Source organism: Macaca nemestrina, chromosome 1, assembly GCF_043159975.1.
Source record: "Macaca nemestrina isolate mMacNem1 chromosome 1, mMacNem.hap1, whole genome shotgun sequence".
NCBI classification, from domain to species: domain Eukaryota; kingdom Metazoa; phylum Chordata; class Mammalia; order Primates; family Cercopithecidae; genus Macaca; species Macaca nemestrina.
Window position 1 is genome coordinate 81,113,031 of NC_092125.1, and position 288,358 is coordinate 81,401,388.

Genomic DNA, 288,358 nt, shown 5'->3' on the forward strand with positions numbered 1-288,358 from the left:
CAAAAGAGAGCGGGGGTAGCTACATTTATATTAGACAAACTAGACTTTTAGTCAAAATCTGTCACAAGAGGCCGGGTGCTGTGGCTCGTGCCTTTAATGCTAGCATTTTGGGAGGCTTAGGTGAGAGGTTCACTTGAGCGCACGAGTTCAAGACCAGCCTGAGCAACATGGCAAAACTCCATCTCTACAAAAAATACAAAAATTAGCCAGGTGTGGTGGCGTGTGCCTGTAGTCCCAGCTACTTGAGAGGCTGAGGTGGGAGGATGACTTAAGCCCAGGAAGCAGAGGTTACTGTGAACCAAAGTTGTGCCACTGCACTCCAGCCTGGGCAGCAAGCCAGACATTATCTTGAAAAAAAACAAACAAAATCTGTCACAAAAGACAAAGAAGATCACAATATGATGATAAGAGGTCAATTCATCAGGAGGGTAAAACAATTGAAAATACATATGCACCTAGCATTGGAGCACCTAAATATGTAAAGCAAATATTAACAGAACTAGAAAGAGAAACAGACAGCAGTGCAATAATAATAAGGGACTTCAATACCCTACATTCAACAATGGATAAATCATCTAGAGAGAAGATTAGTAAAGAAATAGCAGATGTGAATAAAACTATAGACAAATCAACCTACCAAACATAGGCAGAACATTCCATTCAACAGAAGCAAACACACATTCTTCTCAAGAGCACACAGTACCTACTCCAGGGTAGATCACATGTTGGGCCAGAAAACCAGTCTTAAATCTAAGAAGATTGAAATCATATCAAGTATCTTTTCTGATCACAATGTTACAAAACTAAAAATTGACAATAGGAAGAATTTTAGAAAATTCACAAATACGTAAAATTAAACAACACACTCCTAAACAACCAATAGATCAAAGAAGAAATCGAAAGAAACTCACAAAGTATCTTGAAACAAATGAAAATGGAACACAACATATCAAAACTTATGAGATGTGGCAAAAGTGGCGCTAAGAGGAAAGTCTATGGTGATAAATGCCTACATTAAGGAAAAAGACAGACACCAAGTAAATAACCTAACTTCACACCTCAAGGAACTAGAAAAACAAACTAAGCTCAAGTCAGCAGAAGGAAGGAAATAAATATTAGAGCAGAAATAAATGAAATAGTCTGGGCGCGGTGGTTCATACCTGTAATCTCAGTACTTTGGGAGGCCGAGATGGGCAGATCACCTGAGGTCAGGAATTCAAGACCAGCCTGGCCAACATGGTGAAACCCCATCTCTACTATAAATAAAAAAAACAGCCAGGAGTGGTGGCACGCACCTGTAGTCCCAGCTACTTGAGAGGCTGAGGCATGAGAATCACTTGAACCCAGGAGGCAGAGGTTGCAGTGAGCTGAGATCATACCACTGCACTTCCACCCTGGGTGACGGAGTGAGACTTCTACAAAGAAAAAGAGAAATAAATAAAATAGAGGTTAGAAAGAGAATAGAAAATATCGATGAAACTAAGGGTTGGCTTTTTAAAAAGATGTAAAAAATGTGGCAAACCTTTAACTAGACTAACCAAGAAAAAAAAAATACTAAAATAAATGCAATTGTCAATGAAAGAGAAGGTATTATAACTGAAACCACAAAAATACAAAGGATCACAGGAGACCACTATGAACAATTATACATCAACAAATTAGATAACTTAGAAGAAATGAACAAATTCCTGAGAACATGCAGTCTACCATGCCTGAATCATAAAGAAATGGACAATCTGAACTGACCAATAATGAGTAAGGAGATTGAATCGGAAAATCTCCCAACGAAGAAAAGCCGAGGACCAGATGATTTCATGGTTGCCATCTATCAGACGCTTAAATAATTCATGCCAATCCTTCTCACATTCTTCAAAAGAACTGAGGAAGAGGGAACACTCTCATTCTTTTGAAAGAGAATAGCTTGAGTGCCTTCAAGCACAATCATAGGAGCATCCACAGATGTTGAACTTAGATGAATGTGTGCACACGTGCTTACTCTGTGTCAGGTATCACTTAGGTGAATGTTGATGGTTACAGTGATTTTGAACATTACACAGTTTTTAATTTTTTTGTCATATAACATTTATAGTTATAATGAGTCATTCAAGAGAGAACTACTAAGGAACATGATGGGGAAATATATTAAAATACTGCAACATATAAAAGTGATTTAATTCTACAAGGTTTTTTGAAAAAAGTGACCAAAACTCAGTCTGACTTGGATAACTCGAGGATCACAGCTCTGGGAGTGATGAGCAGAGATGGTGACAATGCCCAATGGAGGGCAGAATCTTATCTATGCAAAGCACGGTGGAGACCAGCAGTAAGAGTTTCCCTGGAACTGGGATTGGCAACAACAAAGTGGGACAGGAGTCTCTAGCCACAGAGTTTCTTGTTTTCCTTGGGGCCTTCAGTGGTGGGGTTAGCTGGAATAGGGAAGAGATGGTGAAACCTTGGAAATCTAGTGAAGGCGGACTAAGCAATCTGGACTCCTGCTGGAATATGCTTATCTATTTCTCATCTAATTGTGTTGCTGAAGTACCCACAGTGTTGGCATCAGGAGAGAACATTAAGTCTTTGATGCCATTTTGCCTTCTTAGAGGTCTCATGACTGTCTTTCCAGGGTATCAAAAATAGGAGGTTTCAGTGTCCAAATGTCCCATCCAGTGAGGGCTGTTCTTGGGCAGCAATTCTCCATATGTCTCCAGAAGGAAGGGAAATAAGGCAGTACATTTTAGTGTTATTGGCTAGACGCTAATTTCCAGTGTATCTGTGCAGAATTAAATTGGACTTGGGAATCATAATTCTTTCCTCTCTCTGAAAAGTAAAGAAAGACTTTGTCTTTTGGCTGATAAGCCAATAGATCCTTTTCATGTTTGAAATCTCAGTTCTAGGATATTTGATTGTGTGAAGAGAAAAAATAGAACGAAACTACTGCCTGTGGTAGTATCTAACACTGACAATGCAGAGGAGAGGCTAAGAAACAAGATATAAAAGAAAAGCAGACTCTCAGGATTTGTGCTCTGAACATCAAGTAGGAAATGCTATTACTGCAGACACTGATTGGCATTTGTTAAGTGCCTATCATGTGCCAGGCAGAATGCACAGTGCTGAGAACTTTCTTTGTTGAATTATCAGACATTAGCTCTTTGTCCAAACCTCTGTGGAGTGAAGAACCTACAATTGTCCTATTCTTTTCCATTTCGGTGTTTTATTTCTCCATCAGAAAGATTTGTCTGAAGAGGTAGTCCTCTATTTCAGAGTTCCTCACCCTCAAGGTCAGAACCAAAACGTTTTGAAATTGATTAAATAAGCCTCAAACATCAGTTTAAAAAAAAATGAAGTGGAATAAAAAAGAAAGTATCAGAAAGCAGGTAGTAAAATAGTTCCATGAAATTTTTGTTTTGATTTTATAGATGTGTGTGTGTATTAGGTCTCTGTGGAAATGTATTTCTTTCTCTGGGTAAAGGTTAAAAAGTTTGAAGAGCACTGACTGATTGATTTCACTGCACTGAAATGTACAATGGTTTACATCCAGTGGAAATATGGGGAGTGAATTATGTGTGATAACATCTCGTTAGAAAAAGGGGTCATGCTCTGTTTCTTTAGGAATATTGCCAAACATGCTTACAGAACGAATAGATGGTAAAAGATAAGCAGACTGAGAGATTTCTGATCAGATTGAGTTTTCCTGAAAAATCACTTTCCTGAAGATTGCATATCATGTGCCACTTGTTGAAGCTCAGAGCAAACTGTTCAAGCATACAGCTTTCCTTTGCTAATTATACCTATCCTCATGTCATTTATTGCATTCACTAGTTATAAGTCATTTTCTTCTTCTCTCAAAAGAACCCCTTGCTATATTTCTTAAGTCCGTGTGCAATCACCTAAAAACAGACTTTATAAATCTCTGGAGTGAAGGATGTAGTGGGAACAGATGATACAGTTGTGCTTGAATTATTTAAAGCAGCACAGATCTTGAGTGCCTAAAATGAGAATTCAATTGGTAGTTTAAAACCAAAATCCCAAGAAAGATATAACGTAAACAATGAAACATTCTTTGAATTTTGTATGTGGTATTTTAAAAATGAATGCTGACTAGGTTGTTTGTGTAAATCCTTTGCCAACACAAAAAGCAACAGAATCTTGCAGAGCATGCAAAACAATTTCTTAGTCTTTTAGCATGTGTGTTTTGATTTTGAGGAAGGACAGAAATTGTATTTTTGCAACTTCAAAACAGATCTTCAAGATCTTATGTACTCTGGAAGCTCCAAAGTGCTGAATTGAGCCTACTGTCAATAAACTAGGTTGAAAATCTTGCACTGCCATCATCTCAGAGAAACGGACAGGAAACTTGAGGTCTGAGAACTGAATTGTGCCAGATGCTTGACAGTCTTTTCTTCTCTTCTTCCCCCAATTTTTTTTTTCAAAATATCAAACCTACACAAAAGTTGAAAGAATAGCACAGTAAACATCTATAGAGGTACCTTCTATTTCAGTTCACCAATTGTTAACATTTTGTCACATTTGCTTTCATATATATGTATATATGTGTGTATGTATATAGATATATTAATAGATATATGTGCGTATATGTGTATATATATGGGTGTGTGTGTGTAAGTTGCAGATATCATAACAATTTTCCCCTAAATACTTCAGCAACTATCTCCTAAGGATAAAGGTAATCTTCCACATCACCATAATATTTAACATTGATTCAGTAATGTCTTCTCATGCAGAGCCGAATCTAAATTTTCTTATTGTTTCAGCACCTGGTATTCTTGGTCCTGTGCCAAGACTGCATTCTTCAGCTCTTCCAATTCCTAGACTGAACAATTCTCTTAAACCTGCAATATATCTTCCTTACCCCATGCAAGGGACTGTTTTCTAGCCAGGCCTATATATTAGTATTCTACCCCCAAACCCCCACCGGCACTGAGGGATGGAAGGAACATGACTGACATAACAGAGAGAGGAGATTGCCAGTCTGGAAGTCCTCCTGGGGAAAGCAATGTTCTTCCTTTAACCCTGAGCAGATGAGCCGGGAATCTTCAAGCTGTAGGACACTGGTTCCAAACTTGCTCCTACATAAAAGGTCTATTGTGCTGGAGGGACATTTGCACTTAATGCCAAGGCCAAGTCCACCCTACCTACAGTGGCATACAAGGCCCTTCATGAGCTGGCTTCTGTTTATCTCTCCAACCTTATCTCCCTCCTCTCCTTAGAACCTACTCTCCAGCCTCCCTTAACAAAGTTCTCTTTGACCTCTAGGCTGTCACTCATGTTTCTTTTGCCCAGATGATGATTTCTACCCTTTCACTCCCAGGATTCCCCATGATGCATTCTCTGAGCACCTCTGGCCTTCCAAGCCTAAGCTGCTTCTCCCCTGGCTCCCATCACTCATCCCTTCTCCTTTGTACACTGCCACAATCTATTGTAATTGCCTGTTTATTTGCCTGTAGCCCAGATGGTAGAGACCATGTGGGTAGAGCTATGTCTCCTCAGTCCCTGGCATAGCACCAGCTCATAGTAGGTGCTCAAGCAGTATTTATCAAATGGACATTTATATGTTTCATCAATTCCTGTTGTTGAGGAACTGAGCCCCTCGTAGTTTATGCATTCCTTGACACCCTGTTTCATGTGAGGTGCTCAGTGGCTATGTACTATATGGTGGAATATCCACCCTCCAGGAGTTATGCTCTCAATAGGGAGGCAAGTCTAAAATGCACAAAAGACCAAATACTAGTATAAAAAACTGGGTGAGAGATGGCCAACACACCTGCATCCACAGGTCTGACTGTGCATCGGAATCACCCAAGGGGACTTGCTAAAAATACAAATTCCTGGTCTCCCTCAGAGGTTTTCATCAAGAAGGTCCAGGGATCTCTTGACATAAGTGACTCAGGGAATTCTGATGGACCATGGACTAAACTTTAGGAACCTTTTGCAATTAGGGGCAAAACTTCATCAGATGGAGTGGTCACAGTTAGGGCCCTTCCACTAGACCCTTTGGTGCCTCTGTGTGAATGAGAAAAAGGCACCCCCTCGGAAGGATACCACCAGTGGACACATGGCCTGATTTGTGGAGGCCAGGTGCGCTCTGCTTGCCGTCCTCATCTGGAAGCCCTTGTAGAGGGCACAAGGCTTAGATTTTACTCATGGCTTTGTCCTGGATGCCCCTGAAACAGTATCTAAGCACTTTTTTCACATCCCTTCAAAGTGCTCCTTAAATGCACATAAGGAGATAAACAACAGTCATTATAATGTATCTCAACCTCTTCCATGTTAGCTGGTCAAGTGAATCCCAATAAACATAGAAACCACACAAAACAAATGACTTAAACACTATTATTTGCCTTACAGCCTTACGCCTCCCACTTCAAGGCAGCCGAACCCCAGGAGCAAAGGGAGGCTATATTCCAGATGTGAGATCCTCCAGTGAGCTTTGTGAACAGCATATGTTTGTAGCACTGAAAAAGGAATATCTGACTGTACTGATACAGACTCCTACAAAACCCCAAGAGTCAAACACTGGGTCACAGGGTAACCAAATAGCCATTTTCCAAAGAGATGAATCCTGGTGGTGCAAAGCTCCCTAAGTAATCCCTAGATGTTCAAGCCCATCAACATTTATTGGGTACTATAATATACAAGGCACTCTGCTCAGTGCCAGTGGTGGGTGTGTGAAGGTAAAGAAGGCATGATACCTGCCCTCAAGGAGACAAAAATATAGTAAACAGAAACTCCACCTAAGTAAGATGATGTTGTAACACCTCTAAAAATGATTCAGACACAGTGCTATTGGTGAACAGAAAAACGAAGATTTTATTCCACATAGAAGGACTGGCAAAGGTTTAATGGAACAGGTAGAATGTTCACAGAGTGTTAAAAAATAGATAGGGTTTTGACACATAGCACTGGAAAAAGATATTGAGGCTGCTGGAATCTTGGCTGTGAAACTAATTAGCTGTATGACCGTAAGAAAGTCACTTAACCTCTCTGAGTTTTAATTCTCTTGAGATTAAAATTAGGAAAATGATGACACAAGGTGCTATCATCTGAATGTTTCTGTCCCTTGATAAATTTGTATGTTGAAATCCGAACCCCCAAGGTGATAATATTAGGAGGTGGAGCTTTTGGGGGAGGTGATAGGTCACTGGGGCAGAGCCCTCATGAATGGGATTAATGCCCTTACAATAGAGGCCCAAGGGAGCTTCCTTGCTTGCCCCTTTCATCATGGCACAGTCAGGAGGTGCTGTACTATGAACCAGAAAGCAGGTCCTCATCAGACACCAAATGTACCAGCACCTTGATCTTGGACTTCTAGTCTCTGAAACTGCAAGAAATAAATTTGTTTATAAACCACCTAGTTTATGGTATTTGTTATAATAGACCGAACAGTCTAAGACACAAGGTTGAGTAAAATATGAAATGACATGCATGAGAGTACTTACCGCGGTGTCCAGCACCTAACAGGTTTACCCAGTCATCTGTTCTGCTGTTCCTATATAGAAGAGGAAATAGGGTGAGCAGGCTGAAGACTTTGTGGGGAGAATGGGAAGAGGCCTCATTGGAGAGGAAGGTAGGGTAAATGAAGAACATGGCTGGAAAGCTGGTTTGGGGCCAAGTGGGAGTGGCCTAGTGCATGAGAAGCACTTGGAGGATGTGCTGAAGAGCCTGTCCTTGATTTGTCATGTAATAGTGGACACAGTTATCCGAATCCAATCAGAATACTGTTAATTATTCCTCAAATCCAATCATAATATAATCTGAATACTCTGTAACTAAATATTAATTTGTAAAGTTTACCTCCCACAAAATTAATCTCCAACAAAGACTAACCATAACTGTTATTTTAAGAGCAGCAACTTAATACAAATAACTATTAAATAGGTATTAAAGAACTAAAAATAACTAAGGTATCAGAAAGGAAGCAGGTTCAGGGAGAAGCTTTGTTCCCTAGGGCTTAGGAAACTAATAGGAGAATATGGAGTTATTAAAACTTGGAAGTATGGAGCAGTATGGCAGTTTCTCAAAAAAATTATAATAGAATTACCTACAATGTAGCAATTCCACTGCTAGGTATATATTCCAAAGAACGGTAAGCAGGGACTCAGAGACGTTTGTACACATGTTGTATTCTCACAGTACTATGAAGAACTACTTGAGATTGGGTAATTTATGAAGAAAAGAGGTTTAATTGACTCACAGTTCTGCATGGCTGTGGAGGCCTCAGGAAACTTACAATCATGGCAGAAGGCAAAGGGGAACCAAGACAGGTCTTCACATGATGGTAGGGGAGAGAGAGAAAAGAGGGAAGTGCCATACTTTTAAACCATTTTGTGGTTTAAAGTTTTGTGATTTTGTGAGAACACACTCACTCTGATGAGAACAGCAAGGGAGAAATCCACACCCACGATCCAGTAACTTCCCACCAGGCCCTTTTCCTGACAAGTGAATATTTCAATTCAACATGAGATTTGAGTGGGGACACAGAGCCAAACTCTGTCACTCATGTTCATAGAGGCATTATTCACAAGAGCCAAAAGATAGAAGTAACCCAAGTGTCCATCAATGAATGCATGGATAAACAAAATGTTTTAATTACCTACAATGAAATATTATCAACTCCAAAAAGAGAGTAAATTCTGACAAATGCTACAATGTGGATGAACCTTGAGGATATTATGCTAAGTGAAATAAGCCAGGCACAAATAGAGAAATATTGTGTGATTCAACTTAGGTGAGGTACTTAGAGTAGTCAAAATCATAGAAACAGAAAACAGAAATGGTGGTTGCCAGGGGCCTGTGGGAGCGATATGGTTTGGCTCTGTGTCCCCATCCAAATCTCAATTCCAACTGTAATCCCCACGTGTGGAGGAGGGACCTAGTGGGAGGTGATTGGATTATGAGGGCAGTTTCCCCCATGCTCCTCTTGTGATAGTGAGTGAGTTATCACAAGATCTGATGTTTTTATAAGTGGCGGTTTTTCCCGCTCTCCTTTTTCACCTGCTGCCGTGTAAGACGTGCCTCCTTCCTCCTCCACCATGATGGTAAGTTTCCTGAAGCCTCCCCAGCCATGCAAAACTGTCGGTAAATTAAACCTCTTTTCTTTATAAATTACCCAGTCTCAAGCAGTTATTTACAGTAGTGCAAAAATGGACTAATACGGGGGGAAGGGGAAATGGGGAGTCATTACTTAATGGGTATGGAGTTTCAATTTTGCAAGATGAAAAGAGTTCTGGATATTGGCTGTACAATCATGTGGATGTACTTAACACCACTGAACTGCACACTAAAAATGGTTAAGGTAGTAAGTTTCATGTTACATATTTATCAATATTTAAACAAAACAAAAACACTTGTAAGTTTGGAAGAAGAACCTTGCAGAGCTAAAACTCAGGCCTTGGAGTGTTGGTGTCTTTGAGCTCAGAGGAAAGGCCCTGTGGGGCTGGGACCTGGACCTCTGGGCATGGTGGGGATGGACTGACTGCTACTGGTGTCTCTGAAGGAGCCACAATGATCAGGCTGCCTCTGTAAGTGTTGGAAAAACTGCAAACTGGAACCAAGTGCTGGTACTGGGACTAAACGAACAGCTGCTGCCTGGTAAGGAAGAATTACTAGGGTGAGACTGACAGGAAGCAGAAAGAAATTCCTTCGTTCTTCTCCAGCCTTGCAGTCTCCCTCTACCAACCTCTCTTGGCAGAGTCTAACTTGGAACCAGCTGGCAAACAGAAAAGTGGTTTGCAAAGTCCTGATCCCAGCAGCACCAAGCTGAGTATAGAAGAGGGGTCTGAAAATGAGACAATGGCTGACACAGTGGGCCATTGAACATTTAATTTATGAACAAGGAAATGGCATAATGAGAGTGTTAGAATGCTAACTCTTGTGGCAGTGTGAGAAATAATTGAAAAAAGGGAGACTTAGGAGACTATCAAATCTATCCAGGAAAGATGCAGTGAGAGTCCAGCCTTGGGTTTGCTCCAGTTCTGACATCAAAGTTTCTGTCCTGTTCCTGAATCCTGAGTCATTTTACCCATGTTTTCCTTAGTTCTTGCAAGTGGATACCTTTCCAATTTCCGTTGCTGTGCCTGACTTTTTAGATTACCCAAGACTGCCCATTCACAAGTCGAGGACAGTTGAGAACTCTACACTAGACAGCCTGCCTGGTTCCCCTAATATGAACTGCTTTAAATAGCAGCATGTTCCAGGAAACTCTTCAGACATCCTGCTATTCCTCTGAAATCTCTGAAGCTAACTGCTTACCTAGTCCTACTACATGCCATACCTAAGTGTTAGGGTTTCAGAGATGAATGAGATTCTCTACTCAAGGGGCTGGGCATGGTGGCTCATGCCTGTAATCCTAGCACTTTGGGAGGCTGAGGCAGGAGGATCATTTGAGCTCAGGAGTTAGAGGCCACCCTGGCCGACATAGGGAGACCTCATCTCTAAAAAAAAAGGAGAAAAAGTATTCTATACTCAAGGAAACTGAAGTTCAGGGAAAAAGACATAAAATGTAAACAAATAGAATATGATGATAGAAAAATAATTGCTAACATTTATTATAGGATAGGCATTTTTAATTAGCTTGAGATATATTAACTCATTTAAACCTCATAACAAACCTAGGAGGTTGGCTCTGTTATTACTCCCATTTTATAGGTGGTGAAACTGAGACACAGAAGATTAAGCGATTTGTTCAAGGTCAGGCAGTAAGGAAGTATTGGAACTGGCATTCAAGTCCCAGAGCAGTCAGCCTCTGAATTCAGGATTCAAGGACTGAGAGCAGGAAAATTTAAAAAGGTTGCTGAGGTTCAAATGGAAATCAACAAGAGGGGCTGACAAACTGGATTAAGTTTTCACCTGTAGGTAGAAGGGGAAAGTAAGTGTGTGTGTGTGTGTGTGTGTGTGTGTGTGTGTGTGTCTGTATGTATGTGTGTGTGCATACATATGTGTGTATGTGTTTGTATTTGCACGTGAGCACGCGTGTGTGTGTGTAACTGCATGGCTCTCCTTAGAGACGCTTCTTTAAATCCCCTTTCTCTTGCCTACCACCGCTTATATCTCACCTTTTCTGCAACAAAAGGCAGAGATGAGGACCTGCGTACACTCTATGATAAATTGTTGGAGTAAAACCTGTTCAGAAATGAAACCTTCCTCTTTGGCTGCCCACCACTGTGCTGGATTCAATCATAACAAGTAGCCCAGACCCCAACTATCTTCTCTACATCAACCTCACCTTTATTCTACAACAATATCCATCGGTTATCAAACGAGATAAAGTATAGGAGAGCATTTTATAAGTTATCAAGTGTCATACAAATATTATTTTCATCGTTACTACCACCTGCAAAACTGGTCAATTTTGATGTTTCCTTTTTTGCATGTCTGAGTTCTATGAAAAACTTCACTAAGAAGCTTATTGAAAAATCCCCATGTTGTTTTTGGGAATGATCACTAGGTGTTGCTATTTGATAACACATTATCAACACCCTACCCACCCCCAAATGCCTGTATTTTTTTGCAGAGGTACTGAGATTGATTTTTGTCTATTTGATTTTGAGAATTACCTGTTGTGTTTCACATAATTTGCAGTGAAATAATTTGAAGTCACGTAGGAGTAACTGGCCTTATTCTTGCTTCCTCTCTTTCTCCTCTTTCATGCCCTCAATTTTAACAACCATCTCTCTCACTGCAGTGCCTGCAATGCAGATCACTCCTCAATCCCTATTTCATGTATTCAACAAATATTTATTGAACATTATATATAAGCCAGACATTGACTAGGAGCTGAGCATACAGGAGTGAATAAAACAGACAAAGTTTTGGCCACCATGCAGCTTACTCTTACGGCTCGCTCTTGGACAACAGACCCACATTTTCAACTTTCTATTGCGATAGGAACTAAACTTATCTTTGCATCTCCCACATTGAAAATCTCTCAGGTAGCACCCATGTAGCTGAGCTGCTTCTCAAACTCATCATGTTCATCCACAGCACCACCTTTTGACTTGAATGGAAACATCACTTGTTCTCTTAAGTCATCAAGCTCAAAAACCTCAGTTATGCTAAGTGAAATAAGCCAGGCACAGAAAGTCAAATACTGGATGATCTCACTTATATGTGGAATCTAAAAAAGTAAATTTCATGGAGACAGTGAGCAGAAAGATGGTTGTGGTTACCATAGGCTGGTCGGGGGGAGAAGGGTGGGAAAAGGGAAGGAATGTTGATCAAAAGGTTCAAAGCTTCAGTTTAGACTGAAGGAATACGTTTCAGTGATCTATAATAATGTATTGTGTATTTCAAAACTGTTAAAATAATAGATTTTTAACATCTCACAAGAAAAAAAGATAAATTGATGAAGTGAGAGATATGTTAATTAGCTTGATTTAATCTTTCTAAAATGTGTGCTTGGATGAAAACATCACATTGTACCTCATGAATACACATAATTATTTTTGTCAATTAAAAATAAATAAAGTTTAAAAACCTAAACTTTTTTTTTTTTTAACTGCTTTCTCTCCTTTGCTTCCCTTCCTAATCAATTGTCACATCCAAGGTTTGGAACAGGTCTTCAGTGCCCCTGGCCTGGGCCACAGTGATAGACTTTCCTGCCTCCTTTTCCTCTTACCTCCAACAAATCCTCTATATTGCTGACAGAGTAATTCTCTTGAAGAGTACTTCTCACCACACAACCCCCACCCCCATTCTTTATTCTAAGCATTTAAACTCCTATTCTTAGCATCTAAGTCTCTCCATCACCTGACTTCAACCTCCATAGTCTGCACTCTACCTCTAAATCAACAAAAAGTGGGTTAAGAAATGTTTATGTATCATGCATTGGACTAAGGCACATGGAGTAGAGATATGAATAAGACCAGAGCCCTTCCCTCATGATAAGCAGAAGGTTACTAAGTAAGTGTTATAGATTGAATTGTGTCCATTCCCAATTCATATGTTGACATCCTACCTGCCAGTACCTTAGAATGTATTAGGAGATATGGCCTTTACAGAGGTAAAGAAGTTAAATGAGGTCATGAGGGTAGGACACTAATTCAGTAGGACGGTGCTCTTGTAAAGGGTGAGAGATACACCACGGACGCACACACACAGAGGAGAGGTGACGTAAGGACACAGAGAGAAAGAAGACAGCCATCTGCAAGTCTGGAAAGAGACCTCAGGAGGAACCAAACCTGCCAACACTTTGATCGTGGACTTCCAGGTGATGACAGTGGAAGGCCATTTTGAGCAACCATTGCCAACATGCCAGCTGCAGCAGGGAGGCACAGTCGGGCTGCATGCTCCATAAAGCTAGCAGGAGCTGGGGAGAGTGGGAGCCCCACCCCTTCTGAGTTGGGACAGGAGCTTCCTGGATGCCACAGCTGCAGACCCAGGCATCCCTGTGCTCTTGGGGCCCAGGAGCAGGTGGGCGCTCCAACCTCTGGTGCACAGCTTCAGCTGCCCAAACCGGGGCTGCAGACCCAGGCCTCCCGCTCCATGGAGCAGGCAGGAGTCACCTCCCCTCCTGCCCCTCCTCCACCCCAACAACTGCAGCCTCCCAAACTGTGGCTGCAGACCCAGGCATCTCTACACTCTTAGGGGCCCCGGAAGACCTCCTCCTACCCTCACAGGCTTGGAAGTGCCTGCTCCTACTGCCTGGCTTCTTCCTGCTGTAGGCACCTGCTTTGATCTTGAAGCAAAGTCAGGCTGAGCCCAGGCACTGTTGGAGCCTGGCCAAGTGTGCATATACTTGGGGCAGCGCTGACATGCCAGCTCCTTGCCATCTCAGCCACTTCTGGACTTTGGGCAACAACAAGCATAGGAAGGAAGCCAAGGAGTGCTGAGGGCAGCTCGATGCTGGCCTGCAAGTGCCCCTTGTCAACTACAGCCTAGATACCGTGGACGGCAGCTGGAGGCAGACAGGTTCCTGGGTGGAAGTGGGCAGATCCCTGGTGAGGCTCCACATTCAGGCAAGGGAGGGCCTGAAGACTGTGGGCTGGACTGCCAGTCCTATGGACCAGAGTAGGAACTCATGGTGCCTTTTCCAGGCCCACCCATGGCCACCCGTGGACCAATCGCACACACTTCCTCCCCTTGGAGGCCCATAAAAGTCCTGGGCTCATCCAGAGCGGAGCACACATTGGGATGAACAGCTGCAGAGAGGAGCTACCCACTCCAGGGACTCCTCTCTGCTGAGAGCTGCAGAGACAATGGCATAACTTGTCTGCAGAGAGGAGCTTCCTACTCCAGGATCTCCTCTCTGCTAGGAGTTGAACACTTGCTACTGGGACACCCTGGCTACAGAAAGGAGCTGCCCTCTGTGGGAGAGTGAGCTGTTCTATCCCTCAATAAAGCTCCTCTTCATCTTGCCCACTCTCCACTTGTCTGCATACCTCATTCTTCCTCATCACAGGACAAGAACTCAGGACCCATTGAATGGTGGGGCTAAAAGAGCTATAATGCAAACAGAGCTGAAACATGCCCCTTGCTTGCCATGTTGCAGGCAAAGCGAAGGAGAGATGAGCTGTGGCCTTTCAAGGAGCCCAGACCTCGGAGCTCCCCGAGCCAGGACTGTGACTCCCTCTTTAAAGCCCTGCAGTTCCTGGGATCTCCAAGCTTCCAGGTGTCACCATATTCCACAGTGCCAGCCATGGGAGCTACTTGTGTTGCATCTGGTTCAGCTGCAGCTTCTCAGAGAGCTAGCACCCATGCCAGCACCTGGAGCTGCCCACCCCACTGCAGCAGCCAGCATGTCTGTCTGGTTGCAGTGGCCGGACCCCAGACTCATTTACACACCCCTCACCATTCCATGCCTGGCTCATCCTTGACAAGCATGGGGCCCAGGCCAGTAGTGTGAGACAAGTGCAGCCTGCCTATAGCCAAGTGGGAGAAAAGAGCCCAGAAGGCCCAAGCAAAATTTGGGCAAAGTTACCACCAGCTACAGATATTTCCATCCAGAAAAATGGCACCCCAAAGATCCCATAACACAGTCTTGATTTTGGATTTCCAGAACTATTAGAAAACAAATTCTGTTGTTGAAGCCACACAGCCTGTAGGTATTTTGTTATGGTAGCCCTAGCAGACAAAGACAATAAGTAAATGCAATAAATGTTTGGAGAAATGGTGTTGGACAGAACACTGGGACCACAGGAGGGAGGGGTCAACATATCTCTCTTTTGTATTATTATTATGCATTATTATGTGTTGCATTATTCATTGTTTTCCTAATATGCCAGTCTCCATAACTTTGCCCTTACTGTTTTCCTCACTGGGCAAATGCAGCTCCCTATCTTCTCTCTACTATCAAAATCGGCCCATCTTTTAAAGCCAATGCCATTACCAAATTCTCTATAAAGACTTTCCTCTGTTCCAAACTTGATTTTGCCAGTCTTTTCTCTTGGTTCCCTTACCACGTTTTGGGTGTGCGCATGCCTTTCTCATAGTCCTCATTTTCTGCAGCTTTAATTTTGATTCTTTGTGTTTTTTTGTTTTGTTTTGTTTTGTTTTTTGAGATGGAGTTTTGCTCTTGTTTCCCAGGCTGGAGTGCAATGGTGCGATCTCGGCTCACTGCACCCTCTGCCTACCAGGTTCAAGCAATTCTCCTGCCTCAGCCTCCCAAGATTACAGGCATATGCCACCACGCCTGGCTAATTTTGTATTTTTAGTACAGATGATGTTTCACCATGTTGGTCAGGCTGGTCTTGAACTCCCAACCTCAGGTTATCCGCCCACCTTAGCTTCCCAAAGTGCTGGGATTACAGGCATGAGCCACTGTGCCTGTCCAGATTCTTTGTATTTTTAACTCACCTATTCTCCCAATTTTAAGTGCCTCAACGGAAGGAAATGTCTGTCACTCATTTATATGTACTTACTGTACCTATTACTGGGACTTGCACACAGTAGATGCTCAATAAATATTTATTTAATCTGTACAAGGGGAAACTCCTGCAAGAATAAAGAGAATTATACATTTTTGCTGACATTTTAACAAAAATATATACTTCCTCCTTTTCTGAAAAAGAAATGGTGGGGTTATTTTCCATTCTCTTGCAAATTATGAACTTAAAAGGGGTAACTAAAAGAAACTGACCATCCAAGTTTCTATGTCTTCAAGCGTCAGTGTATCCAAATCTAGAAGTTTGGGTTAAACACACACATTCAGAGTTGATCTCTAGCACACTTCTCTGTAGGTATGAAACCAGTTGGGATTGAAGAGTTACTGGAAATTTAACTTCTAGAGAATGAGAACTCTGACCTAAAAGTTTAACTTCTTCTTTTTTTCCTGTCCCCTACGTTATGTCCTCAGCTTCTGAAGCCCTTTCTTCTATACCCTTTGCTAAATTTTATTAAGATCTAGCATTCACCTTAAAACTTCAGAGGGCTCACAGAATAGCTTCAGAATTCCCCCACTAACTCTCAGTACAAACAAGTACTCTTAACCCTAAATGCTTTCCTCTTCTTTTCTTTCAGTTAAACCTTAATTTTAAAAGTGTAATGAAAATATTTCTGACCTGGTGCAGTGGCTTATGCCTGTAATTCCAACACTTTGGGAGGCCAAGGTGGGTAGATAGCTTGAGCTCAGGAGTTCGAGCCCAGCCTGGCAAACATGGTGAACCTCTGTCTCTACTAAAAATACAAAAACTAGCTGGGTGTGGTGGCATGTGCCTGTAGTCCCAGCTACTTCAGAGGCTGAGGTGGGAGGATCATCTGAGCCCAGGGGAAGGAGGTTGCTGTCACCCTCCAGCCTGGGTGACAGAGTGAGACCATGTCTAAAAAAAAAAAAAAAAAAAAGTCTAAAGAACTTCAGTAACTCAAACATGAGTCATGCTGGAATTAAACAGAAAAAATACCTGTCTTGCTCTGTTGAGCTGTTAACACAATAGTCTTCATATAAACCTAAGCTAGGAAATCCTATTCTCATTTGCTCAATGGAATGCTACACAGAAATGAAAGACCATAATGTGGAATGAATGAAGCTACTCAAAAGAATACATACTCTTTCTTTATTACAAAGCTTGAGAATGAGCAAAATTAATATCTAGTTGTTGTAAGGATTAAATGAGTAGATTCATGCAAAGCCCCTGAATGAATAGATTAATTGAAACTAGTCACTTTTATCACCATGAGGGTTGGTCACTGAAACCCCTCTGAAATAATTGTACTCATTAAGTGGTCTTTTTTTGACACAGAGTCTCACTCTGTCACCCAGGCTGGAGTGCAGTGCTGCAATCTCGACTCACTGCAACCTCTGCCTCCCAGGTTTAACCAATTCTCCTGCCTCAACCTCCCGACTACAGGTGTGTGCCAAAACATCCAGCTAATTTTTGTATTTTTAGTAGAGACAAGGTTTCGCCACATTGGCCAGGCTCATCTCGAACTCCTGACTTCAGGTGATCTGCCCACCTCAGCCTCCCAAAGTGTAGGGATTACAGGCGTAAGCCACCGCACCCAGCCGCATTAAGTGGTCTTAATGAAGAATCTTAAGCCGCCCTGATGACATGGTGATGAAACCTCCAGTAAGCTAACTTCACTCAGAAGACTGGTCATCTCCACCAGGACTTGCAGGTAGAGGTGATGCTAGCAGTAAAATAAAGCTCACTGAAGGGCAGGAAGCAGAGAAGGGTATGGCTCAGGCGAGAGATCCAGTGAAGAGTGGCTAGCAAGGTATTTCTGAGAACAGCATGGGGAGGGTGGGAGAAACGGGAAAGCAGGTGTAATAGAAGCTCCGGAGTGGGACTTTAAAGAAACCCCCACACATGATAACTTCCATTACCCTTCCTCAAGCTATCCCAAATAAGTGCAATCCACGGGCAGTACTTTTTATAATGTAAGAGAAAACCATAGGCTCGCTTTGAAAACAGCTTCAGGAGATGTTCCTTAGCCCTGTTCTTAACCAGGACATCCCTCCTTTAACACTGAATCTGGAGCAGCCCCTGGGTCCTTGGTCCCGCATTCCCTAAGACAACAGCCTGTTCATCCTGCCTTAGATGGTCCAATGAGGCAGGTGTGAGGGACAGGAATGCATCCCTTCTCTGGTTGCAGAGTTATGTCCCACAGTGGTATTTTTCATTGTACTCTATCTGGCTATATGTTGAACCTGCAAACATGCTGTTAATGCTCTTTTTAATGTTCTGTAGTAAGAATGTATGCATGCTCAAAAATGTTGAATAGCAGAAATATCACTTTTTAACAACTGCGACCTTTCTATTTATTTCTCTCCTTTTCCATCTACTCTCCTTTTACTCAGGAATTTGCAGATTCAAAGTAACTTAACTAGTGGTTTGGAGATTTATAATAGATTTTATCAAGAAGGCTTTGAAAGTACTTTTAAAAATACTATATTCCTTATATTTCACTCTATAAATGTAAAAGTGTCTCCATAAAGAGCTAAACTGCACTTAAACTGTCATTTTCAAATTCATGGACACTCATAATCCAAAATTAATTATAATCCTCAGTAATTATAATGACACCATTAAGTTCTTCACATCTCAGGATTTGTTCTACATGAGAATGAGAAGAGAATGATCTTAACTCGATTATACTTCAGCAACCTGAGTTGTCACATAATTGCTCTCTGAAACTCACGAATGGTGACACCACAGGTACTTAACAAATGCTGTTGGATTTTCTTATCCTGATCATGTTTCCTTTTTCCTCACCTCTAAAAAAAATGATGTAGGAAAGGTAAAGGCATGGAAAAGGAAATATAAACTGTTCATGACACTTTTCAAATGAAATGATAATTCAAATTATGTTTTGGGTAATAGAAAAATGGAGCCTTAGGCAAAAATTGTAGACTAGTTGGCATTCCTCTAGCTACAATAAGTGAAGACTGAATCTTTGACTCTACATCTTGAAAGTACCCTAAGGGGAGCAGACTTTGGGTTAGTTCTGATAGTGTGGTTTTCTCAAGAAAAGTCCCACAGGCTGGGTGCGATGGTTCACATCTGTAATCCCAGCATTTTGGGAGGGCCTAGGTGGGCAGATCACCTGAGGTCAGGAGTTCAAGACCAACCTGGCCAACAAGGCAAAACCCTGTCTCTACTGAAAATACAAAAACTAGCCCGATGTGGTGGCAGGCATCTGTAATCCATCTACTCAGGAGGCTGAAGCATGAGAATCGCTTGAACCTGGGAAGTGGAAATTGCAGTGAGCTGAGATTGTACCACTGTATTCCAGCCTGGGCAACAAAGTGAGACCCCGTCTCAAAAAAAAAAAAAAAAAAAAAAGAAGAGTCCCACAAACTTTGTTCCCTAATGAACTGTGCTATGTTGAACCATATGCATTTATAAATGCAGGGCATACTTTGTCTCTAATAGATTGGGTTAACTTTGCCTATGTAATCCATCACAGTTTCCCAAGATAAGGGATCATGGACCTAACAGGATCATCCATGAGCATATTGTATGTAAAATTGTGTGTGGGAGCATGGGCTTTTTCCTGGAAGAATTGGTGTATTTTGTGGATCATATTTTCAGAACGGAAATCATTCTCATGATAGAAATAAGGGCAAAAAAGCACTGACCTCTGGGTGAGAACCAGAAAAAAACAAAAACACAAAAACCAAGGAGCCCAAGAGCAAGGTCTAATGCTGGTACAAGACAGCCGGAGGGGTGGGTGGAAGGAATGGCACAGGCAATGGTTCTGAAGCATCAAACTAGAAAATAGCTGTCCAAGAACAGAAAGCCATCCATCCCAGAATGATAGGGTTTATTTATTGCAAATACTCTGAGTTCATTTGCCAGAATTGATTTTTTTGAGGCAGGCTCACACAAATCATTCAGGTCAAAAGACTCTCCAGACAAGCCCTAATGGACAGAGGAAAGATGTCTGATGTGAACCATAGGTGGGTAACCACTTCAGCAAACACGCAGGAATTTGATGAGGAGGAGGGAATATACTGGCTGAATTCGTGTGCTTAGACCTTAACTGAGGACCAGATAAAGGACTCATCATATAGGTGGTTCCTTTCAGGTCTTTTCAGTTAGTTTATGATTTGGCCAGAGGTCATTTTTCTCCAAAATAGCACATCTGTTTTTATTCATTCACTCTTAGCTAGGAATTCAGGATGTATGGTGACACTGGAGCAGTTAGATGCAGGGACAGGAGGGAGGTGGGAAGGGAGAGACACAAGGGGAAGGGCACATGGACTGAGGGACAGCAGTTCTGCAGAGCTTCACATCTCCCAGGAGGAAGAGTGGAAGGGCCTGGGATCATAGCACTGTTCTGGTAAACTGAGGCCCTCCTGTTCCATATGTCAATCCACTATTAATGCTTCATTTCATTAATTCTTGAAAGCCTTTTTTTTTAAATGAATATTTTCCAAGGAAATATTCATTTAAATATTGGGAGGATCAATGCTTAAGACCTCTTCAGCTTCCACCTCAAATTTTAGTTAATACCATAACAAGGGGTGGGAACACAGAGGAAATATGAGAGAGTGATGATTATGTTCCATAATTTTGCTAAGAAACCTACCTTTTTCAGTGTTCCTGTCCCAGCAGTATTTAAAATCATTATTGGCTTACATGTCAAAGGTTCAGGGATCGAATTTTTGAAATAAAACTTTCCTCCAGTGAACTGACAAGTATAAGTATACTTACATGGATAATAGGATAGGATACCTGAGATTATAATGAGCTTTACCAAAGGTGGCTGACTCCCATTTCACTTATGAGTTACACCCTTCCCAACCTACAATTAGATCTGCTGGCTAGATGCCACATGAAATGTAAAGTAAACTTTTCTTCCCTTTAAAAATTGTAGAAAAATTACTGGTCTAAAGTTTTGGGTAATATTATACTTTTTATTTGGACACTTTGGTTTAAAGACTTTTATTGTTTAAAACTGTATATTTTATTGTCATATGTTTTAGCTGTCAAGAAAAGTTTATTATCAACCATAACAAACTTATTTAAAAAGTCCACAGTAAATAGCTTTTGATGGTTTTAAGAATATCTGAATGCTGGCATTCTGGGAGTGTTTGAGGGAAGTCCAGCTTTTAAGATAAACTGATGCTTAGAATGTATAGAAAGAATGTTATCTACCTTTGTAAACTGAGATCTCTTTGGGCCCTTAAAAAAAGCAAGAGAGTTATCTTTCTCTTTAGACTATGAATACACAGGAAGAGGAAGGTGAAAACTGAGTTGGTTGGGTAATGGACTATTTTAAGTGTTTCATGTTGATTTGGCGAAAACAACTATTTTTCTTGTTTAAAAACTATCACATCAAGATTGAATGGTTTTAATACTTTAAACATATATTTGTTTTGTTAAAGTAACTAGAAGTGATTTTATTTTAAGCTTATTCTTTCACCTCTGCTTCTATGAAATGATTCATGTTACACTGAAATGTAAAGTACCCGAGTCTGCAATAGGGAGAAATTTCTTCAATGAAAAGAGGTATTTTTCTATCTATGAATGCTGCATATTTGTCAAGGAAAAACTGTTAGTGGTTTTGCTGCTTGACTTTTTCCATTTCATGTATTATTTAAATAAACACATTAATTTTAGATTTGGAACTGTTTAGACAGTTAGCTTTCCTGAGTCATCTAAGACCACTCTCTGTTCACCTTACTGTCAATTATCTTTTTTTTTTCTAGTCTCACGGCAGTTCCTTAACTCTCTCCTTATAGCACCTACCTTTCTTTACCTACCATTTTATCATTCTTCTTTCTCTGTATCTGACTTTGTTTTTGAAAAGAAACAGATTAAATTTGCATTTTTCAAATTGTCCAAGTTGGGGAATGACCCTTTACATATAATACAAGTGAAGATGAGTGAACTTCTGTGAACTTTTCTTTCTTCTGTGAACTTTTGTACCATTCATGAGCCAGAGAACCAATTTTTGGTATATTACATATGCTGTGTGTGTGTGTGTCTGTGTGTATTTAAATATATCTTCTTAGTTAAAAAATTGAACGGTGTAAAATAAAATAATAACATTAAAGTCCAATTTGAATTCATTTATATTAAGCAAAATACACTAACACACATACCAAAGCTTTATTCCAGATTCTCTTGGAATCTTAGAGTCAGAAGTTAGGTCATCTGGCCCAAACTCACCCACTTCTCATTAAAGCAATGGTGGAAGATCATCATTCACATCTGTTTGGAGGTCTCAAATAATGGACAATTCTTTCTGCCTGTTTTAAATAGCTTTTTTTCCCTATTGATTCATGTGTTGATTTGTTTATCTCCTTGTCATTTATCAGACACAAACTATGTCAGTCACTGGAAAGCACAGTCATCTTTTCGGGTATATTTCCTGCTCTGCAGGAATGTAAATTACTGTGGGAAGAGACAGCTATGTAAATGTGTAAATGATAGCATGTAGTACGGTCATTAACACTACACAGATACGAAGCCTTGGATGAGGCCAGAGGACCAGACTCATTACCTCCTCTTGGAGGGCATTGTGAGGCTTCATAGGGTCACATTTGTGATAGTCCTGAAGGTGTAACAGTTGAAGAGGCAGAAGGAAGACATTCCAGGTACGAAGAAAAACACATGCAAAGAAACTCAGTAAGAAGAGACTGGAAAGACAGGGTAGTTGGAGGTCTGTTTCATGGAACCTCTTAAGAGAAAACTAGATTTTATCAGAAGGGGTGAGAAGATAGGTAATTTGGGGCAGAGGTAGCGAGGGAAAAGATAGAGGATGAGTCTGGAACGATGACTGGCGGTTCTGAGTAGGAAAACCCATGTCTGTTAAGGAATTGGATTTTATCCCATAAGCAACATGAAGCCAACTAGTGCTTTCAACTGTAATAATAATAGCTATCACTTATATTGCAGTTTCACTGTGGTGGGCATTGTCCTAAGTATTTTAGATACATTAACTTAGACTTTGTACCAACCCTATGAGGTAAGAACTATTATCATCCCCATTTTAAGATGATGAAACTGAGGCACAGAGAGGTTAGGTAAGTTACTTAAGACCACACAGATAGTAGTGGACAAAACTGGGATTTGAACTAAGTAAGGGAGTTTTAGAAAAATAACTGATAGCAATGTGGAGTGTGGCCCAGAGCTAGTGGCAAGAAGACTAGTCCAGAGGCTGTTATAATAATCCAAACAGAAGAGTTTGTATTGAGACAGTGGCCAGGATGGAAAAGTATATCAAAAAACATACTGTGTCAAAATTTTATCTCTTATATGCTTGCTGTGGGATGAAAAGCACTCTGAGTTCTCTCGAATGATTTCATCATAAATCAGAACTTTGATAAAGAATGGCTATAGAAGAACTTAGCAAATATTTATTGCATGCTCATTCACGCAAGCCCTGGTGCAACTCTGCTCTACTTTCAGGTATCATTTGCTTCGTTTTTATTACAACTAAATTTCCTAGTAGAAATATAATCTAGCATTTAAAATTTGGCATGGTATTTCCTTCATGCGCAGGTATTCCCAGAGAGATGTTCTTTCATATTTTCTGACCAAACGAAAATAAGCCACTAGTGTCTTGCTATGAATCCCTGTCAGAAAGTGGCTCATGTTTTGCCAGAGTTTGGGTGGGCAGTGGGCCAATCTCTAATGATTTGAGTAAATCATTTGAACCCAAACACTCTCTTCTTGTTTTAAAACCTCCACGGACTAATGGTGGTCTGCCTAAGGACGTGGTTGTTCCTGCCTGCATTCTCCATGTGTTCCCTCCTGACTGGCACAGACTCCCTCTGTGTGGTTGATGGGAGTGAGGGGTGGAGGTTGCTGTTCACATTAAGGCCCCGACAAGGCAAGCCAAGGCAATTTTCTGAATACTTAATGGGAAAGTTGGGGTTGGGTGTTAAATGTCCAGGAATTTGTCTGAATTTACTTTGCCAGTGAACAGATAAGACATTTGCTCACTATTTATTCAACAAATCATTATTGAACTCTATTATATGCTAGGTTTCATGCTAATTGCTTAGAGTCAGAGACAAATAAAACATTGTTTGTGACTTCAGGAAGGTTACCTCCCAGCTCCCCATATCAATAAAAAGAAACCACATTAGTTATTGTAACAGAGTGAATTCAGTATTGGGAATTGGCTAAGTGGGTGATGGACAACTGAAAAGGCAAGAGGGGGCACTGAGGTCATAGAGAGACAGAAGTTGCAGGAAGCAGCTCACATCTCTAGGGCTGGAGGAACAAAGGGAAGAGCAGGGGCTGCAGAAATGGTGCCTGGGACTTCGAGGAGGGGCCACCTTTCAGTAGCAGATACTCTTGGGGAACTGATGAAGTTGGTTTTGGAAGCAGGATAAAAGCTGGAAACTGGTCCTGACAGCCATTCCCAAGGAGAAGGACCATTCCAGGTGATACTGATAGGAAATAGGAAACACACAGGAAAGAGAATGTCCCTTCTCTGTCTCCTTTCAGTATCCTTCTTTTGCCCCCTATTGGCAAAGTCTACTGGACAGCAACTGGCAAAGAAGAAATGTCCATTGGACTGACTTGTGCAGATGGAAATGCAAGCAGCTCAAGTTTTCTAGCAGGAGGTTCAGTCTAGGCCTAAGCTGGAAGTGAAATATGTTTGAACATGTTGCATTCTAGAGAACTGGATATCCAGAATTTGATTTGTGTGCTCTTGCTTCAGCGTCTTTGCCCTGGTCTTCCTTCCTTGTTCCCTCTCCTCCCCTCCCCTCCCCTTCTGTTCCACCCCTTCCCTTCCCTTCTCACTGAGTCTAGCTCTGTAGCCCAGGCTGGAGTGCAATGGTGCAATCTCAGCTAACTGCAGCCTCCGCCTCCCCAGTTCAAGGGATTCTTGTGCCTCAGCCTCCTGAGTAGCTGGGATTACAGGTGTGCAAGTCATCATATCCCGCTAACTTTTTGTGTTTTTAGTAGAGACAAGGTTTCACCATATTGGTCAGGCTGATCTCAAACTCCTGACCTTAGGTGATCCATCCACCTTGGCCTCCCAAAGTGCTGGGATTGCAGGCATAGCCACCGCACCTGGTCACTTTTTTTTCACTTTCTTCGAGCCTCTGCTTCAGTGTCACTTCTTGATGACTGCAATTGCTACTCCCACCCCTGCCCTTTTATCGTGCTCTATTTTTTTCCAAAGTATTTATCATTATGTTAATTAAGCCTGTTAAATTATAATAAATAAATATTTATCATCATGCTAGATACATGAATATATTTAGTTATAACATATTTATTTATTGGTTTATTATTTTCTGTCTCCTCCAACTAGAATGTAAACTCTGCAAGAGTAGGTATATTAGCCCTAATTTTCTAGATAGCCAGAACAAACAGGAGATAGCTAGGTAGCTAGATGAGAAGGGATTTATTAGAGGAACTGGCTTACGTGATTATGAAGGCTGAGAAGTCCCATGATAGACTATCTGCCAGCTGGAGACCCAGGGATGCAGGTAGCATGGCTGGGTACAAATCTGAAACCCTCAGAACCAGTGAAGTCAACGGCCTCTCTGTCTGAGGCCAAAGGCCTGAGAACCCAGGGAGCTGCTGGTGCAAGTCTCAGTGTCTAAAGGCCAGAGAACCTGGAATTCTGATGTTCCAGGGCAGGAGAAGAAGGGTATCCCAGCTTCAGGAGAGACAGTGAATTCACCTTTGCTCTGCCTTTTTGCCTCACTCTAGGCCCTCAGGTGCCTGCCTATGTTGAGGGTGGATCTTCACCACTCAGTATACTAATGGAAACACCCTCACAGACACACCTAAAAATAATGCTTTACCAGATATGTAGGTATTTGTTAATCAAATCGATACCTAAAATTAACCATCACAGCAGAAGTTGTTGTCTTTTGTTTACCAATGTGTCCCCAGCATCTAGAAGTAGACACTCTCTAAATGTTTGTTACATGACCAGATGGATGAGCTGATGCTTAGTTGAGGAAGAATAAGAATGTTCTTTTGGGCAAGAGGCTAATAAAGCTAATAAGGATAATATGGTGTCTGTCTTTGACGTTATCGATCTCTCTCTCATGTAGAGAGGGGCTGCAGGAAGAAACCGAAGGAGGTGTTTCACAAACAGAACTTGTGGAATTGGGTTTCAGCAGTGACCCTTTGTGTTTAGGTAAAAAAGCATGACCTGGGGTGGAGAGAGGACATTTGCAAGGACCTTCACTTTGAGGCCTGAAGGATTGGAAGCATAGAGGACATACGTAGACAAGACTTTGAGTCAGGGCAGCAGTGATGTCTCAGAAACTATACGCAGTTTGGCTCTGCTGGAGTGAATGTTGATGCGGGTGTGGTGAGAAAAGTCAGCAATTTCTGCATGTTTATTTGTAAATATAGTCTCAATGTTCCATTTTCCATAAATGCCACATAAATCCCTCCAACATTATTTGGGTTGTACTCCTTCAATACCAAAATCCTTATTTGACTGCCATGAGAAAAAAATTGATAAAAATAATAAAACGTGACCTTAAAAATCCACAGAAAAGCACTTCAAGAGTAATTACATGAAGATATTGGTAGTTGGATAGCATTTGTCCACTCTAAGAAAGCAACGTCCTAGATTACCATACTAAATAACACCCGATCCATAAATTATTAATCTTATAGCCATATGGATATCAGATCAGTTTCTCTGATTCAGTCTTACACACTTTCTGTTCAATTCCTTTTTTTTTTTTTTTAGATGGAGTCTCATTCTGTCGCCAGGCTGGAGTGCAGTGGCACAATCTCGTCTCACTGCGACCTCCGATTCCCAGGTTCAAGCGATTCTCCTGCCTCAGCCCCCCGAGTAGCTGGGGTTACAGGCACGTGCCACCACACCCAGCTAATTTTTGTATTTTTAGTAGAGATGGTGTTTCACCAGGTTGGTCAGGATGGTCTCCATCTCTTGATCTCATGATCCTCCTGCTTCAGCCTCCCAAAATGCTGGGATTACAGGCGTGAGCCACCACACCCGGCCCACTTTCTGTTTAATTCTTAATACTCGTCACAGACCTTTGGTCTTGCTTCTGTTTTGTATTACAAAATAATAAAAGTATACAATGCTAGATAGTTATATAGTATATTGACAGTCAAATGTTCTTTTCACACTTTTGGTGGGGTTAGGGGAATTGCATTAATTATATTTAAGGAAACTTTCCTTTAGAAATATTTAAAGAACCTTACTTGTGTGTAAGTAGGGTTTGGCCAGGTTGAGCAAATAAAAATGCAGGACACCCAGTTAAATATAATTTCAGATAAGCAATGAGTAATTTCTTACTATAAGTATATCCTGTGTGATACTGGGGACATATGCTACAAAATAATCTGAAATTCAAATTTAACTGAGTATCTTATATTTTATCTGGCAACTCTATGTGCAGGGCGTTTTTCTGGGTAGTGAGTATTTGCAGTGCGGAGAAGGTCCCTCTCAGGACAAAAATACAGAGGAATCAGAAATAACCTGCTGGCCGGGCATGGTGGCTCAGGCCTATAATCCTAGCACTTTGGGAGGCCAAGGTGGGTGGATCACCTGAGATCAGGAGTTCGACACCACCCTGGCCAACATGGTGAAACCCTGTCTCTACTAAAAATACAAAAATTAGCGGGCGTGGTGGTGGGCACCTATAGTCCCAGCTACTTGGGAGGCTGAGGCAGGAGAATCGCTTGAACCCTGGAGGCGGAGGTTGCAGTGAGCTGAGATCTTGCCACTTCACTCCAGCCTGGGTGACAGAGCGAGACTCCGTTTCAAAAAAAGAAAAAAAGAAAAGAAAAGAAATAACCTGCTATGGTTCTACCACGTGTACTCAAGGCAACTATAATCAACCTGTGCTTTATTGTTTGATTTTAAAAGTTTTTTTTTTTTTTTTTTTTTTCTGGAGACAGAGTCTCGCTCTGTTGCCCAGGCTGGAGTGCAGTGGCCGGATCTCGGCTCACTGCCAGCTCTGTCTCCCGGGTTCACGCCATTCTCCTGCCTCAGCCTCCCGAGTAGCTGGGACTACAGGCGCCCGCCACCTCGCCCGGCTAGTTTTTTGTATTTTTTAGTAGAGACGGGGTTTCACAGTGTTAGCCAGGATGGTCTCGATCTCCTGACCTCGTGATCCGCCCGTCTCGGCCTCCCAAAGTGCTGGGATTACAGGCTTGAGCCACCGCGCCCGGCTTTAAAAGTTTTTAAGAGAATGCTAAAAATAAAAGAAGTGACTTCTCACTAACTAATCAGGATGTAAAGGAGGTGTATCCCCCTTTAAGGCATGAATCCATTGTTTCTACAGGAAAAGTTTTGCCTCAACATTCCCAGCCTGTAGTTAATTCTGTTTTAGGAAATGTTTCTTATCACTGAGATGCAGAACTGAAAATTCATTCTGTTACTTACCTACCGGTGAGATTTCCAAGTTAGGATTAGAGCTGTGGATCTATTTTAGTTACCAACCATGGAGTGAAATTTTTATTGGAAAACAAAGGCTTGTTTTATTAGTTGCTGTGGAATTTAGCAGGTGAAGCTTTCTCTGGTGGGAGTATCTCTGCTTAGTTTTGATTTTCCTGGGAGGAAAACAAAGTGAGGCTTGTGCACCAATCAAACACGTGGAATGCCCATTGCTTTTGCAGAGAAACAAGCAGGATTGGAGTTCAAAAGTATTAATGTGTACAAAAATCCTTAGGAACACATCCACCCAGGTTTTTAGTTAATGAGTATCATGCCAAGTCTCCCTGTTATGTTTCTTTTACACATGGAATTTCCATTGGTTTAGATCTTAAAGAGGTCTGAAGCAGAACGGCATCCCTGTGGAAATCACATGTTTTATTTGGATTCCACAGGAGTAAAGAGCTGAATAAGGTAAAATATTATTTCTATTAGAAATGTATTTACTTCAAGAAGATAAGAATCGGTGCTAAAAATATTTTTGCAGGATATACAAACAAAATTAGATCAAAACACTGAGGGGAGAAGGAAATGGGGAATTATTGTTTAATGGATACAAAGTATCATTTTGGGAAGATGAAAAATTTCTGGGCTGGGTGCGGTGGCTCACACCTGTAATCCCAACAATTTGGGAGGCTGAGGCAAGAGGATCGCTTGACCCCAGGAGATCAAGACTAGCCTGGGCAACATAAGGAGACCCTCATCTCTAAAAACAAAAAAAAAAAGAAAAAAAGAAAAAAAGAAAAAAAAATTAGCCAAACATGGTGGTGCATGCCTGTAGTCCCAGCTACTCAGGTGGCTGAGGTCGGAGGATGACTTGAGCCCAGGAGATAGAGATTGCAGTGAGCCCAGATCACAGCACTGCACTCCAGCCTGGGCAACAGTGCCAAATTTCTGGAGATGATGATGGTGAGTAATAGTTTCACATCATTAGGAAGGAAATAGCACTTTAAATTTAGTAATTAATTTTTCACTTTATCTAAGAGTTGTTAAGATCTTCATAGAAAATATCTTGCCTTTAATAAGCTGCAGAAGAGTTAGGAATTATTAATTGGAGATCCCTGGCTGATCTTATTTATCACTCAATTCATAATCTGTAATTAATGCAAGTTTACACCAAATGGTTAATATAGCAGAGAGTATGCTGTTGTGATTGCTTCCAAGTGTAGACTAGTTGATTTTGCCCAAATTTCTAAATTACTGGATTTAGTAGTAATTTAGTAAATTGCCACTAAATTACAAAGGGACGAGGATATAGTTTCAGACATAACTGCAAATGATATCGATGTTTATGTTGGTGGTAAAAAAAAAAAAAAGTAAGGAAATGGCATATACCCATGTATGAACCAAAGAGAATGTAGAATGTGTAAATAAACTTTATGAATAACTAACCTTATTAGCTCTGTTAATTAACCCATCTACCTGTCTAAGCCAGTTGGTGAGTACGGAAAAAAAAAAAAGCAGGAAAATTTTCCTTAAAATTTTCTCTCCTGATTCAGATTCACATGTCCATTATCTATTGTCACCCACAAATAGCTTTTGAATAGCTCTCACAGTTCTGCAGTCAGGCTGATGCCATTATACAGACGTGGGTAAACTCCAAAGATCAGAAGCTGAGTGGGAGGAGACTGAATAGTGCACTTTTAAGGATTTCACAGTAGTTTCCTCAAGTGTTTCACTCTTTCTACATTCAAAGATCAGTTAGTTAACTGGGAAGATCAGGATTGGGAGAGAGGAGATTGTTAACTAGTTCTGTCTCTGGGACTACCGAGCAATTTGGCCTTAGGAAAACCACTATGCCTAGCTGGAAGGGCATTAGTTCCTTCCTCTGTTGACATGCATGGTTTCCAAAGTCTCCTTCCAGCTTTATACTCTGATTGCATGATTCTCCCCACCTGTGTGATTTTAATAGTAAAGTCATCAAACCCATGGTAATTGTGACGGTTTTCCTGAATGGACCAGGCAGCCATGGAGGTGTGCAAATCCTTCTCCTGTTCTTGAGCCTGAGGAGAGAAAGTGGCTCCAGAGCGCTGGTGGATGCTATAGGATGAGCTGACAACCTTGTGTCTTATAAATTGATGTCTTGGGGTTTGATTGCTAAGAGGGGAAACCTACTAAAACGATTCTTAGCCAAATGGGAGATTTACTGGAAGGACATGGAATTTTCATAGAACTTAAGGGCAGAACATTTAGCTGGATCTCATAAGGGACTGGGGAATCAAAAACTGAAAAAAAGGGAACTAAGATGATCACCTCTCAGATAAGTCTTCTCTTTTTCCATCTTTCTCTCCTTATCCTTATTTCCTTCTCATCATTCCTGTTGCTCTCCACCTTTTCCCGTCAGTTTTGAACATCTTACTGATGCCTAACCTAATTATAGGTTTGGACGACATTTCTAATTTAGCTTGCAAGAGTGGAGCCCTGTATTGTGCATTGCAAAATCCATGACGTGAGACTTTCTAGACCTGTTTGAGTTCAGTGTTCATACCTGGTCTGGTTTGCTGTGGCAATGACTGTGGTGCATTCAGCTCAGTGCCCATTCAGAAGGGACTCTTGGAGCACATTATCTTAAATAAGGATTGGATATGAATACCTCCTTAAGATTGTTTTGGTTGCAAGCAGCAGCAATCTTCTTTGACTAGCCAAAAAAAAAAATGTTTTGGAATTATACAGGGATATCTCCTATAACCAAAGGAAACAGGGCAGGTCCTGGGTCTTTGGTAAAGGGTCTTAATAGATTTTTTTTCTTTAGGGAACTGCCATTTGTGACTCAGTTCTACTCAGTAACTATATTCTCTTTGTGTTTCTCTATGCCTCATTTAAAATTTCTGGGGCAAAGAGTCTAAATGGTCTGGTTTAGGATATGACCACCTTTGAATTAATCTGTTATGTAGACAGGGGACATGGTAAGCGCAACCAGTTTGTCTCAGTTTTCCCAAAACTATCACAGTTTAGCACCGGAAGTCCAGCATCCTGGTATCCCCCTCAGTCTTTAACAAACACGTAGCTGGTCACACTAGGACATGGTCTCTTGTGCATATGTGGCCCATAAAAGGACTGCCTCTATGTATTTCAGCCATTCCTACAAAAAAAGGAATTGTGGGAAGCTATAAGGAAACATTTCACAGAGCGTCTATTACATTCTACTTCTTGGCACCCAGTGTGGGCGCACACACACACACACACACACCACACACCACACCACATGCACACTCTCTTTTTCCCTTCCTTTCAAAAACATATTTTGCCGCTATGTGAATCGGTTATTTCACGTACCACCACAAATGGACTACTAACCTTACCAACGGGAGAAAACCCAAAGGTGTAATCTTTTACCTCTTTTAGAGTTAATGCTATGCCGTCTAAGTACAGACTTTCTACATGATATCCATTCCTCATTTTCTTCTACTGTAATCCTATCTCCATATATATTGCAACATATGGCCTTTTGCTGGCAAAAAAGAAAAATTTATGTATTATACCATTCCTTTTTAAAAAGGCAAAGAAAGGGCTTGGTGTGCAAGAGAGTATTTATTAGGAACGAAATGGAGCAAAGAAAACAATAAATGCAACAGTCCTCATTACTGTAGCTGGTATTGAAGCTTCTTTCTTCTGGGCTCATTCTATAGTTCCCTGTGACTTCACTTAGCATCTCATTTGGTTGGGGTGATTTGCTCAATGCAGCAACCTGAGGGGTATGATCCCTTGTGGTCCTGCCTTTATAGGGTTGTGGTAGCCATCTTTTGCCTTTACATCTGGGTATGGCAGTTCGAGAAAGCATCCTCAAGGATAAAACATGCTATTCATGATCTATTTATTTTTCTTTGATGACTAGGACAATCCCCCTAGTCAACCCCATGACTCACTGTTTTGTCTGTTCCCTTAGATGACACCATGGATTCCGTTGCACGGAGTCTCTGAAGTCCAAAATTTTTAAGCATAAGGTACAACCTTCTTCATGATCTGGCCTTGTCTTTTCTCATTATGCTTGCTCTTGCATCTGCCATCTGACACTTTGCTTAACTCCTGGCCAGCTACCGGTACAAGCCAAGCTCTCATTCCATACCATTCTTCTCCTCTGCATGCCCTTCTCCACCTTGACTGTCCTTCAACTCTTATTCATCATTTATTTCAGTCTCAATTGAAGAGTCGTTATTTCTAGAAAGCCTTCTCTGCCCAGCTCCCTACGTCGCACCGTTCCCTACTGCACCACCAGAGTGCCTCTAACACTTGAGGGTTTCATTGCTTATATATTTGTGTTTCTGTGCATAAGCTTCCCCAGGGAGCCGCCGCTGTTTATTCTATAGCTAGTTTTATTTATTTATTTATTCTATAGCTAGTTTTATTCTATAGCTAGATTTATTCTATAGCTAGTTCCTCGCCCTGAGTCTAAGCTCCACCAGAGCTGGGGCTGTTCTCTGTTCACTCTATCCCCAGTCCCTACAGCAGTGGCTGGTTGTTCACAGGCCATATACAGCAGGTGATAATAATGTGAATTATCGCACTGTCTTGCGGAGTGATTTACTTCTGGTTTTACTTATATCAACTTTTAACTAGATTGTGAGGACAGAGGTCAGTGTCTGAGTCATCTTGTGCCTCACTGGGCTTGAGCAGAATAGACGCCTGGTCAACCATTTGCACACTGGTCGATGGATACACTAGAAAGAGCAGGAGCGCGAAAGGGAATTTTTTTGGCGCCTGCCTCGCCCTTTCAAGCCAAGCTCCCCTGCCCTCTGCCCCTTGCCCGCCGCCCGCCGCCTGCCGCCAGCAATCCCTCTCCCGCGGAGCAGTAGTCAAGCGAGGCCAGCCGGCCGGGAGCGGGCGGGGGGGCGGGACTTCCGGTCCCGCTCGCGACGCGGACCGCGCCAGGCGGAAGCCCGGCTCCGGGCCAGGATCTGAGCGCCCGGACTGGAGGTGAGTTCGCAGCCGGAGCGTTGCAGGCACTTGTTTCCTCAGTGGATGCTTTTCGGCGTGCCGCCGCCCGGCGCCGCGGGACTGGGAGACCGGGTAGGGACGGGAGAGGCGGCACCTCCCGCGCCTGTGGAGGGAGAGCCGGGACCCGAGGCGTGCGAGAAGGGCCAGGACTGAGAACGGGGAACCAGGAGAGCCCTAAGGGCAGCCGTGAGGGGCTGGGGAGGGAGGCACCGGGGACCCTGAGGCCAAAGAGGCCCTGAGACTGGAGGTTGAGGATGACATGGGGCAGAGATGCATCCCGGAGGAAAGTAGTCATTCGTGGGGGCGTGTCCCGGGTCCTGGCGGATTGTCTGCGAGGGTGGCATGAGATGGCAAAGGTTGGCTTCTAGGGAGAGGTTAGAGAGGAGGGAGTCAGTCCTTCTCTGCGGGTTGTAGATGAGAAGGGCGTCTTGACCTTACGAACCAGAAAGATGACCAGCCACCTATTGGATGCTGAACTCCTACTGCTTCATTTGCAATTCATGCACTTTTTTAAAAGAAATCTCTCCCGCTCCGCGCGTGTGGATTTCGGGAAAATATTGTATATTCCTAGGGACCGCTTGAACTCTTGCTTCACCCACATTCTGCGTTTGTCAAACTGATAGTAGTTAAAAGTTCTCTTCACCCAAGGAAGCCAACCAAAGTTTTCCTTTTGAACTCCTCTCTACCCTGCAGAGTTTAGCTTGTCTTATTTCCTTTGTCATGGGATGAACTAAATGCTTTTAGAATTATGGTGATAATCATATGGAAAGCCAGTGCTGTCAATGTTTGCAGTTGCAACTCATTGTTTTTCTGCCCAACTTTCTAACACATTTTTTCTAAAAGCTATTTTGTTGGGTTTAGTCTTTTAGTTTAACCAGTAAAGGCAATTTTACATCAGGGTGCAGCAAATTACTAGCAGTTCTTAAGATATTACTGTTCCTTTTTATTTCTGCTATAAGGAGAATATATATATATATATAAATATTTGCCATTATCAGTGTTTTTAAAAAATATTGATAACCCAAGATCTGTTGTTACACACACGTTAGCACATTTAGTTTTCCCAGTGGCCAGTGTTTGGTATGTGGGCTCCTTATTATTACCAAAGGTAATTATTTAGTTGTTATTTACCTTGTATTTATGTTTTATTGGATGTGATTAATATGTGCTTCCTAATCTACATAATATGGTATCTCACTCAGTGTAATTAGAAAGGAGTAGATGGTAGTTGAATTGGATTTTGTCACAAAGTGGGAAGAATCATAACACTGTCATTGGTGAAGGGTGAGAGTTGATGATTGCTTTGCGTGTTTCGGGTGTTTCATATTTCAAATGTTAGACGTTTTTGTTTTAAAAATTACTGTATTATTACAGGTAACTTTTAGATCTGATTTGGTGGTCTGACTTGAACTAATTCAGGAAAACTAGAACATTTTATATTTATTGGTACTGCGATGTCTTGCTAGCTTGTAAATTCTTGATGGCCTTGAATATCTATGCTTGAGTGAAATACGCAGTTATAATGTCCTTCTGTTTAGGAGGACTGCTGATATTTACAAGTGTAAAGCAAGGCCTAAACATAAACAGTGCCTTGATATGTAAATGAGCATATTGAATAAGTTTTCAAATTACAAAGAGATAACACTGATCTCTAAAGTAATTGAATTAACTGTCATGTTAATTTCTGTGTATGTCTCAAGTTAATCTTATTTCTTTAAGTAGACAATATTGTTTATCTGATAAGGCTTGATTTTATTTTTCTTCCGCCTTTTCCCACGGTTTTTGAGAAATAAAGCACTTGAGAAAGCATGCAAGTCTTTAGACATTAGTTCATGGTTGGAGGAAGTGCTCGTTGTTGAAACACAAGAGCACTTGCCCTCTTGGGCAAGTTGGGCTAGCTGTATATATGAATGGTATGTTGAGGTTTGATTGCCCTGTATTCTGGAAAATCTTTGGAATTGTATTCTTTCTTCTAATTGTTTAGTAAATTTAGCTTTCTATCTAGGTAAATTATTTTTGTTATTTCATAGGATTTAGATGTATTTTACAGTTTAACCAATAATGGCAGTTTTCAATTAAGTACAGTGAACTGCTGGCTATTTTATAGATTCACTATTTCTTTTTATTTCCGAAATATGTACAGTGTCTGTATTGGAAGAACTATCAAAATAGGTATAACCAAAACACTGTCTTCATATATACATACATTTGTCTTCCTTAACCTTTAGTTTGTAAAATATGAAGTAATGTGCTAAGTTGAGCTCGTTGGTTCTATGCTCTTTGGTTATCAATTTTCTTATATAGTACGTTCTCAATTATCTGCATACCCTAGTTAGAAAGCCATTTCCCGCCACTTGATAGAATCAAGAATATTTGTTACAACGGGGAAGTACAGTTTTTGGACGAGGAGCTACCAAAGAGTGCTGATCTGCTAACTTATGGTCCAGCTGCTGCACTGCCTCTGATGAAAAGTGTGGCCCTTAATGAGGTTAACTCACACAGGGTTGACTGCTTTTAGTATCACTTTCTGTCCTTTTCTTCTGGTGAGTTAGGCCTTTTCTCCAATAGTGACCAAGATGACTTGGGTCTCAGAGTGATTCAAAAGGGGATGAGTCACTGCAGTCCTGTTAGTAGGGCCCTGTCCATTCTGCTGAATGTGATCCCATAAATCTTGGCACATTTTCCGGCCTCTAGGCACATAGTTATGACTGTGAACCTCTTGTTTAGGTTGTTGTTTTAAAAATACTTTTAACACTAAATCATAATTTGTTGGATTATATAAGTAGACTCAGTTTTGCTTTGAGTGAGGCATCACATGACACTATAGATGAACTTTTCTATAAAGTGATAGGCTGTAACTCACAATGGCAACTATTATAGAAAACACACTGATTGCCCTTAACCTTTGTTGTTATTATTAGTTTTGTTTTTAATTTTGAGAGCCTAAGGAATAGAAGAACTATTGGATAAATGATTTGCATGGGGGGGTGGGGGAAGTTGACCACTACCAGTGACATACTAGGGGTCTTGATGGTGGGAGCTGTCTGCTATAGTTGGAAAGAGTATTTTAGCACTGAGGTTTAGAATTGCCAGCTCCTGGTGACAATATAGCAGAAAGACTTTTAGTTGGTTTTATTACAGTTTTTAAATACCACACAGATGATGCACTCCTTGGTTACCTGCAGGTGGCTGGGAGGGGAATCCCTCCCACCACTTGTGTGAATGACCTGGTGGAGCCTCTTGAAGCAAAATAGTACCAGTTTGATTTTCACTGTGTTAGTGTATCATTATGGTTCTCTGGAGAAACAGACCATTATCACATATATATGTGTATTTGTTAAAGAGATTTATTTTAAGAAATTGGCTCATGCAATTGTGGGTGTTGGCAAGTACAAAATTTGTAGGTCAGACCAGCAGGCTGGAAATTCAGGCAGGAGTTGATTCTGTAGTTTTGAGGCAGATTTCTTTCTTTCTTTGGGAAACCTCAGGTTTTGCTCTTAAGGCCTTCAGCTGAGTAGATGAGTCCTACCGACATTATGGAAGGTAATCTCCTTTACTTAAAGTCAACTGATTGTAGACATTAACTACATCTACAAAATATGTTTATAGCAACACCTAAATTGGTGTTTGATTAAATAGCTGGGTGCTATAACCTAACCATGTTGACACATAAGGCTAACCATGACAGCATTTAAAATACTTTTGGTGTATTAAACTAATATGGGCATATAAAATATTGCATAGTCAATAGGAGAATATTGATACGGTTTGGCTCTGTGTCCCCACCCAAATCTCATGTCGAACTGTAATTCTCAGTGTTGGAGGTGGAGTCTGGTGGTAGGTGATTGGATCATGGGGGTGGTTTCTAATGGTTTAGCACTGTCCCTCTAGTGCTGTCTCATGGTAGAGTTCTCACAAGATCTGGTTGTTTAATAGTGTGTAGCATCTCCCCCTGTGCTGGTCCTTTCTCCTGCTCCACCCATGTAGGACACACCGGTTTTCTCTTTGCCTTCTGCCATGATTGTAAGTTTCCTGAGGCTTCCCCAGCCATGCTTCCTGTACAGCCTGTGGAATCGTGAGCCAATTAAACCTCTTTTCTTTTTAAATTATCCATTCAGGTAATTCTTTATAGCTGTGTGAGACTGGACTAATAAAAGTATCAAAATTCATAGCCCAGTTACTTTTTAAGGGATTTAAAAGCAGTGAAAACCTGGGTTTTCATCATGCCAAAGAATGGAAAATGGACAATTTAATGGCCCCTCCACTCTCTGACATTTAAAAGTTACTCTCTTTTTGTGGTTTTAATATGTTATATATACATATATATATATATACACACACACACACACACACACATGCATCTTTGTGGGGTTTTTTTTTTTTTTTTTTTGAGACAGTGTCTCGCTGTGTTGCCTAAGCTGGAGTGCAACGGCACAATCTCGGCTCACTGCAACCTCGGCCTCCTGGGTTCAAACAATTCTTCTGCCTCAGCCTCCCGGAGTAGCTGAGATTACAGGTACTGGCTACCATGCCTGACTAATTTTTGTGTTTTTAGCAGGGACGGGGTTTCACCCTGTTGGCCCGGCTGGTCTTGAACTCTTGACCTCAAGTGATCCACCTGTCTCAGCCTCCCAAAGTGCAGGGATTACAGGTGTGAGCCACCGCGCCCAGCTAATACGTTGTGTATATATTTTTACTTTAAGGTGTTTAAAAACATTTTTAAATTTTGTAACTATTTTTTTTAAAGTTTATGCTCTTGCTAATCTTTCTGCTTAAATATTTAGATCTGGGAATTAGTTTTGTGCTTATTTAGCCTGATTCCTCTCATTTATGTTCACCAAAAGGGTCCCAGAAAGATGATTTACCCAGGTACCATACCTAGTAAAAGAACCAGAATTTGAGGCCAGATCTCTTTGTTTCCAATCCAGTGCCCTTTCTGTTACAAAAGTAGTTATAGTTAAGTGAAGCTAATCAAGGGCAAATTTTCTGTAAGGAGGGTGATTTTCAGTCTCTATTTAAGGCAGTATGAATTGATTGTTATGAGAATGGAGGTGATATTCGGGCTATTCAGTTATATTAGGGGAAGGAAGAGCAGAGAGTAGATACATCATAAAATATCTAAGTAGACTACATAACTCCTTGGGGCACATAGTGAAGTGTGATACCCATGGGGCTTGAAGGGATTTGCAAGCTAGCCATTGGGTGATTCACAAGGAGTATTTGAAAAGACCTTAAGGATAGGGAACACATGGACCAAGAGAAGTTACTGAGAGGACTTCCTTTCTGGAGGCAGTTCAAGATAGGAAAGCATGGTGCTTTTGGAGCCCAAGTACTTGGAAACCCTCCAGAAGAGAATTTTAAGGACTCCTTGGGGGATAGAACATTATAGGACATAAATGGATATTCTAGAAGCTTGCCAGGTTTCAGGCATTAATTTGAGCTGAATTATGGTAATAATAATAATAATTGTCATTTGTTGCTCACTTGCAATCTCAGCACAGTTAAAAGAGACCTTAGGCAAGTTACTGAACTTTATGCTTTACTTGCAAAATATGCATAGTAATACCTACTGTACGTAGTCATTATAGGAAATACAAGATAATGTATATAATGTGCTTAGCATACTGCCTGCCACATAGTACTCAAGAAATTGTAGCATTTATTTTACATGGCAGCTGGCTGAGGGTGTTATTAGAAAATATCACTAAAATGAGATCCCTTTTTCCTCCTACAGCTGTATGTTACTCCCGCAGGTCTTTTTTATTTTTATTTTTTAAATTTATTTTATTTTATTTTTTTCTGACTTCAGAAATATGCTTATCCATCCCACGGGTCTTTGGCATGCTTTTGCCTTCAAGTTTATAATTTCTAAGCAGGTGCGTGTGTCTGGCCATATGTAGAGTACTTCTCTACCTCTGTGATCAGTAGGGCTGTTGTTTTTGAATGAACAATGCACCTTTTGGCTGTATTTCATTGCAGGTTCCATCTCTTCAAACTGAAATGATGTTCTTAACTACAGTGCTATCTCCAATTAATTTTATTACTCTTCTTGCCTTTTTTTTTTTTTTGCTTTGGAATGTAACTATTCAGATGGGGTTGGGAAGAGGAGTGGAAAGCACAAGCATTTGAAGTAACATTTTTCTTTAAAGGGTTCTTCCCTTCAGGTTTTGAGTAAACAACTATTTGAATAAAAATAAACTATTTTGACAGATGCCAGCTCCAAAGATAATTGGTTAAAAAAGACATTTTCTGGGATGATGCATCGTAAGATATGAAAGCACTTAAGGATTTGATATGGTTTGGCTCTGTGTCTCCATTCAAATCTCATCTCGAATTGTAATCCCCATGTATTAAGAGAGGGACCTGGTAGAAGGTGATTGAATCATGGGAGTGGTTTCCCCTATGGTGTTCTCGTGGTAGTGAAGTTCTCATGAGATCTGATGGTTTAAAAGTGGCAGTTTTTGACCAGGTGCAGTGGCTCATGCCTGTAATCACAGCACTTTGGGAGGCTGAGGTGGGCGGATCACTTGAGGTCAGGAGTTCAAGACCAGCCTGGCCAACAGCCTGACTCTGTCTCTGCTAAAAATAATACAAATATTAGCCAGATGTGGTGGCGGGCACCTGTAATCCCAGCTACTCAGGAGGCTGAGGCAGGAGAATTGCCTTGAACCTGGGAGGTGGAGCCTGCAGTGAGCCAAGCTTGTGCCACTGTACTCCAGCCTGGGTGACAGAGACTCCATCTCAAAAAAAAAAAGGAAAAAAAAAAAAAGAAAAAAAAAAGTGACAGTTTTCCCTGAGCTCTCCCTCTTTTCTGCCACCATGTCACCATGTAAAACATGCCTTGGTTCCCCTTCACCTTCCACCATGATTGTAAGTTTCCTGGGGTCTCCCCTGCCATGCAGAACTGTGAGTCAATTAAACCTCTTGTTTACTCTTGTTTATAAATTACCCAGTCTCAGGTAGTGTCTTTATAGCAGTGTGAAAATGGACTATACAGGATTGAATGACATATTTGGGCTCAAGATCCAGTAGTGAGATTACTAGGTAGGAGGCATAGAGTATCTGCCTTAACTTTGTAGTGTAATTCTTTCTGAACCAGACCTGGAAACCATTTCACTTGCGTTCAGAAGGTTGGTAGAATTTGCATTTGAATCAGAGTGACTTGGTATGTTTAGCTATCATTCTCAGGAGCCTTTGCAGTGCTTGAAGATTGATTTATTAGGATTTATTTATTAGCCTTTGCAGTTCTTTCTGGAACCCTTCAAGCTTGACAAGAACCTCTCTATATCATTTTGTATGCTAGGTTTTAAATTTAAGTTGAGAAATTTATGTATTTCTACATTTATAAGCAGAAAGAGTTTAGCAAAGCTTGACAGAGGCTTTTGAGGGAAGAAGTAAGTTTGCATGTTTTTCCTGTAATTCCAACTGTTTTTTAAAGATGTAATTAAGTAACCATTGAATTTTCAATGATAATGATTTTCATAAATGATTTAATACAATTTGATCATGAGATAGGACAGCTGCATATATCCAGACCTCAGTGTTTCAAATTATAAGGTTTTCTGTTTCACGGTTCTACAGTTGATAAGTTTTGGTAATCTACAGCAGCATTTCACTTTGAGTGAGACATGCTGGCAAATTATTGCCGCTAAAATATCAGTGAGTGGTATGTTGATCATTATATTTGTTCCATAGCCTTTGGTGCACACCTTCTTAAAATCTCCTCCTTTTCTCTGCTCTGTTACTTTCTCCTTGGTTAATGATGCTTTCTCATCTCCTAAGTGTCCATGCATTAAAATCGTACATTTCTCTTTCTTGTCCCTTAACCTTTCTCCCAAAGGGAATTTGCTTCTCTCCTGTTAGCTAGTCTGAATTATCTGAGTTAATTCAGAATAAATAGTGGAATGACTGATAGACCTAATTCCAAATTACATCAGGATGCAGAGAAAAGGGAACACTTATACACTGTTGGTGGGAATATAAATTAGTACAAACTCTATGGTAGACAATATGGAGATTTCTCAGCGAATTAAAAGTAGAACTACCATTTGATTCAGCAGTTCCACTACTGAGTATGTACTCAAAGGAAAATTAATCATTATATCAAAAAGATACCTGCACTCAGTATGTTTATTGCAGCACTATTGACAATAGCAAAGATACGGAATCAACCTAAACATCCATTATGGATGACTAGATAAAGAAAATGTGATGTACACACAACAAACACACACGAATACTATGCAGCTTAAAAAAGAACGCAGTCATGTCTTTTGCAGCAACATAGATGGAACTGGAGGGCATTATCTTAAGTGAAAGATATCTTAGAAAGGCATTATCTTAGAAAGTAAAATACTACATGTTCTCACTTATAAGTGCTAAATAACACATACACATGGAAGTAGAATGTGGAGTAATAGTCATTGAAGACTGGAAAAGGTGGGAGAGGGTGAGGGATGAGAAATTGCAAATGGGTACAACGTACATTCTTTGGGTGATGGTTACACAAGAGGCCAGATTTCACCATTATCCATGTAACAAAACTGCACTTGGACGCCTTAAATTTATGCAAATAAATAAAAATAAATAAGTAAAAAGCAAAAAAAAGTGTATGTATTTTGAAGTGAAGCTTGTAAAACTGAAAAGTTCTGTTCACCTAAAGAATTAGCAAAGTATTTTAATATATGTAGATTGCTTCCTTGTTTACCTTGTTGCTTCAGATTTCTTTCTTTCTTTCCTTTTTTTTTTTTTTTGACTCCCAGTATCTGAGAACATATTTCTTCCCTATAGGAGTTGAGAAGAGGAGGAAGAATAATGGGAGGAGACAGGACCTTTTTCAACTTGACAAATAGGTATAGCTACTTCTCATACGTTTTTTCCCTCTCCAGGTCCTCAGAATCTTATTACATTTTTTTGTTTGTTTATTTAAATACTCCCTGATGAAATATTATATGCCTCTTAGTTGCAGTTTCCCATCTCCCAACTTGTTATAAGATAAATACTTCTAATTTATATATTAAGTTACATATTAATTTATGAAACTTATTTTACCTTGTTTTTCAGAACAGTAATAAGTTTTATTGACTTGATAAATTTTTTCCACCAAACAGGAAAATTCACCAGTAAATGTGTTGAAAATGCCTCTAATGATATTGGCCTCTATTTATTGATCATATATGCCAGACACTGCACTGCAATGAGAAATGTAACTCATTTCTTACAACAACCCTTATATAAGGTAGATGTTTATATTTGACTTTTGGAGTGATTAATTTGTCTAAGCTTGTGCTACCTGTGAATGGTGGAGCTTATTTTAAAGCCCTTCTGCTTTTGCTTATACACTGTTTTCTTCTACATTTCAAAAGCACCTTAAATGATTTGGTGCTGATACTTAAAGTATTTTTTAGAGAGAGTTAGCAGCATGTTGATTCTACTTTTTTTTTTTGTATGTCTTCATACTCCTAAAAGTGTTTTATTTTCCTTTTGTTCCACTGTAAGCATTTGTTAAATGTAATTCATTTATTTTTTTCAAGGATGGTACCATAATTAATGTAGCATCTAGCATAGTTGAAAGTAGCAGATACTTTAAAAATATATGCTGCATTGATTCAAAACAGTAACGAAAGGAGAGGTGGCAGTTAATGGAGGGGGGCTCTTCACATAAAAATTCGTTTCTGTTGGAATGTGAGGCTGGAACCTTTCTCATACTACAGCATGCTGCAGGGCAGGGCTAGAATCCAAGGTTTGATTAAAATCACCCAAACTCTTTTTTCTTTGCTTTACAACCCCAAGTTATTGCCAGCTGAAAAGGATAATGGAGGGTAATGATGAATGTGTTTCCATATGCCGCTGCTGCTGCAAAAAATTTTTAGACAGTTTCATTTTTTTTAAACCTAGATAAAAAGACCACTTTGAAATGAAGAGTAAATTAGTGGCCACTAAATGAGTGGTTATTAGATTGCTGCCCTAGAAGCCTGTTCAGGTGATGCTGATGGTGGTTGCTGCCAGTTAACAGTTCGGTCTCAAATAGTTTCTCCCCAGGGGTGAGGAATGTTGGTGGGGGCGGGAGGTGGTGGTATAAGAATTCAAGCATTCTTCAGAGTCTTTCTTTTTCATTCCCAACTGTAGGTTTTAGACATGGGTGTTACTTTTTCAGAAACTGCCTAGATTTTCAGACTGTCAAGGTCAAATATATTGATTTAGCCATTTCATAATATATACGTAGATGAAAACATCATGTTGTATACCATAAATATATACAATTTTTATCTGTCAGTTAACAAATTTTAAAAAAGAAAGTCAAATGCAAACTAAACTTTAATAATGTTCTGCAATAGATCCTTTTTTAACTCACTGGAACCTGGGAGAACTAAGCCATTTGGAATAGCCTGTGTCTCTCTCTTTTTTTTTTTTTGAGATGGAGCCTCACTCTGTCACCCAGGCTGGAGTGCAGTGGCACGATCTCAGCTCACTGCAACCTCTGCCTCCCAGGTTCAAGCAATTCTCGTGCCTCACCCTCTTGAGTAGCTGGGATTACAGGCGCCCACCACCACACCTGGCTAATTTTTTTTGTATATTTGGTAGAGACAGGGTTTCACCATATTGGCCAGGCTGGTCTCGAACTCCTGGCCTCAAGCAATCTGCTGGCCTTGGCCTCCCAAAGTGCTGGGATTACTGGCGTGAGCCACCACTGTGCCCAGCTGAATAGCTTGTATCTCTAATACATTGTTATCCCAGCCTCCTCACCCCCTCAGCAGTTAAACTATGTGCCGGGCAGATTGAATTGCTGTGCTTGCCAAATTGTTTGTTTGTTTTTGATACTGGGTCTTGCTCTGTCACCCAGGCTGGAGTGTAGTGGTGAGATCATAGCCCACTACAGCCTTGACTTCTGGCCTGAGGCAATCTTCCTGACTTACCCTCCCAAGTATCTGGGACTATAGGTGTGCACCACCATGCATGGCTAATTTAAAAACTGTTTTGTAGAGACAGAGGTCTCCTTTCATTGCCTGCGTTGGTCTTGAACTCCTGGGCTCAAGCTGTCCTCCTGTCTTGGTCTCCCAAAGTGTTGGGATTATAGGCTTGGGCCACCAGGCCCATCCTGGGTTTTTCTTCTTAGTATAGTTGATTATTCCTCATGGTTGCCCCTCAAGATGACTTCAGCAGCAGTATAGTATAGTAATATTCCTTTAGTCCTTTAAGACTATAACCTGATTATTAGTAATTAGAGCTCTGGGCTCAATTGCAGATTAGTAGTGTCCTTTACACATTAATACTTTTTTTTTTTTTTTTTTTTTTTTTTTTTTTTGGAGACAGGATCTCACTGTATCACCTGGGCTGAAGTCCAGTGGTGTGATTACAGCTCACTGAAGCCTCAACCTCTTGGGCTCAAGTGATCCTCCCGCCTCAGCCTCTTGAGTAGCTGGGACTACAGGTGTGTACCACCATGCTCAGCTATTTTTTTTTGTTTTTTAACTTCTTACAGAGATGGAGTTCTACTGTGTTGCCCAGGCTGGTCTCAGACTCCTAGGTCAAACGAGCCTCCTGCCTCAGCCTCCCAAAGTGCTGGTATTATAGACTTGAGCCACTGCACCTGGCCTACACTTTAAGAATTTTTTAATGATTTGTGGTTGTTTGGTATTGGCCTTTACGTTATTATATATCTGCTGAATGCTGTGTGATGGGTATTAAGATTATCCACTCCTATCAGGGAGCTACTAACTAAAATGTAATTTCTGTAACCATTGAATTTGGACAATCTGACTTCAGAGTTTTAGCTCAACTCTTTTACTATAAAGCTGATACCTCCCATTTTATAAATAATATAGCCCCTATTTAAGATTTCTAAATATAACATTCCCCCCATGTCATTTTCTATTAGAGTATGTGTATATATGCAAGGTTTTCCATTTCCATTCTAATAAAACTTTCATCTTTAGTTTTAGTGGTTGCCAGTTGGTTTCTTGGAAGACGTTTTCTGCCTTTAGCATTTTTATTTCAGGTAAAAGGATTGTGTCGCCTTGATGACTTCTTGGCATATATGCTCTAAAGTTAGTCTTCTGTACCGGTAGAGACAAACAGTTAAAGCATGTACAGTACTTCTTTTGGATTATGTTATAATTTGGGGGACAGATTTGCCATTTGAAGTTTGTCTTAGATACATAATTTTTATTCTGTAAACGTACAGATGGTGGAATTCTGGAAACATCCTGTGTTGAAGAGAAAAATTCCACTCAGAATTTAAAATTGGCCTTGGAGAATTATAAAAAGGGGTAGGGGCATGGATCATCCATATGTGGGTTATTGAATTAAATTTATCACTTTTTTAATTCTTAGAGTCAACTTTTATAATACTGTTACTGGGATTGCTTGACTTACTAAGCTTTTACTGGACACTTTAATTTTGGGAGTACAGTTTCTAAACTCCTGATATAATCTTCATGCAACAAGATGTTATTTTATCAAATTTTGGTATTACATGCTCATTCTTAACTTTGACAAATTTTAATAGGTGAGTTATACATCTTTAAATTTATATAATTAATAATCATTCTTTTTTATTTCTAGAACTGAGGTCAGGGGTAGTTAGCTATCTGAAAAGTAACAGCTGGGTTTTATTTTATATGCATTGTTAATCGTGGCATTTTGCTGTGGAAGGGGCATTTGCATTCGATTTAACTTAATCTTCCTTGTGAAAATCTAAACATATTTAAGCATAGTTTAGGAATAATAAACTTGAGGTACTACATATAATTTGATTTAGAAGCTTTTTAATCCTGAATAAGGAAGGAGTACATAGAAAGTCAAGGAAAAATTCTGTGTAATAGTTGTGATACTCAAGCTGAAAATAGTCTGATCCAGCAGCCTAAAATAATGACCTCCTCACTAGTTGAGCATGCTTCCGTGTCATGAAATGAACAGGACAGGAAAAGGTATCTGTGTACAATCTTTGTTTCAGGACTGTACTAGGTATAGTGTACTTGCATGTTAACTCAAATACTAGGCTAAAAAGTTTGTATTATTATTCCTCTTTTAAAGATGAGGAAACTGAAATTTTAAAAGTAGGTGACTTGTCTGTGGTTAGAAGAAATATATGTAGATTTGTGATTTATGCCCAGAATATCTGACTCCAAGACCTAAATTCTTTCTACCATATCATATACTTTCTTCTCATCTTTTGTTTGTTTTTTTCCCCCCCTTGAACTGTGTTGGAAGTTTTCTATTTCTTCTTTTCTCTATGGTTACCATAGAACTGTTAATATGCATACTTAACAAAGTCTAAATGTAAATGCAATCTTTATCCTTCTCCTGAACCTCCTTCTGACAAGAACTATTTTTATGAGATATTATAGTTTTGGGACTTGATCTTTCAGCCCCAGAAATAACAGCGTTTAGATTTACCCATATGCATTTACTCTTTTTTCCCCTGACCATTCCTTCATGTGTATCGATTGTAAGATTAACTGTTTTTTAATTTACCCCCCTCAGGAGCTTTATGTGAGACGGTCTTTGCTCAGGCTCTCCATTTTGTACAGGCCCTCAAGTTTTGCTGCCTATTACCCTATTTTCTATAGCTCCTGTCCTCCATCAGGTTCGTTCCACCAGGGATATGTTGATTCCCCAGGGGAACATTGGCTTCAGCACTAACTCACCTCTCTAGACTTGCACTTTTTAAAAAATTATTTCTGCCCTTGAGTATTTCTCTTACTTTGTTGTTGGCTCTTCCATACATTAAAACAAAATTTTAAGCACTTAATACAACATTTTTAGATGATCTCCAGCCATGGGGCTGCATTGCCAGAAATAAAAGTCCATGTTGTCATTGTGCTTCATGGGAGTATTTTGTATTGAACCTGTGGGCTGGGGGATGCATAGAGGATTTTTTAAAATTTATTTAAAAATAAATTTCTAGTAACTGATAAAACTCTTTCATTTAGAGTCATAAGAAATGAACTATTTGTTTGATGAAGAAGCAACAGATGACTTCCAAAAAGCACTTTTGAAAACTCCCCTTACTGAAGGTTTATATTAACTGCCCTCTGGAGGAAGAAAAAAAATCTGAGAAAGATCTTTTAATAGTACATTAAGTATGTTTTCCCTTGCATCTTTTTCTAAGATAAACAAGAACCAAGGATTACTTGCTCTGTGCATGGGATGCCATGTTGTAAAGTTTAGGTAGCAGATGCTCTAAGAAAATTTGTAACATTAAGGCTGAAATTACCATGAAAATGCCAAAACATCTTTGTATTGGAATTTTACAAAATTTGTTCTTAGGACTTAACTTCTTATATCAGTTTTCAAAGAGATGGTAACTTACTTCATCAGTTCTCTTTGAATTTTTTTTTTTTTTTTCATGAGATAGAGTCTTACTCTGTTGCCCAGGCTGGAGTGCAGTGGCACGATCTCGGCTTACTGCAACCTTTGCCTTCCCAGGTTCAAGCGATTCTTCTGCCTCCTGAGTAGCTAGGATTATAGGCATGCACCACCACGCCTGGCTAATTTTTTGTATTTTTAGTAGAGATGGAGTCTCACCATGTTGGCCAGCCTGGTCTTGAACTCCTGACCTCAGGTGATCCACCTACCTCAGCCTCCCAAAGTGCTGGGATTATAGGCATTAGCTACTGTGCCCAGCCAAGAAATAGAAAATAACTTTAGAGCAGTATTTTCGATATTCTGTTTTTTTCATATATTCTCATATGATTACCTACATAGGATATATGTGTTGTGTTTTGCTTTGCTTAACTGATAGAACACTGTTAAAAATAATATTTTAATTGAAAAGATGTTTAACTCACATTTTTAAATGGGTTAAGGTTAATGTTTTGAGGTTTTTTTAGCAGATGGTATTGATTTAGTGTTTTTGGCAATAATTTTGTTAGCACTGGTAGAAAAGATGAGGATTTGAAAGGAAACAATTGCTTGCTTTGTAAGTCATGATGTTCGGTAATGACTAAGTACATTCATTTGCACAGCCAGTATAAACTCCAGATGATTTTTTCGCTGCCTGTTCCTTAAGTGGGTCATGTGATTTAGTGTTTATCACTGACTTGAATATCTTCAAGTTTTACAAACCACATAACTTGACCATGAAATCAAGCAGCTCTTTCAAAGGACTCTTTGAAAGTATATTTTATTTTTATTTTTGGGGTCATTTCAATGAAAATAAGATTGTGCAATTTGTGTATGGGTTTTGGAACTTTTCTCCCTTCCTTTCCTTCTTTTTATTTCATCTTTCTTTCCTGCCTTCTTTCTTCCTTCCATCCTTCCTTCAACCTTCCTTTGTTTTTGAGACAGCATCTCGCTCTGTCACCCAGGTTGGAGTGCAGTGGTGCGATCTCGGCTCTCTGCAATCTCCACCTCCCAGGTTCAAGTGATTCTCCTGCCTCAGCCTCCTGATTAGCTGGGACGATAGGCACGTGTCACCATGCCCGGCTACTTTTTTGTATTTTTAGTAGAGACAAGGTTTAGTCATGTTGGCCCGGCTGGTCTCGAACTCCTGATCTCAAGTGATCCTCCCTCCTCGGCCTCCCAAAGTGCTGGGATTACAGGCGTGAGCCACAGTGCCTGGCTCCTTCCACCCTCTTTAAAACAAATTTCAATGCAGAGATTTCTGTGGTACTTTTTGGTTGGTCTTCCCAACACGGTCTCTGCCATTAGCAGTTAGCTTTTAGCAAGGCTGATAGGCCATTCACTTATTTTATAAAATCAATTTGTGTATATGGTATTTGGTGGCCGTCTTTCAGAGATGACAGTGACTCAAGTATCTGTGTGACTGTGACTGCTGCATTTTATTTAGATCTGGTCCTTTTTGTTCTAGGCATAATGGGAAAGGAGCCTAATCCCTACAGAATGATATCTAAATTTGTGAAGAACCCGCCTAAATTGTTATGGTGGCACATGTGACTGATGGATCTTTTGGATTTGAATGCCTGTAATGTTTTAAATATATGTTTACTATTAAAATTGTTCCTGGATTCCTTCTTTCTTCTGTAGGATATGTGTATGGATTAGTTGTACAGAACCGTTAATATGCCGACCTTTGTGCAAATGTGAAATACTTCTTTAATGGTTCTTTTAAAAACTGGGTTCTGTCAACATTGAGAATTTCAGCATTGTTATCTGATAAGAGTTACTACCCCATTTTAAGTATTGATTAGTTTGACATATGTATGGACACATACACATGTGGAATCATAAATTAGACAATGATATGTAAAAAATGGGGAGATTATTTCAGAGGTAGTAGGTTTATTTTTGAATAATAAGTGTATCTTAAATTCAGTAAATTAAATATATAATAAATGCCTATGGTGTATAGGAACTACGTTTGATGCCAGGTAGATTTATAAATAGCTGTAAGTTCTTATTTCTTATAGAATAAGGAATTGTCCATAAAGACCCTATAGCTTAGAATTGCTGAATTTAATAAGCTCTATACTTTTTGTCATTTTTTGTCACTTTTTGTCAAAAAAAAATAAGCTTTTTGTCATTACTTTTAATGGCAAAAACTGCAATTCTTTTGCACCAACCCAATAGTAGTTCACGTGAGAGACATCACAAGACAAAGAGATTAGAGAAAACTTTATACATAATGACTTGGGACTGGTACTTGAAGATAGGATTTGTAGAGGCATAGAGGCATAGGGGACAAGTACCCAGTAGAGGAAGCCTGGGACAAGATGGGAAGTTGCAGCATGTGTTTGAGGGACCAGTTTGGTTATAATATATGAGATACATTTTAGAGAGTAAGGGAAGATAAGATTGGGGCTAGGACATATAGGACCTTGAGTACCATCTTGAGAAAACGCTGAAGTTTGTGAAACACTGAGGTGATTGATCATCTATTCATTTTGTAACCAGTTGAGTATCAGTTGTGTGCCAGGTACCAATTAAACAGAAAAGTAGAGTGGGTAAGAATCACATAGCAGCCGGGCATGGTGGCTCACGCCTATAATTCTAGCACTTTGGGAGGTCGAGGTGGGTGGATCACTTGAGGTCAGGAGTTAAAAACCAGCCTGGCCAATGTGATGAAACCCCGTCTCTACTAAAAATTCAAAAAAAATGTGGTGGGCACCTGTAATCCCAGCTACTTGGTAGACTGAGGCAGGAGAATCACTTGCATGTGGGAGGCGGAGGTTGCAGTGAGCCGAGATTGCACCACCGCACACCAGCCTGGGCAATAGAGTGAGACTCATCTCACAGGCCCTGGGGCAACTAAACTTCCAAGTTTAAGTCTTGATTTACTACTTGTTGGCTTAATGACCTTGTGTAAGTTTCTTAACCCTCTCAGACAGGTCTAAGTCTATCTGTGATGATAAATTTGTTAAATCATCAAGTCATTGATTTTTATAAAAATTTCTAATGTTAAGGTCTAAGAAATTGTTATAAGAACTTTCATTTTTGGTTACTGGTCTAAGAGATAGAGAACTATTTTATCATTAATATAAAAAATTTTAGTATTTCACAGAGAAGTTTTTTAGTTGAGACCTTTTAAAATGCAGGATTACTTTAGCTATTTTGACTTCTTTTGGATATTCTTGAATTTAATTTTAAGTCAAATTTAAAATTAAAAGGAAGGCCAGGCACAGTGGCTCACACCTATAATCCCAGTGCTTTGGGAGGCTGAGGCGGGTGGATCACCTGAGGTCAGGAGTTCGAGACCAGCCTGGCCAACATGGCGAAACCCCGTTTCTACCAAAAATACAAAAAATGAGCCAGGTGTGGTGGCTCGTGCCTGTAGTCCCAGCTACTTGGGAGGCTGAGACACGAGACTCACTTGAACCCGGGAGGCGGAAGTTGCAGTGAGCCGAGGTTGCACTGCTGCACTCCAGCTTTTGTGACAGAGGGAAACTCTGTCTCAAAGAAATAAAAAATGAAAGTAAATGTAAGTTAAATTAGATTACACACATTAAATTTAAATTTAAATAAGTTGAAAATTAAAACCCAAACACACCTTAAATAAATCACAACCCAAATAATCTTGTACCCATCTATCTCTTCAACTGGAGGAAGGAATTGAGGACATGGGGGTTCTGTGTTTGACTTCTGCGAACACAAGGTAGATGTTTATTTGTTGTTGCTGCTGATGTTTAAATCAGAAAAGAAGGTTAGAAACGCATACTGAGTAGGCAGAATTACAACTTCCACCCTCTGTTATGGACAGTTTAGGATAGATATCTGATTGAGAATAGACTTTTAAAAAAGTGATAAGAGTTGAGATAAGTCACAAATATAACTTCACTACTGTTCATATTAGTGTAGCAAAAGTGTGGGTATTATTAAGTAGGTTCTTCCGTACACTCTACTTTTTGTTCCAGGATATTTCTATGGGTTCTGATCAGTGGTATTTAGTGGAATTTAATATTTGTATGCCCCATGACCACCCTCTAGTACCCTACATATTTATTACTATAAACTAACTTTTGATCTCTGATACTGTGGAATAGTTCAGTTATATATTCAAACTGTGTGGCAAGACTTGCAGTGGAGAGTATAGGAAATGGGGTTTGGCCTGAGGAGAAGGGAAAGGCTTGGTGCTGTGCCTTGTTCTTTAGAATTTACATCCCTTTAATTGCTTTCCTCCTATGACCATTGCTTTGCCATGACTGTGTAAAACTATGGTATGATGTATGAGTTATGAGGTGTTCATTTCAGATGTTATGCACTGAGCTCTAATTAACTTGACAGAAGCCAGATTCATTTTTATGCAGAGACTTTTAGTATAGTAGATTTGGAGCTAGAAGACCTAGGCTTGAACCTTCGCTCTTTCTCTTATTATTTGTGCCACAAAATGTAGGTTTTCTTAATCTGTTTTCTTATTAGTAAAGAGGGAATAGTCATTACCGTCGTAGGTTGTTGTGAGGTTGTTGCAATAAGGCTTAAATGAGATGCCAAGAAAGCATTTTATAAAATTCTAAAGAGCTGTTTAAATGTCCAGTGTCCTTGGTACATGGTGAGTCTTTGGAGGCATGCAGTGTGTCTTAAGTATCATTTGGAGCAACTACAACACTAAGGCACAAATTTTTAAGTTGTAAGCTCTGTGAGTACAGACTTTGTCTATTTTGTACTGCTGCATCTGCAGCATCTTACAGAATGGTGTTTATTTATTTCTAAGTTTCAAAACTTTAAAACATTTTTCTTCTGCTTACCCCCTTTCCTTAGAAATTTGATGATTCTTTCTTCATCTTCAAAAGAAAAAGAAAAAAAAGATATTAACAGAGCATAGCACCCTATCCTGTAGTTGGATAGATAAGCTAACTCTTTGTGGGCTGGTCCTTAAAAGTAAAGAGGGAGGGTGGTTACAATGGGATTCTCTTTTAGTTCTATTTCTGCCACAAATAAAAAGAAACAAGATAATAGATGGGAACCTGAAATGAAAAATGTTTCAGTAAAACTTAGAGAGATAGGCAGGAATTTAGGAATAGCAGTTGAATGAAGAAGCCAGAATAGGAGTTTGGGTTGGGTCCAGGGAAAGATCTAGACCATAAAGGCGTACACGAGGTCTTACTATTGAAACATCCTGTCACAGCCAGGTAGGGCACACTAAGCTTATACATGGAAATTCAGACTGCTTTAAAAAATGGTACCCTGTTTATATTTTTATGTATGTAAATCAGCATTCCTGTGGTGATAGAGGATAGATAAGATTATATTTTCAGATAGTATCCCTATAATTCTTTTTAATAGGTTAAATATACCCTTCAAATTAGTTTTCTGAGAGTGAATTATTTGACTCATCCAGGCTCTGTTACACATGAGCTGTGCGATATTGAGCAAGTTATCCAACTTACTTGACTCTGTTTTTCCCATGCCTTAAAGTAGAATAATACTTCCCTTGCAGAGTTGTTGTTAGGATGCAAAACAATGCATGTGAAGTACCTAGTGCAGTACTAAGTGCACAGTAGGGATTCAGTTAATGGTGGGAATTATTATTTTTTGATCTAGGCTTAATGTATAATTATTTGTATATCATTTGACAGTACTATAGTATGAACATTCCAAATGTTGTTGGTCTTGTGGGTTTCGGTGTTTGTTTTTAGACTAAATATATATTATGTTTTCCTTTCATAGATTTCTGAGAGAGCAGACAACATCTTATTTCTGTTGAATTATATTTAGTAACTCAAAAGGCATATACCAAGCTGTCAGAAGCAGCTTCATTTAAAAGGTAATTTCAAATTTTGAAAGGGTCATTTACTCTTTAATTTTACTTGGATTATATTTGTATACTTGGCATAGATAATTAATGGTTCTCTTACACTAAATTTGATTCATTCAGACTATAGAACATCCCTATTATATCATATTCACTCCGTATTGGAGTTTTTTTCTTTTTTAAAAAAATCTTTGGTAATACAGTTGATTTTCCAGTCTCAATGAGCACTACCATGCTATATGACATGAACAATGTAAATAATTTGTTTCCTCGTAAATATTTAAAATTTTTTCCCAAATGATTTTAAATGTATTTTGTTTAAATGCAAAATACCAGGTGCATTTGGAATTATCTCAGTGGGGAGCTTGTTACTGGAGTAGGAAGGAGAGAAGCTGGAAAGAAGTTGTATGCAATGACAAATTTTTATACTACTTTTAGGCAACCTTGACATCTATTTAAAAATCGAGTGGCCGGACGCGGTGGCTCACGCCCGTAATCCCAGCGCTTTGGGAGGCCAAGGCAAGCAGATTACCTGAGATCAGGAGTTTGAGACCAGCCTGGCCAACATGGTGAAACCCTGTCTCTACTAAAAATACAAAAATTAGCCGGGTGTGGTGGCACATGCCTTGTAATCCCAGCTACTTGGGAGGCTGAGGCAAGAGAATTGCTTGAACCTGGGAGGCAGAGGAGGTAGCAGTGAGCCGAGATCGTGCCACTGCACTCCAGCCTGGCAGACAGAGTGAGACTCTTGTCTCAAAAAATAAATAAATAAAATAAATTTTAAAAAAATTTGAACTTAATTCAGCAGACTTCCTAGATCTCTATTTTGTATTTAAGATAGTAGTAGCAAATAGAGCTTTTAGTGGACTACGAATAATTTTGACTTTTGAGATAGGAGGAATAAGTTGTTTTATTTTCTGAGGGCACACTTGGTACCAGAATCTTTAAGTGACCATGAAATGAAGGTAAACATAATTGGGGGAAAAAAACAGGCTTAAATTCTTTTACTCTCATGATGTTTGTAAGTAAGAATGCTAGGTTTTAGAGATACACAGAGAAACTACTGTGACTGTGAAGGTTTCTTCCTGTAGCTTTATGCTAGTCCAAAGACAACATTACTTTCTGAATTCTCAGTAAATGTACAGAAGTGGTAATGTGTGACCAAACTTTAATATCTGCTTGGAACTAGTGCTTTCTTATCATTTGGAAGAAAAAAAATTATCATTTTAAACCATTTAACATCTGGGAATGGCTATAATTATGACAGACAAACTTTATTTTCACTAGAAGATAGAATAGGATAGTGAAAAGAGCACTGGAATGAAAATCAGGAACCCAGGGTCTCTACTTGCCCTTTTTTTTCAGTAACTGGCTATGGGACCTTAAACAACTCATTTAATCTCTGAGTTTTAGTTACTGTGTAAAATGAGAGCATTAGAATTGAATATCAAGGTCCTTTCCACCTAAGGGAAGGAAATTTTGTAATAAATAGTATTAAGGAGGACACCCAAGACTATTTGGTTAGAATCATCCAGTTGAGCAAGAAATTAAAAAGAATATATATATATATATATGGTTATTTAGCATGATTTAGCAGGGAGATAGTATGGGATCCAGAGACAGAAGAGGAGTTGAATCCTGGCTTAATCATTGCTGGCTATGTGGCCGTAGGCAAATAACTCTGATTTTCAATTTTCTTATCTTTAATAGGGATTATAATACCTACCTATGACAGAGACTGCCAGATATACTCCAGTAGCCATTCTGTGTTTCTTCTTTTCAGAAATAAAATTTCTAGTCCTGCCTGAAGTTTAAGCTAGCCCATGACTACCCAAGTGTTTCCAACTGGGTTTCCCAGGTAGACGCTGGTAGATTGGGCCCAGTAAGTTTGGGCCATTGGGATGTGCAAGGAAGAGATGCGGGCAACTTTTTGGGTCATCTTCTTAAAGAAAAACCCATGTGTCCTGGATGTCCTCTTTTCTTTTTTCTCTTTGGCTGGGAAATGACAAGAATTAAAGCAGCAGTCTTGGATCCAGAGATGGACGCCAATTGATGAAGACGGCAGAACTGACTGGCTAGTCTGGGTTCCCTGGAGCAGAGCTGACTCTCCACCCTAGGTTATCCATTTACTTTTGCACTGTTATGTGAGAGAGAAATAAACTTCTATCTTCTTTAAGCCCTTGGTTTTTTTTGGTATTTCTTTGTTACGGCTGATTAGTCTACCTAGTGGCCTAAACAAAACGCTACCTTAAAGAGTTGTGAAGGCTAGAGATTATAAATTGCCTAGTTTAGTGGGTGACACATTATAAGTAGGTGCTCTAGCAGTGTTATCTATCATTTGTTAAATATTTGCTTCCCATCTATTGTGGGTGGGGAGCAATGCTAAATGTAACGATCATGGAAATAGTTTCTATTATCAGTGGATTTAAGAACAATTAAAACAAGGATTCTTAACAATTTAACAGAAGTATATAAAATAACTAGCAATAGCCAGTTAGAGAACAAAATTTTATAGTGTCATTCATAATGGTAACCAAAAATATAATTTATCTAGAATGAAAAAATAAGAAATGGGCAAGAAGACTTTTATGAGAAACAGTTTAATTAAGACCAAAATACCATAAAATTTATGGAGAGCTATTTCTTGTTACTTAATGTTATAAAACATTGTTTCTCACAAAGGTTAGTTTATAGGTTTAATTAATGTTAAAAACTCAAATATGACATAATGCATATAATGAAAAACATTGGTTCCCTGGTCCACCCTTTCTCATCCCTGAATGGTTATCCCCAGAGGCAACTACTTATAATCCTCTCGATATTATGCTGCCATTTAAAATTTTTTCCATTTTAATCATGTATGTTGACTTACTAATAAGGCAAAGGAAGATTTAGCTTTTTTATACTTAAGTTTTTTCCCTTTCCCCCTCAACTTTCTTTCCTTAATGGAGTTATCACGATTTTTGGTTAGTGTCTTCACTGTTAAAATTATGTATTATTCATACTTGAGCTACTCAGTGATTATGATTACATTTACTGTTTTTCTAAAACTTGTTTTCTTGGAGTTTATGGGAAATTATCTTGTATTATATCCCTGATAAATTTTATTCCCATTTTTTCTTTTCTAGAATTTCTTTTGTCTAATATTTGAACTCCTGGATTTTGATTTTCTAATTTTTACTTTTCTAGTGTCTGGGAGATTTTCTAAGCCTTTTCTTCCAATGTTATTGTTATATATTTTTAAATGTTCTGCTCTCATTTAAATTTTTCAGCTGAGCACGATGGCTTATGCCTTTAATCTCAGTACTTTGGGAGCCCCAGGTAGAAGGATCACTTGAGGCCAGAAGTTAAAAGACTAGCCTGGGCAACATAGTGAGACCCCATCTACAAAAAAAAAAAAATTAGCATGGTGCATTGGTACATGTCTGTAGTCTTATCCACTCAGGAAGCTGAGGCAGGAGGATTGCATGAGCTCAGAGTTAGAGGTTACAGTGAGCTATGATTGTGCCACTGTGCAACAGAGTGAGACCGTGTCTCAAAAATATTATAAGTAAACTTTTCAAAGCCTTTTCTTCTTTTCTGAGCATTCATTTTTATAGTCTATTACTGTTTTGTGGTTATACTTTCACCTCTGTCCAAATAATTTTAGTTTTTAAAAAATAATTTCTTTGTGCATTGTATTTTTGTTTGTTTTTCTGTTTGATTTGGTTTCTTTATTTCATGATAGGAGCATTCCTTGGTTGGTCCTCAAACATTTAGCTAATACTAAAAATCTTGGAAACTCTGTGTGCATGGGTTTCACTGTAGGGCTGTTAGTTGAATATCAGATTTATTTTACTGAGACATTGCTGACTCTTAATATCTATAGCAAGGGTCCCCAACTCCCAGGCTGTAGACTGGTAACAGTCTGTGGCCCATTAGGAACTGGGCCACACAGCAGGTGAGTGGCAGGCCTGAGCTCTGCCTCCTGTCAGATCAGCAGCGGCATTAGATTATCATAGAGTGTGAACTCTGTTGTGAACTGTGCATACAAGGGATCTAGGTTGCAAGCTCCTTATGAGAATCTAATGCCTGATGATCTGAGGTGGAACAGTTTCCTACTGAAACCATTGCCCCCACCCACATTGTCTGTGGAAAAATTGTTTTCCATGAAATCGCTTCCTAGTGCCAAAAAGGTTAGGGACCAGTTATCTATAGCTTTTTCTCTTGGGCTGTTTTCTCTTTCCAAAGAAGAGTCTTTCTCCTGCCTGGGAGGTACAAGTTGCTACTAGTTTCTGACAGTTAAACAAAGGAAGAGAACTGAGAGGTAGAGAGTGATCTCACTGCTTAGTATAGAAATGCTCTTTAATTTACAGTAGCATTATATCCTGATGAACCCTTTGGAAGTTGAGAATATCATAAGTCAAAAATGCACTTAGAGGCGGGCACGGTGGCTCATGCCTGTAATCTCAGCATTTTGGGAGGCCGAGGTGGGCGGATCACAAGGTCAAGAGATCAAGACCATCCTGGCCAACATGGTGAAACCCTGTCTCTACTAAAATACAAAAAATTAGCCAGGCGTAGTGGCGGGCGCCTGTAGTCCCAGTTACTCGGGAGGCTGAAGCAGGGGAACTGCTTGAACCCAGGAGCTGGAGGTTGCAGTGAGCTGAGATTGCGCCACTGCACTCTAGCCTGGGTGACAAAGCGAGACTCTGTCTCAAAAAAAAAAAAAAAAAAAAATGCATTTAGTACACCTAACTTAATGAAGCCTAATCTAGCCTATCTTAAATGTGCTCAGAACACTTATAGTAGCCTACAATTTGGCAAAATCATCTAGCAGAAAGCCTATTTTATAATAAAGAGCGAATACTTTATGTAATTTATTGAAAACTGTACTGAAAATAAAAACCAGAATGGTCATACCATACCAAAAGTACAGTTTCTACTGAATGCATATTCTTTTCCCACCATGGTAAAATCGAACTATTATAAATCAGGGACCACTGTATAAATTGAATCTCCCTGTTTTCGGTACAGTATCTGGTTTTTTTTTTTTTTTTTTTAAAGACCGAGTCTCACTCTGTCACCCAGGCTGGAGTGCAGCGGCATGATCTCGGCTTACTGCAACTTCTGCCTCCAAGGTTCAAGCAATTCTTGTGCCTCAACCTCCCAAGTAGCTGGCATTATAGGCATGCCCACCACCATGCCTGGCTAATTTTTGTATTTTTAGTAGAGATGGAGTTTCACCATGTTGGCCGGACTGGTTCTTGAACTCCTGACCCCAAGTGATCCACACACCTCAGCCTCCCAAAGTACTAGGATTACAGGCGTGAGCCACCGTGCCTGGCCTTCAGTACGGTATCTTATCCTCACACTCAGTTGTGCTTGTAGTCCCAGAGTCTGGTATCTGTCTGATTCAGTTTTTTTTTTTTTTTTTTCTAGAGAGTAAACTGCTTTTCTCCTGCCAGAATGCAAGTCACAGAGTTGTAGAGGGACATCTAAAATCTCTTTTTTTTTGAGACAGAGTCTCGCTCTGTTGCCCAGGCTGGAGTGCCGTGGCACAATCACAGCTTACTGCAGCCTTGACCTCCTGGGCTCAAGTGATCCTCCCACCTCATCCTCCTCAGTAGCTGGGACTATGGGCATGCGCCACCAAGCCTGGCTAATTTTTAAAATTTTTTGTAAAGACAGTCTCCATGTTGCCTAGGCTGGTCTTGAACTCCTGGGCTCAAGTGATCCTCTTGCCTTGACCTTCCAAAGTGCTGGGATTACAGGCATGAGCCACCACACCCAACAGGGCATCTAAAATCTAATTGTTCCTTATGTGGACTTTCTGTCATCCTTCTGATTTTAGCCTTACCCATAACTCTGCCCCATTTCTGGACTCTTTATTGTGAATTATTTTCTTGTTGGTATTCCTTTTTTGTGTGCATGTGGAGATAGTGCCTTGTGCTTTTTCACCCAGGCTGGAATGCAGTGGTGCTATCTTGGCTCACTGCAGCCCTGACCTTGTGGGATTAAGCAGTTCTTCCCATCTCAGCCTCCCAAGTAGCTGGAACTACAGGCATGCACCACCACACCTGGCTAATTTTTGTATTTTTTGTAGAGATTGGGTTTTTCTGTTGCCCAGGCTGGTCTCAAAATCCTGGGCTCAAGCAATCCACCTGCCTTAGCCTCTCGAAGTGCTGGGATTACAGGCATGAGCCACCATGGCTGGCTGGTGTCTCTCTCTTAACTACACGTTATGTTTCAACTTTCTCTGTTCTGCTAAGTCAGAAACTATACTTCTGCTTTGCATCTTCCAAGCTTTTATTAACTTTTTTGTTTTCTTTTATCTCTTCCAGCCATTATCTTCAGTGTTTATAATTTTTAACATTTCTTTACTGTCATGTTAGTGGGGTTTTGGGAGCAAGTGAAGATAAATGCATGTATCCAGTCTTTGATTTTTAATTAGAAATCCTTCGATTTTTAAAAATTGAGACAATTTAAACAAAATAGCATGAAAATAAAAAGACTTAAGAGTTTGGTGCTATATGGATTTCTCCAGAAGCAAACTTCATTTAAGAATGTCCTATTTTCCATTTGGCTGCAGCATCTTTGCCCCTTTCTGCACAATTTGTGTTAGCACATACAGGGCCTGTGATGTTGGGAAAGGTCAGTTTTCCTGGCACCTGGCAAATTACAGTTGTATGTCTGCTGAAAATCTCCAATGTCAGGCAGAGTCTTGTTTTTCTTCCTAAGCCATTTCTGAAAAATAACATGTATTTATTAACATAATAAATTTCTACTTAATAGCTCAATATTGAGTCTAAATCAGAGGAAATTTTTGTGATCAATCAAATAGAGCTTTAACCTTGTGCCATGTGTATCCAATAGAATGCTTTTAGTTGCAAAATAATAGTAAATATACCTAGCTAAAACAAGAAAGGGGATTTATTAATTAACTGGAAAGTTTAGAGAGAGGTCAGTCTTCAGATATTGTTTGGTCAAGTCTGTGGCTCTGTTGCTCTGCAGTTCTCTCAGCTCTGCTCTAATCTTTGTTTTTAGTCTGACTTCCCTTACAGTTGCAAAATGGCTACAGGAGTTCCAGGTATCATATTTCATATCACATCATTCAGTTGAAGAGAGAGTTTCTTTCTGAGAAATTTCTAGAAAACATGTCTAGACCTACTGGCTTGAATTAAGTCCTTGCTGACCCTTGAACCAGTAAGGTGGAGCATTTGCACTGAGTAACTTGTATCTGAGTCTCATGTCCCATTTCTAGAGCAAGGGTAGTGATATTTCCCCAAAATTTATAGAATGGGTGTCAGGAGTGATACTCAGAAATTAAAATAGGGAACATGGATGTTGGGGAGGTAACCACAATATCCTTTAGTTGTGATTGTTTTTTGCTTTTAACTTTCTTGTTGTTTTTTCTTTATTTGAGACAGGGTCTTGCTCTGTCGCCCAGGTGTGAACAGGGCTCACTGCAGCCTTTGAACTCTTGGGCTCAAGTGGTCCTCTTACCTCACCTCCTGAGTAGCTGGGACTATAGGCTCATACCACCGTGCCTGGCTAATTTTTATTATTTTTATTTTTGTAGAGACAGGTGCTGCCATGTTGTCTACGCTGGTCTCGAACTATTGGGCTCAAGGGATCCTCCTGCTTCCACCTCCCAAAGTTCTGAGATTACAGGTCTGAGCCACTGTGCCCAGCCTTTTTTTCGTTCGTTCTTTTTTTTTTTCTTTGCCTTTAGAGACTTTTTAATTCTACCTTTTGGTAGTCCCTCCTAAAGAAACTTCTTCTCCCTTTCTCTTTCATCCTTCCTTACCTCCTTTCTCTTGTCTTAATGAATCCTGAGAAAAAAAATAATTGTATTCCTGGTTGCCTGACAAGATGCCTCTTTCTTAGAGGAAGGGTTCTATGTTTTCTTCCTTCATATGCTGTTTCATCTGATTTCCCTTTTCCACATATGCTTATTGAATGACAATAATACAAGCATAGAGTCTTCTCCTTAATGTGCTATTATTATGTTTGTTTAATTTTTGTTTTTAGTGTACCTTGTAGTTTCTTCATCTTGAGACAGTGTTGTCTGGTCTTTTGAGATATCCTGTTAGTCACTGGTGTTTTGTAATTTCTTTGTGTCTTAGTTGGGATATGTTATGCTGGTGATTCCTCAATCTGATGATTAATGGCTTTCATTTTTGGAAAATTCTCAGCTATTATCTGTTCAAACGTTGCTTTTTTTTTCCCTTTGTTTTCTTTCTTGATTTGATAGAAGATTTTGCTAGACATTTTCATCCTCTCCTATGTATTTCTTAGTCCCATTTGCTTATTTTCTGTCTCCTTATCTCTGTTCTGCATTCTAAGTAATTTCCTAAACTCTATTTTCCTTTTAAAAACTAATTATTTCTTTATCTGTATCTAATCTGCAGTTTGACCCAGTGTGTATTTTTTTTTATTTCAATGCTCATATAAAATTCTGTTTGTTTTTTCCTTTCCCTCAGATCTGCCTGGTCTTTTGATATTGTCTTTTTTTTTTTTTTTTTTTTTTTGGTCTTTTATTGTCTTTCTTTTTCTCTCATGTTTTATAATGTCTCTTATGTGTTTAATAATTTTAAATATACTTATTTTATAATTTCCATCTGCACTATCAGTTGAAATTTTTTAATGTCTAATCCTACTAATTTTTGTGTCTGCTGTCCCCTTATGGTGAATTATTTCTTCTTGTGCATTACAGCTTTAGATTATGAGCTTATCTTTAGTGAGGCTTTTTTTAAATATGGGAATTCTATGGGTCCGGAATAGTTTTACATTTGCTTCTGCTAGTTATCTCAGGAATATTATCAGCCTGGGGTCACCCTTTTTATACATATCTGAGCCTTGAATTTCTTGGATCATACAGGTGGTATAAACTTGAACTTCAAACCATTGTGAAGGCTGGCCCAGGATTTAAGTTATTGGTGTAGAATTTTTTTGTTCACCTAGAACCTAGACCAAGATAGTTATGTTTACTTGGGGAATTTGGTTTTATGAGGGTCTTTTAGTTCTAACTTTCTGTGTCCCAGGGTTGGTGCTCATTCCAGCCAGTTAATAGGTATTAAGATTCAAATGTCTTGGTTATTGAGGCTGGTAAATCTCCCCTGAGTAACCATAATCAGTTTCTGCTTACTGTTCTGGATTACAGTTCCTGTCTTGTTTTTGGCCTCTGAATGTTTAATTTCTTACTATGCATTTAAAGGAATGTTTGTTTGATTTAATCCAGCATTTTGAGATATTTGAGAATGCCCTAGGTCTGGTTCTGCAGGGAATACACAGATTTGAGGCAGAAATTTGCATGCAGGAGATTTTTTCGGCAGTCCTCTTGGCAACCAACCCCTGTGGGGAAATGAAGGATTGTGAAGCAGATTCAACAGAAGGAGAAGCTAATCCATAGTGCAGCTGCATCCAAGACACCAGTCGATCCTATGGGGAGCTCCAGACCTGGGATTAACCTGCAAAGAAGTCCCAAATCTAGGTACGGGGGCCAGGTCTTTGAACTTCAAGGAGCCCAGCTTCTCATAGTATCTCCTATTAATATGAGGACAGCCACTACTGAGCTCAGGAATATGGTTGCCCTTTTCATCAGTGTATTGCTTATGCTTTGGGAAATGTAATGCCCTTTGGGCCCTCTCAATAGTCAGTAGGCAGTTTTCAGCCTTCCTTCATATAGACTCTCTAGCATGGCCACTTCTTTGGAACCTTTCATTCCCTAAATTTACTATCTGCCACAGCAGTTCTGCCATTTCTCCTTCACTTACTGTGTGCCTCCACTTTTTCCAAACTTTCAAGAGCCATCTTAATATTGTAGTATCATTTCCAGGGGCCTTGTCAGGGTGTTAAATTCAGTATAATGGGAGAGTGCTCTCAGTTAGGTAAGTCTTCTTTTATCCAACTTCATATTCTATTTCCCTTGGTCCAGTGTCTTCAGAATCCAGCCTTAAGTCTGTTCTTCCAGCTCTTGCTTTACATGTTGACTAAGTTGTGCAGCTCTTTCAGCCATATAGACCTTTTCCTCCTCAGCAGATTCAGCACTTCCCAAACATGGTTATTTGTGATTGGTCTGGAGGTCAAGAACCAGAGGTGGAGGTAGATCTGGGAAGACATAGGTTATCTTGTAAGGAAGAGGCATGTGCTTCATCTTGAGCAAAGGAAAGGCTAATTTCTGCAGGATCTGATAGTTCCTGGGACTCTGGGACTCCAGAGATTCAAGATTTTTAAATGTATCATCCAACTCTCAGGGTTCTGTGCCTTCGTAAGCAGAATGCTGACCCTGGTGTCATACAGTTCAGTATTCATGTATGACTGTCTGTTTCTTGATTATTCTTTTATATTCCATAATATTAGTGTTAATTTCTATATTGTGAACAAGGCTTCTGTGTAATGAGTTGGTCATCATTCAAATGATACCTTCATGGAAAACAGTGGGGCTGTGTACCTGCATGCCCTATGGCTCAAGAGCAGTGTTCCTACCTAGTAGAGCAATTGAGGAGCTATAAGGGCCCTACTTAGTGCCACATATTGATACATTTGTCTTTGTGTCTTTAACATTTATTGGGTGTTTATTGGGTACCAGTCTCTGTGCTAGAGGCATTATCTCATTTGATCACAACCTGTGTGATAATGACTTTTAGTATCTTCATTTTCCAGATAAAGTAGCTGAGTCTTTGACAAGTTAAGTTACTTGCCTTATTTTATAACTAAGAAAAGACAGAGCTGGCATTTAAACCCATGCATTCTGTTTCTTGAGTCACATTCTTAAAACACTATGCTATACTGGATCTCTCTCCTTGAATATTGATAATAGTTATTTTTACTTTTCTTTGGTGAACTTGGTCTTTTCTTCCATTCCTATGATGTTTCTACTTGATGACGATTTTATCTTCTTGCCATAGTCTTGTCTTTTTCACTTTTGATGGAATGGCAAATTAATTGTATTTAAATAAGAAAATTGGAAAAGTGTCAAATGCTTAATCAAGCTAGTTAAAACTGTTTATTATAAAGGTTTTCCCATTGCAGAAGTACTATTTGCTATAAACAAAGTAAAAAATACTGTTAAAAACTATTGATACATCAAAAAGTTATAATATTTGACATGTTCATTTTTTTCTGAAATAAGTATTGCATATTTTAGATAGGTAGGGTTTTACAGTACAATCATTAATGAACAATTTGGGAGTATTTATCAAAACCTTTAGTAACTCTTCTCTGAACTCTCTTATGTGCAATATAGAGTATCCTCAATTAAATTTTAGAAGGGCTGATTAGAATTGACTACGTCTTTTTGGTCCTTAAGATACAGAAACAAGAGATTGCAATTTAGTTTATGGAGGGATTGGCTATTCATAATAATACAAAATAATTGTATATCTATGATATTAAAATTTTTAAAATGTTTTATTATTATTTTTCTAAACGAGGAGAAACTCAGGTATTAAAACTTTATGGGAGAACATGATAGAGAAAAAAAGGTCAAAAAACGACCTTAATCTGGGTGGAATGGCATGGGCCTGCAGTCTCATTTTACTGGGGAGGCTGAGGTGGGAGGATTGCTTGAGCTTAGGAGTTCATGACCAGCCTGAGCAACATAGTGAGACCCTGTCTCAAAAGGCATTTTAGGGGAAAAAGGTGAGAAATGATCTAGAGTATATAGATCCTTGTAGTGTAGTATCTGGTATATAGAGGTAAAAGCGGGACCCACCTGCATAGGATATCTCTTAGTTGGTATATACTATGCATTTTTATATTCTGGATACTAACCTACTTTAAATGGCAAAATATGTGCTCTCATTGAATGAAAGCCCTGCAATTAGATGGTATGTATTGATTTCATTTCCTGAATCTGAATATTAATTGTATGATTATTTAGAGGTTTTTAAAAATGTATTATTATTATTTTTTGTGTGTGTGTATGTGTGTGTGTGTGTGAGACAGGATCTCTCTCTGTCACCCAGGCTGGAGTATAGTGGCATAATCGGCTCACTGCAACCTCTGCCTCCCAGGCTCAAGCCATCCTCCCACTTCAGCCTCCCAAACAGGTGGAACTACAGGCATGTACCACCATGCCTGCCTAATATTTGTATTTTTAGTAGAGACAGAGTTTTGCCATGTTGCCCAGCGTGGTCTTGAACTCTGAACTCAAGTGATCCACCCACCTCGACCTCCCAAAGTGCTGGGATTACAGGCGTAAGTCACTGTGCCTGGCCAAGAGTTCTTAACATTAAAAAATTTTATTTCCCATATTATGAGAGAGATATTTCTTATACTTGTCATTGAAAAATATAACTACACTTTTCTTTCATTTTTATTAATCAGTAGACTATTTTTAGACCAGTTTTAGGCTCATAGAAAAATTGAGTGGAAAGTACTGAGCTTTCCTATACCCCCTAATTCCTTCCCTTCCAGTTACCCTCTATTATTAACATCCTCATCAATGTGATATATTTGTTACAATTGATGAATAAACATTGATACATTAACTAAAGGCCATAAGTTTACCTTAAGATTCATTCTTTTATTGTACTATTCTATGGGTTTTGACAAATGTTATCATTTTATGTGTATCCAGCATCACAGTTCATATAGAATAGTTTCACTGCCTTAAAAATCCCCTATGGGGTTTTGAAGCGAAAAGAACAGGTATTTTTCTACTAACCTTCCCATTCGGACCCCTCTGAGAAACTTGAGTGTCTTTTTAGAATTGTCTTGGCAGTTTGGCTTTTTCATGAACAATGAATTTTAGATTTCTTTCCATATAAGTACATGTAGATACTTCATATTTTTTTCCAGTGGCAGCATAGTAAACAATCTTGAAACTTCTTAAAGGAAGGAATTACCAGGTAAATATGAGGACCAATAGTGCATTTATTGTTGAGTAGTGCTCGGAGAAGAATACTATGAGGTAGCATATCTAATGCTATACAATAGCACCAGTTTGGTATGGAAATTAAATGGTATAATTTAAGCTTTTAGGATTATTGAACACAGAATAATAATGTTATTAACTAGAAGATGAAGCAAGTGCTGTGACATATGTATATATGTATTATGTCCATTTCATAAGCACATTTGTCTAGTAGAAAAGCTTTTGCTTAGTATTGTACAAGACTTAATAATTTCTCATCCTTGATATTTTAAGCCTTTAAGCAGCTTTCATTGATTATGTGATTAAATACTTCTTAAAAACAGATATCTTAGGTTTTCTCTTTGAAATATGGAGCTTGAAAAAATGTGAATTAGTGAAGTTTTAAGGGTGTTTAATGAAAGTGCCAGGCATTGTTTTAAGCTTTCTCATAAAATTGTAAGAGTATTTGCTGGGCTGGGTGCAGCGGCTCACGCCTGTAATCCCAGCATTTTGGAAGGTGGAGGTGGGCGGATCACATGAGACCCAGGAGTTCCAAGACTAGCCTGGGCAACACAGTGAGACCCCATCTCTACAGAAAAATGAATTAGCCAGGCATGGTGGCATACAGCTGTAGTCCCAGCTACTTTGGAGGCTAAAATAGAAGGATTGCTTGAACCTGGGACATCAATGTTGTAGTGAAGTGTGATTGTGCCACCACACTCTAACCTGGGTGACAGAGCAAGACCCTGACTTAAAAAAAAAAAAGAAAGAGTGTTTTGATATATGTTTATGTTAGAAATAAAAATTAATTACCATTTGGTATGGTTTGAATGTGTTCCCCAAAAGTTTATGTGTTGGAAGTTTAATTGCCAGTATAACAGTATTAAGAGGTGGGAACTTTAAGAGGTGACTCAGTCATAGGGCAGAACCGTCATAAAAGGATTCATGCCATTATATAGAGAATTAGTTCTCTAGGAAGTGAGTTGTCAAGAGAATGTGTTATTATAAAAATGAGCTCAGCTTACTCTTGTGGTCTCTCTCTCTTGCATGCCTACTTGCCCTTGTACCATGTTATGATGCAGCAAGAAGGCCCTCACCAGAATGGGCCTCTTGACCTTTTACTTGCCAGCCTCAGAATGGTAAGAAGTACATTTCTGACCGGGTGCAGTGGCTCATGCCTGTAATCCCAGCACTTTGGGAGACCGAGGCAGGCGGATCATGAGGTCAGGAGATCGAGACCATCCTGGCTAACACGGTGAAACCCTGTCTCTACTAAAAATACAAAAAATTAGCTGCGCATGGTGGCGGGCGCCTGTAGTCGCAGCTACTCGGGAGGCTGAGGCAGGAGAATGGCGTGAACCCAGGAGGCGGAGCTTGCAGTGAGCAGAGATCGCACCACTGCACTCCAGCCTGGGCGACAGAGACTCCGTCTCAAAAAAAATAATAATAATAAAAATAAATAAGTTTATTTTCTTTATAAATTACCTAGTCTATGTTATTTTGTTATAGTAACACAAAGTGGACTAAGATACCATTTAATTGACTTGATATACTTTTAAACTTAATTGTGAAAGAAATAGAACTTCATGACAATTCAAACAAAAAAATGGACTTTTTGTTATATTCTGTTTTTTTATGTTATTCCATGGAAAGGAACACGCTTTAAAAAAAAAATATATGATAGGCTGGGCATGGTGGGCTCACGGCTGTAGTCCCAACACTTTGGGAGGCTGAAGTGGGTGATGACGAGGTCAAGAGATTGAGACCAGTCTGGCCAACATGGTGAAACCTGTCTCTACTAAAAATACAAAAATTCGCTGGGCGTGGTGGCACACACCTGTAATCCCAGCTACTCGAGAGGCTGAGGCAAAGGAATCGCTTGAACCCAGGAGGCTGAGGTTGTAGTGAGCTGAGATTGCGCCACTGCACTCCAGCCTGGGTGACAGAGCAAGACTATGTCTCCAAAAAAAAAAAAAAATTAAAACCATATGATAAATCTATTTTGTATTTATTTTTCTTGCCTTTCATATGTACCATTCAATAATGCTGACAGTATAAACTTTGATGAATCAATTAAAAATCAGTTTATGCTCATATCTGTAGCAGCATTATTCATAATAGCCAAAAGGTGGAAGCAACCCAAGTATTCCTAGATGACTGGATAAACAAAATGTGACATTACATACAATGGAATAGTATTTAACCTTGAAGAGGAAGGAAATTCTGACACATGCTACAACATGGATGAACCTTGAGGACATTGTGCTGTGTGAAATATGCCAGGTACAAAAAGGCAAATACTGTGTGATTTTACCTATATGAGGTACTTGCAGTGGTCATAGTCACAGAAACAAAGTAGAAGGGTGGTTGCCAGTGACTGGGGGAAGGCAGAAATGGAGAGCTGTGTAATGGATATAGAGTTTCAGTTTTGCAAGATGAAAAAGTTCTGGAGACTGTTTGCATGACAATGTGAATGTTGGTCCACTACTGAACTGTACACTTAAATTGCCATTTAAGATGGAAAATTTTATGTTAATATGTATTTTACCACAATTAAAAACTAAGAAAAATCAATTTACTTAAAGATAAACAGAGGCAACTAATTTTCTCTAGTGGAATATTCTAGCAAGGCATGGAGAAATCTGAAAGTTTAAGTGACTATTCTTAAAAATGTATTATCACATTTCCTAAATATTTAAGTTTAGGAATATGCTGCTAATGTCAACTACCAAAAGCATGAAGAGGAAGATAATCATTTTGGTCATTACTGTCTGCTCTTAAAAGGACTGTAGACTTAATACTTTTTATATATTTATAAAAGTTTTCTTTCAAATACCATTTGAACATTTATTTGTATTGATTGAAGTTTTGTGTATATGGTGTATACTTAAGTAATCTAATCTAGAGTTGTAAGATGTAAGTGGCCTAGTTAAAAAGAAGATATGTCATAGCGCTGCAATGCAGGTTGAAAAGTATCAGTCTACCCATAACAGAAGTTTGAGGATGTGAGGAAAACCACCAGTTTGCCTAAGAGGAAAGAAGCAAACTACATGCTTCAAATTACTCTGTTTGTTTTTCTCAGAATGAGGAAATTATTTGATAACCAAAAATAGTATTAGTTTAAGATTAGCTACCAAAGCTAGGTTATTATTTCCAACATTCTTTAGCAACTGGTTCTGAGACAAGAGTTAATAAAAAACGTGATTAGATATGTTTATTCTCCCTCTGTATCACTAGTGGTCAGCTTTTGTTTGTAGTATGTTTAGAAGGGTTCTTAAAAAAATAAAAATAATTACAAAACCCCAATTTTGTGCATAGTTATACCATTTAGTTACATACTATATATATACAACTGTCATCAAATTATTATAATAATAAATGCAAAGGTGAGTAGAGCACCTGATTAATCTTGGACAGAGATTTTATCTTATTTATCATTGTGATTCCATTACATAGCACAGTGCCAGACATATAAAATGCTATTAATATATGTTTGAAAGAATGAATGAATTAATGACTAAATCTGTGTGTGTATGCTAATTAGTGTAGTGGGATACATACCTTTTTCATCTGTAAATTTTTCTTTTGTTAGCATATTTTATTTTCTTTCTGTACATATTTGACTTCTTTTAAAAGCTCATTATACATTATTTTAAGTAGTTTTATTTTTTAGTAGGCTCTCATAACACATAAACAAAGATGTGTTTATCAAACATTTATACATTGTTTACTGTGTACCTAGTGCTGTTCTGTGTACCTAGTGTTTAAATTAAAAACCATTTAATCCTCATAAAAACCCTATAAGGTGGTTACTGCTAATATTCCATTTACAAGAGGAAACTGAGGCACAGAGAAGTTAGGTACTCACTCAAGGTTATCCCGCTAGTAAGTGTCACAGCTGGGACGTGAACTCATGTCTGAGTTCCAAAGTTTATGTGTTTAACCATTACACTAGACAGACTCCTATTTTTAAAAAGTACCAGCTCTTCCCAGCACTTTGGGAGGCTGAGACGGGCGGATCACGAGGAGATCAAGACCATCCTGGCTAACACGGTGAAACCCCGTCTCTACTAAAAAATACAAAAAACTAGCCGGGCGAGGTGGCGGGCGCCTGTAGTCCCAGCTACTCGGGAGGCTGAGGCAGGAGAATGGCGTGAACCCGGGAGGCGGAGCTTGCAGTGAGCTGAGATCCGGCCACTGCACTCCAGCCTGGGCGACAAAGCGAGACTCCATCTCAAAATAAAAAAGTACCAGCTCTAAAAATTATTTCCATCTCCAGAAGACTGCCCTTACTAGTGAGGCTTTTGTTGTTATTTACAGTAAATTTTATTAAAATTGAAATTTTCAAATGGTAATATTCACTGTACTTGTCTTTTATCATCAAGCTCTTTAGTGAGTATACTGTTTTATTTTAAAAAGTGATATTTATTATAAACGTATTTGATGTCTGTATGCTAACAATTATATTCATAAAATGTTGATATTGGTAAAATTTGGCATTATTTCAAAATGTGATGGAATATGTATGTGTGACTGTTGGAGTGCTTTTCTTTCTGTTGGTATTGGTAAAGTATTCTTTCTGACTGAAGCATCTCTGAAATATCAGAGGAAAAATGGGAGGTGGAATCCAGAGGAATTGGAATTTTAGACATCTTTCAATTATTTTTGTCATTTGTGATAAGTACCTAATGAATTTTGAACCTGGTAATGCCCATATCTGCTATTTTGGTACCTGAGGAACTGGAGTGTTTCTATTCTTTGCCTTGTTTAGTGGTCTAGGAAAGAGGTCTGAAGATTCAAACTCTAGTCTAGTTTAAGTTTGTGTTTGATAGTTTACAAATCAAGGTGCTTAAATTCACATTTTATTTACTGCTATATGCAGCTCTTTTTAAAAGCCTTTTGCGATATTTTTTGGTATTTTGATTGTTTAAAGCCCTCAGATAGCCTAATTAAAAATGAGATGTCCAAATTCACTGAGGCATCTGTTAAATAAAACCTGTCATTAAAAAAAAAAAAAAGGAATTGTCTGTTTTATTCTATAGCCACAGCAGAAGGGTTAAATATGGACAGAACACTATTTGTCCTTTTAGGTATTACTGTTTTAGAAGGATATAATAGCTACATTTTCTTTTTATGCCTTCTCTCTTTCCCTAAATAATTAGTACTTTTATAAATATAGTATCTGGCAGAAATTGATTTATGTTAAATATCAAAAACAGCAATCAATAGTGACAGTGGTCCATGTATATTAGTATTTTCCAAAGTATGTTCCATGGGAGATGGCTTGCTGTAATATGGTTTTATAATCATAAATAGAGGAACAATTGCATAAATACTGCCCCTCCCAACATACAAACATGCATCTGTTAACACACAGGCTTTGGAGAGTCACAGTATACATAATTTATTAATGGTACTAAGAAGTCCTGTGGTAATAAAAATGGATTTAATTTTGTTTAGCTCAACATTTCCCACATTGTTTGACCTCAGAACCTTTTCTTTCCTAATCTTGTGGTTGTCTGATGCACTTTGTGCTCCACAGATGGCTCTTTGGTATATAATGCTATATTCTGTGACAGTATAACAGTAGATCTGTTATTTTGATGAGGTTTCAGAAAAGTAGCCCATCAAAAATATGCCATTATTAGTTCATTCATAGTTAATAAATGGATTTTAGGAATGGCATTTAAAAGTTATTAGAAATTTGAGGTACAATGCATCTTCCTTGAATTTATATAACATTGGACCTTGCATTTATAGACCTATTACTTACCAAGGACTTTAATCTCTCACTTGATATATAATGAGAGAATGGTAAACCTCATTATTTTTGACTAATCAAGGAAGCTAGGCAAATCCAAGATAGTATTAAAAAAAAACAATAGTTTTTGAAGAAATGCAGTGTTATCACTGCAAATACTGTATCTAAAATTGTACCAACAAAATAGTCCAAAGTAGAAGATTCTGAGTGGAAATCCTTTAAAGAATAAATAACAGTGACTTGTAATTAGTTCAGTTGGAATTATATAGGTACTTCTGAAATAAATGACATTATTAAAAATTTTTTTTCAAAAGGTTTAGCTTTTATTACATGTATCTTATTTACAGTATTTACTTGCTAAACCATTTCTTTATAGAGTAGTCTATTTCAAATTTCTAATGTGGTATGGCTTGTAAAAATTTACTGAGTGATCTGTATCCTAATTGAGAATAGAATGAAACATGGAAATAAGGCAGGGGAGAGATCTTCTCTAATGAAGGAAGGGGAAGAAATTTCTTTTGAGCAGTGATAAAAATAGCAAACAAGAACAAACATTTGACTATTATTGCTGAAAGGAGTGATTAATAATTAACTAAAAGGAAAAGCATCTGCTTCTTGAGTTCTGTAAAAGTCCAGATTGAGGGCAAACTATTAAATCACAATAGCAATCAAAAGACAAGAAAGAAAAATGAAAACATGGTGGAAGAGAAAGATGAACTTGTAGCAACCAGGATGGTTAGATATCGGGGAGGCCTCAAACAGATAACATTCCACAGAAGAGTCAGCATTAAAAGATGCAAAAGCCCCAGAAAAAGTAGATAAATCATGTCATTCTTGTTTTTACACTGACGATATAGATATATTACACCCCGGTTGAAGTGTGGCGTTGGGGCTAGGAAAGGCACTCGTGGAATTGCGATAGTCCTTAAAGTACTACCTTTTTACATCCCAAATGTTTATCTCTAGAATATATCCAGAGTAGCTCATTCTCCAGTCTTTGTTTTTGCATTTTTAAAACAGCATTTACACATTTGTTTCGTAAAATCTCATCATATCAGTTGTTTTTACCAGGCTTTAATAGACCTGATGTGTTGAGATTCCCTCAATTCCCTTTTTGCTTCCTTTGTTTCTTTTTATTCCTTTGTGATATAAGACAGCATAGTAGCATCACCTCATTTTATAGGAGTGGGGAAATCAGGTTGAAGGTTAAGTGGCTTGTGTACGGAGTGAAAGGAAGGCTTTCAAGTGTAGCTTAGAAAACAGGAGTTTGGTATTTTTATAGGGAAAAAATATGATGGCTAATTTAGCAGGTTTTCTGAATTAAACTTCTTATGCTTGATTGTACGCTTAAGTATTAAATCTTTCAAGTATTCTCTGTGTCAGTACTGACTAATCTGCCTTCAGTTATATAATGGATAGCCGATCCAGCCTTTCCTTTTAAGAAAATCCTTGATGTATTACACCATTAGAACAAATTCTAACATTTGGTGTTCATTAGTGTTGTAACCGAAACAAAAACATTTTAATGGTTAATCCCAGAGTATTTTGAAGTTAGTGTAATTTTGCAGGAAAGGTATTTAAGCCTTAGTATCATTTGCAAATAGGCCACGAGCCAAGTTTCAAAGCTGTTTCTTAGTGAGACATTTGAGTTTTTCTGAATGCAAAAAAAGGATTATGCAGCATTATGCCTTGTAACAAGGAAACAGAATGGAACAATTACAATGAGATTTGTATTGATAATTGTGTTTCTGTGTGAGTCATTTAAGTTACTGGGAAGCAAAGTGAGATTTAGAATAACTCCCCAGCAGCTTCAACAATTGCTTAAATTTAGTTGTAGACCACGAAAGAGGTATTTTTAGTATAAAAAAGGATGGGAATTGCTGGGCAGCAATTAAAACTTCAAACTCAACATTTAGGGTTTAGCCAACTGAATTTACTAAAAGGGAATGCTTTAACTTTTTGACTCTATATTTCAGGAGAATTGCTAATTGTAGTTTATTAAGGTAAAATGACTTTTTGTGATGTAGTGTTAAAAAGGTCAAATCTCCACTTAAAATATTAGGTTGGTGCAAACGTAATTGCAGTTTTTGCCATTGCTAGCTTTTGGTAGTGCTAAAGAGCTTTGCAAAATGATTTTTCTTTTAAAGAATATTTAATTTACTTTGCTTTTGGTAAATGCCAAAGAAAGGCACAGTGAAGTATTGTAAGTGCATTCAAAATCGATTCTTCAGTTCATTTGTCATCCTAAAGCAAAAAAAAAAAAAGAAGTGGAAGACAATTATTAGATGGATAGTAAATATAATCTAATGATTTATATGTTGTTTTGACATTTAACCATGGATACTGTTGCTTAAAAGGACTCTTTAAAGAAAATCTCAGCATGTTTTTTATTCAAAGTTGTTTTGACTTAGGTATTTTTTTCCATGTAAAAGAGAAAAATCCCACAAATATTAAATCTGTTTCAACAAGTGTTTTGGAAACATTATGCAGATTTTTAATGCAATTTACATGAGCACAATACATATTTCTTAATGCTGTGCTTTGTGAGTTTCTGGAGTTTTGAACAATATGTTTAGGTCATTTTGAATTATTTTTGTTATGACTGTGAACTGATTTGTTTATGTGTGTGTATTTGTGTGTTTTGGCTCTATCTGTATCTCAGCAAGACGGTTTAATGTCAGCTCTATCACAAGATAATTTACTTTTTTCTCCCTCTATGATATATAACTTTGGGGGTAGAAATTTGTTTTGGAATGTAATTTTTGGAAATGTATTAGCCACTTGACATGCTTTAATATTCAAAACAATTCGCAGTGAATCTGGATTTTTAGTGACTAGTCAATGTCCTTGGCAGACATTTTTGTTTTGATTGATGAAGTTCATTTTATCAGTTATTCTTACAAGGCTTGTACTTTTTGTATGCGGTCTAAAAAAATCTTTGCCTAGCCTAAGGTCTTGAAGATTTCTTTCTATTTTTCTTCTAGAAATTTTGTAGTTTTTGGCTTTTTCGTTTAGGTCTATAATCCATTTTGAGTTAATTTTTATGTATGTTGACTATGGATTTTTTTCTGTTTTCAAAATGTTTTTACAGAGAGACAACTTTAGTGACGGTGTGGAGGTTGCAATGAAAAGAGTGAAAAGGCTGGGTGTGGTAGCTCATGCCTGTAATCCCAGCACTTTGGGAGGCCAAGGCGGGTGGATCACCTGAGTTCAGGAGTTCGAGACCAGCCTGGCCAACACGGCAAAACCCTGTCTCTACTAAAAATACAAAATTAGCTGGGTGTGGTGGCACATGCCTGTAATCCCAGCTACTCGGGAGGCTGAGGCAGGAGAATCACTTGAACCTGGGAGGCAGAGGTTGTGGTGAGCCGAGATCATGCCATTGCACTCCAGCCTGGGCAACAAGAGCGAAACTCCGTCTCAAAAAATGAGAGTGAAAAGACAGGGAATATGAGTTCATAATGACTAGAACTAGGATAGCAGTTCTGCATATCAAAAAAGCAGGGAAGAGGAGAGATTTGATGACATTTTAGAGACAGAATGAATTGGATGGGGAGTGAGCATGGAGGTAGAAGTAAAGATGAATCTAAGGCCTATGGTTCCAGAAAGTAGTATGACCTGTGGCAAAAACTGGAATACAGGACAAAGGGAAGTTTTATGATTCTCCATTGTGGTGAATGGAGAAGAATTTTGTTTTCAAACTGTTGAGTTTATGTGATAGCAGGACATTCTGTCCTTGTCCACATGTATACATGTTGAGGAACAGCCAGATTCTTAGTGAAAACATTTTTTCTTTAATTCACTGTGACTAATTTTTTATGTTATTACATAATTTCCATTGTGATAATTTTTTTAGCTTTTCATCAGTATTTAAATTTTGTTGTGAAACTATTATATCTACTATATAAAATAATGATTTAAAAAAATGCCACTAAAGTGGTTTCCACTGTATTTCCCTCCTCTGTTTTCAATACAACTTGACCACTAATAAGGATATTCTGTCAGTATTTGTCTAGATATGCAGACATCTCATATTATTCTTTCCACAGAGGTAAAATTGTATTATCCTTATTTATTTTGATGCTCATATTATCCCAGGCATGGCCAGTGGAAATAACATACATTAAGCTAACTATTGTGTCCTTTTGACATGTCCTCATGGTTATTTGAGAACTTTCTTAAATTCTGTCATAATAAGATATTCTAGGCTCATGTTATACTTTCCCTGGGCTAGCCCTGTATCAGCCATTTCACTCAAGGTTCCTGGTTATTTTTAGTGGAGAATGGTATTTAGAAACAAAGATCTGAACACTGGGTGTGCTCATTGCTATGAAGACATCATTTCTTTTAGGTTTTGTCAGTGAACAGAGCTTATAAATCGTATTTACACATATAAAAATGTGTATGTGCATATACACACAGGAATATAGATGGTACACATATATCCATATTTATTTTCTATATCAAACCATCTTTAAAAATAACTCTAAGTTTACACCTATACCTCTAATTCCAATCCAGTCCAATATATATATATATATATTTTTCTGGCCTTTTCCTTTTCCATGTTTGCAATTCCCTCCTCTTGCAGTAGAAACCTGGCTCCTATTAAGTCAATATATTTTGCTGTAAGACACACCAACCCCCACCCCCAATAGCCATGTGCAACCCAGGGGGAAGGGAGAAGGATGAAAGGGAAGGAAGAGGGAAGGAAGTTCCTCCGAATGAATTTTTTTTTTAATTAGCCCCATGGTTAAAAAAAATAGAAGAAAGGAAGGAGCCATGTAATTTTAAACTTGCGAATAGTCAGTTTTGTCCATCTTTCTCTTTTTTAATGTCTTTTTTCTGGCTTTTATGTCACGAATAAAGCTTATGAAAATAAACTTCATACTACTTTTTATGCCTTTTTTTTTTCTTGGTTTCTGTGAACCTATTGGGTTTTTTACATTTTAATTTTTAGTACACCTGAGATTTATTTGGGAAATATTTTATATTTTATTTTTCTGAATGGATAGCTAGTTATTTCAACATTAATATTGATTGATTTATCTTTTCTCCATTGATTTGAAATGCCATCTCCATTGTATCCTGTTCTACATTGTTCTGTTACTGTATTCTTCTGTCTTATCTGTTTGTTTTTTAAATTGCATGCCTGATAGTGGGACAGTGTAGTATTTATCGCCTAGAGTGACTGTGAACATTAAATGAGAATGCACATAAAATGGTCAGTATGGTACCAGTTATGTAGTATAAAATGGTCAACACATATTAGCAACCATTAGCATCTCAATATAAAAGGAATAAACTTTACAAACAATATGAGAGTAAATTACAAAAAAAGTAAAAATTAAAGTAAGTAGTGACTTTTTTTAAAAAATAAAAACTTGTAGGATTCTTAATTTTTGTACTTTGTGTATGGAATGGCAAAAGTTCATATTCTTTATATACAGATAAATTATGTTTAAAAATGTGTCCAATATTAGATAAAGTTAAGCTATTTAGACTTACAGATGTCCTGGATTGCAGGCTCTTTGAGGGCAGAGACTATGTCTCATTTCATTTAACGAATACCTATTTAGCACCTCACCGCGTCAGGATCTGAGCATAGAATGGGATATGATATCTACCGTGAGCAGCTCACAGGCTAGTTGGGGAAACAGACATATAAACAAATAAATATAAATAACTTGCAGAGGGCTAATATATGTATAGCAATGTACTTAGTTGTCTTCCATTAATGTGAAAATATTTATATCAGAGCTCTACACATTCACTGAGGCATTTTTCTAAATATGGGGATGGGATGAGAATATTTAAACAGTATTTTTATGCTGACTTCCCATGAACTATGTCCCAAACTGCTTGATTGTACCTCACCAAATCTTTATATAATACTAACCACAAAGAAGGCAAAAAGTCACATATTTGGAGTGTCTTTTGTATTTTCTGCTTTTAATATGTATTCCATGTGTAGTCCTCAATAGTGAATGTGTGTATACCGCATATTAATAAAATGGTAATTTCAGCACTAATATTCTAGTAGTATTTTCTCTGAATGCTTCTTTCAGTTATTTGACTACCATCAGGTAATGAATTTGTATTTTTATAAGATCAAATTAATGCATTTTTAATCCAAACATCTGTTCTCTATTTGCTCCACACCTGTGACAAGATTATTTCAAAGACTCACTTATAAAAGAGAAACACATTATCAAGGGGCAACCCCGCTTTGAAGCATACATTCTATTTTTTGCACAAATAACCATGTGAAAAATACCAATTACTGAAACTCTGAGAAGAATGAAGTTACTTCTAGTATTTATACAAAAAAAGGCTGTCTAAATGAAAACCACACTGAGATGTAATAGACCAAATCTGTATAACATAAACCTTTCTAGATCAATGTAGCTAAAAAAAATGTATCCGTGATTTGGGAAGGCAGCTTTAACAAAACAGTATTGTACAAAAATAACTAAAACGAAACAGCTGGCCACCAATGTGACAAACATGCACCTTAGCAGGAGGCTGTGAAATTTGAAGCACCTTAGTGAGTATTAGCACATACTAGTAGACTGTTACAGGTCATATTTCTGTGTACACTATTGAAAATATTCTAATGTACATGAAGTATTTTGACAAGTGAAATTATGAAATTTCTAAAAAATTAAAAACCTAAATAAAGGTACCATTTTGGTTGAAATGAAAATCATACCAGTTTTAGATCTCAGTGAGAGTGTAATTTAGATTCTGGTACCGTACCTATTAAGAAATACAATTTATTCTAGTGTCACCTTCCTTATTAGCAAATTGTCTTCAGAAGGAACACAAACAGGAGAGGTCTAGAGATGCCTTTTAGAGTGTCAGAAAGACAGGTTTTATGTGGATATGGATAATAAAGATTGAGAGGCTGGCTTTGTTTAAATCCTAACTCTGTCATTTTCTAGGCTATTGAACAGTATTTTAAACATTTCTCTGCCTCAGTTTCTTGAGCTGTAAAATGTATAAGATAGACCCCATAGGGTTTCTGTGGATTTAAATGAGTGACATTAAAAAAATGCTTAGCATGTTATCAGCACATGAGAAATCCTTAATAAATGCTGGCAGTAAAGTTCAACATAAGTAGACATTTTTTCCTTGTGCATTTTCCCTCCATTTTTCTCTCTTCTGCTAACCCTCTTGATTATGATTATTATTGTTTTTGCCTTTCTCTTTAGTTTTGTAACCATTCCATTTTTTTTTTTTTTGTTTCACTAGCTCCCTTGTTCTCTCTTTTTAACCCCTCTGTTTTCTTCACTTTACCCCAGGTTTTTATTATTCTTTAAAAATTTTCCATCCTCCAACTGCTATACTTTTTTTTTTCCACTGTATTTTAATTTTTTTTAATTTTAGATTTGGGGGTCCATGTGGTTTGTTACATAGGTAAACACGTATCATGGGGGTTTTTTGTACATATTATTTCATCACCCAGTTATTAAGCCCAGTACCCAATAGTGATCTTTTCTGCCCCTCTCCCTCCTCCCACTCTCCCCTGTCAAGTAGACCCCAGTGTCTATTGTTTCCTTCTTTGTGTTCATAGGTTCTCATAATTTAGGTCCCTCTTATAAGTGAGAACATGCAATGTTTGTTTTTTTGTTCCTGCAATAGTTTGCTAAGGATAATGGCCTCCATGGTCCTGCAAAAGACATGATCTCATTCTTTTTTATGGCTGTATAATAAATGTACATTTACTGTGTACCACATTTTCTTTATCCGATCTGTCATTGATGGGCATTTAGGTTGATTTCATGTTTCTGCTATTGTGAATAGTGCCAACTCCTATTCTTTTATCTGACAGGCCCAATGGCCACTCTTTCCTTCATAGGCCTGTATCTCTGTATTTCTGCCACAGGGGCTGTTAATCTGAGATCTCTGAATGTCCTTCAGATGACTTACGAACTTCTGAAATTATTCAACATTTTATGAATATGCATTTTATTTATTTATTTATTTGAAACAGAGTTGCTACTCTTGTTGCCCAGGCTGGAGTGCAATGGTGCAATCTCAGCTCATTGCAACCTCCTCTTCCCGGGTTCCAGTGATTCTCTTGCCTCAGTCTCCCAAGTAGCTGGGATCACAGGCATGCGGCACCACACCCAGCTAATTTTGTATTTTTAGTAGAGTTGGGGTTTCGCCATGTTGGCCAGGCTGGTTTTGAACTCCTGACCTCAAGTGATCTACCCGCCTCTGCCTCCCAAAGTGCTAGGATTACAGGCATGAGCCTCTGCACCCAGCCGAATATGCATTTTGTACAGGAGAGGTTCCATAGTTCTTTACAGGGTTTCAGAGGACTTCACTAATTTTATGAGTTTAAGAACCATTGCTTGATAAGATGTAGCAACCCTTCCCTCCCACCTGATTTGTTGAGCCTCTCTGCCATTTGCCTCATTAATATTAGGGAAACTTTCTATACAGGAAAAAGTGTTACTCAGCGTATGTACTGGATTTGCATCATAGTATTAGAAAGGAACTTCATCCCCAGGTAATTCATTAATTGTGGCATCACTGTGTTATGTTGTAATATTTATAAGCAACAACTTTGTTTTTAAAACTTTTTTTGCATTGTGCATTCCCTAAAAGTTCTTTTTCCCAGTTTCAAATATTCATAACAAATGGTCAGCTCAATTTAAAACAAGGTAAATATTTTTCATTTTATTTTATTTTTCCATTTCTATGTAAAATACCCAAGCCAGCTTCGAACCAAAGCATTCAGCATTTTAGAAGCTAATAGTCCAGTAGAAAAATAATGTTTTAAAATTAGTTATAAATTTGCTAGAGGCCAGGCGTGGTGGCTCATGCCTGTAATCCCAGCACTTGGGAGGCTGAGGCGGGCAAATCACTTGAGGTTGAGAATTCGAGACCAGCCTGACCAACATGGAGAAACCCCATCTCTACTAAAAATACAAAATTAGCCTGGCGTGGTGGCACATGCATGTAATCCCAGCTACTCGGGAGGCTGAGGCAGGAGAATCGCTTAAACCTAGGAGGGAGAGGCTGTGGTGAGCCGAGATCGCACCATTGCACTCCAGCCTCAGAAGCGAAACTCCAACTCAAAAAATAAACAAACAAACAAACAAACAAATAAATAAATTTACTAGAAAAAAATTGCAAATTGACAGCATTTGGGTTTTTTTTAAAAAAGCCTTCTATAACAAAACAGTCATGTAGGCTTTTAGTACATTTTTTTTCTAGTTGGTCAAATAGCCAAAGTTGTTTTTGGTTTGTTTTTCAGTGGTTTTTTTTTTTTTTTTTTTGAGTAGAGGCTGATTTTCACCATGTTGCCCAGGCTGGTCTTGAACTGCTGGTCTCAAGTGATCCACTCATCTTGGCCTCCCAATGTGCTGGGATTACAGGCATGAGCCACCATGCGGGGCACCAAAGTTGTTTTCTTAACTAAAATCATCATTCACATGAATCATCATGACAGCCTGAAAAATGTAGAACTCGTCTAAGAAAAGGAGATAACCCAGTAAGTCATTCTTTACACATCTTGTTCATGTTTAAATGTCTAAAGAAGGAAACTATTCCTTTGAGAATAGCACTGCTTTAATCTTTGCATGGATAATTCTGACCTCAAAAATAAAATACCCATTTTTAAGACCTTGGCTCTGCTGGGGAATAAGCAAACCAAATGAACAAACACAAACCTTGTGTATCCCCCCTTCCTTTTTTTAACCACTGATGATGAACCTTGGGTTAGCATGTAGAGCATAGATAATACAATGCCAAATACATATTTAACAAAAGTGAACTGAGTGCCTGGCATATGCAGGGCTCTGGGTGTACAATAGTGAGTAGTGAGTATTTGAGAAAAACAAATATATCTGTGTATATATACCAAATGTATTCATATAGAAATAGTAGTAAGTGCAATGAAGAAATGAATAGGGTCTGAGGAGAGAGTAAATGTTGCTTTAGAATGCCATTAATTATCTCATAGAAAAATTAGTTATTTCATAGAAAAAAGAGAGTCATTTAGTCTCTGTTAATTTGTTTTCTGTGTTTTAAAAATGAAGTTGGTGGCAGGCTGTTCAGAAAAGAACTACCAAGCTCACATTGGAGGTATCATCTCACCGTTAGGATGACTGTTATGAAAAGGATAAAAAATAACAAATGCAGGTAGAGATGTGCATAAAAGGGAACTCATATGTTACTGGAAATGTAAATTAGTACAGCTACTGTGGAGAACAGTATGGAGTTTCCTCAGAAAACTACAAATAGTACTACCATCTGATCCAGTGGTTGCACTACTGGGGATTTATCCAAAGGAAAGGAAATAATGTATCAATGAGATATCTGCACCCCCATGTTTACTGCAGCATTATTCACAATAGCCAAAATATGGAATCAACCTAGGTGTCCAACAGCAGATGAATGGATAAATAAAATGTGTATATACACCACGAAACACTATTTGGCCATAAAAAACAATGAAATCCTGTCATTCACAGCAACATGGATGGAGCTGGAGGACATTATGTTAAGTGAAATAAGCCAGGAACAATAAATTAAACACTGCATGTTCTCATGCATTTGTGAAAACTAAAAAAGTTGATTTTGTAGAAGTAAAAAGTAGAACAGAGAAGGGTAGGGGAAAGGGAGGGATAGGGAAAGGTTTGTTAAGGGATACAAAATTACAGCTAGATAGGGAAAATAGGGTCTAGTGTTCTATATCACTGCAGATAATTATGGTTAACAAGAATATATTGTGTAGTTTCAAATAGCTAGAAGGAGGATATTGAGCATTCCCAACACAAAGAAATAATAAATGTTAGAGATGATGAATATGCTAACTACCCTCATCTGATCACTATATGTATCAAAACATTACTGTGTGCCCCATGAATATTTACAATTTTTTTTGTCAATTAATAAAAAAAGCTCTCATCGAGATTTTTATGCCTTGAAACATAAAATTTGCTCTGGAAAGAAAACACCATGGCAAGATGTTGGCCACAGACTATAAATATAGGGGAAAGAAAACTGAAACAGCTTTATTTTTTATAACTCTGTTTCCTTGATTCGTAGATCTCTTAACAAGAGTGAATCATAGAAGCTAGGCGTATTAGTCTGTTCTCATGCTGCTGTAAAGAACTGCCCAAGACTGGGTAATTTATAAAGAAAAGAGGTTTAATTGACTCACAGTTCTGCATGGCTGGGGAGGCCTCAGGAAACCTACAATCATGGCAGAAGGCATCTCTTCACAGGGTGGCAGGAGAGGGAATGAGTGCAAGCAGGGGAAATGCCACATGCTTATAAAACCATCAGGTCCTGTGAGACTCACTCTTTATCACGAGAACATCATGTGGGAAACTGCCCCCATGATCCAATTCTACCTGGTCCCACCCTTGAAATGTGGGGATTATTACAATTCAAGGTGAGATTTGGGTGGGGACACATAGCCAAACCATATCACTAGGACCCCTGAATCACTGTTTTGGAGACAGTTCTGAATTCCGGGCACTAAGGAGTACCATTTGGACACTGATCCTTTTATGTTAAAGATGGTGAACTGGTGGGTTTCAGTGAGCTGGTGGGTTTCAGTGTCCTCCTTTCAGTTGGTTAATTGGGAATCCTATAGTTGAGCCTAAATTTTCAGTGTTTTGCTTTTTTTTTTTCCATCATAAATGGCAAATATTTTGCCTACCTAGAATATGGTGCTTTGAAACCCAAATGTTAAGGAGATAAATGGGTATACCTAACTGCTTGGGATGAACAAGATTTTGGGGAATAGGATAAAGGCTTCTTTAGAGACTTAACAGTTATTTATGTGGCCTGGGGAAGTGGGATAGTTCATTCTGAATCATTTTCAAACTTGTCCAGAGAGCTCTGGGGCTCTTCAGAGGAACCTCAGTACTACTAGTGGGAATAGAGTTGCCAAGAAGGGCAGGGGTCTCATCCCTACAACCTTTAACTAAGGAACTTCTACTAGACATAAAGGAAAACAAATAACTTTGAAGATAATAAATTAGCTTTTGCTTCTTTGTCATAGAATCTTCCTGAGTTACTGTTTGTATACCAACTCTTGAGGCTTTCATCATGTATGACGAGGAGCCACATCAAGACTTTTCACCTGTGTTCTCTTATTCTTTTCTGCCATTTCCTCTACCCTTCTCCTCACACAAACACTTAAGTACCAGGCCTTGGGAACTAGTTAAGATCTGTTAGAAAAGAAAGATTTAAACAATATTTGAAAGCCCTGAAAATTATGTTCCTAAATCTTCTACCTAAATGGAAATATGTGTTATCTTCATTAGGAAGAATATTTATGAAAGTAATCAACAAATTGAACTAGTTAGAAAGCAGTGTATTTTAGCCAGTAATGAGCCTTAACCTTTGCAGAGTTAGCACATGGAAATCGTTATTATATACTAGCAGATACAGCTATGCCACCATACTTATTTTGTCAAGGACCAATTCTTCATTATACCAGTGCAGTCTGATTTTCACAGTTAGTCTTACTTGGTTGCTAAATGCCTTACATGCCTAATGAAATGAAATTTGAAGAATTGACTAGCTTAATTTTGCAGTGTGAAATGGTTCCCTCCTCTTTATTTTAAAACATTTTTTTCTCCCCAAATTTTGAAGATATTTTGACTAATTCAAATTTCACATAATTTTAAGAGTACTATAATTTATAAGCCATAGAGGTATGTGATTTGAATGCTTCCTATCTAATGCAACTGGAATTTTTCTCCAATTATAAGAGAGACAAGACCATCATTCTCCAGTTTCAAAAAAAAAAAGAATGCAGCTGCTTGCAAGAGGAGAGCTAAACTAACAGAACGTTTAATATTTTGAAAAATATGTCCTGGGGGAAAAGATTCTTCTGTTTAAAAAGATATTAAACTATTTAGCTTGGCAGCTCCAGGGTGTGAATATTTTGAACTCCATCACTGTCATTTATTTTTTATCGAGTTCAAATGGAAAAATTGAGAACTTTATTTTGACATGTAGTCCTTTATGAGATATATAAACCTTTAGCTGCAAGGGACTACACGTTACTGTGAATTACAAAGGCACATTCCACTTTCAGTGGATCAGTGTTTAATTTTCAAAATTCTCAGCAAATAGCACAGCTGCAGCCAAAAATCCTGTTCTGAGACTCTTTCCAGCCCAGATGAAACTAATAGTTCCAGGCTGTGTTGCTGTCATTCATTACTAATCCAGGTATGGATGCTTACTGTTTTTAATTTTCCTTTTCTGAACTTGAAGGCAGCATTTGTCTTTTCCCACAAGAAGTTAGAGATAATGTTCTTAGATTCCAGCAACTGGAGATAGCTGACCTTTTCCACACTGACACAACTAGACTTTCTTTTAGGGCTAGTACAGATAGGAGTTTGATGATAAACATAAAACAGTGGGAGACAGGGACATGGTAGGGTATTAAGGAAAAACAAGAATGTATTAGGGATTTGCCCCTAATTTTTGGAAGCTGGTGTCATGGAAAGCATCCGTTCCCTACCATACAATATCTGTTGATGGCACTTGCCATTTGAGCAAGAATATTGAATTAAGGGGACAATATGTTTTTATGTTTATTATAATTCTTTTTTTTTTTTTTTTTTTTTGAGATGGAGTCTCACTCTGTTGCTCAGGCTGGAGTGCAGTGGCTCAATCTTGGCTCACTGCAACCTCTGCCTCCTGTTTCAAGCAGTCCTCCTGCCTCAGCCTCCTGAGTAGCTGGGATTACAGGTGCATGCCACCATGCCTGGCTACTTTTTGTATTTTAAGTACAGATGGGGTTTCACCATGTTAGACAGGCTAGTCTTGAACTCCTGACCTCATGTGATCCACCTGCCTCGGCCTCCCAAAGTGCTGGGATTACAGGTATGACCCACTGTGCCCAGCCTATTATAATTATTATTAGTAATAGAATTTTCAGAAACATTCAAAATGTCATCACCAATTATTCTATTCAAATCAGACCAGAATGGATTCATTTTGCATTTTAAACTGTCTTAATTGACACTTAAAAACAGCCTGACTTTTGGCTAGTCAGGAGGCTGAGGTGGGAGGATGCCTTAAGCCTGGAGTTTGAGGCTGTAGTATATCACGATCACATCTGTAAATAGTTACTGCATTGCAGCCTGGGCAACATAGTGAGACTGCCTATCTAAAAAAAAGAAAAAGAAAAAAACTGTGTGATATAGAATGAAGAATAGAGATTGCAGACTTTGGAACTGGACAAAAGTTGGAAGCATTCCCTTTGAAATCTGGCACAAGACAAGGATGCTCTCTCTCACCATTCCTATTCAACATAGTATTGGAAGTTCTGGCCAGGACAATCAAGCAAGAGAAAGAAATAAAGCATATTCAAATAGAAAGAGAGGAAATCAAACTGTCTCTGTTTGCAGATGACATGATCCTATATCTAGAAAACCCCATTGTCTCAGCCCAAAAGCTTCTTAAGCTGATAAGCAACTTCAGCAAAGTCTTAAGATACAAAAATCAGTGTGCAAAAATCACAAGCATTTCTACACACTAAGAATAGACAAGCAGAGAGCCCAGTCATGAACTCCCATTCACAATTGCTACAAAGAGAATAAAATACCTAGGAAGACAGCTAACAAGGGAAGTAAAGGACCTCTTCAAGGAGAACTACAAACCACTGCTCAGGGAAATCAGAGGACACAAACAAATGGAAAAACATTCCATGCATATGGATAGGAAGAATCAGTATCATGAAAATGGCCATACTGCCTAAAATGATTTATAGATTGAATGCTATTCCCATTAAACAACATTCTTCACAGAATTAGAAGAAACTGTTTAAAAATTTGTATGGAACCAAAAAAGAGCTCGTGTAGCCACAACAGACCTAAGCAAAAAGAACAAAGCTGGATGCATCTGTTACCAGACTTCAGACTTCAAACTATACTATAAGGCTACAGAAACCAAAACAGCATGGCACTAGTACAAAAACAGACACATAGACCAGTGGAACAGAATAGAGAACTCAGAAATAAGACTGCACATCTCCAACCATCTGATCTTTGATAGACCTGACAAAAACAAGCAATGGGGAAAGGATTCCCTATTTAATAAATGGTGCTGGGATTACTATTATGTATAATATCTATACTGGCCCTAAAAGAAAGTCTAGTTGTGTTTCATATGCAGAAAATTGGAAGAGGACCCCTTCCTTATATCTTATACAAAAAATTAACTCAAGATGGATTAAAGACTTAAATATAAAACCAAAAACCATAAAAACCCTAGAAGAAAATCTAGGCAATACCATTCAGGACATAGACACAGGGAAAGATATCATGATGAAATCACCAAAAGTAATTGCAACAAAAGCAAAAATTGACAAATGGGATCTAGTTAAACTTAAGCTACTCTGGGGGCTGAGGAAGGAGAATCACTTGAACCCAGGAGGTGGAGATTGCAGTGAGCCGAGATAATGCCACTGCACCCCAGCCTGGGGGACAGAGCAAGAGTCCGTCTCAAAAAAAAAAAAAAAAAAGAAAAAGAAAGAAAGAAAGAAAGAAAGAAAGAAAGAAAGAAAGTGATTGCTAGAAAAAAGTGGGGCAGGGGACCACTTTCTTTCCCCATTATATGTCAACAGAGTGAACTGGCAACCTGTAGAATGGGAAATTTTTTTTTTTTGCAATCTATCCATCTGATAAAGGTCTAATATCCAGAATCTACCAGGAACTTAAACAAATTTACAGGAAAAAAAGAAACAACCCCATTAAAAAGCAGACAAAGGACATGAACAGATACTTCTCAAAAGGTGACATTCATGCAGCCAACAAACTTTTGAAAAAAAAAGCTTAATATCACTGATCATTAGAGGAATGCAAATCAAAACCACAATGAGATACCATCTCACACCACTCAGAATGGTGATTATTAAAAAGTCCAGAAACAGCAGATGCTGGCGAGGTTGCAGAGAAATAGGAACAGTTTTACACTGTTGGTGGGAATGTAAATTAATTCAACCATTGTGAAAAACGGTGTGGTGATTCCTCAGAGATCTAGAACCAAAATACCATTTCACCCAGTAATCCCATTACTGGGTATATACCCAAAGGAATATAAATTATTCTATTACAAAGTTAGATGCACACATATATTCATTGCAGCACTATTCACAATAGCAAAGACATGGAATCAACCCAAATGTCCACCAATGATAGACTGGATAAAGAAAATGTGATACCTGTACACCATGGAATACTATGCAGCCATAAAAAGGAATGAAATCATGTCTTTTGCAGAGACATGGTTGGAGCTGGAAGCCATTATCCTCAGCAAACTAACACAGGAATAGAAAACCAAACACCGCATGTTCTTACTTTTAAGTGGGAGCTGAACAATGAGAACACACAGACACAGGGAGGGGGACAGCACACACTGGGGCCTGTCGGGAGGTGGGGTCGGGGGAGGGAGAGCATTAGGAAAAATAGCTAATGCATGCTGGGCTTAATACCTAGGTGATGGGTTGATAGGTGCAACAAACCACCATGGCACATGTTTACCTGTGTAACAAACCTGCACGTCCTGTGCATGTACCCCAGAACTTATAATCCCAGCACTTTGGGAGGCCGAGACCATCCTGGCTAACACAGTGAAACCCCGTCTCTACTAAAAAATACAAAAAAAAAAAAAAAAAACTAGCCGGGCGAGGTGGTGGGCGCCTGTAGTCCCAGCTACTCGGGAGGCTGAGGCAGGAGAATGGCGTAAACCCGGGAGGCGGAGCTTGCAGTGAGCTGAGATCCGGCCACTGCACTCCAGCCTGGACGACAGAGTAAGATTCCGTCTCAAAAAAAAAAAAAAAAAAAAAAAGCGGTAATTAAAATTCTCAGAGATAAGAGAAGATACTGTATCTACAAATGAATAACAGGATAATTTAGATGGGATCATTTAAAGAATAAATAAAGGCTCTTGAGTATTTCAAAAATTGTTAATTCAGTAGAAGGGTTGGGAGATAAATTTGAGACTATCTTCCCAAAAGCAGATTTAAAAAGACTAAGAGATAGAAAATAAAGTGGCGATGTAAGATAAAAGAAAGTACAATTAGAGGAAAACTATGCTCTCCAATGTTTGACTAGTAGAAGGAGTTCCAGATAGAGTTTGGGATGAATTAGTTCACTTAGTTCATTCTATAACCTAGACTGTAAATTCTGGAATGTTGGGGAATATGTTGTTGGTCTTGTTCACTATTTATTCAGTCACAGTCTGTGCACCTAGTAGGTCTTCAGATATTTTGACTGAAATTATTCTTGTGTCTTGTTGAGAAGAGGCATAGAAAAACTAAGCAAATTTTTAAAAAGAGGCAGCTAATCAGAAGGAAACTTTTTTTTTCAATAAAGGAAATTCATTTGTTGTTTTGTTTTGTTGAGATGGAGTTTCACTCTTGTTGCCCAGGCTGGAGTGCAATGGTGTGATCTGGGCTCACCACAAACTCTGCCTCCCAGATTCAAGTGATTCTCCTGCCTCAGCCTCCCGAGTACTGGGATTAAGGCATGGGCCACTAGGCCTGGCTAATTTTGTACCTTTAGTAGAGACGGGGTTTCTCCATGTTGGTCAGGCTGGTCTTGAACCAACAGGTGAGCTGCCTGCCTCGGCCTCCCAAAGGCCTGGGATTACAGGCATGAGCCCGGCCCCATTTATTCTTTAAGTGATTCACTTGGGAATAATATTTAGATAGTCATAATAATGTAAAACACTAAATATTGATTTAACCAACAATCGTGGTGTGACAGTATTGAGAAAGCAGGGAAGAGCAATGCTACAGGAGAGCGAAATCTGCATCATCTATAGTAGAAAGCCAATACGTAATGCCTGAGATATTAAATTTTAAAAAGCAGTTATGGGCATGTTAGAGATAGCTGAAATAGTTGAAAGTAATTGCTAGGGCCGGGCATGGTCGCTCATGTCTGTAATCCCAGCACTTTGGCAGGCCGAGGCAGGCAGATCATGAGGTCAGGAGTTTGAGACCAGCCTGGCCAATATGGTGAAACCCTGTCTCTACTAAAAATAGAAAAATTAGCCAGGCATGGTGGTGTGAGACTGTAGTCCCAGCTACTCTTGGGGCTGAGGAGGGAGAATCACTTGAACCCAGGAGGTGGAGGTTGCAGTGAGCTGAGATCATGCCACTGCACTCCAGCCTGGGGGACAAAGCGAGACTCCGTCTCAAAAAAAAAAAAGAAAGAAAGAAAGAAAGTGATTGCTAGAAAAAAGTGGGTCAGGGGACCACTTTCTGTCCCCATTATATGCCTTGTAGAACTAATTTTAAAACTATCTAAATGAATTGTTTTGATAAAATAGAAATTTAAGATATTTAATGGCACCAGGCCACATCATTTTCCATATTAAGGCGATGCTTATCAATGAACCAGAATATGGCTATCCTAGGGCCAGGGTATCTTCTCTTTGGGATGGTCCTTCTCTTTTTCTCTATTTCCTTTGCCAACTCACCTCTCTTTGGAATTGATGTGTTCTTCAGACATAACCATGTGGCTTGAAATACTTAGCCTGTAAGTTTTCTTGTCTATTTTGTGGTGACTTCCTGTTTTAACTCTGAGTTCCTTTCTATGAGATTTTTAAGTCACTTGTGGTTACAGTTACTTTATTGCAACCTCCCCGATAAGGCTATTAATGCTTCAGTGTTGTTCCAGTCAGTTACATATTCTAGACTCTAAATTCTGTGAAGTCAGGGATTGCTGGTTTTGTTCACTATTTATTCAGTGGCTATCTAGTAGTATGTGCATATGATTGAAATTATCCTCATATTTCTTTGAGAAGGAAATTATGTAAATTTAAGAACATGGCTTTTAGGTTAGACAAACCTGGATTTGAATCCCATTGCTATCACTTGCTAGCCACGTCACTTAACCTCTTTTCTGAAACCCTCTTTTCTAAGTATTAACATTTTCTGTTTCAAATTAACACCTAAAGGCCCTCCACCTCACAAACGTTTTCACCATTTATCATTTGTTATTTCTGATTATTAGCATATTTCAAAACACCACAATAAGTGATTAAACTTGCATTTAAAAATAATATGTAACATTAATAAAGCAAGTTATACTTTTTTTTCTGAATTCTCTAGTAATGTAATTACACTATAGGTCATATTAACAACTCATTTTTTAAAGCAAAAACATGTTTCTCAGATGATAGATTCATTTATTTTTAGGAATGTTTATTATATAACTTCTGGTACAGTGGGGAAAATGTTTACTACTTCATGAGAAATATGTGTTTTTTATAGTACATTTTTCTCATGAAGACATTGGCTGCATTAAGGGAGTAGTAATAAGATAATTTTGCGACCTGTTTTTCTGAAAGGCTGAGCAACCCTTTTAAGACTGGGATGTCGTCAAGGGTAGGAATCTGTGTTGTGCTCATCACCTCCTTGTCTATTGTCTGGCATATAGTAAAATCTTAACTGTTGACTGAATGACTGCATGCATGAATGAATTAACTATTGTGTTGCTTTATTTGTTTGTAACTTTTTATTTTGATGTAGTTTAAAACTTAATAAAGACTTACAAGATTAGTACAAGGAAATCCCATATACTGTTAACCCAGATTTATCAATTGTTAACTAAGTTTAAAGTTTTTATATTCATATATTGTTTTTCGGAGTCATTTGAGAATCAGTTGTTGCTATTACACCCTTTTACCCTTAAATACTTTAGTATGTAGTTTCTGAGAACGAGAATATTCTCTTTTATAATAAAACACTGTAAACTTATCAAAATCTAGTAATTTAACATTGATATAATATTTCCTAATCCAGTTTGTTTTCAAATTCATCAATTGTCTCAATAGTTTGTTTTTGTTTTTGTTTTTTGAGACAGGACTTCACTCTGTTGCCCAGGCTGGAGTACAGTGGTGCTATCATGACTCACTGCAGCCTTCACCTCCCAGGCTCAAGTGATCCTCCCACCTCAGCCTCCTACGTAGCTGAGACTACAAGTGTGTGCCACCACGCTTGACTCATTTTTAAATTTTTTGTAGAAATAGAGTCTCCCTATGTTGCCTAGGCTGGTCTTCAACTCATAGGCTCAAGCAGTCCCCCACCTTGGCCTCCCAAAGTGCAGGAATTATAGTGTGAGCCACTGCGCTCAGCGTCAATCGTATCTTTTGCAGCTATTTTTTCTCAGTCTGGTACCCAATCCAGGGTCACACATTCCATGTAAGTTTCATGTCTCTTTAGCCTTCTTTAATCTGGAACAGTACTCTAGTATTTCTCTTTCTTTCTTGACTTTAACATTTTTTAGAAGAGTTTAAAAAATAATTTTGAAGAATATTCCTAGTTTGGGTTTGTATCATGTATCCTCCTGATTAGATTGAGGTTTTGCAGTTTTGGCTGGAAAACCACAGAAGAGATGCTGTGCTGTTCTCAGTACATCATATCTTTAGGCACATGAGGCCACTTTGCACAAATATTAGCAACTCATCACTTGCTTAAGTTGTATCCACAGGGTATTTCCACTGTAAAGTTGCCATATTTTCCTTGGTGTAATTTGTGGGGAGAGGGCTGAACGCGGTGGCTCATACCTGTAATCTCAGCACTTTGGGAGGTTGAGGTGGGCGGATTGCTTCAGCTCAGGGGTTCAAGAACAGCCTGGCAATATGGTGAAACCTTGTCTCTACAAAAAATATAAAAATTAGCTGGGCATAGTGGCATGTGCCTGTGGTCCCAGCTATTTGGGAGGGGGGCTGAGGTGAGAGGACCACCCGAGCCCGGGGGTGGGGTCGGGGAGCTCAAGGCTGCGGTGAGCCATGATTCCACCATTGTACTCCAGCATGGGTGACAGAGTGAGACCCTATCTCAAAAAAAAAAAAAAAAAAAAAAATCTGTGGGGAGATACTTTGAAACTGTAAATATCTCATCCTTCATTTATGAAACTTACACTCAATAAATTTAGCATCCATCATTTGAGTCTTCCACATTTATTAGTTGGCATTTTACTATAAGAAACACCTTCCTTTTATTTTTTATTTATATTAGTTTGAATTCATAGATTCTTATTTTATTCATTTAGTTGTAATCCATTACTGTCATTAATTATTTTGATGCTTAAGGCATTCCAGATTTGGTCCGTGGGAGTCCCTGCAAACTGTTCCTTTGTTGTTTTGCTTTGTCTTCAATGTTCCTTGAGAATTTTTATCTTTTTTGGTGTAATAAGATATGCTAGGTCCTTCCTGTACTTTTCCTTGTCCAAGCCCTGGAGTCAACTTTTTTTCTGAGATGTCCTGGTTCCTTTTAATGGAGAATGGTATTTTAAAACCAAGATCTAGGTGCTGAGTGTGCTCATTGCTACTAATAGCATTGGCTCTAGACTCTCTCAGATCTCTCAGGGACCAAGCTCAGAAATGTATGTACATCTAAATTAAAGTTTTGTAGCTAAACTAAGAGTTCATATTGACTCCTCTAGTTCAAATACAGCACTCCAGGGTTCATTCTAGTTTCTCTCCATATTCGTAATTCCCATTTCCAACAGTGAGAAACCTGGCTCCATGGTATTGTTTTGTATCCCAAGTGTCTTGTTCAAGCCTTGGCATTAAGTAATTGATATATGTTGTAAGCATTTGAATGAATGAGTGAATACATAGTTATGGCATTATCTCAGTATGTATTCTCACTGCTGTGACCCATGCTTGGCATTAGGTATTAATAGATGCTAAATAAAACTTTGTTGAGCAAATAGCTCTCTTCTTGCCAATACATTTATTATATATTTTTGAACCACATGAGAAGCGACTCTGTAGGAGTACTCTCATATTTTTGCCATTTAAATATGAATCCTTGTAAATTCAGTTAATATGAACAATCAGTCCTTTTTACAATAAGAAAAAGTCATAAGTAACAATCAGATTGATCTATTAAAAATAATTCTTTTTTTTTTGTTTAAAAAAACTTTGATATGGGCAACATCATTGAAAAGATTTCAGAATTTCTAGTTATGAAAATTGTGCCTTGCAGAGTTTGGCACATTTTTCACATATGTCAGCTCTAGCAATGTGAAATATGTTCTTCATTTGAATTCTCTTCCTATACCCCCTGCTGTCAGGCAAAAAGAATTTTCACTTCACTGCTGCTTGTTATTAAGCTGCTATAAACAAGAATGCTTGAAGGTAACTTATGAGCAAATGACTAGAAATTTCTGATAACCTTAAGACTCATTCCCAAATTATATTATTAACTCTGTGAGTAATTTGGGGAAAAACAGTAGGGTTTCATTTGCCTGTGCCCTCAGAGGTTATAGAGTTACAATTTAGGACAGCCATTAATGACACTAATTCTTGAGATAGGTTTTTTGTTTGTTTGTTTGTTTGTTTTTGTTTTTTCCTTAAACCTCAGGAAACGTGGTCTATTTTTCTCTCCGATGTAATTAAAACTAACAACTCCTTGCTCATAAACTGATACTTTATTCCTAGAAACTTGCTCAAAAAGGGCCCTATCCTTTTCTATCTTTGCTTTTTCTAGTTACCTAAATTATGTTAAATGTATCATATGCATTATAATTTATGGTATAGAATTCAAAATGTAAAATGTGTCATGAATCATACTACCAGAGAAGTAGGAAAAGTTGGAAAAGTGGTTATTTTTATATTAGTAAGACTTTTTCACAGAACTGGCTGAGAATTGATGACTTTTTGTTTTAAAGAAAATGTTCTCCAAGATAACGTCTTTAGCCCTGTGTAGAAACATTTAAGTGGCCCCCCCCCCATACTTAGAAGAGGGAGTGGGTCTTTTTAAATTAATAGAAAAATCAAAACATTTAAAGCACTTCCATCTTAAAAGCCTTTCCTGTTTAAAGAAAAACTGAAATGCTGCAATTTATACAAATAGTCTTCTTTTCCTAGATTTAAATTTTAAAAGCAAAGTTCTGTATATATAAGCAAAGATCTATTCTGTATCTTTTAAGTATAGACATTTAAAGGTAACATCTAAAAATTGTTGTTTAAAAAGTACTTTTCTGTGGGGCAAAGTGGTTTTGTCATATCATAGATTCCCTGTTCCTTATTTCTATAAATAGAATTCATTCCAGCATTAGTCTGGTACTACTGATTTTGTACCTACACACATATACACAGAATAATAACTGTAAGAGGTGGGTATGTTTGGCATATTTCCCAAATTGTCTTTGCACTTTTAGCCAGTTATGTTTTTGTTTTCCCCTGGATTTTCCCTTAGGGGCCGGCCCCCTGTTGAGTTTTACAGTCATACAGTATCTTCTCGTAGGAGTACAGACACAATAACCCAGATGAGGTAAAAGTAACTAAGATAGAGGAAACTGGCCCCCTCAGGTAACTGAGGGTCAGTGTTGACCTCAGTAAGTCGATGTCTAGTTCTCCCTGCTAACTCTTTTCCTCCTTTGAAAAAAAAAAATGAATGTCGGGGAGAGGGTGGCAGAGGAACTGTTGGGGTACTCTTTTTCTAGTTCTTTTGGCTGGAGCAAATGCCATTTTCTTTCTGTCACTCCCTTTATCCTCACCCTCAGCCTTTTCTATGGCTTCTTTTTTTTGAGGCAGAGTCTCACTGGGTTGCTCAGGCTGGAGTGCAGTGGCGTGATCTCGGCTCACTGCAACCTCCGCCTCCCAGGTTCAAGCAGTTCTCCTGCCTCAGCCTCCTGAGTAGCACATTATGGGCACGTGCCACCACTCCTGGCTAAGTGAGACAGTAGAGACAGGGTTTAGTAGAGACAGGGTTTTTAGTAGAGACAGGGTTTCACCATTGTTGGTCAGGCTGGTCTCGAACCCCTGATCTCGTGATCTGGCCCCCCCCGCCACCACCACCCCTTTGACCTCCCAAAGTGCTGGGATTACAGCCGTGAGCCACCGTGTCCAACTCCTGGGATAGTTTTATATTTCCTTCTTCTTTGTATGTTTTTAAGATAAAGATGAAACAAAATAAAATCCAGGTATATTTTAATATCACATACGATCTAAAGGTAGTTATGGATATTAAATAACTTATTGCCACTCCTTTCATATAAATTTGCAGTTTGGCAAGCTTCTTTGCCTCTTGAAGTGAAAACTAATATTCCCTTCTGTCTTTAAGAATGCAGCAGAATATTTGCAAAAAAATACATGAACCTTTTAAAAGATGCATAGTAAAATTTAAATTCAATCCAATGAAGAAGAAGGACCAGTTTAGATTGGAAAACCATCTGAAGTGCAGAATGGTTTAGAACTATACCATCCTAGCAATGCCTAGGGTGGTGTTCATGTTTCTTTTTCACAATTGTATCCCTAGTAGAAAGCATCTATTATGTGCAACTGGCGATTTTTAAATGCTTGGTAAAGGTCTATTGAATGAATCAATGAATCTTAGAAGCTTTTGGTTTACTTCTTAATTTTAGAGATGAAGAAACTTAATCTAAAGACTGAATGGCTTAGGCAGAAGCAGAGCCCAACTTACTGTTGATGGTCATTGAACATTTACTACATTTTTAAAAGAAATCTTTTTATTATTTTCAAGATATGTAATAATTGGAACTAAGCCAAACATATATAAAAATGAAATTTTTAGACATGCTGCTTCAATGAATTGACCATTATAGTTGTGATTAGCATATTCTTTGTACATAGGTAATTATAATGTTCTTGTGGAGGTACTTAAGTGGCTTGCTTTCTTGAGTTGTTAAAATATTTTTTCTTTTAATATTGTTCATGTGGTTAATTTGTTAGGAAACCCTTTGTGCAAGGTACACAAAGGTTCTTTTAGTAAACTCCCTTCTCTGGGCTGTCATAAAGTCTGCATTTGTTAAAGTCTGCATTTGCAACTTCAGTGTGGAGGGACTTTAGGGAGTATCTAGTTCAAGCAATTTATTGTTTAGAGGAGGAAATGGACCTCCAGTTAAGTAACTTGTCGATGTCACATCAATAGTTAGTGTCAAAGCTAGAAATAGAGCCTGGGTTTTATGGTTCTCTGTCAGGTGTATCTTTGTTGTAAATAATTGACTTCTAACTGCCTTATATGTGAATGTCTTGGTGTAGATTTATATAGGCAATGATATATATTAAAATTTAGGGCTTTGAGGGGCAGCCTTAAATATAAAATTGGTTAAACTAAGCTTTTCTCTACTCCCTATTGCTTAGGCCAATTGGTTGTTGCAGAGGGAGTTAGTGAGAGGAAGTTTTAAAGAAAAAGGGGAATTTTAACAGTGTCAGGTTTGGAGCAAACACATGGAAAGGGTCTGAACCTCTATCAAGAGGAGGGCGAATGATTAGGAGGATACTAAATTATGTTATGTCTATACTGTGTAATTTTTTGCAGGTATTAAGAGAAGACTAGATTAGTCAGGCATGCTAGTGTTTGACTATAGTCCCAGCTACTTGGGAGGCTGAGGCAGGAGAATTGTTTGAGCCCAGGAGTTTGAGTCCAGCCTGGGCAACATAGTGAGACCCTCAACATCTCTTAAAGAAAAAAAAAAAGATTCAAGTAGCTCTGTATTTACTGATTGAAGGCATAGCGATGACAGGAGTGAAAAAGGCAAGTTGCAGAGTAATATGTGTTATCCCATAAAAAAATGAAACAAAACTCTATGTTATATATGTGTGTATATATGTTTATATATGTATATATTTATAGATATGATATTTGTATATATTTGAGTGAGCCTGGAGAAATAACCAGGCTATTAACATTCATTATATCATGAAGTGTTTGGGAGAGGAATTATTCATTATATCATTGAAGAATTTGGGAGAGGAATTATTACTTTTTCTTCATTTATTGTTGTATTATTTAATTTGTTACATGAAACATCTATTTTGTTATATCTAATAATCTAATAAATCCATTTATAGCTTTTTGTATTTATGACTTTTTAAAATGAACTTACAACAGTGATGTCAGTTAGTAGAGCTTCCCATAGAAGAAAAATACAGATGATCTGGCTGTGAATTGACTCTACTCTGGTATTTCTAATATACTGAAATTCTTCAATAATAACATATGTGCAGAAAGGAACATATTGAAGCTAATGTTTAGAGGTGCTTTCCCTAAGATCAAAAGTTTCAATTGCCTATATTCTTGATTCACATAATGTTAAAGATTTCATTTATTTTAGAAATCTTTTAAAAGATTCATATATAGATTTTTGCAACTATATCATATTTAGCAGCAAGCTAATTAAAGTTAATATATTCAGTTAAAGATGAATATTGTATCCATGCAAAAACAAAGTTAAGAAATTCTCATAATGCCTTTGATTTAGTTAAGACTTAAACCTTCCTTTTGCCAAGAAATGAATTGCTTTTTGTAATTACAATTTTTATTTAAAAGAGGAAAAAATAAACTCCTGCATTTTGTGAGGTTTTAAGGCTCTTGAGCCTTCAATAACCCCAAATAAGTGTAAATGCTCCTGTAATTTTCCAACATTAGGGATGTCTATGGTCTTAAGAGGCTATTTGTTTGTTTTAGATCATAGGTACTAATAAAAGAAAAATATTTTTGGATGTAAATATTTACTAGAAGCCTGTTAGTCATAGGTTTCACATAGCACTAACAAAGTTGTTCTTTATATAAAATTTAAATAGCAGTCATTTAAAAACCTGTGAGAAAAATACCAGTAACAATTTGAGTGTCTTTGGAATGGAGAAAACAAAATACTAGCCCTTTTCTCAATTTAGGTGTGTGTGTTCTAGTCAGCTGCTCTTGTTATAATTTCTATTTTTTTTCATTATGGCACCACCAAATTAATATCTTTAGTTTGTAACCAAGACTTGATTCAAGCACTACATTTTAACATGGGAATTCTTTCACTCTGAGGAGCTAGCAAAGCTTGGAGAAACCAGGAGCATCTGATCTAAAAGCCGATGATAACTTTAAGGATTAGTTGATGCAGGCTACCAAAGAACAAAATAAATTGTAGATGCTAAGATAATTATAAAGAAAAATAGAGGAATTTTATTTTCTTAATATTTTCTAGCTTTTAAAATGAGACCGTTAAAGAATTCATGAAGAATTCTTACTGCCTCTTAATACCTACTATTATTACAACTCTTAGTGAAAATTAGATAATTATTAGGTCAAAGGAAACCATTAGTTTACCATTGTAAATGAATTGGTAAACCATTAGTTTACCAATTTGGGGAAGGAGATGTGTAGAGGATAGAAAATGAGAGAGAATTTGGGGCTTATAACGGGATGGGGTAGGTGAGTCATTTAGCTTGGGCCTTAAATTCATGATGTGCCTTAAATTTAGATTTTTGCCTGTAATCCCAGCTACTCGGGAGGCTAAGGCAGGAGAATCGCTTGAACCCAGGAGGCGGAGGTTGCAGTGAGCCCAAACCGCACCACTGTACTCCAGCCTGGGTAACAGAGTAAGACTCCGTCTCAAAAAAATAATAAAACAAAGATTTTTAAATATCCCCAATTCAGTTTTTATATACACTTGTATTTTTTTTGTATGTGTACTAAAGACATTAAACTATAAAATATACTACAAATTATTGTAACTCTTGTTTTGGCTTTTTTTCCCCCTTTTATATGTAGGAAACCAGAGCCTCTCTTGATCTCTGAAAGGAACAAAGAGAATTTTAGATAGAAAATAGCATCAGAAAGGCCAGGTGCAGTGGCTCATGCCTGTAATCCCAGCACTTTGGGAGGCTGAGGTGGGCGAATCATGAGGTCAGGAGTTTGAGACCAGCCTGCCCAACGTGGTGAAACTCTGTCTCTATTTAAAAAAAAAAAAAAAAAAAAAAAAAATTAGCCGGGTGTGGTGGCGCATGCCTGTAATCCCAGCTACTTGGGAGGCTGAGGCAGGAGAATTGCTTGAACCCAGCAGGTGGAGGTTGCAGTGAGCCAAGATTGTGCCATTGCATTGCGGACTGGGCAACAAGAGAGAAACCACATCTCAAAAAAAAAAAGAAAAAAGAAAAGAATAGAAGAAGAAAATAGCATCATATGCCTGTTATGAATTAACATTAATTGAGTTTTATCTCTTGCCACTATTGTATTTAAGATATGTACCTGATTCTAAAGTTTTCCTGAAAAAAAAAAATGTACAAACAGACAAGGAAATTCTGAAAAGGAGAATTGCTGAGGGAAACTTGATCTATCAGAGGACAAAATGCGAGTAATAACAGTATCTGCCTCTTGTCATGAGGCTTAAAAGGTATTATTTATTTAAAATTATTAGGACATCTGCCACAGACAAATGTTTAATGCATTTTTAACTGCTAGTCTTACTTCCCTGATTTGGATATTCATTTTATTTCATAAACATTAATTGTGTGTGGTGAGGTATGGCTGTGGTCAGTCATGGTGGAGGAAAAGGAGAGTAAGATGCAGCTTCTGGAGTATATACTGTGATATCTCTTAAATCTTCAATAAAGATAAATATAAATGAAGCAGAGTGGCAACACTTTGGTGAACAGTTTTGCATTTTCTACTCACATACCCTTCTTCCCAGAAATTTCACTTCTTAGTGAAATACAGGGGAGTCATTCCTACATATGTACAAGGAGACAAAAAGGTTCACTGCAGCACTGTCTATAATTGTAAAATATCAAGACTACCTAAATGTCCATCAAATAAGAAGAGGTAAAGAAATTTTAATGTCTTTATACTGTGGAATAAAATTGCGCAGTTCAGAAGAACAAAGTAGAGCTGTGTATGAACATAAATCTCAAAAACAGCATTGAGCAAAAGAGTTGCAGAACTATAGATATCATCTGACACTATTTGTATAAAGTTGGAAGACATGCAAAAGAATACACGCATTATTTATGGATACACAGGTAGTAATAGTGTAAGACATTCATAGGATGAAAACTGCAAATTTGGGATAATGATAACCTCTTTAGAAGAAAGAAAGGGAATAGGATTCCAGAACATTCCTTGGGGAGATCCATTGTACTTGTAATGTTTTATTTAAAAAGAAAAAAAAAAAATGAGAAAAAATATTAAGATTTTATAAATCTGAAAGGAGAATACATGGGTATTCATATTAGTCTCTTTATCTTATGTTTGAAATATTGCACGCAAATTAAGATGAGTATATGAACATGTTGTGAAAACAGCAAAGAGAGAGAAAGAACCAGGCTTCTGGAGTCAGAGGGGCATGAATTTGTTCTGTCTCTGCTTCTTCCTGATTCTGGCTTTGGGAGAGCTGCTTTACCTCTCTGAGCTTATTACCTCATCTATAAAATGGGGATGATAATGTCTTCATCCCAGTTTCTTGTGAGGAATAAATAGGTTATCCAAAATGCCTTTGTGTTAGTCTGTTTTCACACTGCTGATAAAGATACACCCGAGAGTGGGAAGAAAAAGAGGTTTAATGGATTTACAGTTCTGCATGGCTGGGGAGGTCTCACAATCATGGCGGAAGGCAAAGAAGGGCAAGTCACTCTTACATGCATGGCGGCAGGCAAAGAGAGAGAGATTGTGCAGGAGAACTCCTCTTTATAAAACCATCAGATCTCATGAGACTTATTCACTATCACAAGAACAGTATGTAGGAAAATGCCCACATGATTCAATTATCTCCCACAGGGTTCCTCCCACATACTTGGGAATTATGGGAGTACAAGTCAAGAGGAGATTTGGGTGGGGACGCAGAGCCAAACTATATCAGTCTTTTGTAGTGTTTAGGATCCAGAAGTGCCAAGCACTGGGAATAAAATGTGAGCAACATGGGCATTGTCTTGCCTGTATATAACTTTAGAGTCTAGCAGAGCAGACAGATGATCAACTAATCACCCAAATAAATGTAAATTTTACCTATTACCGTGTCTTGAAGGACAAGTGCTATGAATCCCTCTACTAAGGAAGTTCATGTTGGTTGGGAAGTCTTGAAATGCTCCTTGAGAAAAGCCTTGAGACTGGTTTTTTAAGGAAAAGAGCAGGAACTCGGTGAAGAAGGGAGGGCAGGATGGTCCAACCAAAGAGAACAGTCTTGAGATGTAGGAAGGAGCACAGCCAATAGAAGCTGAAGAGAGGCCACTGAAATGGAGCAGAGAGTTCCAGTGGGAGAGTGGTGGTGCCAGATAAGGCTGGAGAAGTGGTACGAGTCAGATCCTACAGAACTCTGTAGTCTCCATTGGGTAATTTGGGGTATATGGAAAGAACCATTGGAAGCCACTGACTATTATAGTAAGCTAAAGTTCCCGAATATCAATGAGAACAGAAGCAGTGCTTCAAGGACTGTTTGAAAACAGCTTTAAACAATGAGGTATTGTTATGGAGTCCTTGAAAATGATCTGGTGAACTACTGCAGAGCAATCAGAGCTAATACTGATAGTTTTTCAAAAGAAGATGAGAGTGAAGACGCAGAAACCATATCCACTGGAGTACTGGTCACCCATTGATTCTTTTTTGCCAATAACTGTTCACCCTAATGATTCTTTTAAAAATATGAGATCCTGTTGTAGTACAGATTCTAAGTTTATATGGTTATACACAAAGTTAAAGCCTAAAATGGTGAACGAAGGTGAACTTAGTAATATTGGTTGTACATAATGGAATCTATTTAGAATACTGTTAAATTCCTTTTTTAACAGTATACCCCCCAACTGAAGTACTTAATATGTTAATGTTTTAAGTGTTTTTTGTATATTGATGAATTAAATACTTATTGAGGGTTTACTATCCCCAAGGCCCCATGTTCTGTGTATGGTAAGATCTCCAGGGAAGAGGTCTGCTCAGGGATTAGCTTTAAGGTAAATCATAAAATATTCTCAGTATAGGTGCCTATGTGAAAGATAGGCAATAACAATCAACTACAACAATTTATGGATAAAGCATTTTTGCAAACCTAAAGTATTGTAGAAATATGACATGTTTCTAGGTTTTGCAAGTTTACTTTTGAGAGCAGCACCTTCAAATATTCCTTTTAATTCTTAAAAAGATCTTTAAGGGAGCTTCTGTAATCTTAAAAATTAATTTCAGGAAACCAGAGGTCTGCTCTCTAGCAATAGCAATTTTATGTGTAAGGAGATTAAGTGTAAATACTTGCTTTTGGAGGAAGCATTTTAATTAATGTTTCTTTATTTGGCAGCTTGGTTCTTTGTCTGGTTCTTCGTTTCTTCTTTTGAGCAGTTAGAGAGTCTGTCCTATAATAATACGTTAGGGGCTTTAACAGTTTTACCTCATACTGAATGAAACTGGCCCTCTTAGGACTTTTGAAGACTATTAGTTTTTAAATTGTGCTTGTTAGTGTAACGTTTGTTTTAAAAACAAGGTTATTTAATATCTTAAGTGACAGTCCATTCCCTGGCAATGAGACACCTGGCTTAGCTCTGTATGAAATATTTTTACTTTTCCATTTCCTTTGCAACACAAAATATATTGAGTTCTTTAAAGCTAAAGAACATGGTATACCTATTTCTGACTCTTGGGAATGTTTAGCATTGGCTGTTAAAAATGAGGAGTACTGTGGTGTGAAGGAAGGAGGTGGTAATGAGGAAATGAATGAAATATGTCCTGTTCGTTTTTTCAGTAACTTCATGTGATGTTATGTGATGTCATGAAGGATGGCAAAGATATTTTGGAAATTATATAAAGAATATTCATATATCATAGAATTTTCTATTTGAATAAAATGTGATTATGTACATTTCTGTAGGTTATGAAGAATATCTTTTAATCTTTGTCATTTTTAAGACAAAACATAAATAAAAAAGATGTAAGGCAAGTTAGTAATACTGTAGTTGGGTTAAGAAAGATAAAGTTAATATATGTAAATATAAATTGTTAAAAACACAGATTGACAAGAAAAAGACCAAAGTCTTAATGGGCAAAAAGCCAATTCACTCAACAAGACATACGTTACTACATTAAAAAGAATTTAATTTCTCTAGTAATCAAAGAAATGTAAGTTTAAAATAAAATACTGTTGTTACGATTAACAAAATACACTATACTGTTGTTAAGATTAACACAATACTGTTGTTAAGATTAACAAAATAACACTATATTGTTGAAAAATTGTTGAAAATTGCCTGTGGAATATAGAGGAGCATAATATTAAAGAAAAAACTTTACAATGTGTATGAAAACTCCACTTTGACGACTTTTGAGGAAATAACAAGTATGCACAGAAAAAAAAGTCTTGCATCAAAGGTATTACTGTTCATGATAATTCATGACTGAAATACCTTTTTATAATAACAAAAATCAGAAGCAATCAAAATGTTTAATCGTGGGGAGAATGTTTGAATAAATTATGAGATATCTATACTCATTACAATTTACACTTATGGAGATTAAATTAACTTGAGAAAGTGATTGTTATGATATTAGTGGAGAAAAAGCAGGATGTACAACCTCAGTTATATTTTACAAAGAGAAACAGACGGGCATATAAAAAAGTCTGGACACATATACATCAAGATGTTAAGAGGGTATTTTGGGCATTAAGATCATGGGTGATTGTTATTTCATTGTTCATGCTTTTCTGTGTGGTCTAATTTTTCTTCAGTTTGCATGTACTACTTTTGTAATCAGAAAGTATGTGAATGTTATGTAAAATTACTTCTAGAGCTATGATCACGCCGCTAAACTCCAGCCTGTGTGACATATTGAGACCACTTCTCAAAAAATAAAATAATGAAATAAAAATAAAATAAAATCCCTTCTATAATGACCTTTCAATGCTAGGGAGTACAGCCTGCACAGGCCTTTGCAGATTTCTATTCACGGAAAGCTGTTTATCATAGGTAAAAATTTAGGTCTTTCAAAGAGTGGGCAACATTTTCCTTTTTGAATGAATCACCTAAGAATAAAGATGATTCTGGTAGAAAGTGTTGACTTCCTGTGTGGAGAGAGAAGACTACATGTAACTTGGTGGTTAGTCATCTTAAAATAAAATGTCTGGGACAGACATGGTGACTCATGCCTGTAATTCTTGGGAGACTGAGGCAGGAGGATTACTTGAGGCTAGGAGTTCAAGACCAGTCTGGGCAACATGACAAAACCTTGTCTCTATAAAAAATATAAATATTAGCTGGGTGTGGTGGTGTGAACCTCTGGTCCTAGCTACTCTGGTGGCTGAGGCAGGAGGATCACCTGAGCTCAGGGGTTCATGGCTGCAGTGAGCTGTGATTGCACCACTGTACTCCAGGCTGAGCAACAGAACAAGACCTTGTCTCCAAAAAAAAACAAAGGTCTGGAAGAATTTTAGAAAAGTGTTATATATAGGAAAATTAATTTTAACTTGCTTGACTTTGATAGGCCTAGTATATATCTCTAAAGCAGAACTTGTCAGTATCTTTTAGAGTTCTTTCTTTCTTTTCTCTTTTTCTTTTTTTTTTTTTTTTTTTGAGACACAGTTTCGCTCTTGTTGCCCAGGCGGGAATGCAGTGGCGCCATCTCGGCTGACTGCAACCTCTGCTTCCCAGGTTCAAGCGATTCTCCTGCCTCAGCCTCCTGAGTAACTGGGATTACAGGCATGTGCCACCATGCCCGGCTAATTTTGTATTTTTAGTAGAGACAAGGTTTCTCCATGTTGGTCAGGCTGGTCTCGAAACCCGGACCTCAGGTGATCCACCCGCTTCGGTCTCCCAAACTGCTGGGATTATAGGCGTGAACCACCGTGGCTGGCCTAGAATTGTTGATAAAGTAGCGCTTTAGTTGCTGACATTAATGGATTTTAAGGAAGTATTAATAACAAGATGTTCAGATGGGGTGTTCTTGTTTTTTCTTCCTTCAGTTCTCTTTACATTGTGAGATAAGAGCCATGCTTGCAGCTTTATAGTGGATTCATTGGCAAGGGCCTACTGGCATCAGGTAGAGTTTGAGATTGTAAAATTAGCAACATAATATTTTCAGTTGTTTCAGTTGCTTGAAGGTTTTTACGGGTCATTTTTGCCTTTAATTCTGGTTTAAAGGAAAAATATTGCCTTGACAATCTTTAATTCTAAATTTGGAAAGGACATAAAGATATTCTTATACTAAAAAGAATGGGCCAGAACAGTTGCTAAGTACCTTCATGTATATTTATGTGTATGTCTGTGTGCGTTTGTGTATTTGACATGTACACATAACTTAATACCATTGCATTGAATCGAAACATTTAAAAAGGCAGTTAACAAGACTGGACCAGCAAAAGGGAAATTCTGAGGTGGAGAGGAGTATGTATTTTAACAATTAAAATTTAGAAAAATAGCAGATATTTTCTTTTCTGTAGAATTGGAACTTTGACAAAGCTTTAAAGCAATACGCCATGAACATACAAGAAATTACCTAATTTCAATATGAAATAGACCTGGAGATGTTTTAGGTTTTCTTAATTTATTTCATTATGGACTGTTTACCATGTGTATTCATGTTGTGAGATAATCAAGAATAAAATAATTGTACACTACAAAGAACAATCATTTTATTTTTCAATGATTTTTTCTCATTTTTTATCATTCATCCTCTCAATTTAATTCCTTCTTGAAGGCGTGAGAATTTTTCTTCACTACTAGAGGGTTATTCCAGCCATCTGCACTACAAAGGAGTGGTTTCTCATTCTATTTTAGTAATCTGGGAATGGCAAATATTTAGAGGAACTCTAATACAATGGCAGAAGGAGAAGGAAATTAAAGTTTGGTGAATTCTTCTCTTCTCTGCATTAGATTTAAAAGTATTTTTGTCTAGAAATATTGCAAATTTGCAGGTTAATTTAAAGGGACATTTTTCTCTTTGTAACTTTACGAATGAATAGAGAAAAATATTCTCTGTATGCTTCCTTTGTTCCAGTTTTAAATTTTCCTTTATTCTATGTTTTACTTTTAGGTCATTTCCCATTTTTCTGACTTGGTTTTACATGGAATTTGACAGAACAAAGAAAGCATTTAATGATGGAGTTATATAAACTCTTTATCTTCTGTGACAGGCTAAACTTACTGGAAATAAATGTTGATGACAATTAAGATTATATTAAATATCTGCAGAGTGTATTTGTATAAATGCTTATAAACTAATATACAATGAAAAAATATTAAAAAGTATTAGAGAAGCTAAAAAAGAAATTTTTGCAAAAGAAATTTTTCAGAGAGGATCTTGAGATCTGTTACATGTAAATTATGATTAGATCAACCTTTAGAATATACATAATCTCCATATAGTGAAGAAACTTATGAGATAGTACTAGTCATAAAAGAAATGCCAGTTCAAATAAGGTAGGAAATAATTTCATGTGTTTTTAACTAACATTTTTTGTATTTAAATATGTTAAGGCCCAGTTAGTCTGGGTGTAGGATTTAGAGGGCAATTTGGTAATACAATTTAAGTATCGTAAAAATGTTCACGTTTAACATTTTAACATGTTAAACCCAGTAACCCAGTAATTCCAAGCATAAAAATTAATCCTAAAAAAAAATTTAGAAGAAGTAACAGTACCACCACCACCACCAATGATGTACATATATACAAAGTTTTAAAAGAAACATTTTTTTTTAAATTTCCACATTTTTTCAAAATAAAAATGGCTGGGTACGGTGGCTCACGCCTGTAATTCCAGCACTTTGGGAGGCCGAGGCGGGGCTGATCACAAGGTCAGGAGTTCGAGACCAGCCTTTCCAACATGGTAAAACCCCATTTCTAGTAAAAATACAAAAATTAGCTGGGCGTGGTGGCACACACCTGTAGTCCCAGCTACTTGGGAGGCTGAAGCAGAAGAATTGCTTGTACGTGGAAGGCGGAGGTTGCAGCAAGCCAAGATTGTGCCACTGCACTCCAACCTGGCGAAAGAGTGAGACTCTGTCTCAAAATAATAATAAATTAATAAACAAATAAAGATTATACATTGTTTAGAGACAAGCTGTTCAAGAATTTTAAGAAAGAGTTGCACAGGCATAAGCATACACAGGTTTGTTAATTATACACATGGTGGTAAGTGTGCTTGCAAAAAGGTCTGTTAAAATATATACTAGACTCTGGAGGTGTACACTGTGTAGTGTTACAATTCTGTACTTAAAACAAGGAAAACTGACAGTATACTGTGTTTGCTCACAAGTAGACAAAATGCAAAATACACCTACCTGTGTGAAAATAGAAGGCATTCAATTTACATTTTATAAGGTGAGAGGGGCTCTGATTGTAAGGAAAGCTACTGGACTGACAGCTCTTTGAAGACCAGGACCCATCTTTTCTTATTCATCTTGGTAGCCTAATAGAGTGCCTGTCCTATAATTGACTCTCAGTAGATAATTACTGTTTGGATCTGTTATTCTCTTTAACCACTGCTGCTGAATAAGGTTCCCAAACTCCTGCCAGATGACTGAATTTGAATCACTTGGGCTCTCTGCCTTGAAATTCTTATCCCTTCACCTGGCCCAGGAACTCTTTTTTTTTTTTTTTTTTTAACTTTTTATTTTGAAATAATTTTAAACTTTCAGAAAACTTACATAGAGTTCCTGGGTTCTCAGCTTTTCTTCATGTTAGTAGCTTATATAACCATAGAGCACAATTATTAAAACAAGGAAACTAGTATTATTATAATACTTCTATTAATTTAAATTTTGCCTGTTTTTTCACTTATATCCTTTCTCTGGTCCAGATCCAATCCTGGATCCCACACTGTACTAAATTGTTGTGTCTCCTTAGTCTCTTCCAATCTGTTAGTGTGTGATAGTTCTCCAGTCTGGCTTTATCTTTCATGACCCTGGCAATTTTGAAGAGCACTTTTTAGGTTTCTTTTATAAAATGTTCCTCAGCTTGGGTATAGCTTATGTTTTAGATGGAGGCTATGCAGTTTCGGCTATGCATCCTACAGAAGGGATGCTGTATAAGTCTTAATGCATCATATCGGGGGTATATGGTGTCCATATGCCTTTTTGGTGATGTTAACGTTGGCCACTTGGTTAAGGTGTCTGCCCCGTTTTTACTCTGTAAAGTTACTATTTTTCCCTTCATGATTAATGAGTATCTTTTGCTCACTGATTTTAGCATCCATTGATGGTTCTTGCCTACAATTATTACTATGGTATTTGTCTAATGACGGCTTTTTATTTTTTATTTATTTGTTTTTTATTTTTTTGTGAGACGGAGTCTCGCCCTGTCGCCCAGGCTGGAGTGCAGTGGTGCGATCTTGGCTCACTGCAAGCTCCGCCTCCTGGGTTCACGCCATTCTCCTGCCTCAGCCTCCCGAGTAGCTGGGACTACAGGCGCCCGCCACCACGCCCGGCCAACTTTGTTTTTGTACTTTTAGTAGGGACGGGATTTCACTCTGTTAGCCAGGATGGTCTCGATATCCTGACCTCGTGATCCGCCCGCCTCGGCCTCCCAAAATGCTAGGATTACAGGTGTGAGCCACCGCGCCCGGCCTGTCTAATGATGACTTTTAAATTTCTACATTTCTTCTACATTCAGTAATTGGAAAGCTACTGTAAGGAAGAACCATTTCTTCTTCCTCATTTATTTATGTAAGTATGGCCTCATGAATATTTATTTCATTCCATGGGTTATAATCCAATACGATTATTAATTTATATTTTTGCTTAAATTGTTCCATCTTTGTCCATTGGAAGTTCCTTTGAATTGGCTTTTGTGTCCGTTCCACATGTTTTTGAGCACTTCCGTACTTTGAAGTGCCACAAGATATTCCAGGCTCATCTTATATTTTCCCTGCACCCACCCTAGAGCTCCAAGGAGCCCTGATTTCTTTTCTTTTTTTCTTTTTCTTTTTTTTTGAGACAAGATCTCGCTCTGTCACCCAGGCTAGGGTGTAGAGTTGCAATCACAGCTCATTGCAGCCTCCAGCTCCTGGGCTCAAGTGATCCCCCTGCCTCAGCCTCCCCAAGTGTTGTGGTATGCACTACAGCTGCATACCACAATACTTAGCTAATTTCCTAATTTTTGGTAGAGGCAGGGTCTTGATATGTTGCCCGGGCTCCTGATTTCTTTTATTGAAGAATGGTATTTAGAAACCAAGTCTGAGTGCTAGATGTGCTTCCTGCTCCTTGGTGTCATTGCTTCTAGGTCCTTTGAGAGGGCAGAGAGAGGAAATATATGTATATGTGCTAACATGTCCATATGTATATATGCATATATATATATATATATATTTGTTTTGTGTGTGTGTGTATACATACAATTTCAAAATTGCTAGCCTGTATCCCTGTGAGAAATAAGTTTACTAACTAGAAGATAATACTTGTGTACAGGTTTTTCTTTCTTTCATGTTATAGTATCGTCAAACACTGTTATCTAAAGTTAATGAGGGTTAATTATTTCCTTATCCACCCTCTTCAGTATGGCTGGGTTATTCACTTTTAATACAGTTGGGATCATTTGTTATTGTTTGTATTCAGCTTTGGGTTCATCCTGGTTTTACTTCTTTGTTTATTTTGTGAGTATGTGAAACATCACAGTGTTAAGAGTCAGAGCAGTACAAAAAAAAATTGTATTCAGAAAAGTGGAAAGCTCTTTTTTAAAAGCTTTCCAGATGATTCTGACATTTCACCTGTTTTCAGAACACTGAGAACTACCCATGGGCTTTGGAGTCATTCAGCCCTGAATTTAAATTCAGCCTCTTATCAGGTATATAATGTTGGGTAAGCTACTTTCCCTCTCTGAGCTTCTGATTCCTACCTCTAGGGATTGTTGTGGGGGCGAGAAAAAATATATATGAAATGTCTATCACAATGCCTGCACAAAGCGAAAGCCAAAGTGATAGCTGTATTCTTTCATATACTAGTTTAGCAAATATTAATTGCATTGCTACTATGTACTGAGGCACTGTACTGTTTCCTAATGATTCAAAATAACTAAGACATAGTTCATGCCTTTAAATAGTTCACATTTTGGGGGGCATCTAGCAGTTTTGTAGAAAATACAGTGACCGTTTCTTACATTGAAATGCAACATAAGAGGCTAACATTATAATAAATGATAATTTTTTAAAGCTTTTCTGTAGAAAGCTTAACCAGTACAGACTGTATCTCTGTAGTGAACTATTATGATAAAAATCTAGGGAAAGAAATGTATGTCTCTGATTCTCTCAAATATAAGTCATTTTTGGCTTTTAGAAGTGTCTAGATCTCAGACCATTTGAAATTGAATTTTCTAGTGTATGCCTGTAAACATGCGTTTAGTATTCTTACGTACCAGACACTCAGGTGATTCATATATCCAATATATACAGTCATCCCTAACTATCTGTGTGGGATTGGTTTCAGGACCTCTCTGGGATATTAAAGTCTGCAGATGCTCAAGGCCCTGGTAAGGCATAGTATTTGTATATAACCTATACATATCCTTCTATATACTTTAAATAATCTCTTGATTACTTTTAATACCCAGTGTAATATAAGTGCTATGTAAATAGTTGTTATACTGTCTTGTTTGGGGAATAATGACAAGAAAAAAGTTTGTACACATTCAGTACAGACGAAATTTTTTTTCAATTATTTTTGATCTGAGTTGGTTGAATACATGGCTTTGGAACCCACAGATACAGAGGGAAGCCTGTATATAAATGTCCTAGAATGGTGCTTTTCAATTTTAATGTGCATGTGAATCATCTGGGAATTTTATGAAAAAGCGGATTTGGGGTCAGTAGATCCTGGAAAGGGAACTGAGAATCTGCATTCATAACACTCCCAGCAGGCACAGTGGTTGTGGACCACACTTTAAGTAGTCAGGGTCTTTATTGCACTGACTTTGAAATCATACTTTCTGCCTTTCAATCCCAGTTCTACCGGTTATGAAATATGTGCTCATTATTAATGATTAATTTCACTCAGTGTGCATATTGTACCTTGAAGTACTATTGAAGTCACCACTAATAGCAGATGAAACATTTTAAATGAACACTTAGTACGTGAAGACAAACCTCATGACTTAGCAATGCAGCTAAAGATGTGCTGCTTCTGTTTTGGACCTATATGTTATTTGTGAGATATTTTTTTTTTTTCCACCGTGACAACCACTAAAACTAAGTACCTAAATTAACTGAAATTAGAGTCAAACTTGCAAACGATGTCATCATTAAGGGTTAAATCAAGATTTAAAAAGAAGACCAAGAGCAGTGGCTCATGCCTGTAATCCCAGCAGTTGGGGAGGCTGAGGTGGGAGGATCACTTGAGCCAAGGAGTTTGAGATCAGCATAGGCAATATGGCAAAAACTCATCTTTACAGAAAATACAAAAATTAGCTGGGTTTGTTGGCCTGTGCCTGTGTAGTCCCTGCTCCTTGTGGGGCTGAGATGGGAAGATCACGTGAGCCGGGAAGGTCGTGGCTGCAGTGAGCTCTGATCGCACCACTGCACTCCAGCCTGGACAACAGAGTAAGACCCTGTCTCAAAAAACAAAGACAAGAAAAGGAAAACATGTAATAACATTGCTCTCACTATGTTAATATACAATTAATTAACATCATGTTTTATTGAAAGTTTTGGAAACTTTAATAAATTAGAGTATTTTAAAATATTTTTTGCTTCACCCATCTAGCCTTTTAAAGTTTCTAATTTGTGGGCATATTTGAATTTACGTAATTTCTTGATACTGAAATACTTTGTATAACCTATATTGGGGGTGTGTGCTCATGAATACTTTGCTCATGAAGGGAAGAAAACAAAAGTTTAGATTCTACTACTATGTAGCATAGAAATGATGATTTTCTTTCGGAAAAAGTGTTGAGGGCAGATGTTGATAGTTTTGCACCTGGATTAAGTAAAAATATGTTTTTCAGGGTATTTTCCAGGATATCTGATATTTAGAAGCTTTGTGATCTAGCTCGAATTGGAGGCCCTTCATTTGGGATTAGTGTCTATGGCAACAAAAGATCCCCACTTCCCCTCAACAACAGAATGTAAGGGAGCTCAAGTTTTAAGTGATTAATTAGTGTGTTACATTAGGTAAATTGATCTAGTCCCAATTAATGAAAGGTCTGGTCTTTAAAATATATTTTAAAAAATTATTATAGTGACGTTGCTCTAAGTATAAGTGATTAACTCACCCAGGCACTGTGGAAATGTGGGCTGCTTAGGTGTCACTCTAGGCCCACATCTAGGAGTCTGATCTATGCCACATCTATGTGGCTTTCCTAGTATTGTCCTTTCAGTCTTATAGTAATTTCAGACTTCCTAAGCCAGTGGTTCTCAAACATTTTTGTCTCTAGAAAGAACTGTTTACACATACTCTTAAAGTTGATTGAGGGCCTCAAAGAGCTTTTGTTTGTGAGTTTTATATATATATATATATATATATATATATTTTTATAATAGTAGAAATTAAAATATAATTTTTTCTTTTTTTTTTTTTTTTGAGGCAGGGTTTCGCTCTGTCACCCAGGCTGGAGTGTAGTGGCACAATGAGAGCTCACTGCACCCTCCGCCTCCCGGGCTCAAGTGATCCTCCTACCTCAGCCTCCCAAGTAATTGAGACTACAGGCACATGCCACCACGCCGGGCTAATTTTTTGAATTTTTGGTAGAGATGGGGTTTTGCCATGTTGCCCATGCTGGTCTCAAACTCCTGAGCTTAAGCAGTCTGCCTGCCTCAGCCTTCCAAAGTGCTAGAATTACAGTGTGTGCCATTGCACCTGGCCAAAACAGAATTTTAAAAAAGCATATTCATCAATTCTTAAAAATACAATAAACCTGTTGCACATTAATGTAAATAACATTTGATGAAAAATTACTGTTTTCCAAAATAAAAAAGTTTAGAATAGTGTATTGTTTTACATTGTTTGCAAATCTCTTTAATGTCTGACTTAATAGAAGACAGGTGGATTTTCTTATTTGCTTTTACATTCAATCTGTTGTAGTATCATACATAATGTAGCCTCTGGAAAATCCCAGTGAATGCTTGTGAGAGAATGAGAGTGAAAAAAGGCACATAGTGACTTTATATTGTTATGAAATTTTTTTTTACCTTTACATCCCCTGAAAGGGTCTCTGGGGTGTCTGGGAGAGTTTCTTCCTAAACTGAGGAAAAAAGGTTTCCCATAGCTGTCTATGGCCTCCAAAATGCTTCTCCACAGATGTTTGGCAGGGGTATACTTAGGGGCTGTGTTTGGGGTGCAGCTACCCCTCTCTTTTACTCTTCCTGATTATGTCATAGCTGTGATTGTCAAATTAAGCATCTGTGGCACTGTGGTATCCCATGAGCTGCCTCGGCTGTGTCTCTGCTAATTCTAATAAAGGTAGTTTTTTCCAAGTGGACTGAAAAATAAATTAGATGGATAGAACTTGCTCAATTTTAGTTTTTCTTTTATAAATTGTACATATCTGTTGTTAGTAAACAGCAATAACAAGACAAATAAACAATTAAATTGTATTGTGATTGATAGAAGACCTTGAAATGATCCTATACAATTATAAGATTATATTTTGTTGTGATACACAGGCCCTTGGTTACCTTGAATTTTTTTTTTTTTAGGAAAAAAAATATATATATACATACACACACACACAGACACTCACATACACATGGAGTAGTGTTTTCTCCTACTGAGATTATTCCTAATTTGTATGACAGAATTAAATATAAAAGCGTCATGATTTTTTGGTGCTTTGCGGTGTGAATAAGTTTGAAAACTACTTCATAGGGCAACTTGGAAGGAGATATATAGGCTTAAAGTGATGTATATAATATAGCATTCAGAGTTCCTCCATGTCAATCATGGGGAGACAAGGGGATGACGGAAAAGACCTTTCAGCGACACCTTTCCAAGTCAGATAATGGAGCTCATACACAAATTCCTTTTATACTTCTACATTTTTCTGATGCTGATGGCAAAGAGAGGTAGGCTATAGAAAATCTGAACAGTGAGTGTTGAGAGAATGGTAGAGACAGCAAGAGAAGCAACGCTTGGAGGTTTATTAGGCAATAATACCAATGATAGGGGTAGCTACCACACCTGTTAGTTTGCACTTGTTTCATATGCTGTCAGGTTCAGACATTCATGTAGTTATGAAATGTTTATTGAGCATCTATTATGTGCTTAAAAATCACACTGCAAAAGCCAGCCAAACTTATTTTCAGATAAAGCTCCACTGACTCTGTGAAGATAAAGTTTAGATCTCCCTGGTAATAATACCTACATTTCTTCCTTAAGGAAGATTAACTTGGTATAGAAGAAGACAACTGAGCACAAATGTAGCTGGCTAGGTGCCAGCTCTTTGAAATTCCTTAACTTGCATAGACTAACCCTGTCAATTCTGAAGGTATAGGAAGCCAGATTGTACTTTGATGTCAGAACTGTTTTGAGAGACCATTTATGTTGTATTTCCTTTGAAGAAGAGTGATTCAAGGCAATCTTTGCTTACATAGGGCCAATGATTTGACCTAGAAAGCCTAGACACAAAAATCCTTTGCCAGAAAAGAGTTGAAAGTAGCTATAAGTGATCTGAAACATCATATTTACTTAAGAGTTTTGAGAGATCATTTGGAATTAATCTGGTTTACCTAGAGGCAGAGAATTAGTTGCTCAAAATGATTCCTTATAGGAATTTCTAGTTTGATGTATTGCATCTCTCAGAATTTTTTGGGCACTGGCATGTTTAACTGCAGTCATTTCTGGGTTTGTTTATAGATAAATGCACAACTTTACATAAACACAGAGTATGTGATTGAGACATTTTTTTTAACCAGCTAAAAAAGATTTTGAGTGGGAGAAAAATAATCACAGAAGCTGAAGGTTCAGTTTCAGAGATACCAAGTTATCAGGTTTCTTTCTCAATGTCAGATTAATGGGAAATTGGAAACTGCAAGCTGGCGTATGTTACCCTCTTACACTTTAAAATGTTGCTTGTTAAGGCAGGCACATTTTTAAAATACTTGTTTGAATACCTGAAGTACAAGCCCTTATTTTCCTGCCTGTTTGTCATCCTTCTGATTGGCTGTTCTGATTGTAGCCGGAATATCTGGGCATTTTTCAGGCAGTTGAGATTAAAGAAACTTGTCAGTATTTTCTTCTTCATTACTCTTAAATTCATAGTTCAAAATATTTGTTAGTTTTAAGCATAATAGTTTCCTGAATTAGGTAATTTATAAATGTCACATTGTTTTTGTTTTTAATATTTTTATGTTCAAAATGTTGATGTCTTTGAGAATGGAAATAGATCTTTTGTCCTAATTTGACCAATTGGAACAGGGTGTAGAGGTCACAGTAGCAGAGAAGTGGCACTGCTGAACCATTATAATTCCATTATTTCAGTCACTGATATTAAATCTGGGTTCAGGTTGGGACCCTTTGGGTTCTTGGCTTCAAGTCCCTGAAATGTTGACTGTAGAAGTTTCAGTTCACAATTTTGGGTGGATTTTAAAAATTGATCTGCCTGACTGTTTAGGAGCAGGTTGCATTTCATACTAGTTGTTTCATTTAAGAACATTTCTAGGAGATGGTTTAGCTTTATAAAATTACCTGAAATATCACAATACAGTCCTACTTGAGTTTCGTGGGTTCACTGGTAAGTGATCAGTGTGTAATGGAAAGAAAGACTCACTAGTAATTTTTAAATTTAGATGTACCAGCCAATCATAATGAGTATCACATATGAAATATAGGCTGGCTACTTACTGCATGCATGTGAATGAGACAGAGCAAATCTCTACATACATTATTATATTGAACAAACCATCTTTTAAAAAGTTAAAAATTTAAAGCTATTACATAAATTGAAGAAACTAATCTTAAGGAAAATATTTTTTTTTAAGTAAAATTTTCTTTGGTATTTTTATTGGGTGAAAAGGGTAAAAAGTTTTACTTTAAGTAAATTTTTTTTCTGGAGCAAGGGAATGCTGAGGGTGGGGTAGTATAAAAATTGTGAAATTAGAATGCCCAAAGTAATGGGAGAGGCTGTATTAAATTTTGAGTTATGTAGTGTGTTTATCAGAATGTATTCTGTTGCACATTGAAGATAAAAGGCAAACCAGAAAGTATTTAGAAAATTCGTATTTTCTCCCACATACTGAGAGAGTAACTACATCTTCTTAAATATCAACAATATTACCTTTTATAGAAAAATTAAAATGCAAGATTTCTTTTTGTTATTTTAGTGACAACTTTATCTTGAGTGACTGGTTATGTTATTTGTGTGTCTGTGTGTGCGTGCGTGTGTGTGTGTGTGTGTGTATTTGAATGTCTCCAAAGAGATTTCTTAGTTTAGTTAGTTGCTTACTTTTTTCTCTCCCTTCAAAAACTTTTTTAAATGGACAAATAATAATTGTACATATCCATGGATATGTACAATACATAGTGATGTTTCTATACATCTGGTGTACAGTGATCAATCCGAGTACTTGGAATATCCATCACCTCAAACATTTATCATTTTTTTTGTGTTGGGAATGTTACTTTGAAACATTTAAGATAAATGTTTTTTTCCCTTAAGATTCCAACTCTTTAAAAATATACTTTATAATTTGGGTGGAGTATATTTTATATTTTTTATTACAATATATGGCATATTTTCGGAAAAGGTATTGGGATTCTTTTGAGGTCAAGAAGTTTTATGTTAAGAACAGAAGAAAAACCCCTCAAAATCTAAGCAGGCTAGCATTAAATAAATTGATGTTTAATCCTTTGAAAGCCAGGGTTTTGTTTGGTATCTAGTTACCTTGTGTACCTTGTCTGCTGAACTGATTGATGATAGGTGATTCTGTTTTCCTCCAGTAAGTGCTTTTCCTCAATTCCTTAAGACTCCTATTTAAAGGGAACTCTTTCAAGAGATTTTCTGATTAAAGGTGAGAGAATGCAAACAGTAGCACTTGGGATAATATCTTTTGGCTTCTGTGATACAGTTTTTCTTCCAAATGTAAATTTTTCATTGGTTTGGTTTATCATTTTCCCCATGCAACTATTTTTTTTTTCACAGAGCCACGTTTTATTATAACTACATGAACTATATATGCCTTGGGCAAAGACTACACAAAACGTAGAAACAGGAAATGCCTGTTAGGTTAAGAGACATGAGATAATGGGCAAAAATATCTTCTAAAAATTACTTAATGTTGTCAGCATTATTGTAGTAATATATAACATAAAATGAAGACAATTTCTGATTTCATTATCTTGAAAACTTCTTTTAAACTTGTATTTTCCATTTTGTTGTTTCAGAGCAGAAACCTTAAGGAAGTAGTGAAGTTTCGTATTTTTATTCTATGAATTTAAATGATTTTGAAATCAGTCATAGCTTAGAGCTGTGCCTTTCAAGCTGTATTGTTGGCACATGTTTCTAAATATTAAATACCAACTGGAAAGTAGAAGTAAATTGATGTAACTAAAAAAGATTTACTGGCCGGGCGCGGTGGCTCACGCCTGTAATCCCAGCACTTTGGGAGGCCAAGGCAGGCAGATCACAGGGTCAGGAGATCGAGACCATGGTGAAACCCCGTCTCTACTAAAAATACAAAAAATTAGCCAGGCGTGGTGGCGGGCACCTGTAGTCCCAGCTACTCGGGAGGCTGAGGCAGGAGAATGGCATGATCCCGGGAGGCGGAGCTTGCAGTGAGCCGAGATCACGCCACTGCACCCCAGCCAGGGCAACAGAGCGAGACTCCTCTCAAAAAAAAAAAAATAAAAGATTACTTTAGCATATGGAAGGTTATCATCTCTAAACTGTTAATATTTACAAGTGATTTTTTAAAGTGATAAGCTTCCTTATAATGAAATACTTGTCATTATTAAGTAGGCTCATTTATTCAACATGTATAATTGCTTTCTATATGACCAGCTTTCCATATGTTAAGAACTGGATATATAATCATTAGTGAGCAAAACATTGATAGGTTCTTCTATTGGAGTTTATGCATTAGTTCATTTGGTAGATAATTGTTGAACACCAACTATGTGCCAGACACTGTTGTATAATTTAGGGTTATGCTTTGTGGAGGGAGAAATAAGTAATAAATACAGTAAGTACTTAGGTAAATGATTAAGATCATTTCAGATAGGGATCAGTACTTCAAAGGCAGTAATACAGGGAGAACTAATGAAGTACTTGAGCTGATCTACTTTACAGACTAGTAGAGGAGATAATTTTAGTATAATTAATCATATAGATAAATATGATAAATGCTGTAAAGGAAAAGCAATGAGTGTTTATGAGAGCTGATAAATAAGGGAGATGAGGAATAGTTCCTTTTGGGGGAATCAGGGAAGACTTCCTGGAGGAAGTAACTTTTGAGTTTAAATCTGAGCTACAACTAGGTGTTAGTTTTCTAGGGCTGCCATAACAAGTATGACAAACTGGGTGGTTTAAACAACAGCAATTTATTGTCTCTCAGTTCTGGAGGCTAGAAGTCCAAGATCAATGTGTAGGCGGGGTTGCTGGTTCCTTCTGAGGGCTATGAGGGAGAATCTGTTCCATGCCTCTCTCTTATTTTGTGGTGATTTGTTGGACATCTTTGGTGTTACTTGGTTTGTAGACACATTAGCCTGATCTCTGCCTTCACATTCACATTGTGTTCCCCCCTTGTGCTTGTCTGTGTCCAGATTTCCTCTTTTTATGAGGACATCAGTCATACTGCAGTAGGGACCCGCCCTACTCCAGTATGAACTCATTTTAACAAATTATCTCTACAACAGCTTTTATTTCCAAATAAGGTCACGTTCTGAGGTACTGAGGGTTAAAAGTTCAATATATGAATTTGAGGTGGACGTAATCCAACCCATAATACCAGGAGTTAGCTAGGTGAAGAGAAGAGGGGGATGACTTCCGGAAGAGAGAACAGCGTGTGTGAAGGTATTGTGTTGGAAAAGCATGGCTCATTTAAGAAACGAAGTGTAGCTGAAGCATAGAAACTGAGAGGAAGAGTGAAGTGACACAATTCCAGAGACATTTTAAAGGTAGAATAGATAGATGGGGCCTAATGACCAGCTGAACATGGTGTGAAGGAAAGAATAATCAAAGATAATTTCCTACCTATAGCTGTGATGAAAGTATTTTCACCATTTTCGGGTAGAAAGACAAATTTCTGCCTGAAATCAAGGGAAAGGTTGAAGCTGGAAATAAGGATTTGGAAGTAAACTATGTTATTGGTCAAAAGTTAGCTAAAATTATTCAGGAAGAATGCCTTTAGATGAGGGCTGGGACCTAGAACCTTATAAAACATCCATATTTAAAGAGGGGACCAGAACAAAAAGCCAACAAAAAAAAAATCAAAAAAGCAGGAAAAGCAATATGCAGTAAGAAAAACTAGATGGATTACTGCTTGGGAAACCAAGCTAGAAGAGAGTTTTGAGAAGGAGGGACTGGTAGATGGCATCAAATGCTACATGAAGGTAAAGTAGGATAAGACCTGGAGAGAGATCTGATTTCATTTGCCAGTTTGAGGTCCTTAGTGAGTACAACAGGTTATAGAATGGTGAAAGTGGAAGCCAGGATTTGTGTGTGTGTGTGTGTGTGTGTGTGTGTGTGTGTGTGTATTGAGGAGTAAAAGGCCAATGAGGAAGCAGAAAGAGTAAATATGAACGACTATCTTAAGAACTGGCAATGAAGGGAAGGTGATACAGGGAAGCACATACAAATTTTAGAAGATGGCACAGAGTTTAGGAAAAACATGTATGACTGAAAGCCAAGAGCAAGAAAATTAATGGGGGTGGGGAGAGGAGAGGAGGGAATGATACCTTAGGTAAAGATACCCAAGAGAAGTGTTCCCATTCAAGATTTGCTTCCTGGCATTTCTCAGGAATTTTATGTTTTTCTAGATTCCCAAATGCTGAGAAATTTGGTGGGAAAAGCAGGAAAACAGGCAGGGTATTATAATTTTCCTTCAAGTTTAGCAGTCAAGGCAGAGGTTACTGATTAAATTCATTGACACCAAGTCTGCAGCAACAGCAGGAAACATGACACAGAGAGTCAAAGGTTAAGATGGCTATTTCTGGGAAGCTGGAGAGGAACACAGGATGGAAAGCTTTACATCTTATTGTGGCTTTGCCATGTACTAGTGTGTATTCCTCACCCTGACTACTGCTAATGGTGAATCATTCTTGCAAATAACAAGTATTAATAAGCTTATTCACATAGTATATTTTGTATATGATTCCAGTGAGTTGTATCCCAAGAAATAATAAGTTTTGACAGCAAAATCTTAAATTGGTCATTTGGACATGTGATTTTTTGTAGTGCTATTAACATTGCTAGGAGATCTGAATGTTACATTACTTGAATACTATACCTAAAAATGTTTGCTGAGGGCTCCCAGTGTTTGGTATCTGCTACAGGCTACAATTATTTGTAAATACTTTTGACAGAATAAATGCAAGAGATGATCACAGTGTGGCTGTGGAACACTCTGATGTGAAATCAGAACATCTGTAATCTGGATTAGCAAAGCAGTATTCATTTTCATGACAAAACCAAAATCAGGGCAAGCATACAAAATATTTTCATTGTTAAAAAAGAAAATGAGCTTAAATGAAGCAAAATGGGTTTGAATGTCCAGCTTGGTGATCACACCAACATCTATGCAACATGAAAGAAAGTTTTCTATATCTGGAATGTTTGTCATGAAACCAAAGTCAAGTCTCAAATAAGGCAATTAATGTTTTATGTGTTTTTAATTTTTATTAAAAATTGGTGGCTTTTAAATATCAAATATTTGTGATATCATCTGTAAATTTTTAAATAATTTCTATTTGACATGTGTTAATGTTTACTTTACTTGATGTTTTCTGTTATGAGATGTCTATATCAGGTAGAGATCATTTTTATGTTATGAAAATATCGATCTTATCACAATACCACAATATATTGGTTGATAATTATAAACCATGCCTTTATTATTAAATCTTTTGTGTTACAGAAAACTACTAAAACTTTAGTGGTTTTCTACTAAATGGATAATAACCCTATCACGGAAAAATTATTCACTGTATAGAATAATTACTGTCACTCATTATTGTCACAGGATCCTTGGGGTGTTACTTGCCAGCTGGAAACCTCTGTAGCTGGCGGAGCCTTCTTCCTGAGCATTGCTTGTGCCTGCTGGCCTCATTCCGCCCACTCGACCTGGCAGGCTGTGCTTGGCTCATGCTACCGGCCCGGATCCCACACCTGCCAAAGGCAAGCCAGGCCGGAGCGGTGAGGGCTGTGTGGGCGAGTGAGCGTGAGGTCTGGCCACTGTGCACAGCTAGGCACATCAGCTGCTATGGCAGGGCGGGCAGCTCCAGGCGCCAGCACTGACTCCATGGAAGGCTGCGGCTGGACCAGATGTACTGCATCCAGCTTCCACTGCAGGCATTCATGTCTGGAAGCTTGGAGACGCCAGGAACTGCAGAGCCCGAAAGAGAGTGTCACAACCTTGGCTCCGGGAGCCCCTAGGTGTGGGCTCCCTTCTCTCCTTGTGGCCCACAATGTGGCTAATGGAGGGGGGGCATGTTTCAGCCCTGTTTGTGTTACAGCTCTTTCAGTCCTGCCATTCGGCGGGTCCTGAGTTCTTGTCTGGTATCCAGGAATAATGAGGTACATGGACAACTGGAAGGTGAGCAAGGTGGAGAGGAGCTTCATTGAGTGGCAGAACAGTTCTCAGGAGACCCGAAGTGGGTAGCGCCCTCCCGCAGGCAGGTCATCCTGCGGGAGGTGAAGTGAGTAGTTCCTTCTCCCAGCTGGTAGTCCTCATGTCTGTGTGAGTCTGACACACTGGGTGGGTGGTTATGGGTCTCATAAGGCAGGAAGTGTGTGCTGGTTGACCCATGGGTGGGCCCAGAAAAAGCTCCCTAAGTTCTCACTCCCAGTGCAGACTTCACCTAGAACTGACAGCCCGGCCCCCAGGCTTCAGGCCGTCCCTGGCTTGAAGGTGGGGCTTCACCACGGACCTATCCCTTTCCACCTAGGAGCCAGTCTGCCTCCTGACACCATAAGTCACTTCAGTCTATCATGCCCAGGCTGTTCCTGCAGAGGGGCACCTGTAGGCCAATGGCTGAGCCACCGTCAGTGCCCCCTCGGGCTCCCTCCTATCCCCGTAGGCACCCAAAGTCCAGAGGGGACTGAGACAGCAGGGGGCTGGAGTGTCAGCACTGCCTCAAGTATGCGCAAACCCGGCCAGGTTGCGACAGCGCCTGGACTTGGCTTCAACTTTGCTCCGAAATCAGAGCGGGTGCTGGGAGCAGGGAGAGGCCAGGCAGCAGGAGCGGCCTCTTCCAGGCCGGTGGGGCCACAGGGGGCTTCCCGGGCTCCCATTAGTGCAGAGATGCCTGGGTCTGCAGCCATGGCTGGGTAGCTGTCGCTGCGCCTGGGAGCATGGGGCTCCTGCCTTGCAATTCGGAAATGGGTGGGGCTCCCACCTGTTCCCGGCTCCTGCTGGCTCCCTGGAACAGGCACCCCGAGCCCGGCTGTGCCTCCCCTGCTACAGCTGGCGACACTGCAGCGGCTGCCCCAGACGGGCTGCAGCTGCCATCATTATTATTTAAGAACACATAAATAAATCTTTGAAAAATACAGAATAAGTTACGAGGTTGAGAATTCTTGTAGATTCCAATTTATTTCCTAAAGATTTAGAAACACCACCTTTGAGACTGATTTGACCCAAAGGCTGGGATTAAAGACCCACAGGTAGAAAAATAAGCATCTGAGTAGGGACACAGGTAGAGAAATAAGCATCTGAGTAGGGACACCCTTTCTTTTTTCCTTTTTCTGAGGGAAGGATTTCAGGATAGGTAGAAATACAGATGAATTTGAAAATCTAGAGAATAGTTTCAGTTTTCTTTCCAAAGAAGGAGTACACTCACACTCCTTAATTGTGATGGACAAAGGGCGGGGCTGGGATACCAGAGGTAGGTTGTTAGGGTTTGGAACAGCTGACCAGGGATGAACCTAAGGAGATACTGTCCAGTTGAAGGCTCAGCTGAAGTGTATCAGGGAAATTCTGAAAGGCTCATTAGGAACCTTTTATAGACCTTGGTGCTTTTTTGCCACTGTACTCCTTCCAAGTAGTTAATCGAATACCAGTCAACTTAGAAAATAAATTCAACACATTTTACTGTTAATTTGGTTTATGTATTAAGAATAACTGATTTTTAAAAAATAATGAAATACAAATTTCTGCCATTTATCTCATCATTTTTTGCAATCTGTGATTTTCTTTTTCTTTGTGAGAGAATGCTGGGAATACATCAGTAGTTGCCCAGTTCTGACTCTTTATAACAAACACAAGAATTAATGTACATTTTATCTCTTTAAAAGAACATGATTGATAAACAGATCAATGGAACAGAATAGAGTCCTGAAAGACCCACACATATATGGCCAATTCATTTTTCAGCAAAGGTGCCAAGGTAATTCAATGAAGAAGGATCAGTCTTTTCCACATATGATGGGTTAACTGCATCTCTTGCAGATGGAGAAGGAAAACTTGATCTGTATCCCACAGCAAATTTTCTAAAAGTAGATTATAGGCCTAAATGCTATAAACCTAAGGCTATGAAACTTTTAGAAGAAAACATAGGGAATCTTTGTGACCTTAGGAAAGGCAAAGATTTCTCAAGATTTTTTTTAAAAAACCTATTCATAAGATTTTTTAAAGTTTTGATAAATTGGACTTTATCATAATTACAAATTTCTGCTTTTCAAAATATACCATTTAAAAAATGAAAAAGCGAGGCGACCAGGTGCAGTGGCTCATGCCTGTAATCCCAGCAGTTTGGGAGGTCGAGGTGGGAGGATAGCTTTACCTCCAGGAATTTGAGACCAGCCTGGGCAACATAGGGAGAGGAGACTCTGTCTCTACAAATGAAAAAAATTAGCTGAGCATGGTGGTGCATGCCTGTGGTTCCAGCTATTGGTAGGCCGAAGTGGGGGGATTTCTTGAGCCTGGGAAGTCAAGGCTGCAGTGAGCCATGATGCTGTCACTGCACTCCAGCCTGGGCGACAGAGCACACTCCTGTCTCAAAAAAAAAAAAAGAGGCCGGGCGCGGTGGCTCATGCCTGTAATCCCAGCACTTTGGGAGTCCAAGGCGGGTAGATCACCTGAGGTCAGGAGTTTGAGACCAGAACGACCAAGATGTTGAAGCCCCGTCTCCACTAAAAATACAAAAATTAGCTAGGTGTGGTGGCGGGCGCCTGTAATCCCAGCTACTCCAGAGGCTGAGGCAGGAGAATTGCTTGAACCTAGGAGGTGGAGGTTGCGAGCTGAGACAGCGCCATTGCACTTCAGCCTGGGTGACAGAGTGAGACTCTGTCTCAAAAAAAAGGAAAGAAAATAAAAGGGAAAAGCAAGGTACAAAGTAGGAGAAAATATTTGTAATACAATATGTGACAAAGGGCTTGTATCTAGGATGTTGAAAGAACTCTTACATGACAAACAACTTTTAAAAGGTGAGCAAAGACTTGAAAAGACACACAAAGAAGATGTACAGATGGCCAATAAGCACATGAAAAGATGAGCATCATCATTAGTCATCAGGGAAATTATTTAAAACCCACAATGAGATACCATTTATAACTGCCAGAATGACTAAAATGAAAAAGACCAAAGATTTCAAGTATCAGAGAGAATGAAGAACAAATGTAAAATGGCATAACCACTTGGAAAGTTTTGGAGTTTCTTAGTCAGCGTGCATGTACCTTATGACCCAGTAATTCCCTACATACATGAAAACATGTGCCCACAAAAAGACTTACTTATGAGTGTCCATGTCAATCTTATTTGTAATAGCCCCAAACTGAAAACAATCTAAGTATCCATGAATAGGGAAGTGGACAAACAAAATTTGATATAATCATTCAGTGGCATACTCCTCAGCAATGAAAAGACAGTGTGGATGAATCTTATAGATATCTGTTGAATAAAAGACTAGGCACAAAAGAGTATATATTATATGTATTATGTAGTTCCATTTAGGAAGTTCTAGAGCAGGCAAAACTATGATGATAGAAATTAGATCAGAGGTTGTCTGGGATGGGATATAGTGGGGAGATTACTACAAAGGGGTACAAGAGAACTTTTGGTGGTGATGGAAATATTTTATAACTTCATTGAGGTTGTGGTTTCATGGATGCATCTATTCATTGTCAAAACTCATTGCACTATATATTTAAAATTTGTACATTTTATTGTATATAAATTATACCTCAAAGTTGTTTAGAAATAAAAACATGAAACTTTAAAAAATAATGAAAAATATTGTTAGCATAGAGTTTTGTATCCTCTTTAAAAGCCTTTGTCAGCTAAATTTATGGGGATTTGTACCATATTTCTAGGATACTTTATTAAGCTTTCTAGGTGGCAATTCAATGAACCTGTCATTAATAATTTCATTTTGCACCTAATGGTTGTGGTTAAATCTAGAAATAATGAGCTAAGCCTTATTCCCTCAGGGAAACACTTCTTAACATCTATCACTTTCACTTTCACTTGAATGTTTTTATTTTAAAAATACATACCAGTTTTATTATATTTACTTTTCTGTATGTACAGAGGCTAAAGTACTTGGTGTTTTAAACATACCTGTAATGTAAAAACATGTACATGTCCATTTCAGATTTATTTTCAAAAAGATATTCCCCATCGAATCTGAATCATAGGAATATTTAAGTCTTAAATCTTCCCAGTAAGTAGTACATTTTTACTGTAATTTTTTCCCCTGCTTTGTATCTTGATATCCTCCCGATGAACTGGTGACATCTGATATTCACTAGTCATGTTCGTTGAGGAAAAATGTTCGTTGAGGAAAAACATACACTTTCTTATTAAATCTACTTATCTGTAAAGTTTTGGTCAGGGATTTTAGCTTTTAGTATGTGAATTCTGTCTTACAGTATGTGGAAGAAATTTAACTGCAGGGATATAAACATTGTTTTGGGTGGAAAAAGCCTGCACTAGCAGATGTAGTATAAAAGTTGAAGCCAGTATCAAAATGTCTTTTTCAGAAGTGGTAAATATATATTTTTTTTAAACACTGAGATCATAGAGCCAATTGTTGGGGAGGGAACACAGTGACTGAAGTATCAACTTTGTTTTTGTGTGGCATAGAGTGTTCTTTTTTTTTTTTTTTTTTTTTTTGAGACGGAGTCTCGCTTTGTCGCCCAGGCTGGAGTGCAGTGGCGGGATCTCAGCTCACTGCAAGCTCCGCCTCCCGGGTTTACGCCATTCTCCTGCCTCAGCCTCCCGAGTAGCTGGGACTACAGGCGCCCACCACCTCGCCCGGCTAGTTTTTTGTATTTTTAGTAGAGACGGGGTTTCACCATATTAGCCAGGATGGTCTCGATCTCCTGACCTCGTGATCCGCCCGTCTCGGCCTCCCAAAGTGCTGGGATTACAGGCTTGAGCCACCGCGCCCGGCGCATAGAGTGTTCTTAAAGAGTAAAAGTGATTTTGTTGAAAAACAAATGGAAAATTCTTAATTTGTAACTCTTGAAACTTCCTGCCAAAAATTTTTTGAAGTGTTCCTTCATTTGTTCACATTCAGGAATATATTAATACACTTATCCCTTAAACCATTTTACATATTGAGTACCTATGTGCCATGTACCATTGGTTTTTTTTTTTTGAATTTCAACTTTTATTATAGATTAAAGTGTACACATTCGGGTTTGTTACTTGGGTAAACTGAGGCTTGGGGAATTTAATAATAACAGAATTTTTTTGAATTAAAAGATGCCTAATGGTTTAAAACATTTTCAAATGTGTCACTCACATGACCCACACGACAGTTTACTGCACTTGGCAGGAAGATACTGTTTTCAGTGTTTAATAGATAAAGTATGAGGCTGCTTTCACGGTTTGGTTATATTACTTATTTTCATTGCCTTATGTCTACTGTATATCTCAGCTAAACTTCATGACTAGTTTAAATTATCTCTCTAGTTGATATACTTGGGCCCTGATCTGCTTTACTTGTGCACACACCTAACATGAAGTTATTTTAACCTTGTGACATTTAATCTTTAATGTTTCTGGAGAAAATAATTAAATACCTTTTTACAAAATAAATTATGAATACCTTTTAAGCAGCTTCTATTTGAAATAACACTTTATATAAATATAGGAATATATAACATTCTTATGTAAGAATACTTTGTATGGATATAGTCCTTTATCTTTTTGATTCCTACAGCAAGGCCATGAGAAAACCAAGGCTCACAGAAATTATGTTTAATACAGTCTTTCCATGTCATTGTGCTGCCTCCCCCAAATTTCAGCCTGTTTGAATTTGGGGGAGGGGTTGTGAGGGGAGCAAGAAAATAGTCTCAGGTTCTAACACAGGATATTTAAAACATTTTTAAAAGTTGCTTGTTTTCAGTATCTGCCAGAGAAATAATCAGAACATGTCTTCTTAGTTGATGAATTATCATGGGTGATTTTCAAGTTGGTGAAATGGTTAAGAGTAATTAAATAAATGGTTGAGAGTATTTTGGGCATTAAATGCTAACTTTTATGTGCATCAGGTAGTCAAAATAAAATCTCCGTCTTAATTATGTCCTCACTGCAAAGGGTGAGGGTCTTGTTTGATATTGTCTGGCTTACAGGATTGAGATTGTTTAACCTAGAGCAAGAGGAAATTTTTTTTTTTTAAGAGATGAGATCTTGTGCTGTTGTCTAGACTGTAGTGCAGTGGCATGATTATAGTTCACTGCAGCCTCAAATTCCTGGACTCAAGGGATCCTCCTGCCTCAGTCCCCTGAATACTTGGGATTACAGGCGTGAGCTACCACACCTACCTCAGCAAGAGCAAATTTTTCTTTTTTTTTTTTTGTTTGACAGGGTCTCACTCTTGCCCAGGCTGGCCTTGAACTCCTGGGCTCAAGCCATCTATCTGCCTTGACCTCCCAGAGTGTTGGGATTACAGGTATAAGCCACCATGCCTGGCCAGCAAGAGGAAGTTTAATGTTAAGTACTATGTAGAGCTGATTGTTCCCTTAATGAAAAATTTCTAAAAAATCATGATTTTGTTTTTAGCAACCCCAAAATGCTTCTGACTTCAAGAGTTCAAATAATTTTACTGTAAAGTTTAATAAAAGGCATAAGATATGCTGTGTAATTATGTAAACTGGTAAGATTAAAACAAGTAAAATAAACGTAGTTTAGTTCTTAAAATCATCATATACATTTTCTTATTAACATTAATCAGTAGAATTGAGATTGGATATAGTACAGCAGTTATGAATTTAGGCTCTAGATTCAGACTGTCTAGGTTTGAATGTAAATTCTATCACTTTCTCATTGTATAACTAGGGACAACATTTTTAAGCCTTAGTTTTCTGATTGATAAAATGAGGATAATCTTAGTGTTTGCCTCTTTTGCTAAGAATGAGGATTAAAATGATATATGTGAAACCATTTATGTCATACATACCCATTCACATGATACAGTTAATTTGGATTGTCTATGTCAGTAGATGAGATACATAAAAAAGAAAATCCAGTTGATGAGTAGTTTTGACATTATTGCATACTTAATTTGTGGATTTTCAGTGCTTCTGTTTTCTTTTTTCTATTGGAGATCCTACTGAGTAATGAATTAATTATGATATGGAAAAGTAATGATCCTCAACACATTTGTAAACTATATACTTGGATAATCGGAAAAACTGAAACTTAACTGTACTTATGCTTTAAATTAAAATAGCAACAACCAAAATACCCAGAACATACTTTTAAGGCAGGATAATAACTCATCTGACAAATTAGAGATAGGAGATCAAGATGAAGGTGGTGAAGTCAATGATGTTTTTAGTTGATTGCAGTATGATCTCCATCAAGTTAACTATTATTTTTACTAATATATGAACAGAGTGATGAGTGGGAGCTAAAGTTAGGTACTTTGTGGGGAAATCTATGCACTATTTCTAAGGAGCTGTAGGACTGAGAAAGGTATTTTACTTGTTTTGTGTTGTTTTTAAAATGAGAAAAAAGCATATTTGTATGCTGTTGGGAATGATCCAACAGAGAGGGAAAATGAGAAAGATGAGAAGTATTTGATGGTCTTGTTGAGTAGATGAGAGGAATTGGAATATAGTACACAAATAGATTATTTTTAGAAGTGAGGACAGATTATCTCTAGAAACATGCAGGATTGCAGAAAACTAACCCACAAACAGATACTGGTGGGTGAATCGCTCTGGTGGTGATAAATTGTGGAAGTTCTCTTCTGATTGCTTGTATATTCTTACTGTATTCTTAGTGAAGTAGGTCATGAGCCAAGCTTGAGGATGAAGGATTCGTGAGAGATTTGAGGAGCCAGGAAAGCATATGAAATAGATATCTGAAAGAAAAGGAGAAAGTATTAACAGTGACTAGAGACAAAAAATAGGTTTTCTACCAAGAATGAAAATGAAGATTGAAAATTAACTTCTAATAGATGACAAAGGCAATGGAATAATACCTTTAAAGTACTAAGGGAAATAATTTAAGGGTAAGAGTGAAAAACAAAGATATTTGGGGACCTGCAGAGGCTGAGGATGTAATACTTATAGATTTTTGTTCGTTTGTTTTTGTTTTTGAGATGGAATCTCACTCACTCTGTCACCTGGACTGGAGTGCAGTGGCACAATCTCTGCTCAGTGCAACCTCTACCTCCCAGGTTCAAGTGGTTCTCTTGCCTCAGCCTCCTGAGTAGCTGGGATTACAGGCATCACCACCACACCTGGCTAATTTTTGTATTTTCAGTAGAGACGGAGTTTCACCATATTGGCCAGGCTGGTCTGGAACTCCTGACCTCCAGTGATCCACCTGCCTTGGCCTCCCAAAGTGCTGGGATTATGGGTGTGAGCCACTGGCCAATACTCATAGATTTTTGTCGGAAATGCTACAGAAGCATATACTTCACTAAAAGGAAATTGAACCCAGATGGAAAGTGTGAGATATAAGAATCAAAATGAGCAAATAAATGGGTATTTTGGTATGTCTAAATACATATTATAAATTTATATATGTAAATTTATATATGTAAATATATTTACTAGGATATTGGATAACTTGGGATATCTGTTTTAATATAACCAATTGCTTATTTTTTCTTTCCCTTTGTGATGAGAGGGAAAACAAAGTTCTGCTGACTGTTTTTAAAGAGCTCAGATTTTTTAAGCTGGCTTTGTGATCACTGTTTAAGAACTTTAGATGTAGTGTGACCTTAATCTACACTATGTAAAATTAGATGGTATCATAGATATTTGACATTGCCTTCCAAGTACACTAAAGATTACTAGTCTAAATTCTTTATGAATCAGATACCTAAGCCATTCCTAGGTTCTGAGGTGTCTACTCAGAGGTTAGGGAAGAGAACTACTTCTGTGCATTAGAAGACTTATGTTTGGGTCTTTCCTCAGAAGGAGGCAGTAGAGTGCATAAACATCAAATTTGTGCTTAAATACATTTTATTTTTATTTTAATCTGCTTCAGTGTTTGTGTGGCAGCCTTACTTAGATCACATAAAACCTAGCATATGAGCTGTGTACTCCTGCCATTCAAATTCCTTTTATGGAAAAGAAAAATAGTCTTCTTATTCATTTCCCTAATCGGGAAGGATGAAGCTAATAGTTATTGGACAAAAGCTGAAAAAATATTCTCATGTCCATGTAAAGGTTTAGACATCTTTTAAAACCAGTACCTGCCAATGTGAGGTTTTTAATGTATTTTACATTTCCAAAATTAAAAAGTAATCTCCAAGATTGTCTGAACTACTTGTTAGATAGAAAATATATTTGTGTGAGCTTCTGAAGCCTCTGCGCTTAAGTAGTCATTCAGTCTTCACTATTACATCGTAAGTCATTACTAAGCCTTTTGTTCTGAGCTATACTGAAGATGTTATTTATATAGAAACATACTTACAGATGTTTTCAGTATCATTTAGTACATTAATTAGTATTCATGATGTTAAAAAGAGACTAAAGTTTATTTCTGATAGCTTCTCTCTTAATATGATATGTTATATAAATTTAGAAACGGTAATTTATCTTTAGTTTATTCAGAGACTCTTTTATTTGTTTGTTTGTCTTGAGATGAAGTCTTGCTCTTTCTCCCAGGCTGGAACATAGTAGCGCAATCTTAGCTCACTGCAACCTCTGCCTGGCAGATTCAAGCAATTCTTCTATGTCATTCTCCTGAGTAACTGGGACTACAGGCACACACCACCATGCCTGGCTAATTTTTGTATTTTTAGTAGAGACAGGGTTTCACCATATTGGCCAGGCTGGTCTTGAACTCCTGACCTCATGATCTGCCCGCCTCGGTCTCCCAAAGTGCTGGGATTATAGGCGTGAGCCACTGCCCCGGCCTCATATTTTAACTAATAATTTCTAGTCATTTGATTATATTTTTGGAATATTTTTACTTTCAAAAACTGTATTTGTTACCAGAAAGACATAAAAACTACTCATGCTGCAAATATGCATGCTGGTAAATACAAATCAGATCATTTATTTCGGGACTGATTTTATTGACTTTTTAGGTGAGGATTCTATTATTAATAGATCTTAAATAAGAAAGAAGTAACTATCATAAACCGATTTAAGAACAAGTTGGAGCATAAAAACACTAAAAATAACATGGATTATGATGTATTAAGTGTTCTCCAGTTAAAATATTATTTTATAAACAGTTAAATAATTTAAGAAATATTTCTTCCCTTAAATGTTAGTTCTACATCAGACTAGTCTCAGATGCATATTAATAATGCTCAGAATGGAAAACATACACCTGTGGTAAAAGAATATGTCATGGTAAATATGTTTACACAGCTGTGTGGTAATGTTAGTTATTACAGAGTACATTTGCAGAATCATGTAATGAGCCTCATTTTCAAACAACCATTAACTTTGGCTTAGAAATGGCTAATTAAAGAATAACTTCATTTTTCAAATGCAGACTGTACAAACAATATATAGCATCACTGTAGCTGTCTTCTTAACTGAACATATAAATTTGATTGTAAGTATATGTTGGCTAATTTCGAGGAAATTCAAACTTCTTATAAGACTATTTCTTATTTATAATTTATACTTTCATTGCATATAATGCCTACTCTTTTAGTACCAGACTGAGTTTCCATTAAACTTTATTGCACTTACATGGACTCTTCTGTCAAGCTTCAATAAAATTATAAGATTGACTTAATTGGGTCTATCTGAAAGCTTCCTTTATCATTAATAAACTTTATTTATTCCATGGGGTTATTAGTCTTGGACAACTTGTATGACTTCATTCAAACTTGTTCTAGAATATGAATAAATATTATTTAAAAATTAAGCATGAGTAAAAGCAAATTTTAAAATATTGTCATAGGACTTTGAGGATTTACTCGAGAGTGCATAAAATGTTACCGTGAACTATGTATTGCTGTAGTGCTATCTGTAAAAATATGCTGTCTAAAAAGTTTAACAAGCAGTGGGTGGTTTCATCCATTCGTCTCACTTTGGAGCACCTGCTAGGTAAACTCCAGAAACATCAAGAAGGAAGGCTTGTTTCCTGCCCTCAAGCATTTTAGTTTCCTTCTACCGAGCGTCAACGTTTACTACCAGCAGTTACTTTTTTTTAAAACCTACCGCTTGAGAGGAAGATCCTGCAAGTGTATTCAACATATAAATAGTGGCATCTTTATTAGACCCGTAGCTCTTTTTAGAGCTCTCTAAAATGGATATTAAGTTATAAGAAGACCAGGAAAGAAAATATAACAGATTCGTGGCATATTTATTTCCACTCCTGGAAAAAACAGTTTGATGTGCTTTGGGGGTACTTTTTTCTTGTTTGAACAATTTAACTTTTTTTTTTTTTTTTTTTTTTTGAGACGGAGTCTTGCTCTGTCACCCAGGCTGGAGTGCAGTGGCCGGATCTCAGCTCACTGCAAGCTCCTCCTCCCGGGTTCACGCCATTCTCCTGCCTCAGCCTCCCGAGTAGCTGGGACTACAGGCACCCGCCACTTCGCCCGGCTAGTTTTTTGTATTTTTTAGTAGAGACGGGGTTTCACCGTATTAGCCAGGATGGTCTCGATCTCCTGACCTCATGATCCGCCCGTCTCGACCTCCCAAAGTGCTGGGATTACAGGCTTGAGCCACCGCGCCCGGCCTTTTTGAACAATTTAACTTCTAAGGTGGATACAAAGTTGTCAGAGGCGTTTGAACCAGAGCAACTCCATCCGTTTGAACCAGAGCAACTCCATCTTAAATAGGGACTGGGTAAAATAAGGCTGGGATCTGCTGGGCTGCATTCCCAGGAGGTTGAGGCATTCTTGGTCACAGGATAAGACAGGAGGTCAGCACAAGATACTGGTCATAAAGACCTTGCTGATAAAACAGTTGCAATAAAGAAGCCGGCCAAAACCTGCCAAAACCAAGACGGTGATGAGAGTGACCTCTGGTCGTCCTCACTGTACACTCCCACCAGCGCCATGACAGTTTACAAATGCCATGGCAACATCAGGAAGTTACCCTATATGGTCTAAAAAGGGGATGCATGAATAATCCACCCCTTGTTTCTCATATAATCAAGAAATAACCATAAAAATGAGCAACCAGTAGCCCTCTGGGCTCCTCTGCCTATGAGAGAAGCCATTCTTTTGTTCCTTAATAAACTTGGTTTCTTGATAAACTTGATTTCACTTTGCTTTGTGGATTTGCCTCTTAATTCTTGCTCAGACCCAAGAACCCTCCCTTAGGGTCTGGATCAGTACCCCGTTGAGTAACAAAGTCATGAGGTGTTTGGAGTTGATTTAAGGTTAGTCATGGAAGATTTTGACCTTGGTCTTTTTTCACACCACTTAGCATGGTGACTAACACATAGCAAGTACTTCATAAATATTTATTGAATGAATGAATGAGTAAATAAATAAGGATTGATAAAATAGTGGCCATTGATTTGCAGAAAAGGAGAGCCTTCTAGCAGAGGGAGAACTGAGGCAGGATTGTTGTGGAGGCAAGAATTGTGAACCGGTTTGCTATGTTGGTCAAGAGATGAGCTCAGGATAAATGAGGATTCTAATAATCAGAAGGACTTCCATGTTAAACTCAATTCACTTTAGTATGAGAGCCCTGGGTCATGAATGTCTAGTCAAGTAAAATTAGTTTTATTAACTCTACAGGAGTAAAACGGGGAAGAAACTAGAGCAGAGATTCTCCAAGTGTGGTCCCACACCCAGCAGCTTTAGCATTATCTGGGAGCTTGTTAGAAATGCAAATTCTAGGGCCAACCCAGAACTACTAAATGGGAATTTCCCGGTGAGGAGCGAGGAGGAGGGAGACTCAGCAACCTGTGTTTTAGTGGGCCCTTCAAGGGATTCTGATATCCTTAGGCTAACATTTGAGAACCACTGGGCTGGAGGAGGAAAATCAGGTACCAGGTAAAAGCAGTGAGATTAGAGATTATAGAAGAGATCATTACTAAGATTATTTCCAACTGTAAATTGAATGATTTAAAGAGTTGATTATGGCTGGGTGCAGTGGCTCGTGCCTGTAATCCCAGCACTTTGGGAGGCCGAGGTGGGTGGATCACGAGGTCAGGAGTTTGAGACCAGCCTGACCAACATGGTGAAACCCCGTCTCTACTAAATATACAAAAATCAGCCAGGTGTGGTGGCACAAGCCTATAATCCCAGCTACCCAGGAGGCTGAGGCAGGAGAATTGCTTGAACCCTGGAGGCGGAGGTTGCAGTGAGCTGAAATTGTGCCATTGCACTCCAGTCTGGGCAACAGAGCAAGATTCCGTCTCAAAATAAATAAAGAAATACATAGAATAAAATAAAGATTTGATTATTTAGTGTGGCTGTGCAGGGATGATTAATCATTGGATGTACAGAGTTTTTTTTAAAAAAAATAGAGATGTTTGCACTTTGGTGGAGAACCATTAGGCTTTCAGCTTCATAGGTGGAAGAACTCATTTTTACCAGTTACCCAAAAGTAACTGGAAAGTACAATGTCAATTTATTGTGTATAGTAGATAAAAAAAAACTGGCTCAAATCAGAACAGTACACTTTCATTTGGTATGTTGATTATCTTAGAAGATAAAGTTATCAATCAAAGAGGTTGTGTGCCGAAGGATCACTTGAACACAAGAGTTTGAAGTTACAATGAGCTATGATCACGCCACTGCACTCTAGCCTGGGTGACAGAATGAGACCCTGTCTGTAAAAAAATTTTTAAAAAAAGGTTGTGTGAGGAACAGATAATTAAATCAGAGGCAGTTGGATCTTTTTTTTTTGAGATGCAGTCTTGCCCTGTCGCCCAAGCTGGAGTGCAGTGGCGCGATCTCGGCTCACTGCAACCTCTGCCTCCCAAATTCTCCTGCCTCAGCCTCCCGAGTATCTGGGATTACAGATGCCTGCCACCATGCCCAGCTAATTTTTGTATTTTTAGTAGAGATGGGATTTCACCATGTTGGCCAGGCTGGTCTTGAATTCCTGACCTCTTGATCTGCCCACCTTGGCCTCCCAAAGTGCTGGGATTACAGGCGTGAGCCACTGTGCTTGGCCTGGATGTTCTTAAACAATATTTTAATTGAAATCAATAACCTAGTGAATTTATTTTCTTCATAGCATAAATATGTCAGTGTAAAATAAGTAGAAGCCTTTTCCAGATGCAAAGACAATATTTTTCTAATCACTACAGAAGATACCCTGATTAATTTTTAGTTTTTGACTCTTTGCTTTAAAAAAAACCAAGAATTCATGGAGATTATTATTTTTCTCTTTGTGATGTTGATATACTACACTTTGTAAATTTATTGTATCGTGGTGCTGTTTGGGATACGCCTCATTCTTCCTTAGAATACGCACAAAAGACTTGGGATGGGTTACTTCTGAGGATGATGTGGGCTGCATGGGTCAAAACCATTCAAGTTGATTCATGTTCATTTCAGTTTTTGATTCAAGATAAACATCTTTTAGAATTCTATAATTGTATTGAATTATATCCTGAATCATATTAAATTATATTGTATATATAGATACACATTTATATCTATAAATATATTGAATTCTATAATTCAATAATGTATGTAGAGGACAGAGGAAGTCAGAAAGAGATGTGTCAACACTGTGTATGATTTATACCTATCAGCTCCCTGGTTTTCTTAAAATTGTAACTGAAGCTCATTATGAATAACCCAGGATTATTACATTCATTTGGATAAGATGGACAGTATGGTTGTTATAAATCAAAGCAAGTAAAACCTATATGCCACTAGGATTGTTTATGAATGTGTTATTTCTCTTGTTATTCAGGATCCCATTGACTTGTTTGCATATATGCACATTTACTTGAACTTATGTAAAAATTATCAGCATTTATCAACTCTTCTATAGTCAGCACCATGCTGAGCACCCCAGTGTCAAGGAGGAACACAGGAGAGTTCCAGTCAGGTGGCTCCATGAAGGTCTTGTTTCAGCACCATATCCCACATGGCAACAAAAGGATATACAAGATAAAACTAAAACGACATACCTAGTCTCAAAATCAAGACAAACATCTCTAAGGACCAGGAGGTCAGAAATAGAAAGTGATAAGTAGCCCTGGAACTCTGAGACTGCCAAGCTCCTGGCCAGAAGCAGAAAGTTGCTTAACTACCCCTCAGCCGCTTCTCAGGAGATGGGGGAGCTCTTGCCTGAAGGAAGGGATGGAAGCCAGGAGAATCCTTCCCCCTGCCTGTTTTCCATCATTGACACTAAAATGTTAGCTGCCAGCTCTGCCTGGGGCTGTGGTCTTACTGTAAGCTGTGAACTAAGAGGCAAAAGTAGGATAAAAACACAGTTTAGTGACCAGAAACTGAAAAAGTGGTCTGCTGATTCTGTAATGTCCCTAAGGCCATCCTTCTAAACTATTATTCAAGGATGAGGCTGGGCGCAGTGGCTCACGCCTGTAATACCAACATATTGGGAGACCAAGGTGGGAGGATTGCTTGAGCTCAGGAGTTCAAGACCAGCCTGAGCAACATGACAAAACCCCGTCTCTATAAAAAAATACAAAAATTAGCAGATATGGTGGTATGTACCTGTAGTCCCAGCTACTCAGGAGGCTGAGGTGGAAGAATCACCTGAGCTGGAGAAGTCGAGGCTACAGTGAGCCATGATCGCACTATGGCACTCCAGCCTGGGGGTCAGAGTAAGACCCTGTTTCCAAAAAACAAACAAAAAGGGATGAGGACAAAATTAAGACATTTAAAAATATGTAGCATAAGAGTATAAGAGTATTTACCATTTACATAACCTTTCTAAAAGAAATACTAAATGGTGTATTCGGTAGGAAAAAATGTCCCAGAGGGAAGGTGTGGTGAGCTTAGAAAATAATAGTGAAATTGATTGAGATGTTAGAAGTGTAAGTAGTCATTTCTTGTATTTGAAAATGTGTGAACACGATTTGTTCAATTATAGCATTAATTAAACTACAAAAAATAAGCTCTTAAGATAATGCAAATGTCTAATATGTCCAATAGGACCTTGTTGTTAGGTAAGCAAAAGAGAGAATGACTTCTGAGTCAAAGCAGTCTAAACAGAGAAAAGGAAATTTAGGTATACCTTGAAGAAATATGTAGGATTTACCTTTGTCAATCTCATTGGAGACTGTGCAGTGAATAGGAGCAATGTGACCAAATCGCATTTAGGTAGTGATGTTTATGACTCATTTTGAGGGTAGTTTGGCCAGGGTTTATGGAAGAGAGTGATTGGGGAGGTTATTTTGAACCTTTTGGAGAGGCACTGGGGTATCTGTATTGAGATCAATGAGATGGTATCCTTTTTAGCTGACTTTTTTTCCTAGGCAAGCCCTAGTAATTTGTCTTCTCTAAATGAGCAACATATGTATCTTTAGGAAATTCATAGTAATTGTCTTCAGGGCTTTCTTTTTTTGGTAAAATGCCATATTCTCAAGTTGTGTTTTCTTTTTTTTTTTTTTTTCCTGATGATTAGCTTAGATAATTTGAAAGGCTCTACCTCTTTGTGTTATATCAGCTTTGGTTAAAAGCTGCTTTTCGCTTTGTTCCTTGGTTAATCCTTAGACTGAATGAAGGCCAATTAGATATAAAGTAAGTGATATCATAGCATCAGAGAGAATCTTCTGTGAACCAGAGCCTGTTGCTGCTTCCAATTTGTATTGTCTAGAGAACAAAGGGTATCTTTGCACCAAAGAGACTGGGAGAAGTTGGGATTTACCTTGCTTCAAGTATAAAACTGTAGAGCAAGGGTTAAGGAACTCTTAAAGGAGGGTGCCTTCTAGTACCCTTCTTTTCCCTCTTTTACAGATGGAAGAGATTTTTTTTTAAACTTTTTTTTTCTTTTTGAATCAGAGGGTTTTTTTGCTCTTTTGTCCAGGCTGGATTGCAGTGGTGCAGTCATAGCTCATTGCAGCCTCAAACTCTCAGGAATTTCCTGGGATTGCTCAAACAATCCTCCTGCCTCAGCCTCCCAAATAGCTGAGCCTACAAGTGCATGCCACTACATCCAGGTAATTTTTTGTTTGTATGTGTACTTTTTTGTAGAGACAGGGTCTTGCTATGTTGCCAAGGCTGATTTCCAACACGTGGCCCCAAGTGATCCTCCCGCCTCAGCCTCCCAGAGCACTAGAATTATTGGCATGAGCCACTGTCCCTGGCCCATTTGTTTTCATATCAGACTGGTATTGTGCCAACATAGTAACAAGGTTTGAGGGAGGCACATCTCACACACCAGCATGAAAACCAAATCATCTTGCTTATGAACTACGAGTGGACTAGGAAGAGATTATTTTAATGAAGGAGTGAGATGGTGGGTGCCAACTTAAAGAATAGCAAGGAATTAAATAGGTGGTTGCAGCAGCCAGCACTCATGTGATCTTTGACCATGGGCTGGATGAAACTGACTCTTGTCTCTGGAATTCCCAGAAGTATCTTATTTTTCATAAGCTCTTACTAATGTGCTTTAACCAAGTTGCTATGTGTCCAGAATTGTAATGAATCTTTTGAGGTAAAAAGAAAAAAAATAAGTTGGAACTTGAAGAATAATGTTTGCAAGAGGGCTTAATCATATCTTCATATCTCTGCAAGTCATCTGTAGGTTTGCATAGAGTAGCAATTTGCACCATTTATGTATTTTTCTCTCAATAAATTGTTTTAGAAGCCAGATTACTTTGCAGCATAAAGCACCTACTTTTTCTTCTGACTTCCCTGTTTCCAGTGTTGTATTTTGTCCTCTCCCCTCAGTTTCCTCCTTTTCCCTCAGATTGCCTTAGCTTCTGCTTTGCTTATGTTCTTCCCACTATTTGAAGTGTATGTCATACATTTATCACCTTGATACTACTTATGGCTGTTTTCCTTTTCCCACATTTGCTTTACAGTCTGCCTTCTGTTACTTCCTTTCTTCATTCTCTCCTCCTCTATTTCTGTTTGCCTTGGTTTCCTCATTTGTTGAAATCTTTTTCTTAAAGGGGTTTCTTAAAGGTTAATTATCGTGGCTTGACTCATGGATTAATCTAAGTGTTTCTTTTTAACTTTAGTTTATTGTCAGGCCTTATTAGCCAGCAGAAGAATAAAGCCAGTCATAGTATATTCTTAAGTTTGAGTAAATTTTTGTTGAACTTATTTGGTTATTTGAGGTTTCACTAAAGAATGTGAGCTAGAAAAATGACAGAGTGATAGGGGTGTGCTTTCATGTCTGAATATTGACCTGTGATGTAGTGGGAACAAGAATGAAGCATAGTTGCCATATGCAGTGATATGATCTTGGAATATGAGACAATTTGCACTCTCAACCTGCATGACTAGATATTTACAGCAGGAATGCTAAAATGAAAACAAAAACAAGAAATTTGTACTGGAAAAAACTTCTAATTAGACTTTAAAGTTTTGGAATATAGTAAAAAAAATAGTGACTGGAACTTAGTAAATTAGAAAGGTTTGTTTTGATGTGAGAAGTATGGCCAGTACCCCACCTTCTTGGTACTTGGTAGTTGCTTGTATTCTCTTTAAAGATGTACCTATACAATAGTTAGAAGTGAAATATAATATTAAGACCAAATTATTTTATAGAATATTAACAAATTAAGCAAATAAATTAGGTTTTATTTTTATAGATAAAACCATTCACTTTTATATATCAAAATGCTAACTTGCACGTATCAATATAGAGATATTACTGTTAAATGATCTAGAATATGAACTTCCAAGTTAGAGTTTATTTGCAAAAGAAGTTGAATCATAAAATATCTAAATTACTTGAATTATATTTCCCTTGGAATCATTCTTCTATTTGCTTAGCAATAAGATATTATCTGTGATGGGCTTCCTTTTTCTCTTTACTCTCTGCTTTTACTCCTTAACTTTTTGTCTTTAAAAAAAGTTGCAAAGTATTAGCACTAAACATTCAGTAAAGGAGTAGATAAGGCTGGGCACGGTGTCCCACACCTGTAATACCAGCACTTTGGGAGGCCAAGATGGGAGGATCTCTTGAGACTAGGAGTTTGAAATAAGCCTCAGTAACATAACAAGACTACATCTCTACAAAAAAAGAAAAAAAAAAAAGGAGTAAATAGGAATCTCTAAGTATTATTTATCTTTGAAATAACTTTTATAAAATTTGAGATTCAAACTCCTTGTTTGATACACTCTAAATCCAAGTGGGGGTAACTTGTTTTATTTCCAGATTTGTACTTAAGTGTGGGAATAGTTCATCTTTTTCAAATACATTCTAAATAAAAAAAAATGGGTAGGGTCTGCTTATATAACTCATACTGTTTTTTATATATATATATATATGTGTGTGTGTGTGTGTGTATGTGTATATATATCGGGGTTTTTTTGTTTTTTGTTTGTTTGTTTGTTTTTACCCAAGCTTACATAGGTTTTCTCTAATGCTAGGTGATCCAAAGGAAATCATTAAAATCTTTGGGTTGTTTGAAATTCCTTGCTTCTGTATTTGAAGTTAGTCTGGATCAAAGGGACCAGGATTTAAGTTTTTAAAGGAAACTTTTTAAAAATAAAAACTATTTTAGGGAGACTTATGTAAATACTCAGTTGAACTTTTCAAATATAGTACTTAAATCCAGAAATAAATGTGTATTACTATATACAAATTTAATTGCCTTCCAAAATATATTACTCCAAAGGGATATTCATTTTATGCTTTGAAGTTGGGTTCAGAAAATTTTTTTTCGTGTGACCTGGTGATGTCTGTACATTGTTATTAATTTGGATTTTAAGTTTTCTTTGGAACAGTTCAAGGAGCTTTGTCTTTAGAAACAAGATGATATGTTACCAGGACCTGACCTCCTTTTTCATTCTCACCTCCCTCTTTCTTTCACTCATCCTCTTGAAAAGGTTATAGTCATTTATCACTGTGAGAATAGGCATTGCAAATACTATTATGAATATGAGACCATTATCCTTCCTTCCCTCCTCCCATCCCCAGAGATATGGTGAGAGATCTTGTAAAACTTAGTTTTCGGCAATGTCAAAAGGTGTGAATAAGTTAACATCATAGGCCAGGTACGGTGGCTCACACCTATAATCCCAGCAATTTGAGAGGCCAAGGCAGGAGGATCTCTTGAGCCCAAGAAATTTGAGACCAGCCTGGGCACCACAGCATGACCTCATCTCTACTAAAAATTAAAATTAAAATAATTAGCCGGGGATGGTGGCCTGCACCTGTAGTCCCAGGTATTCAGAAAGCTGAGGCGGGAGAATTGGTTGAGCCCAGGAGTTTGAGGCTGCAGTGAGCCATGATTGTACCACAGCAGTCCAGCTTGGGTGACACAGCAAGACTCTGTCATTCATTCATTCATTAAAAAGGAAGGAAGGAAAGGGAAAAAAAGATCATAATAACAATGACTGAGCATTTTTCGTATGCTCCTGGCTTTCTAAAATCTGAGTTCAGCTGTGGTTGTCCTGGACACTGTCTCTGAGTAGCTGTTGTCAGTGTATCAGTATCAACAGTAACCATCATTGCAAGTACAATCAGAGATTGGGAAAAGCAATTGTTTCCAAAAGTTATGCTTCTTTGATCTAAATCAATGGTACATTTTAGCTTTATGCAAGATTAGGGATTATTTTAGAGATTTATGACAATTCCATTTTTTCCTGCATAGGGGATCTGAGCTTGATCCTTGATGCTGGATTTGACTAACTCCCTGTAAAGCCAGAAGGGTGTAGGTGTGTATTACCAAGGCCTTACACTTGGCAAAGGAAGGAATGAATACTGCATTGCCTAATATCCCATAGGGATGGGAAGGAGGAGTGCATAACATTCCTTCAATGTGATTGAGGGCTGTGTTGACTGTGTGAGTAAGACAATGTGACTTGAAGATGTTAAGTAGAGTCCATACTTAGATCATTAGAATTCTTGGTCATTGACCAAGATATCCAGGAAAGCAAATAGTGTTGGGTGATTAACCAGGGCAGATGCCTTAATTTAGGAATGCAACAAAGAACTTACTAGTTTTCATTTCTCCAGCTCCTCAACTTTTTCTTTCATCTTTCATTCTTTTGTAGTATAAGGCATTGTCAGTGACAGATCTTTGCAAGGTCTAACACTGAATATTACTAACAGCATGGTCATAAATGTCTCTTCTGTTTCTCTTTAAGGCACAGGTTATCTTGTTGCTAACATAACTCAGAACTCTGATACCATGACCCTGCTACTAAATAAAATACTTCCCTGCTATCAATGATTGTGTATGCTTACTTTTTGTTGTTGTTGATGCTTTGTAACCCAACTATTAGAATGCCCATCTCCTTTGGTGTTTCTTTGCAAATTCAGTGCCTGAACCAACACTTATAACCTATTTGTCATGGCAATTTTCATTATAAAATTAGGTAGTGAGTTGTTGTATAAAAATAGAAATGTTAGAATTCACTTTAAATATTTACCCCCTTCATTTTTTGTCAAAAGTGTAATGATCCTGGGTTGAGTACCTGGAACAGGTTAACCTGTGGATTTTTCTTCTCTAAAATATTTGAGGTTAAAGGTGCCTCTGATGACTGCTATGGGTTTTATCTAGCCCCAGTTACAGCATTCTGAGTCTTTTGGTTGTGCCCCAACATAGTAGCATACTTTATGGCACATATCTGGTCGCTTGATATGGGCATTGGGACAGCTGCCTTCTTGTGTTCACACTTCACAACACGAACTGGAGCATTTACTGATCCACACCCAGGAGGCTCATTCTGGCTAACAGCCCACGAAAGTCTACCATTTAGGGATGGTAATGGTCAGCTAGGACTTGCCTAGGCTTTCAGCATTGGAGTTTGCAATAAATGTGCGAAAGATGCCTTGGTCTTGAAGAGCCTGACTGTGGAGCATGCCGATCAGTTGTAATGAGTTTTGTTTCAGTGTTTTTGAAATGGCATTTGCTGAGCTTAGTGACATGCTGCCCTTCAATATGTTAGGATACCCTTTTGCCTTCTATGACTTAATTGTAGTTTCTAATGTATGTCATTTATAAATATATTCTTTCAGCCAGGCCTAAGTTTTGAGCATAACAACACATCTGTATTGATATATTTTCAAGGGTTTTTTAAGAGGCCTAAGTAAAATATTCTAGCATATTTCTCATACTCTTAAATTCTGATATAAATAAATATCCTTACTCCTGCCCATCTGTCATTACCTTATTTCTTATCTTTTCACAACCGTCTTGCAGAATTTTATTGTTGCAGGCTGAAAGAGTGAGGGTCGTGATCAACTCAGTATACCACTGGAGGCTATATGAGTAAACAGCAAACCGTTCTCATAAATGCAGAATATTGGCAAACTGACAAAACTGCGTCTGCCGCCCAGAAGGAATGCTGAGGGCAACCATGCCCCAAGTGCAGTGTTTCTTGTGATTAGGCACATTTGAAGCCTGTTAGCAATAATGTGAACCTGTGATCAATCAAGTAGCTGACTAATTGTTATCTGCTCCTCCCTGTTCTTTCTACGCAGTAAATATGAAGGGCTGTAGAAGCTCAGGGCTGCTGCGTTTGCTCGCTAGAAGCAAGGAGCCCTCTTCTTCCCCAGACCTCTTATTTAAAACAGTTTCTTTAAAGTTTTCATTTCTGCATTCATCCCCCTTCGTTCAGTCCTGTGGTAACCGTCGTAATTGTGGCAAACTGTGGCAAGTGGCACCCAAATAGGGGCGAACAGGGACAGAGAGAGACTAGCAGAGACTTGCAGGGACAGAGAGGGACAGACAGGGACAGATAGGGTCCTATAGGGACTTGAATGAGGAAGGCCTGCTGGAACAGAGAAAGTAAGACTGACCAGACAGATGAGAAACCCCATTACGAGTCTGCCGACAGCAATATAAGGTCAGTGCCCTAAAGAGGTACAGAGAACGGGAAGTTTTTGAATCAGGGTAACATGAGAAAGAATTTGACTATTTCTTTTCGCTTTTCTGTTTGGAATTTGGTTCATACTGTCCTTTTGTCATTATTTCAAAATTTGAGAGAATTTTTTGCCCCACCCACAGCACCTATCGAGGGTGGTGAACAGAAGAGGGAGGATGAAAATTGCCTTATACCATCTTCTTTTGTGGCTACAGGAAGGCTGACTTTAACTTTGGCTTTTGAGAATGCAAATGTGGATTGTAAATGTACACTGGCACCTGTGAGATGTACAAAAAACTTGGGAGGTTTTCTCAGAGCTTGTCAAGATACGGGAACTGAGCTTCATTGCTCTACAATACTGGTTGAAGCAATGGCCAATTTGGTAGTTGATCTAAGGGGACTAAAGTGGGAAAATGTTGTAAGTGTAGAAAAATTGGACATTTCAAAAAAGAATGCTGTCAGACCTCTGGGCAGAAGGGATCTTATACACAGTTCCCCTCTCAACAGAAAAAATGCCAGGACTTTGCCCTCATTGCAATAAGGGAAATCATTGTGCTAATCAATGCCATTCAAATTGTCATCAAAACGGCACCCCTCTGTCGGGAAATTAGAAGGGGGCCTGGACCCGGGCACCTCAAACAATGAGGACATTCCCCGTCCAGGCCACAATTCCGTTTCAGGGGTGGGCCTCCAGAGGCACATTGATTCCCTCTCCCCAGGAACACCTGGACGTGCAGGATTGGATGTCCCAGTCAGAGAACGGGTTACGTTAATTGGAGGAAACAAACCCACTAAGATTCCCACTGGTATTTGGGGACCTTTGCCAACAGGATACATGGGATTAATTTTGGGCAAAAGTCATCTTAACTTATAGGGCATTACTGTAGTCCCAGGAGTGTTGATTTTGATTGTGAAGGAGAAATTCAGGTAGTGGTAATGGCACAAGATCTTTGGGTTTTTGAACTGGGAAAATATATTGCTCAGCTGTTGCTTATTCCCTGTAAATTGCACCCTTCTCCACAAAAGGAGAAATGAGGGAATCGGATTTGGAAGTACAACTACATGGGAAGTTTATCACAACCCATAGTATCTAGTAGACCCACTTGTGCAGTGCAGATTGAAGAAAAGAAGTTGTGTGGGCTTATGGATATGGGAGCAAGAGACTGGTCTCTCATGGTAATAGATCTTGAGGACTGATTTTTTTTACTGTGCTGTTGCACAAGAAGAATAAGCCTTGATTTGTTTTCTCTGTGCCTTCTGTTAATCAGAAGGAGCCTGTCTCTTGTTATCAATGGAAAGTTTTACCCCGCGGTAATTAACCAAAGAGGCAGAAGCTGAAATACAGCTTGTGAAGCAGATGCTTCAGCAACGGCATGCCTCCTGGCTGCAGCCACAAAAGCCTTTGCTTTTGTTTCAGTTGATTTACTCATGTGGGGATGAGGGTATGCTTGTGTTTTTATAGGAAATGTACAAACCGTGTGGGTGCCCTCAAGATGTGTGCAACCATGGAACAGGAAACTGGAGGGACGCGTGGATCCCAACCACGGTCTTGGTTCCCCCAGTACGAGCCATGAGCCAGTTGAATTTGAATGTGAAGACTGAAGGAACCACCAACCAGCAATTAAGGGCTGCACAGCCTGCAATTGCCTTTCTCGATTAATTAAAAAACAAAGGGAGAGATGTTGCAGGCCGAAAGAGTGGGGATCATGATCAACTCAGTATACCACTGGAGGCTATATGAGTAAACAGCAAACTGTTCTCATAAATGCAGAATGTTGGCGAACTGACAAACTGCATCTGCCGCCCAGAAGGAATGCTGAGGGCAGCCATGCCCCAAGTGCACTGTTTCTTGTGATTAGGCACATTTGAAGCCTGTTAGCAATAATGTGAACCTGTGATCAAGCAGCTGAGCAATCGTTACCTGCTCCTCCCTGCTCTGCCTACCCAGTAAATATGAAGGGCTGTAGAAGCTCAGGGCTGCTGGCTTTGCTCACTAGAAGCAAGGGGCCCTCTTCTTTAAAACAGTTTCTTTTGTTTTAAGTTTTCATTTCTGCATTCGTCTCCCTTCATTCAGTCCTGTGGTAACCATAGTAACTGTGGCAAACCACAGCACTTTATTTCATATAAACAAATTTCTGAAGCTAGATATAGCATGACATAATTTTGAACTGTTTGAACTTCTGAATAACTAATGCACGTATTTTCAACATATAAAACAACTCCCTCTACATTAATGAAATATCTAACCCTACTAACCCTAATGTTTTCTACATTAGAGCTTGGGTAGCTTAAAGTTCTTTCCTTGCCAAAAATATTACCAGATATTACAGAAAGTATAAATAAAATGGGATTTGAATTTTCATTTCCCTTTTTCCATACAACTTCATTTTATTTTTGGGAATGTGATATGTCATTTTCTTAATGTTGCTATAATCTAAGTTATACTTAATCTAAGCCTTTAGCAATGATGACAGGTATTTGTATGCAGGTGATATTTATAGTCCTACAAAGTCTAACTTTTGGAAAATTAACTTGCATGTATTTTTATTTCATGACATACAGTAAATGTAACCTTCTCTATAAATATTTGATGTCTTACAGAAAATTTCAGTTTATTAGTTATAACCTCTCTTAATATATGCATACCACATTCATGTAGATTCATTTAGAGTTTGGTAACAAAATACAACTGAAACTGTTAAAAAGAATGTTCTGATTAGATCAGAGTCAAGACATAGTGGTCTTCATTCAAGGAGTAGATCTCCTGCCAAGAGTTTCTATCATAAAAGTAAAATATTACATTTTGAAATACTGTATCACAAACCAAAAATATTTTGGAAACTCTCCAGAGCCCATGGATTTATTGTGCTTTGCTTTTAAATCATACTGCAGCACAGATTATATTTTTAGATGATCTACAGTCTACTTATTTTGTTATGGCTGAAGTGATTCGGCTTGTTTTTGATATAAAACTATCAAATATGAGCCTTCTGTCCTCTAAAACATAACACTATACTTTGTGTGGGAGAAAAGGTCTTGTTAAAGACAAAATGTTCCCTTGAATTCCAGTATGAAATCTGTAATAAACTAACCTACTTTAGTTTTCACATTTAAAAAGTTTTCTTAATAGTAATTTTTTGGTTACATTAAGGAGGGTTGGAATTTTTGCCTATTTTTTAGGATTAGTCAGACTTTTTTCTTCACAGAAAAATGAAAAACTACATTTCTCTGAAATTTACTGATCTTTATGGTTTTTGCTTTAAAATATGTACCCCAGTTTCTGATCGCTACCAAAATTTTTGGTAGTATATAAATGAATATTAAGTAAATTTCATTCTAGATGACCAAAATGCTTTCTGTATTAGTGATAAAATGCATATGGTTTTCTAGTCTATAATCAAATGAAGGAAAGATCATAATGAATAAAAACTAAGATTTCCCAGATTCACTTGTTTCCAAGACACTTTATCACAGAAATCATATTTGCTATTATAAGATTAATTGGGCCAGGCACAGTGGCTCACGCCTATAATCCCAACACTTTCGGAGGCCGAGGGGGGCAGATCTCCTGAGCTCAGGAGTTCGAGACCACCCTGGCCAACATGGTGAAATACCCTGTCTCTACTAAAAATACAAAAATTAGCTGGGTGCAGTACATACCTGTAGTCCCAGCTGCTCGGGAGGCTGAGGCACAAGAATCGCTTGAGCCCTGGAGGCAGAGGTTGCAGTGAGCCATGATCATGCCACTGCACTCCAGCTTGGGATAAAGAGTGAGACTCCATCTCAAAAAAAAAAAAAAAAAAAAAAAAAGTAATTGGCAATTAAGCTACAGACTTATAGTTATTGGCTGACTGTAGGTGAAAACTCTTATTTTTTTTTTCCTTGTTTAAAAATATTTCTGTCAATGCCATGGGAAAATTCTACCTTCAAAAACAAAAACTAAAATTATAAAAACTACCCAAGAATATGCTTGCATGTTAGCTTCTGGAGCAACCTCTACTGAGAAAAGGGTGAAAAGCTAATTACTATCATTCCTTATTATTCAGTAGCAGTTTAGTATTCAGAATTTAAAAGCTGAGAATAGTGCAACATATTGTGAGGCCCATATAAATCAGCAGTACAATAGGATTTTGTATGCTGAATATTATTTTGCAGGCTACATTTCAATACTGTATTCTGCTTAATAAAGGATATATGTAGGCCGGGCGCAGTGGCTCAAGCCTGTAATCCCAGCACTTTGGGAGGCTGAGGCAGGTGGATCACGAGGTCAGGAGATCGAGACCATCCAGGCTAACATGGTGAAACCCTGTCTCTACTAAAAATATAAAAAACTAGCCGGGCATGGTGACGGGCGCCTGTAGTCCCAGCTACTCGGAGGCTGAGGCGGGAGAATGGCCTGAACCCAGGAGGCGGAGCTTTCAGTGAGCCGAGATCGCGCCACTGCACTCCAGCCTGGGCGACACAGCGAGACTCCGTCTCAAAAATAAAAATAAAAATAAAAAAAATAAAGGATATATGTAATAACAAGTTATGTCATTTATTCAATAAATATTTGTCGAGTATAAATATTTGACCTAGTACATGGTACAATATACTTTATATCCCTTCTTAAGGGGTATAAAAATGATTATAATAGAACCTGTGCCTTTACATATAGATTAAGAGGGTAAAAGAGATATATAAATGACCACGATAAAAAAAAAAAGACATGTGCTAAGTACCATAAGATATCTCAGGTCATGTATATAACTTGGAATAGGAAGAGAGAATTTCTGGCTTAGGTAATCAGAGAAGGTTTCATGTTATTTGCTGTGTGTTATGAAGAATGGATGGGATTATGGAAGTTGGAAATGTGAACAAAGGCCATTGCTGGTAGAAAGACTAGCACAAGCACTGAGGGTGTGAGGGTGTGTGTGAAGGCTTGTTTGGAGTAAAGCAAATTCTGTTTGGCAAGGGCAGTGAGTGAGAGGGGAAAGGGCCCAGATAATGGAGAATCTTGTGTGCCAGCTAAGATATTTAAATTAATGGGGGAGCCATGAGTGTTTTTTTGACTGAAGAGCAGCTTGATCAGATCCATTTCTTATATGATGTATCTAGAAGCTCTATGTTGCTTAGATAAGGAAGAAAAGGTAGGAGACCATAGATATGGTCACATCTATTAGGCTGTTGTAGCAATTCAAGGGAAATTTAATCTAAGAAAGTGGCAGAGGAAATGGAAAGGATGGCTGGGACTTGGGAATGAATGAACAAGGGTATACAGGGTGTAAAGGTCAAAAATGACTCCTTCCCTAGCTCAGGATGCGGCACAGATCTGGTGTTCAATAAATAAATATTTAAGTGACAATTTTGGGCTTAAATGACTGAAAGGATGGACAGAAATAGGAAAATCAAGAAGCTGTTTGAGGATGATAAGATCATTTGTATTTTAAATTGAGTTTGAGCTGCTGGCAGGATATATACATTGAAATGTCCTTAGAGAGTAGAAGCTGCAGAAATGGAACTTATTATAGAAATTGAGTGTGACAATATAGGCAGGAAACATAAAGAAGAAAGTTCAAAGGACAAGACCACTGGATATTGCTCAGGATTTAGCATAACAGAATTAAGAGGATCTACCAAGAAAATGGAATAGAGGTTAAAGAGATAGAGAATGTTAGGATAATAGAAACTGAGTAAAGAGAAAAGAATATTTACCAACAAAGTTGGTAAATGAAGAAATGTAAAGAAAATGAATATTGAGAAAGGACCACTGGGTTTCATTTTTGAAGAAACAGTTTTATTAGATGGTAGGTAAGATTGTAGGAAGTGAGGGAACGAGATGGGGTGAGGCTTGAGTATTGTCTGGCAAAGGAAAGGAAAAGGTAGGTGAGTAGCCTGAGGATTAGCAGGCCAAGGGAAGGAATTTTTCAGGCTAGGGGAAAACTAAACATTTTTTATGAGTAATTGAATAACAATTTGACAAAGACGGGAAAATGAAGATGGACTTGGGGAGGCAGAGTGAGACACAGTAAAGAAAACTAAACATTTTTTATGAGTAATTGAATAACAATTTGACAAAGACGGGGAAATGAAGATGGACTTGGGGAGGCAGAGTGAGACACAGTAAAGAAACATGGTGGTCAAGATCTAGAGCACCTGTGTCCAGTAAGCCTGTCTGTAGTGATGAAAATCTTCTCTCTTTGCACTGCCCAATTCAGAAGCCGTGAACTGCATATGACTGCTGAGCACCTGAAATGTGGTGCCTTGTGCAGCTGGAACACTGAGATTTTAAAATTTCATTTAATATGAATTCATTTAAAATTAAGTCACCACATGTGGCTTGTGGCTACCTTATTGGGGAGCAAACATACAGTGTATAAATACAGTAATTAATAGCAGGAAAGAGGGTTGGACACTGAGGGATAAGGGACAAGTTCCAGAAAAAGTTTAAAGCACAGGTGGTAGTGTTTAAAGGAACTCATAGTCAAATAGTTTCATTCTTTCCCATAAAATAGGTGGCATCGTTTGCTGAGAAGGTTAAGGTAGGGAGCATGGGAAAGATTTTCGGCCATCCTTGTGGAGATTTCCAGTGGAGAACCTATGATAGATGAATCACAGACGCATTGTAAGCCCTCCGGAGTTGAGAGTGTGCATTTGTTTTAGGTCTCTGCTTCCTTGTTGGTGACTTTTTTCAGTAACATTTCTTTTTTTTTTTTTTTTGAGACGGAGTCTCGCTCTGTCGCCCAGGCTGGAGTGCAGTGGCCCGATCTCAGCTCACTGCAAGCTCCGCCTCCCGGGTTTACGCCATTCTCCTGCCTCAGCCTCCCGAGTAGCTGGGACTACAGGCACCCGCCACCTCGCCCGGCTAGTTTTTTGTATTTTTTAGTAGAGACGGGGTTTCACCATGTTAGCCAGGATGGTCTTGATCTCCTGACCTCGTGATCCGCCCGTCTCGGCCTCCCAAAGTGCTGGGATTACAGGCTTGAGCCACCGCGCCCGGCCTTTCAGTAACATTTCTAAACGTAAGAGAGAAAGGAAAAAAAGAAGGGCAGGGAGAGCAAGTTTAGTGGAGCTCTTTGAAAGGCTGGAATGCTGGTGAAGTAAATAAATGCTGACGATGAGCCCTTAACTAAGCACAAAGCAAGTAAAAATAGGAAAGGACATGGATAAAGACTCTAGAGCCACGAGGTCATGATAAGGGTGAAGATGTCAGACTATGGAAGACGAGCAAGGCCATAAAATTTTCTGTTGTAAAATTGGTAGATTTTAGAGGTAGAATTTTCAACAGGAAATGAGATAAGAAAGAAATGTTCGTCGTTGGGTAAGAGGACTATATAAAACAGATGTATATATTTCCAAATTTGTTGGGGAGGAATTTCAGCATCCCTTGATTTTTTTTTTTTCCCTCCAATGTGCTTGCAATATGGTCTTTGCTCCAGACTTGCTAACTGAACTTTGAATGCGTGGTCTTTTCTTAAATAATCCAGATTTGAGTAGTAAAGTTGGGATTTATCTTATCTATTTGCAGTGATATCCAAATTCATAAAAACTGAATTCAGAGCCAGCAGGGACCTATGAGATCATCTCATCTAATGTTTGGCTTTTGTAGATAAGGAGACTGTAATCTCTTGATTCAGTGATTAGTTCAAGGTTACATAGCCAGTGAGTGATAGAGCTGAGACTAACTTCAAGTCTTCAGTGATTCCCTGCACTGGGCTATGACTTGGGCAGCATAATGCTCTGGTCTGAAGTTTTCAGTGGGTATGGAACTATTTGTACTCTGGAAACATCAAAATACAATATAGAATATTATCTTCAGAACTTTTGTATGATTAGTTTTTCTGAACCTATACTTCCAAATTACTAAAATATTAATCTGACCACACTGAAAGAAAAATCTTGCTGAAGCAGTATCTACAATATACCACAGTTTACTTATTCATAACTGTTTGACACTTAATGCTAAGAAAAAAGATAAACAGACAAGACTTTTAAATGTTAATAAATGTAACAGAATCCGGAATTGCATTTTTGACTAGGTGCAGCTGGGAAAGAGTTTGTTAATCAGCAGCTGTTTTATCACTTTTTTAAAAGTACCAAGTGTTGTGTGTCTCCTGCCGGCTCTGGTCTCTTTTTCCCTCCCCCATGCCCTTGTCTTCCTAATAATGAAGAAAGATACCTAAATAGTAGGATCTAAGACAAAAAGAATACTGTTTTCAGAAAATATTAGAACATTGTAAGGTCACTAGTACTTTTCTTTTCACTTTGAATAATATATTGAGGAACATATTGAAGTAATTGGGAATAATATTTATTTATAAAATAATTGTGTCCCATGTGACAATACCAAAAGTGTACTTTAACTTGTCTATTTTTACATGGACCCCAAATGTTTAAATGAAGTGATTAGACATACAAATCTGTAATTTTGATTAAAATGTAAATAAGAATTTACAAGTTCTGAGTTAGAGAATACAGGTCTTTGGTTTTTGTGACACTTTATTTAATTTAAGGGATTTCTTTATAGGATCAACAACTCTAGAACCTTTGTTTGCATTTCTTGAAAGGAAAAGCACAGTGAAATAGGATTAGCTGCTTTAATAAAGTGAACCAAAATACTGTTCAGATGATCAAAGAGTGTTAAAATACCTTCATTTTTATTTTAATTCTTTAATTCCTTTTTGTCATGGGAATTTTTGGTATTACAACATTTGGCATACATATGACATGAAATCAGCATACCCTAAGATTTTAGGGACTGACTCCTTTAATATGTTTCCTCAAGTAAATATTTCACTGTTTTTCCCTGTCCTCTTCCTCCCAAGATTGGCTCTGTTTTAGGTGAATTAGGAGATACAGGGATGAAAGTTACCTTTCCTACACTCTAGGAGCTCAGACATACAATGGTTCTCAAAATGTGGGTCCCAGAACAGCAGCAGCAGCAACATCCTGAGGACTTACTAGAAAAGCAAATTCTCAAGCCCTACCCCAGACCTTCAGAATCAGAATTTTGGGGGATGGGACTCAGGAATCTGTTTTCAGCAGCCCTCCAGGGAATCCTCCTGCACACTCAAGTTAGGAACCACTGGTCTAACGACCGGAACTTTATACCTTCCTTATTTTTAAAATTGAGATAGAAGTCACATACCAAAAAATTCACCATTTTAAAGTAGACATTTCAGTGGTTTTTAGTGTTTTCACAAGACTGTGCAAACATCACCATTATCTAATTCTATAACATTTTCACCATCCAAAAATAAACTCCATACCTATTTGCAGTCACTCCACCCCTGTCTCCACCCCTCAGCACCCAACAACCACTAACCTACATTTTGTCTCTATGGATTTGCCTCTGCTGGATATTTCATATAAATGGAATCATAAAATATGTGGCCTTTTGTTTCTTTCACTTAACACAGTGTTTTCAAGGTTCATCCGTGTTGTAGCATGTATCGGTGCTTCATTATTTTTATGGCTGAATAATATTCTATTGGATAGATGTACACATGTTGTTTATCCACTCATCACTTAATGGATATTTAGGTTGTTTCTACTTTTGGCAGTTATGAATAAGGCACTATGAACATTCATGTACAGGTTTTCGTATGAACATATTTTCTCTTGGGTATATACAGGCAGTTCTCATTATTTGTGGTAGTTTTGTTCATAAAGTCACTGCAAACACTGAATTAGTGAATACTGAATTACTGGTTCTCGGAGAAATACAGGATTAGGTTCTTGTAAGATTCTGGTCACATTTTCATCGATTGATCAATATATAACCTTGTTTTATGTGTGTTTCTTTTTAAAGACATCTTATATTTATTGCTGATTCATTAACATTGAGTGCATGCCTAACAGCGCCATAACTCATGCCTGAACAAAGCGGCTTACCTAACCAGGTGTATTTTCTGTATGTGACAAGGCCTGTCACAGCCTTCTTGCGCTTAGAAAGAGTAGGCAGCACTTCAGCATTACACTTGGGGGCTATTTGAAACAGTGAAATCACCAAAAAAAGCACAAAATATGAAAAACGTGGCACGAAATCAACCGGAAAAGGGAGACTTGTTTACAGTATGAGAGCCAAACACAAGAGGGTAGTCTTGTTTGGGTGACTCACATTTTTCACCACTCTGCCAATTCACATGTCTGAATGACTGTGAAAGCACCATGAGGATTATTTGGGGGTTACAAATAATTTATAGTGAATAATCATATTTGCAAATATAGAATCCACAAATAATGAGGATCAACTGTACTGGGAGTGGAATTGCTGGGTCATATGGTGGTTCTATGTTTAATATTTTGAGGAATTACCAAGCTATTTTTGTTTTTTTTGCAGAAGCTAAAGCATGTTATCTAATAAGATACCACTTATAAGTGGTTTTGATTTGTATTTCCCTAAATCACTAATGACGTTGAACATCTTTTCATGTGCATATTGGCCATTTGTATTTCTTCTTTAGAGATGTGTCTATTCAAACACTTTACCTCTTTTAAATTGGATTATTTGTCTTTTTATTGTTGAGTTGTAAGAGCTTTTAAATATATATTCTGAATACTAGACTCTTAGATATATGACTTGCAAATATTTTCTCCCATTCTCTGTTTTCATTTTCTTGATCATGTCTTTTGATCTTCAAAAGTTTATCTTGATGAAGTCCAATTTTATCTATTTTTTCTTTGATTGCTTATGCTTTTGAAATTTTTGAAACTGCTATCCTCATATAGTTACTCAGTACATCCTGCTAAAAGAATTGCATACACATTTTTATTACCGAAGTCATGAAGAGTTAGATTTCACGGTTTCAATAAATTACAACTTACTTGCTAAGGGATGTCATTTGTAAATTTAAACCATTTGTTTGTAGTATTTAAGAGATTTTTATGTTGTGGTTGTGGGATTTTAAATACTGGCATCATGAGGGCCAACATTTATAAAAAGCAGTGTCAAAGTTACTTAACAAACTGCTGTTTTTGTTTGGAAAATGGAAGAAAAATACTTAAAACTGGCTCTAACATTTTAAAAGAAGATTCGCCTCTTTTTAAAACCATGAACTTTCTGTCCTAAAAGTAGGGTCTCAAGCCATTTTGTGAAAGAACACAGGAATCCCTGGAACTTGGAAATAAATGCAGATTGGTGTTTGTTTATGTTATTTTAAATGTAGTAGCACTGTGTGTTAGAAAACTGAATCTGTAACACTTAAGTCAGGCTAAGCAAGCAAATAATATCAGCTAACATGGCTTTAATCTACTAAGTAACTTAAAATCCAAAAGATCAAAGGAAGTTATAACTAAAAACAGTCCTTCATGCAATTTCCCTGTGGAAGCAGGAAAAGGCTAGAAATTACATGTCACCTTCATATCCTGGCTTGCTGACCTTGTGCTCAGATCAAGCCCCTCTGTATGCCAGCTGTTACCATTATTAAGACCTTGCCCCAAGGGGTTAAGTAGGAGAAAAACTCTCCTGTCCTATTGGAGAGCAAACACTGAAAGTTCCAGCCCCTAACATGCCTAATTCAAAGCAATCTGCATGTGCTTGTCATTCAGTCTGTCCTGCCGCTCTGTGGAGCTGCTCCTGCCAACTCATTGCTTTCTGCTGTGCTGTGATCCTGCAGTCAGTTGCCGCTGTTGCTACTGCAATCATTTGCACCAAACTGAGCCAGAGAAGTTCCCTCTTTTAACATAAAGGTAATACATTTACTCTTGCTGTGTGAATATGTGTGTGAGAAATGCGTGTGAATTTGTTATTTTAGGAGAATTTATTTAAAAACTGAACTTCGTTTCTAGGAGTGTATTTAAAATTCCAGCTGACTGTTTTTTTTTTTTCCCAGTGTAAACTTTGAACGGCATTTGGCATTTTAACACATTAAAATCTTGTGAAGTTTATTTAAATTGTAGTCTAACACCGTAAGGTAAGGCCAGCCATTTCATAAGTTTATTAAAATGTCATGTCTTTGTGAAGTTGGAAGGAGACCTAAGCTTTAAAGAAGTTTGTTTTATACTTTGAGATTCTTATTTAACTACTATCTAAATCAGAAAATTTTGAAAATATGTGCTTGCCATTGCTAGATGATAGAAAAATAAAAGTAGCGTTGTAGGAATCACAGTCACTTTTGTGAATTAAATGTTATAATAAAATAGAAAATTATTAGCATCTTCCCTCCTGCAAAGAGAGTAGTTTGGTGAAGATACCCTCTGGTGAACTAAACTTCAACAGCAAGTAATTCTTATCAGAGTTCATTTCAGATACACAGCTTGGTAAAGGCCTTCAAGCTATGTTTTAGTTGTTTAAATGTTTCATGCATTATATGGTAACTACAATAGTGACTACATTATGATTAGATTTACTATTTAAAGTACAAGTCAAAATATATTTGCTATATTGACTTTTGCTTAAAATGAGAATGGATAATTTATTTGCAACTGGTAGAAAAATTCATATTAGTTTAACGTGAAATATGTTTATGTTTGGTGTAAAATATACATTAAAAATTAAACAGAAATTTAGTGAAAACTGAGTATTTCTTGCACATCACTGATCATAAATGACTTTATTCAATGATAATCCAAGAAATAGAGAAAATACTTTACAATTTGCTAAAAAATTTTACTAATAGGTATTCTTGTGGAACGAAAAAGAATGAAATGTGTCCTTTTTACCCACAAAAGGTTATTTTAGATCATACTATTTATAATTAAGAAAACTACAGTTCCCTTTGATGGCTGGGAAATCACTAAACTATGTAAATAAGCTCTAAATTTATGAGTGTTTCACTTGCAGGTAGTGGGTTTTCTACTTCCCGTGGTTTTAATATCTGGCGACACATTTCTACTTTCTAAAATGTTAAAACTCTTTTTGCATTATTTCATGTTTTTTTTAGTCTTGCATCTCCAATAGATTATCTTAGATTGCTTTTATTGCCAACATATCAAATATTGGGATATTTTATTGATTTTACTTTATTTGGAACTTTTTGTTTTAGTATTAAAAAGATATTTTTATGTATCTTCTATGCATCGTATAGCTCACATCTTAGACCTCAATTTTAGAATTGTTATCATGAACTATTTGCATTGATTATGAAAAAATGTGTAATGTTTTCAGTGTCTGAAATGATTGACCTACAAAGTAGTCTAGAAAATACATGTTTACTTTAATTCAGTCTGGGAAATACGTATTATAAAGTGGATTCATCCAAAATTTAAATCTAATCTCACTTGCTTTGCAGTTTATATTGAACCGGTTGAGCCTTTTAGGGAAATCTGCTTTTCAGTGTTTGCTATGCATCACTTCTTTACCTTCTGTTCTAACTGCTTTGAGTTCTGGGGCTGGATCTGAGCATTCTTGCTGTATGATTCTTGTAATTCAGTGTGGATGATGGACAGCCTTGACATACAGATGATATGAACATTTTCTATTTTTGAAAAAAATGCAATTCCTGATTAAATTCTAACACAAGAAGCAAAACCGAGTTGTTTAGGATCAAGACATATGAGCTCCTTAGTCTATCAGCCTTTTGGAAAAAATATAAGACAGAGCAACTAAAATAAATTAGAAAAGCTAGACTCGGAGAAGATGGTGGCTTTTTGTTCTCTCCTTCTTGATTTCTATTCTCTTATTTTAATCACTATTAAACAGGCTTATGTATTACAGGCTCATATTTAGATTCCAAGAAAACTGTATAAGGAACCTAGTAGGTGCTTACCAAAATGATTGCTACGTAAGGACGTTTAACTGAAAAATATGATTTAATTATCTTTGTAAGCAAACAAGAATCCCACACAATAGTAAATGTAATTTCAGTTCATCTAATATATACCAGAAAGCAAACAGCAGAACTCATGAGCATTTATAGTAATAATTTAAGGAATAGAGAAAGATTTATAAAAGTTGCACCCAGGCTCTTATTAAGAGTTAATTTACTGATTCAATTCAAGTAAGAATAAAGTCTTTATAAATTTGATGTTTTTCTAAGCTTGAAGCAAATCTCAGAGTTTTCTTTAATTGTGTTTTATACAAATACCTTGAGTGATGTTTCCCAAGTTGCTCAGTAGACTAAAGGATACTCATAAGACATTATTTGCTGGACTCTGCAGGGAAGAACCCATTTGGGGAGCTGCTCTAGGAAATTTGATTTGCTGCTTCTCAAACTTCACAAAACAGCAGGGAGTGGGGTATTAGATACTAAACATTTGTGGGAAAAGTTTAGATTATTCTAAGTGTGGTATTAAAAAACAACACACTACCATCTAAATCAAACAACTTTTAAGTGCTTTATGGTGATTGATCTCAGTTTTTGGCTTTATGAAGGACATTTTTAAAATTCTCTCACATTCTTTTGCCTAACAATGTGTGGGAGTAAAATTTTCTTACTTTGATTTACCTCAGTGATGTTTTTTTCCCCCTTTGGGCTGCTAAGTTTTGAGGTTTTGAGATGTGTGAAGTATTAAACATGCATGGTATCTTTTAGACATGCTTGTGATGTGTTCAACAACATTTGTTAAGCTCAGTAATAGGATCCTGTTTCTACTGGGGAAGAGCTATAGTGATACAGATAGATTGCTCAGTTGTAAAGCTGCCCATTTTGTGATTTTAGTTGAGACAAAATAGTTTCAAATGAAATCTCATGGCCTAAAGACACACCTATCACATCTTAAGGATCCTGTTTATTAACAAACCATCTTGTAATTCTTATTTGGTGGGTATGTGAGGCTAAATAACAGTCCTGGTATCTGCAGATTGTCTAACCCTAGAATTGGAAAGTTTAAGATGCTTAAAATGCCACCAGAAATCTTTTTTTTTTTTTTTTTTTTTTCCTGGCATGGAACTTTAGGGAACATACTCTTTTATTAGAGGATCTTGAGCCTTCATTTTAGAGACTGACCAGACATTGAGGACATACTTTTTCTTGAGTGTTAAATAAACTCATTAGTCAAATTAGCTACTTCCCAGATTTTCTTCAAAAGATTAATAAATAATAAAGGCTTTATGGCAACTTGTTTCACATTTCCACAACATTGTTCCACATAAAGTCTGCACTGTTGTCTTGCTTGAGCTAGTATCTTATTAAGGCTTTCTCCTTGCTGCACCCTTGTCCCCACCTTTCCAGCTTAAGAAGTACTGCAGATGAAATCTCTTTTCATTGTAACAAGAGCAATAAAAAAAAGTAAAAATAGTATAAACTTAGAGTGCCAGGTCCAACTGTTTTCTAATATGCAACAATATTCTGCATTTCAAGCAGTATTTTCGGAATGTTGAATATTTTGAGTGGCAGTTGCTTGCTCTTATAAGTTGATCAGCATTAATTATATAAAGTATAAATCAGTGGCTCTCAGCTCTGACTGCATGTTAAAATCACCCAGGATGCTTTAAAAAATGCTAATGGCCACACTTCGGTACAATATGAATTAAATCAGAACCTCAATCTCTGGGGCCAGGACCCTTTTATCATAATTTTTTTAATATTACTGCAGTGATTCTAATGTGCAGCCAGGGATGAGACTGCTGTGATAGACTTGTAATTTTGTGAATATTCATATTTAATGCATACCTTAAGACTTGTAGCAGAGCCTAGTTAAATGTTTTGGCTAGTTTTAGGGTTAGATAACTGCTTATATAGGAGAACTTTGTAGAATTGTTTTAAAGTGACCATTGTTTGACATCCCTGATTATAGAAAGTTTCTCTAGTTTTATTTTGTATATTTTTGGTTATACAGTTTCACATAATTCTCCAAACTTAGGGTTCAAAAGAAATCAGTGCAGCTTAATGGAATTTAAACTCATCTGAAATAGAAGTGCAAAGCTATAAGAAGTCTCCCCTACCTCTTTCTTTCCAGCATTGATGCTTATGGGCACAGTACTTACAACTGAGTGTGGAGAGAAGTGGTGAATATTACATGGAATGATAATTTTTGTGGATGAACCTGGAAAAGAGATCTCTGAAAAGTGCTTTAATAATTGCAATATTGTGAGAGTGCTCTTGAAATATGTATTTAGGAAGATAAGTGTTTATGCTAAATGGAGAATATCACTGATATCATTTATCTGAGATTGAAAGAGGTAAACTTCATTTTATACCCACATTTCTGTTCCCACATTGACCAAAGGTACATTGGATGTAAAACAAAATGACAAAAATGAAATTGATGTTTCTACAACCCTGAAATTTCTATCACTCGCCCCTATATATGAAAATTTCTGCTTTTACAACCTAACTCATTTCTAGCAGTAATACTGCTTTCCAAATGTAGGGCTTTCAGATTTGTTATGGCAGATACACTGCAATATCATTAAGGTTATTTTACTTTCATATTTTTTGTTGTAACTCTAGGGGGAAACTTTATCTGGAAACTTTAATTTTTCTTCTGTATCATTAAGCTGTTTGTAAATACCATGAATATTGAAACAAAACATTTACAGTTTATCTATATATCTTAGTGCCTCTATCAATATATATCATGTATGTAATTATATTAATAGAGGTTATCTAAAACCGTTAGGTGTATTTCATTTTCAAAGGTGGTGCTTATCATCAGAAGTTGAAACTACCCATAAATTGAATATTAAGAACAGTATGTTCTCATTGTAAAAGAATGCTAACCTTCATTTTCATATTTCCTGGAACTCAGTTTGCTTTCTCCTAGTGTGGCAGAAAGCTAACTAATACCTAGTAGGCTCTTATGAAATATATATTTAGTGGTATAGATCTTCAAATATATAATGTTGTTTCTTTGGGAAAATGGCTTTCAACTTATTGCAGTTTATGCTTAAGGGGAATACTAGAATTAACACCTTATTTTTGTATAGTCCTTTGCAATATACAAAATGTTTATGAGTGATTTTGTGAAGCTATTTATAAGTATTCTCATGAAGGACAGTTTAACAGTAGAAAGTTTACAACCTTAAAGGAAAATAAGAAAATGTGATTTGTCTCAGAAGGGAAAAAGATTATATTTCTGCATTTAAACCATCCTTTCTAGTTCCTTACAAATGTCTGTTTTTTTCATTAAAGATACAGATTTTGCTGTAACGTCACAATTACATTATTCTTAAATAGTCAGTATACTACATAACAACAAAGATCAATCCATTGCCTTGTTTTTTAAAGTTTGCATAATATGATATATGGATGGATAACACCTTTCCTTAATTTAGTGAAATATGTCTCTGACACTCTTGATTGCTGAATTGTACCTTTTAAAACAATCTTGGGAAATATCGAATTCATAGGCTACTTTTCATGTGGACCTTCAGACAGAATTTTACATCAGTAGCCTCTTGTGGTCCTATAAAAGCTAGTTGGACTTGGCATTGCTCTAGAGGCATCTTGAGGTAGTGGAAAAGCCTTACCTTTAGAGTCATACTGGTCTGAGATTGAATCGTGTGATTTGGATTAGTTACTTTAATATTTTTGATTCTCAGTTTTCTCTGTAATGGGTTTAATAATAAATTCATAGGGGTATTGTGAAAAAAGTGACTTGACATAGTGAGATGATTTTAAAAAATCTTAATAGCCCTTTGAAGGGAAAAGTATTCCTAGAGACAAAACTTGCCTGATTTGGCTTCTACATAGCCCCTCTACAGAAATGCTTACAGTTCTTTATCAATTTCTGTTGGCATTTAGAGCAGCTACTTATTTCTCTGGCCATAACACTAAATGTTAATAGGCCAACATGGTACCAGTAATCAGAAATTAGTCCATCATTTTAGGATAAGCATGAAGCAATTGTAGAGGAACCATTTCATATTAAAACAGGTTTGGTAAATAATGGATACAGGTATCACCAGACTGCCTTTATACCTGATGTAAAGAAAGACTTAAGGTCTCTTTATATATCCATCTTTTAATATCTAGTGCCACTTGAGAGGGAAAAATGTGTGTCTCAGTTAACTAGGCAGGTGCTTCAGTCCGTGTATATGAGTTGCACTAAAGAGATCAAAATCCTAACAGCTGTTGTTTGCATGCACGAAAAACAGTTTGGGAGTCATGATACAAGCCATGATTAAACTTGATTATCAATTAGAACCTCCGTTGTTAAATTTGTTACATTTCTCTGCCTTAAATAGAAAAATGGGCCTTTATTTCTGTCAGTTGTTAACATTCCCTACTTATTTTTGTTCGTTCTGATTTAATTGTGCGTATCTTGCCATACCTGAGGTATAATTCTCTTGTAGTCTCCTCACCTAGTTTGTGGTTTTCTCTTACTATGCAAAATATATTCCAGGTATCAGCAGTATGGACATGTTGTTGGAGACTTGTTGCCCTACCCCTGATGTACTGTATCAAATCTTTATTCTAACTACATCTCTAGGTGATCCTCATATTTGGAAGCCCTGGTTTGGTGTTTTGTATTTATGTAATGAAACTGCTATAGGGAGCATGACTCTTCTGAAAAAGATGGTTGGCTACAACAAGGGATCTTGTTGGTGATCCAGTCTTGGTATTTATTCTTAAGTTTGGTATTAGGAATCTGGTGAAGCAAAGAGTTATTCTAAAATATATCATGTGAGTGTACAGAATACAGTTTATCAGAAAGCTCTCAAAACCTTGGCATTATGCTTCCTAGCTTCACCATTTATCATCAGTGTGTGACTTTGAGCACCTTACTTAGAATCTCTGTGTTGTTTTCTCTTGCAAAATGGAGTGGTAATGCCTGCCCCCCACCCCCGTTTTTCCAGAGGGCTATTAGGAGGATCAACTCAAGTGAGATCATTTGTGAGAAAGTGCTTTGGAAATAGCAAAGAGGTGTACAATTGTAATAGTTGATGGGGATGAAAATGGTGTTCCTTCAGGCTATATGATCCCTGTGTTTGTTAAGGTTAGTGATGGCTTTGCTAAGTGGTTACTGTGGTAATTGGAACAGGTCTGTGTATTCTCTTCAACAGTACATTTAGATTTTACCTTGGCAGTTTTCTGGCCACACTAGCAGTTCTGACCGCCAGTTCCAAGTAGCTGCTATGAGGTTTTCTTAACGCTATTTGTATTCTGGGAGCCATCTAGTTTGATTGCATCCTTTGTACAAATTGTGTGTCATTAACATATTTTGGTGTATGATGCAGTCATGTGCCACATAAGGACATTTTGGTCAGTGATAGACCACATATACCATGTTGGTCCCATGTTATAATGGAGATGAAAAACTCCTATGGCCTAGCCATGGTAACACTGGAGTGCAGCACATTACCTTTTTATGTTTAGATATGTTTATCATCATTTTTTATTATTTATGTTTAGATATGTGTAGTAGACAAATACCTGCATTACAGTTGTCTACAGTATTTAGTACAGTAACATGCTGTATAGGTTTGTAGCCTAGAAGCAATAGACCACGCCATATAGCCTAACTGTGGCTACAGCATCTAGGTTTATGGAAGTCCACTGTGATGACCACACAATGGTGAAATCACCCGATGACGCATGTCTCAGGACATGTCCCCATCCTTAGGTGATATATGATTGTCTGTTGACAAATGAAATTATCATAATCCTGACAGCATTTTCAATGAGATGCAACTTTTTGTCTGAAGCATTATTATTTCCATTTATTATATATTTGTGTATTTCCTGAGTTCCAAACAAGAGTCGATGTCATTATTTTGAACCATCTAATCACATGAACTCTGACACTTTTCTCTTTACATTTCAGTATGATTGAAATGTCTCTCTCTCTATGTATACACATATATAGATATATAGATACACATACATAGATATATATACACACATATACACATATATAGATAGATATACACATATATATACGCATATATTATATATATATATATATATATGTATTTTTAAGATGGAGTCTTGCTTTGTCGCCCAGGCTGGAGTGCAGTGGCATGATCTCAGCTCACTCCAAGCTCCGCCTCCCAGATTCACGCCATTCTCCTGCCTCAGCCTCCCGAGTTGCTGGGACTATAGGCACCCACCACCACGCCTGGCTAATTTTTTTGTATTTTTAGTAGAGATGGGGTTTCACCGTGTTAGCCAGGATGGTCTCGATCTCCTGACCTCGTGATCCATCCGCCTCAGCCCCCCAAAGTGCTGGGATTACAGGCATGAGCCACCGCGCCCGGCCCCTCTCTATACTTCAATATATCAATTTACTTCTGTTACATATTATACAAGGGTATTACAAGGGTGTGTGTGTATATATATATATATGTATACATACATAGTGTTATATATACAAGGGTATTAACATTCTTGTGTTATATAGCCCATTATGGTTTTCAAAACATTTCTACCTTCTCACAGTAATCCTATGAAATGTATATTTTAAAATTTAATCAAAAGATGGTTTTTGGCCAAAGACCTTGTAGCCCCAAAACTGCTAAATCCTTCTGGACATTAAAATGTTGGCTAAAAAGGTAAAATAGGGGATATGAGATTAGAGGCTTTGAATTTATTAATATTGGCATGTTATATTCATGAACAGCAGGAAATGCACTAAAATATCTTGGTGTGGGCCCATCACATCTCAAGCCAATGCTTCAATAATAGCTTGCTTTTTTTCTTTTTTTGGCATTCTCCTGTGTGTTATGGCCCTGGGAGAACAGGCGATTTCAACAATAGCTGTTTTTTGTGTGTGGTTTTTTTTTGAGACAGGGTCTGACTCTATCACCCAGGCTAGAGTGCAGTGGTGTGCTCTCAAGCTCAGTGCAGCCTTCATCTCTTGGGCTCAAGTGATCCTCCCATTTCAGCCTCCCAAGCAGCTGGGACTACAGGTAAGCAACACCATGCTCAGCTAATTTTTAATTTTTTTTTGAGATAAGGTCTCACTATATTTTCAGGCTTATCTCAAATTCCTGGGCCCACGCAGTCCTCCTGCCTCAGCCTCCCAAAATGCTGGGATTACAGGCATGAGCCTCGGTGCCCAGCCTCAACATAGCTGTCTTTTAAAGTTACTCACTATATTTTACCCAAAACCGATTTTAAACTTTCACTATAAATATTACTATCACTGCATTCATAATCATGTACCATTATACTTATCACAATAGTTTGACAAATGTAAAGGTATTAACACTCTCTTTCAGGAACTCCTTATTCCACTCCTTTTTATACTTATGCTTCCTCTATCATGTCTTTCCTATTAGTTCCCTCCATCTTAGGTTCAGACTGGATTTTTTCCTTGTGTATCTCAGTTCTAAAGAAAAAGGAGGCTGGACATGGTGGCTCATCCTGTAATCCTAGCACTTTGGGAGGCTGAGGCAGGAGGATTGCTTGAGCTCAGGGGTTTGAGACCAGCGTGGACAACATAGGAGACCCTATCTCTACAAAAAAATTTAAAATTAGCATGACATGATGGTACATACCTATGGTCCCAGCTACACAGGAGGCTGAGGCAGGAGGATTGCTTGGGCCTGCGAGGTCTAGGCTGCCGGAGCCATGATCGCACCATTGCACTCCAGCGTGGGCAACAGAGCAAGACCCTGTCTTAAAAAAAAAGCGGGGGAAGGAAAAAAGGGATGAACGGGGGAAGGGATGATCTTTCTCTGTACGGGCCTTAGGGTCAACTCTTGATGTCAGAGTGAAATACTTTCCTATTCTGGCTGGTCATCTGAACACCTACCCAAATGCATCCATTGAACTTAAATAATCTATAGACATTTCATAAAATATTTTTTCTGTTTTTACTTCTAAATTTTTTACCTGTAGTTTTTACTTATTTATGAGGTCAAATTGATTAGTCCCATGTTATGATTAAAGAAATGGAATCAGAGAACACTCATGTGACTTGCTTCAAATACAAGCCAGAGTTCAAATTGTTCTTTACTAGTTCCTACTTCATTACAAGAAGTCTCCCAAGTTACAAAATAGGTTGTATTCCAAAAATTCATTTGGAAGTCAGTTATTTGGCATTTGAACTACATTTTACCATGTGGGAAAAAAATGTTATAAATGATGATTAGGTCCCTGGCTGGCATATAAGAATCTATTTAACTCTTGTGTAACTACAAAATGATACATTTGTAATAAATTTAAAAGAGAATGATAGTTGTGATTCTGGTTACAAAGAAAACTATTTTTTTGTTTTGTTTTCTTTTACTGAGGATAAGCAGATTTAATTAGAAGATAGGGAAACATGAAGATTGAGAAGGGTCTAGGGGGCATTTCAGGGTTCTTTGAAGGGAGTTAGAGGTTGATGGGATTCTGTCTGAAGCCCAATGTATTCAGTTCTTGCACTACCATAAAGAAATACCTGGGCTGAGCACAGTGACTCATGCCTGTAATCCCAGCACTTTGGGAGGTCGAGGTGGGCAGATCACCTGAGGCTAGGAGTTTCAGACCAGCCTGGCCAACATGGTGAAACCCTGTCTCTACCAAAAAATACAAAAATTAGCTGGGTGTGGTGGCACACACCTGTGGTCTCAGCTACTCAGGAGGCTAAGGTGGGAGAATCACTTGAACCCGGGATGCGGAGGTTGCAGTGAGTGAGCCAAGATTACACCACTTCACTACACCCTGGGCAACAGATCCAGACCCTGTCTCCAGAAAAAAAAAAAAATTTAAAAAGGCCGGGCGCGGTGGCTCACGCCTGTAATCCCAGCACTTCCAGAGGCCGAGGCGGGCGGATCACGAGGTCAGGAGATTGAGACCATCCTGGCTAACATGGTGAAACCCTGTCTCTACTAAAAAATAAAAAAAATTAGCTGGGCATGATGGCTGGCGCCTATAGTCCCAGCTACTTGGGAGACTGAGGCAGGAGAAAGGTATGAACCCAGGAGGCGGTGTTTGGAGTGAGCCGAGATCGCACCACTGCACTCCAGTCTGGGCGACAGAGTAAGACTCTGTCTCAGAAAAGAAAAAGAAAAGAAAAGAAAAAAAATAACCTGAGACTGGGTAATTTATAAAGGAAAGAGGTTTAATTGGCTCACAATTTTGCAGGCTGTACAGGAAATGTGGCAGCACCAGCTGAGCTTCTGGGGAGGCCTTAGGAAACTGACAATCATGGCAGAAGGTAAGGGGAAGCTGGTCAGAGAAGGAGAAAGTTGAGGGGGACGTGTGTACCATACTTTTAAACGACTAGATCTCACAAGAACCCACTCACTATCACGAGAACCACATAAAGAGGGAAATCTAGCCCCATAATCCAATCACCTCCCACTCCACCCCACCTTCAACACTGGGGATTACAGTTCGACATGAGATTTGGGCAGGACACAGATCCAAACCCTATCAGCCAGTTGCACTTTCAAACTTTTAAGTCATTTGTTGTTATTAGATGCTTCTCACTAGCATAACTTACCCAGCGTCTGTGATTAGAATCAGTAGAATTGATTGAATTAAATACCTAGGAAAAAGCAGACTATTTGAAATAATATATTAACTAACCTGGGATGGTAAAAACAAACCAACAAATTAGAAGTATTCCTTCCTTCAACCCTCCTGATAGAAAGGGCAGGAGGAGTTGTTGACTTTCCCAGTTAGCCCAGCAGATCCCATCAGCTGTGATAGCTTTAACTGAGGTACAGGTGGAGGTTGGAGAAAAGCATGAGCCTTCAGTGATTTCTTTGAATGGAGTGCTTGCACAATGAGAGTTTCTAATTCTGGGAAATAATTGCATTGATCTCATCTAGTGATTGTTTCCTACATTATCTAACACACAATTAAACATCTTACATTTCAATTAGCTTTTTAAGAAAAGTCCAGTGCTTCTTTAAATGTCCTTTAATTTATGTTTTGTTATCTTCATAACCTTTGCGTATGGCTTTTTCTTTTGTTAACAACAAAAGAGAGGTTATATTCTTCAGTAAACTGAAGAGTAAATGAGCAGATTTTGCTGAGATGGCACATTCAGAAAACGATGAGATGAGTTCTCACCTCCTGGATCAGATTAGTGCTCTTGCCAGTCAGTATATCTACCCTACCTCCTGCTAGTTTACATAATATATTTAACTACTATTACTGTGCGTTGGGTATATGATTTGAATGCTTTACAGTGGATGTTTGTTTAACATTGGATACATTGGAAAGTGATTTAATGAAGGAGAGAGCAACTGTATATACTACAGTTCAGAATCCCTCTCAATGGTCATTATAAAAGGAAGCTTGGGATTGGCAAGCCATTTTCAAAAGTGATGTAAGACTAAATGAGGGAAGTAATATCTAATTGATTTTATATATATATTGATGTTTTTAAATGCTTTGTCTTCCCACTAAGCAATTTATGAAGAAATTCCTACTGCATGATGTTTATTTAACTGAATTTGTGTATGTGGGACAGGGTGTGTTTGAGGAATTTTGTCTGAAAGGTAAATATGCTAAATTTACATCCTAGTATGGGCATGCTCTGCTCACAAACGCCCCTGCTGAGCAGTTTACATACTGGGTGAAAATGTACACAGGAATCCTCATGGGAGATCCAGGTTTGCCAGTGAGATTACGATGTACTCAGACTGAAAAAGAGGATTTCTTCTGGTTACCTGTGTGTCTGCCAGAGGTGGGGAAGGACTGGAGAGAGATCCCTCCACAAGCCGTTTTGTCTACTTATAGAATGGCATGCTAGAAGGGTTAGTGAGCCAAATTACAGTTTTCTTTTTTGTTGTTGTTGTTGGCTTTCATGTGTATGTTGAATAGACTAATAGCATTTGATGACTTTTTTTTTTTTTTTTTTTTACTGTGCATTCCCAGATTTTGTGTGTGTGTTGCTCAGAGGGCAGGTGTAGTGGGCAAAGAGATAGGGAGATTGTCTGTTTTTCTGTTTGTTGATTGGACACACTTGCTGCTGGTAATTTGAGCATCTAAGGATCTTCCTTTATACTGAAGGCCTGAACCCTTTGGTGAAAGGAAAAAAAAGTAAGAAAAAATCATTTGAAGCAAATCCCGCCCATAGTATTATTTTTCTCATGTGCAAGCATTGTTACCTGTAGTATATTATATAGAATTTTGCATCTGACATTTTGGTTGCTAGAATTCTTAGCTTTCCTGACTGGTTTTAATTTATTATCCTCAGACTTGAATGACTAAGAGGAAAAGTCATATATTCTTGAGATTTTTCTAAGATATAAAACATTCTTAAGATTATTCAAATTATTTTAACCTTGTACAACTAATTACCCTCAGAGTGGCCCTTCATTTTGTCCGTCACTCCTAGATCAGAACATACAAGCCAAGCATGGTACTGTTGAAAAGCTGAAGGATGCTATTTGTATCCTCTCCTCTCTCATATGCAAAATGGTCTCGTTCTTAACTGATTACTTGTGCATCTAGGATGAGGTGAGAAAAAAGGCACTGAAAGAAGAGGTGGGCAGGAGGAAAGTGATCAGTGGGAACAGAAGAGGGTTCTTAAGGTGCATAAAATAGCTGGTGGAAAGAAGAGGAGTGCCACTGTGTTGGCTGGTTCCATCACAGATGCTGCTGAATTCCCACCACTGTCTCAAACTCTGCAAGAACCCTCATTTTCAAAGAGCTGTTTTTAAATATCATACTTGTCTTCCCTACATATTTGCCTGCCTGACTATAACTGGGTGATTTTATATGATTTTCTTTCTTAGGGTCAAGAAATTGGAGCATGGCTATGAGCAATGGAAACAATGATTTTGTGGTTCTGAGCAACAGCAGCATCACAACCAGTGCTGCTAACCCGAGTCCCCTTACCCCCTCTGATGGAGACCATGCAGCCCAGCAGCTCACACCCAAAGAAGCAACAAGAACAAAAGTGAGTCCAAATGGATGCCTGCAACTTAATGGCACAGTTAAATCATCCTTTCTGCCTTTAGACAACCAAAGAACGCCTCAGATGTTACCCCAATGCTGCCATCCTTGCCCATACCATCACCCTTTGACTAGCCATAGCAGTCACCAAGAGTGCCATCCTGAGGCTGGCCCTGCAGCACCCTCTGCTTTGGCCTCGTGTTGCATGCAGCCACACTCCGAGTATTCTGCATCTCTTTGTCCAAATCATTCACCTGTGTATCAGACTACGTGCTGTCTTCAGCCCTCTCCATCCTTCTGCCTGCATCATCCGTGGCCTGACCATTTTCAGCATCAGCCTGTGCAACAGCACATAGCCAACATAAGGTAAGTGGTCTGTAAGTTTTGCTTTTAGCATTCAACTAATTCCACATGAACATGACAACTTGTGTTCATTTTCCTGAAAGGGGAGGAGAAAAATGTGGCACAGAAAGAAAACTTATGAAAATGCATATTCTGTGGATTGTGTGAAGCCAAGAAAAACGCAAATAAAATAATACAGTATATCTATTGTATCCACTGACTTCTTAGTCAAATCCTCCCTTCCCCTTTTCCTGTCTGCAAACTGGTTAGGAATTTCTGCTAGACCTTAAGTTATAAAATTCAACAAAAAGTTTTACTGTTAGCAGTTTCTATTATTGTACATGGGAAGCATATTTATGATGAGACTACCTAAGCAGCCATCCTTTATTTGCTGTTATTGATAGTGGTGAGCATTTATGAAAAAGAAGTAAAAAAACTCCTTGCTGGCCAGGTGCAGTGGCTCATGCCTGTAATCCCAGCACTTTGGGAGACCGAGGCAGGCGGATCACCTGAGTTTGGGAGTTTGAGACCAGCCTGACGAACATGGAGAAACCCCATCTCTACTAAAAATACAAAAAATTAGCCGGGCGTGGTGGTGCATGCCTGTAATCTCAGCTACTCGGGAGGTTGAGGCAGGAGAATCACATGAACCTGGGAGGTGGAGACTGTGGTGAGCCGAAATCATGCCATTGCACTCCAGCCTGTGCAACAAGAGTGAAACTCCATCTCCCAGAAAAAACAAACAAACAAACAAACAAACAAAAAAACCTTGCTTCCTTATGCTGCCTTATGACTGTACTCGACAATTTCTATTCATGTGTTTTGGTGACTATGTAGTACGCTGAGATCAGATGAAAGTAGCAATTGCCTTCATAGCAGATGAAACCTGTAAACTGTAGCATGGGACTTTAAAAAATATTTTTTGTAAAGCGTTTTTAGATATGGTAGATTGAAAAGTATTAGAAAAATCAATATCATTGTCCGTGCTTATTTCCACCTCAGCCCATAGTTTCTCATATATATGATTTTCAGCTATTTTTTCCATGGGTAAGTTAAGTTGCATTCAGCATAGGTTAGCGATGATAATATATTTTATAAAATACTAAGTACTTTGTAAAGACCTAGTATTATTTCATATTTTTAAGTAATAAAAAGAGTTTAGCTAGAAAAAGAGCATTCTCTTTAAAATTAGGATATAATTTACACATAGGGAAATGTACAGATATTAATTATTCAGTTTGAACAGTGTTGACAAATGTGTACAAAAGCGTAACCCGCATTTTGGTCTGATGTAGAACATTTCTGTCACCCCAGAAGATAAGTTCCTTCGTGCCCCTTCTCAGTTATTACCTCTGTCTTCACCAGAAGCAATCACTGCTGAGTTCTATTACTGTAGATTTGTTTTGCCTGCTCGTAGAACTTCATATAAGCGGAATCGTACAGTATGTACTCTTTCATATTTGGCAATTTTTGCTCAGCATAATGCTTTTGAGTTTCATCTAATTATTGTATGTATTTGTTTTTCCATTTATTGCTGAGTAGTAATCCACTGTATGCATGTAGCAAATTCACTTTTGATTAAAGAGTCAGGTCTGAGTGCTGCAGCTCACGGCTGCAGGGATTACAGAATCGCTGTAAGATTCTGTAAGGTGGGAAAATTGCTTGAGCCCAGGACTTCAGTGCCAGCCTGGGCAACACCGCAAGACTCTGTATCTACAAAAAAAAAAAAAAAGGGAAAAAAAGTCAGATCCAAAAAGGGATTAAGAGATAAATACTTTTGACCTTTATCAGGTTTTGAACATTGTTGAGATTATCTGGTTACACTCTTTTTAAAGAGAGGAAGGGAAACGTGGTAATAAAGCAGAAAGAAAGAGTGGGGAGGGGAAAAGAGGAGAGTCCTTCACAGCATGTTTCTGCAGTTTCTGAATACACTTTCCATATTGGATTTGAGAGTCTTTTAGTTATAGGCTATGATAAGAACTCAAATTTACCAAAGTCATTTCTTAGAAGATTTGTCCTGACAACTTTGTGCTACATGACTAGTTTTAGACTCTTTCCATTTTGAATCAAATTGTGTGAACAGTTGATTTTTAAATTATCATATTGATGTTTCAAATAATAAATTATATGGTTGCAAAGTATGAAATAAGATAGATATTTCTGCATTTTGAAGCTGATACCTCCTTTAAAAAAATCACAACATAATAAAACTGTGGACAAATAACCAATCCTTTCAATATGGAAGGTTGTGCCAAGAGTTTCAGGATTTTTACTTAGCATTTCTCAGTGACCTAATTCAAAAGCAATGAGATCCCTGTGTACACGTTAAATAGAATGGCATTTAAAAACAAACTGATAGGCAGGTGGCTGAGCTTGTCACTACCCTTGGTTGTGGAGTCATTGTTGGAACCGAGGCTTTTGCAATCATGGTGGACTGACGTCAGACTGTGTATGACCACTGGGTCCACAGACTTGTCCGTATAGGATTTGTCTTTGTGTGTTATCTAAAGAGAAAGAATGATGGAAAAGCTAACTGCCTTCTGGAAAAAAAAAGTATGTTATTTAAAAGGGAATTGAGACCCATGGAGAAGTTGCTTGGAAGTAAAGGCTGTGACTGAACTATATAATATTTACATTTTAAAAGTTATGAGAGAAATAAAAACACTCTCATACTTAATTTGAAAAACGCTGACTTAAAAATTGCCACAATTGGCCGGGCGCGGTGGCTCAAGCCTGTAATCCCAGCACTTTGGGAGGCCGAGACGGGCGGATCACAAGGTCAGGAGATCGAGACCATCCTGGCTAACATGGTGAAACCCCGTCTCTACTAAAAATACAAAAAACTAGCCGGGCGAGGTGGCGGGCATCTGTAGTCCCAGCTACTCGGGAGGCTGAGGCAGGAGAATGGCGTAAACCCGGGAGGCGGAGCTTGCAGTGAGCTGAGATCTGGCCACTGCACTCCAGCCTGGGCGACAGAGCGAGACTCCGTCTCAAAAAAAAAAAAAAAAAAAAAAAAAAAAAAAAAAAAAAAAAATTGCCACAATTGTCCGTCAAAAAAAGTTGTAGAAGAAAGATTAGTATGAGGGAAATTTTTAATATTTAGAATTGTATCTCAAGAATTTGAGCTTTCGGTTACCTGTTTGTAATAGACATAAAATATTTTAAAGATGCCTGCAGAGGAACAGTATATGTCCATTTGTGTATATTACATACTTTATTGTGCCTCAATTATTACTTTGCTATTTTCTACATTAGTTATATAATCTGCAATGTGGCACCGAGGATGTAATTCCAAACAAGTTGAGACATTCTTTAGTAGGAAGGGAGACAGTAAAGCAAATAGGCAGCTACAGTATTATGGTAAGCACTATCAAGAAGGAATACACAGGGCTGAAGATGAAGAAAAGTTACAGATGGAGAGAGAACTGAAGAGGCTTGTCTTTTAGGTAGAGGGAACAGTTTATGCAAATACTTTTACAAGGTGGTGTGCGCTCAGCTCCAGCATAGGTCAATATGGCTGGACCCTAGTGGAAGAGAGAATGGTAGCAAGAGGAGAGGTATACTAGGACTAAATCCTGAAGGGCATTGTAAACCACATTAAGGCAATCTCCAGACTTCATCCTGAGGCTAAGGAGGCCCCATTGTAGATTTGTGTGTGTTTGTGATTTTTTTTATTGTGGTGAGATATACATAACATAAAATTTAATATTTTAATCATTTTTAAGTATACAGTCTAGTGACATTAAGTACATTCACATTGTTGTACACCCATCACTACTACCTTTGTGCAGAACTATTTCATCTTCCCAAACTGAAATTCCATACTCACTAAATTATAAATCCACCTGCCCCTGGCAACCACCATTCTACTTTTTGTCTCCATGAATTTGACTTCTCCAGATACCTCAAATTAGTCGAATCCTACAGTACTTGCCTTTTTCTGTTGGGCTTATTTTACTCCGCATAATGTCTTCAAGTTTCATTCATGTTGTAGCATGCGTCATGATTTCCTTTCTTTTTAAGGCTGAATAATGTTCCATTGCATATTTGTATATTACATTATAGCATTTTATCAATTACATATTACATTGTATCAGTTCATTGATGGACAATTCCATCTTTTGGGTGTCGTGGCTATTGTGAATAATGCTACTATGAACTTGGGTTCTGTTCAAGTCCCTGCTTTCAGTTCTTTGGGGTATATGCTCAGACCAGAAGTGGAATTGCTGGAGCATATGGTAATTCTGTTTTTAGCTTTTTGAGAAACTGTTTTCCATAGTGACTGCACCATTTTACACCAGCAGTGCAAAAAGTTCCAGTGTTTCCAGATCCTTGCCAACATTTGTTATTTTATCTGTTTTTTTTTTTTTAAAGTAGGCATCCTAACTGATGTGAGATTATAAACTTTAAAGCAAAAACAAAAAACAAACAAACAAAAAAAAAAACACACACACAGTAAGAAACATTTTAGAAAACTTCATCATTTGCATTGTGGAGAGCAAATTGCCTTGGTCAGGACCATTGTAGATAGGAAGAACACTAGAAGGCTTGCTGCAGTAGTTCAAGTGAGAAATGTGATAACTTGAACCATGATTTATAAATAAATTCATTCTAGAGAGATTTAGGAGGTGGAATCTACTAGATTTGGTGGATAATTGTATATCGGAGGGGCAAAGGGAGGAAGATTCACAACTGATTTTCAGTGTCCTGGCTTGAGCAACTGGTTGGGTAGATGGTAATTCCATTCACTAAAATGGGGAAGACAGAAGAAGGGAACTAAGTAAACAGAGCTGAGACATTGAGGTTCCAGAGAGGACTACAGAGTAACAGTAACAGTGAAAGAGTGATGTCCCCTGGGCTTCTTTGAAAGAATGAGGTTGCTGGGTAATACATGACAGTGCACTGAGGGCAATACTGGTGGGGTTTATCTTAGAATGAACACTGAAGCACTTTGACTCAGGCCAGCAGGTATTATATTTGCAGAATTGTGCTATGGGCAAGGCACTGAGTGAGGTGCTGTCTCGTCCTTTCCCCAACCAATAAAATATCCACAGAAGCAAATGTGTTCTTGGATAGAGCTGCTATGTATGGGAGAACAGGGCAGTTTGGGAAAGTCTGCACAGGATATCCTTGGTATGGAATTCTGAAAATGAGGATGCTGTACAATGCTTTACTGCCTTTCATTATTCTCACAACTCTTTCAGGAACTTACTGTAACAAAGGTTCTAGAGGTTGATCTCTACCAGAAACTTCAAGTCTTTTTAGTTTTCTTTATTGTGGTTTATTGCTATGTAATTTTCAAGTTCTTTCTAAATTGATAACATCAAGTAAGTACTTAATGAAATATTATTCAATTAATGTTTAAGATGTATTTATGACTTCACATTACTTTAAAGGATATCTTAAACATTGACCGCCTTAGAGTAAAATTGTATGGTGATGGAAGATCCTAAGTGCTATCAATTTTTATTGCTATTTGCACCTAGACCACAAATGGGCCCACCTGTTTGTATTTGAAAGTGTTTTTTGAAGTTTTTTTTGTTGTTGTTTATAAAGCACTTAAGCCATAGATAATGTTTTAAAGACTCAATCAGATAGAAAATATAATTTTAGTCTAGACCATTTACTGCTTACCGCCTTTTGTATAGTAGACTCTCTTTCATCCCCTTTTGATTCTTTAAACTCCAATAAATCTTTCTAAAAGATTCATTATATCAACCATCTGTGGTTTTTTTTTTTTAATTCGTTTTTAGTCTTCTGATTAATAAAATTAAGGCCAGGTGTGGTGGCTCAAGCTTATAATACCAGCACTTTGGGAGACTGAGGCAGGCCAATCACTTGAGGTCAGGAGTTCGAGACCAGCCTGGCCAGGAATGGTGAAACCCCGTCTCTGCTAAAACTACAAAAATTAGCCCAGGGTGGTGGCAAGCACCTGTAGTCCCAGTTACTTAGGAGGCTGAGGCAGGAGAATTACTTGAACCCGGGAGGTGGAGGTTGCAGTGAGCCAGGATCACACCACTACACTCCAGCCTAGGTGACAGAGGAAGACTCTCAAAAAAAATAAAAATAAAATAAAATAAAGATTATTGCAAGGATCACATTTAATATATCTGTTTTAATTATTGCCAAATATTAAGTAGCATAAATAGATTTTATTTTAAAGCTTTAGATTTCATTTTAAAGCTTCAGGCTTTTACATTTGTAGATTCCTGTCCTCATATACATTACTCAGCCATTAATTAACATGTCTAATTGAGAACAATAGGGAATTTTATTTTATCTTATTTTATTTATTTGTTTATTTTTGAGACAGAGTCTTGCTCCATTGCCCAGGCTGGAGTACAGTGGCATGATCTCGGCTCACTGCAACCTCCACCTCCTGGGTTCAACCGATTATCCTGCCTCGGCCTCCTGAGCAGCTGGGATTACAGGCGCACACCAACATGCCCAGCTAATTTTTGTATTTTTAGTAGAGACGGAGTTTCACCATGTTGGCCAGGCTGGTCTTGAACTCCCGGCCTCAAGTGATCCGCCCGCCTTAGCCTCCCAAAGTACTGAGACTACAGGTGTGAGTCACATCGCCCAGCCACAGTAAGGAATTTTAAAAGGCAGAAAATAGTGTCTCCCCACCATGAGGAAAGACTTATACCAACAAGTCCTATACCTAGCTGATTGTCTTTGGAGTCACCTGGGGAGTTAAAAAATAAAATAAGTAGAATAAGAAGAAGAAGACATTTCTTTTGCAGTAGAAACAATAAATAACTCTAAGAGTTGAGAGGTGGGAAGGATCCCCTGGAAGGATCCCTGTAGGTTATTGAGGTTAGGGACAGTCTGACTAAGAAGAGCAGAACATGAATGGCCCTTGAAAGATGACTAGAAATTAATGAAGGGACTTGAGGAGGCAAAACATGGAGAGTGGAGGAAAGTTGTGAAGGGAAAGCTTTCAAAAGCAAAAGCTTTTATATATATATATATTTATTGATTGATTGATTGAGACAGAGTCTCACTCTGTCACCCAGGCTGGAGTCCAGTGGCCTGATCTTGGCTCACTGCAAGCTCTGCCTCCCAGTTCATGCCATTCTCCTGCCTCAGCCTCCTGAGTAGCTGGGACTAAAACATGTAAGAAAGGTAAAGAGAACAAGATTGTGGGAGCGGAGGGTCATTGTGGGTGTCCCCAGTCTACCTCCTGAACAGTCCATTTGATGATCTGCTCTTTATCCTCCAGAGAGCTGGAAAATGCCTCTCAAAAGCCAGTTACATTCCACACATTCCAGTGTGCTGGTTGAAGCAAGTTTTGAGTTATTCATTTGGGATCTTCTTATTGCTGTATTAAAGTGAAAGAGTAATGGTATTATTGCACAATTAATAAGGGGTTCTGCATCCAAAAATAGCACACTAGAGTTCTAATCTAAACTATACTTACCTTTTAATTTGGTGTTGCAAAGAAATATTCTTGATTGTAACAGAGGACTCCATGAATGATACTTGGCAATGCCACAGACTCATTATCATGATAGGGAACCTGTGATATTTTTGGATACCTGCCAAATGCATTTTTATTTACCTAAGGTGATTTCATAGACAGATGGCCATTTTGAATGTTTCAAGTGACTCACTAGAGGAATTAGAGCTATATATAGTTAAGAATGCTTGGCATAGAGGGGACTGAGGAACCCTGGGACTAGCTTAGCCCCTTAAGGTTAACTAAATATTGTCCCTGCCACCCCCATATGTTATGACTGTATAATTTTTGTAACTTACATTTCCTTTCTTCTTCATTTCTTTAATAATTTTCTAATTTCTGACTCACTTTTCTCAGAGGTTTTCTTTTTGTTTCCCTTTAGGACATTTGTTATTTTCTGTGAAGGGGCCTCTTTTAAAATGAAAAAAAAGTAAGAAATGAGAACTCTCTTGTTATATTAAAAAGACAAGTATTCTACCACCAGAATTCTTGTTTCTTGGCATGTGCTGTATCATGACATCCAGGGGTAAAACTACAGCTCTGAGCATCATTTCCCAAAGTGTCTTACTTCACTGCACATGGCCTATGGTGACCCACCCTTTCCCCTTTCCTTAGCCCTGGTGATTGTATTATTTTGTTAGTCAGAAAAATTGAGGCAGAAATCACTTTGAACACTTCATCAACATTGTAGCATGAACCTGCCCATTGACACAGATCCCACAGTCTCTGCTTTACCCACATCACCCAGAGTGCATTCAAATGCTTCTCTAAGATGTTGCAGCAATGAGTGGAGAAATTCAGAGTTAGTTATTCACTTATTCAACAAGTGCTTAATGAGTATTTAATAAGCCTTAGGTGCTGGAGACAGGTGGAAAAGGCAAAGTCTGGTTCCTGACTTCAAAGATGTAGAATTGGACAAGATAAGACACTTAGATCCATAGGTAGATTGTCATCTTTGGTTGGTGTTTACAGAATAGCTGTTGTATTCTCTGGACCACAGAAGTTAAATACCAGTGCTTTTACAGAGGCACAGGCAAGTTTTATTATATATTAATACAAAAAGAGAACTAGACTATACAGTTTTACAAATTCATATTCCCCTCTTTTCCTCTCTTACCATTGAAAGATTACTAATAGTGAAACAATCATTTGTCTTTATTTTTTATATAAATTATTACCTCTCTGGAACTGCTGGACAAGTGTCTTTTGCAAGAAGGAATAGCTAAACTGCATTCTTTAGACATTTGCTTTTCAATAAACCATTGGGTTTTCAATAAAGCCAATAAAATTGAAAATTTGGCACTGGTCACATTTTCAGTACTCAGTAGCCACATGTGGCTAGTAGCTAACATTTTGGACAGCACAGATGGAGAATATTACCATAATTGCAGAGAGTTTTATTGAACAGGACTACCTTCCTTGGCTCTGTTAAAACAGCTGAGATCCCTTTTCAAAGTCCACGGCAGCAAATGAAACTTACATGATATAGAATAACAGCAATATTTGACAGTGAATACTTTGTTGTTGTTGACATAATTCTACTTAGTATTTGCTTGTGTTTTGTTTACTAAATAACAGAAATGACAAAAAAAAAAAAATCCCTTCAAAAACCTGAAGGACAGCTAGGCGCAGTGGCTCAAGTCTGTAATCCCAGTACCTTGGGAGGCCGAGGCGGGCGGATTACAAGGTCAAGAGATTGAGACCATCTTGGCCAACATGGTGAAACCCCATCTCTACTAAAAATACAAAAATTAGCTGGGCGTAGTGGCCCGTGTCTGTAATCCTAGCTACTCGGGAGGGCAGGAGAATCACTTGAACCTGGGCAGTGGTTGCAGTGAGCTGGTATCGCGCCACTGCACTCCAGCCTGGTGACACAGCGAGACTCCGTCAAAAAAAAAAAAAAAAAAAAAAAAAAAAATCTGAAGGATTAAAAGTCCTATATTAGCAAAAATTGTGTAACAAGTAGGCAATATCCTTCAGAATCTTCAGAATTCAGAGGCCACAATTACATTCCACAAAAGTCACTGCATATCTTTGAGTCAAAAACTATCATCTTATTTAGTTTATAGTTGCCAGGCTTTTTGTAAGTAGATCTAAAATATAAATGTAAAAATGTAGTTTTTCTCCAGGATAGAGAAGTATAGCTAGTCTCTAGAAGCAATCATTGTTGCTACATTATAATTTATTTTTCTTTTCTGAATTCTTTCCTCATTGTACAACATTAAGTAGTAAGAGCATCTCTGTAAAATGGGAGTAACAGTAGCTATCTTGCACTTAACACAGTGTCTGGTACCAAATTATAATCTCCCTTCTGTTCTCCATTTTTGTTCCTTTCACTTTCTCTTAAGTTTTGTTGTATTGTTTCATGCCTGTGCTTAATCCTGTTGGTATTGTTTTAGAAATGAAGCTCTTACTGAATCCTGGTTTAAATAAAGACATGATGTGTTCCTTTTCATTCTTCTTTATAAATGACACACCTCGGCCGGGCGCGGTGGCTCAAGCCTGTAATCCCAGCACTTTGGGAGGCGGAGACGGGCGGATCACGAGTTCAGGAGATCGAGACCATCCTGGCTAACACGGTGAAACCCCGTCTCTACTAAAATACAAAAAAAAATTAGCCGGGCGAGGTGGCGGGCGCCTGTACTCCCAGCTACTCGGGAGGCTGAGGCAGGAGAATGGCGTGAACCCGGGAGGCGGGGCTTGCAGTGAGCTGAGATCCGGCCATTGCACTCCAGCCTGGGCAACAGAGCTAGACTCCGTCTCAAAATAAATAAATAAATAAATAAAAAATAAATAAATAAATGACACACCTCACACCATCAACCTATAGGAAAAGATGGTCACTCATTTGCCTTCTGGAGGAGGAAAAGGGGTCATGAAGAATAAATGGGTCTCTTTAGCCCCCCAAACTCAGAGCCTTCACACTTTATACTGATTACATAATCTGATTATGATATTTGATTTTAGAAGAAGTCTGGTAAGATTTAATTTTGATTTCACTGAAACCAGGATTTATTTTGACATTCCTTAAAGCAGTCAAATTAACTTTTTAAAAGGGATAATATTTATAAAATTGAAAATGTTCCAGGCTTGCTTGCCAAAGTAAGTCAGCTTGGCAGTCAGACGGAGTGAAGGCCTATTTTTTAGAAAGACTTCTTTGAGAGAGTTCTTCTTTTATTATAAATGAACAGATTTTAGAGTGTGCTATGCCTCAAGGAATACATTGTACATTCTGTAATACATTTTAGAATATGAGCCTTGGTCATCTTTTACTTTAATAATGAATGTCAGAAAACAATGCTTTCTTTATTTCGTAAAATTAATTAATATAACATTTTGGAATGAAGCAAATATATGCTTTATCCCCTTTCCATATTAGTGCTAGTTGTTTAGCAGATACTGGAGAGTAAAGGGGAAAAAAAGAAATGCTTTAGGTTTTTTCTTTTTGGTAAAAAAAAAATTCAAAAGGTTGTAAAATATTTGGCAAATAGTGAGACTTAAAAAAAAAAAACATTGTTATGGATCGGTTACACATCTAATTCCAGGGAAAAGGCACTTGTGATCTATTGCATCTTCTTTTCAAACTTAAATGGATTGTTAGGTGTAATTTAAAAGAATTTATAGAACTTAACATTTAAAGGACAATTTTGATTGCTGTAATATTTTGTGTTCTTTTCAATAAATTGACTCTACAAAATTGTCTCCTTTTTTTAAACACAAACCAGATATTCAACTGATTACTTGGTATTTTGGAGTTTGAAATAGAGCCTAAGGCCTGGGACCCATTCATGGTTCAGTAAATACTTGTTGAATCAATGAATGATTACCAAAAAAAAATTCTCAAAATACATCTTTTTCTGTAAAAAGTTAACAAAATTTAACAACAGCAAAAGCCTCATGAAGTTAGATTGGTCACTGCCATCAAACAGCTTATAGTCTAGAAGGAGAAGGATGATTTCAGCAAAAATAACCCAACTCTCTGAATGCCAAAATCAGGGTTTAGAGGGTTATGTGAGTCCTAAAGAAGGAGATGGAATCATAGGAGAGCTAAGAGAAAGTGTCATAGGAGAGGTGAGGGGCTTTTCAAAAATGAACAAGAGGCCAGGCCAGGCTGGCTCACACCTGTCATCCCAGCACTTGAAGAGGCCAAGGGAGGAGGATCACTTGAGCCTAGGAGTTCAAGACTAGGCCTGGACAACGTAGTGAGACCCTGTTTATACTAAAAATAAAAAAATAAAATAAAATAAATGAACAAGAGTGCAACTGCCTGAAATACGGAAACAGGAGGCCTGGAAGCACCAAGAACATGGCAATAAGTGGTGGCCTGGGGTATGGGGCTGGGGAATGCAAGCAGTCCCCTTTGTCTGGAGAAGGGCCAGAGAAGGCATCACGATACACTCTAGTTAGTCCAAGAAGATTGCGCCCATAAAATGAATTCTGAATGCTGTGTAATCATTGTAAAGCTTTTTTTTTTTATTTTTTTATTTTTGGAAACAGTCTCGCTCTGTTGCCCAGGCTGGAGTGCAGTGGCGCAATCTCGGCTCACTGCAACCTCTGCCTCCCAGGTTCATGAAATTCTCCTGCCTCAGCCTCTCGAGTAGCTGGAACTACAGATGCATGCCACCATGCTCAGCTAATTTTTGTATTTTAGTAGGACAGGATTTCACCGTGTTGGCCAGGCTGGTCTCGAACTCCTGACCACAAGTGATCTACCTGCCTCGACCTCCCAAATTGTTGGGATTACAGGTGTGAGCCATAGCACGCAGCCTGAAGCATTTATTCAATACAGATAGTCTGCAACTTAGGGTTTGAGTTATGATTTTTTGCCATTACAGTGCTACAGAGGCAATATGCATTTGGTAGAAACTGTACTTCCGATTTTGAATTTTGATCTTTTCCTGGGCCCAGGCCCAGTGTGCTTTCAGCTGTGTGTGTTGATGGTGTGTACCTATACAACCATTCTGTTTTTCATTTTCAGTACAGTATTTAATAAATTACAGGAGATATTCCATACTTTAGGGGAAGATGGAGAGGGACCAGGAGACTGTGCCCCAGGGAGAGTCAGTCAGGGAATAACCTTTCTGTTTGCTCAACTCTGACCACCTTCAGGACATTTACCAATCTAGTGGAAGTAACCGTAAAGGAGTCAGTAGCTTATAAAACTGGTGGATGAACCCTCAGTTCCTAAATAAGACTTTTGTCTTTTCTTTGTTCATATGTATTTTTCTGAATCTAGAAAGCAGAATAAAATGAAAGACTTCAAGGCCAAATTTGATACCTTTATTCTATGTGAATTTGCTGAGTTAATTTAGTGAAATCAGTTTCTTTTCCCCATTTGAATGGTACAGAGTTCTAATAGTTACCAAATACTTTGAGATTCAAGCCTAATGCTTTCTACAGGAATGTAAGCAATTTACTGTTTCCAAGCACTATTTTGTTGTGCTAGTAAGAAGCAAGGATGGACAGTTAGTACATTCATTCCTTCGGACCCTATTTGTGTGTCTGTGATCACTCGGGCCTGCCCACCTCCTCTTTCCTAAAACACTGCTTTCATTATGTCACTCCTCTGCTCAGAAATCTTCCAGTTTCCCCAAATTCCTTGACCTGGCATTGCAAGTTTCCCTTTGAGGGATGGAGTGTGTTGTGGGTGAGGAAAGGGTACTTCATGGAGGAAGAGTCCCCTAGCCCTGGACAGGAAGGAACAAGGTGACAGATCTCAGTGCATGTTACTGTGGCGGATTTTCTCCCCAGCACTTTAGAAGTTTAGAAAGAAGTCAGATTAATGACTCTGTCTTTGTTTCCACTTACACATAATGAGGATCTAACAAGGTTATATATTCTGGGTCTTTGTTTTTTAGGTGGTATTCTAGAACTTTGTTTTGTTTTGGTTGGTTGGTTTTTTTCATTATAAAGTAATCCCTAGTAAAGATTTATTTATGAAGTATTGTTTGATTGTTAAAATGCTTCTCCCTAATGCATAGGGTAAAACTCTACACAGAGCTCCAAATTGTTTTTTTTTTTTTTTTAACCTTTTTACCCCTGACCTCCTTCTCCCACAGCTTAAAATTCTCACTGAGCAACATCAGTGTTTGGTGAGTGTTTTGGCTTGAGGATTGTAGACTTCATTCCAGTATTCCATGCTCTTAAGTTAGTTAAGTTTAATAAGATTTTTCTGGCTTTCTTATGGGCTTTTCTTGGATCTCATATTAATGATTATTATTCACATCTTATTAAGAAAACTATATATTATACTCTTATTAAGCATGTTTTGTACAGGGCTCACAGCAACAGTCTGGCATGAAAAGGCTTGAGTTTAAGGGTAAGTACTTTATAATTTAGTGTAACTTTAAGATGTAACACATGGGACTGTGCTTTATAACCTCCAACTAAACCATGCAATTGTAACTTCATAGGCTAAGGAAGAATGTTTCCTTTTAAGCAAAGCTACTTTTCAGTCATTTAAAAATACTTTGAATTAACCTATCGTCCTTTTCAGATTTCTAATTGCTCTATTTTCTTTACTACTGTTAAAAAAAAAAAAAAAAAGGCATTCCTAGATTCCTCTTTTAGGGTGTGCATTGTATGGGAGGACCAGAGCCACGTTATATTTTGACCTTTAGTACTGCCCTTTTCTTCTCCCCCTGATAAGTGGCAGAGAAAAATGTGTTTAAAAATGAATTTCCCAGGCCTGGCGCAGTGGCTCACGCCTGTAATCCCAGCTCTTTGGGAGGCCGAGGTGGGTGGATCACTTGAGGTCAGGAGTTCGAGATCAGCCTGACCAACATGGTGAAATACCATCTCTACTAAAAATACAAATATTAGCCAGGCATGGTAGTGGACACCTGTATATTCCAGCTACTCGGGAGGCTGAGGCAGGAGAATTGCTTGAACCCAGGAGGTGGAGGTTGCAGTGAGCCGAGATTATGCCACTGCACTCCAGTGTGGGTGACAGAATGAGACTCTGTCTCAATAAAAAAATAAAAAAGAAAATAAAGGGATTTCCCATACCCTGCTTCCTTCACCTTTCTAAAGGGCACCTAGCTGCCCTTTAACTAGTGATCAGTTAGGCCTTGGAACTCATCGTAAGAATAAATAATTGATTAATAAGAGGATATGGCACCTTAAGATCTCTCCCCCATTCCTGCCCAGTCTTAGAAAACACAATTCCTTGGCCGGGCGTGGTGGCTCACGCCTGTAATCCCAGCACTTTGGGAGGCCGAGGTGGGCGGATCACAAGGTCAGGAGATCGAGACCATGGTGAAACCCCGTCTCTACTAAAAATAGAAAAAATTAGCCGGGCGCAGGGGCGGGCGCCTGTAGTCCCAGCTACTCGGGAGGCTGAGGCAGGAGAATGGCGTGAACCCGGGAGGCGGAGCTTGCAGTGAGCCGAGATTGCGCCACTGCACTCCAGCCTGGGCGACAGAGCGAGACTCCGTCTCAAAAAAAAAAAAAAAAAAAAGAAAACACAATTCCTTTCTTGTTTACTGAAATAACAAATAGTATCATTTCTTGCTTTCTACTTAGGACCAGGCTATAGTAAGAGAAAAGTTTCTTTCTAACCTAAGTTGGAACTGAAGCTGTTACATGAAAGTCTGATTTGTTCCAGCTTAGATTTGTTCCAGTTTATAGGATTTTGAGTTCATAGGGAATCTGCAGAGACCATGTACATTATGCAGAAAACCTATTTTTGAAGGTAACATCAGGTAGAAATGCCTTCTTCAGTTTCTTTTTTTTTTTTTTTTTTTTTTTTTTTTTTTTTTTTTTTTTTTGAGACGGAGTCTCGCTCTGCCGCCCAGGCTGGAGTGCAGTGGCCGGATCTCAGCTCACTGCAAGCTCCGCCTCCCGGGTTCACGCCATTCTCCTGCCTCAGCCTCCCGAGTAGCTGGGACTACAGGCGCCGCCACCTCGCCCGGCTAGTTTTTTGTATTTTTTAAAGTAGAGACGGGGTTTCACCGTGTCAGCCAGGATGGTCTCGATCTCCTGACCTCGTGATCCGCCCGCCTCGGCCTCCCAAAGTGCTGGGATTACAGGCTTGAGCCACCGCGCCCGGCGCCTTCTTCAGTTTCTAATTGAGATGGCTGTTAAGCAGATCCAATGAGTGTGCATTTTTGCTCTGTGGCATTTCCATCAGATTGACATACTTAATTATCAGATATCTTTCTTTTACCAAAAAGTTTCAGTTGAGTTGGCACTGGGGTTTATAAATACATGCACACAGCACATTTCTGTCATTGTTCACTGCAGTCTTTTAACACATCTTCTCAGCAATATTCTTAATGTTTCCAGGGGGAAATTGTAAATTACCTAACCACTGAATTAGAGGTGTGTTGTTTTTTAGCTAATCAATAGCTATTGAATGCTTAAATTGACTTTAAAGTAGACAAAAGTAAAAGACAGCAAAGAAAATTAATCAGTAGGATTGCCCATAATCCATAGACATTTGAGCAGCTCCTTTAGTCATTTTGAAACACATGCTTTATGTTTTCCCTTGGACTGGCATATTCCTGTCATTTATAAAAAGAATATACGTTTGTAAATTTAAGGTGTGGACATTCATTATTGAAGGTAGAAAACCACTGGTTATAATCATCAGTGTCTAGATATATCTGAAGAGAGGTAAATTCAACATGGTTTTAAATACAATTTTGTATTGCATAGTTTAGAAATTATATATTTGTGGTCTTCTTTAGTTAAACTAAGAGATTCTGTTTAAAAATCATGATTTAAAAGAAAAGCAATTCTTCATCATTGTGAATTAAGTCTTCAAAATTTAGATTATATTATAGAATATGCTTAACCAGAACATAATAAGTGTCCCATAAAGGTTTCAAAATGGGAAAAGATGAACATTTTGAAGTCATATATTTCCTTTTATCTCACCTGCAGATATATAGGCTTTGCGTGAGCATGTAACCAGCTATAGATGGCTTCCACATTAATGATGTCCTTGACTATATCAGGTCATATAAACAATTAAGAATGTTTAGTTTTTTATCAACCTTACAATTTAGATTGCATAATATTTAAATTATTTCTAATTCTCATCACATTATTATCTCCTTTTAGTAATTTGTGATTTTTATAACAAAATGACCTTTCTAAGAATTTTAATAAATTTTATCATTACTATAAATATTCCAAATTATTTTGTAATTATGAACACTTTTCCCTGAGTATAAAGAATTTTTTAAAATTATGACACAGAACTTGATTGTGAACTGAACTTGTGTCATTAGTGAAGTAAGTGGACTTTAATGGCATAAAATTGCAATTAAAATTTATAACAATAGTATTAATTATTTTATTGAACCCTTACTATATGCCAGGCATTGTGCTATATTTTACATGCATTCTCTGACTTAATACTGAAAACAACCCAAGGAATTCAGTGCTATTACTGTCATTTTCATTTTATAGATGAAGAAACTAAGCTTTGAAAAATTACTGTTGGCCAGGCACAGTGGCTCACACCTATAATCCCAGCACTTTGGGAGGCCAAGGCAGGTGGATCACCTGATGTCAGGAGTTTGAGACCAGCCTGACCAACATGAAGAAACCCCATCTCTACTGAAAATACAAAATTAGCCAGGCATGGTGGCACATGCCTGTAATCTCAGCTACTCGGGAGGCTGAGGCAGGAGAATCACTTGAACCCGGGAGGGAGAGGTTGCAGTGAACGGAGATTGTGCCATTGCACTCCAGCCTAGGCAACAAGAGCGAAACTCTGTCTCAAAAAAAAGAAAAGAAAAGAAAAGAAAAAAGAAAAAGTACTGTTATAGACTCAAAATAAAGGGATGGAGGAAAATTTACCAAGCAAATGGGGGAAAAAAGAAAACAGCAGAGCTGCAATCCTAGTTGCTGACAAAACAGACTTTAAACCAACATAGATCAAAAAAGACAAGGACATTACATAATGGTAAAGGGAACAATTTAACAAGAAGAGCTAACTATTCTAAATATATATGCACCCAATACAGGAGTACCCAGATTCATAAAACAAGTTCTTAGAGACTTACAAAGAGACTTAGGCTCCCAGACAATAATAGTGGGGGACTTTAACACCCCACTGTCAATATTAGATCAATGAGATAGAAAATTAACAAGGATATTCAGGACCTGAACTCAGCTCTGGATCAAGTGAACCTATAGACATCTACAGAACTCTCTACCCCAAATCAACAGAATATACATTCTTTTCTGTGCCACATGGCATTTATTCTAAAATCGACCACATAGTTGGAAGTAAAACGCTCCTCAGCAAATGCAAAAGAACTGAAATCGTAACAGTCTCTCAGACCACAATGCAATCAAATTAGAACTCAGGATTAAGAAACTCACTTAAAAACCACACAATTACATGGAAATTGAATAACCTGCTCCTGATTGACTCCTGGGTAAATAATGAAGTTAAGGCAGAAATCAAAAAGTTCTTTGAAACCAATGAGAACAAAGAGACAACATGCCAGAATATCTGGGACACAGATAAAGCAGTGTTAAGAGGGAAATTTATAGCACTAAATGCCCACATCAAGAAGCTAGAAAGATCTCAAATTGATACCCTAACATCACAATTAAAAGAGCTGGAGAAGCAAGTGCAAAGTAATCCAAAAACTAACAGAAGACAAGAAATGACTAAGATCAGAGCAGAACTGAAAAAGATAGAGACACAAAAAACCCTGCAAAAATTCAATGAATCCAGGAGCTGGTTTTTTGAAAAAATTAACAAAATAGACCACCAGCTATACTAATAAGAAAAGAGAGAAGAATCAAGAATCAAATCGACACAATAAGAAATGATAAAGGGGATATCAACACTGACTCCACAGAAATACAAACAACCCTGAGAGAATACTATAAACACCTCTACACAAATAAACTAGAAAATCTAGAAGAAATTGATGAACTCCTGGACACGTACATCCTCCCAAGACTAAACCAGGAAGAAGTTGAATCCTTGAATAGACCAATAAGTTTTGAAACTGAGGCTGTAATTAGTAGTCTGCCAACCAAAACAAAAGCCCAGGACCACACTGATTCACAGCCAAATTTTACCAGAGGTACAAAGAGGAGCTGGTACCATTCCTTCTGAAACTATTCCAAACAACAGAAAAAGAGGAATTCCTCCCTAACTCATTTTATGAAGCCAGCATCATCCTGACACCAAAACCAGGAAGAGACATAACAAAAAAAAGAGAACTTCAAGCCAATATCCCTGATGAACATCGTTGCAAAAATCCTTAATAAAGTACTGGCAAATCAAATCCAGCAGCACATCAAAAAGCTTATCCACCACAATCAAGTCAGCTTCATTCCCAGGATGCAAGGCTGGTTCAACATTCGCAAATCAAAAAACATAATCCATCACATAAACAGAACCAAAGACAAAAACCACATGATTATCTCAATAGATGCAGAAAAGGCCTTTGATAAAATTCAACATCTCTTCATGTTAAAAACTCTCAATAAACTAGGTATTGATGGAACGTATCTCAAAATAATAGCTATTCATGACAAACTCACAGCCAATATCATATTGAATGGGCAAAAGCTGGAAGCATTCCCTTTGAGAACCGGCACAAGACAAGGATGCCCTCTCTCAACACTCCTATTCAATATAGTATTGGAAGTTCTGGCCAGGGCAAGCAGGCAAGAGAAAGAAAGAAAGCGTATTCAAATAGGAAGAGAGGAAGTCAAATTGTATCTGTTTGCAGACGATATGATTTTATATTGATAAAACCCCATCATCACCAGGTGCGGTGGCTCATGCGTGTAATTCCAGCATTTTGGGAGGCCGAGGCGGGTGGATCACAAGGTCAAGAGACAGAGACCATCCTGGCCAACATGGTGAAACCCCATCTCTACTAAAAATACAAAAATTAGCTGGGTGTGGTGGTGTGCGCTTATAGTCCCAGCTACTCAGGAGGCTAAGGCAGGAGAATCGCTTGAACCCAGGAGGCAGAGGTTGCATTGAGCTGAGATCACGCCACTGCACTCCAGTCTGGTGACTGAGCAAGACTCTGTCTCAAAAAAAAGAAAAAAAAAAGAAGAAAACCCCATCATCTCAGTCCAAAAACTCCGTAAACTGATAAGCAACTTCAGCAAAGCCTCAGGATACAAAATCAACTTGCAGAAATCACAAGCATTCCTTTACACCAACAATAGACAAGCAGAGAACCAAATCATGAGTGAACTCCCATTCACAGTTGCTACAAAGAGAATAAAATACCTTGGAATACAGCTAACAGGGATGTGAAGGAACTCTTGAAGGAGAACTACAAACCACTGCTCAAGGAAATAAGAGAGGACACAAACAAATGGAAAAGCATTCCATGCTCATGGATAGGAAGAATCGATATTGTGAAAATGGCCATACTACCAAAGTAATTTATAGATTCAATCCTATTCCCATCAAACTACCATTGACATTCTTCACAGAATTAGAAAAAACTACTTCAATTTTCATATGGAATAAAAAAACACCCTGTATAGCCAAGACAGTCCTATGCAAAAAGAACAAAACTGGAGGCATCACATGACCTGACTTCAAACTTTACCACAAGGCTACAGTAACCAAAACAGCATGGTACTGGTACCAAAACAGACATATAGACCACTGCAACAGAACAGAAACCCCATAAATAACACCACATTTGTACAACCATCTGATCTTCAACTAATCTGACAAAAACAAGCAATGGGGAAAGGATCTCCTATTCAATATATGGTGCTGGGAAAACTGGCTGGCCATATGCAGAAAACTGAAAGTAGACCCCTTCCTTACTCCTTATACAAAAGGTAACTCAAAGTGGATTAAAGACTTAAATGTAAAAGCCAAAACCATAAAAACCCTAGAAGAAAACCTAGGCAATACCATTCAGGACATAGGCATGGACAAAGACTTCATGATGAAAATGCCAAAAGCGATTGCAACAAAAGCCAAAATTGACAAATGGGATCTAATTAAACTAAAGAGCTTCTGCACAGCCAAAGAAACTATCATCAGAGTGAACAGGCACCCTACAGAATGGGAGAAAATTTTTGCAATCTACCCATCTGACAAAAGTCTAATTTATCCAGAATCTACAAATAACTTAAACAAATTTATAAGGAAAAAAACCTATCACAATTGGGCAAAGGATATGAACAGCCACTTCTCAAAAGAAGACATTTATGTGGCCAAGAAACATGAAAAAAAGCTCAACATCACTGATTATTAGAGAAATGCAAATCAAAACCAAAATGAGATACTGTCTCACACCAGTCAGAATGGAGATTATTAAAAAGTCATGAAACAATAGATGCTGGAGAGGCTGTGGAGAAATAGGAACACTTTTACACTGTTGGTGGGAATGTAAATTAGTTCAACCATTGTGGAAGACAGTATGGCGATTCCTCAAGGATCTAAAACCAGAAATACCATTTGACCCAGCAATCCCATTACTGGGTATATACCTAAAGGATTATAAATCATTCAAGACACATGCTCACGTATGTTTATTGCAGTACGGTTTACAATAGCACAGTCATGGAACCAACCCAAATGCCCATCAATGATAGACTGGATAAAGAAAATGTGGTCCATATACACCATGGAATACTATGCAGCCATAATAAGGAAAAAGATCATGTCCTTTGCAGAGACATGGATGGAGGTGGAAGCCATTATCCTCAGCAAACTAACACAGGAACATAAAACCAAACATCACATGTTCTCACTCATAAATGGGAGTTGAACAATGAGAACACATGGACACCAGGAGGCAACACACACCAGGGCCTGTTGGGGGGTGGGGGGTGAGAGAAGGGAACTTAGAAGATGGGTCAATAGGTGCAGCAAACCACCATGACACATGTATACCTATATAACAAATCTGCACATTCTGCACATGTATCCTGGAACTTAAATTTTAAAGAAGAGAAAAAAATAATTTTAAGTTTTATAAAACTCAGAAGAATTCTTAGAATCTCATTTACAAGTTAATTTGGGGATTATCTCTTTCAGGTCCTCTACCTAAATAAATTATCTTGATCCTTAATTTAAAAAAAAAAAAAAAAAAGAGCTGGGCGCAGTGACTCATGCCTATAATCCCAGCACTTTGGGAGGCTGAGGCGGGTGAATCACAAGGTCAGGAGCTCGAGACCATCCTGGCCAATATGGTGAAACCCTGTCTCTACTAAAAATATAAAAATTAGCCAGGCATGGTGGCGGGCGCCTGTAGTTCCCGCTACTCGGGAGCCTGAGGCAGGAGAATTGCTTGAACCTGGGAGGCGGAGGTTGCAGCAAACCAAGATTGCAACCACTGCACTCCAGCCTGGCAGCAGAGAGAGACTCCATCTCCAAAAAAACACAAAAGTGTTTGGAAGATTAATTAGAAAGTTAGTAATAAGTGGTAGAATCTGGAATGAAGTTTAAGTGTGTCTGATTCGAGGCCTTCCTTTTAATCACCACTCTATGCTGTGCAAACACAAGAGAATGAAATATGTTTTGTTTTCTTGCTATAACTTTTTTTTTTTTCGTTTCAGTAATAGCTTAAGAAACAGTTAAGTGCTTACTATGTAGTAGGTGCTGTACAGGTTCAGTCTTGAGATCGTAGAACTGAAATCACACAAATAATCATGAGGGTATAGGTGATGTGTCGTAGGCTGCCCTGGTCATTTTTAGGTCATAGAAACAGCATATTCACAATGCTACCTTGCACAGACCCTGAAGAAGAATTCCACCTAATTTCTTTAGCCTGTTTCTATCATGTTGTACTTTAACACCTTACCTGGTGCAGGATACGCAGTGGGTTTTTCAGTGGGTTTTTGGAAATGCTAGTAGTAATTGGAGAAATTATCTGAACTGAATTTTCTAGTTTAAATGTTAAAGCTCTGTGTTGTCATCTTCAGGAATTTTGATGCCTTTGCTCCAGCTCCCAGGCTAACAAACGCTGCTTGCTGGAAGAAAATGGAAACAGTGCAGACTTTACCCATTCTGGTTTCATGCTTCTGTCACAAGTTAGTTCTAATGGCTAACTCCCAAGCACACTTCCTTCAGTTTTTGTTTGTTTGTTTGTTTGTTTCAAGTATTCTTCTATCCCTTGTTAACTCAAATCATAGTTTACTCTCTCAGCACCCATACATGGGCAGCAGCACCTTCTACTTTATGAAAACAATAGAAATTTTTTGCTGCAGTATAGCCTAGTGGTTAAGAATGTAGGCTCCAGAGTAGGCTGCCTGGGTTTGAATCCTGCCTCTTTATCTATGTGGCTTTGGGTGACTTCTTTAACCTCTCTGTGCCTTAGTTCTCTATCTATAAAATCTATGCCTGCCTTATAGGATTATTTTAAGAATTTTAGAATATTGTAATATATGTCAAGTGCGTAGGGCAGTGTTTGGCACATAGTAAAGTCTGTAAATGTCGACTGTTGTTATTTTAAATGTATTATTATACTTAATACCTTGACTTCATATGGTCTTTTTTCTTTCTAGTGCCTTGGAGTCTAACTTCTGTCACCATTACTTTCCTGGCAATGCCAGGTCAGTGACTCCTTTGACAAACTCATTTGATTTCTTCTCCTGTTTAGTTCTATAGCATGCAATCTCTGTTTACCACCTCTTTTTAAAGTTTTCTTTTTTTGCATTCCATGATCTTATGCTTTTCTTTCTTTTTATTTTGTGCACTGTGACCATTTCTGCCCTCTTTCACAATTCACAGAGCCTCCTCTTCCACCCTTTCACGTGACTGTCATTTCCATAATGTCTCACTCAGCATTTTTCTTACCCCCATCAAGTTTTTAAAATTTCATATCTTTATTTCCTATCTATATTTATCACTGTTATGGTTAGTTTTATATTCACATTAGCCTGCAGGACAGCTTTATTTAAATATTCTGTCCAGCCAGGACAACATAGTGAGACCCGTCTCTTAAAAAAAAAAAATTAGCTGGGCATGGTAGTACATGCCTGTGGTGCCAGCTACTTGGGAGACTGAGGAGGGAGGATCACTTGAGCCCAAGAGGTCAAGGCTGCAGTGAGCCATGATTGGGCCACTGCACTCCTGGAGAACAGAGCAAGATCCTGTCTCTAAATAAATGGATGGATGGATGGATGGATGGATGGATGGATGGATGGATGGATGGATGGATAGATAGATATATTCTGTCAAACCAAAGTATCAGAGTTAAAGATTATACTTTGTAATTTTTACACTGAAGCATTTCTTTGTTTATTACAATAAGTATATGCACTTATTGTAACTAGATATTGTAGATTCAGGCGAGAACTCAAACTTGGAAAGAAACTAAAATGTAGGGAGGCAGAATAGTATGGATTTAAAAAGTAATAATCTAGTAAAAATAATGTAATGACAAATAACAGTACCAGTAGTAGTTTTGTTGTAGATCATTGAAGTTTTGTTGCTCGTCAGAAGCCTTCTATAGGTTATATAGGATCTGTACCTTATAAGTCATTGGAAAAGGTATTTCTAAAACGTCAAGAGAAAAAAATCAATTAAATCTCATTTGGAGTCATTACTAAGACTAAAACATTACTAGGACTTCATTTTTATGTATTTTCATAAACTTGAATTAACCTGAATTTTAATTATGTGAGGTTTTGCTTAAACTTTTATTTTTGGCTGTCTTTAAATGGTGATCCTTTAGGCAAAACTAATCTGTGGTGATAGAAGCCCGAATGTTGATTGCCTCTGGGGACAGGGTATGATTATCGATTGGGAAGAGGCACAAGTGAGCCTTTGGGGTGCTGGGGAAAGTTGTATCTCGTGATCTGGGTAGTGGTTACATAGATGTGTACACAGGTAAAAATGCACCAAACTCTACACTTTAACTTAGTGCCTTTCACTGAAGACTTGAGTGAAATCAGAATGGTTTAAAAGAATGACATGAGGGATTTAAGAACTCTCCCCACCACCAGTCTTAAAATTTCCTTCTCCCTCTTGACTAGTCTGTGTATACCTGGACAGCAGGGACAATACTCTATTAATTTTCGTATTCCTGGTATGGAGTGGGAGGGAGGATCTATGCAGTTGGAGGAAGAGGGAGATGATTTCCCTTCAGGTCTGCTCTACTAGAGTTTCTTAATAAACCCAATTCCACTCTGAGTTGCCACCTCGCCATCTTCAAAATGTCACCATCTTCAAATCAAGGGGGAATAGATATATATGTAGAAATATTCCCCCTTGATTTGAAGATGGCAACATTAAGCAGCATTTTGATTTCAGAATCCGAGAAGTGGAGGACTTTGTGATGTGATCACATTCTTGCACCTGTCTTCCCTTATTTGCTTTCTTATTTGCATCTCTGTTAGCCTCTCATCTTCCTAGTTTGGTACTTAAGAGTAGAAATTGTATCTTTTATTTCTTAGTGTTCCATTTTAGGGTGGAGAAGAGATGACAAAAGGAATGATTTAATAATGCTGAGAAAATAAAGGGCTGTCCTTAGGCAACCCTTCTTAGGAAAGGTAGTAACACATCTTTTCTATCTCTCTGTCAAAGATGGTATCTAGAAGCAAGCCAAGATTATAGAAAGATTTAAGTTTTCCATACGAAAGAGCCAGATTTAAGTCCAGAAGAAGGAATAGAAAGGGTGATTTGAACATTTATGACAACAGAGAGCCCTTGGATTCTATATATATTAAGCCTTTTTCCTCCAAAATACTTCAACCTATGATGTAAGTCAGGTTCTGGGAAAACTGAGTAAGCTCAGTTGACTTGGCATTGAATGTGAGTTTGCTTTGTAAGAAAGATCTGTATGCACAAGGAAAGCATATGGGAGTCTTGGTGTTCATGCATTTGTCGTGTTATGAAGTTGCTCTGAATGAACTGAAAGCCCCTTCAGGATCTTTGTTCTAGACTATAATTTAGTATGTGCATACCGTAGAGAATTATAGTTCTTATATTTGGTTTGGGGCCCATTTAATCCTCCAGTCTTTCACTGACTAGAATTGTTTTCAAGCTACAGATGCAAGAATAACACTGTAAACCCATTCTCAAAAAGGGAATTAGGATTTTTTAAATGTATTCTGCCCTGGGACTTGCCCATGTTGAAGCCAAAATAAAACAATGTGATTCTGCGAAAGGAACTGGTAGACACATCAATGGATACTCCAGGAAAAATGAAATAGACTGCACAGGACATATAAAACTTCCATAAAGTCAAACCCCTTGATAACTCAGTGGGCTCCTGACTTCCACTTAGTTCCCATTCTCAAATGAGGTCAGACTAAAATTCCTTTCTTCTTACAAGCCAAGAAACCATATGCAACTCCCCTTCAGGAAATGAGGAAACAGAAAATAGATCCCCATTTTCCCACTATTCTCATAGCCCAGTTTCCCAAAACCTGGCTAACAAAATGGGCACCAATTAACTGAGAGATTTCTGTTACCACTATTGTAGTTCTAGAAGGACCCATTCGACTCAGAATCTACGTTCATCCCCACTGTTAATTAAACCTCAGTGAACAACTGTTACTAGATTGCATGAAACTATAGCCCATTGGACAGTTCAGCCAATTTGGACAGTTCAGCCAGACTCTGGAAATTCAATCCCATAACTGCACAAGTGTGCCATGATTGGCTACTATTCTCACAACATTGGGTGCTGTACATTTTGTGAAAATTAATTTTTAGATTATTTTTTCCCCTTAAAACAGTTTTGGCTGGGCGTGGTGGCTCATGCATGTAATCCTAGCACTTTGGGAGCCAGAGGCAGGTGGATCACCTAAGGTCAGGAGTTCGAGACCAGCCTGGCCAACATAATGATACCCTGTCTCTACTAAAAATACAGAATTAGCCAGGCATGGTGGTGCATGCCTGTAATCCCAGCTACTTGGGAGGCTGAGACAAGAGAATCGCTTGAACCCGGGAGGCAGAGAGTGCAGTGAGCCGAGAATGTACCATTGCACTCCAGCCTGGGCAACAAGAGCGAAACTCCATCTCAAAAAAAAAAAAAAGAGTTTTACCAAAGATGATAATTGAAGCATCAGAAAGTAATAGAGCTGACCTAGATTATTAAGTAAGTGGAATTGAGAAAAACTAACATCTGGATCAAGGATGACTCTTTAATTGTGAAAACAGTCATAGAAATTACTAAGAAATTGCTGGGCACGGTGGCTCAGGCCTATAATCCCAGCACTTTGGGAGGCTGAGGTAGGCGGATCAACTGAGGTCGGGCATTCGAGACCAGCCTGGCCAACACAGTGAAACCCCATCTCTAGTAAAAATACAAAATTAGCCAGGCGTGGTGGTGCGTGCCTGTAATCCCAGCTACTCAGGAGGCTGAGACAGAAGAATCACTTGAATCTGGGAGGTGGAGGTTGCAGTGATCCGAGATCATGCCATTGCACTCCAGCCTGGGCAAAAAGAGTGAAACTCGGTTTCCAAAAAAAAAAAAAAAAAAACTACAAAGAAAAATTACAAGTTTTGAAAAAAAAATTTAATGCCTATCCGAAAACCATCTTAAAAAATACCACAAAAAAGGAAAACTGTTTGACATAATTGGGGATGTTATGTTTCCTAGCTTTAATTCAAGATTCTTATAAATAAATGAGAAACAAGTTGAGATCTAACATAACATAGTAGTATGGTTACAATCGTGTGATATATAAGTAATGGCAAATATAATGGAATATATGGCTACTAAAATTCATGTTTTCAGAAGATTTTAATTACATGGAAAATGCTAATCCAAAGTGATAATACTTTATGCATCTAGTATGATCCTAATTTTGTTTATATTTAATTTCTATATTTAGGCAAAAAGGAAAAAATATTCAGAGAAAATACATCAAAAAGAGTTACAATGTTTTATCTGTGTAGTGAGAATATGGGTGATTGTGAAATTTTCTGCATTTTCTTAGGTTTCAAGAAAATGAATGTGTTAGTTTTATAATCAGAAAACAAAACCAACATTAAAACAGAAAATATATTCCTCATTAAAGCTTTCCTTTTCCTTTAAAAATTAAAGTTTACATTCTAGAATAGACAAAACATTAAGTGAAAAAGTCTACTAAAGGAAAATTTTTAGAATGAAAAAAGAGGGGTGTATATTGCCTTTCTGAGATAGTAAATGAGAAACTCAGGAAAAGTACTTTGGGAAATTTTTAAACACCCCTTTTAATTTGAGTACTCTTTCATATTTGCTCTTCTGATAAAACTCACTCAGTTGGTAAACTGGATGATTCCTGAGCAATCTCAAATGACCGTCTTTAGTAACCTGGCATTGATTCCTACAGTGTGGCGTGCACCAACACGGATGTGTTACTGGTGTCACCCGCTCATCAATCTCCACCTTCACCTAAAGCAGACAGATGGGGAATTCTGCCCTGTCTTCCTAACAAGCATTTTTGAACACTTTTTATTATTAAGCCATTTATCTAGTCATTTAAAAAGTCTGTCTCTAGCCGTTCACATAAAGAGCCAGCATTATTTTTCAAAGCATTTTAAAATACTAGTTCTTGCCTATCTTATGGAGGGATCATTTTTATTGCCTATTCACGTGAAATATTTTACCGTCAAATTTTGATTACAGGAACCTGGCTCACCAGCTTTAGCCATGCCAGAGTGTTGAAATACTTTAGGAGACTAAAATATGTGGTGATTTGAATTATCTAAAATTCCACAGGAAAATACAATAGAATCTCACAGCAGGAAAGGACCTTAGAAATAATTTAATCCAACTCTCCTTATTCTACAGATGAAATTGAAGCCAAAGAGGTTAAAACCCAAGATTAACACCCAGTTTGAAACTGGTCCTCTGATTTCTCATTGCCATCTATTAAAAAGTACATTATACTTTAGAATTCGTTTCTAAAAGTTGTCACATAGTATTTGGGTGTCACTGGCATATATAATAGATTCTGGAGTTGCAAACAGAATCTATGCCGTGACAAATTGAATACAATGAATTTAAAGTTTTCCCTGGTTGCCCTAGTGCCAAAGTGTAACAAGGACATTACTACAGTTTGAGATCATGCAGCCCCAGCATTTTCTTCAGAAAATGCTTTCCCTATTTTTCTTCAGAAAAGTCTCATTGTTTCCTCAGTTTAATTATTTTAAGTTTAGTTGATTTTTTTTTCTTTTCTAATCTCAGATTTTGAGAAGAAAACCTTTTTCTAAATCAATATTATTTTTATTAACGATGATTGTTAGAGTTTTGCTTTGACCCTTATTAAAGCTTTTGACAATGATTTGAGTTACAAAAATTTTAAGTTAGAGATTAAGCATGAGAACGTTTAGATCAGGAAGAAAAATCAATTTCACCATATATTTTTGTCCTTAGAAGCATAACTAAAGAATTTCTATACAAGTTTGAGGGAAATGTCTCTCCTCCCAGCCTGTAAAATGAAGATATCACAACAGCTGCAAGGTATTGGTTACACCGTTGGAATTCATTTTGATACAGTGGATTTTTTATTATTTTTTAACCCCCATCCCCCATGTTTTTGTTTTTTGTTTTTTGGGTTTTTTTGATAGCAGGTGTGACTTTTACACTTCGAAACTCAACCTTGTACAATACTGAGTAATTTTGTAGGGACAAAATGATCCAAGATATGTGGGAAATGAACTTAAGAAAGATTAATAATGTTTCTGTAATTTTGAGCTCAAGTAACAGTTCTTACATTGAACACAGTGTAGACAAACTAAAAATTGAAACTAAGCAAATGTTGGAGGAAAAGAGAATTCACACATTTATGAATTATGATTGTATTTATACTTTTGATGTATGGTCTCATTGATAAAGGCCTTGTCCTGTTAATAAATGAGCAAATTTGAGATGGAATCTTAGATATAAAATACATAATTTGAACTTACTTTAAGAAATGGAAACATACCTTCACTGAGTTATAATTAACACACAAGCTCTTTATGCAATTTGTATAGTTTATAGTGAAAATGCAGAAAGGTTTTAGTATTTTATGTAAGATCCATAAAATTTTGAAAGTGAGAAATGTGTGTGTACCTTATCTTAATGAAGGTAATAAAATATATTTGAATTAGGCTTAATGTAAGTCCCAAAATATGCTTATACAACCATACCCTCAATCTGTAGACTAATCTTTTGAACAACTTATTTGTGTTGTAACTCAAATTATCATTAACTTCACTTCAGTAGGCACTGATATTATTTTCAATTATAGTTTGAGGCACTTCTAATTGTACTTACATAATTATATAAAATATTAAATAATAGTGAATATAGAAATATGTTGTTATAACATTGCATAGGATACATAAACTTTGGTTTATCCAAAATGTCACCAGAATTATTTTCTTGTAATACCATATATATTTATGACAATAGATGCTTATAATTTTGATTCACATATTGATAAGATTGTCAGAGGCTTTCTGAATTATTAAAAGATTATTTTCCTTTTTTTCTCTCTATTTATCCTAGATCGCTGCAGTAGCTCCTAACCTGCTTCTCCTTCCCATTAGCGTTTCCTCTGGCTAATTCATCCCGCACATCACTACCAAATCAGTCCTCCGAAAATAGTGGTTTTATCCTATCAGTTGTTACTCAAGAAACTTTAGCCGCTTCCTATTTCTGTTATCTACTTCAGTCTCTTGCTTCCCCTCAAACAACCCCCAATCCAGTAAGTTGTCATCCTCACTGTTCCTTCACAGTAAATCCTCACTGACTTTGCTTATAGGTGTTGTTGACACAAGGTTTGTTTCCTTTCCCTCTGCTTTCTGTTTCTCTATCTGAAACCTACTTCTGTCAAACCTTAATTCAAATTCTGTTTCTTAGGTCAAGTTTCAGGGGCTATTCTTTGGACTACTCTGGTCCAATATTATCTTCCTATTTCCCATTCACTTAATGTCTGTACTATACCTATATGTTGTAATTACTTTCTTGTATTATTCTCTAATTGTTTCTTGTCTGGAGGTCATATTTTCCTGGCAGATTGTCCAAGACAGTGGTTCAAGCTCTGACTGTGTAGTCTCTATTTCAAGACCTACTGAACCAGATCCCTGGGGAGGGGGTTGGCAATCTCTAGTTTTAGTTAGCTACCCAGGTGATTCCAGTGGTCATCAAATTACTTGGTGTCACTTAAACTGGCAGTGAATTAACTATAGATTGTATTAAATGTATTTTAAGTTTTGGGAAATGTATAATCTATGTTACTTCTTTTCATCTAAATTAGAGTTAGCCAGGATACCCCATTCTCCTCAAATTATGTAGAAGTGAGAAATTTTCAAATAAAATGTTTCTATCACATGTACATAAATGAATATATAAGCAGTTACCCTTTACAAAAATTCAGTTCACTTTTTAATTATACGACTAATTTATGAACATATGCTCATGAGGAATTCAAAAATACAAAATGAAAGTCATTCTTGATTCTTTTCCTAATCCTTTTCTTTCCTCTCTGGTAAACAGGCCTATTGATTTGCCAAGTTCCCTTCTGAGCTTCTAAAATACATTTACGAATTTTGTATTTAGTTTTCTTTTTTCATATGAATACAGTGTGAGTTGTTTTGAAACTTATTATTTTGTTTTAAAATTCTTTCCATATCAGTATATGTGTATGTATATGTTCGTGTATGAATGTGTATTCACATTGTGTAGTGCACCATTACATGGATGTGCCACCATTTATTTAAGAATCTTCTTATTAATAAGTGAACATTAAGGTTATTTAAGAATCTTCTTCTTAATAAGTGAACATTAAGGTTGCTCTCACTTATTTTCCTTATTGTAAGCCACACTTCAGTGGACATCGTTGCATATGCCCTCTTGTGCACAAGTGCCATTTGCTTTTGGTTAGGAAGCTCTTCCCATTTCTGTGTTCCTTTTCATTTTTAGTTTACAAGCAATACCTCATAGCCTGCATCAGTGTGCAGGTTTTCCTTTTCAGTGTGTGGCCAATAAAGCACAGGTTCAAGTCAAGATGTTTGGATTCTAGACCTGGCTCTGCCATAGACCCTTTACTCCTTTGTTTCATAAAGGTATTAAGTGGGATGACTTTTAGGTTTCTTACAGTTCTGACAGTCTCTTATTCTAATTAGGCTTATGGGTGTGACATCGATTTTTATGTTACATTCAGCTAGTAGCAAGAATCAGTTGATCTTGTTAAGTAAATCATAAAAGTGTACAGTGCTGACGAATAAAGGGACCTTATGCTTTACTCTAAATGAGTCCTTTGCATTACTCCTAACTGATGTTTGAATGCCATTTTTGGATGAAAAAATAATAGTGTGGTAGTAGTACCTGTTTTCTCTTGGATAATTCTCAACAGTTTGTAGAAAACTGTTACACACACCAGCTTATTTTAAAGTATTATCTCATTCTCACAAATCCTGAGTAATTAAAGGAATTGTTCAAGATCATCAAGATCATTCAACTAATAAGTTTCAGGGTCCAGACTTTAACTTCACATCTTTTGATTTCTAAGTTCACTGTTCTCTTAAAGAGAAAAAAGTATTTTTCTGATACTCAAAATGGTTATTCAATATATACTACATTTCTTTTTTTAATATTTATAAAGTGCATAGTATTTATAAGGCGCTCTTTAAATGTTAGTCTCGCCATTCCCAACCTTTGTCACATGCCTCCTAGTTTTTATATAGAAGCTGGCACTTTGTTCAGTTTTAACAATTCTAGACATCAAGATGACCAACACTTTTGAGTCAGCATCTCGTAAGCATTTAGGAAATGCATCACACAAGTAGTTGTGGTTTTTGTTATCCTTAAAATCACTTGACACAGACCATAAACATTTAGCTCTGGTGCATGAAAAATGGGTTAGAAGCCAAGCTTAGCTTGTCTGCAGGGTATCTGTTTCATCTTCATGATAGAACACAAGTGTGCCAGTGATGTTTCATGGAAATACTTAATATGAAGAATGGCTTTGTTTTTGTTGGGAATCTTTTAAAGAATACGCATTGAAGTGTGGATTTTTTTTATTTTCAAATACTTTCTTCCTAACCTACCAGTGCTGAACTGAAGTTACTACTTGCAGAATAGCCTCTCACAGAAAGAGAATATAGCACAATCCAATGTGACTTTTGAGGTTAAACTGTGCTACTTACAGCACTTTTTGCTTAAAAATTTTGTTACTACCATAAAGCTGAAAGTATGTTTTCTTCATGGTGCAATCTTGCCTCGCAGCAGCACTGACCTCCTGGGCTCAAGCAATCCTCCCTCCTCAGCCTCCTGAGTAGCTGGGACTACAGGTGCATGCCACCACACCAGCTAATTTTTTTTTTTATTATTTTTTATAGAGATAGGGTCTCACTATCAGGCCTAGGCTGGTCTTGAACTCCTCAAGCAGTCCTCCTCCTGGCCTCCCAAAGTACTGACATTTGCAGGCATGAGCTACCGCACCCGCCTGAGACTGTCCCTTTGTAAGTTGTGGTATTAATTCTGCAGTTATGTCTAGAAAGAATTCTCTAGACTGATGGGAAAGTTTTTGTATTTCAGTATTCTCATTTCCTTTACTCTACAAGCTCCCCTTCTCTTTCCAAAAATTATTAAAAGAAGGAAAAGTTGAGCAAAACAAAGAGATAGACGATTATAGGAGCTTTTCCACTTTTTTTCTGTTTCTTAACTTTACCCCTTTCACACTCCTTTTTTTCTATTACCTTTTTAAAAAATTTCCGTTGCCTCTATATCTACCCCTATTATCTTGATTACTCTGCTTGGTACCTCCCACTCTCCCTCCTTCTGAGAACTTTATAGTCTCATTAGTTGTCCTCTTGACCGATATATGTACACATACCGCAGTTCACTGGTCATCAGAGTACTATAGCCAAGGTTCTCAACTGCTGTTACAGTTCTCAAGTGTGAAGTGCCAAGGGCAATTTATTACTAATTATGAGTACCCCAGTTTGTACATGCTTTGCTTTTTAAAAAACAGATGTGAGCTTAGCCCTAAAATAATGTCACTGTCACTCACTTGCATACAGAAATGCTTTCTTGAGTGGGAGAGAAAGAATGACACTGCAGCTGATGGACTCTCTGGGGACCGAAGCTTACCTACACCACAGCCTGTGGGAGTGTGTGGTGGGACACGCAAATGTCATCTTTCCTTGGGCCTATTCCCTTCAGAAAAAAAAAAGGCTAAAAACCTAATCAAAGAAGAGGAAAATGTTCCCACTGAAGATTATTGTTGCTTATTTGGGTTTGTTTTTATTAAAAGGTGAATGTTGGAAAAAGATAGTTTCTCTCTCCGAGGTTAGATTTGTTTGTTTTTACTAGTTATTTATCAACACAAGACTGAAGTTAGGGTGAAAGTCATCCGCAGGTTTTATTAGGTAGATATTAAAAATAGCAAATCCAAAGGACTTTACAAATGGAGGAAGACTGCTTTTGATCTATGAAAGTATGTGGTAGACTCCCTTGCTAGCCTCCTTTCACAGGTGTTTCTGGTAAGAGACTGCGAAAGCAGAATTAAAGAAGGCAACACTGTAAATCAAACAGGTTTCATGTTTTACCTGTAGTGTGGTTTCGGTGTTTCCATCATCTGTTTGTCCTGTCCATTAGTATAGAAACTTCAGAGAGACCTAATGTTTTCCCAGGTTTCTTGGTGGTAACCTCAATTTTTCTTTTCCAACTGATGTTGACAATCTCTACTTACTGTCTCAAATTTAACATAAAGTGAAATCTTTACTCAAGCAGAAAGACTATGATGATCTTTAGTTGTTTCTCTCTAGGGAATAAATTAATCATAGATACATGAATTTCTATTTAGTTAAAAGAAAAAGTTAGTGGCAAAGAGAGGGTTTACATTTGTTACAACCCAAATGTCTATAGCAAAATACCATTTCTTTGCTCAGTACATGTTCCAGACTTATGGCTGTGAGGATAATTTTAGTTCTAAAGATAGCAAAATCTCGTAATTTCTCTTGGAAATTCAAGATGTACTTTTAAGGATGCATAAGTGAAACACGGGGAGTGAAAAATTAAGATTTTTGTAGACAAGTGATTTGCTTCCTTGTCCAGGGCCTTACTCTCTGGAAAAATACATTTGCTTTCATAGCTCATTAATAGTTTCATCACTGATGTTCAGATAGCATATTCTTTTTATTTATTTATTTATTTTTTGAGACAGAGTTTCGCTCTTGTTGCCCAGGCTGGAGTGCAATGGTGCGATCTCAGCTCACCGCAACCTCCACCTCCCAGGTTCGACTGATTCTCCTGCCTCAGCCTCCCGAGTAGTTGGGATTACATGTGTGTACCACCATGCCTGGCTAATTTTGTATTTTTAGTAGAGACAGGGTTTCTCCATGTTGGTCAGGCTGATCTTGAACTCCCAATCTCAGGTGATCTGCCCGCCCTGGCCTCCCAAAGTGCTGGGATTACAGGCGTGAGCCACCATGCCCAGTCAGCATATTATTTTAAAATCAATGTATAAGCCAGGCACAGTGGCTCATGCCTGTAATCCCAGCATTTTGGGAGCCTGGGCGAGAGGGTCACTTGAGCCCAGGAGTTTAAGACCAGCCTAGGCAGCATAGAGAGACCCCACATCTACAAATAAAAAATCTAAAAAATTAACTGGGTGTGGTGGCGCACAGCTGTGGTCCCAACTACTCAGGAGGTTGAGGTAGGAGGATTACTTGAGCCCAGGAAATGGAGACTGTAGTGAGCTGGCCCACTGCACTCCAGCCTGGGTGATAGAGCAAGACCTTGTCTCAAAAGAAAAGAATTTGAATTAAAAATTTTTTAAATAAAATCAACATATAGTTATAGTGATGGTCGCATAACTCATGAAAGTACTAAAAACCATGGAATTGTACACTTTAATTGGGTGAATTATATGGTATATGAATTATATCCCTATAAAACTCATATTGAAAAATCAATATGTAATTGTATTTGAAAATACAGGTTTTGGGGGTTTTTGGTCTTTTGTAGATTCACCAGAAAACTAAGCGTGCTTCGTGGCTTCTTCAGATGTGAACGTGTTCACTGAAAGCCCAGTCTGTGTAAAGCTGCTGAGCCCTCACCAGCTCACTGGAGTGGCCCTGCGCTCCGTTCCTCTCTGCACACTTGGATGGCCCTGGCCAGCTGAGTGCTGCAGGTCAGGAGGCTGCTCTCCTACAGCCACACACTTCTGCTCCCGGCATTTGACAAGTGTGCTTACCAAACCCATGCATGCCAGTTGGCTTGTTTTGGTAATTATGTCATCTGATTAAATTTTTTAGTTCACTTATATATAGATGCTAAAAGAAAAAGTTGTTTTCATGAAAAGAAAATTGTAGCCTTAGGAAAAAAAGGTTAATTGCTACAAAAAATGTATACTGTTGAATTAGGCACGGGAGAAAAAATTGCAAAAGATTTGGGAAAAAATCATCAAAATTTAGATGTATATTGTAGTCAGTATACCCAGGATACTCACAAGTATCCGAAGTCCTCAAAAACTCAGTCATAGACAATGTAGCAGTTCTATGGTTTATGTAAGAACAGATTGACATTTATGTTTAAGTTACTATTCGATATTTAAGGAATGTATGTAGAACTTCAAAAAATGTTTCTCTTTAATTAACCTTTCTGATTAACCAACAAACTAATGGTTCCTGCAGCATTGAACAGAGAGCCTATACTATAGGATACAGAGGCACAAAGAGAAACTTACAAAGTTTAGTAAAATGTTGAAAGAGTTTAGGATTGACAGATAGGAATGGGCTGATGTAACAAAGTGTGCATGTGTGTGTGTTTAAGAGAAAAAAAGAAACAAAATAAAATTTACCTCTGTTAATATTTATGTCCCTAGCTTCTTGCTTTTTTAATTCGTTGTCTACTGATTTCAAAGCTGTTGAGTATGAGAAAAGTAATGAAATATCCCCATTCATTAATCCAACACACACTGATCTGACATCCACTAAGGTCCATACATTATACTAGTTATGGAGATATGAATGCAAATAAGATATGGTTCCTTTTTATGTATCTAATGTATCTTTTTAGATTTTTAAAAATGAATTATCTTTACTGTATATATATAAAAAGAATCCATTTTTGGTGTCCTTTATAATGCTGTAAATATTCAGTCTCATCTTTTTTCTTAAAGTAACAAGTTCTCGGCCAGGCATAGTGGCTCAGGCCTGCAATCCCAGGACTTTGGGAGGCCCAGGCAGGTGGATCACCTGAGGCCAGGAGTTCGAGGCCAGCCTGGCCAACATGGTGAAACACCAGCTCTACTAAAAATGCAAAAATTAGCCGGGCATGGTGGCATGCGCCTGTAGTCTCAACTACCTAGGTGACTGAGGCAGCAGGATCACTGGAACCCGAGGGGAGATTGGAACCCGCAGAGAAGACTGGAACCCGCAGAGATTGTGCCACTGCACTCCAGCCTGGGCGACAGAGCAAGACTGTGTCTCAAAAACAAAACAAAACAAAACAAAAAGACGAGTTATCTTATGCTGTTCTTAGTGGAAACTCAGACTTTAAGTTCCACATCTGCCAAAAGAAAAGACAATTATTTTCTGTATAAGAGATTAATACTTTCTCTTTTCCCTATGGGCTTTTCTTGCTTGGTTTTACAGACAAATACTCACAGTACAGAGAACAGCAAATTAGGCATCAAGAGACTTGAGTTCTCACTACAGCTCCATTATTCAGACGCTGAGAGACCAAAGGCAAACTGAGGCCCATCTCTGAAAATGAGGCTACAGTGGAATTGGAATATATATTCCCTAAAATTATTTTCAGTGCTTGCAACTTCTGAGATTGTTCCATCTCCTTGGTTTTAATATTTTAATGGGCGTAGAATCCATAATGAGGGCATGTAAATGAAGCTTGAAATTTAGAACACATGCCTCTTTTGTTCAACAGTTTAATACAAAGTGCGTTCTAGAATGTTAGCTCTGTGTAGTTGGGAACCCTGTTTGTCTTGTTCATGGATATACTAGGAATTAGATAAATGTTTCTTTGTAAGAGTGCATACATGTATCTGAGTGAGAAACGTAAACAGAGAGAGAAAATAGGAAAGAGAACTTTAGATCTTCAAGAAATTCCAAGGTAGGGTTCCAACTACTGGAAGAGTAATAGCTTAAAATAGAAAGTTTGGAGGACAGGTTTTTACATTTTGTTTTGTTCCCTCCAAGTATGGTACAGTCTGGTGAAAGATTTCATTTTCAGAAAGAGTATGTGGCTAGGCAATTCAATTATTCAGTCAGCAAATATTTATATATCCTCAATAAATTAGTGTAGTGGTTCTTAAACTTTGGGTCACACAACCCCTTTCAGTTTCAAAAATTGTTGAGAATCTTCAAAGAGCTTTTGTTTATGTCTTATAGCTGTATGTACCATATCGGAATTGGAACTGACAAATATTAAATTATGAAACTCATTAAAATTAATAAGCCCATTACATGTTAACATAAATAACACTTTTTGTGAATAATAATTACATTTTTCAAAACAAAGAAGTTTAGCAAAGTAAGTATCATTGTTTTACATTTTTGCAAATCTTTTTGACACGTGGCTTACTAGAAGATAGCAGGATTCTCATATTTGTTCTGTAATCTATGGCAATATGCCATTTGGTTGAAATATATGAAGTATATGAAGAAAATCTGACTTTACACAGATCTATAGTTGGAAAAGGGAGGTCTCACAAACCCCGTGAAAGGGTCTCAGGAACTCCCATGTGTCTTTAGACCATGATGTGATAACCAGTGTACTTTTGTTTGTTCAACAAATTATTAAATGCTTTCCAGTAAATAGGAAAAAAATAATCTGATAGGAATACAGAGTTTGGAGGTTGAGACTGAATTTGGAGTTTCTTTAGCAAGCTCATCCTATATCTGAGAGGCAAGGTATAAAGGATAAGTGGGAATAATAAAACAGAGTATGGGAAAGAGCTGATTGGAAACACAAGCCCATATCTGTTGAAGTGGATTGCGAAGTTAGATATTAAGAAATTGAAAAATGGAGAAGCAACTGGTATCTTGAAGAGGGAATAGAATACCTAATATCCTATTTTTTTAAGTGTTAGGATCTTTGCTATGTAAGGAAGCAGCTTAGATTGGAGGCTTAGGGATGTGGATTCCTGTTATGAGAGAGAAGACTGAATCTGGTAGCTGTAGATCTCAGAGAAGAATATTATACAGTGTGACTATGATTCCATCAGGAGACGGTAATACGGAGTCTGGGAAGGTTCTGCCTCCTGAGTAGCCACTTGAGCTGTCTCTACTGGTATGTAAAGTAGCCAACATTCATCGTTTAAAATCTCTCAAATAGATTGCCTTTTTTTTTTTTTTTAATGCTTCCAGGATTCTTTGTAATAGAGATAACAAGTAAAATGTTCAATACATATGTAAAGCCTTTGTTTATGTTATGATGCTTTGTTTTTGATCATTTTTCCTTTGTTTTTTTTTTTTTCCAGACCATCCAGACCTTTCAAGTTGCCAAAAAGGTAAAGTAATCTGGGTAATCTTATTAAATAATAAACTTACCTGCATACTTTTTCCAGTCTAGTATTTTCTCCATATTTTGCTGTTCTTTTCACTTTCCTCATTCATATTTTTATGAAAGAGAAAGAAATTCCCATGAGTTGGCTGCTTGAGGAATTCCATATCTCCAAAAGTGGTTTTAGTGTTAAGGTAGATTTCTAACTGTATTAAATTCTGTTTGTGTCTAGGGCTAGGTGCAGTGGCTCATGCTTGTAATCCCAGCACTTTGGGAAGCCAAGGTGGGTGGATCACCTGAGGTCAGGAGTTTGAGACCATCCTGGCCAACATGGCAAAACCCCATCTCTACCAGAAACACAAAAATTAGCCAAGCATGGTGGCACGTGCCTTTAGTTCCAGCTACTCAGGAGGCTGAGGCAGGAGAATCACTTGAACCTGGGAGGTGGCAGTTGCAGTGAGCCAAGATTGTGCCACTGTACTCCAGCCTGGGGGACAGAGTGAGACTCTGTCTCAAAAAAAAAATTATATTTGTGTGTAAACATTTATATTTGTTTATTTTGCATTCCTTCCTTCTATGGATTGGCTTCTCAGTGGCTTACTTAGTGAGGAAAGAGATACTGTTCTGCCAACTACCAGGACTTGAATTCATGGCAATTTATTTCAGAGGGGTTGTCTTTCTTTTTAAAAATCTTGTTACCAATGGAAGTATTCCTTTATGTGGAAATGTTTAAGGCTTATCTTTCAACAGAGAAAATGTTAACAAGATAAGAGTTCCTTAAAAAAGCATTTTCTCATCAGATGTTCTTACACATTGTAATTCCAGATACAATGTCATTACACTTAAGAAATTCTAAGCGATCTTTGAAATTCAGTTGCCAAAGAAGCTCAGATGCTGATAACACTGATGCCTGCCTCAAGGGAGTTATCCTCTCTTTGAAGTGAAATTACTACATAAATATTAATTAGTAAACTATCCTTCTATTTTAAAAAAATATATTTTTTAAATTGTGGTAAAATATACATAATAGGCCAGGCGCAGTGGCTCACGCCTATAATCCCAGCACTTTGGGAGGCTGAGGCAGGTGGATCACTTGAGGTCAGGAGTTTAAGACCAGCCAAGGCAACATGGGGACACCTGTGTCTACAAAAAATTACAAAAAGTTAGCCAAGCATGATGGTTTGCACCTGTAGTCCCAGCTACTCAGAAGGCTGTGGTCAGAGGATCTCTTGAGCCTAGGAAGCAGAGTTTTTACTTAGCTGAAATACACCACTGCACTCAAGCCTGGGTGATAGAACCAGACCCTGTCTCGGAAAAAAAAAAATATATATATATATATATAGAGAGAGAGAGAGAGAGAGAGAGCGCACGCACATTCATATATATGTTATATATAACATAGGTTTATGTGTTATATTCAACAGGTTTATATGTTATATATAACAGGTTTATATGATAGTTAAAACATTGACATACTTTAAATGTTATAACATGTTTATATGTTATATGTGTTGTATATATAACATGTTTATATTTGTTGTATATATAACATATATGTTGTCTTTTAACCATTTGTAAGAGTACAGTTCTTTGGCATTATGTAATTCATATTGTTGTATAACCATCACCACCATCCATTTCCAGAACTTTTTTTCTCTTGTAAAACTGAAATTCTATATCCATTATACATGAACTCCCCATTTTCTCCTACCCCCGGGCCCTAGCAACCATCATTCTGCTTTCTGTCTCTATGGGTTTGACTGCTCTAAGTACCTCGTATGAGTCGAATCCTACAGTATTTGTCCTTTTGTGACTGGCTTATTTCACTTAGTATGATGTCTTCCAGGTTCATTCATGTTGTAGCATGTATTAGAATCTCCTTTTTTTAAGGCTGGAATAATATTCCATTGTATGTATATACCACATTTTGTTTAACAATTCGCTTTTCATTTTTGCAAAAAAACAAGAGAGAAAGAAAGAATAAGGGAAAGAGGTATGCAAGTAAATATGGCATATTAAGAAAACGAATTTCTACTTTTCTATAAATAGGGTTTTTCAAATGACTAAAAATTTTACTTTGAAAAAATTCATTTCTTTCTCTGTTATTAAATTGGTATTATTAAAACAAAGTTATAATTTCTTTTAAGTATATATGCATATAACTATAACTTCTCCAACAAAGCCTTTCCTGATTCCCCTTTCCCACCTTGGCTGGAACTTATTGCTTCCCTTATTGAATTCACAAAACATTTCATCTGTACGCCTCTAAAAAACACATATTTTTGGACAGGCACAGTGGCTTATGCCTATAATCCCACCACTTTGGGAGGCCGAGGTGGGCAGATCACGAGGTCAGGAGTTCGAGACCAACCTGGCCAACATGGTGAAACCCCCATCTCTGCTAAAAATACAAAAATTAGCTGGGTGTGGTGGTGGGTGCCTGGAATCCCAGCTACTCAGAGGCTGAGGTGGGAGAATTGCTTGAACCCGGGAGGTGGAACTTGCAGTGAGCCAATATCATGCCACTGCACTCTAGCCTGGGTGACAGAGCAAGACTCCATCTCAGGGGGGAAAGAAAAAAACAAAAAACACACACATATATATATTTTTTTAACCTGTCTTGTAGATATTCATGTGCCTGTCTTATTTTCTGTATTAGGCTGTAAATTCCCTGAGGGCAAGATCCAAGTCTGCCGTTTTTGTATTTCCAGAATGCCTTGCATCCTTACTGTTTAATGCTAAATGTTGGATGAATTTGTTACTTCACAAGAAAAAAAGAGTTATATATTCTTTTTTTTTTTTTAATTTTCTCAAACTTCAATCACTCTTCCCACTAAGTTGATAGTTGATGCCACTGGAAAAGTTATGACTTAATAACATTTTGAAATGTCTATCTTTAAGGGACAAGAGGAATAAGAAAGAGCTATTAAGGGAAACAGAAAGGAATAAACCAAAAGGGAAAGGATTTTTAGGAAGAAAGAGGTAGCTAACAGTGTTAAATTCTGCTCAGGTCAAGGAAGATCAAAACCAATAACAGTTAGTTGACTTGGGCAGTTCAGAAGAGTCATGAGAGCAAAAGCCAGGCTGTAAGGGGTTAAAGATCCGGTGGTTGGTGACGAAAAGGAAGCCTCTGGTGTGGGGACTGACTTACACCATCTGAAACATGGCTTTCTGCTCAGAGGAAAGAGAAGAAAGAAGAGTGTTTTGAGAAAGGCAGCAAAGAGCAAGGAAAAAAAAAAAATCTTTGTAAGCTAAGAGGAAAATTTATTATGGGGGAATGTTATAATATAAATGACCCACTTAAAATTGGCCCCTATTTTAATGTCACTTGAGCATAAGTTGGCTCTATAAGATACTTCGTTTATTTGTTTTAACAGTTATTTCTGATCTGTTTCCAGAGTAAACCCAATAATAAGGTGACTGAAAATCTCTGACTATGTTTGAGGGGCTTCCACTGAGTAGCAGTGAAAACTCCAGCATGGCCATAACACCCTGGACCAGAATGCCAGGCAGCCTGCCTGCTAACTCAGATCCACGGTTCACCTACGAACACGTTTCATTACCTCTGCTGCTTCTGTTTCTTCTTCTGTAAAAGGAGAACGAGCCCTTCAGATCTGTCTCCTATTTGAGACTTAACCTATTGAGAAGATGATGTGAACTTGCATACCGCAGTGCCCTGTAAAGAGCTGTGGGCCCTAACCTCAGCAGCTAGTGCAGCAGTAGGGCCTCCGGGAAAACGGTCTTTCACTGGAAAATGACTACCTGCTGTAAGCCAGGTGTTACAGAGGTGGGCCGCATTTACAGTTATATTGTGGTGTCTAAAGATTTTCAATATTAGAGCAGGTGGATGAAAGACAAGTATTATTTGATATGCAGAAGAATACATGATAGTTAAAAGAATGGTTCCTTTGAAAATTCTTCTACTGCACATGTGGTCCACTTTTCAAAGAGAATAATGCACAGGATATGGAGATATATATATGTGTGTGTGTGTGTGTATATATATATAAAACATCATCAAATATATATATATTTGTGAGATTTATAGGCCATTTTTAATTTCCTTTACTTCTCCAATTTTCCTACTTTACTGGATTTTTATCTTCATATTACAACCATTGTCTGGATTTCATATTGCGCATGCAACTCTGTTTCCCATGTGGTACCCACAGCTATACTGTATCTTTGCACAGATAGCAGGAGGAGTAGAATTAGCCTCAGCAATTTTGTGGTGTTGAGGAGAAATACTTGTTTGAGTAAAATTTACTCAGAATGGTTGGGCTTTCCCCCGTGGTGTGTTACATACTCAGGATGGTGATCCCATTACTTAAATGTGAAGTTGTCTCTAGGAAAGGTTAGCGTGGGAAACATCGGGCGTGTAAGGAAGTGGAATTATAGTAAGCAAGGTTAAACGTGTTTGGAAGAAATGTGCTGAAATCACTAATGCCATAAAGTTTCCATATGTAGTCAGTGCACGTATATGGTATGTAGCAGTGCTGTAAAATCAAAACCAAATGTTTTCAAAGGGAAGAAAAGCAGTTATTGAATGGGGCTTTTAAGGTTGTTATACATGTGTGTGCAGATTTTCAAGAACACAAAATAAAAAATCATTATATGGGTAAATTAAACCACAGTATGAATACTAAGCAATTTGGGGCCTATTGCCCTCTATTGATAACATTAGTAGGTAAAAATGCATAACTTCTGATTCATTTGAGAGAAAATGAATCCATTTAAAATAAAGGGTAATGAATAATTGTATAAGCCTGGGGCCATTTTCATTTCACAGGGCTGATATTTTAATGGTCTAAAATGTAAAGGACTCTTTTTAAGTCTAAAGCAATGAATGTAGTCTCAAATGTGCTATTGAGACAGAGGACTTTATGGCTTCAAAACTAGTTACTTTCATCTTAGTTTGCATTTGGTGGAGGAGGAAATAAAGTAAGGAGAATGTTTTTGCACAGGGTGTGTCCTAGAAGTGTGAAAGCTTCTAGCCACTTGGTGTTTACATTTGAACAACCACAATCAGCTTATTGTCACTTATATGTTTTTATTATATTCAGAATTATTCTAAAAGGTTATTCTGTCTTATCTAGCATCACTTTTCCTGAATGAGTTTTTAAATCCAAAATTTGCAGTCTAGTGAATAATGTTCAAACTTAGAACCCATATGACTTTGCATAGAGAAATTAACTATAAGTAGGGCTAGGAATGTTTAATTGTAAGTTTTGGGAAGCATTTGTGCCAAGTGTAGTTATTTGTAATGTTCCTAGTTACTCTTGTGTCTGAAGAAAGAAATGACAGCCCAGAGATTAAAAGGCCTGACACTAGAACCAGACTATCTAGGTTCCTAGTTTTGTGACATTGAGTAAGTTCTATAACTTGTCTGTGCCTTAGTTTCATCTCCAAGGGTTGTTGTGAGAATTGAACAAGATGATAATTTATGTAAAGCATAAGAGCAACTGGTATTCTGAATAAGGGCGAGCTTGTATTTATTTATTTATTTTTATAAGATTTCTCCTTTCCTTTCTTTCTTTCATTTTCCTTCCTTCCTTTATTGCTTTCTTTCTTTCTTTCTTTCTTTTTTTTTTTTTGACAGAGTGTTGCTCACTCAGGCTGGAGTGCACTGATGTGATCTCTGCTCACTGCAGCCTCCGCCTCCTGGGTTCAAGTAATTCTCCTGCCTTAGCTTCCCAAGTAGCTGGGACTACAGGCGTGTGCCACCACGCCTGTATTTTTTGTTTTGTTTTGTTTTGTTTTGGTATTTTTGTAGAGCCAGGATTTCACCATGTTGGCCAGGCTGGTCTCAAACTCCTGATCTCAGGTGATCTGACTGCCTCAGCCTCCCAAAGTGTTGGGATTGCAGGCCACATATAAAGCCACTGCATCTGGCCTTATAAGACTACTTTAAAAGAGCAGCAGTGAAAAGTGCCTGTGCACATGCTCCCTTAAAGCATAATTACGCTGTATTTTAATAACCTTACTAGAATTATAATTTGAAGCAAATATCCCCACAAAGCCAGATCAATAAAGACATCAGATTATAAAAATTGGCAGTCTATTCTTAGAGACATATAGTAGCTTTTTTTTTCAGACTGACATTTAGAGCCACCAGAATTATTTGTAACTACTAGCATGATTTTGAAGAAATAACTCAAAAATATATGAGTAAGAATCCTATTTCAAATGAGCCAGAAATAGCCATTGTAGCAGCCAAATGAGCTAACATTGCTGAGAATTTGAGAGTAGTGGTCCACAAGTTAAATATTTTGTCTTGCTTTTCTTCTAATAAAGATTCAAGAAACCAGAAGTTTGCAGGATGCATTTTGAATTTTAGAAAAAGTTCAGTTTAGTCAGCTGCTATTGGGTACTTAGCTCATATCAAGACTTGGAAGTGTCAAAATAATAACGTGTGATCCAGGACCTCATGGAAGGAATACAGAAACAGATCTTTCAATTTGAGGTAACAAATGCGGGTGTGGGAAGCACATCTGGAAGAAAGGGCCCGGTGGTAGGATTTGGTAATAGAGACAGTTCCCCACATGTGGGAAGAGACTAAAGCCAGATTGTAGTAGCTGGAGAGTACAAGCACCAGGTGTTTGTTCATTTAGTCAGTAGATACTGATCACCTTCCACCGATAGTACACTAAATGAATCCGACAAGAATTTCTGCCCTCATGGAACTCACATATCTAGTCGATATGTTCACTGTAGTTTTAGCTAGAAGGAAAGTTACAGGTTTGTGGGAAATGTTTAGTTTGTTTTTGTTTGTTCATTTGTTTGTTTGTTTGTTTTTTGAGACAGAATCTCACTCTGTCACCCAGGCTGGAGTGCAGTGGCACGATCTCGGCTCACTGCAACCTCCGCCTCCTGGGTTCAAACGATTCTTGTGCCTCAGCCTCCCGAGTAGCTAGGACTACAGGTGTGCGCCACCATGCCCGGCTAATTGTTTGTATTTTTAGTAGAGACAGGGTTTCACAATGTTAGTCAGAATGGTCTCGAACTCCTGACCTTGTGATCCGCCTGCCTCGGCCTCCCAAAGTGCTGGGATTACAGGTGTGAGCCATCGCGCCCAGCCCTCAATTTGGTTATTTTTAAGATTAGAACTATATGAACCTGTTTATAGATTGAGTTCTTCTTTAAGAACTGTGAGAGTAAAGGTGTGGAGAAAGGGAATAACTAGAGCAACAAAAGTTCTGGAAGACACTGCATAGAGAATGGATCCTCTGTTAAAATTTATTTTCTTTCCACTAATGAAGTGTGTATTTTATATCTTTTACAGGCATAGATGTAGATATAAAATGTTATTTGTCATATACGAACATTATTCTGACTCTCAGTAGCCTGTGGCATAAAGTGCTACTTGATCACAAAAATGAGGGGAGAATGATCTTGTAACTTTCTACTACAATTACATACAAATACTTATAACCCCATTAGATATTGTATTGATAAATACCTGTATTTGGTCTACAATATGAGGATTTAATGAATTGCTCTCTTAGGTACCAAAAATATTTCTGCAAAGGGCCTTCTTTGTGCCTTCTTTGTGTTTCTGTAGTTAGGCAGCCCTGATAGCTGACACTTCTTTGTGTTTTGTAGTTATGCAGCCCTGATAGCTGACACTTCTTTGTGTTTTGTAGTTACGCAGCCCTGATAGCTGACTGGCCAGTGGTGGTCTTGGGCATGTGCACCATGTTCATCGTGGTCTGTGCCTTGGTTGGAGTATTAGTGCCAGAGCTTCCTGACTTCTCCGATCCATTGCTGGTGAGTAGCATTTATGTTTTCTTTAGCCTAAAATCATCTTCAAATATTGTGTATTTTAATACATGTTGCCTTATGTTATTTAGTAACCCATTTCTTTAAAAACCTTCTCAAGCAACAATTCTCTTTCTGAAAAGTAAAGACATTACTTTATCTGTATTATCAGGTTGTTAAAAGATCAAGGAACTTGCTTACCCTCAAAAATCTGGAAGGTTTGCTTCTTGGTCCCCATGTTTAAGCTAAAAAGCAATAAATTGGAGAATCTGCCTTCTATAAAATTATTCTCATAAAGTCTTTAACACTGTCTCTGTTTTCTCCCAAAGAAGTTAAAGGAATTTCAGTATTACTAACAGATAGCGGAGTCTGTTTTTAAGTAAATGTTTCTCTGGAGTGGAATTATGAGGAAAATATGATCAAGGATAATGAAGCACTCTTGTAAAAATACTAACGATGTGTAACATGATTTAATTTTATCATAATTTTTATAAGATAAAAATAAGTATTTACTAAATGCTTAGGCATGAGTTGAAAAGATAAACTTTCCTTAGACATGTATCATACCAAAGAATCAAACTGTTTTGTCACAGCAAATAGGTGATGATTATCATGTCAAGGCATCTTGTTTTAATGCAGTCACCTCTGGAGTAGCTGTGAGGAGCTATATTTTCTGTCGAAAGCTATACATTACTTTGACATTGCTCTCCCAAGCTTTCATTGTAACTATACTTAGCCTGAAATGAAATACACTAACGAGCACTTGTAATTTTGCCTTAGGGTTTTGAACCAAGAGGAACAGCAATAGGCCAGAGACTGGTCACATGGAATAATATGGTGAAAAATACAGGATACAAAGCAACATTAGCAAATTATCCCTTTAAATATGCAGATGAACAAGCCAAAAGGTAATCAATTATTTATTTTTATATAACTTTTAGATAAAACATTGCTTAATGAATTCCTCTTAAAATACTGCCTGAACAAAAAATTTAAATGTAAAATGTGTGGCTCAAAATCTTTGCCACTGAATTTGTTTAGCTTGTCATTGTGTTTGAAGATTTTGTTGTAGTAGGATGAAAAGGTGAGATTTTCTTTTTTTTTTTTCTTTTTTAGAAGTGAGAAAATTAATGTTGATTGCTTCTTTTAATCCTTTCAACTTAATATCAAGAACTAAGCAGGTCATGGCTTTGAGGAAGTACTGTTTCCAGTATGCTTATCAGCCTTGAAATAGCGAGAACTTTATTGAAGATCAAATTGTCATTCCATTTCAGCCATCGGGATGATAGATGGTCAGATGATCATTATGAAAGAGAGAAAAGAGAAGTTGACTGGAACTTCCACAAGGACAGCTTTTTCTGCGACGTTCCAAGTGAGTGGCATCGTAGATGAACACACGCTCAGCGGTTTGCTGGCATTTAAAATTGAACATGATCACAGTCTAGACTGATAGTCGTGTGTGGCTAGTCACACAGCTTCACTGTTGCTGTTGAACCTAAAGAAATTTTGGCTAATTAACTTTTTCTTTTATTTCTCTAGTTTAGTCAACTACTAGTCTGAGTTTATTATATTATTAAAATTAATGAAAAAAGTAATGATTGAGTTTTCTTATTTTAAGGAAGATATAAATCTAATGAAATTCTCGACCTCGCCCAACATTTGAAGTCTTTTTAAACATTCCTTGTACTGTTTATTTCTAGATCAAATACAGGTACATATTTTTGGATTGAACCTTGAAATAATCTGTTGAATTATTTAAAAATCAGTTAAAGTTTTGATTCATTCTAAAATGAATCAGAAAATGACTTAAAGTTCTGATTCATTCAAAAAGCAGTACTGTATTAAGAGCCGTCAGTGTGCTGCCTCATCACTAGGCAGTAGAGGTAGAGAGGTGAAAACAATAAAGTCTAGAGGTTCAAAGTTTGAATACTTCGGGCCTGTCATATAATACAAGTGAATAAAGCTAGCTAGGTATGACAAGAGAAGTGATGGTGATTGTGGAACACTAAGGAACATCTGCCCTGTCTAAAGAAATCAGCTGCTACTTAGCTGCGACAAAAGATGGGGTTCTAGAAATGAGGACCCAAATGTTGCAAGAACTTGCCAGAGGTCAAAAATCCAGATTTTTTTTTTTTTTTTTTTTTTTTTTTTTTGAGATGGAGTTTTGCTCTTGTTGCCCAGGCTGGAGTACAATGGCGTGATCTCAGCTCACCGCAACCTCTGCCTCCCAGGTTCAAGTGATTCTCCTGCCTCAGCCTTCCCAAGTAGCTGGGATAACAGGCATGCGCCGCCATGCCTGGCTAATTTTATATTTTTAGTAGAGATGGGGTTTCTCCTTGTTGGTTAGGCTGCTCTCAAACTCCCGAACTCAGGTGATCCTGCTGCCTCGACTTCCCAAAGTGCTGGGATTGCAGGCATGAGCCACCGCACCTGGCCAAAAATCCAGATTTGAATGTGGAATCATCAGATCTCTAAATGTTGGCAACAAATTCACTACCCAAAATTTGCTGTAACATGGAGTCAGCCTGATCACTCTGCAGCTGCCAGGGAAGAAGGAAGGCACAGCCTAGAGGACATGAATATAAGTATGTAAGCCATTGATTAGCCATAGTGATTAGGATTGAGGAACTGTGGATAGTGTAATTTCTAATTAAGTAAATATTAACATTAAAGCTCTTTTGATTTCAGCTTTTGCTGTTGTTATTGAAAATCCCTCTTAAATGTATGTTTTCCTGTCTTATTAGAACACTTAAGAGAACACTAGATGACTTGATTGGATCATTGATGTTTCTGGAGCTTACCAAGTCTCAGGATCTTTATTTTGATCTCTTACTCTGTATAGTAATAGATAGTGGGAGATTAGGCAGAATCTTATACTGATCCCAGGAAGCAATACGTGTTTCCTTTTCTGTCTCTTCTCTTAAAAAACGTTAGGAAGTTGAACTCTGGTTACTTGCATGTTCTGGCTGGTTTATTTCTCTCAATCAAAGTGTTACTATATATTATTGCTTAACCAACATCTGTTAGTTATGATCTTAACCAGGAAAAACATTACATGTCAATAGTCAATGCTAAATATTGTCTTATAAGTAGATTCTGCCTTGACTAAAGCCATTACCAACTCTGTGTAAATGAAATGTTTCAGTTTCCACCAGGCTGATTTTGCTCTCCAAAATTAGTCAACATAAGATGATAGCCAAAACTTCATGATCATAGATAAAACCTTTTCTAATAAAGCTTTACTCATAAATTTACCAGCTGATTTGTTAGCACAATTAGGCATTTTAACTAACATAAAATTAATCTTCTTTGTTTTATGTGGTTCATATTTTTTAATATGTGGTTCATGTTGTTTCTGTTCTAAGGATACAGAAACAATATTGTTGGGCATCTGTTATCATCTCATTTAATTCTCACAGCTATTTGAGATAGATATTGCTGTCTGCATTTTACAAATGAGGAACCAAGGCTCAGAGAAGTTGTTAGTTGCCTAAGGTCACATAGCTAGTAAATGACAGGACCTGGTTATATCCTAATCTGACTTTAAAGACCATGCATGCTCTTTCTGGTATATCATACAACCTCCCTTATTCAGAAACATATTTTTTGTTAATCTGATTGTCAAAATATTTTTTCTAGATTCTAGTATACCAGAGAGACCATGTACTCAACCGGAATATGGCCAGCATTCTGTACTTAGTTGACTCTTTTTAGTGATTTTAAATAGATCACCCACCATCTTTCCTCTCTAGTTAGCTGCCAGGGAGAACATCCCTATAATCCATTCTTGGTATTCCCTAGTGCATCTTTTTTTATTATGGTGATGTGTTGTGAAATTAAAAGGGATATATTCAATTAGTTTCCTATTGTAAATTCCTATGGATTTTTCTTCCTATAGTCTGACCAAAAATAGATTTGCTATATATTTCATACAATTTTAAGATGTAGTGAGTAGACAAAGGCTTTGCGCTAAGACAATATTATGGCATTGCTTTTTTTGTTTGTTTCTTTTAACATTTTCTCCTGGAATTTATCAAAGGAAAGAATTTCCTGCTGCTAATGAATTGTCCATGTGGTTTCCCAGTTTGAGTTATTTCCGAATCCTGAGTCTTATGAAATAAATGAATAATTTATAAACCTTTTTCTTTCCTTTTTTTTTTTCATATCACCAGGTGACCGATATTCCAGAGTGGTATTTACTTCATCTGGAGGGGAGACATTATGGAATTTACCTGCAATTAAATCGATGTGCAATGTAGATAATTCCAGGGTATGTAAAATAAAACTAAAATCACCTTAGCATAAATAAGGTTGTATTATTGAAACTCCTTTTACTGCTGACCCTGGTGTCTGATCAGATGAAAGTACTTAAGAGGCTTACCTACTGAGGAGTAAACTCCAGCAGGCCAGCTTTGCATTCTCTCAGATCCCAGGATCAAAGTGTCCGTGTTTCCTTCTCTAACTTTAAAACATACCATCTTCCTTTTTCTTTCCCATTCATGGTCTCTGGCTGTTGATGGTGTTTTCTGTTCTTTCACAGAATATTTCTTTTCAGTATAATATTTAAGACTGCTTTTCTTCTTTTGTTGTATTTTTGATTTCCTAACCTAGTTTCATCGGTCCCTATTTCCCGCCCTGAGGCAATTGTCAGCATCTTAATTGTGCAATGAAATGTCTGCCTCTCTGGCAATCACTGGGTCATTGGGGCCAGTGACCTCAAAGGGAAATTTAGGGAGCAGGCTGGGAAAGGGGACATCAAAGAGCATAAATACAGTATCTATGTAAATGGCCAGAGTAATCCAATCCAGACTGCCCTGAATGCTAAACACCTTGTTGCTTTGGGAGACACCAGAATGCAAGACGACAGGCGCTTTGTCTCTCAGTCTTCTCTAGAGCCAAAAACATGTCAGCATCAGAAAATGTAGTGAGCTTCTGGGTTTGGAAGAGCTGTCAATTTCATATGTTCAGAGACAGTTTCTCTAAATAGCAGCTGCTATCTGATGTCACTAATGAACTTGTCCAAGCAAAGCAACTGGCATAAAAGGAACACTTTGTGTTCCCACATAACTCTAAAATGTAAAATAACTGGTTAGTTAAAAATCGAATCATGTGCCCTGCTGAGAGCTAGCCTGACAACCTGATGCAATCACCTGTTCTATCAACAGGGAAATGTCTTAATGAAATAGGCGGTAGAAAGGAAAGAAGAGATCACCCAAACCAGCAGTCTCATCGTGCTAATATGAGTACCTTCTAAGAAATACATATCTTAACCAGGTAACCTAGTTAGTTGGTCCCAGATCTCCCAGATTTACCCCATCCTTCATTCTAAGAGGCTGTACATTTTGAAAATGACTTTCCAATCGACTGAGGTATTGGGATTTTCTGTCAGTGCCATCTTCCTTTCACATAGACAAAACCACAAAAGATCTATAAACAGACCAAAGTTTCTTAATTGGTGATCAATCTTTATTTGTGATATTTTCTTCTACAGCTATCAGTTCCTTATTTGAAGGCTATGAACCTATTTCTCCTTGTCATGCATTAGGATACTTCTTATACAGAAAGTTAACTCTAAAGTTGTAAATGTGTAGTGATATTTACTATGTGCAAGATTTTATGCTGGGTACTTGTACATCATTCACAATGGATCTATGACCTTGGAATTTATAATGTGTTTTACACGGATGATAAATTAAGCTTAGAGAAGCTAAGCCAGTCTGGTTACTTTATAATCACACCTTGGATGAGTGCAGTTCATTAACTTCTATCCCTTCTTGTCCTCATTCTTCTACCTTTGGTTGATCTTCAGACCTTCCCTTTCCTGAAGACTCTGAAGTGATTGAATTCACTCAGTTAATTAATAGCTGATATTTAGTGCGTATTTATCATGTGCCAGGAAGTGTTCTAAATACTTTAACACATTATTTCATTTAATCCCGATGACAGTGTTATGAATTAAATACTAAATAGCCCATTTTTTAGTTGAGGAAAGTTCACATCTGTGGTCGGGCACTTCCAGGATTGGAACCCAGCCAAGTTGAACTCCAGAGTCTGCCTTTACCCACCCTGCTTTATGCTTCTAGTGAGGAAGATATCGCCCCCATTTTGTTTCCTTATACAGTGCCATTTCCCACAGAAATGAAGCTTAAAAAGTCACTGTGGTCCGGAATAAGTATCCTTTTTTTTCTTAAAGAATTTATTCTAGCAATTTATTCCATGAGTGCATGTTAGACTCTGAGACTCAAAAGCCAGTAAGCAATAGTATGCCATGATGGGTTTCATAAATAAAGGTAGTATATTATTTCATCTCTCTCTCTCTCTCTCTCTCTCTATATATATATATATGTATATGTATATATGTATATATTTGTATATATATATTTGTAACTACCTCAACATGATTTATGTAGATCGATGGATGATAAAAATCGTCATGTTGAGGTAGTTTACAGAAAAGCATATGCAAAGGACAGGATACATAAGTTGAATGAATTACATGAAGGGAAAACAATGGGAGGAAAATAATAAAGCTAAGATGAGATTCATAATAATGCACACCCCACAATCTTGTACATTTGCTCATGGGAGCTGCAAACTTATCTCTAACTTCCCAGCAGCCAGAGCAAAAAGAATTTCACAATCAGTAACAAAAGTCCTAAAAATAGGGTAACAAATTTGTTTTTTAGAAGCCCAGCTTTTCCTCCTGCTAAGACAGGAGGAGACAGTTCCCCTATAGTCTTCATAAAAGAAGTGTGATGCTGTATACAAAATTGTTAACAGCATGCTTAGAAGAGATACAATATTAAAGTTCAGCTGATTTGCAAAACATAGGTAGGCTGGTAGCAAGAAAACATATAGCGAAAGCATTTCTGTAAGAGATCAAAGCAATGGAGTCTAAGTATGTGGCTTTCTAATGGTTTAGCTTGTTGCATTTGCATAATTTAGACTATCTAAAGAATAGATGTACTCTGCTTGTCTAAGTCTGTCTTTCTACCGAGTTGATGATAAGGATTGGACAGCTGTGAGTTTAAGTTTGTAATCCCTGGCAAGAACAGGACAACTACATGTTTTTAGTACATACTTTGTAAGTCACCAACTAAGAGCATTATCTATATGCTTTGGCAGTTAATTAGGAAGAGAGTAGTATTGTGGTCCTCTTGTGAGAATTTGAAAACCAGACTCAAGACACATGTCAAAATGAATGGTTGGTATGGCCAATTATAAATCCATACCAACAAATGAATAAGTAGGTGATCAGAGCCCCAAAAGTCTACCTTAGAGAGTATGGTTATCATTTTAACTTGTTAAATACTATTTTTACCAGTTATAAACACCTTTGTATTCTAGTCTCAAACTCTATGAACCTGTAATAAACCTTCCTCATAGAGATGATATATTCATCTGCTATCTTAAATAATAACTATTGGTTAACAGTTCGGCTTTCAGATTATTACTGTACCTTTTTTTAGTCTCCCAGTTCAAGACACTGTTAGGATTTTTATTTGTTACAGTGGTTTGAGCCGAGTTGTCCTAAGACTACTTGGCAGTTGTTCCTCTCCCCCAGCCCCCAGATCCTGGTTGTTATATGGAAGCACTTGATTATTAACAACTCTGAAGTTAAATGGGGCACAACCAAGTGGTAGCAAGCAGAAGACCTTAATTGTTGGGGGGTTGACTCCAGAAAACGTCTGGTAATTAGTATAACATCCCAGTGAGACCAGATGTTTCAACTGTCGCCTGCCTGTGTTTACAGCACATTTAGTTCAAACTCTAGATTTTCTTTAAATTACATGCCATTTATACTCATAATTCAGACAGCATTGGTTTCCAAAGTGAAGTGCTTCTGTTTCTGATCCTGTTTTCTACCTCCTAACAGAAATGCTTGTTTTCTTACACACTTTCAAAAGGAGCCTCAGTTGATTCCCCTACTCTTCTTCATTGCCTCTTTCTACCCTTTGACATCCTAAAGGACACACTCGTGTCATTAGTAACCAGAAGTGAGTCTCTGTAATTTTGACTGCTGGAAACCATTTACTTGTTCTGTAGTCTTTGTACAATGTAGAAGTTGGAGCTCTGAGGACTCAGCTTGTAAAGGGATTTGAAATTTGGTGTCAGAGACTGTTTACTAGGGTGACTTTTGTGAACAGCTGGAAAACCCCTGAAGCTTAGAAGATTCCAGAAACATGTTTTCCTATTCTTGTTTTAAAGAGGGCTACAGAGCCCTTGCTTTTTCTTTTCTCCCTAGGCTCCCCTTAAATGTTTAATACATAGGGAGCTTTGTTACGCAGGGAGGAGGGTCCAGCAATCAATTGAACCTGGTATTAAGGGCTTAATTTTCCTCCCTTTTGTTCTTTTCTCAGCTTCTTAAAATATCTTCAACTTAGCCAATAGTTTTAAAAGTTAAGGTATCATTTAAAACTCTCTGCTGGTTTCTTCTTTTTCTCTCTTCTCTTCCTTTACCCTCTATTTTAAGTCAACTCCACCCCTGCCACTATCTAACTAGGGAAGTGCACAAAGACATGTTATAACCACATAAGCACAATGGTTCCCCTAAGCACCCATCTTGTGAATAACTAGAATTAGAAGGGCTATATTCCTCATGAGAGTTATAAGAAGTTGCTTCCACTAACTCCATTTTTATTTTTATAAACTTCAAAGATTTTGAAATTATTCATATGAATCCCTCTTCCAAAAATATGGCAAAAACATATCTGTTCTGTGTGAAGACATGCCTGCTTTCCAGTCTCTTCAAGCCCCCATAATATAATACATGCTTCTGTGTTTCTATATCTCAGTCACATGTGACTAAGGTAGTGCCATTGTCACATCACACTTACAGACCTGGGTACTTGCTCTGTAGGTCACCATAAGCCCTTACATATAATACCATACTTCTCGCTTTGAATTACAGTTATTTATGTTTGTGTCTGATTTCCCTGCCACACCGCGAACCATTTGAGAGGAAGGACAACTGTGTCTTACTCATCTTGTGTAGATGCTCAGTAAATTTGCTTTTGAATGGATGAATAGATCGAGAACATATGACCGTACTCCCTAAAAGTATAGACAATTCCTTGAACTCCATTCCTTTAAATTCAGTGCTGGCATCCAACAAAGGGTAGAGAAAACCAGTCATGATGTCTTTTCTCTGTCCTTGTTTCTTAACCCGTATGCGTTCTCGAAAACTGGTTTCCCAAAGGTTGAACATCAATCAGTACCATCTTTCAATTGGAGAATTGGCTCCCCAGTGACTTACTAGCACTTGTTTTTAATAGCAGCCATCAAAATAGTATTTAGTCTGTGTTTATAATGTCTAACTTCTTAATCTTTGGTCAACTATACACATCTAAAAATGTGCTATTATTTGAAAAGATTATTCAAGGACAGAATTCTATGCTTTCTCTCCCAGTTTTACTTGGCAACTCCATGTCCTTTATCTTTGACATTTGATTATTTCAGCAACTACAGGTCATTTTCCTTCTAGCTGATAATGGATTTTCACAATGGATACAGTTCATTTTCTTCCATCTGAAAACTGTCAGACATTGGGGTTGCATTACCTTTCATTCAGTTCATCAAGCTGACCCTAGTGGTTTGTATGTTACTTCTTTGTAAGGTAAAACTGGTAATCTGCCATGAAAACCAGTGAGATGCCATTCCAGGGTTTCCTGTTGTTAGGTGGTTCATTTTTCCCTAAGTTAGCATATGTGAATGTTTTTACCTGGAAACAGTCAAGTATGAATTATCCTAGTTTATGGGACATCTACGATTGTTCCTCAAAAATGAGCTTTAAAATGAAGCCTTTGTTAAAGTAAATATTATTTTAGTACATTTGAACAATAACCTTTTGGGTTCATTTTTCTTTACCCTCAATAGCGTTATCTTTAGAAAAACAAACAACTTTTTATTATGTAAATCCTCCAGCATATACAAAAGTAGATAAATAGTGTAAGGGACTGTCGAAATAGGTCACCCAACTTCCACAGTTCTCAACACGTGGCTAGTCCTGTTTCATCTACACCCCACCCCCACAGGATTAATCCCAGGAAAGTATCCTGGTAAACAGAGTTCAGGGATCATAGGTAACTTGGTTCTTGGGTAAGTCCAAGTTCTAAAGAGGTGATTCATGCCAGCTGCTGCTCTACTTTGAGAAGACATTTCAATATATGATTGATAAAGCCTAGTTTAATCAAGGTAAAGAGTGTTTTTAATCCTACTAGAAAAAATAAATACTCACTTCCTCTTTGAACTTTGGAGTTTCTTGCCTGTAACAGCCTTTGGTAAATAGAGATGAGGGAAACTGATAGGACCAGGTCATCTTTAGTTCTAGTTCTCCTAAAGAGAACTCTCTGGTCAGGCTCAGGAGAAGAGGAATATTTCTTATTCTCACCTCAGAGAAGAGGGGCTACTCATCTAATTTACAGAATGGAATGGTACAGACTTTACCATAATCTAGCAAACCAGTGATGGAACAATTTTTCAATTTTTTATAACAATAGCCGTAAGATGGAAAGCCTTCTCCTGGAACAGTGTTTTAAATGAAATACTTTCCACACCAAATCCAGAATTATCATACTTGCTAATATGCAGCAGGCCCTCATTTACCAAAAGAGAAAGTTCTCCAAAAAAGGATTTTTGCCAATTTGAATAAACTTTATGGAAGAAATAATTAAATTCTTCAGCATTTATTTTATTGTATATACCAATTTAAAAATCAGATATAAATCATATTTTAATCTAGAAACATTGCCCTTTTCTACTCATACTTCAGGAAACAATTTTATTCTAGACTTTTATGCTTCTTTTTTGGAGATGGAGTCTCACTCTGTTGCCTAGGCTGGAGTGCGGTGGCACAATCCCAGCTCACTGCAACTTCCGCCTCCTGGCTTCAAGCGATTCTTCTGCGTCAGCCTCCCATGTAGCTGGCATTACAGGCATGCGCCCACCACGCCCAGCTAATTTTGTATATTTAGTAGAGACGAGGTTTCACCATGTTCGCCAGGCTGATCTCGAACTCCCGACCTCAGGTGATCCACCCGCCTCGGTCTCCCAAAGTGCTGGGATTATAGGCGTGAGCCACCGTGCCTGGCCGATGCTTCTTGACATCAGCACTTTTGATATTACTGGGGTCACTTTTTGATTCACCAAGCAGTTTTTGTCTTAATCTGTTTGGGCTTCTGTGGCAAAATACCTCCGACTGGGTAATTTATAAACAACAAAAATTTATTTCTTATAGTTCTAGAGGCTGAGAAGTTCAAGATCAAGGAATTAGCAGATTTAGTCTGGTGAGGACCTGTTCCTCATAGATGGGGCGTTCTATGTGTCCTCATGGACTCTTATAAAAGCACTACTCCCATTCATGAGGGCTCCTCCCTTGTAATTTAGTCACCTCCAAAAAAGCCACACCCCCTAACACACTGGGGATTAGGTTTCAACTTGAATTTGGGAGAAGCACAAACATTCAGGCCAAAGCAGTTCTCTAGGGAATATCATCTTTGCTTCTAACTGTTGATTGAAATATAGTACTTTAGTCACCAACAATTTCATGCTGATAACCAGAATTTTAGGCAAAACCACAAATTTGTATCAATTGTACAGTTGTTTTCTTCATCCTATACAGGTACATACCTAAGCTGCACAACCTGTCCACTTCATTGCTTTTTAAAGTGACTTTTAAAAGTCTTGTTGACTAAGTAGGTGTTAATTTGATCTCCTTTTGTAAACAAAACTAGCATTGGTTGAAGTTGTTTCACACTTGCATGTCATCCCCAAACAGTAGTTTTTAATTCAAAATAAAGTAACCTAAAGGGCATCCTGTAACATGAGGCCATTTAGGGGGAAATTTCACCCTGTTCTCAAACTGATTCCTAATTTAAGAGGATAATGATTTAGCTTTTGTAACTTTCCCTGTCCCTCAAGGTCACCTTAGTGCAGACCTTTCCAGTTGTGAACGATTATGAACCAATTTAAACTGTAGTCCTTCTGCTTGTCTCTATCTCTGCAGATCAGATCTCACCCCCAGTTTGGTGATCTCTGCCAGAGGACCACTGCTGCCTCCTGCTGCCCCAGCTGGACACTGGGAAACTACATCGCCATTCTGAACAATAGATCGTCCTGTCAGAAGATAGTCGAGCGAGACGTCTCTCATACCTTGAAGCTGCTTCGGACTTGTGCCAAACACTACCAAAATGGCACTCTTGGGCCAGACTGCTGGGACATGGCAGCCAGAAGAAAGGACCAGCTCAAGTGCACCAATGTGCCACGCAAATGTACCAAGTACAATGCCGTGTACCAGATCCTCCATTACTTGGTGGACAAGGACTTTATGACCCCAAAGACGGCTGACTATGCCACGCCAGCTTTAAAATACAGCATGCTCTTCTCTCCCACAGAGAAAGGGGAGAGCATGATGAACATTTACTTGGACAACTTTGAAAACTGGAACTCTTCTGACGGCGTGACTACCATCACCGGGATTGAGTTTGGTATCAAACACAGTTTGTTTCAGGATTATCTTCTAATGGATACTGTGTATCCTGCCATAGCCATTGTGATTGTCCTTTTAGTCATGTGTGTCTACACCAAGTCCATGTTTATCACTCTGATGACAATGTTTGCAATAATCAGTTCTTTGATTGTTTCCTATTTTCTCTATCGTGTAGTATTTCACTTCGAATTTTTTCCTTTTATGAACCTCACTGCCCTTATTATTTTGGTTGGAATTGGAGCAGATGATGCTTTTGTCCTGTGTGATGTTTGGAACTACACAAAATTTGATAAGCCTCATGCTGAAACCTCAGAAACTGTAAGCATCACCTTGCAGCACGCTGCCCTCTCCATGTTCGTCACCAGTTTTACCACTGCTGCTGCCTTTTATGCTAACTATGTTAGCAACATTACAGCAATCCGATGCTTTGGAGTTTATGCAGGGACAGCTATTTTGGTGAATTATGTTTTGATGGTCACATGGCTTCCAGCAGTTGTTGTGCTGCATGAACGGTATCTTCTTAATATATTCACTTGCTTCAAAAAGCCCCAGCCCCAAATATATGATAACAAAAGCTGCTGGACAGTGGCTTGCCAGAAGTGCCACAAAGTACTCTTTGCCATTTCAGAAGCATCTCGAATTTTTTTTGAAAAAGTATTGCCATGCATTGTCATTAAGTTTCGCTACCTTTGGCTGTTTGGGTTCCTTGCCTTAACTGTAGGTGGGGCCTACATTGTATGTATAAATCCAAAGATGAAACTGCCCTCACTGGAGTTATCCGAGTTCCAGGTGTTCAGGTCGTCTCATCCTTTTGAGCGTTATGATGCTGAATACAAAAAGCTTTTCATGTTTGAACGTGTTCACCATGGTGAGGAGCTCCACATGCCCATCACAGTAATCTGGGGCGTGTCCCCAGAAGACAATGGCAATCCACTAAATCCCAAGAGTAAAGGGAAGTTGACGTTAGATAGCAGTTTTAACATCGCCAGCCCAGCTTCCCAGGCATGGATTTTGCACTTCTGTCAAAAACTGAGAAACCAAACGTTCTTTTACCAGACTGATGAACAGGACTTCACCAGCTGCTTCATTGAGACGTTCAAACAGTGGATGGAGAACCAGGACTGTGATGAGCCTGCCCTGTACCCATGCTGCAGCCACTGGAGCTTCCCCTACAAGCAAGAGATTTTTGAACTGTGCATCAAGAGAGCTATCATGGAGCTGGAAAGGAGTACAGGGTACCATTTGGATAGCAAAACCCCAGGGCCGAGGTTTGATATTAATGATACTATCAGGGCAGTGGTGTTAGAGTTCCAGAGTACCTACCTCTTCACACTGGCTTATGAAAAGATGCATCAGTTTTATAAAGAGGTGGACTCATGGATATCCAATGAGCTGAGTTCGGCCCCTGAAGGCCTCAGCAATGGTTGGTTTGTCAGCAATCTGGAGTTCTATGACCTCCAGGATAGCCTCTCCGATGGCACCCTCATTGCCATGGGGCTTTCAGTTGCTGTTGCATTTAGTGTGATGCTGCTGACAACTTGGAACATCATCATAAGCCTTTATGCCATCATTTCAATTGCTGGAACAATATTTGTCACTGTTGGTTCTCTCGTCCTGCTGGGTTGGGAGCTAAATGTGTTGGAATCTGTCACCATTTCCGTTGCCGTTGGCTTGTCTGTAGACTTTGCCGTCCATTATGGGGTTGCCTACCGCTTGGCTCCAGATCCCGACCGAGAAGGCAAGGTGATCTTCTCTCTGAGTCGCATGGGCTCTGCGATTGCCATGGCTGCCCTGACCACCTTCGTGGCAGGGGCCATGATGATGCCCTCCACAGTTCTAGCGTACACCCAGCTGGGCACCTTCATGATGCTCATCATGTGTATCAGCTGGGCTTTCGCCACCTTCTTTTTCCAGTGCATGTGCCGGTGCCTTGGACCACAGGGGACCTGTGGTCAGATTCCCTTACCTAAAAAACTACAGTGCAGTGCCTTTTCCCATGCCTTGTCTACAAGTCCTAGTGACAAGGGACAAAGCAAAACACATACCGTAAATGCTTATTTAGATCCCAGGGGCCCCAAATCTGAACTGGAGCATGAGTTTTATGAATTAGAACCTCTGGCTTCCCACAGCCGCACTGCCTCTGAGAAGACCACTTATGAAGAGACCCACATCTGCTCTGAATTTTTCAACAGCCAAGCAAAGAATTTAGGGATGCCTGTGCATGCAGCTTACAACAGTGAACTCAGCAAAAGCACTAAAAATGACACTAGCTCTGCCTTGTTACAGCCCTCTCTTGAACAGCACACCATGTGTCACTTCTTCTCTCTGAATCAGAGATGTGGCTGCCCAAATGCCTACAAACGCTTGAAATACGGCCCGCACTCTTGCCAGCAGATGGGGGACTGCGTGTGCCACCAGTGCGCTCCTACCGCTAGCAGCTTTGTCCAGATCCAAAACGGCGTGGCACCTCTGAAGGCCACACACCAAGCTGCCGAGGGCTTTGTGCACCCCATCACACACATCCACCACTGTCCCTGCCTGCAGGGCAGAGTAAAGCCAGCTGGAATGCAGAATTCTCTGCCTAGGAATTGTTTCCTCCAGCCAGTGCAGCACATTCAGGCCCAAGAAAAAACTGGCCACACCAATGTACACAGTCTTCAGAGGAGCATAGAAGAGCATCTTCCAAAGATGGCAGAGCCATCATCATTTGTCTGCAGAAGCACTGGATCATTTCTCAAAACGTGTTGCGACCCCGAGAATAAACAAAGGGAACTCTGTAAAAATAGAGACATGAGCAATATGGAGAGCAGTGGGGGGACTGAAAACAAGGCAGGAGGGAAAGTGGAGCTGAGCTTGTCACAGATGGATGCAAGTGTGAACTCAGAACATTTCAATCAGAATGAACCAAAAATCATATTTAATCATTTAATGGGGGAGGCTGGTTGTAGGTCCTGCCCAAATAATTCACAAAGCTGTGGCGGAATTGTGCGAGTGAAGTGCAATTCTGTGGACTGTCAAATGCCAAACATGGAAGCCAATGTGCCTGCTGTATTAATACACTCGGAACTTTCTGGTGAAAGTTTGTTAATAAAAACACTATAATAAATACAGCATTCAATTCAGAACCAGTGCCTCAGTTATTCTTTTAACATGGAAGTAAAATCCAGAAGCTTAGAAAAGAAGCCCAAAAATACAGCAACAAGCGTGTTTCACATTAACAATTATAGAATATTTTTATATTCCATAGGAACAATAAACTTACAAATCTGCTGAGTGTGTTAGGTTATTAGATTGGATGATTGGCTAATTGTTGTTTTTTGCATTTATGCCCAGCTTGAAATATAGAAATATAGAAATATTTATATATTTATATCTCTTTCTACACTCCCACTGCAGTGAACTGGAGGTTTAAAGTTTGAATTAAAGTTTCTGTTCTCCTGGGCCATCATATTCACCTGGTATCCTCATTCTAGTGTATTTTGTGGGCAGTGATCAGGACTTCCGATCGCTCAACACGAATACTAGGAATTGCTCTAATTTTAATTGAGCCACTTCATTTGGGATCCAAAAACTAAACAACATTAAAATTTACATTTTTGGTGAGGCTTCATGTAAAAAATCAATTGCCAAGCACCTTAATAATGCATCCCACATGTCTGCTTCAGTAGACTTTACATGAAGCCAAGAACACACTTATATCCACACCAGTGTCTTTTCCACTTTAACCAAAATGTACAGTTGTTCAGTTATTTTAGCTGTTAACCCAGGAGCCATGAGCATCATCTGTGTCAGGCCACAATTATGTTAGAGGCACAGAAGGAAGGGCATGAATGAAGAGATGTGATCACACAAAACAGTGCTGCACTTCCCAGGATACATTGCCTGATGCCAGAGACAGATCCAGGTCAGGTGAGCATTCAGAGCAAGGGAACTTGGATGAAGTCTTGCTTCCAACTCTGCCCCTGAGGGGCCATGTTTAGAAGGCTTCTTTCTCCTTTGTTAAAGAGTGTCTCAAGACACGTAAGGATTATTTTCTTGTGCAGCTAACACCTGGAAATACTGAGCCTTCAGGCAGCATCTTAAATGACACTTGTGTATCTCATGTTAGATCAGTCGACAGTAATTGAGCTGTTGGAGCCTGCTTTCTGGATAAGGCTTCAGATGACAGCCGTCATCATAGGGTGTCATCTGATCCTTTGTGCATTCCAGCCCCATCCTGGAAGTGTTCCTCTGCATTCTGCTTCCCTCTGGAGTTCTACCTCCAATTTGGTCCTCCAAAGAAAACAGTGGAAATATTTGTAAATACAATGTTCCCTCCTAACGTTATATTGGTTATTTTCTAAGAATAGTTTTCCAAATTAGATCTGCATGTTATTCCAGGGCCTGAAAAAAAAGCTGTCAGGAGCAGGAAGGGATCTTATGGGTCATTGACTCCAGCCCACATCCACTAAACCACAGATTTGTTAAGTAACTTTCCCAGCTTTTGCTTGAACACTCCGGTGACCAGTAGCTCACTACATGTCTACCTTGGTTGAACCGGAATCTGTTGTCCTGTAGTTTTTCTACCAGTTTGTCCTCATTCTGTTCTCTGAAGTGAAAGCAAACATCCCTCCTGCTAACATTCGCAGTTCACTGAGTTCATCCCGTGAACACAGATTGAGCATCTCCGCACTGTGTAGCTGAAATACACAGACCCTGATTACACTGCAAGGAGGAGGACCAGCCCCCAGGAGCATGGATGGCACTCCCGCTAGTTCACACAGGGATGGAAATAACTTTTGCTCAAGTATTACAGCCAACTTTCAGGCAGCATACAGGGAACTAGACCCTCTAGGTATCTCACGTGTTCTGTTGCTAAGCTGCCTCTCCAAACCAGTTAGATTTTTTAACACTGACATTCAGGAATTTATGTCCATTCCCATCGCACTTAATTCTGTTAGATAAATACGAGATATATGGAGGAGAAGCAACACTTGAAAACAGGACTCACAAACCCAACACTAGAGTCTTTGATTTCCCTCTGAAATGTGTAACCACAAAGTTATGTGAAAATTTAGTGGCCCAAAAGCACTTTTTTCTTGGGCACACACACAGATTGAATTTAAAGGCATTTAAAAAAAAAAAACCAATTTGTTTACGGATGACCTAACCTGTAAGACTTTCAGGTAAGCTAAGTGTCATTTGATTTGAAAATGAAGACTAGAGGGAGGAGGGGGAACATCCTATGTCTTCTCCCTGGGTTCCATCAGGGAGGCATGGTTACGGTGCACCTTGCCTGCTCTGGCTCCAGGGGGCTGGAGGGGCCTCCCCCATCCCCCAACCCCCATCCCCCATCTCTGATTAATTACCCTGAACTTTGAATGCAACAGTGAACCCTTTTCACATTTGTTTCATCTCCAGATTTGGGACTTTGAATTGACTATGTTTTTCGCAAATGGATTTCTTTTTTTAAAAAAAGTATTTATTTGCTGGGGCTAGAAAGTTTTAAGATTTTTTTTTTTTTTTAATTCATTACTGGGCAGCAGAGGATCACTGTTTCTAGTAATGTTTCACAAAAAATGTCATCCAATCTTCTAGATAATTTTCAAAACAGATAAGAGGTTAAATTATACATAGGGAAAAGATCCCTTTCCTCTGTCTGTGAAATACTTGTAACTTGGAAGGTATTTGGTTATGGAAAGAATTTGCAGACTCACTACAACAGAGAACATCTCTGAGGTTTGAGTCCATGTTATCAAATTTGTTCCTGACTTCCCTGCAAGGTCATTTTTTAAACCCCTATTTTATTGAAAAGTGGAAGAGGCCAAGAGCAAGGATTTTGTCACAGAGACAAGCTGTGTTTGAAATAACCACACCGCTTCATCTGTGTGTATTCATTTCTTGTGTGTAATTGCTGTAAAATGCACATCTTCCTAGAATAATATTCTTTAAAGGTAGGCTAAGCTGCTATTAAATGTTATTGTAATAATCTATGCCTGAGCTTCAATCATTCTAAATTTTTAAACTTTTGCATGGGGGTGATGTGAAGAGTAGTTTACAAATGTGATCTTCCAGGAGATTAGGAAATGTTCCCGGTTCCCATTGTCTCACATGGAAACCATCTTTCCACCAGCAGTTAGGATAGTTTCTGAATGAAATAGCAGCAAACAGTATCTTTGAAAACAGCTGCATCTTTTCACTTTAATGAGGAGAGTCATTTTAGAAGAAAAATTAAACCTATGGTTTAAAAAAATCCAGACTCAATTGAGATTTTTTCATAAGGTTCAAACATAATCACAAAAATAGAAATGTGTTGAAATCACAAGCGGATTGTTTTTTATGCAGAAGAAACTATCACGTCCAAATACGCTGGATGCCATAGTGGAGCTTCTTGAAATTTTTGCTGGCATTTAGTTTATCTCTAATTATTGTTACATTAACCTACTTTTTTTGTTAGACATTTTCATTAATGTTTGGTTTTGTACACTAAGGTTTCATATCTTTGCATTAAATATAAAAGAAAAAAGTAACGAATATGGAAGGTTGATTAGTGGTATCTTGTGCCCTTTGTTCTTAACAGTGTTTTAATTGCCTTAATTTTGGATTTGCGTGTGTGTGTGTGTGTGTGTGTGTGTGTGTGTAAAGAAATGATGTCACTTCTCGTTTTGTTAGCTTTGTAAACCAAAGGGTGCTCGCACAAAAACAACTAAGTAATCAGGATCAACAAGAGTTTCCATCAGATCCCCTAAACCATCAGTTAGAACATGAAGTTGACAATACAGGGGACAACTAGGACACAGTTCAGTAACTCAGTGGAGCCTGATGGGTATTTGTTGCATATAAGTATGCTTTCCTGAGATTCTGGGGCCGTGAGTGCTGTTTTAAGTTTTAGGGAGGGGGACATGAAATACAGCAATGATGGTCTGCATTCAGAAGTCAGTCCAAGAAGGAGCTTTTTCTAGCTTGCCTATTCTTACGGTTTTAGGTAACCTTGAGAACCATATACTTTTTTTTTGAATAAGAAGATAAATCAGTGGCCCAAATTATTCAGAATGATGCTGCAGAAAACAGGTTCCCTTCTTAAGGGATTTAAGCCAACATTTGAAATAACAGTCAACACCTCTGCTGCTCTCATCTGACCCATACAATGACTACACTTCTTGACTTTGTACTTCCTTTAGTGACTGTGATATTCACGACCCTGGGACAATCACAGTGAAATAGTTCAATTCCATGTTCTTAAATCAACTGCAATAACTAAACTTCAACATTTACATTTTCAAATCTCTTTTTTTTTTTTTAACATAACTTTCTGTAATGTAATCTACACTTTCCTAAAAAATTAAGGGCAGATTATTTTTAGCAAGAAATATTTTTCTTTGGGGCCGGGCACGGTGGCTCACACCTGTAATCTCAACACTGTGGGAGGTCGAGGCAGGCAGATCACTTGAGGTCAGGAGTTTGAGACTGGCCTGGCCAACATGGTGAAACCCTGTCTCTACTAAAAATACAAAAATTAGCCAGGCTGATGGTGCCTGTAATCCCAGCTACTCAGGAGGCTGAGGCAGGAGAATCGCTTGAACATGGAAGGAGGAGGTTGGGGTGAGCTAAGATCGTGCCACTGCACTCCAGCCTGGGTAACAGAGTGAGACTCCATCTCCAAAAAAAAGGAAAAGAAAAATATTTTTCTTTGGAACCCAATAAGGTTCTTATAAGAGCCGGTTTTAATTTGAGGCAAAGTAACAAAGTAAAATTGGCTCAATCTCTATCCACTAATTGGCCATTTTCGATCAATGCATTGGACTTTTAACTTTCCACTATTTAAAGGGGAAAGGATTTGCTAAATAAACCAATAATCTAAACAGGATTACAAAGAGCCTGTTTAGCCTGCCTAAGAAAACAACTTCTAGAGTTTAAAAAAGTGTCGTGTTACTGTCTTTGCAACATAACATGATCATTACAAATCTTATTAATTTTTAAAAGGGTCCTGTGGGATAATCTCTAGGCAAAACTTTACTAGATGTTTTAAATAGTAGGTGAGAATGGGAAAATAGCATGTGTTTTCAGATGGTCCTCAATGTGGTCTTTCTGAGATTCTCCCCACTCCCACCAGCTGCATTATTCTATCTTGGGAAACTCTCTCACCCACAGAGTGACTTCTATTTCTCTCTTTTGTGGCAGCAATCAAGAGCTTAATTCACTGGAGCTTTAAACCACGGGGTGTGTGAAGCCGCAAGCATTCCTCTCCCTCCAGTAAAATTTCTGTTTGTAAAGAGATCTGAGGAAAGGCTTTGTGAAACAAGCAAATCTCTGACAATATCCTCACTCAGATTGAAGTTCACCGGTGTTTGTTCTTTTCTAGAGCTTGATCTCTTCTCTTTACTTTTCTTTTTTTTTTTTTTTTTTTTTTGAGACTGAGTCTGGCTCTGTCGCCCAGGCTGGAGTGCAGTGGCCGGATCTCAGCTCACTGCAAGCTCCGCCTCCCGGGTTTACGCCATTCTCCTGCCTCAGCCTCCCGAGTAGCTGGGACCACAGGCGCCCGCCACTTCGCCCGGCTAGTTTTTTGTATTTTTTTAGTAGAGATGGGGTTTCACCGTGTTAGCCAGGATGGTCTCAATCTCCTGACCTCGTGATCCGCCCGTCTCGGCCTCCCAAAGTGCTGGGATTACAGGCTTGAGCCACCGCGCCCGGCCTTCTCTTTACTTTTAGTTTCCTGAACAGCGCATGTGTTATTCGTCATATATGTGGGATGGGAGTAGATATATACAGAATATTCTTGAATTGCTGAATAATTCTGTCACAGATCCCAATTTGAATTTCCTTGCCTTGCCCTGCCTGGAAAAGGACCCTGGGCTCTGGCAGATAAAGGGGCATTCCCTTCAGTGAATGGCTTCCCTGCCAATCATGACAAATTACACAGCTGTCTAGTAAATATCTGCACGATGCCAACCGAGAGGAAGCAGAGGTCAGAAAAGCCAATTTTGAGACAAAACTTCAATCCTTCCTCTAAGTCACTGTGATTCAGAAAACATTTAGGCACATCTCCTATCCTGGAAACAAAGACTGATTTTTCTCCTCTGTGGGTTGATCATTACAAACCACATGGGAGTGGAAGTATTTACCTTCAGCCCCACAGAGCTGGAGGGACAGTTTTCTATTCTCTGTGTTTTGATGTCATATTTGGGTCTTGGGTGAATTGGGTTGATGAGTCTTTTTTTAGAGCAGTTTGGGCCATCCTGAAGGAAACTACAGGTAACCTCACCTGCTTGCACTCCAAACTCCTTTAGAGAAGGGAGCAGATAAACTATCTAGGCCTTTGCTCTGACACCAGGTTTCACCATCAGCATCTATTGCCCCGTATGATAATTGTCCGATGATTGATCCGTCTCCCTCACTAGACTAACTCCTGGAGAGCAGGCATTCTCGTCAGCACCTTGTTGCACTGAAGTGACAAAATTCCACTGAAAGTCCATTGCATTCAGGGCACTTTGTGCCTCCCTTTGCAGGGCCTCTGATGACCAAGAGCCTCTGCCTTCAAGAAAGCTACTGACCTGAAAAAGCTAAATCAAAGACCTCCAAAAAGAAAGGATTTGCAAAGCACATATTGCACAAGTAAGACTTTTTAAAAATAAGAGGCAAATATGTTGAAACTAGGATTCATGGCCGGGTGCTGTGGCTCATGCCTATAATCTCAGCATTTTGGGAGGCTGAGGCAGAAGGATTGCTCGAAGCTTGGAGTTTGAGACCAACTTGGGCAGCAAAATGAGACCCTCATAAACAACAATAAAATTTAAAAAACAAAAACGAAACTAGGATTCAGATAGTCCTGAGCATTTTACGTCACTCCTGTTTGCAACTCCAAGGTCTTTAAAAAAATTGAGGGCTTTTTTTTTTTTAATCCCTTTGTTTTTGACAACAAAGACCTGGGTTGAAGAGCAAGACCAGCCACTTTCTAATACCTCAGCTCTCTCATCCGTAAAATGTATGAGACCCACCTTACAGGGTTGCAAAGGTTAAATGAGATGCGACGCATTAAAGAGGCTGTGGTGTAACTATTACTATCCAATAGCTTTTATGCTCGTCGTCATGTCATTCGATTCTACTCATTAAAGCTCATCCGGCAAACATTCAAGCAGGCCATCCTTTGTCAGCTGATTCCCTGTCATACAGATGCTACGTATATATTTGCCTATATTGCAAACATTGCATATATTATATACAGTATGTAAATGTATGTACATACATATATTCAATGTATAGATTTGCTGCAAATACTTCAATATAATAAAAACTGTATTCTACTCTAGTCTGTCTCACTGTGACCTCTGCTGTGTTTTAAATAAGGTGTTTTTATTTATGTTCCAAAAGCTGTATCAGTGTATCCATTCACTACATTTTTGGGGTACCATAGAGGCATTTTCTACTCTGACTTCATAAGCTAAATAATGTTAAGGATATCCTTCATATTCTGGCTGTAGCATTTTTTTTTATAATTTACAAGTCCCTTTTCCATGCACACTTATCTAAATTAAATCAGTCTTCGGATGGGCGCTGTGGCTCACGCCTGTAATCCCAGCACTTTGGGAGGCCAAGGCAGGCAGATCACCTGAGCTCAGGAGTTCAAGACCACCCTGGGCAACATGGTGAAACCCTGTCTCTACTAAAATAAAAAAAAAATTAGCCGAGCGTGGTGGTTCCTGCCTAGTCCCAGCTACCCAGGAGACTAAGGCATGAGAATCTCTTCAGCCCAGGAGGCAGAGGTTGCAGTGAGCCGAGATTACTCCACTGACTCCAGCTTGGGCTACAGAGTGAGACTCCGTCTCAAAAATAAATGAATAAATTAATTAAGTCGGTCTTCACTATAAGTTGTCTGCCAAAAAATTTTGAAGGAATGAATGAGTAAATGGATGAAAGGATAGACAGACTGTTGAAGTAGCCGGGGCAAATAGTTTTCCCTTGTTTACAGATGAACTTGAGGTGAAGGAACTTGACCACTTGCCTGACAAGTTTTAAGGTAGGAGTCCAGTTTTTTCCACAATATAATCCTACCATGATGAAGTCATTAAAAAAATGATTCATGATTCCCTGATATCATTTTAGTTTTAACCATCCCATGACCCCTCTTCTGATAGAATGATTCACTAGTCTATTTCTCTTGACTTAGTTCTTATTCGAGGTAGATACATATTTTTCTAGTTTTTTATTTGCTACTTATGCTTATGGGTTTTGTCACATAATATTAGTTTCATGTTCATTTTGAGGGTCTTATAATACTCAGAAATTGAAAAGCGAAACCCAAGAGCTGCAGTGGTTTCTGCTACAATAAGCTGAACTTTAGATGAAACTTTGAGAAAATGGATAGACACAATTGACATTTTCCAGAATACACGTTTTATTTTTAAAATCTCCTAACTCGGTGCTTTTGCTAATGCACACTGAAGTTCCCTTGATTCGTCTGCCATCCATGTATAGATTTACTCATCAATCCAACAGACACTGCCGAGAGCCTGCAATAAGCCAGCTACTGTCTCAGTTACTAGAGCCTGAATAAGACACGGCCCCTCCCTTCCAAGAGTGCAGTGTAGTAAACAAACCATTACAAGATAAATGACTGCTTGGAAGAAAAAATCAATTTTACAACAGCCCTCACAAACAAAGGATTAATATCTCTATCATGCAATGTAAAAGAAAAGAGAACCAGTGGAAAAGTGGGCAAATAGCCAGGCACTCGACAGGAGGGATACAAATGGACAACCTATTCACTAGTTGACTTACCTTTTTAACTTACACGGTTGTCCAGAATTTTAGATAGATGGCTTCCAGTGTTGGAAACAATGTGGGCGAAAGAGGTACTGTTTGGATGGCTGAAAATCAACACAGTATTTTGAAAGGGTAGTTTCTGACAACACTGTGGATGTTTACAGTCTGTGATAGAAGAGTCTCATTTCTAGAAATCTCCCCTCCAGAAATGATGGCATATGTGTGTGCCATGTGTATGTATGGGAGTGCTCATCACAAGAATTCAAAACAAATGCTGTCCACCAGAAGAGCCCTGGTTAAAGAAAGCTATAGAATACGTGGTAGCCCTTTAAAAGAATGATGTAGATTTGTATGAACTCACCTGTAAAGATATTCATGGTACATCGTTAAGGAAAAAAAATAAGTTGCAAATAAAATAGAATGATACAACAAAACTTTTAGCAAGGTTTCCTCTGGCGAATAGAGCCAGATATAAGACTACCTGCAAATGACGGAGTAATTTAACATTATTTCATAATTTGTTTAATGTGCTTGGAAAATAGGTGATTTTAGCTTTCCTTTATGTGTTTTTCAATATTGTATTTTGTGTATTTTTTAACATTGCAAGAAAGCAACGGGCCACACAGCAGAGAAGGGGCTGTCTACGCGATATTTTAAAAATAGGTGAACGTCCAAATGGCACAGTTTAGTGTAAGTATTGTAACCCAGGAGTGTACAAAATGTCATAAGAAAGGAGAAGAAGGGACAGAATCCTGTGTGTTTACTATTTATGTGGTCTCTTTTCGTCTATTATCCATTTAATCCCTGGACAATCTAGGAAGTCAGTAGTATTACCCCTATTTTACAGATGCATAAACTGAGGATAAGAAAAATTAGGTAACACTTCGAAGGTCACACAGCTGTGTAGCAGCAGAGATAGATTTTAGCCCAGGCCTGTTTAGCAAGCTCCCACCTGAATACTTGGGCCAGGTATTATAGATGCGACCAGAGGCCAGAGCTGCAATCCAGGCAGAGGAAACTCAGATAAGAGTCAGAGACTTCAAAGAATTTAGCCCATCACAGGAGCATTTCTAACAACAGGGAGAAGTTGTAAAAATTTCTCATACCTGATAACGAGAAGACTGTAAAAGAGTCTTCAAGTCACACCAAAATTAAAATCTTTTTTCTACAGCTTTCTTTATTTGCTCTAGAACTAAGGGCTTGAACAGGGGCGTCTAGAAAGAAGGCAGATCTGAATCTAGACTTCCCGTCTCACACAGTGATTTGTGGAAAGGGGAATTCTGTGTGTGTGGTGGACTGTGATCATTCCTGGGTATCCATATTTTAACAGCCTCTCCATATTTCAAAAGCGTCCCTCATGTTGTGGATCTACCTTCCCAGCATGGCAGCCAGACACGATTCCCAGCCTCGCTTGCCATAAGGCTGCCCACACGTGACTTAGTTTCCACCAATCAGATGGACTTTAGTTTGAAAGTGATGAAACACGCCGGGCGCGGTGGCTCACGCCTATAATCCCAGCACTTTGGGAGGCCAAGGCAGGCGATCATGAGGTCAAGAGATCGAGACCATCTTGGCCAACATGGTGAAACCCCGTCTCTACTAAAAATATAAAAATTAGCTGGATGCGGTGGCGCACATCTGTAATCCCAGCTATTCAGGAAGCTGAGGCAGGAGAATCGCTTGAACCCGGGAGGCAGAGGTTTCAGTGAGCCAAGATCGCACCACTGCACTCCAGCCCAGTCAACAGAACGAGACTCTGTTTCAAAAAAAAAAAAAAAAAAAAGTGATGAAACAAGCAGGGACCAGGGCTCAGACTTGCAAATGCATGTGATTTGGGGGTTGTCAATGTCAGTAGCTCCCTTACCAGGACCATTCTTCAGTGCAGTGCTGGAAGTTGTTCTAGAAGCTTGGGTGCCTCCAGTCCTTGCAACATTTCAGTGAGTTTTCTAATGTCCTTAATAAATGCTCTGATGAAAACCGGCTAGAATAGATTCTATTGTCTGCAACTCAGGACCATGACCAACATAACAGGGACTCTAAGGGGAGAGGAATAGCCATCCTATCACCCTACTGGTCTTGTCTTCAAACAAGGAATGGAGAAAGCTATGAAATAAAGTGTGCTGGCCTCTTTGTTAACACTTTGTCTTCACTTCCTTAAGGTTAATGAGTTCTAATCATGTTCAGAATTTCCCTTAGCGTTTTAAATTCTGCCCCAAGGCAATTACATCTTTTATTTGTTTATAAATACTCTAGTAGTAATGTCTTGACCTCATAGCCTCTGAAACATTTACTTCCCCAGCAAATGCTAACCATAGAGACAACTCAGCCAAAATGCATAACTGATAGAAGAGAGGCAGGGGCTATGCCTAACTCCCTCAGGGAGTTCCCTAGGATGCCCACCTGTCTGAAAAGAAGACTGAGAACCGAGGAGGGGAGGCAGACAGGTGAGAAGACAGCTTTCAAGTCCTTTGATTTTTTTTTTTTTTTTTTTTAGACAGAGTCTCATTCTGTTGCCCAGGCTGGAGTAGAGTGGGGCCATCTCTGCTTACTGCAACCTCCGTTCCCAGGTTCAAGCAGTTCTCCTGCCTCAGCCTCCAGAGTAGCTGAAATTACAGGGGCATGCCACCACACCTGGAAAATTTTTGTATTTTTCGTAGAGACAGGGTTTCACCATGTTGGCCAGGCTGGTCTTGATCTCCTGACCTCAAGTGATCTACCTGCCTCAGCCTCCCAAAGTGCTGGGATTATAGGCGTGAACCACTACACTCAGCCCTGAATGATGGACTTTCATGAAATAGAAGCTAGCTTCGGCTATTTTAAGTAGAGTGAAAAGATTTTTGTGAGAAGAATTGGGGTGCCTCATGGAACCCACGGGCAGGCTTCCCATGAGGTTAGAAGGCAGGAGATCTCTCCCCTGGTCTCTGTCTCTGCAGTCTCTCTCTATCTCTGTGTCAACAGGCACGAGCCACTGTGCCCAGCAGCAAAACAAACTTTCTAAAATGACTAGGACCTTTGATTTCGTAAGAGAAGATGATCTGTTGATGCAGGCGCTGGGGAAGGACATCACTGAGAAGTATGGCTGGAGTGCACGCAGCCTGCTGGGCTGGTCCTAGGCTCTTTTCCCACTCTAATAATGGGACGTGGATTCAGAGGACTAAACATACAAAGAGGTTCTCGTGCAGGTTGTTGTGCATTAGAGGAGTCATATGTTTTTTTGTTTTTTTTTTTGTTTTTTTTTTGAGACGGAGTCTCGCTCTGTCACCCAGGCTGGAGTGCAGTGGCCGGATCTCAGCTCACTGCAAGCTCCGCCTCCCGGGTTCACGCCATTCTCCTGCCTCAGCCTCCCGAGTAGCTGGGACTACAGGTGCCTGCCACCTCGCCCAGCTAGTTTTTTGTATTTTTTAGTAGAGACGGGGTTTCACCGTGTTAGCCAGGATGGTCTCGATTTCCTGACCTCGTGATCCGCCCATCTCGGCCTCCCAAAGTGCTGGGATTACAGGATTGAGCCACCGCGCCTGGCCAGGAGTCATATCTTAAGGAAAAAGGCCTGGGAGAGCTTCCCATCTGCCCAGGGGAATTTAGGAGAACCAGGCCTTCCTGCTGAGACGCTAGCGTGGGAGTTAGTTGGGGAGCCTGGAGTTGGGATTTGCTCACTGAGGCCATGTGAGGCCAGTCTGTAGTTATAATGATTTCCTAGCTCTCTGTCATCTTTGGAGGTAGAGGAAGAATTATTCTTCCTCGTGTAGTAAGCAGAGCTTTATGAAAACAGAAATAAAGACTAAAAGACCAACAAGTGGATGTTGGGTAGGGAAGTTTTACTGCCCGACAGGGACCTGCACCTATCCGGGAGATGAGGTTGGAGGAAGAGAAATGGGGCAAGCTTTTCAAGCCAACAAGGTGCGCCCCGTCTCTTTGGAAGCAAGGCTTCTGAGATGATTAGTGGCTGTCTGGTGACATCGGGCTTGCTGAGAAGGCAGGCTCCAGGCTGGCTGGAGGTTTGTTGTTGGTGGGCAGTACCTGCGGTGCCCATTGCTGGATCTTGGTGCATCCAGGGGGAGCCAGCCCTGCAGATCTGCCCAGTACTGGCCGGCCAGGTGGTCAGTGGGGTCAGTCTGCTTCTTGTGTGGCTCTGCCTCTGGCTTTCCATCAGGTGCAGGGGCAAAGGGATCATGGCTGGAGAAAAGCGGTCAGTCTTCTGTGAAAAGCCAAGGGACTTTCTGTGTGTGCTAGAGGGCAGGGCCCACGGGCCATGCAGAGCCCACCACAGGCAGGCTGGGGCCCCTTCTCGCCACCTCCCCACCTGCTGGTATTTCTCTAGAGCTCCCTCTCTCCTACTTTCTCACAAGCTGAAGAGCCTGTGGCCTCCACCCCTAGGCCCTGGGAAAAAGCCTGGCTAGGAAGCAGTTGCCTGGAGTCCGGCAGGAAACCTGCACTGGTGTAACGGAGAGAATGGGTGGCTCTTCCTTATCTGCCGGGACGAAGCAGGCCGAGGGGTAAACAGGAGGCTGTCGCAGCACTGGGAATTCCTGGATGAGGTGTTCCTCTTTAACTGGAAGGAAGGGATATCCTGTGTATTAATCCGTTTTCATGCTGCTGATAAAGACATACCTGAGACTGGGAAGAAAAAGAGGTTTAATTGGACTTATAGTTCCACATGGCTGGGGAGGCCTCAGAATCATGGTGGAAGGTAAAAGGAACTTCTTACATGGTGGTTGGTGGTGAGAGAAAAATAAGGAAGAAGCAAAAGCGGAAATCCCATCAGATCTTATGAGACTTATTCATGAGAATAGCACGGGAAAGACCAGCCCCCATGAGTCAATGACTGCACCTGGGTCCCACCTACAACATGTGGGAATTCTGCGAGATACAATTCAAGTTGCAATTTTGGTGGGGACACAGCCAAACTATATTATCTTAACATTGATTACCAAGATGATCTCAGTCAGGAATCCTTCCAGACCCACAGTAGGAAGGGGTGAGATGCACGTTTGATTTTGGGGACCGATGGCCAGGATGCTCTCAGGATTGGAGCCAGGACCCAAGGCCCCTCGAGGCCAGGCTTTGGGAGACAAAGCAGAGAGAAATCAGGATCATAGGAGCACTGTCTGAGGATCAGCTAGGCCCGGATTCAAATCCAGACCCACCCCTCACCAGTGTGAGCTAAGCCCGCACCTTAGCCTCTCTGAGTCTCATCTGTGGACGGGGGTCGCACTGCTTGCCTCCCTGGGCTGCCTGTGACAGTGTGCACACCCTCCACACACCACATTCAGGCCCCAGGTGGGCATTTGCTAGGAAACTGCACAGCCTGGTTCCACTTGGTCATTCTGAAGCCACAGCTTGTCTGTGTGGGTGGGGACAAGAATAAGAGAAGACCTTGCCCAAGTTGCTCAGTCTTCAACACTGGCCCCTCCTCTGCAGAGACCTTGCAGGACAGGGCCTAAGAAGATGTTGTGGCCACTCGATGACCTACCCTCTCTGTAGGGGATCAGGAACCACAGGTCTGGGTTGGGGCTGGGGTGGAGCTGGGGATACAGTTGGGAGTCTGACCCATATCACTGTTAGACACATGGAAGACTCCCGCCAAATCCATAGTCACCAGGCCTGCGGGAACCCTCCGAGGATGCAGAGAGAACTGCCTGACTAAGGATGGGGCAGTCATCCCTTCCTGTGTCAGGCACCTGGAGAGAGCCGGGAATCAACACCGCACATGGATAGCGGGGCCCGATAGCCCCGGCTGCATGAGCCTATTGAGCACTTAATATGGGGCTCAGGTGAGGGGGGAAGTGAATCTTTAATTTTTTAGCTTATTCCCATTTAAATGGCCACACTTAGTGGCTGCTGCCTTGGCTAGCCCAGGCTAGGCTGCAGTGGTTCCCAAACTTTCATGAGTATAAGAATCACCCAAGGAGCTTGTTGAAAAGCAGACTCAGAGATCTGGGTTCAGCCGGTCAGGGGAGACGTCAGGGGAGAGGCTCTGGAGTCCCACCTTAATAGGCAGTCCACACTCTGATTTAGGGGCCCCCTGGCCATCTGTTCCCTCCTCCTCCTCCTTTCTTTCTTCCCAGCCCAGCTTTCTCTTTTACTCTCTTCTCATTCTGAGCCTTGGCCTTTATCATTTTATTTCCATTCCATTCCATCTACCTACAATTCTGTGTCACTTAACAACACAGGTATGTTCTAAGAAGTGTGCCATTAGGTAATTTTGATATTGTTGTAAACCAAAAATAGAATTGTAAGGCCCCACCAACCATCTGAACGGACTCCTGCTCTCAGCCAAGGGCCTTCCAAAGTTAACCTGAAAAACTAGTTCAGGCCTTGACGGGAAGTGGGAACTGGACATACCTCATCATTCCCTCCTCCCTTTTGGAATTAGTGACAGAACAGACTCTTTAAGTCTGATAAGAAACACTTACAATCTGGTCTCCTTGAAGCCTGCTACCTGAAAGCTTCATCTGAATGATCAAACCTTGGCATCCACAACCCCTTATCTTAACCCAGACATTGCCTTCTATTGATAATAACAGCCAATTGCCAATCCAAAAATCTTTAAATCTATTTATAACTTGGAAGCCCTTGTTTTGAGTTATCCTGCCTTTCTGGACCAAACCAATGTACCTGTTACATGTATTGATTGATGTCTCATGTCTCCCTAAAATGGATAAAACCAAGCTCTACCCCACAGCCTTGGGGAAATGTTGTCAGGACTTCCTGAGGCTGTGTCACAGTCGTGGCCTCAGCCTTGGCAAAATAAACTTTCTTTCTTTTTCTTTTCTTTTCTTTTTTTTTTTTTGACGGGGTCTCACTCTGTCACCCAGGCTGGAGTGTAGTGGCGCAATCTCGGTGCAAGCTCCACCTCCCAGGTTCACACCATTCTCCTGCCTCAGCCTCCTGAGTAGCTAGGACTACAGGCGCCTGTCACCATGCCCAGCTAATTTTTTTTTTTTTTTTGTATTTTTAGTAGAGACGGGGTTTCACCGTGGTCTCGATCTCCTGACCTCGTGATCCACCCTCCTCGGTGCTGGGATTGCAGGTGTGAGCCACCACGCCCGGCTGCAAAATAAACTTTCTAAATTGAGACCTGTCTCAGATTGCCATTGGGTTTACATTGTGCAAACATCATTGTGTGTACTTACATAATCTAAATGGTGTCACCTACTAAACACGTAGGCTATAGGGTACAGCCTATTGCCCCGAGGCTACAAACCTGTACAGCACGCTACTGTATTGAATACTGCAGGTGATTGGAACACAGTGGTAAGTATTGTGCATCTAAACGTAGAAAAGGTAATGGGTTGTGCTGTGGCATCCCTAGGTGGCAGGGATTTTTTTGGTTCCATTGTAATCTCATGGGACCACCGTCATATAAGTGGCCAGTCATTGACAGAAATGCTGCTATGCACATGACTGTATGTAAATCTTATTAAATGGCTTAAAGAGTGCTGCCAAACTTCAATGGGAGGCTGATGGTGAGGGGTGAGGTGGGGAGGCCAGACCCGGGTATGTCTGCCTACGGTGGTAGAGTAGGACACACCCGTGAGCATAGACATATTACTCAATTCTTTAAGCCTCAGTGTCCTCATCTGAAAGGGAATGCAGTAATGCTTTATAAGAAGACTTCAAGGATTAAATGGAATTTTGTAGGAATCCAATAAAGGTGAGTTCCTGTCTGCATTCTTCAATCCCTCACGCTCTCCTTTTCCCTTCCAGTAAACCAGCACCTAGAGAAGAGGCCTGCAAGTAACCCACCTCCCCTCATCTCTGTGATGGGACCACAGATCCACCACCAGCATCCTCTTTTCCCTCCTTATAAACACGACTTCTGTTTGTCCCTCAACGTCTTTGAATTCTGAACTTTTGGAGTTCTCCCAGGAAAGTAGTTGGCCGGTAAACAGAGGTTTGGGCTGGGAAAATCCTGACCAGGGCTTTCCCCAGGAGATGGGGTTGAGGAGAAGGTGCCCCCATCATGGTGGACTAAAACAGCCAGAAATAGCCCAAAGGCCTTTGGGAAGCCCAGTGGCTCAGGCACTTAACATGGGTATCACAGGGGAATCTGGGATGACAAAGATCCTCAGAACCCCCGAGCAGCCATCTGGAACTCCAGGACCTCAGAAACAACCGCTGAGGCTTAGGATCTGTCCCTGGAGCCAGTCTCCATCCGGCCTGGTGGGAGCAGAAACTTGTGAAGTCGTGCAGCCCTCCATCCCTGCCTACGGCTCAGACCCATGCTCCCTCAGTGAGAGAGGGTCACTCTGCCAGGGGGAGGTCACTCTTTCATCTCGGCACCTTCCCCACCCCCTGGGGACAACAGGAGAGGGCTGGTGCTTCCTGTCTCCAAGCTCTTCTCCATAAATTACAGGCTTCTCCGTTTTCTGTGACTGATCTGATTACCTCTGGCATGTTTCAGGTTCAAATAATGTCCACCTTTCCCAGAAACTGGATATTGGGCTATTGCCTGGCCAATTGCTCCTTGATATCAGGAAGGAGCTGGGGTGGGGGTAGCATGTCTCATCGCCCAAAATCTCCTCTGATGGCCAGGAGCAGTGCTGGGGGCTCATGGGCTGGACGAAGTCATAGATTCCTGAAGGAAGAGGCAGCTTGTAGTCCTCACAGGATCCACATATGCCCCCACCCACATCAGGACCAAAGTCAAGGCCAGTCTGTGATCTTTGTGCTCCCCTCAGCTCCCAGGACTCCTTGGAGACAGACGAAGCACCATCCAGGCTGGACATCCCTGGTTCTGACCTGGCCTCTGGGCTCAGCACTGTCCTGCGGCCTGGCCTTAGCTACCTCCATGGATGAACTTTATTTGAATGACGGACATTTTATTTTTTGAGACAGAGTCTTGGTCTCTCTCCCAGGTTGGAGTGCAGTGGCACGATCTCGGTTCACTGCAATTTCTGCCTCCAAGGTTCACGTGATTCTCCTGCCTCAGCCTCCCATGTGCTGAGATTACAGGTGCATGCCACCACACCCGGCTAATTTTTGTATTTTTCCTAGAGATGGGGTTTCACTGTGTTGGCCAGGCTGGTCTTGATCTCCTGACCTCAAGTTATCTGACTTTCTAGGCCTCCCAAAGGGCTGAGATTACAGGTGTGAACCACTACACTCGGCCCTGAATGATGGGCTTTTATGGAACGGAAACTAGCTTGGTCTATTTTAAGCAGAGTAAAAGATTTTTGTGAGAAGAATTGGGTGGCTCATGGAACCCACAGGCAGGCTTCCCAAGGGGCTGAAAGCAAGAAATCTCTCCCCAGTCTCTGTCTCTGCTGTCTCTCTCTGTCTCTGTGTCTGTTTCCCTCTTTCTCTCTCTCTCTTTCTCCTCCCTCTCTCTGGATTGGCTTCCTTTGCTCAGTTTGCACTTGGCTTGTCGGGGCTACTCCAAAATGGTGCCTTCAACCCTGGGTCCGCATCACCCAGCTCCAGCAGCAAACTGACCCAGGCTCTTAGAGTCCGAGTTGCAAATTTCAAGAGCGACAATCTGATTGGGCCAGTCTGGCCTCTGGGTCAGTTCCCTGGGGTCAGGTCTCTGCAGGATGATGTTCAACCATCACAGCCAAGGAGGAGCAGAGCCATGAGAACATCATGCTGGCTTCTCCCCGGGCAGCCGAAGGAAGGTGGAGAAGATACCTCCGAAAGACATCTGTCGCAGGTCAAGACCAACATCCCCGTCAGCTCTGAGGCTGAACAGCGTGTCCCTACATTTACCTGTCAGTGCACTGGCAGGGCTTGAGGTGTGACAAATGAAAATATAAGGTGGCTGGGTCCTGTCTCTCCTTACAGGCAGCAGGAAACTCTTGCCCCAGCCTGCTGCTCCCTCAGTCCCACCCAGGCCCCTATTCAAGGAGCGAATTCCAGAGAAGGTAACAGGAGCCCCAGCCTCCGCACAGTGCCACAGTTAGACACCGGTGCCAGCAGGCACTTCCCCAACACCTCCAGCCCCAGGCGCTTCCTCCGAGAGAGCAATTCCATCTGGGTTAATGGCCCAGCCCATCTAATGTGCCCGGTAATCCCTCTGAAGCCTCCTTTGTTTGTCTCCTCTGGCTAATCCAGCCCCAGCAACTGAGATGCCCCCAGCTGAGTCCTAGGCCTGTGGCTTAGGCCTGGCTGGGGTTTGTCTCTGTTTGACTCCCCCAGGGTTGCAGCTTCCGAGGGAGGCAGCTGCTCCTGCCCATCCCCTGCCCATCCCCTGCCTGCCTGGTTTGCATCCCGGAGGCCCCAAGACACTCACACAGGCAGGAAGGCAGAACCAGTTGTCTCCAGGGGCAGAAATGGGGGCTGTTCACCCAGAGCCACGGTGGCAGCTGGACTAGAGAGACTGGCCAGGTTCCCCACGGGTGTCCCCGCAGGCTGTGGTGTCTCCCCACCACTTTGCAGGGATTAGTCCCCAGCCTTGCAGCCTCTCACTGCTGCGTCCTCAGCATGGGGGCTTCTCTCTGTGACAGGCTGGAACTGGGGCTTGATATGAAAAACAGCTGGAGCCTGAGGCATTCACACTTGCTCAGATTTCACACTGTTGTGATTTAGGATTAGCAGGAAGGAGAGGCAGATCAGATGTTACCATCATTAGAAGCCCTTCTCCCCTGGGGCCAGCCCTCCTGCCCTGCCCTTTCCTCCTCCCCTAGTCTAACCTTCCGCTCTTCTCTCCTCTCCCATCTGGGCTGGGCCCACCCTTCCTTAGGAAGCTTCAGGCAGCCTCCACTGGTTTCTATTTCAGTCCAGGATGTACCTATCTGGCTTCTGAGTCTCTAAGCTCCTGTCCTTAGGTGGTCAGCAGCTCAGGCATCAACCAGGTGGGCTCTGGGCTGTCCCAAGGAGAGAATACTGGGTGCAGTCCACAAGCAATAGGCACTTGGGTCTGTTTTGGCGGGGGACATTTAACAGACCATGTTTTGGGGGCATTTTGAAATCCATTCTATTCATTTAATCACTTCATGCACGCATGCAACAATGGAACGCTACCCTGTGCTATCAACCCCCGGATACAGTGGGGAGCCAGAGAGTATCCTTGCCCTCAGTCTAGTGAGAGGTTAATCAAGCAACCACAAAACGTGTGAGAGGGCCAAGATGGGGTGATACGCAGGGCAGTTCTAAAAAGTTTCAAGTAATCTAGTGTCTTGCCACTCAAAGTGAGGCCTGTGGGGCCAGCAGCAGGCCCCCAACCTGGGCGCTTGTTCGCAATGCAGAATCACAATCTTCCCTTCAATACGATCTGTGTGGGGTTTACATACAAAGTAATGTTGGAGCAGTGTAACCGCTCAACAGGTTCTTCCTGCCTGCTGCACAAATAAAGACTGCGGCATTGCAGTGCGAACCCCGAATATCTGAGACAGGTCCCAGTCAATTTAGAACTTTTATTTTGCCACGGTTAAGGATGTGCGCCCATGACACAGCCTCAGGAGGTCCTGACGACATGTGCCCCAGGTGGTTAGGGTACAGCTTGGTTTTGTACATTTTAGGGAGACATGAGATATCAACCAATATATGTAAGATGAACATCAGTTGGGCAGGGAAAGGTGGGACAACTGGAAGTAAAGGAAGTGAAGAGGGAGCCTCCAGGTTATAGGTAGGTGAGAGACAAATGGTTGAGTTCCTTTGAGTTTTGAGTTAGCCTTTCCAAAAGAGGCAATCAGATACATATCTGTCTCAGTGAGTAGAGGGATGACTCAATAGAGTGGAAGGCAGGTTTGCCCTAAGCAGCTCCCAGCTTGACTTTTCCCTTTAGCTTAGTGACTTGGGGGTCCCAAGGTTTATTTTCCTGTCACAGCAGTAAAGAGGAGTTTAATAGACAAGAGGCTGGCCACGCAACATGGGAGATGGAGTTACTACTCAAATCAATCTCGTCCAAAACTTGTAGGTCAGGGTTTTTTAAAGGCAGTGTGGGGAAGAGGTGGGGGTGGCTAGGCTTGCTACTGACTGGTTGAGACAGATAAAATCACAGCAGGTAGAAGCTGTCCTCCTGATCGGAATCACTCCTGGATGGGGTTACAGGAGCAGTGTGGCAGGTTCAGGTGCAATCATCAGTGTCAGACATGCAAAACGCTTGAAAAGAGATCTCAAAGGCTAATCTGCAGTAGTGGTGTTATCTGCAGGAATGGCTGGCAATTTATGTCTGCATCTCAGCAGGATCAAGGCTGCTTTCTGCCCCCCAGACTGACGGTCTTTCATTACCTTTACAAAGCTGGTTGAATTTGGGGGAAGAACTATTATCATTTAAACTATAACCTAAATGTCTCCCAATGTTAGCTCAGCCCAAAAGCTCAGGAATAATTAAGGGAAAGGCAAGATGGGGAGTGGGTTAGCTCAGCTCACTGTTACAATTTTTCTCACTGATATGCTTTTTGCAAAGGTGGTTTTAGAAGCAGGGCCCGTGTGCTGCTTTTCAGCTTCGGCTGCGGAGCTTGAAACATACAGGTGTCTGGGTCCCTCCCCATGGATATAGATGTAATTGGTTAGGACGCTCCCATGCATCAGGGTTTTTGAAAGTTCTGGGGTGATTCTAACATGCAGGCAAGGAAAGAACCGTTGGTCTAGACGAGGAAATGACACCCAAGCTCATTGGCTCACACATGCCCTCTCTCACTCTTTCATGTAAACACCACCATTGATTAAGCTTTTAGAGGAGGCAGAGAGAGCGGAACACTTCAACCCTTTACTTCTCATGCATATTCAACAAGTGTAACAAAAACAACTAGAGAATAGAAGCAACCGACAGATGTTATAGCACAATTCACAGAAATAGTAAAGCCCCCAAGGCAATGCAGTGGTCTCTGTGGGTTGATGGTGGTCAGAGGGGAGGTAAGGGGAGACTCTGCCTTGAAGCAAAAAGAGAAGCAGTAGATTTGGGAGCTGGGAAGCTGCAGGCTGCTTAGGGTAGATCAATAACCGCTCCTTCTAGGCTGTGGTGAATGGGAAATGGGCACTGGAGTGAAACTCCCCATGGGAAATGCCTTGAGACCTGGCTGGCCTGGAGTAAGTGGAGCAATGGGATCTCGGTCTAGGCAGAGTTCCGGGCTGGAAGCCCTAGGGCTCCCTTCTCTGCCTCTGGGCACAGTTGGACAAAAAGTGTCCTTTCCACACCAAAGATGTTCAATCTTATTGGTACCATGGTGAAACCCCGTCTCTACTAAAAATACAAAAAATTAGCCGGGCGTGGTGGCGGGCGCCTGTAGTCCCAGCTACTCGGGAGACTGAGGCAGGAGAATGGCGTGAACCCGGGAGGCGGAGCTTGCAGTGAGCCAAGATCGCGCCACTGCACTCCAGCCTGGGTGACAGAGCGAGACTCCGTCCCAAAAAAAAAAAAAAAAAAAAGCAGCAGAGAAGGGTGTGGAAGTATCCTCAGCTTGGACAGCCTCCTCTGGCCCAAGTCCTCCCTGGCATTGACTTCCACTCCTGGGGCTGACGATGGCGTCCGCGTGGGTTGGTTTGTTTCCCTCATCAGTTCTGGGTGGAGGTGCGGGCCTCCAGTGATTGGGAGTGAGTCACTCGCAGCAGTCATCTCTTGGATCCTCAGGCAGCCTGGCTTCTGAGGCACATGTTTAGGAAGTCATCAAATCCACTGATGGCCCTGGGGAATGAATAAGCCCCACCCTGCAGCAGTTGCTGAAAAAATCCAAGTGGCCAACAGGGTCTGATCACCTCTTTTCCTAACTTCCTTGCATCTTTCTTTCTCCCTAGGAACCGGGGCAAAGTCCTTGTATTCCTAAACCTCACATCCCGACCCTTCCTTCCTGGAAGCAAATGCTCTCACCCTATTGTGGAAAGTGAAAGTCAAGATCAGCACCCCTCCAGGCCTCCTGGTCCAGGCATTGCTCAGGCTCTCGCCTCTTAATCCTCCTGGGTTGTGGATTCTAGTGCAGATTCTGTGGACAGACAGCCTGACTCATACCCAGCTCATCCACTTACAAGCTATGTGACTTTGCCTCAGTTCCTTAACCTCTCTGGGCCTCAGTTTCCTCATCTGTAAAGTGGGAATAATAATAGTGCCCACCTCACAGACTTGCTGAGAGGATTGGATGAGACACTTAACCTTGTGCTTAGGCCTCAGCTTCTGGTCTGCCACAGTGCCTAGATCCAGGGGGTCTATAAAATCCCGTAGAAAGGCCAGTGTGTCCTGACAAGGGACATTATAAGCCTCACTGCATTATTGCTTTTGTCAGAGGCGTTTGAACCAGAGCCAGAGCAACTCCATCTTGAATAAGGGCTGGGTAAAATGAGGCTGAGACCTACTGGGCTGCATTCCCCGACAGTTAAGGCATTCTAAGTCACAGGATGAGATAGGAGGTCAGCACAAGATACAGGTCATAAAGACCTTGCCGATAAAACAGGTTGCATTAAAGAAGCCGGTCAAAACCCACCAAAACCAAGATGACAACAAGAGTGACCTCTGGTGGTCCTCACTGCTACACTCCCACCAACGCCATGACAGTTTACAAATGCCATGGCAATGTCATGAAGTTACCTGGTATGGTCTAAAAAGGGAAGATATGACTAACCCACCCCTTGTTTAGCATATAATCAAGAAATAACCATAAAATTGGACAACCAGCAGCCCTTGGGGCTGCTCTGTCTATGGAGTAGCCATTCTTTTATTCCTCTACTTTCTTAATAAACTTGCTTTCACTTTATGGACTTGCCCTGGACTCTTTCTTGTGCGAGATCCAAGAATCCTCTTTTAGGCTCTGGATGAGGACCCCTTTCCTGTAACACTTTTAAGGGTACATGTCCTAGGCCTTATAAACAGAGTATTTCAAAGCACTGACTTAAGTTGTGCTATCATCAGGAATTAACTATTCAAGTGCAATTGGTTTATCAGATTATAAGACAGTATTTCTGAGTTTGGGCATTTTGATGGGCTGTCTGAAGTACCTACCAATGAGAAAAAATGAAATATCTAAAGCATGTGCATTATATTGGTCACCAGAGAGAATTAACATATTTAAGGCCAGGCATAGTGGCTCACACCTATAACCCCAGAAATTTGGGAGACCAAGGTGGGAAGACAGCTTGAAGCCAGGAGTTTGAGACCAGCCTGGCAATATAGCAAGACCCCATCTCTACAGAAACCAAAAAACTTAGCCAGGTATAGTGGTTTGTGCTTGCAGTTCTAGCTACTTAGGAGACTGAGGTGGGAGGACTGCTTGAGGCCAAGAGTTCGAGGCTTCAGTGAGCTATGAGTCTAACTGCCCAGTGGGTTCATCTTGCCTGCTGCCTAGATAGAGCAGATTTATCAAGACAGGGAATTGCAACAGAAAAAGCATTAAATACACACAGAGCTAGCCAAACGTGAGATGAATTTTATTATTACTCAAATCAACCTCCCCAACAATTCAGAGGCTAGGGTTTTTGAAGTGTAGTTTGGCAGGCACGGGGCGAAGGAAGGGGAAGGCTGACTCATTGAGGATGGAATCAGGGGTGTGGAAAACCGCCCTTGTGAGCACTGAACCACTTCTGGGCGGAAGCCACAGAGGACGGTCTGGTCCAGGTGAGGCGATCGGCAAAAGCTTGAAAAGACATCTCAAAAGGTCAATCTTAGGTTCTACAATAGTGATGTTATCTGCAGGAGTAATTGGGGAAGATACAAATGCTGTGGCTTCTGGAATAATGGTTGGTAATTATTTAACTACATCTGTATCTTAGCAGAATTCAAGCCCCTCTCATCCTCCTAACCTGGTGATCTTTTATTAGTTTTATAAAGACGAATTAATTTTGGACAGGGCTATTATCACTTAAACTATAAACTAAATTTCTCAACAAGTTAACTTGGCTTATGCCCAGGAATGACCAAGGGCACTTTGAAGATTAAAGGCAAGATGGAGTTGGTTAGATGAGATCTCATTCACTGTCATAATTTTCTCACTGTTATGATTTTTGCAAAAGTGGTTTCATGATTATGCCACTGCCGTCCAGCCTGGGTGACAGAGTGGGCCCTGTCTCTAAAAAAAATTAACACAAAATAAGGAAAAGTGATTGGTTCACTCTGTAGCACCTGGTGCAATCTCTTTCCCTAAGAGAGAAAGAGTCTCAGTTACCTCGCAGCCCACGACAGCTGTTTGTCCCCAGCAAAACTAGGCAATCACTGTGGCAAAGCCTTGGGTTCTGGCCTCTGTGGCAGGTACTGGCAGTGGTGTGCTAGTTAGTGGCCCTCTGGAATACAGACAGGACCAATTCATAGCATCTGCCAGTTTCCATGGTGTAAATATTCCCACCAAAGCGATTTCAGGTCACCAGAGTGACAACACTGACCTAGGTTGGAACAGGATACTCACATTCTGCTCTCACAAGCCTGTACCAGCGAAAGATGCCAGCCTGGGAATCACATCTCTGTCTGTGGGACTTTGGTGGATCCCTGCACTGCTCTTCTTGCCCATACAGGAGGCCAGCCCAGGTTGTCCTAGGGTCCTAGTGAAGTGGTATCATTGTCTGGGGTAAATACCCAAGATTCATTATCTCACAGCCATAGAAAACTAGGACACAGACACACAAGGAGCGAGCTTCAGAGTGGAAGTTTCATAGGCGAAAGAAAAAGAAAAGCTCTTTCCTGCAGAGAGAGGGGTCCTGAGCGGGTTTTCTGGTCTGTGGCAAAATGCAAGGGATTTTATAGATGAGCTTGAGGAGGTGGTGTCTGATTTACATAGCGCATGAAGATTTGTTGGACCAAGTGTGCCATTTGCATAAGGCACAAAAAACTGGTTAGGACTCGGTGTGCCATTTGCATAGGGCATGAAAAAGTTGGCCGCCCTACCCTGATGTTTTATTATGCAGATGTGTTCTCTACCTGGCAGGAGCCACGTTACCTGCTTCTTTACTATACATGTGGTGACAAAGAAAAGGGAAGATGGAGCCTCCGAACTGAACACGCCTGGCTTCCGGGTCGCCCTTTTGCCACAGCTGCCGGCATTCGCTTGTGCAAGCTTCCAGCTTGCTTATCTATGTCTGCAGTTCGATTTTTCAGGCTGCTTTTTGTTAGAAAATAAATTATTTGGGGGCTGGTTTTTGTTAAAAGGGAAATTCTGCCAAGGACTCTTACCCTCACTATCTGCCTAAATAATTTCTTTCTAGCTCCTCTACCACTAGGGCCCAATGCTGGGTATCTAAACAAACAGGAATGAAAGGATTGGTAAGTGGCGCTGCAGTGAGAAGTTGCTCTAGTGCATGCTTCGGTTAGATTTTCTCCCACTCAGCCATGAGGTGGAAGGCCAGAGAAAGCCACTTGTGCACAGAAGCTGGGACAGAGCATCTAATTCCCTGGAGAACATCAAAACCAGCCCAGGCTGGTTGGGAGTCTTAGGGACATGAGGTAGGTGACATGTTCATGAGAGCATTGTTCTCATCAAAAGAAGGCTTGTTACATGGGGAGAAAGTGGAAGGGGTGTGTGTGTGTGTGTGTGTGCGTGCACAGGACTCACTGACGTCCCCGAGTAGGAATAGTGAAATTGAGGGTGCAAGACAAGGAGGAGATGGGAATTGTGTTCAGAGCCAGAGGGCGACGTTTTGGTTTTGGAGAAGTCATTGGTGGTCTTGGTGAGTCATGACATGACCTGGGGCTTGTTCAGGGGACAGTGTGACCAAGATGGAATGGGACTGTCATAAGGAGGAAGTCAAAAGGCTGAGAGAGAAGCGGAGGGTTATGGGTCATTCCAAGGACAAGTGACTCAAGGCATGACATGATATAACCAGGAGACCTAGATTTTTTTTTAAAACGAGATTTTTGAATGAAGGTAAAGGTAATGTTCTGGAAAAACAAGTAAAGCAGTAAAGGACTAATCCTGCTTCAAGCACTGTGGCTTGGCGGGCTTTGGGGGCGAGAGTGGCTTTGTGTTGTCAGAGAAACAGGGAAAATCATGAGTCAGAAGCAGCAGAAGTGAGGGCAGAGGTGACCTTTAGCCCCATGCCATGCTTGCCACCCTAACAGCCTTTCAGGCAAGTCAGCGTGCCCTTGGTTTCCTAGCAGGCGCGCTCTCCCAGGTGGAGTCCTGGGGCTGAACACATCCCCTGGACCCATGTGGACTTTCCAGGATCTGAGTTCATGGCACTAATTGCTGGTTTATCCTTTTCTCCTCTGGGGAAATTCTTATGGCTGGGAAGATTCCCTCTGATATTTTAGAAGAACATAATAATTAAGCATTTTAAGGGGAGGAGGCTTGTAGAAGTTCAAATTAGATGCTATATGAGGAAATTATAGCTGCTGCCGCCAAGCAGCAGCAGCAAGAAAGGCTGTCAGCAAGAAGTTGGGTGCAATGGAGACAGGAATGGGCCCGCTTTGGACCAGCAAGGCCAGGTGTGCTTCCCAACCTTCCTGCACCTCTGCCCATTCCATCTCAGGTCCAGGCACCGCCCAGGGCCCAACAGACCAGAAAGCAGCTGGATTCTCATCTCCCAAAACCACACAAGAAGTACTGACCTTCTCAGATGGTTGGCATGAAGCCCCACTCCATGGACTACCTTCCTCCTGTGTCTACCCCACCAGCAAATCATGGGCAAGGAGGGCCATGGGGCTGCTGGTGAAATGGGACAGTTCCCTGACTCCCCTCGCAGGACATGGGGCCGCTGGTGAAATGGGACAGTTCTCTGATTCCCCTTGCAGGGCATGCGACAGGGGTGTTGCCTGTTTGGTCACCCTGCAGGACAAACTCCTGCAGGGAGCATGCAGACAGGCAGGTACAAAGGCCGGGGCGCGTGCTTTTGGGGTCCCACCCCAGGCAGCATCTGGGGCGGATGTCTAAGCCTCCCGAAGCCCAAGTGAGCATGTGTTACAGGCTTTTTCAGGTTTGCCATCTGCAGATGGCTTGTGTGTTAATCAGCTCAATGGACAAAGTGTGACAGCTTTCTCTATCTGGAGCTCTTTGCCTAGCGTGCTGGAAAAATCGGATCGCGCACCGTCTCGAAGGATGCATGCAAGGTTTCACTGAGTGGTGGAGGTGCCTCGCAGCAAGATGGATGGAGAGCTGGGAGGAGGCATGGAGTGGGAAGGTGGTGTTCCCCTGCAGTCCAGCTGTTCTCGGCCCATTCCGTCCTTCTCTGCCGTGCTGCCCCACTGCTTTTTGTTGCTCTATTCCTCTGCTTCTCTCTGTGTTCAGCCTGTGTGTCTGAGCCTGCTAAGGTCTGGGGTTTATATGGGCACAGGATGGGGGGCATGACAGGCCAGAGTGGTCTTGGAAAACGCAACATTTGGGCGCGAAAACAGGAGTGCTTGTTCTCACTTAGGTCCGCAGGCACAGGCCTGAGGGTGGAGACCTGGCAAGGGACCCCGCCCTTCTCTAGCCAGCACTTCCCTGCCCCTGTGTCTGCACCACTGGGTCTTCCCCCTGAGCTGTCCAGGCTGTTTTCAGGAGCCAGTGGTGAGGAATCCCAAGATGGGAAGACAGTGCCTACTCCCTCCTCCCAGGCCTCCAGGAGGCCATCCTCCAGGACAGAGGGCAGAGGAGGGGAGATTCCTGCTGGTGCTCTCTGCTGCAGTGTAGGCTCTGAGGTAGGCCCAGGAATTCATGCCATCCAAAGGAGGAGGACCCAGGAGTTCTGTTGGCCTCACAGCTTCTGTCCAGAGCAGCAGTTCTGGGGACAGAGAAGTGCCGGGGTATGGGGCTCCCGAGGCTGTGTGTCTACATCTCATCACTTCTGGACTGTCGAGATTGACCATTGGTGACTTTACCTCCTGTCTGCACTGTGCCGGCAAAGGTGAAGCCCACACCCTGGGGCAGAACAGTTCTTGCTCAGGGAGGGCCCGCTGTGGCCGTGGTGGGCTCCGGGTGTGGTTGGGCCTGGGGCATGGTTGGGCTCTGCGCCTGAGTCTCCCTACAGCTCCCATGTGTGCGCCTCCTCCTCGCTGAGACAGAGTCCCTGCAGTGTTTAAAGGCGGGGATCACATGTTTTGCTCAGTGGCTTTGGGGACTGGGTGTTTCTGCTCTCAAACAAAATTGGGAGCCTTCTGGGCCTTTGGCCCCGCCTGCCTCTGCATGGGTGTTTATGGGATTCCTGTAACCAGGCAGACCCATTTCCAGATTCGTAGAGGATGGCAGCCCGCCTGTGTAAATGCTATGGTTGCCTGACATGGATTGGGACTCCGGCTGGCCCAAGGCCCCAGGGCCCTGCTTGGCGTCGGCTGCCCCTGAGCTGCTCACTTTATTTGGCATTCGCAGAGGGGCCTTTGTACGGTCGGCAGCCTGCACAGAGCTCTCTAGGCCATGATCATGATGGAGTCAGGTCGGAGCAGGGACCCAAAAGCAGCTGCAAGGCCGGATCTCTGGGGCACAGAGGAATGTGTGGAGTCTGGCAAGGGGCTGTCAAGTCCAGGTTGCTTAGTACAGACCACGCTGGGGACACAGGAATCCAGATGGCAAGATCTCAGGGTCAGATGAAGCAGCAGGTGGTGGGGAAATTGGACCGGAAAGGCCAAGTCAGTGTCCACCATCCCATCAGACAAGGGGTCCTGGAGAGTCTCAGCCCAGCAGGTAGGAGATTGTGCTCACAGGACCCCTGGGAAGAATGTCTCAGGCCTGACATATTTTGTGATCGGGCCAAGATTAGGATGAGGCGAGTGAGGAGCAAGGATGTCAACTCTAAGGAGGCACCACTCCCAGGACCAGCCTGCCCTTGCATGGCCCTGAGACCTAGGAGAGGAGCTTCCTTCAATTCTGCACCTTGTCACCTCCCTCACCTCCCCTCAACCCTAGCCCTGCAGGTTATGCCTTTGCTAACCCAGACGGCTGCCCCTTTGGTTCCACATAACAGCACCGACAGACTGAGTTCACAGATTCTGGGGGTGGTTGAGATCTCTACCTGGGTTTAGGCACCCTTCCTGGTGGGTTCTCTCAACACGTTCTCAACAACTACTTCCCCGGGTCAGGGAAGGGCATCCATTTATCCAGCTGCCCAAAACAGATCCTTGGGACTCAGTTCCTCCTCTTCTTTCCTTCCCACCGAGACAGCTGGGCCAGGTTCCTAACTGGTCTCCCTCTCTCCAGTCCTGCCCCTCGAATCCATTCCTGGCCTTCCTAAAACTCAGATCTAATGTCATCTCCCCCAGGAGTCTTGGAGAGGACATGACCCAGTCTATAAAGGGGTGCCACACAGTTCTTTATTGAACATTGCTTAGTTTTCTGACTCTAAAATTAATAATTAAGGAAACACAAGGAAAGACAGAAAAATAGAAAGAGGTGGATTACTCATTTTGGCCCTATGAAACCAGATGCAGCCACAAGACTTGCTTGGCCAGTGAACATTCAGTGGAGGTGATGTGTGTCACCCCACTGGACAGAAACTTCCAGAGCCAGTGTGTGATTTTCCATGTGCTCTTTTCCCGCTCTGAGAGTATGTCTGTGTCTGATGTAAGCAAGACCTCTTGCCCCTGAAACTTCTCTGCATGGAGGAGACTCAGGCACAACCCCTGATGAGCCTCCTGGCTGGGCCAGTTAACTTTGTACAACAGGTGCAAAGCTCACTCCAGCAGAGATGCTGATCCTGGTCAGCAGCAAGAGGATGTGGATGGCTTCAATCATGCCGTTTCCACTTCTGGAAAGAGAACTCATTCACTGGCAACATTTCCATTGTGTTACCGGGCAGCATCCCAGCTGTTGAGGACACGAAGTGGACAAAACAGGCAAGCAGTGAGGGTCCTGCTCTTTTGGAGCCTACCTCCTTGGGGGACCCAGACACGCAAGCAAATAAAATAATGTGTTAATTGCAGATGGCGCGGAGTGCTTTGATGAAAATAGAACTGAGCAGTGCACATGGAGGGGTGACAGGAGACCAGAGGGGTGTCAAGGGCCTCTCCTGAGCTGAGAATGGAATGAGGATAAGGAGTCAGCCAGGTGAGGAGGGAGAAGAACACCCCAGGGCTGAGACACATTTGGCATGCTTGAGGGACAGAGAGGGGTCCTGTGTGTTGCTGCAGAGTCATGGGCAAGGGGCAGGGGGAGGGGAAGGTTGGAGGGAGCAGCAAGGGAAGATCATGGGGACCACGTACACAGCTGGGATGGCTTCTAAGTGCTGTTGGGAAGTTCTTTTTTTTTTTTTTTCTTTTTTTGAGACACAGTCTCACTGTGTCACCTAGGCTGGAGTGCAGTGGTGCAGTCTCGGCTCACTGCAACCTCCACCTTCCGAGTTCAAGCGATTCTCCCACCTCTGCCTCCTGAGTAGCTGGGATGACAAGCATGCACCACCATGCCTGGCTACTTTTTGCATTTTTAGTAGAGGTGGGGTTTCGCCATGTTGTCAAGGCTGGTCTCAAACTCCTGATCTCAAGGGATCTGCTTGCCTCGGCCTCCCAAAGTGCTGGGATTACAGGCATGAGCCACTGCGCCCGGCCATGTTGGCAAGTTCGTAGAGGGCTTGTAGCACAGCAGTGACCTCCTCTGATTACCCATTGGCTATTGGTAGAATTGGCTATAGGACTGAAAGAGAGAGAGAGTGATGGCTTTGACTGGGAATGTGACAGTGAAAGGGAGAGAAGTAAACACATTTGGGAAGTACTTTGGATGTAGCATCTGATGAGGTTTGAAAAGAATTGTTTGTGGAAGGTGACGCCAGAGCAATCAAGAATAACTCCTGTGCTTTCACCTTGAGAAAGTCCAAATGTCATGAAAAGCCAGACAGCAGTGGAATCTCTAAATGGAAATAGCAAGAGATTTTGTTCCCTCTCAGTTTTCCTAAGAGGTCTTTCTTCATGAAGTTGGGTAGGACACCGGGCCCCTGAGGCTCTTGTCCCTCCTCACCATTCTTTTTTCTTTTGACTGGAGAAGTGTCCGCATGAGTCTGTGGGAGGCAAGGGTTGGGGGTTGGGAGGAGGAGGAGAAGGAGAGCTCACCTGTCTGCTTCCCACCGCATGCCCAGAGGCTGTGGTTTGTGACAGTTGGTTTTGACAGTCTTTACTGGCATCTGATCAAGCTGGAGAAGATCAGGAGGTTAATTTTGCCCTGAAGGCAGGCATCATGCCTGGCATCTATGCAATAATTTAGAGCATGTTGAGAGCTCTCTGATGTCCAGTTTTGAGTGGAAGGGCTCCTAAGGCTACACTGGAAATAGGACTTGCCTTGGCCTCAAAGTCATTGGACATTCCACAGGCTGACCAACAGAAGTAAAGGGGGCTCTTAGAAGTTCCTAAAGCCCCCAGTGAGGTATTTGTCTGGGCAGAGCTTTGAGGAGCACAGCAGCTGTGCCTGGCTTGCTCCCTAAGGATTCAGGGCTAACCCTAGGTTCAGGTTCCTCTTTGCCAAGAGGGAGAATAACTGTTCTTACTCCTGTTCTCAAGACCTTGTGGGGAGAATGATTAGAGAACTAATAAAATGATGGGTAAAGACGCTGGGGTGGGGAGAGGCAGGCTTGGGTAGAAGTATGGGTAAGAGGTATTCTGCCAAGATGTATTAAAATTGTTCCTAGGCTGGGTGCGGTGGCTCAAGCCTGTAATCCCAGCACTTTGGGAGGCAGAGACGGGTGGATCACGAGGTCAGGAGATCGAGACCATCCTGGCTAACACAGTGAAACCCCGTCTCTACTAAAAAAATACAAAAAACTAGCCAGGCGAGGTGGCGGGCGCCTGTAGTCCCAGCTACTCAGGAGGCTGAGGCAGGAGAATGGCGTGAACCCGGGAGGCGGAGCTTGCAGTGAGCTGAGATCGGGCCACTGCACTCCAGCCTGGGCGACAGAGCGAGACTGCGTCTCAAAAAAAAAAAAAAAAAAAAAAAAAAAATTGTTCCTTTGGGCCAGGCGCGGTGGCTCAAGCCTGTAATCCCAGCACTTTGGGAGGCAGAGGCAGGTGGATCACCAGATCAGGAGGTCAACACCATCCTGGCCAGCATGGTGAAACCCCCTCTCTACTAAAATACAAAAAATTAGCCAGGCGTGGTGGTACGCACCTGTAGTCCCAGCTACTCGGGGGGCTGAGGCAGGGGCATCACTTCAACCCAGGAAGCAGAGGTTGCAGTGAGCCAAGATCATGCCATTGCACTCCAGCCTGGCAACAGGTAAGATTCTGTTTCAAAAAAAAAAAAAATTGTTCCTTCGATACCAGTTCCTACGTTTGGCTGTTGGCTTTGAATGTGGGAATGAAGCAACAATACATGACGTAGTTACAATACAGAAAACTGGTCTTTTTTATGTTTCTCCTCTTACCTTGTCATGTTTAAACAAACAAACAAAATGCACAAAACCCCCTAGGTTAAACAATATAATTCTCATGTTAAAAATTCAAACAGTTCAATGTCCCACAACTATTTGGTCTCGTTACCCAGAGTTAACTACCAGTGACAAAAACATTCATCTAGACATTTTTGATGGATAAACAATCATAGTTGTCAGGCACGGTGGCTCACGCCTGTAATCCCAGCACTTTGGGAGGCCGAGGCAGGAGGATCACTTGAGGCCAGGAATTCGAGACTAGCTTGGACTACTCGGTAAAACCTTGTCTCTACTAAAAACATAAAAATCAGCCAGGTGTGGTGGCACATGCCTGTAATCCCAGCTACTTTGGAGACTGAGGCACAAGGATTGCTTGAACCCAGGAGGTAGAGGTTGCAGTGAGCCAAGATCATACCACTGCCCTCCAGCCTGGGCTACAAGAGCAAGACCCTGTCTCAAAAAAAAAAACAAAAAATCATAGTTTATACATAATTAAATATACACATAGATATATCTATAAAATAAGTATTTTAAAATGAATATGCCAGCAAATTGTAAGGCTCTTTTGCATCTTCTTCTTTTTTTACATAACTTTTTAGAATGTTTTATATCAACATACATAAATCACCTTTCTTTTCAGTGACTGACAAGTACTCCATCTAATGGATGTACTATTATTTTCTTATCTAGTTCCCTACAATGGATAGTTAGGTTATTTCTAGTTCTTTGATGCTGCAAGAATCAAATCAATGAACACACACAAAACCACACATAAAGTATTAAAAAGTAAAACGGACTGGGCACAGTGGCTCACCCCTGTGATCCCAGCACTTTGGCAGGCCGAGGTGGGCGGATCACTTGAGGTCAGGAATTCGAGACTAGCCTGGCCAACATGGTGAAACCCCATCTCTACTAAAATTATCAAAAATTATCTGGGACTGGTGGGCACTTGTAATCCCAGCTACTCTGGAGGCTGAGGCAGGAGGATCACTTGAACCTAGGAGGTGGAGGTTGTGGTGAGCTGAGATTGTACCACTGCACTCTAGCCTGGGTGACAGAGTGAGACTCAGTCTTAGAAAAAATAAAAAATAAAAATAAAAAATGAAAAGTAAAATGAACAAAGACTGTTTCACTCATTAGTAAATGAGAGAACCAATAAGATGTGGCCTTCTAACCTCTAAGAACGAAAACTAAAAGATGAACAGTGGTTGGCAATGCTCTTGGGGTGCCTGACAGAAACAGACTTATATCTCTTCTGACAGGTGATGATTTTACTCCAGGCCAGGAGTCCTCTCATAAGCCTATAAATATGAACTCACCGGCCTGAGCAACATGGTGAAACCCAGTCTCTACCAAAAATACAAAAGATTAGCTGAGCATGCTGGTGTGTGCCTGTGGTCCCAGCTACTTGGGAGACTGAGGCAGGAGAACCACTTGAGCCCAGGAGGCAGAGGTTGCAGTGAGCCGAGATCACACCGGGCGGATCACGAGGTCAGAAGATCGAGACCATCCTGGCTAACCCGGTGAAACCCCGTCTCTACTAAAAAATACAAAAAACTAGCCGGGCAAGGTGGCGGGCGCCTGTAGTCCCAGCTACTCGGGAGGCTGAGGCAGGAGAATGGCGTAAACCCAGGAGGCGGAGCTTGCAGTGAGCTGAGATCGTGCCATTGCACTCCAGCCTGGGCAACAGAGCCAGACTCCGTCTCAAAAAAAAAAAAAAAAAAAAAGAACTAATGATAATCCCACCACCCTTTGCTGACTCCTTTTTCTTTCGGACTCAGCCCGCCTGCACCCAGGTGAAATAAACAGCCTTGTTACTCACACAAAGCCTGTTTGGTGGTCTCTTCACATGGATGTGTGAGACACTTAGATTTTGAATTACTTATTTTCACATAAACCACAGTGAGACCTCGTGTCAAAAAATATATATATGAGCTCAAAATTTCAAATGAAAAATAAGCTACCAAGAACAAGAACCAGCAAAACCAACAACTAAGAATTAAATTCCCAAGAAAATAAAATATTCACATTATCAAATGTAGATTATAAAATAAATATGCCTAAACTTACTACAGAAACTTAAAAGTAAAGTTGAAAATACGAGAAAAAGGCCAGGCGTGGTGGCTTATGCCTGTAATCCCAGCACACTGGGAGGCCGAGGCAGGCAAATCACCAGGTCAGAAGTTCGAGAACAGCCTGGCCAACATGATGAAACCCTGTCTCTACTAAAAATTAAAAAAAATAGCTGGGTGTAGTGGCAGGCGCCTGTAATCCCAGCTACTTGAGAGGCTGAGGCAGGAGAATCGCTTGAAGCAGGAGGCAGAGGTTGCAGTGAGCCAAGATTGCACCACTGCACTTCAGCCCAGGTGACAGAGTGAGACTCCGTTTCACAAAAAAAAAAAAAAACAAAACAAAACAACAAACAAAACAAACAAAAAAACACGAGAAAAGGATAAACTTACTCTCTATATAAAAATATACCAGGTCAATTGAAGAATAAAATACTTCTAAAAATTAAGAAAAGTAGCCAGAGGAATTTAAAAACACAACAGAAAGAGTAAATAACAGAAGAGACAATTAATTACCTGGAAGACAGATCTGAAAAATTACTCAAAACTTGGTGCAAAGAAGAAAGATGATGGTGGCTGGTGCAGTGGCTGTGCCTATAATCCCAGCACTTTGAGAGGCTGAGGTGAGTGGATCACTTGAGCCCAGGAGTTTTAGACCAGCCTGGGCAACATAGCAAAACCCTGTCTCTACCAAAAAAAAAAAAACACAAAACACAAAAAACAAAAATTAGTTGGGCATAGTGTCATGTGCCCGTAGTTCCTGGGTCCCTTCTCATGTATTGTAGGAGGGACCCAGTAGGAGGTCAATGAATCTCTGGGATGGGTTTTTCCCATGCTGTTCTCGTGATAGTGAACAAGTCTCACAAGATCTGATAGTTTTATAAAAGGGAGTTCCCCTGCACAGGCTGTCTTGCCTGCCTCCATGTAGGACATGCCTTTGCTCCTCCTTGGGAGGATCACTTGAGACCAGGAAGTCAAGGCTGTCGTGAGCCATGATCATGACACTGCACTGCAGCCTGGACAAGAGAGTAAGATCCTGTCTCAAAAAAAAAAAAAAAAAAAAAGCAAACAAAAGAAGAAGAAAAGGGAGATGGAAAATATGAAAAAGAAATGAATAACATGGAGGATATTATAAAATGATCAAACATACATATAACTAGAATGCCAGAAAGAGACTATAGAGATTGGGAGAGGGACAATGTTCAATGATATTTTTGCTTTTTCTGAGAATGCTCCCAAATTGATGAAAGACATGAATTCTGAGATTCAGGAAATAATGAATCATCAGCAGGATAAATATAAATAAATTTATATCAAGATGCACTGGAGGGAGCACTATGGAGATCTGCCAAATGCCAGCCAAGGACCCCTCCACCTTACTCATGTCCTTTTAAATTCTTGTGCTAAATTCAGTAACAGCAGCAACAATAAGGATACCTTATTTTCATTTAGCATTTTATGTTGTATGAAGTCTTTTATAGTCTATAAATATGTCAAAGGTAAGACCTTTGACAGATGAGGAGATGCATGTCAAAGATTAGGAGACCTAGTTCAAGGCCAGCTCACTTGGCAGCAGATGAAAGGCAGCAGATGCTTGGTCAGCTAACTGGGACCCTTCCCACTTTGTGCTCCCATGAAAAAGTTTCTGAGTTCCTTGGAAGCTGCTTCCAATGACAGAGACAGTTGCACATTAGGGGCTATTAAGTAGGGTCTGGGAAAGAGACAATTTCCTGATATGGAGAGGGTCCCAGGTTACAAGGCGGATTGCATCAGAATTTGCCCTCAGTTTCAGGAAACTAGAGAAGCCTCTTGTCTTGGATAGAAAGAGCTGTTGAGTTGGGGAAGGACTCTGGGCTGTGGGAGAACCTATTTAGCTTAAGGAAGAACTCAGCCAATGAATCAGTTTTAAGGCTCTTTTGCTCTTACTTTCCTTTCTCTGAGAGATGTTGGTGTGGCTGTGGTGTGTTATGAAAGAACAGTGGGCAAAAACAGAAGTTATGGGTCAGGTTCTGGTTTTGTCCTTTGGACTCATACTGGGCTTTGTTTACTTAAGAGGGAGGTTGCTTCTAACAGGAGCAGTGTGTGTCCTTGGAAGCCGGGGGGTGATTATAGTTTACAAAAGTGATCTAGAAGACTTCCAACTTACTATTGAGGTTGTCATTGAATCTCTTAACATTTCTCTAAAAAAATGAAAAGAAGGTGTGAGCTTTTCTGATTGTCAAAATGGGACATGAATGAGAAAAGGTTAAAAAACACAGAACAGGAAGCTCTTGTTGATGGGTGTGTTAGTTTGTTCTCACGCTGCTAATAAAGACATACCTGAGGCTGGATAATTTATAAAGAAAAAGAGGTTTAATGGACTCACAGTTCCACATGACTGGGGAGGCCTCACAATCATGGCAGAAGGCAAAGGAGGAGCAAAGGCATGTCCTACATGGAGGCAGGCAAGAGAACCTGTGCAGGGGAACTCCTTTTTATAAAACTGTCAGATTTCATGAAACTTATTCACTATCATGAGAACAGCAAGGGAAAAACCTGTCCCTGTGATTCAATTACCTTCCACTGGGTCCCTCCCACAACATAAGGGAATTATGGGAGCTACAATTCAAGATGAGATTTAGGTGGGGACACAGCCAAACCATATTAGTGAGTCAAAATGATATATGGAAGTTCTAACCCTCAGCATCTTGAAATGTGATCTTCTGGGAAATAGAATCATGGCAGATGTAATTAGTTATATTAAGATGAAGTCATACCAGAGTAGGGTGGACCCCTACTCCATGTGACTGGTGTCCTTACAAGAAGACAGGGACACGGGGAGAACCATCTCTAAAGACTGAAGATTGGAGTGATGCAGGTACAAGCCAAGGGATGTCAAAGATTGCCAGTAAACCACCTGAAACTAGGAAGAGGAAAGGAAGACTTGCCCTATAGGTATCAGAGGGATTGTGGCCCTGCTAACACCTTAACTTTGGACTTAAGAATTGTGAGATGATAAATTTCTTTGGTTTTGGTTTTATGTACCCAGTTTGTGGTACCTAGTTATGGCAGTCTTCAGAAATGAGTACAGTGGGCATGTGTGACTTTGAATCTCTTAACATTTCTCTAAAAAAATGAGAAGAAGGTGTGAGCTTTTCTGATTGTCAAAATGGGACATGGAATTGTCCCATGGGACATAGGATATATGTATATACGAAAGGGAGTTTATCAGGAAGAATTGGCTCACATGATCACTAGGCAAAGTCCCGCGGCAGGCTGTCTGGAAGCTGGGGAAGAAAGAAGCCACTGATGGCTCTGTATGAGTCCAAAAGCCTCAAAAGCAGAGAAGCTAACAGTGCAGACCTCAGTCTGTGGCCAAAGGCCCAAGAACCTCCGGCAAAGTCCAAGAATCCCAAAGCTGAAGAACCTGGAGGCTGATGTTCAAGCGCAGGAGGAGCAGGAGGAATCATCCAGCATGGGGGAAAGAAAGCAGCCAGAAGACCCAGCAAGCCAGCCTATCCCACCTTCTTCTGCCTGCTTTGTTTCAGTTGCACTAGCAGCCGTTTGGATGGTGCCCATCCTCACTGAGGGTGGGTCTGCCTCTCCCAGTTCACTGACTCAAATGTCAGTCTCCTCTGGCAACACCCTCAACACCCTCACAGACACACCCAGAAACAATACTTTACCAGCTGTCTAAGGCATCCTTCAGGCCATTCAAGTTGACCCCAATAGTAAGCATCACAGGACTAGATATTCTTTTCCCAACTCCAGGCAGCTTGACTGTGAGGATGTCCCCTAAACACAGCCAGTTGGACATTCCTGCCACTATTTCTGAATTTGGAGGAAGTAAACCAAGCCTCCAGGTTAGTTAGAGACTTTTTAAAACAGTGACTGTGGCCAAGTGGACGGTCTGATGGCTCAGCAGCTGGTGCCCGGCGGTGTCACCAGGACAGTTAGCATGGTCCTGCTGGCTGCTGTAGCAACATTCCAGCTGACACCATTCCCCAGCTCCCAACTATTTCCTGCCTGGGCATGTTTTCTGGCCTTCCCATGATTCTATGAGCTACTGACCCTTCTCTACTATGTTAACCAGAGCCAATTCTGTTCTTTGGAACAGAACACTGACTAGTGCTTTACAATCTGTAAAGGATAAATAGTCTCCATGCTTTTTATTTTTATTTATTTTATTTTATTTATTTATTTATTTATTTATTTATTTATTTATTTATTTATTTGAGACAGAGTCTCGCTCTGTCACCAGGCTGGAGTGCAGTGGCTCAGTCTTGGCTTACCACAACATCTGCCTCCCAGGTTCAAGAGATTCTCCTGCCTCAGCCTCCCGAGTAGCTGGGACTATAGGTGTGTGCCACCATGCCTGGCTAATTTTTGTATTTTTAGTAGAGACAAGGTTTCACCCTTTTAGTCAGACTGGTCTCGAACTTTTAACCTAGTGATCTGCCAGCTTCGGCCTCCCAAAGTGCTGGGATTACAGGAGTGAGCCACCGCGCCTGGCCTGCTTTTTATTTTTAAGTATCAGCTAACATTTGACTTAGAATCCACAGAGTGCCAATTCCTAATCAAGGGGGCAGTAAGCTCAAAGGAAGGCTATGGGTTGATTCTCCTGGGGTGGGAAGGGGAGGGGAGATGCATGCAGTAGGCAGAGGAACCAGATTTTCAGCATGACAGGTGAGCCTTGGGGGCACGGTCACATGGGCTAGAAGAAAATTCAGAAATCGTCTCATCCAATCCCTTCCCTTCCGTCAGAAATTGTGAAAGACTGATGACATGTGCAAAAAAAGATGACTGAGTATCCTGTGTAGTGTACTTTCCAAGGAATCTGCCTTTCATTATCTCAGAGCTATTTTACAACTCTAAGTTGTAGAAAATTGCCAATAATGCAAATGGTTTTTTGCCTGCAAAGAAGCAAATTAGTTGTGCACAGTGGAATGCAACTGATTATTGACCTGTTTTGGATCTCTCTGTAAATTCATTTCAGTGTTCTTTATATATGTATGTATATAAAATATAAATATATAATTGTGTGTGTATATACATACAGACACAACATCATACTGGTTTCCTCATTAATTAGTGAGTTAAATAAATGTTTGACACATATTTATTGCATTCATTGTATTAATATGAGAGTCATGATTAAATCTCTTTTATGTAACAAATGAGGGATGTGGATCCTGAGGGTGCAGCACGCATTGACCTACTTACCCAAGGTCAATGTGCTAGTCTGGGTCCTCCAAGAAGCAGAGACCAAGATGGGATTAAACCTGCATAGATTTTATTGGGGGAAATACCTGTGAGAGAAAATGGGAAGGGGAAAGAGAAGAGAAGAGGAGAATCATCAGACCACAATGTGAGTCTGACCCTGAAAGAAGGAAAGTGTGAAGGAACCTCTAATAGAAGCCTTCCAGACCTTTGTGCATCTAAGAAAGACTCTTCAAGACCATCCAGAGCCCTGGGCAAATCAGCCATCAGAGGGGCTTTATGTTTCCTGACTCTTTCTGGAATTCCTTAACACTGCTCTTTTTTTTTTTTTTTTTTTTTTTTTTTTTTGGAGACAGAGTGTTGCCCTCTGGCCCAATCTGGAGTGCAGTGGCGTGATCTCAGCTCACCACAAACTCAGCCTCCTGGGTTCAAGTGATTGTCCTGCCTCAGCCTCCCAAGTAGCTGGGACTACAGGTGTGCACCACCATGCCCGGCTAATTTTTGTATTTTTAGTAGAGACAAGGTTTCACTATGTTGGCCAGGCTGGTCTCAAACTCCTGACCTCGTGATCCACCTGCCTCAGCCTCCCAAAGTGCTGGGATTACAGGTGTGAGCCACCGAACCTGGCCAGCACTGCTCTCTTTCATTTTTGTGCATTCCTACCTGTTTCATGCATCTCCACAATGGGACTTGAATATCTGAGGTCTCCACCCTGTGGAAGAGGGGGTTCTGGGAATGGTCACAAGGCTGTGGATGTGGAACATGCTTTCTGACCATAATATGGCACTGTCTCAGGTTAAGCCTAACAGATCTTGCCCCCCTTCCACACTAGAGAGTCTGTTTCTGAGGCCACAGGAGTGCGGCTGTGGTCTGGGTAAAACATGCTGGGAGAGACTAGCAAGGACCAGTTCTATGCATCCAAAAGACCTGGGGTCTTGTTGTACTCCTCAGCGTGGAGGATCCATGATGGACTCCAGGCATAGCCAGCTTGCATCAATCAATGGAGATCCCTTTGGTGCTTATAAGTCCCCTGGATAGATCCCAAGAACATTCCAGAACCCCCAACATCTCGACTAGGCAGCTTCCTGTGCATTAGGAACAGAATCTTTCTTCCCTGAGGAATTTTAGTTCCCAAATGCTATGAGAGGAAGGACATTGCCCACAGGGTGGGTCAGTGACCTCCACGATTACGTGTCTGTTCCCTTATCAAGCAGGCCCTCAGCCTAGCAGTGCAGAGAGGACATGGATCTTCCCGAGATGCCCACTGTCTATGAGAGAGAAAGACCAAGAAATCGCTGGAGGACTGGGTGAGCAGTGCTATGAACCTGAGAGGGGTGTCCGACTCAGGAAAGACACTCTGAAGGAGGTGACATTTCAACTGGCTCAGGAAGGACAAATAGGAAGTGGCCTGTGAAGAAGCAGGAGTGAAGGGCCAAAATGTGGGACCGTGGGAGGAAGAGGGGACAGGAAAGTTGTGGGAAACATTGGGTGGGTGTAGGTAGAAAGTGAGGGATAAATTTGAGGAGACAAGGAGGATGGAAAGGGTCCTGAATGCCACACCAAAGCATGTCATCTGGAAGCCAGGGACATTGAAGGGTTTTAAGTACATGATGACACCATCAGATTTGCATCTGCTCTGGTCACACGCTAATCTGCTTTCTCTTAGTCTGACTTTGAGTGAGTTCGTGGAGTAACCAATGCAAAGGGGTGGCCTGAGAAGGACTCTGTGCTTCTATAGTTGAGTCCTTGTGGACAAACTATAACCTAATAGGTAGACAAGATTGAGAACCTAACTTAGGAGTATGCACCTGTAACAACTGCTGAGTCTTGGCCAATCCCAGCAGCCATACTTCAGTCACTCATACATTGCTGAGTGTTCAAACTGTGTTCAAATAAGGCAAACGCCAACCTGTAACCAACCCAGCTGTTTCTGTAGCTCACCGCCGATTTCTGTACGTCACTTCCCTTTTGTTGTCTATAAATTTTTTCTGACTAGGGGGCATCCCTGGAGTCTGTGTGAATCTGCTGTGATTCTGGGGGCTGCCCGATTCACGAATTGTTCATTGCTCAACTAAACTCCTTTAAATTTAATTTGGCTGAAGTTTTTCTTTTAACAGAGGGTTGCGCCAACTCTCCAGAAAGAGCCCTTCTTTGACTCATTGCTAGCAGACTTGCTCTCCCCTGTGGGATTCAGGGCAAGGGCTCACAGAGGGGCCCCCATACCATATGTCTAAATATTTAAAAGTTATAAGAAGCCAACAAACCATTACATACAATGTGTTCTAGTCTCCATCCTTCACAAATATACTTAAAAAAAAAATGAAACAGGGTCTTGCTCTGTCACCCAGGCTGGAGTTCAGTGGTGCAATCACGGCTTACTGCAGCCTCGACCTCCTGAGCTCATGTGATCCTCCCACCTCAGCCTCCCAAGTAGCTGGAACTATAGGAGTGTGCCATTACATCAGGTAATTTTTAAATTTTACTTTCGTAGAGATGGGGTCTCGCTATGTTGCCCAAGCTGTCTTGAAACCCTGGCCTCAATCCTCTGGTTTTGGCCTCCCAAATCTCTGGGATTACACATGTGAGACACTGCACGTAGCTCAAATATGCTTTTTCTTTTGAGATGGAGTCTTGTCCTGTTGCCCAGGCTGGAGTGCAGTGGCACAATCTCAGCTCACTGCAGCCTCTGCCTCCAGGATTCAAGCGATTCTCCCATCTCAGCCTCCCTAATAGCTGGGATTACCAGCACCCACCATCATGCCTGGCTAATTTTTGTATTTTTCTTGGAATGGGTTTTCACCATGTTGGCCGGGCTGGTCTTGAACTCCTGACCTCGGGTGATCTGCCTGCCTCAGCCTCCCAAAGTGCTGGGATTACAGGTGTGAGTCACCATGCCCGGCTTCAACTATGCTTTTGTAACAACCTGGAAAGCCAGATTGGAGGTTAGACTTGTCGATTCTCTGGAGTTCTGTGTCAGAAGCCAGAGGCGCGAAAAGCACTGGCCACAGCCCCCCTTTATCTTCCCAGCCTCTCTTTCCAGCACCCTGGGCCCACATGTCTCAGCTCTGCTCACATCTGCACAAATACTGCTTTTTGGCCATCACTTGGGAGAGACAGGCCTGGAGAAGAGTCTTATGCAGGGCCTGGAAGCTGACTTGGGGCCCTTTGGATAGATAATTTGGGGGTCCTGGTCCTGGGTCCACCAAACATGGTCTAGGTTCTAGAAAACAGAGCCTGGGTTTTAGCAGTAACATCCTGTTGGTCCTATGGACTCTTCTAGTGAGAAGGACTGTGGCCTGAGGAGGATGAAGGGGGGCCTTGTAAAGCTTGGGTCTCAGGCAGAAACCCCCTCTTGTGTAAGGGTGGAAGGGAAGGCCCCCTAGGCCTCTCGTAGCACAAAGAGAAAGTGGAAGTGACCCCTGTGGGCAGTGGCTTAGGGTCTCTGCAGTTTTTCCACTGGAAGCAGTGCAGAGCCCCCTAGTTGGGGTCCCATGCCACTCACAAAATTCTTCCACTTCCACTTCTACCTCAAGCCGCCTGGCTGACAGTACTCCTCTTTACACCTCTTTCGTGCGCTGTCAGGACTGTGTTTGGTGCTGCCTGGGCCCTGCGAGAGGGGGACCCGGAGCGGAAGGGAGTAACCGTGCAGCAGCCACCTTCCCAGGGCCGCCTGTTCTCTCTCACGTTTCTCTTTAAAATTTGTTTATGTGCGTTTCTGCATTTGTCTTCTTCCTTCCACAGGCCTGGCAGGTTCTATTTTTGAAGGTCTGGGCAGGGACCAAGGCCTGGCAAGTGTAGCCAAATCACACAGCTTCATCTGCCTTCCCTGGCCCTGGTCACTGCCGGCCTTCCTGCTCCCTCCTCCTCTCCCTCCTGGAAGAATAGGTCCTGTCTTCAGGCCCTGGACATCGAGAGAGAGAGAGAGAGAGAGAGAGAGAGAGAGAAATAGAGAGAGAAATAGAGAGAGAAATAGAGAGAGAGAGAGAGAGAGAGGCTGAGAGCAAGAAGAACTCTGTTGGGCCTTGGAAACAGAGTTTTATTCCATCTCTCCTAAATTTGAAATATTTTTCCTGGGTTCTCTCCTTGGGAACGGTTATGTGTAGGATTTTAATTTATGACTAAATCCCAAATGAAAACAGTCCCTAAGCCCAACACCCAATAAAGTCCCCATTGAGTTTCTTCTCACACTTCCTCCCCACCTGGCAGACAAGGCCGCTGGCTCGGGTGTGTATTCTGAGCTCGCTGCAGGCCGGCCCCTCTCTGGGGCACCACTTCTGTCTTGTGCCTGGCTGTGTCCACAGCACAGGCCCCAACATCAGCCCCAGTGTCCTGTCTTGTTCACAAATGCTTGTTTGCCTTCTGTTCCTAATTTATAAACTGGTTTTCAAACTTGGTGGCTGTGGGCTTTGATCCTGGGGCTGTGAGTCCCAAGCGGCCAGGCACCAGGCATTCACTGAAGCAGGCTGTGTCCACAGCACCCAAACAGGCTGGTCCTGGGACTCACTGGCTTGGAAGATCAGAGCTGAAAAGACCTCAGAAATCACCGCACTTTACAGAAGGGGAAACTGAGAGAAGTAAGTTGTCCATTATCACACTTAAAACAAGGTTTTAATACTGGATTTCTGCTGTTTTTATGCCAGTCAACCTCAGAGGCATTGGGCAATGGAATCTTCTCTAGCTGACTCTATCCTTGTGTGAGAGGGATTTGGTGAGAACGGACACGGACTTGAGTCAGGCTCCTGACCCACGCTCCCGGGAGCAGCAGCCTATGGCTCAAAGCCACAAGGGAAGTGATATGGTTTGGCTCTGCCCCACCCAAAATCTCATCTTGAATTTAGTCCCCATAATCCCTATGTGTCAAGGGAGAGACCAGGTGGAGGTAATTGAACCATGGGGTGGTTTCCTCCATGCTATTCTCGTGGTAGTGAGTGAGTTCTCATGAGATCTGATGGTTTTATAAGGGGCTCTTCCCACCTTTGCTCAACACTTCTCCTTCTTGCCGCCTTGTGAAGTAGGTGCCTTGCTTCCCCTTCCCCTTCCACCATGACTGTAAGTTTCCTGAGGCCCGCCCACCCAGCCATGCTGAACTGTGAGTCAATTAAGCCTCTTTCCTTTATAAATTACCCAGTCTCAGGTATTTCTTTATAGCAATGTGAGAATGGACGGATATAGGAGGATTGCCTGGCATTCTCCCAGGCATGGGGGGAATGGAGGGAAGAGCTGCAGGAATGGGGGTGGTGTGGGAAGTGGAGCCTGGTGGGGTTGGGGAAGGTCTGCAAACTGGGGCGGGGGCTTGGGGGTCCTCCCAGGGTCACTGAGAATATCTTGTTGCTTCCCAGGCCAGATTCTGGGAGTGGAGCAGGACTTCAGAGGACAGTGGCTCCCAGGACATCCCTCAGCCCAGGACTCTTGTCCCCATAAAGCACTGTACAATCCCTTATCTGACTCCATCTCCCACACTTTCAACACTGTGCCTTCTGGGAATCACCATCCAGCATTCCCCAAATCCCAGATGTTCTTCTCTGAGCAGTCCCTTTGTCTCCTTGCTCTGATGGAAACCTGTTCTCCTCCGAGATCACCGGTTCCCTAAAACTCCCTCATATGGTGAATCTTTTCTACTCAATGGGATTGTCCTGCTAAACCTAGAGGAGAGGTGGGGTCTTCTTTTCTCCACTCTACTGCTGCTTCTCCCTAAAACACCTAGAAGTTAATCTTGTGTCATTAGAGAGACTTTCTGAGATGCCCCCAACAGTCATTTATAGATGCCCTGAGCTTTCCCCTTTCATTCCTTGATGTTTAATGCCTAGATTGCCATCAATCTCAACACCTCTCCTGATTGAGCACTGGGAGGATTTTTCTTAGACTGTGACCTTTCCTTCCTTGAACTTCTCTCCTTACTCATGTTGGCCTCCACTGAGCTTCAGTCCCACGCTCCAGTGGGCATATCCTAGACCCTGCCATTTATTACCAATTAAAGCACCCCCTCCATAATCTCAATTGTGTCTCAACTGAAAGTTGTATCTCTCTCCAACCACTTTCCTGATCACTCCGTCTAGTACCTACTGTTTGTGGCTGTACTGGGATTATAGTCCATTCCTTCTACCATCTTTTCACGGCTGTCACCCACCTTTGTGTTCAGTTACCTCCTTTTCCAGCTGAGGTTCCATGGCCTATCAGTAGAATTCCCTCCTTTCCAAACACCTAGAACTTCCTTGCTCCCTTGTGTGTTAGTCACCTGGTGAAAGCCAAATCCCAGCCTATTCTGTGCAGCAACTGCACAGGGCTAAGGAAGGAACCCACCATGCAGAGCAGTCTCATCTCAGGTTTATGCCCATTAACCTCAGGTGGACCCTGAGTGCTGCCTGGCAAGCCCAGTCCGTTCACTTTCCCACTCTCCAGAGCAGTATGTCGCACCTCTGCTTCTCTCATTCCTTCGCACCTCCTTCACCATGCTCATTCTCAGTGGACAGCTTAGTAACAAATGAGAAATGAGAAACAATCAGAAGAGGATGCCACATGCTGTCACCATCCTGTCTAGACCCCTCCTTCATTTATGCCCTACTTCTCAGCCTTCCTTCTGTTGTTATGGAGGAACTGCCCATCAAAGACCAAGAGCTGCATTTCTCTACTAGACTCCCTGCTCAGCAATTATACCACTCTATTCTTCATAATCAGTATCCGCTGTCTTCTGAAACATTCCAGTTGCACAGAAACGTGCTGGAATAGCTCCCATGTTCATCAACTTTCCCTTGATCTTACATCTGCCTCCAGCCACTGACCCATTTCTTTGCTCCCTCTTACAGCAAAACTCTTCAAGAGAGCCTTTACTTGTCACCTCCCATTCATCTCCTCCCCTTCTCTTTCATTTTTCTTTTTCTGTTTTTTTGTTTGTTTTGTTTTGTTTTTTGTTTGTTTGCTTGTTTTTGGTAGTCACATACATACAGTAAAGTGCATGAATCCTAAGTGTACAGCTCAATGTCATTTTACAGATGTATATGCCCACGTGGTCATCGCCCAGATCAAAACATCCAACAATGCCAGCTCTCAGGAAGGCTCCCATCTGCCCCTTCTGGTCAATACCTGCTCATCACCACCCTGAGAGGCAACTACTCTCCTGGACCTTAGACAAACACTTCAGGGGAGTCAGCAGGTGTCCCTGCAGATGCAGAAGGTGACCACCCATCCACAGATGAGAAATCATGTGGCCCAGTGCCCCTGGCGGGATCTCAGCCTGGTCAGATGTGTGCATGGGTGGACCTCATGTACCCTGAAGACACCCTGAAGGAAAGACGTCCAAATGAGAACACTGACTATTTATAGGTGGTGGAATTCATGGAGACTTTAGTTTATTTAGTGCCTTCCAGCCATGGCTATATTTTCCTATTTCTTGTGCCAGCAAAGGAACACTTGTAGTTTATTGGGTTTTCCTTAAAACGCAGTTTTTCCAGAATGTACATTTGGGAGCCTACCTTGGATTAATCCTTGAACTCTAATAAGCAAACCATATTGTTTGGGGAGTATATTAGGTAATTTGGTGTTGAAATGAAAATCACGTGGTCTTGGATTCATGGTCCATTCGTTCTACATTTAACAGAATAAATTCTTCTAAACATTTCACACCCTTGCCTCTGTAATTAAGGAAATTCTACTCAGCCTGCTGAGTTACCATTCCAAATGCTCTATTTATTTGTCTATAATTTATGTATTTCCTTATTTTTCTATCATTCTTGTTCTTTCTTTATGCTTCTTTTAAGGGTTCTTTCTTACCAGGTACATTAGACATTCTAATACTATTTTTACAGCTAGCCATGCCTACCCATACTTTCTTATCTTTACTATATGCCATTTCTTTATCCATTTTTTATTTACTTTTCTATAAATTGAAAGATATACTCTATTTGCTCTTAGAAATTTTACTTTTCCAGTGAAAAACTTTTTGAGTCCTTATTTGTCTAAAGTTTTTATTTTGCATAAGAATGGTCTTTTAGGCCAAGCAAGGTGGCTCACGCCTATAATCCCAGCACTTTGGGAAGCTGAGGTGGGCGGATCACCTGAGGTTGGGAGTTCAAGACCAGCCTGACCAACATGGAGAAACCCCATCTCTACTAAAAATACAAAATTAACCAGGTGTGGTGGCACATGCCTGTAATCCAAGCTACTCGAGAGGCTGAGGCTGGAGAATAACTTGAACCCGGGAGGCGGAGGTTGCAGTGAGCTAAGATCATGCCATTGCACTCCAGTGTGGGCAACGACAGCGAAACTTGGTCTCCAAAAAAGAAAAAAAGAAAAAGAAAAAGAAAAAGAAAAAAAAAGAATGGTCTTTTGCCAAGTGCTGAATTCTGGGGACTATATTACTGTCCCATCTTAGAGACAGGAAGTCTTGTGCCAGTAAGTTTCTGGTTTCTTTGTGGTGAACTTCTTGTTTATTTTTGTTCTCTTCCTGAAAACCCCCCAGGGATTTTTCTCTTTCAGTGGTGTCCTGAAATGTGTTAAAAGAAAAACCTCAGCTGAATTAAGTTTAAAAGAGTTTAATTGAGCAATGAACGATTCAGCAGTCAGGCAGCCTTCAGAATCACAGCAGATTCACACAGACTCCGAGGATGCCTCAAGGTCAGCATAAATCTATAGACAAAAAAAGGGAAGTGACATACAGAAATCAGAGGTGAGGTACAGAAACAGTTGGGTTGTTTACAGATCGATGTTTGCCTTATTTGAACACAGTTTGAATACTCAGCAGCGTATGAGTGACTGAAGTATGGCTGCTGGGATTGGCCAAGACTCAGCAGTTGTTACAGGAGCATACTCTAAATCCTAAATTAGGGTTTCAATCCTGTCTGCCTATTAGGCTGAAGTTCATTCACGGGGACTGAAATTTAGAAGTAGGCAGTCCTTCTCAAGCCATATTTAGTTTGCTTTGACAATTCCCCCATTTTGGTCATTTTCTCAATTTTGAGAGATTGACCAAAACTTCTATCCTTGATGTTACTATCACCATCGTAAATGTACTTGTTTGGCCTTGAAACTCACTAGGAAACAGTAGAACAGTGAGTTTTGCAAAGATAGGAACAAGGATTGAGTAGAGAGTACCTCCTTATGTTGGAATGTCTTGTATACAGGAGAAAAACAAAACCTGGTCTGTTCTGGCCTAGGATCTATGTTTCCTTAAAGTCTTAGTTTGATTATGTCATTTTTATTATGAGTGACTCCAGTTTTGTTTGGTTTAGTCTATGGAGGTCTAGCGCATGAGTTCAGTCCAAAACAATGGCCTCCCATAATTTTATTTTTAAAAATTCCCCCTTTTTGGCCAGGTTCTCACTTAGGTGAGAGTGCGACCAAAACTTAGGGCTTTAGCGCCACTCTCGGTTACCACCATTTTGGGTTTCCCGTCTCAGCATGTCATTCATAGCTTACAGTGTCCTCCTGGTCACACATGTCTTTCAGCTTTTGTCATTCCAGTTGAATAGAGACCATTTAACATTCTAGAGATGGCTGCACGCAAACATTAAAACCTTTGAGAGAACACAGAGCACCAGAGAGACTGTTATTATGACTGTCTGGAGGATCATACCAAGAGTTTGGAATATGCTTCTTACCCAGGCTTCCCAAAAACCAAACCACCTAAAATCAAATAGATCAAAGAATGAGCTAGATTAAGAGTCTACTCACTTAACTAAGTGGTCTTTTTGTTAATTTCCTACAACTGAATCTCTGTAATACCTGATATATTTCTCCTTAGGCCAGAAGTGCCAGCAGAAACATAGACACTTTTCTGTCTAGCTAGTTCTATTATTTACCTTAACTTTCACAAGAGAATTGAAAGTCTTCTAACTATAGCCTTTACAGTAAAATCTGCTACAGAGCCTATCATAAGGGATACATCTCTGATCTTTGCCTCTTTTATTCCAAAACATGGAAAAAAGACCTAACAAATGATGCCCTTCTAGAAGAGTGAAGGCATCCTGGCAATGTTCTCTTTAATCCATGATGTAGGTTAAGAAGAGTGAACCAGGCCGGGCGCGGTGGCTCAAGCCTGTAATCCCAGCACTTTGGGAGGCCGAGACGGGTGGATCACGAGGTCAGGAGATCGAGACCATCCTGGCTAACCCGGTGAAACCTCGTCTCTACTTAAAAAAATACAAAAAACTAGCCGGGCGAGGTGGCGGGCGCCTGTAGTCCCAGCTACTCGGGAGGCTGAGGCAGGAGAATGGCGTGAACCCGGGAGGCGGAGCTTGCAGTGAGCTGAGATCCGGCCATTGCACTCCAGCCTGGGCGACAGAGCGAGACTCCGTCTCAAAAAAAAAAAAAAAAAAAAAAAAAAAGAAGAGTGAACCAATATACTGTTTCTGGCTGACTATGAGGCAATGTATGTACCATTAACATTTCTTACCTACATCGGGCCTTCATCTTTTGTCTCTCAAAGTATAAGGTCATCCATGTATAAGGCTGTCTGCAAAATCCTTCACAAATAAAAGTACACCCCATAAGTGCATGCAGCAGACCCCCTCTTCATTTCTATTGTTCATAGAGGCATAAGCAAGGAAAAAATATTCAAAGATAAGAGTCTCATGACAGGAGAAGTCTTCATCCACAATCTTAGGAAAAGTTGTTCACATCAAGGATGTCATATTCGTCTGGGGAGAGACTTCCTTGGTTAGCTTTACCTTCAGGGTTCCAGTGGGTGTAGAGTTCCAAGAGCGTGGAGGGACCCTTCTCAGTTGTGTGATTATGAACCCAAGTTTCAAGATCTTAAAGTTTTGTTGCAGTGTGGATGGCAAGGACAGTCTTTCTCTGATATTTTCGGAAGATCCAGTTTTCAGGTTCTAGATTATGAAGGGGTTGACTGTCCTCAGTGAATCATAAAAATTCACTTTACTGGTGAATCTCATAAATTCATAAAAATTTTCACTTTACCTGGTGAAAATACACTGTAGCATAATAATCTATTACATCTTATTATTATAATTACATATTATTATTATATATTATTACACATATGTACATATCATTACATACATGTAGCATAATAATATACTAAATAATGTCAGCACTCTTGCATGGAAGAGCTTTTATACAACCGGAAAACATGCACTGAAAATAACAATTGAATGAAATCCTTTGATAAAATGTTTTATAAAATGTTTAAATGGCCCATCCTAACCAAATTTACCTGAAGCTTTGATTGTTTTTCCCAGGAATATGGATTTGACAAACCAAACATTGGTTATAAACTATTTTAGCAATTTATAAGTTACTAGACCAATATATTTAATTTGGATTATTTTATCTTTCCCATGATGAATCATGGAATGCAGAACTTTTAATAACAAAAGCTTTAAGGACTCAGGAAGAACAACGTGGCTGTCCTGGTGCGCCATGAGTCCATGCTTAATTAACGTTAGACCTATGTCCTCTTCAATACCAGTTGTTTCTCCAAATTCGGTGCATAGCGCTGATAATTGATGGGTTATCATAGGTAATTTGACTTAGACCATGGATTTCTTCAAATTTCATCAGAAAGAGGATGGAACTCAGAGGTGAGAGGGTGGACTCTAGATGCTTCCTTTGGAAAGCTGCAGACAGTCAGTGGCCCTATGTGTATGTGTGGGGGAGACTGGAGACTGTGCAGGGCTTGGAGAACCCATGAGGCTCCCATGGACTGACTTACTCCCAGCTGTGATATCAGGAAGCCACTGTTGACCCAGACCCCATGTGGCCAGCTGCCCTGCTATTTAAGTCCTCCTTGTGGCTAGGCGCAGTGGCTCACACTTGTAATCCTAGTACTTTGGAGGCCAAGGCGGGTGGATCACAAGTTCAGGCATTCGAGACCAGCCTGGCCAACATAGTTAAACCCCATCTCTACTAAAAATACAAAAATTAGCTGGGCATGGTGGTGGGTGCCTGTAATCCCAACTACTCGGGAGGCTGAGGCAGGAGAATCAGTTGAACCTGGGAGGCACAGATGGCAGTGAGCTGAGACTGCTGAGACTGCGCCACTGCACTCCAGCCCGGGCAACAGTGTGAGACTTTGTCTCAAAAAAAAAAAAAAAAAAAAAGTCCTCTTTGCTTAGTTTTGTATTTGTAGGAGGGCTTGTGGGTGCCGAAGGGTCTGTAGGAAAGATGGACTTTATCAAATTAATGTGAAATTTACAGGATATACCCTAGCTAATAGTAAGGAAATCCTTTACTCAATATGGTTACTCACAAAATGGATTAGAAAACGAAAACAAATGCTACAGTAAACCACCAAATCATGCCTTGCTCCCATGTCTCTTCTTGTATCTCTTCCTGTATTTTTCACTGCTCCTTGTAAGAGGCTCATGTAATGCTTGCTTTTTTTTTTTTTTTTTTGAGACGGAGTCTCGCTCTGTCGCCCAGGCTGGAGTGCAGTGGCGCGATCTCGGCTCACTGCAAGCTCCGCCTCCCGGGTTCACGCCATTCTCCTGCCTCAGCCTCCCGAGTAGCTGGGACTACAGGCGCCCACAACCGCGCCCGGCTAATTTTTTGTATTTTTAGTAGAGACGGGGTTTCACCGTGGTCTCGATCTCCTGACCTTGTGATCCGCCCGCCTCGGCCTCCCAAAGTGCTGGGATTACAGGCGTGAGCCACCGCGCCCGGCATAATGCTTTCTTTGTAGAATTTCATAGTGGGAAATTTCATCTTTCAAGAAGAGCTTGTAGGCTTCCTGCAACAACCATGGAAATGTGTCCACTGGATCTCCCTCCAAGAAGGAACTTGCCAATCAGCCATGAGAAGTGCAGTGAGCTGTCATTCCCCCAGGTGCAGTGTTTACCTGAGGCCAGGTTCTTCCCAGGAAGACCCCAACCAAGGATAGAACAGGGTAGGGGTCTTAGGGCCTGGTTCTTTCTGTCCAACTTGGGACTCCACTAAGGGCAGTTTTTTGTTGGAGTACCCCCTTGGACTGGCCAAGGCTTTCTTGGGGCTGCATCCGAGTCTGAGGCTTTTCCTACTCAATCCTCCTTTCTTCTGGGTCTCCTCCCTCCGTCACAATCTGTACCTTTTGCAGGCATTACCCCAGTGAATCGTTTGCATTTCTAACTTCCTCTTAGAGTCTGCCTCCCAGAGGGATCCAACTGACACACTAACAAAATGATGATTCCCTTGATTTCTTGAAACCTGAGTTATACTGGTAATCATAGTATCTCACATCGCCATCTCCAAAACTGTGTTTTGCAGAACAACTGTGTTACACATGCTCTAAGAGGCCAGATACCATCAGGAAGCTTTGCCTACTCTCCTCCTTTCCTATGATCACTTACAAAAATACTAATGTAAAAAAGCTCTAAGAAGTCTTGCAATAAAAAATATGTATCTTTGTCGATCCCAGTTTTCCCCCTAACTTATTTAAACATGGACCTCCTTTTACTTGATGTGCCTAATAACTTCCCATGCAACGTGAGTATGCCTTAAAACGCTGTGTGGGAAGGCTCATTCAGCCTACAAAAAAAAGGTAGGGTTTTTTTTTGACATTTATTCTTATTATTACTTGCTTTTTCTTGAGGCAGAATGTGTTTTATTGAGGTATAGTGTATATACAATAAAGTATAGACAATGCACAAGTCCTAAGTGTACAGCCCAAGTGTTTGAATGTGTTCATTTCAGTGTAGCTACTGCCCAGATCAAGATTTAGAGCACTTCCATCACCTTAGAAGAATGTCCCCTTCCCATTGTCAGTAAATGTTCTCCCTCCTGCATTAAAACTCCTTTTTAAATGAACGTGCTTGCCTTTTTAGTATTGAGTTTTAGTCATTCTTCCTATCTTTTGGATATAAATGTTTTATCAATTATTTATATTGCAAATATCTTCTCCCAGTCTGTGGTTTGCATTTTCATGCTCCTAGTGGTACATTTGATGAGAAGTTCTTAATTCTATTTAATTAATTTATTTATTTATTTTTGAGACAGAGCCTTGCTCTGTCACCAAGGCTGGAGTGCAGTGGCATGATCATGGCTCACTGCAGCCTCAACCTCCCGGGTTCAAGCAATCTTCCCACCTCAGCCTCCGAAGTAGTTGGGACTACAGCTATATGCCACTGAACGCAGCTAATTTTCTAAATTTTTTGCAGAGGTGAGTTCTTACTATGTTGCCCAGGCTGGTCTCAAACTCCTGGGCTCAGGCAATTCACCTGCGTCATCCTCCCAAAGTACTGGGATTACAACTGTGAGCCACTGTATCTGGTCTCAGAAGTTTTGTTTTGTTTTGTTTTTGTTTTTGTTTATGTTTTTGTTTGAGACAGAGTCGCGCTCATTTGCCCAGGCTGGAGTGCAGTGGCATGATCTCAGCTCACTGTAACCTCCACCTCCCAGGCTCAAGTGATTCTCATGCCTCAGCCACCCTAGTAGCTAGGATTACAGGTGCATGCCACCATGACTGGCTAATTTTTGTGTTTTTAGTAAAGACAGGATTTCACCATGTTGGCCAGGCTGGTCTCAAACTCCTGACCTCAAGTGACCCTCCCACCTTGGCCTCCCAAAGTGCTGGAATTATAGGCATGAGCCACCGCGACCCGCCAGAATTCTAAATTTTAATGAAGTTTAATTTATTAAGCACTCTTTTGTGATTAAGCATTTTGTGTTTGATTGAAGAAAACTTTGCCATTGGCATCCACGATTTTAATTTCTTTCTTCAGGGCTGGGTGCGGTGGCTCATACCTATAATCCCAGCAGTTTGGGATGCTGAGGCGGGCGGATCACAAAGTCAAGAGAGCAAGACCATCCTGGCCAACATGGTGAAACCCCATCTCTACTAAAGACACAAAAATTAGCTGGGCGTGGTGGTGCACACCTGTAGTCCCAGCTCCTCGGGAGACTGAGGAAGGAGAATCGCTTGAACTTGGGAAGCGGAGGTTGTAGTGAGTCGAGCCGAGATCGCCCACTTCACTCCAGCCTGGCGGCAGAGAGAGACTCTATCAAAAAAAATAAAAAAAGAAAGTATTTCTTCTCTTTTTGAGCATCATATAAATGGAAACATCTACTATATACCTTTTTGTGTCTGGATTTTGCTCAAGATAATATCTCTGATATTCATCCATGTCATGTATATCAGTAGTTTGTTCTTTTTAATTGCTGAGTCATATTCCATTGTGTGAACA

The 288,358-nt window shown here is 39.6% G+C and overlaps 1 protein-coding gene and 1 non-coding gene across 17 annotated transcripts; one reads left to right on the forward strand and one right to left on the reverse strand.

Annotated features, from left to right (window-relative positions):
- The first annotated feature begins 23,294 nt into the window (after positions 1-23,294).
- LOC105478099 (dispatched RND transporter family member 1) lies at positions 23,295-235,380 on the forward strand. Of its 16 annotated transcripts, none has more exons than XM_071081029.1 (11): positions 23,295-23,312; positions 41,997-42,086; positions 156,604-156,744; positions 167,952-168,024; positions 170,561-171,086; positions 209,863-209,892; positions 217,529-217,652; positions 218,424-218,551; positions 218,918-219,015; positions 221,816-221,913; positions 229,648-235,378. In XM_071081029.1, the coding sequence occupies exons 4-11, from the start codon at positions 167,964-167,966 to the stop codon at positions 233,230-233,232; spliced, it is 4,650 nt and encodes a 1,549-aa protein (XP_070937130.1). In that variant the 5' UTR covers positions 23,295-23,312; positions 41,997-42,086; positions 156,604-156,744; positions 167,952-167,963; the 3' UTR covers positions 233,233-235,378. The 16 variants fall into 16 exon arrangements, with proteins under 16 accessions (XP_070937130.1, XP_070937154.1, XP_070937138.1 ...); XM_071081037.1 differs by lacking the exon at positions 23,295-23,312 and adding an exon at positions 33,154-33,213 and having other exon boundaries at positions 42,025-42,086; XM_071081023.1 differs by lacking the exon at positions 23,295-23,312 and adding an exon at positions 33,190-33,213.
- LOC112426180 (small nucleolar RNA U13) lies at positions 139,406-139,509 on the reverse strand. The gene has a single exon (XR_003017469.1). It is a non-coding gene; the product is annotated as a small nucleolar RNA U13 (small nucleolar RNA).
- Positions 235,381-288,358: the final 52,978 nt, after the last annotated feature.

What these genes read in the sequence shown, in the direction of transcription:
- LOC105478099 (XM_071081029.1), top strand. Translation starts at nt 167,964, where the DNA reads ATGTGGCAGCACCAGCTGAGCTTCTGGGGAGGCCTTAGGAAACTGACA. An exon ending in CAGCACATAGCCAACATAAG is followed by an intron (nt 171,087 to 209,862) that starts GTAAGTGGTCTG and finishes TTTTTTTTCCAG; the next exon opens with ACCATCCAGACCTTTCAAGT. An exon ending in ACTTCTCCGATCCATTGCTG is followed by an intron (nt 217,653 to 218,423) that starts GTGAGTAGCATT and finishes ATTTTGCCTTAG; the next exon opens with GGTTTTGAACCAAGAGGAAC.